At 36.6% G+C, this 288,358-nt stretch overlaps 1 protein-coding gene, 2 long non-coding RNA genes and 1 pseudogene across 4 annotated transcripts; 2 read left to right on the top strand and 2 right to left on the bottom strand.

Annotated features, from left to right (window-relative positions):
• Positions 1-2,405: 2,405 nt before the first annotated feature.
• On the bottom strand, positions 2,406-6,574 carry LOC127552362 (uncharacterized). Its single transcript, XR_007951344.1, has 2 exons — positions 6,493-6,574; positions 2,406-2,623 (listed from the first exon to the last, which is right to left on the bottom strand). It is a non-coding gene; the product is annotated as an uncharacterized LOC127552362 (long non-coding RNA).
• A 35,028-nt stretch (positions 6,575-41,602) lies between these two features.
• IRF8 (interferon regulatory factor 8) lies at positions 41,603-113,968 on the top strand. Of its 2 annotated transcripts, none has more exons than XM_051974838.1 (9): positions 41,603-41,689; positions 86,744-86,918; positions 93,641-93,824; positions 98,715-98,803; positions 102,999-103,104; positions 104,213-104,260; positions 106,927-107,313; positions 109,767-109,882; positions 111,790-113,968. In XM_051974838.1, exons 2-9 carry the CDS (start codon positions 86,745-86,747, stop codon positions 111,964-111,966), a joined length of 1,281 nt encoding a protein of 426 aa, XP_051830798.1. In that variant the 5' UTR covers positions 41,603-41,689; position 86,744; the 3' UTR covers positions 111,967-113,968. The 2 variants fall into 2 exon arrangements, with proteins under 2 accessions (XP_051830798.1, XP_051830799.1); XM_051974839.1 differs by lacking the exon at positions 41,603-41,689 and adding an exon at positions 76,508-76,605.
• Positions 113,969-132,333: 18,365 nt separating this feature from the next.
• LOC127546412 (L-lactate dehydrogenase A chain-like) lies at positions 132,334-137,400 on the bottom strand (annotated as a pseudogene).
• Positions 137,401-169,143: 31,743 nt separating this feature from the next.
• LOC127547824 (uncharacterized) lies at positions 169,144-237,966 on the top strand. The gene is made up of 3 exons (XR_007950276.1): positions 169,144-169,239; positions 218,881-219,148; positions 237,365-237,966. It is a non-coding gene; the product is annotated as an uncharacterized LOC127547824 (long non-coding RNA).
• The last annotated feature ends 50,392 nt before the right edge of the window (positions 237,967-288,358 follow it).

Raw genomic sequence — 288,358 nt, 5'->3', positions numbered from 1 at the left:
TAGTTTATTTTGTTCTCCCAACAATTCTTGTAAATTTTTGAATTGTTATAAGGGAAGTCGTGAAGGTATTATTGTCCCCTTTTTATCGAAGAGAAAACTGAGGCACAGAGAAATTAACTGGCTCAGAGGAGAAATATTTTTCCTAGGGCCCCAGAATTAGTGGCAGAGTGGGGACTTGAACCCAAGTATCCTGAATTTACATGTAGTGTGCTTTTTCAATGTCTTTTTCCCCAATTATGTTTGACTCTTCATGAAGCCATTTTAGGATTTTCTTGTCAGTGGTTTGCCATTTCCTTCTCTAGGTCATTTGACAGATGAGAAAACTAAGGCAAACAGTGTGAAGTGACTTATCCAGCGTCATGCAGCCAGTAAGTATATTCGGCCATATTTGAACTCAGAAAGATGAATCTTCCTGACTCCAGGTCTAGCATGCTAACCACTGTACCACCTTGCTGCCCTATGCTCTTACCAGACAACGCGGGAAGTAGGAGAAAAGCAAATCTCTTGGGGGAATCATACTTTGTCTGACCTGACCCTTCCCTTCTCATTCATACAGCAAGATGGAACAAGACTGATAGAGTACTGGATTTGGAGTCAGGAAGATCTGCATTTAAATCCAACCTCAGAGACTTATTAATTGTGTGAACCAGCTTCTTTGTGCCTCAGTTTATTTATGTTTAAAATGAAGATACTAATATATCCACCTCTCTGCTGTGAGGAAAAAGTTAGATAATGTTTGTAAAGTGCCTTTGCAAATTTCAAAGTGCTGTGTAAATACTAGATAATATTATTCAGACAACTCTGGAACTTAGAAGAAGATAATTGAATTCTGAAAAAGGAGCAAATTAATAAATGGAGAAAGGCACAAGATCCCTGTCTTTTTAGGAGAAAGGGCTTAATCTTGGACACTGGCCCCATTGCTGTTTTTCCAGACCAAGGGATGCAGATCCTCAATATTTTCCCACCACTGGGCTCTTCACAATAAGTTAGGTGATCCAGTTCCTTCAGTATGTAAACTTTCCATATTCTCCAGGACAGTGAAAGAGAGAGTTGTCATACAGGCTCTGTGGTTTTGTTGTTCAATCAACAAATCCCTCTTCAACAACTAGTATGTGCTGAACTGAAGGAAAGATAAAGCAGTGAGATGTATGACCTCTGCCCTTCAGGATCTTATAATTTAGTTGGTAAGACATGTTGCATATGTGTGAGCAGATATTTGGATACTTCAATGGATTTGTGATCTTGTAAATGGGTACTTCATGTAATTAGCAACCTATTCATGTCTTCTCATTGGCCAAGTCAGTATTTATTGTTGTTTAGTCATTTCAGTCATGTTTGATTCTTGTGACCTTATTTTGGGATTTTCTTGACAGAGATATTGGTGTGGTTTGCCATTTCCTTCTTCAGCTCATTTTTACAGATAAGGAAACTGAGTCAAATGGGGTTAAGTGACTTTCCCGGGACCACACAGCTAATAGATTTCTGAGGATGGATTTGAAATCAAGAAGATGAGTTTTCCTGATTCCAAAACCAAAACTTTATCCCAGTGGTTCTCAAAATATGATCTAGAGAATAAGGAAGATCTCTGAAACTTTTCAGAGGGACTACAAATTGAAAATTAGTAATATAGTAAATATCTGTAAATATAACTCATATAAACAAAACCTCTTTGGACAAATCCTCAATAATTTTTAATATTATAAAGATACTTAGAACAAAAGTTCTCAGTGGTACTGTTCCACTGTACCACTGTATCACTCGCTGCCCAACATTAAGTGCCTATTTTATTAATTATGTGCCAGTTAGGTGGCTTAGGTTAGATACATTCTGAGTTGCTTTTTCACTATGATTCTATCATTCTCATTTCATAGACTAGGGACATTTTCCCCATTTATTTTCTTGCTATCACTAAGCCTTTACACTGAAAAGTTCTCTCTTTTACCTTGAATTTTTATTCAGAAGGTGAGAGGGGATGGTTTCCATCTCTTTGGCACAAGACACTTGTTCCATTCTAGGAAATGTGTATACCAAAAATATAATACTTGGTTTTCTCAAGGTAGTTAGAGCTGGCTCTGGCATACCTTGGACTCTATAAAGTAGTTTTCTCACAATGAGCCTGGAGTACACAGTGAAAATGCTATTTCTCTCATTTTATAGATGAATCTGAACTCAAAGAGATAAAATTATCTCCTGAGGTCATAGAGTTAGAGGTCTCTGAACAGTTCTGGAAATTCTATCATGCTCTTTCCATTACTTTGTATTACTCCTCAAGTAATGTTTATATCTAGAATTCATAGAAGCACAGGAGGACTTAAATGAATCGATGAAATTAAGTAAACAGAATATGAAAACAATATTCACATTGACCAGGACAATGGAAATGGAAAGAACAACAACAAAAAAAATGAAATTCAATGCTGTGTAATTATAATGGCAAATATTGGCTCAGAAAAGAGTTGAGAAAATGTCATCATTGTTGCCTTTTTTCTTTTCCTCCTCTTTTCTTCTTTTTCTCTTTCTCCCACTTCTTCCCTTTTGCCTTTCCCCTCTTTCCCCATCCTCTTCCTCCTTCTGCTGCTGCTGCTGCTTCTTCTTCCTCTTCTTCCTCCTCCAAGGTGGGGAACTGTGGTATGGAACATTAAATATACTGTCAAACTTAGTTCATTGCTCATTAGGTTTATTGAGCTGCTTTCTTTTGTTTTTTTTACTCTATCAAAAGGAAAAAGTAAACTAGTTAGCGTATGAGTAGGGATGTATTTGGAAATAGATGTAAATGAAATTTTAAATGGTTTTAAATTATTTAAACCCCTAGAAATCTAGAAATCATTAAAAGGATCTTGGAAGTCATTTAGCCCAACTTCTCATTGTACAGATGAGGAAACTGAGGCTTAGGGAGCATAACTGACTTCTCCAAGGTCAAACCATAAACCATAAACTATAGACAGAGCCAAGACTAAAATCCCAGTTTCTTTGAATCTTTCTAACTGTTTTTTTCATTACGGTATGCTACTAGGCTCCCTTTACAAAAGGGGCTATTTTTACACTACTTTTTAAAAATTAAAATGTATTTTTTCTCAATTAACAAATACTTATTTTTCCTCCCTTCTGTTCTATCATCTTTCCAAAGGTGGGGGAAACTATCCATGCATAAACAATTGTCCTTATTGGCCATTTCATAAAATTACCTTAAAATAAGTTTCAATTTACAAAAAACTTGACCTATACACAACTTTTTGTTTGCTTTTTTTTTTTTTTTTACTTATCTCTTTCATAAAATAAAGTCTTTTTTTTGCCCATTTCAATAAGGAAAGAAACAAGCATTTATGCGATACCTATTCTGTGCCAGACACAGTGTTGAAGTGCTTGACAAATATCTCATTTGATCTTCACAATAAACCTTCTGCTGTTAACCCCATTTTAGAGGGATAGGTGTCACAGGGTATAAAGCACAGGGCTTGGAGTTAGGAATATCCATGTTCAAATCTGGCCTCAGATATTTAAATAGGAGTGTGACCCTGGGTAGCTCACCTACCCCATTTGCCTCAGTTTCCTGTCTAATGAGATGGAGAAGGAAATGGCAAACCATTCCAGTTGCTTTGCCAAGAAAATCCCAACACAGGATCACAAAGAATCAGACATGACTGAAAGAACTGAAGAACAACAGCACTGTGATAGAAGAGAAGGCGCAGAGTTAGCACCCAAAGTAATGTATGCCTATTGGAAAGGCAGTGTGGAAATCTGAATTCCTGTTCTGGGCCTGCTGCTTGCCAGTTGTGCTATTCTTACTGAACCTCAGTCTTCTCCTTCTGTAAAATGGGTCTAATATTACCTGTTCTGTCTCTTTGAAAAGGTTCTTATGGGAATCAAATGAGGTCATGCCTTTAGAATGTTTTGCTTCTTAAAGCTCTACCTCAACAGCTCCCTTTGTCTTGTTGGGTTTGGTCCTTTGGGATCCCAACTTTTAGAGGCAGGGTGGAATCTTCCCAAAGCAGAAAAGCGAAAGGAGCATTTTCTTCCCAGGCTGATTTAGCACCAGCCCTGGAGTGGGAAGAAGATCAGAGACTTGGAAACACAGCTCCTTGGCTGGGTGAGGGAGGGAAGGAGAGAGAGCAGCAGCTGCACAGGCAGCCGGAGGCTTCAGACATATGGTGAGCCATATTTATCTTAAGGAGGGTTACAGAGAGCAGGCATCCTGGCAGGGAAAGAGGAACAGGAAAAACACAGAGTGAGTTGAGCAATAATACACTAAGCCCAGATTGGGGCCAGGGGAACCACAAGGCACCATTCTCATGGAAGCAACAGTCATCCATCCTTTGGGGGACAGCTGGCCTTGTGGGAAAGGAAGGAGCAGGAAGCCATCCAAAGAGAGTAGTCAAAGGAACAAGTTCTGGAAAAGACCTTAGGGATCAGCTCAGCCAATCCTTTCATTTTTGTCATGGGGGAAACTGAGGTCCAGAGAGTGGGAAATGGCCAGATGAAGTCATGTCGGTAGAAAGTTGCAGAGAAGCATTTGAATCCAAGTCTTTTGGTACCAGATTCAATGATCTTTCTTCTGCCAATCTCATTGGTAGGGGATATGAGGGATGCTGAAGGGTCTAGCTGCATCTCAAATGCCTTCTTTGACAGCTTGTCATAGCACCTGAGAATCTGACTTTAGGACTGCAGTGAAATCGAGTTAAGAAAGATGATCTCTTTTTCTGGTGGTCTAAGAAGACCTAAATCTGAAGCTTGGTTTTGCTACTTACTTACTGCCTGTGTGATTTTGAGCTGTCACCTCTCCTCTCTGGCTCTCAGTTTCCTTATCTCTAAAATGCGGAGGATTGATTAAGTAACCTCTAATTTCCTTTCTAATTCTAGAACCCATTATCCAGGGAGCCCAGGAAAGGATTTGCTCACAGCAACATAGCTGGTAAATGGAGGGACCTGGATTTGAAGCAAGGACTCTGGATTCAATAAATGATACTGATTATGAGTGATAGCATGGAATAATGGAAAGACAGTGGGTCTTGGAGTTAGGAAGACCTGATATCAAACTCTTACTTTTGATACTCCTGGCTGGGAATCTCTAGGCAAGTCACTTAACATCTGTGAAGTTCGAGATTTTATTCTAATAAGAATAGTTAGCATTTAAATGGCACTTTAAGGTTTGCTAAGCATTCTGCATATGTAATGGTTTTTCTAACTGCCTTGTGATGTAGGAGGTATTCTCCCTGTTTGATAAATGAGGAAATTGAGGCTCACAAGACTTCAGTGATTTTCCTAGGGTCATATAGCTAAGTGAATGAATTGAGATCTTTGCTTTGCTGACCCTCAGATGGTGCTTTATATTCTAGATCATCTGATGGCCTCAAGTTCAATGACTAAATTAAAGAATAGTTGCCAAACTGGATTGGAAGAGAATTTGCTCACTAGGATTTCCTGAATCAAAAAAATTATAGTTCTAAGTCAAGAAAGCCTTTGAGTATTACATGTACAAAACCTTTATGATTAAAACAAGTTTTTTTCCCCCAATAACTCTATGATACAGATAATTAAAGTATTATCTTTCTTTTAGAGCATAAAATATCAGAAGCTAGAAGGTGTCTTAGGACAGAGATCAGTAGAGTTGGAAGGAATCTTAGAGCAAAGAACATCAGAACTGGAAGAGATTCTAGAACATAGAATGTCAAAACCAGAAAGAACCTGAGAGCAAAAAACATTAAAACTGGAAGAGACTCTGGAACATAGAATGTCAGAACCAGAAGGAATCTGAGATCAAACAGCATTAGAAGTGGAAGAGATTTTGAACATAGAATGTCATAGCTGAAAGGAACCTGAGAGCAAAGGATATCAGAACTGGAAGAGATTCTGGACCATAGAATGTCAGAATCAAAAAGAACCTGAGAGCAAAGAACATTAGAACTGAAAGAGATGCTAGAACTGAAACTGTCAAAGCAGAAAGGATTTTACAACACAGAATATCAGAACTGAACAGGGCCTTAAGGCAAAGAATGTTAGAGCTGAAAGGGAACTTTGAACCTAGCTAGCATGGTAAAGTCTGAAGGAATCTTAGAACACAAAATTTAAGTCCTAGATGGAATGGTAAGCCTAGAAAGACTCTTAGAAAACAGAATGTCTGACCTAAAAAGATGTTAGAAAGGAACCCTCAGAGATTCTAGACCCAAACCATCTTTTCACATGTGGTAAAGCTGAGCTCTGGAGGGCAGGTAAGTAACCTGTCCATGGGGAAGTATCAGTGACAGAGCAGAGCCGGAGGCCAGGACTCAGGTGTGCAGCCCCCTGGCTTGGCACTTTTCCCAACGCATCATGAGAGCAGATAGGGCAGAGGAAATAGAGTTCCTCAGAACTCGCTCTTTGGAAAGAGCCGTATGTCAGGAGCAGCGGCTCCCATCTGCACTGAGACTTTTCCATTTCAAGGTTGTGAACTGAGAAGGAGCAGAAACTTTGGCAGGCTGTTTGTGGGGAAGGAGACATTAGCCAGGGTCGGAATACCTGTGCATTCTTGGCCAGATCCTGATTCTGGAGAAGAGCCAACAAGGCCTGCTTCCTGTGTCCTGTTTGCACTCACTTTGACCTAGTGAATGAAGGCCATGGTTAACTCATGAGTTTGTTTGGGGGTGCTGGGGGCTGGGCTGAGGAAGCAGGAGCTTATTTGGCCACATCTCTTCCCCTTTGATAGGAGGTTTGGAAATCTTAGAGTCAGTCAGTGAATCAATAATAATAATATTAACAATGAAGATTAATAATATTTATAATATAAGTACTGACCATGTACCAGGCATTGTATTAAGTACTGGGGAGAGAGGTATAAAGAAAGACAAGAGAGAGTCCCCATGGCTCTCAGGGAGCTTCCAGTCTAATAGGGAAGATAACATGCAATCAATTGTGTACAAATCAGCTATATGCATAATAAATTGGAAAAGACCTTAAAGATTGTTTGGTCCAACCTTGCCCTTTCCTCTTTCTACATTTTTACAGGAAAGGGAAGTGACTTGATTTAGATCATATAAGTCATGTCAGAACTGGGTTTAATCCAGCTCTCCCTAGGCATTTATCAAACATAAATCACACACAATAATAACAAAACAACTCTCTTTTATATATGTGTCTGCTCTCATTTGAGCTTCATAACAATCTTTTGATGTGGGGACTATTATTATCCCAATTTTACTGATAGGAAACTGAGGTAGAGGTTGTGACTTGCCCAGGATCACACAACTAATAATTATCTGAAGCCACATTTGAACTCCAGTCTTTTTGACTGCATCCAATGTGCTATCGACTGCATCACTTAGCTGCTCCAAATTGCTCATGCAGTTAGGATTGTAGTTGTGTGCTGGTAGATGTTTAACAATTGACTATCCCCCCAAAAAAAGTATCCATGGCACACTCTAAAGCTTAATTTGCATTATGAACATTTTCTGTCACTTTTTAAGCCTAAACAATCAACAAAATAGTAAATCAAGTCTTGATTTGTAGCATTTGATGATTTCTGAGATATATGTAAATACATTGAAAATTTAACAATCAGCTCATGAACAGGTTTGAACTGGCTCTAGCATAGTCCTAAACATAAAATCTCCTAACTCCTCAGTCCAGAGATCTTCCTATAACTTTTTGGTGTCTTCCAGACTTCTCTGTGTTTTCAAGTTAGTATTTATTTAGAATCATTGTGGCAGAGACCCAAAATCTTTCAAAGCAGAAAAAGGTCTGCAGGCTAATTGGCTAATAACCTTCATGCTGGAAGTGGTTCTCAAAGGCGCCAATTAAAAAAAGACAAAGCATTCAATAAGGTCTTAATGCTGATTAGTACAAAGGGCTATGTGGAGCCCTATGGATGTAAAGAGAAAGTCAATAAAGCCTCTTTTTTCTTGAAGCTAGCATTTGATAGGGGAAACAATATATAAGGTATATTTCAGTTGTAAGTTGGATAGAAAAACCCAGTGATCCTTGGGGTGCACTGGCAAAGTGGCTAGCAATGCATCTTCTTTAATGTCATTTCCATTGGTAAAAAAAAACAAAACAAAAAAACAAGATCAATGGAACCATTTGTTGGTGCTAAGGAATAGGGTGTGAGAACAAGCTTTCTGGGTCCTCAGCTGGCAATGAGAAGGCTAAAGTTTCTGCAGAAGGATTTGCCAGATCCTTTGGATGATGGCTTTGTGCCAGGCTGAAAGCTGGATGCAACTAGGTGGTGCAGTGGATAAAGCACCAGCCCTGAGTCGAGGAGCTGAGTTCAAATGTGGTCTCAGATGCTTAACACTTCCTAGATGTGTGACCCTGGGGAAGGTAATTAATCCTGTGTGCCTTAGCTTCCTCATCTGTAAAATGATCTGGAGAAGGGAATGGCAAACCCCTGCACTGTCTTGCCCCAACAAACCCTAAATGGGATCACGAAGAGTTGGACATGACTGAAAATGACTGACAAACAAAACTAGGAGGTGCTGCTAGCTGGGCTCTTGGATCGACCTGTGTGTCACTCTGTGTGGTTATTGGCAGAGATAACAGGCCTTTTCTCTCAAGGGGTGCTTCTTTCAATGATGGTTTCAGGGCCTCATCTGGAAGTAGGGTTGGTATTCTGGGAAGGCAAAGGAGTGCTCTTCTTGGGGCAGGTTATTAATCCAGTGACTGAATGAGTAAGTGGAAACTGTTGTGTTAGGGTAACTAGGCAAAACACCTGCTCCTTGCCAGAAAACCGGGAAATGGGCAATTGTCAAAATTAATCATTTCAACTAGGTTGATTCTTCTTTAAAATCAATAGTTTAAAAAGTTTTATTGAAGTCTTGTTTTTAATGCTAGCCACATTTCACAAACCCCCTCTTCTAAAAAAGAAAAGTTACACTAAATTTATTTTCCCCCCTGAAAATCAAGTTTAAATGGGAGCTTTAAACCAGTTCACTCAAAACTTTCAACATTCTCCCCTCCTCTAAATTAGCTTTTTTCTTTCTTTTCTTTCTTTCTTTCTTTCTTTCTCTTTCTTTCTTTCTTTCTTTCTTTTTCTTTCTTTCTTTCTTTCTTTCTTTCTTTCTTTCTTTCTTTCTTTCTTTCTTTCTTTCTTTCTTTCTTTCTTTCTTTCTTTCTTCTTTCTTTCTTTCTTTCTTTCTTTCTTTCTTTCTTCTTCCTTCCTTCCTTCCTTCCTTCCTTCCTTCCTTCCTTCCTTTCTTCCTTCCTTCCTTCCTTCCTTCCTTCTTCCTTCCTTCCTTCCTTCCTTCCTTCCTTCCCTCTTTCCTTCCTTCCTTCTTTCCTTCCTTCCTTCCTTCCTTCCTTCCTTCCTTCCTTCCTTCCTTCCTTCCTTCCTTCCTTCCTTCCTCCTTCCTTCCTTCCTTCCTCCTTCCTTCCTTCCTTCCTTCCTTCCTCCTTCCTTCCTTCCTTCCTTCTTTCCCTCCTTCCTTTGCTTCCTTCCTTCCTCCCTCCTTCCTTCCTTCCTTCTTTCCTTCCTTTCTTCCTTCTTTCCTTCTTTCCTTCCTTCCTTCCTTCCTTCCTTCCTTCCTTCCTTCCTTCCTTCCTTCTTTCCTTCTTTCCTTCCTTCCTTCCTTCCTTCCTTCCTTCCTTCCTTCCTTCCTTTCTTCCTTTTCTTCTTCCTTCCTTCCTTCTTTTTCTTCCTTCCTTCCTTCTTTTCCTTTCTTCCTTCCTTCCTTCTTTTCCTTTCTTCCTTCCTTCCTTCCTTCCTTCCTTCCTTCCTTCCTTCCTTCCTTCCTTCCTTCCTTCCTTCCTTCCTTCCTTCCTTCTTCCTTCCTTCCTTCCTTCTTCTTCCTTCCTTCCTTCCTTTCCTTCCTTCCTTCCTTCCTTCCTTCCTTCCTTCCTTCCTTCCTTCCTTCCTTCCTTCTTCCTTCCTTCCTTCCTTCCTTCCTTTCTCTCCCTCTCTTTCTCTCTTTTTTTTCTTTTCTCTCCTCTCTTCTCCTTTTTTTCCTTTTCTTTCCTTTCCTTCCCAACCATTATTTCTCCATTCAGGCTAACACATATTACTGAATATTTGGCAAATCTAATTCCTTACCTCTTTGCTTTTGGATAAATGAACATTAAGATTAATGGGCCTTGTAAGCTGCAAAAGGTTAGAGGAGCCAGTAGAGATCCAATGATGGGGGGCCATGCAGATCCTGTGTAGTTACTACAGCTGGAATGACCTGCTGGATTCATTTCAACAGTGGAGTGAAGCTTCAAGCAAAGGAATGAATTATTCATCGGCTAGGCCACAGCTAGAAGTGAATTTGGTGATGGAACAAGAAATATTCACAGAAGATACTTTATGTTTGAGCCCACTCACCCCAAAGATAGAGATAATAGATAGAAAGGAGTATTGCTCCGGGCTGGGGTGATGTGTTTGTAATTTTGTTCTTGCTATATGTATTTTTTTCTTGGTAAATAGTCCTTTATAAATGTAATTGGTGTTAATTAGCTAACCAATATTGAGGCAATAATTACTGGTGAATGATATTTGTAGCAATACACTAATAGAGGGATTTGAGGCCATAGCATTAGAAGAATCTGTAGTATTAGCTTCCTTAGGGGAACATATGTTCACCCTTTGTGGAGCCAAACTACAAGTGTGCATGTGAATTGAGGGAGTAAACTGAAAGTCTCCTACATTTGTGTTTATTCTGAGCATTTTAAAAATTTCTTGCTGGTGTTTCCATGTCCAAATCCTTTCTGCTTGGGCGTATCAAGAATTCACTAGCTTTGGGGATTCATTAAAATCTGTTTGGATGCAATGGACAGATTGGTCTAGGCTCTGTTTGGTCTTGGCTGGTCCTAATGATGAGGTGAGGGGGCTGAGTGAGAGGATTCCCAATGTCCTTTCCAGCTCCAAATCTGATAGTCCTGTGATTTTTTACTTCTGAAGAATCTATAGATTCTATAGAATAATATAGTTGGAAGGAACCTTAGAGATCAATCAACTAACCCAGTTCTCTTTGACAAATGGGGAAAAGGAAGCTCTGAGAGAACTTATATAAACTTAGAGCCAGAAGGGGCTTTGGAGGTCATCTAAACCAGTTTTTTTCATTTTAGAGATGGGGAAACCAAAGCCAAGAGAGTTTAAGCCCAAGGTCATAAGCAGTGAGGAACAGATCTAAAACCCATGTTCTTTTTACTGAACTATTGCCTCAAAATAGTTATCCATCTAGTTAGTGACAACCAAGACTGGAATCCAGATATGTGTGTGTGTGTGTGTGTGTGTGTGTGTGTGTGTGTGTGTGTGTGTGTTTCCAGAGGGCTGAATTAGCATAAGAAGGTGAGAATTATAGGGAGGTAAATTTCAATTTACAATATTTTTCTTATATTCAACAGAGTGAGAGCTACCTCCAAAAGGAGTTAGTTTCCTCTCAATGGAAAGACTGGATAACCACTTATAAGGGATGCTCAGTGGGATGGTGGGTTGAAGCAGATGATCTCTGACGCTAAGATTCTGCATGCTGCCTGTTGAGTCAAGGTGGGTCCCAATTGTGGTGATGGGGAGGAGTCTTAGTGAGAAAGTCCCATTTGAGAAAACTGGGGCCTTCCTAGGTTTTCCCTTCTTGGCAGACAGAGTCGAGAGGAAGGACAAGGTGCCGTGTTCCGGTTCTTGCTGTCAGCCAGCTCTGACTTTGAGGGGAAGCAGCCTCTCATTAGTATAAACATGTGGGGCTGTCAAGAAAGTGATCATGGTGAATGTGAAGGGAGAGGAGAGAGGGCGAACTCTCAAGCAAATCCAGACAACTGTAGTGATGGCTGTACCTGAAGCACACATGCACCTGGGCTTGGGGTGGGGGGAACCTTATGCCTTTTTGAGTTCCAGAGGCATTTATATTATATTATTTATATTATATTTATACCCCAGAAATCAGGAAAGGCTAAAAATCTAGGCTTAATTCATTGTTCTGTTAACTGTCTAGACTTAAGAAAGTGAATGGAGAAGAGCGGAATAATTCATATTAAACTTAAAAGGATGGCATATTGGAAGGATGTTGTTATATATTTACCATGGGGAAAAGTTTTGCTCTGGAGGATGAGTTTGAATCTCAGCTCTGCTGCTTATTGCTTTAGATGACTTGTTTAATCTCTACCTCAGTTTCCTCATCTAAGAAATACATTAAATTACCTCTTAGAAATCCCTTCAAGCTATGCTCCTAAGAGCTATATGGATTCTAGCATAAACTAAGGTCATGGAAAGCTAACGAGATCTTCATTCAATGGCCTCATTTTTAAGAAAAGGAAACTCAGTGGTTTGGGTACATAAGATTCAAAACTTGAACTTCCTTAGCGATCATCTAATCATTCATTTTACAGAGGAGGAAACTGAGTCTAAGATCTCTTGACTCCATCCAGATCTATTGCTCTTTCCATTTGTAAGCCAGAATGTCCATCCTCCAGGGACCAGTCGCATTGTTGTCCTGATCAAGATGTCCCACCAATTCCACTTGGGATGAATTTTGTTCCTTGGAGAGATGGAGAGAAAGGGTCAATTTCTACTAACCTGTGTCCTCCCACCTCTTTCAACTGGGGCTACAACTATGCTTCATTCAAGAAACAATTATTAAGCTCTAACTATGTGCCAGGTTCTGGGTTACTAAAAGAGGCAAAAGATGGTCCCTGATCTTAAGAAGCTTACGACTGAATGGAGGAGACAAGCAAACAAAAATATACAAAGAAAGCTACTGAGTATACTTTAGATTCTCCCTCCCAGATCCTTTTCCTTTTGCCCCTTTTTCGGGCAGTAATTTCTTCCTCCTCCTCAGGTAGGAGGCAGGGCTTGTGGTCCTACCTGAAAGGTACAGTTCTGAGCTCTATATCTCCTCTATCCTTGTCACCAAATAACTTCACCAGTGTCTATTCACAGTGAAATTATGAAGAGCACAAACTTGGTCTTTGGTGGCCTGCCGCTTTTTTTTTCAGTGTTCATTTTCTGCTCTCTGTGCCTCTGCCTCTCTCTACCTGAAAGACTTCCTCTCTCCCCACCATCCTTCTCATTGTTCATCTACCCTTTGCCCTTATAGATCTTGGTGAGGCATCTTTTTCAGCTCTGACAGCCGTTAAAGACCAAGTATGGAAATAAGATTTTTAAGCTAGACCTTCCAATCATTCTATCCAAAATGTCAAACCAAGGTTTTAAAAAATAATAAAATATTTTCAAACCCATGGATCTTTATTAAATAAATCAACTACTCTGTGCCAGATATTTTTCTAAGAGCTTTAAAAATTTATCTCATTTGAACTTCACAACAATCCTGAGGAAAGTGCTATTATTTTCAGAATCTTTCATTTTTGTCTCAAACGTTTAAATTTCTATTTGATAGATTTATTTATTTATTTTTTGCTGAGGCAATTTGCTCAAGGTCACACAGGCTGGATTTGAACTCAGGTCCTCTATAGAATTATTAATATAATAATATATGTATGATATATCTATAGCACTGATTTGCAAGGCCTCCCCCCAGCCCTCCATCCCCACCCCCAAATCACTTAACTTCCTTGAAGTCTTTGCCTTGCTGTAAAACGGGGATATAAGCCTTGAGTTCAAATTTGACCTCAGATACTTACTAACTAGTTGTATGACCCTAGGCAAGTCACTTCATCTTGTTTTTCTCAGTTCCCTCATCTGTAAAATAAAGAAGGAAATGGCAAACCACTCTAGAATCTCTGCCCTGAAACCACAAATAGGATCAAGAGTTGGGCACAACGGAAATGACTGAACAAAAACTATGTATATTATTCATAAATAAGTCAATATATCTGTATTCAGGTTGTATACTCAAATAACTTTTAATGATAGAAATGTATAATCAAAAGAAGATGAGCTCCTTGCCCTACACAAGAAGAAAACCTTCCTCCCAGTTGTACTAGCTTTTTAGGATTATTATCATGCCTGTTTAACAGATAGAAACTGAGATTTAAGAGAGATGATATGACTTGTCCAGGTTTCAGAGGCTGTACCTAAGAGGTGTAACTGTGTCTGAAACTCACAGAACTCCTTTCTGCTTATTCCCCGGAAACTAGCTCTTCTCTTTGCTTGGATCCATGTTGGGGTATTAATGACTGGGACTAGTATGATAAGCTATTCCTTAGAAATGACTTACTCCCATAAGTTAAAGCATCTCTTCCCCCCCCACCCCAGTCACTCTCCCACCTCCAAAATCCCCCCACCTTCTTAAAATGCAAATACGTGATGGTGGGAATTTTAGGTTTCTGGGAGATATTTTTGGTTGGAGGGGATTTCCCTATCCTTCAGTTCACAACTCATAGAGGATCACTTATTCCATCTTTACATGTAGATCTGTAAAACATAGTTTGTTCTCTTGTGCCTACTTTAGGATATAGGAAGTTTATGAGGGCATAGCCACACAGTTCAGATTTTTGGAAGAATTCTCAGTTCACAAAAACATCATGGCTATCAGGGACCTTAGAACATAGAATGTCAGAGCTGGAAGGAAGATTGAGGTCCAGAGATGGGAGAAGGTCGAGAAAACAGCATCAAAACTTGAAGGGATGTTAGAACACAGAATGTCAGAGCTTCCTCCTTCTAGAGAAGGAAGCCTAATACAGAGAATGTTGGCAGTGGAAAGGACTTTGAACATAAAATGTTAAAGGTGGAAATGAGTTTAGCTGATAGGTCAAACTCAAAATTTCCCTTAATATTTTAATCTGTGCAGTGGATCCTGTTACCAAGAAATTGAAACCAAAATTTCTCATTAAATCTTAAAACCCCATAGTTAGGGATTTTAGAGACTAGTCCAACTGGTCCTTCTCTTCATTTTACAGATGGAGAAACTGAAGCCCAGGGAGGGAAAGTGACTTGCCTATTATCACCCAGATAGAATGAGAGAGCTGAGAATGGAACCCAAATTTTCTGAATCCAGGCTTAGCATTTGTGACATTATGCCTAAACCCCAAAGGTGAATCCTTAAAATCATGCAAGTCATGAGTGTCAGAAGTAGGGTTTGAACTTCCAGAACCAGTGTCTTTCTCACTATACAACATTTCCTCTGAGTGAGGGTTATTAAGCCTTATTGAATATAGGATTAAATCTGGTTTGTATTAAGCCCTCAAGTGCAAATTTGTTCATTCACCATTTACTAAGTGAAGACCATGTGCAAAAAATGGTGGAAGGGCTGCAGGTAAGATACAAAAACATATCTCATAGAGATAACACATAGTAGGACTTTGGCAGATGCACTTGAGAGACCAGCTATTTTGTGAAAAAACTATGAATAGGAGCAGCTAGATGGCCCAGTAGATTCTAAGACCTGTTTTTTGTCTATTCTACCAGAAGGATGTGAGGGATAGAAGAAGGTCAATGACAATCTAATATCATTGGAATCAGAAAGCCCAGGCTTTGGGTCCTATCTCTGCTATATCCTGACTGAGTGATCCTGGGAAGTTACTTAATTCTTCAGTGCTCCAGGCAACAGTCTGGGACTCTCCATCACATTGCAAACATTAATCTTTATTGGAGGAAAGTTTCCTCAATGATATTCCCATTCTCAATGAAATCACAGATCTGAGCCCCCCAAAAGAAATGGTGGCTTAAACTTCCATCTGCCTCCTGTTATTAATGGTGTCTCTTTATTCAGACTGTGGGAGATGAAGGTCATTGAAGGTCATTGACAACCTAATTAAGATCTCATTATATGAATTCTTGGTATTCATGAGAACATTTCCTTATATACTATCACATAAATTCATAATATCAACTGAGCATGCTTGAACCAAGACCCCTGGGATTCCTGTACTTTGCTGACCATACCCAAGTTTTTTATTCTACTCTCCCCTTTCCACACACATGTGAGCTGCACATTTTTAGTCCCGTCTTTAACTGCTGTGTGGTTAATCCCTCCCAACTGCAGGAAGCCTAGATATTTATAGGTTTCCCTTTGCATGAAGGCTTTGATGATCAAGAGTCAGGCAGCCTATATGTCCTAATAAGGTTTCCTATCTCCATTTATCATAGGATATCTTAGTATTCAAACTACAAAAAATCTTCATTTTACAGAGGAAATTGAAGCTCAGGGAGGGAAAGGACTTGCCCTTGGTCATAAAATTATGTAGCAAAGGCAGGATTTGAATCCAGGTCCTTTGATTACAAGATCAATGCTCTTGCCATTGTTGCTGTTTAGTCATTTCTCAGTCACATTTGACTCTCTGGCTCCACTTGGAGCTTTCTTGGCAAAGATACAAGAGTGATTTGTCACTTCCTTCTTCAATTCATTTTACAGATGAGGAAACTGAAGTAAACAGGGTGAAGTGACTTGTCTAGAGTCACACAGCTAGTAAAGTATCTGATACCAAACTGGAAGCCAGGACTTCCTGACTCTAGCCATGGAGTGCTATATCCACTTTGCCACCTAGCTGAACAGGCAGAGGATATTGAGCTGTTTTGCCATGGGAAATTTGCGCAGTACCTCCCATTCCTCCCACCCCCCTTTTTTTGGCTACAAATACCCATCTTTTAACATCAGCATTTTCCTGCATTATCATAAAACTGCAAATCATACAATTTTATAGTCTCAGAAGGGAATTCAGAATAAAAGGTAGAACTGAAGTAGATGCTCAAGAACATCTTTTTCAATCTCCCTGCCCCATTTTACATATAAGATCTCAGATACTATCTTTTCATTTTCACAAACTAAAGTCTGGAGAGAAGTGTCCTACTCAACATCAGTGTTAGCTTCTAACTAAATTGATTACTCTTTTCATGACAATCTTTTTTCCTTGTGAAGAAGGTTCATGTTTTATTTTTAGTTGCCCATTTTATGGAAATACCCCCTAGGATATAATGATGGGGCAGAATGTCATCCTTAGGTCTGCAAAGATGGGCAATCATGAACTTGAAGGTGTGTTCCTGAGAAGTCAGCTCATCTTAGCCACTTGTTCTAAACAGGCTCATCATCTCACTAGCTCCTCAGTGTTTTTCCTTTTACTTTGTAGCATTAATCACCTTGGACTGATAGTTTATAGCTTTCTGTAAGCCATAGTGCTTTTGACTTAATAGAGGAAGGAATGGTTGTAAGGAATTTTACTGGCTAGAACACTCAACTTTACTGAACAGTTATTGTTGTAGTTAAAAACAATAGCTAATCTCTCTCCTCCCCATTCTTTAGCTATGCTCCTTTCAAAACATATTCCTGGACTGTATCTGCTCTCATTTTTGTTTATGTGGCTCTGAGATGGGGCTTTTCCCTAGTCAAGTGAAATTTAGCACATATATATTAAAGAAAGGAAATAGATGGAGAATTCTGGGAATTGGGATTCTGTTCACACTTGCCATGTTTGCTACTATGATCTGATTTGACAGATTTCCCACCCACTGTCTTGGGAGGATGAGAGGACAGATGACTTTTTTTCTTTAAAGTTCTCACCTTCTAATATTAGGCTCTGGTTGGCAGAATGGAAGATGTATGGTTTGGCTGAGAAATATTCAGAATTCAAATAGACCCAGCTCATTCTTCTGCATATCTGCTCAATTAAGGAAAGGAACAATGTAATTGAATTCTGGGAAATGAATACCAGAATATCAAAGGGAGTTAAGAGACTATCTAGTCTAATCCTTTCATTTGGAATGGTTACTTCAGTTAGTATAGGGGAAAGAGCATGACTCTGAGTCAGAGCTTCTTGTTTTTGTTGACTCATTTCTGGCTCTTCATAACCCAATTTGGGGTTTTCTTGGCAGAGATACTGGAGTAATTTGCCATTTCCTACTCCAGCTCAATTGACAGATGAGGAAACTGAGGCAGACAGGGATAAGTGATTGGTCCAGAGTCACACAGTTAGTGAGGATCTAAAATGAAAACATGAGTTTTCCTGACTTCAGGTCCAGCACTTTGTACATTATGTCGTCCCTTAGCTGTCTCCTAGAGGCAGGGGACTCAAGTTCAAATCCCACCTGTGAGACTTCAGGTAAGTAGTTTACCTGCTCTGAACCTCAGTTTCCTTATCTGTTAAAAGAGGGAGTTGGGATAGATAGTTGCTAAGTTCTGTTCTAGATCTTTGATCCCATAGTTCTTCTAGGTTTTAATTTTCTCATTTACAAAATGAGGAAATCAGATTAGTAGAAGATCAGATTCAAGACTAGGGATCTGTATCTTTTTTGTTTTTAAATTGACCCCTTTGGCATCCTAGTGAAGCCTATGAACACTTCCTCAGAATCATGTTTGTTGCTTTCATTCATAATTGAATAAAATGTTGAATTTCAATTAGATGTCAGTAAAAATAACATGTAATTTTTTCCTTTCCAAATTTCTCCAATCAAATTCCACCTTTATCCCATAATGGAATCTCTCCATTAACCTGAACTTTAAGAACCTGTGGGCTAGAGATTCCATTCAGTTATAATCCTATCAGGCTCAGTTCTGCAAAGAGAAGTGACTTACCTTGTCCTATCACCATTAAACTTGTAAGACATCAAGAAATTTGTCTTGTCTTTGACTTCTTTTTTGCCAGTCCCATCTCCTCCTTTTTCTCTTTTTCTCCTTCAGCACAATGTCTTTCATTTCAGTCTTCTTTGTTGTTCATAATTCACTGACAAGGCACCTTCTGCTATTGATGTATATGTTGTCTTCCCAATGGAACGTAAGCTCCCTGAAGGCAGAGGCTATTTCCATTTTTCCCACTTTTTATTTCCAATGCCTTGCACAGAGTTTGGCACATAGTAGGTGCTTGATAAGTGTTTGCTTGACTAATAGATATGAAGCACACAGAAATGCCTGTTTTGTGCTGTTTGAATTTAGGATTATTCTGAGACTAATACTTTGCAGTCCTTAATGCACTGTGGAAATGTGACATAATATCACAGCTAGACTAAGCTTTCTCATTTGTAAAGTGATTAAGGTGAATCTGCGACCATTATATCAGCAATTATACACTCACTGGCTAAATTTTTCCTGAATGGCTACACTTTATTCAGAGTCTAATTTTCCAAAGTGGTCTGATCTCAATTTATGGATCACTTAAACATCTTGTTGGTCAATACCATGGTTTTATTTATTTTTCTTTCTTTTTTTATTTTTAAATAACTTTTTATTGATAGAACTCATGCCAGGGTAATTTTTTACAGCATTATCCCTTGCATTCACTTCTGTTCTGATTTTTCCCCTCCCTCCTTCCACCCCCTCCCCCAGATGGCAAGCAATCCTTTACATGTTGAATAGGTTATAGTATATCCTGGATACAATATATGTGTGCAGAACCGAACAGTTTTCTTGTTGCACAGGGAGAATTGAATTCAGAAGGTATAAATAATCTGGGAAGAAAAACAAAAATGCAAGCAGTTTATATTCATCTCCCAGTGTTCTTTCTTTGGGTGTAGCTGCTTCTGCCCATCTTTGATCAATTGAAACTGAATTAGCTCTTTTTATCGAAGAGGTCCACTTCCATCAGAGTACATCCTCAAACAATATCATTGTTGAGGTATATAATGATCTCCTGGTTCTGCTCATTTCACTTAGCATCAGTTCATGTAAGTCTTGCCAGTCCTCTCTGTATTCATCCTGCTGGTCATTCCTTACAGAACAATAATATTCCATAACGTTCATATACCACAATTTACTCAACCATTCTCCAATTGATGGGCATCCTTTCATTTTCCAGCTCCTAGCCACTACAAACAGGGCTGCCATAAACATTTTGGCACATACATGTCCCTTTCCCTTCCTTAGTATCTCTTTGGGGTATAAGCCCAGTAGAGACGCTGCTGGGTCAAAGGGTATGCACAGTTTGATAACTTTTTGAGGATAGTTCCAAATTGCTCTCCAGAATGGCTGGATGTGTTCACAATTCCACCAACAATGATACCATGGTTTTATTGGGACTATGGCATATTAAAACAAAAACAAACAAATTTAAAAAAAACCCAGACAGCCTATGTTTCATGTTGACTTTCATAAAAAGAGTGGAAGCACTGAAAGGGGGAAGATCATTTTACATCTTTCTTTCTTCCTTATCATAAGACAGATTTATAATCTTTCAGACTGTGACTCCACAAGGATCATATTGGATGTCTAAGGTTTATGCTTTTGACTTGCTATTTCTCTCCACATTCTGCTGGACTTTCAACTGCTCTTGGTTAAGATATTACTAGGAAAACTCCCCTGCCTTTTTTGTTGCTTCATCATTTTCTTGATTCCTCTTCTGATCTCCTTCCTTCTTCTACCTTCTCTTCTGTTTTTCTTCCTCTTTCTTGATCCCTCCTTTTTCTTTTCCATCTCATTTTTCCTTCCTTCCTTCCTACAGTTTTCCTTTAATAATAATCAAAGATACCATAGTCACAGATTCAAAGCAGGAAGAAATCTTTCAGGCCATTCACTTCTCCTTCTACTTTCACATTTCTTACCTCCCTCCCTTTTTCCTTCTTTCCTTTTTTCTTTCTTTCCTTCATTTCCTCCCTCCCTCCTTTCCTCCTTCCCTCCCTCCCTCCTTCTTTCCCTTTATCTCTTCTTCCCTCCCTCCTTCCTTCTTCTCTCCCTCCCTCCCTTTCTCCTTTCCTTCCTTTCTTCCTTCCTCACTCCTTTCCTTCCTTCTTCTCCTCTCTTCTTCCTTCCTTCCTTCTCTCCCTCCCTCCCTTCCTCCTTCTCTCCCTCCTTCTTCCCTCCCTCTCGCCTTCCTTCCTTTCCTCCTTTCCTCCCTCCCTCCTTCCCTCTCTCCCTTCCTTCTTTTCTTCCTTTCATTTTTTCCTTCTCTCTTTTCCTTCCTTTCATGCTTTCCTTCTTCTTTCCTCACTCTCACTGGGACAGTGTTTTTCATGTGGGATATTGAATGAGCTTCATCTCTCTTATACCCTTAGACGATCATTTTCACAGCCCAGTTCACATCTACCTCTTTCATGACGTCTTTCCTATTCCCACAACTCACAGCAATCTATCTTTCTCACCTATTACATTAGTCATAGAATTCAATTTTCTTCTTTGGAAGATGAATGGGCTGGATCAAATAATCTCTAATATTACTCCAGCTCCAAATCCTTTAAATACATATATTATTATTAGAGAGATGATCATCAGTTCTCAGCTAATGGTGAGAAATAGGTATATTTCTTTTACTAGTAGACATGGTTCTGTTTACTACAGAACTTCCAAGATGATCTAGCTAGCAAACACCTCTCAAAATAGTTAATTAAGCTCAACAAAACTTTTTGTAATCTAGGGAAAATGAATCAGTGGAGGGAAGGAGCAGCAGAATAAAAGGATGGGAGGTAGAGAGCAGGGAGAACAGAGCAAGGATTAATGAATGGATAGAACTAACTGTTCATGAAATTGGTGGACATATTAAAAAGAAAACTGCTTAGGCTCCATGGGAACTTCCAGTCTATTCAGAGAAAGATAAAATATTAACAGATGATGAGTTATCAGAAATGACACAAGCCTTTCCTCATTCTGCCCAGAAGAAGGGATTTCCCTACAATTCTAATCTATCCAGTGCTGAGTCTTTAGAAGCACAAGGACCAAAATAGGCTTAGAATCCAGGGGGCCTTCACTCCTCAGCCATGTTGTATAAAGAAAAAAAAATGTGTGTATTCATTCAAATCCTACATTGTAGGAATAAATAATGTGTGTATACTGGCATTTGGGGAAGCAGTGAAGTGGATAGGTCACTGGATTTTAAATTAGGAAGCCTCATCTTCCTGAGTTCAAATCTCACCTCGGGCATTGTGTGATGCTGTGTGATGCTGGGTGAGTCACAACTCTATTTGCCTCAGCTTCTCATCTGTAAAACAAGTTGAAGAAGAAAATGGCCAACCACTGTAGGATCTTTGTCAGGAAAACCCTAAACAAAGAGTCAGACACGACTGAACAACAACAGCAACATATATTCACAAATATTTGGGGTGTTTAGGGGAGGTCTGAGGGCTTGCTGGGCCCTTTTCAGGGCTGGTAATCCACTTTTGATGTCCACCTTCACCCATTTCTCACTTGTGGCTTCAAGAAGCTCTAGTGTGTGCAGTCATACCCGGGTAAATTCTCTTGGCAGAAAGGCTAAACCAGGTTTAGGTCTCATATCCCTTGGCAAGTTAGGGAGATGTCTACTCCAAGTATATGAAGCCTTTTCCCAGTGAAATAGGTAGATGAAAACAATTTGTTTCAATGGCAATTGAAATAGGTTCTGAGAAGTGCTTAGAGCTTGATAAGACATTGAATAGCCAGGGTCATCCATTGCATGCAGTCATCCAGACTTATTTCTTGCCACTGGATTTTGATAACTTTGGAAAAAAGATTGAATTGATGACTTTGTGCTACTCTGCCTCACTTAAATCCAATTCACATGTGAGTTAAGATAGCAACTGTGATGACATTGGTCTTCTCTGAAATGAAAGATAAACAGCAACTTCCATGTATACGTATAGTGTTTAGTAGTATGATATTGTGAAATGAACCCAGGGTTAAGGGAATGATGTTTGGTCCTGGATTTGGCCTCCACTGTGACTTTGAATAAGTCATTTAACTCAATTTAGCTTCAGTCCCTCCCCTGAAAAATGAAGAGATTGGATTAGACGATTCCTAAGGTTTTTTCCAGCTTTAAGTATATGATTGTATCTGTATGTGTGTATATATAATGTATACACATATGTATATACATTTAAATCCACATACATAAATGTATACTGATAGGATTTTAAAATATTATTTTAGAAGATTTCCAGTCTTTTAAAATCAGTTTCAAAATTATTCTTAAGTCTTGGGGCTGAAAATTTTATTAGAGAAAATTTTATGATGAAATTTGTAGAGAAATAGACTATTTTTAGGGAATAAAGACACATCAATTTTTGTGTGTGTGCTTTTCATCTTTGTGGTACAATGGTGACAATGAGCATCACTGCTGTTCTCAAATTAACTCTAGCAAAGCCACATGATCTTACTCAAAACAAAACAAAACAACTCCCAAACCCCAAACCAAACCAACTAAAACCTCCCCAAAACTCAACAACAAAAAACAAAACAAAAAATTTCTTCTCATGCTTTGGACTCATAATCTCCCCCTATGAGATTAAATGCTATTGACGTGGGAAAAACACTCTCTGTACAAAAGTATTCCTAAAAACTTTATTTACAATAGCACAAGAAGTGGGTTGTATGGCTATGGAATGGCCAACTACACTCTGGCATGTGAATGGAATAATATTGTACAATGAGGGATGATGGGTATGTGGTATCTAGGGAGAAGTGGGAAAGCTTTTAAGAGGTAATATAGAATCATATAATCAGAACTCAAATAACAATATGTATGCAGGTTGTAAATAGGTAAATAAAGATAACTCATATTCATATGGATTTAGTGGGATAGGGATTAGACTTGTGATTTCATTAAAATTGTGAATTCCTTTTAACAAACAATCAATAAACATTTTTAAGCAGCTGTAATATGCGAGGTGCTCTGCGAAATGCTGGGGATACAAAAAGAGGCAAAAGACAGCCCCTGCTCTCAATGAGCTTAGAGTCTAATAGAGAAACACCTTTCTTTTTGCAAATTTAGTGCAGTGGATGGAGTGTTTGGAATTAAGAAGATCTGAGTTTGAGCCTTGCCTCAGACACTGACCAAGTCATTTAACCTCTCTTATATATTGGACATAATTACAAGATTGCTGTGAGAATCAAATAAAATTACATTTGTAAAGTTCTATATAAATGTTACTAATTATTATTGGAACACTGTTATAATTGCCTAAAGCATTGAGAAGTTAGATGACTTGTCCAGGTTCAGAGGAGGGACTGGAACTCAGGCCTTTTATAAATAGAGCTCTGAGGTTTATAGAACACTTCAATCACAACAAGGCTATAAGAGAGGCAGCACAAGTAGTTCTGATAGATGAGAAAGCTGGCACCCAGAGAGATTAAGTTATGAAGATGGTTATTCCTGACTATTCTATAAGATTGATTCTTCATCATGCAAAGAAAAATAACAGCACAAACAACAGCACAAAAAACAACAGTCACATCTGGAACCATCATCAAATCACTTAAAAGAAAAATATATAAAAGCAACCAATGACATCTTAACTCACATGTGAACTGGATTTAAGTGAGGCAGAGTAGCACAAAGTCATCAGCTCAATCTCTTTTCCAGAGCCATCAAAATCCAGTGGCAAGGCAAAAGTCAAGATGACTAAAGATAGTTCCCATGCAGTAGATAACCTTGGCTATTCAATGTCTGACCAAGCTCTAAGTACTCCACAGCTACTTCAACTGCCATTGGAACAAATTGTTCTCATCTACCCATTTCACTGGGAAATGACTGGTCTGAGGTTATATGGTTAATAAGAAGTCATCAGTGTGTGAGCCTTAGTTTCTAGGGCACCTTTAGCTTCACAATCAGAATCATAGACATTTTGGAAGTGGGATGGACCTGGTGGAGAGTCTAGTCTAAAGCTCTTCTTTTACAGATGAGAAGACTGAAGCTCTGAGAAGGGTAGAAACTTTCTTGAGCATATACAGAGATAGGATTAGAATCCAGGTTACCAAATTCCTAGTGGAATCTTTTCACTATGTGGTAAGGAATCAACATTTCTGATTTGGTTAGGTTTTTGTTTTTGTTTCAATTTCTATTATTGACATTGATTTCTTCCTCCTCCTCCTCCTCCTCTTCCTCCTCCTCCTCCTCTTGTTCCTCTTCCTTCTTCTCTCCTCCTCTTCCTCGTCCTCCTCCTCCTCTTCCTCCTCTTTCTCTTCCTTTTCTTCCTTCTTTTTTTCTGTTTCTCTGTCTCTGTTTCTGTCTCTCTCCGTATCTCTCTCTGTGTGTCTCTGTCTCTCTCCATTTGTCCCTCTCTAACACTTTTCTTTCTTTCTTTCTTTTTTAATAGCTTTTTATTTACAAGTTATATACATGGGTAATTTTACAGCATTGACAATTGCCAAACTTTTTGTTCCAATTTTTCCCCTCCTTCCCCTCACCCCCTTCCCTGGATGGCAGGATGACCAGTAGATGTGAAATATATTAAAGTATAAATTAAATATTTTAACACTTTTCTAGTTGTGTGGTTGTTTAATCTCTAGGAAAATAGTAGAAATAAATAGGCACATTTAAGCTGTTGGGTTTAGCGATAGTTATCCCTTCCACATCATGACTTTCCCCATAACCATTTCAATATATTATGAGTAGACATAAAAAATTAACTGGAAATTTTTTGGAAGTTTTGTGGAAGCCCAGACAACAGAGCCTATGACCAAATACTTAAGCCAAATTTTGCAATAAGGCACTGTAAATACCCCATCAAAAATAAAGAAAAAATTCAGACCTCTAGTATGGATGGCCCAAAATTTTTACATAGATTTTCAAATCCCAGGGGTGCTGCACCCATAATCCTAATATGGAAGGGATGGTTTTTTCCTTCTCTTCTGTGGGAAAACTTTTCCCTTGACATGCCAGGCACAAACTAAACTATGGTGGATCATGAATGCAGTGTAAGGAGTTACAGACCTAGAAGGCTCCTGCAGAGCTAAAGCAATCAAGCAAATCAAATAGGTATGAATATTAAGAATGAAATCATAAATCAGGGCCAGTTAGTTGAGCTGGTGTCAGGATGTGTATGGATATAGCTGGGAGGTGCAGTGGCTAGAGCACTAGAATCAGGAAGATCTAAGTCCACATCCTGCCTCATATACTTATTGTCTAATAAGTCATTTATTATATATATACATATATGTATATATGTAAATATATACATATATAAAAATGTATATGAATGTATGTCATAAGCCATGGAAAGTCATTTAACCTCAGCTTACCTCAATTTCCATATCTGCAAAATGGATAGAATAATAATACCCACATACACACTCAGGTGATTGTGAGGACTAAATGAAAAAAAAAAGTGAAATGCTTTGCAAACCTTAAAATGTTATGTAAGTGCTAGTTATTATTATTGTTATTGTGATAGTCAATGTAATCTGTGGTTCAGAATCCAGATGAGCATATTAGAATATGAAGGACAGAAGTACAATAGGACATGGGCAGCGAGATAGTACAGTGGATAGAGCACCTGAAGTCAGAAGGACCTGAGTTCAAATCTGATCTCAGACACTTAATACTTTCTAGCTGTGTGACCCTGAGCAAGTCACTTAACCCAATTGACTGGGGGGGGGGAAGAAAAGAAAGAAAGAAAGAAAAAAGAAAAAAAAAAGAAGTACAAAAGAACAGAGTCATGTGGTAAGATTGACATCCAGATAAATGTTTAGAATCAAGAGAAACTGTGGCGTGAGGGCCCAAGAGAGAACAGACATGAAATATAAACAACTGGAAATGACCCTTGAGACTAAGCCAACTCTTCCCTCATTCAAATTCCTCTTCTTTGCTTCTTTCCCCTTCTGACTTCAGAATTTCTCTCAGCAGGACCCTGAGTGACGTCGGTGTTCTTTAGTCATCCATTTATCTTTCAAGTTCCATTGCTATCCAGGTAAGACATGGAGCTTGCTGTCCTGAAGCTCATGGTCTGGTAGAGAGAGAAGTCCAAAAGGCAAATAGTTACAACGTTTCTCAATCTGATCTTCTCTTAGGGTCCCTGGTTCCATAATAGATGGTTCTGTGAAAGCCACTTGTCCTGGATGGGTGGAGGCCAGCAGTTCGCACACACTAAATAGATTATTATTGACTGCCTGCCTTGGCCATTGACCCTGGTGGGAGAGCCTCTGGGTTTCTCCTCAGAGTGCTCCAGATGCTTTGGCAACAGGGTAGAGAAGCGTTGGGCTTGCAGTCACAGGGTCTGAACTTGGCTCCTGCCTCTTCTGTCTTATGACCTCCGTGATTAAGCAAACCAATAGATGCTCTTGGTCCCCCATTTCCTTCTCAGTAGAATAATGGAGTTGAATTGGATGAGTTTCTAGCTCCCAGTCCTTTACTATCAAGTTTTGGAAAGAGCTGCCCTGGGACTCAAATGGAACTTCTAATGCCGATTCTGTCTTTGGGCACTGGTGGACGTGCATGGGGGATGCTGGTCCATTCATGTACCCCATTGCAAGAATGAGACCTCCAGGCCCCTGGAGAGGAAAAAATGGGAAACCAGGTGAAATGTGCTTTCTCATACACGAAGAAGGGAGAAGCTTCATAAGAAGTAGCCTTTTCAGCAACTTCAGGACAATTCTTTTCCCCTTCATTATTTTTTTTTTCTTTTGCAATTGTGACATGTCTCCATGAAATGGGCCACAGGAAGGAAGGCTTTGTTCAAGAAGTTATTTTCTGCACATCCCTTTATACTCTGGATTTCACAATAGGGGTGAATTTAGGTTGAATTTGAGGGAGTGTAATCTCTCAGGCTCCAGAGCCTTGAAAGCAGCTAGAATTGGGGTACAAGGCCAGAAGGGGGCAATGAGAACTTGGGAAGTATTTCATTTATGGTTCCTTATCTTCCCCTCTCCTCTCACCAAAGGCATCAGAGGTGGGAAATAGGTGGGAAAATAAGCCTTTTTCCCACTTTTAATGAAAAAAGAACTTAAGGCTCACAGGCAAGTGCAATATAGGGAAAAGAGCTTGGGTTCTTGAATTTGCACATTGAACTTGAAACTGGGTTCTGCTGCTTACAATCTTAATTTCTTTAGCTTTTCTGGCTCTCAGTTTACTCCTCCACAAAATGGGGGGGGGGAGGTATGAGACCAATGTACTTATCTCTATTTACAAATTAGAAAACTGAGTCCCAGAGAGAATGAACAATTTGCCGAAGGCCAAGAAGCAGTGAAACCAAGACTCCAACTCAGTCCCCTGACATTGTAGTCATAAATTGACATGCTGTACTATAGTGCCTCCCAATTAGAATCTGGAAAGGAGCCAGACAGGAAAGGTCAGCTACAGTGAACTTCTACAGTAGGGAAGTCAACAGCATAGGGGAGGCCTGGAGGAATGCTAGTCCTGACATTGCTGCTTCAGCAGTGTGACCCCTTCCCCTTTAGTGAAGGTCAGGGAACTCAGGGGTTTTTCTCAACTAGACAGTTCTTGGATTTACAAAAAACAAAACAAAAAAATTAACCCTGATCTTAACAAACACTAAAAGAAAAACAGAATTTCTCTATATACATTAGAAAAGAAAAAAGATGATTGATTGTAGATCTGTGAATCTCCACTACAAATAGCTTTTTTTTTTTAAAAGGAATATAATTCATCTTGTTATTTTTTGCTTTCTTTTTTTTGGTTTAAGAAAAAAAAAAGCATTTAGTGACTTGTCCCAGATCACATAGTTAATAAGTTAATAAGAAGCTAGATTTGAATTCAGGTTCTATTGACACTTGTTTCAAAACAAATTTCTCTTGTAAAAGAACAAATTTCTTGTATTGTTAATCTGGGTATCTTGTAACTATTTATATATTTCACTTAAGTTTTCATTTTACGGGCAAAATGATTTCTAATAATTTCCCTAATTATGTACTTGTTGTTAATTCTCTTTTTATTTTATTTTTTTCATTTTTGATTTTCCTTTCTTTTGAATTTAGACTCACTTCAATAGTGAGCTTTTCTTGTTTCTTTGTTTTCAGTTTTGTTAATTCTTTGATTTTCAGAATTTCTATTTTGTTGTTTAGTTGGTATTTTTTGGTTTACTGCTTTTCTAGTTTTTTAAAAGTTGCATGTCCACTTGATTGATTTGTTTTGTTCTCTTTTGTTGAGTGTTTAGAGATATAAATGTTCCCCTAGGAACTACTTTGGCTTCATACCAAACGTATTACTTCATTTTTGTTTTATTTCTGCCATTTTCTTTGATGAAGTTTCCATTGTTTGTTAATTTATCAGTTCTTTAAGATTAAGTTATTTAATTAATTCTTATTGCTTTCATAAGATACTTTTTAATGCATATAATTTTCATTGCATTGTGGCCAGCAAAAGATTGTTTAATATTTCTATTTTTTCTAATGTATTTATGCCACAATAAATCATCAATTTTTGTAAATATACCAGACACAGTTGGATATATAGAGATTCCTTTTCATTTCCATTCAGTACTTAAAAAATATTTAAATTCTTAACTTTTTTCTTGTTTAGTCTTACCTTAGATTTATCTCATTCTGAAAAGTGATGTGTTGAGGTCACAATATTGCTATTTTCTTATTTATTTCTCCTAGTAAAATTTTTTTTTTTTGCCCTTTAGTTAGATGCATCAACACATACCATTTATTGCATACATATTGGGTAACGATATTAAATTTTTGTTTATGGTAGTTTTTAGTACAGTGTAATTCCCCTGTTCATCTCTCTGACTTGTCTTTTTCTACTGTTTCCTTGTCTTAGATCATGATTATTACCACTGCTTTTTAAAAACTTACATGAAGCGGAATTGATTTTGCTCTAGGTTTTTATTTTGATTTGGTGTTAGTCTTTGTGTTTCAAGTTTCAGCCACTCCCCTTACTCTCTTCCCTCAGGTTTATAGTCTTCTTTTTGTGTACCCAGATTATGTGTGCTAGTAAGTCTCACATCCTTCCCATCGTTTTTCTTTCCTGGCACAGTCCTTTTTCCTTCACTCTTCTTTCTTTTCTTTTCTTTTTCTTTCAATGTTTGTTGATTTGACCAAAGCCTTTCTTACTGTCATTCATTAGGGCTTCTGGAAAATCGTGGCAAAATTTTGTTCCTTGAGAAATTCATCAGTATTGTACACTGGTTTCACTACTGCATACTTGCATGGATTTGGGGTAATAGACAATGCTCTTATGCTTTCCCAGGGACCAATGGATTGAAGCAGAGCTGTATGCTTGATCCCATGCTTTTTAGTAAGATGTTTTCGATGTTTCAGTAAGGCTATAAGCAAAGACTAAAGTGGAGGGAGAGTTGGTGAGTGACTTTTTGTTAGCAGATGATATGTGCTCAATACAGCTTTTGAGGCTGAGATGCAACACAGGATGAATTAATTCTATTCTGCTTGTGCTAATTTTAAACTGACAACACCAAGAAAATCGAGATTCTCCGCACCAGTCATCACCACACCATCCATGCATGAAATCATTGGTTAGAGCAAATGGAGAGATTCTGAATGCTGTCCATTTATTTACCTTGGCAGTATGCTTTCCAGGATTTTATACATAGATCCTGAGGTTAACACATGCATTGCCAGAGCTCGCTCAGTGTTTGGGAGGCAATGAAGAAAAGTGTGGGAGAGGAAAAATTTTAGATTGACCACCAAACTGAAGGTCTACAGAGCCATTGTGCTGATCTCATTGTTGTATGGTTGTGAAATCTGAACAGCATGCCAGAAAACTGAATCACTTCCATTTGATTATCTCAGGAATCTGAAGATTATATGGCAGGATAAGGTTTTGGACACTGAGGTCATTTCTTGCCAAGCATCTTACACAAAAAGCACAGCTCTGATGGTCTGGTCACTTCTGAATGTCAAAAGTACATTTGCTTAAAAGCCTGTTTTCTGGAGAACTTGTATAAGGCAAGTGCTCACATGGAGGCAGAAGCAATTATATAAGGACACTCTCAAAATATCTCTGAAGAACTTTGGAATCAATCATATGACAAGGGAGATGCTGGGACAGTGTCCAGCATGGTGTGACCATACTAAAGAAGGTGTTGTGCTCTATAAGCAAAGCAGAATTGATGTAGCTCCAAAGAAATGGGAGATGTGGAAATTTAGAGACATTTCGACTCCAAATGTCCACATGGACTATTTGTGCCCAACCTGTGGTAGAGCTTCTGAGCTTGTATCGACTTGAAAAGCCACAATCAGACACACTATCTACTCTGACCCCAACATAGTGATGTCTTTGAGCATAGAGGACAACAATTATAACCAAACTCATGGAACTAGGACAAAACCATCCCGGACCTTCTGTTTTATTTAACTTCTCCTTCTTTGATCCTTGAAGACTTTAGAGTTCATGGGGGACGTGTTTCTTCTACTGGGATTAGAATCTAAACACTTAATTGTCATACAGGACTTTTTAATTATTCAGTCGGGCAATTAGGTAATGAGGTAAACAGAGTGCTGGGTGTGGAGTTAGGATGACCGGAGTTCGGATGACCGGAGTTCAAATGTAGCCTTTTATACTGAATATGCACACTTATACACACTTTCTAGCTATGTCAAACTACGCAAGTCATTTAATCTCTGTTTGCCTCATTTTCCTCACCTATAAAATGGGGATACTACTGTACTTATCTTACAGGGTTGTTGTGAGGATTAAATCAGATAATAATTGTAAAACACTTAATCCAGTGCTTTGTGCATGGTAAATGCTATATACATGTTAGCTATTATTAATAATTGTATTCTTCATCTCATGACTTCCTTGAGTTGAATAGGAAGAGATTGTAGACTGAATTGCCTTTAGGAAGGATCTTTGAGAGTAGGAACTGTTTTAATTCTCTCTAGGTATCCTCTGCACATAGCATGGCATGTAGTAGGTATTTTATAAATGATATTGATTAATTGCTTGATTAAAAAAAGCCAAAGCCATGTCCTTGTTAGTCTTAATATAGCCCAAGCACATAGTAAATGCTTGATAAATACTAGTTGATAGATTGTATTTATTCAACAAAAGTCAACATTTATTAGGTTCCTAATAGGAACCAGGAACATAGAAAGGAGCCAAGTAGGGCTAGGTCAGGAAGGAGCTCACCTGGGCTGCAGCTGTTGGCAGGAGGAACTATGCCAACTGATAGCTTCCTGTTTTAACTATTCTTGTTAACTAGCTACTAAACTCAGTTTTTTTCTATATTCCTAAAGGAGAGGGAGTCCTATTGAAGTGTAAATGTAAAATTTTAATAATTATAAAATCTTTAAAAAACATTATCTAAAATTCTTGTAGCCTTTAAAATTTGGTATTCTGGGATGAAACTCTGATTGCCTTTCCCTAGTTATAACCCTGGCAATAAGCATCCACTAAAAATTCTTAGGCAGGGGCAGCTAGATGATCAGCTGGAGTCAGGAGGACCTGAATTCAAACCTGGTCTCAGATACTTAACATTTCATAGCTGTGTGACCATGGCAAGTCACTTAAGCCCAATTGCCTCGAATAAAAAAATAATAAAAAAAAATTCTTAGGTGGATAGTTGCTCAGTCGTTTTTCAGTTGTGTCCTAATTTTCATTGGATCTTATTTGGCATTTTCTTGGCAAAGATACTAGAATGGTTTGCTGTGTCCTTGTCTAAATCATTTTATGGATGAGGAATCTAAAACAGTTAGAATTAAATGACTTGCTAAGGATCATACAATTAGTGTCTGAAGACATATTTGAACTCATGAAAATGAGTCTTCCCGATTCTAAGCCCAATGTTCTATCCACTGTACCTTCCAACTGCCCTTGAGTGGGGGATGACATGGTTAATTGTGTGCTTTGGAAAAGTTTTTTTTTTTTTTAAATAGGTATATGAAAGAAAGATTGTAGAGAAGAAAGACGAGAAGCTGGGAGACAATCAGTAAATTATTTTAATAGTTTAGGCAAGGAATAATGAGAGTCTGAACTAAAAAAGTTGCTATGTAAGAGGAGAAAGGGAATGAATACAAAAGGTGTCAGGAAGTAGAGTAAATAAGGCTTAGTGATTGATCAAATGTTGGAGGAAGACTATGGGAAAAAGAATTGACTGTGCTTCTAGGTCATGAACTTGGATGCTTGGAAATATTGTGGAGCTTAACACAGAAAAAGGGAAGTCTGAAGGAGGAGTCTGTTTACTTAGTCTTCTTTCAATGTTCTTTTCCAGTACCATATTTTATTTATGGGTCTTATCCCATGAAGTCTTAGTAATGCTTATGAGGTATAATTTTCTTCTTCCTTTTTTCTTTCTTTTTTTAAAACTAGAATCTCTAATTCATGTTGCTGTCATTCATGATTTGTGTATTTTGTAGAAAAATATCTGGGGCCATATATTTTATTGCTGGTTCTCTTCTTGACCACTTTTTTCTGTTATTCTTTTTACTATATGTGTTACTTTTTAACGATACCAGCCTTGGCAGATTTATCTGTTTAATTTTCATCCCTTTTTTTTTCTCTTAGATTTAAAGACTTTTTATACTAATTTGATAAGATTTCAGGTAAATATGGTTTTTTATTGGTCCTTATTGGATGTACTCCATCCCTGGTCAAGAACATATCATTCCTATATTTTAAATTATAATCCAGAAATTCAAATCTTACTTTCACACATCATACTTTTATTCAGTTGGTCAACTCCCAAATTTGTCATCTAATTACTATTCTAAATTCTTTATTTTCAACTGATAGATGGAATGGCTCTCCCTTTTCTATCTGAAGCTCTTAATTTAAAATTCATGGAACAAGATACTCCTTCCAGTTTATCCTGGTTGACTTAAAATTTCATCATGCTCTTTTAACTGACCTTTGATTACTCAATACTTTTCTCCATCTTACTGTTCTCCATTCTAATTAGAGGTTCAGAGTGGAACACTAACTCCACCCAAAGTTTTCCTCCATAAAATGCAAGATTTGAATTTTCTAACTTATTCTATACTATTCATCTCCCACTGAACCATAGAGTCTGACACAAAGAAGGGACCTCAATTGTCAGCTAACATAATCTATTCTTCAACAGCAATCTTCCATCCAGGATTTGTTAAACTTTTTCCACTTGTGACCTCTTTTTGGCTGAGAAAATTTTAGTGACTCTAGTTATATAGATATATAAAATACATATACAAATAAAACATTTACTGGTAATAAATCATAAATTTCTGATCCCCATGTTCAGTTATGAACCACAGTTTAAAAAGTTGGGTCTATACCTGACAAGTAGTCTTTTAGACTTTGGGCATCCTATCCTTCTATGACAGCTCATTTCACTTTTGGATAGTTCTAATTGTGAAGATGTTTTTCCCAACTTAAAGCTCAAATTTGCCTCCCAACAACTTCTAGTTATTTCCTTTCTTTGACTAGGGGGGAAAGCTTAATCCTTCTTCTACATGAACTGTTGCCTAATCACAATTTGTTAACATAATATACTTATGAAGTTATTTTTTTTTAAATAGCATTCTAACAAAGAGGGGGTAGACTTTGGTTGGCTACAGAGTGGGAAGTGAGTGGAAACCCTGTAAATATTTGAAGATGGCTATCCCATAGTTTCTAAACAGGTCACTATTTTGGTCTTTCCCCTCTTTTTACTTGGGGTTGTCCAGCCTGGAGGACTAATAGAAAAAGAGAACTTTTAGTTTCTCTTTAAGTTAGCTTGACCTTACTTCTAATTAAATACAATAGAGTACTTCTTCCCAAACTAAGACTACTATCTTTATAGAACTGGATTTCATTATTTGCCCTATTGTGTTACTGTCAGATATTTTAACTTTGTGTCCCTGCATATCAGGTCCTAGAATAATGAATCAGAATCAGTATCTCTAAGGGATAGAATATTGGAATTGGAATTAGGCAACCCTATATCTAAATTTCACCTCTGATATTTACCAGCTTAAGTGATATTGCAAGTCAATTAATTTTGCTAAACCTAAGTTATCTTATCTCTAAAATTTAGATAATACTAAGGTGTTAAGGAGATGACACAGTGGAGAGAGTGCTGATCTAGAATCAGGAAGATCTAGATTCAAATCTTGTCTCAGAAACTTATTAGATGTGTGACCCTGAGCAAGTCAGCTAGCTGCCTCAGTTTCCTCAACTGTAAAATAGGAATAATAATGATAATAGCATCTACCTCACATGATTCATGTGAGGATTGAATGAAATGTGAAGTGGTTGGCATGTAATAGGCAAACATATAAATTATGCTATTATTATTATTAAAATGGGAATAATATCTATTTACCACAAAATTGTGAGACTAAGTTTCAAATTAAATACTATATATAAGGTGGTAAAAGAATACATACATGTTAATTATTCTTATTTACTCCCTTATGGGAGCAGAATGTGAGAGGGGACACATATGAATATTGCTAGAGATAGAATAGAATGTATGATAGTTCTATTACCAAAAAGATGAAAGGCTCCTATTTCTCCAGCTCTAATATCTCCCTGTCTTTAGCTCTAGTCCTACCTTATTAGTTGCCCTTTGGACCCTTACCAACTTCCCTCTGGACATTTCAAACTGGATATTCTTTCTTTCTTTCTTTTTTTCTTTCTTTCTTACTTTCTTTCTTTCTTTTGGTAGACTCAACTTCATTTATTTATTTATTTAATTTAAGCTTTCTTTCTTTCTTTTTTAAAATAATTATAACTTTTTGTTGACAGAACCCATGCCAGGATAATTTTTTACAACATTATCCCTTGCACTCACTTCTGTTCTGATTTTTCCCCACCCTCCCTCCACCCTTTCCCCCAGATGGCAAGCAGTCCTATACATGTTAAATATGTCACAGTATTGGATAGTCTTTCAAAATAGAATCTCTTTTTCTTTCTCCCTAAACCCACCCACTTCTGAACTTCCCCTATCTTTGCTGAATATATTACCATTTCTCCAGTCATTTAGGTTCTCAGCCTTGGTATCAACCACAACTCCTCTCTCCCCCTCATATTTCACATATTCAATCAATTGTCTCCTCTACAATATGAAAGATTCATTTCCTTCTTCTATCCCTCTTTTTCATGACCTTATCTAACTGATCTCCCTGCCTCAAGGATCTGTGTTCTGAGCTATACCCATGTTGCCTTTTATCATCATCCCTGGTACCATCTTTATAATAAATGACAATGTATTCATGATCTGTTATGGGAAAAACAGTTTGAAGTATTTTGGGGGATGCAGAAACTTCCAAGATGTGTTTTCTACTCTCGGATTGCTAATATTCAGTTGATTTCAGTTTGGATGACTATCACAAATGAGTAGGGAACCATGCAAAATACACCATTGTTGGGTATTGTGGTCATAGTGTCCGCTAAATATTTTTATTGTTGTATTTTATTTTTTACATCATCAAAATTTCTCATGTTCCTCTGTTTTTACTATCCCAGAGAGATATCTCATAACAATTTGTTAAAAAGACAACACTAAAAAGAAAGAGAAAAAACCAACAAAAACTTATCAATATATAAAAAAGTTTGAAAATATGTAAAATGTACCATATCCATTCATTTCTTATTTTGATAAAGTGGTTGCAAAGGGGCATATCTCCTCTTCTTTAGCGCTATGCTTGTTTTTTTTTTTTTTTTGGCAATTTTGTAACAGTCACTTGTGATTTCTTTTGGAGGGAAAGGTTCTTTCTATTTGCATTGTAATAGTCATTGTATATGTTGTTTTCTTGGCTCTGATTACTTTATTCAGCATCAGTTCATGCAGATCTTTCTATGCTTCTCTGTGTAGTTATCATGTTCATCATTTTGTATAATTTAGTAATATATTACATTCATGTGTAATATTTTGTTCAACCATTTCTCCTACTTGATGGACAACTACTTGTTTCCAAATCTTTGCTATCATGAGTGCTGCTATAAATATTTTGGTGTATATGGAGGCTTTCTTCTTATTAATCTCTTCCTTAGATATAAGCCTAATAGTGGAATCTCTAGGTCCAAGGACATAGCTATTTTAAAGGCAGCTAGATACCAAAGAGGTTAGAATGGTGGATTTGGAGTCAGGAAATTCTGAGTTCAAATCTAGCCTCTGATGTTTACTAGCTCTATGACTGTGGGCAGGCTAATTAACTTCTTCCTACCTCAGTTTCCTTATATGTAAAATGGAAATCGTAATAACAACTACTTTCCAGAGTTGCTGTGAGGATAAGATGAAATATATTTGTAAATCACCACATAAATGCCAGCTATTATTTATTTGTATAATTCTGAATTGCTTTATAAAACAATTGTGTTGCCGCCCAACTCTATTAACAATGCTATAGTGTGCTCATTTTTTTGCAACTCCTTCAACATTAATTATTGCCATCTACTGTCATGTTTGCCAATTTCTTTTTGTGTATGAGTTGGACTCAATACCTCTTAACTCTCTCCTGCCTTTCCAATCTCCTTACATGTTACTTCCCACTATGCATTCTTTCATACAACATAGATTCCTGATTGTTTTACAAATAAGACACTCCAGCAGACCTCTCCTGCTCCAGGTATTTTTTCTGATTGTTTTTCATGTCTGAAATGTTCTCCCTCCTCCATTCTGCTTACTGACTTTCTTTAAGTCCCAATTAAAATCCCATATTTTGTAGGAAGCTTTTCTTAATCCCTCTTAATTCTAATGCCTTTTCTGTGTTATTTCATACTTATCTTATATAAAGCTTGCTCTGTATATATTTATTTGCGTGTTATCTCCCTCATTAAACTGTAATTTCTTTGGGCTCTTTTTGTGCTTAGCATAGTATTTGGTACATAGTGGGTGCTTAATACATGTTTATTTTTTTATTACTGTGTTCCTATTCAACTCTTTTAAGTTCTATGATTTGTGATTTTGTAGGTAATAAAACCAGATAACATCTGCTCTCATCCTGGGCTGTGATTAGGGACATGCAGGGGTTCCCCTTTATACTTGAACATGAAGGATAAAAAGAGATCAAATAGTCTAAACTTTGTATCTCCTGTGGCTCTGTTCCTGATAGGTGTTTCTGTGGCTATCTCTTCCTCCTGCATGACTCAGACCACAGGTTTTTCCCCAGTTCCCTGATATAGGAGATTTCATTGGTAGGAAATGGATCCTGATATTCAGTTTCCATTTATATCACTTTTTTTTTTCCATCCTACTGCTCCTAGACATCATTGAAAACATTTGCATGGGAAATTCTGGTGTATTGGGCTTTTGGAATAAGAAGGTGAATCAAAGAAGGGAATGGTGATTGTCATTACACTTAAAAGGGTACATTCCAGAACTGGACAACTTCCATTAATTGGTTTGAGCAAATTCCTATAACTCAAGATTCCTAGGTAGAGTTTAGAGTGTCAGAGGTACCTAGGGATGTTTTCCTTTCATTTAGCTCTCCCAAATCTCCAAGTATGCAATAATACAATATGAAGATTATTCTAGAGACCCACGCTAGCAGCTGTCTAAGATAGCCTTATCTATAGTGTATCTTTCATGTCTTTGGAATAAGATTTGACATTATTTGGAAAACATAAATGCCCTTGTAATGCTTATAATCTTGTAGGTTCTAAAATGGATAGCACTGACCCATATGGCACTGGTAACCTCACAGAGTGTACAACAAGAACAAATGATATCAGTTTTCATTCTGGGACTGAACAACATCAAGTGAATATAGTGACTTGATATATAATGGGGATGAGGGTGATTTGAGATAGAGAGGTTTATAGGGTATTAGCTCATGAGAAAGAAAAATCTTTTTTCCTAAAAGCATCTTTTTCTAATTTCCCCAGTTACTATCCTGAATCCAGTTTTATTGTGTTTGATTTTTTAAATATTCCTTTATTTATGTATGTCTTATTCCAGTAGAATGAAAGCTTCATGAAGAGATAGTTAATATCTCCTTTTTGTGTCTTCAGTACTTAGCAGGCACTTAATACAAGCTCATTCAATCAAAATGAATTGAACTTTCTGGGAGAGAACCCACGATATTAGAAAAATCTTTAACATTTAGACACATTAAAAGCTCTGGTGTGGGACTCTATTCCTCTTTTTGCCGTGACTTTGCTATATGATCTTGCATGGCTGCTTCTTCTATCTGGGCCTGATTTTTCTTATCTCTAAAATGTAGAGGCTAGTTTAGTTAATTTCTAAGATGTCCAAGTTTAGTTGATGTCTAAGATTTCTTCCGGCCCTGTGGTTTGTAATGAATCTATGAGATGAATGGGTCTGTCTTTACTCCCTTCAGATATTGGTAGATCTTTAACAATTGGATATCCCTCTCTTACCCCCACATCTGCCAAAAAATAGCACACTCACCCTTTATGTTTTATCTGCAACATTTCCCTCATAATTTTACTAAGTCTATACAATTAAAAATAAATAAATCAAGTCCTGATTTGTGGTACTGGACAAATTTTGAGGTTTAAATACACTGAAAATTTAACAATCAGCTTTCAAAAAAAAGTATGAGCAAACTTTAGGTGGCTCCAGTATGCCCCATAAGCAGTCTGTTCCCATCATTCTCTTTCCTTTTCCTTTATCAAAAGTGATTTCAGGAAAAGATCTGATGTTAGTGTTTTGTTTTGTTTTTTAAAACAATTTAGTGCAAATGTAAGTTGTTTCACTAACATCCTCCTTCCCTAGTTCCTCATTATGGTCTGTAGACTTGAAAGTTAAGTAAGCAGAGCACAAACTCTGGCAAGTCCTACCAAGCTGGAAAGTCTTTGAATATGAACATAGAAATACACTGTGTTTTTCATTCAATGCCTGTTGGGAGTTCAAATGTTGGCGTTCTTGTTCTTCTCAAAACACAGCCGGTTTAGCTAAGAGCCCTCGAATGTCTCCAAATCCAAAGGTTCTGTCCTTTAGCCTCTGCCTCTGCTTTCTTCAGCCTCCAACCAGCACAGAGATGGAATGAATCTCTTGTCTCCTTCACTTGGGGCTCGGCTAGCTTTCTGGTGAGTCTTTCAGACCAGCTTGGTCTCAGTGGGGGAAGTGCAGGAGCCCAGCCACAAACTACACTGGTGTGAGATGAATCTGGTTGTCCACTGAACTCTCCACTCATAGCTTTTTCCTCTGAAAATTCTTCTTCTGCCACCAGCCAGCCAAATGGAAAATATTCTCTCTTGCCTCGGAGAGAGGGCTTCTGGCGTAATTCTGCTGCAATCTCTCAGAGTGCTCTGTGTCTGCACCAGAGTCGCTCCTCTCCAGTCCAGCTGAACTCTCTTCTGCGAGCAGCCAGCCAAGTGGAAAATATATTCTGGAATAGCTTTCTCTTCACTGGCCTTATATGTGAATCTTCTGAGAGAATGGGATTATGGGTTTTCTCCCATAGTGCTCTCTGGCCCAAAGAGCTTCAAGGGAGGTGTGAACTCACAAAGTTACAAAGTTTACTTTGTGAATCTGGCATACTTGTGAACTCCAATGAGTAAAGGTGCAAACACAAGCATTGTACTAATTAGTTCTACTTAGTACCTTGTTTCAGGTTCTGCCCAAAACATCTTCTTGTAAGATTAGATCAACTCTAATTAGTTAGCAGTTTGTAAGGATTCCAACAAATGCCCAAACTCAATTAATTTTTGGCCAGGGAAGGGAAGGGAATAAAGGTTTATATGGTATCCACTATGTTTTGTGTCAGGCACTGGATTAAGTGCTTTGCAATATGATCTTCTTTGATCCTAAGAACAATCCTGAGAGACAGAAGCTATTATTATTCTCATTTTATAGATAAGGAAACTGAGGCAAACCAGTGTGAAGCAACCTGAGCAGGGCAGCAAGGTAGATGCCTCAGGCCACATTTGAATTCAGCTCTTCCTGATCTATGTTCTATACATTATTATCACCAATTACTTCTAATTAAGATAGCTCTGATTGTTAGGAAATGATCCTCTGTGTTTGTGCCAAGGTAATCCAAACTGAAACTATCTAGATCAAGTATCTTGGGGGCAGGAAACAGATCTGGGCCATTTTTACCTCTATTATAGTACATCAAATAGTGTTTGGCACATAAAAAGCATTGGTTAAATGCAGAGAGGCTAATCACTAGAAGTTTGGTAACCAGGTAAGGGATTGTTCTGGTCACGAAAACATATATGTGGATACATATGTATGGATAAAATAAGAGGGCTTCTGAAATATGGACTTCAGTATTGGAAAGAACCATCTACATTTTGATTTTTTAAGTCAATGCTACAATGAGTTTGCTTGGAATAACATCAATTAGTGGCTTTCACTTCTCCCCTCTCCAGAAATATTTGTTTTGATAAATGCTTTCTTAGCATTGAAATTATATTAGAGAAGCAATTTTAAGACTTGGAATTAGCTCTGGTTTGAAGCCACACGACCTGGGTTCCAGACTAGACTCTGCTGCTTATTAGTTGTGTATAAGTCATTTCATTCTGGTTGAAGCAGCAGGTAAGAATGCTTGAACTCCCTAAGTTCCATAAGTTTATGGTTTGCTATGAAGAAAAGAATGCTTTGTAAATATGAAAGCTCTCTACAAATATCAATTATTATTGTTCTGTTTCTTGGTTCAGTTTCTTCATCTTTAATATAAATGATTTGTAATACAAAATAGTAAAATTTCCTTCCACTTGTGAGTTGTATGATCCTGTTTATCTGCATTTTATTTTTTGCTGAGGCAATTAAGGTTAAGTGACTTGTCCTGGACAGCCAGGAAGTGTTAAGTGTCTGAGACCAGCTCTTTATTCACTAAACATAATGCTCATGATAATAATAATAATAATAATGCCTCGTATAAGTCATCAACAAGCATTTGTTAAACATTTCTGTGCCAGGCATTGTGTTAAGTATTAAGGAGGTCAAGAAAGGCAAAAACAATCCTTGTCCTCAAGAACCTCACAATCTAAAGGCAGAGACAACTTTAAAAGAATTATGTACAAACGAGGATACATGGGATAAATATAGGATAAACTGGAGGTTATCTGATAGGGAAGGCACTAGCCTTTTAGAAATGGCTTTTTGTAAAAAGTGAGATTTTGATCAATCCTTTAAAAGTCAGGAAACCAAGAAGTTGAAGATGAGGAGGGAGAGAATTCCAAACATGGGAAAAACCAGTAAAATAGTTTCAAAATGAGTAGTACATAGAGTTAATGTTATAAGGGTTTAGTTTTTATTTTATTTTTAAAATATAATTTCATTGATAAATATTCTGTTTTATATTTCTTTCTATATATATCCTTCCTTTTCTCTCTTCCTAGAAAGCCATCTCATATAATGAAGAATTTTTAAATAAAAAAAGAAAGGAAAAGAGGAAGAACAGTGAACAAATGAGCAAAGCCAATCAGTAGATTGAAAAAACCTGAAAATAAGGTAATATTCCAGATTTTTGGACCTCCCATCTCTGCAAAGGAATGAGAGGAGTTGTCTCCTCATATCTCATATCACACTCATTCTTTGTAATTGTGCAACATTCACTTTAAATTAGTCTGTCATTGTTGCTTTTTTCATTGACATTGTTGCAATCATTTTGTATATATTTTTTTTTCCTGGCTCCACTTAACTTCACTCTACATTAGTTCATGGAAATCTTCCCATGATCCTTCTGGCTTGCCTTAGCATGGAACTTTTCTCATTGCTGCCTCTGGAACATCCATCCACTCTTGAAGTCTTATCACCCAGAATATCCCTCTGTCAATTCTGGCTCCTTTCTCTCATTGGTGAGTTCTTTCTGGGATCTCCATTTTGGGGAGGGGTCCAGTCTGCCCTATCTTCATTCCCCTTCCAGCTTGCTTTTGATTCATTGGAGTTTAACTCCAGATTCAGTCTCATCCTGAATTTATTGCTTTTCAGCTCCATTTACTATGTCATTTCCCCTCATAATTATGTAAGCTGCTTAAGGGCAGGAACTTAAAAAAATATATATATATGTATATATATATATATATATATACACACACACATATATATATATATGTATGTAGCCTCAGGACTTAGCATGGTACCTGACACACAGTAATCACTTAATAAATTTTGTCTCATTCTGTCTAATCATGCTTCTCTATATTCATCATTTGTAATTTCTTGCTGTTGAGTAGTTTTTTAGTCCTGTCTGACTTTTCAAGAACCATTTGGAATTTTCTTGGCAAAGATACTGGAGTAGATTGCCATTCTTCCCCCCCCTACCTCCCCCCCCACCCCCGTGCTCATTTTATAGTTGAGGAAACTGAGGTAATCAGGGTTAAGTGACTTGCCCAGGGTCATGAAGCTAGTAAGCATTGGAGGCTGTATTTGAACTTAGATCCTCCTGACTTTAAAGCCTGCTTTGTTCACTTCATCACCTCATGACCACTGTTTGGATCTTAACTTTGCTAGCTTCCAGCTGAGTGACATTGACAATTTGCTTCATTTTTCTAAGTTTCAGTTTCCTACTTGGTAGTTTCCTCCTTGGTGATCTTCAAGGTGTCTTCTAAGTCCTGTAAACTGGTAGTCTTTCTTCCCCTACCTGCCACTGAATATATAGTCAAAATATCTGTATTTGGATGATGATTTTCCCACTAATCCATCTTGAAGCCTCAGTTTCCTCATCTGTTAAATGGGGACAAAAGTTGAGCTTCCTCAACTATCTATAATTTGTTGTGAGACTTTAAATAATATATAGGAATCAATCTGTCACTGAAGGGTGAGAAACTCTCAACATGCTGTTGGAGAAGTGATAACTGAGAAACTTGCAAGTACTTGGGATTCCTCCTATGACCTTCCTTCTGGCTTTTCTGTTTTAGTGAACAGCTAAGTAATATAGTGGCTAGAACATTGTACATGCAGTCAAGAAAAATCTGAATTTTACTCTTGCCACTTATTAGCTATGTGACCCTGGGCACGTTATTTAACCTCTTCCCACCTCAGTTTCCTCATCTGTAAAATGTAAAAAATTCCTCCCAGTGTAATTGTGAGGATCAAATGATGTAACATTTATAATGTGCTTTGCAAACCTTAACATGAAAAGCAAAGTGCTAACTTTTATTAGGTTATAGCAATTTCCATATTAATATTATATTGACATGGGCAGCTAGGTGGCACCAGGCCAAGAGTCAGGAAGACTCATCTGAGTTCAAATCTGGCCTCAGACATTTTGGCTCAGTTTCCTCATCTGTTAGATGAGCTGGGGAAGGAAATGGCAAACCATTCTCTTATCTTTGCTAAGAAAATTTCAAATAGAGTCACAAAAAGCTGGACATGACTGAACAATTTATCTTGTTTATACAGTAATTTACACATTCTCTCCCCCATTAGATTAGGAATCCTTTAAAGACAGGGCTCACGGTTTGCTTTTCCTTCTGTCCTCAGTTCTTAGTATTATGTCTGACAGATTAATGAATCAATTAATGAATTCTTGTCAATCTTAATTGACTGAGATGAAGGTTAATTTTTATATGTAAGATGGGAACAGGGGTGTGTTGGACTATGCTTGAGAGCCTGTTATTAAATTTTCCTTCTGAATATTTTGACTTCAGAAATCAGCAATTGCTTCATATCAGGGTCTGATTTATTGTTTTAAGATTGGTATAGATTTAAGAAAGTGTTAATAATGCAGAGTCAACTTACAAGTATATGTACATCCCAGTATATTAGTTTATAAATTTTGCTTGAGCTCAGCAGGAATGCAGTAGAAGTCACAGGGAATAAAATCATCAGCAGACTGCAAGGTTGGTGACTGAAGGCTAATAATAATCACTGACATTTATATAATGAAGATTTACAAAGTGCTTTACATCCAATGCTTTACCCTTGGGTGAGGTGTTGGTTGTTGAGTAGTGAGTCATTAAAATTACCCCATCTCAGTTAAAGTAAGTAATAAGATACTTAGATGCTTTAACAATGTGAGAGAACAAGCCTCAATCTTCTGTTTAACCAAAACTTTACATTAAATGTGAAAACTGGTATGATATTGACAGGAAATAGTTTGGATTGGTTGGAGAGACTTAGTCATGTTCTACGCATCTCTTAAAATAGCAGAGAGGCACCAAACTGAGAGAGATCGATCTTCTTGTGAGCAAAAAATGGAGAGAATGTTACAACTGAATCTCCAGAAAGGAAATTGCTTCGGGTGAGATGGGGAGAAGCACTTTAGATTGGACTTGGTTTCTTTCTGTGAATCCTGCTGACCAGAGAGGCATCTCATGAACTTAGGAGGTCCTAACATTTTAGCAGCATCTCTCTAGAGCTGATGGAAGTGAAGGACATCTGAGCTTTTCATAATCTGTACCAAAAAAAATACCTCCATTTACATCCCAATAAAGTGACTTGATACTAAGGAGAAAAAAAAATTACAAATTTATTCACAAATTTTTAGGTCTACAAAGAATAAAGCAAAGAAGCTTCATCATAAATATGGGAAATTTCTTTTTTTTAAAATTCTTATTTAATAATCACTTTATATTGACAGAATCCATGCCAGGGTAATTTTTTTTTACAACATTATCCCTTGCACTTGTTTCTGTTCCGATTTTTTTCCCCTCCCTCCCTCCACCCCCTCCCCTAGATGGCAAGCAGTCCTTTATATGTTGGATATGTTGCAGTATATCCTAGATACAATATATGTTTGCAGAACCGAACAGTTCTCTTGTTGCACAGGGAGAATTGGATTCAGAAGGTATAAATAACCCGGGAAGAAAAACAAAAATGCAGATAGTTCACATTCGTTTCCCAGTGTTCTTTCTTTGGGTGTAGCTGCTTTTGTCCATCATTTATCAATTGAAACTCAGTTAGGTCTCTTTGTCAAAGAAATCCACTTCCATCAAAATATGTCCTCATACAATATCGTTGTTGAAGTGTATAATGATCTCCTGGTTCTGCTCATTTCACTTAGCATCAGTTCATGTAAGTCTCGCCAGTCCTCTCTGTATTCATCCTGCTGGTCATTTCTTACAGAACAATAATATTCCATAACATTCATATACCACAATTTACCCAGCCATTCTCCAATTGATGGGTATCCATTCATTTTCCAGTTTCTAGCCACTACAAATAGGGCTGCTACAAACATTTTGGCACATACAGGTCCCTTTCCCTTCTTTAGCATTTCTTTGGGATATAAGCCCAATAGAAACACTGCTGGATCAAAGGGTATGCACAGTTTGATAATTTTTTGGGCATAATTCCAGATTGCTCTCCAGAATGGTTGGATTCGTTCACAACTCCACCAACAATGCATTAGTGTCCCAGTTTTTCCGCATCCCCTCCAACATTCATCATTATTTTTTCCTGTCATCTTAGCCAATCTGATAGGTGTGTAGTGGTATCTCAGAGTTGTCTTAATTTGTATTTCTCTGATCAATAGTGATTTGGAACACTCTTTCATATGAGTGGTAATAGTTTCAATTTCATCCTCTGAAAATTGTCTGTTCATATCCTTTGACCATTTATCAATTGGAGAATGGCTTGATTTCTTATAAATTTGAGTCAGTTCTCTATATATTTTGGAAATGAGGCCTTTATCAGAACCTTTAACTGTGAAGATGTTTTCCCAGTTTGTTGCTTCCCTTCTAATCTTGTTTGCATTAGTTTTGTTTGTACAAAGGCTTTTTAATTTGATGTAATCAAAATTTTCTATTTTGTGATCAGTAATGGTCTCTAGTTCATCTTTGGTCACAAATTTCTTTCTCCTCCACAAGTCTGAGAGATAAACTATCCTATGTTCCTCTAATTTATTTATAATCTCGTTCTTTATGCCTAGGTCATGGACCCATTTTGATCTTATCTTGGTATATGGTGTTAAGTGTGGGTCCATGTATGGGAAATTTCTTAAGCTCCCCACCTCCAAAAATTGAGGGGAGAGGATTTCTAGAAATTGGAAGCTATGAGTTGTTCCTTTGTCAAATGGATTCTCTAAACTTAAACTTACTTTGCAATGGAATCTTTATGTGCTGGTAAGAATGTGTCATAGATTTTGGGGAAAGCTTTTATACCAATTTATTCCCTATTAGTATGAGTAAAACTTACCTCTAAAACTCTGAAGGGGTATCATAATGGGCACTTGACTCCTTAGTAAGAAGGGAATTGAGAAAGTCAACTTGGAGTATGTTCCAGGGCTAAGATAACAATAGGAATAGAGGAAATCCTCCCCGCATCTGAAATTTACAGTGCACATCCAATTAAAGATGGGCCATCTAAAAAGTGCTCTTTCTCCCAGAGTGACTTGATTGATTCACTGAATCAACAATTTACTCTTATACAAGTTTTCCAAATTATTTTTCATTCTTAAAAAAATCCCCTAATAATGACCTATTCTCCTTTGAAAGAGGGAAAAATACATTTCCAAGTTTCATTTCACTTTCTCCAAGTGGAGATTTTCACTTATTTTCTTGTGTGATTGACTCATCCAATGAAAATAACAGATCATTTTTATTTCTAATTCAGTGAATTCCAATCTTGCCTCTGATACATATCCCCTCTGTGATCTTGAAGGACTCACCTCTCAAACACCCAGGCAGCTCTTTTAGTAGCAGAAAATGTGTTGTTGATTTGTGCTGATTGAGGGGAGTTTCCTCATTGGGACTTCCTAATATCAGTGGCATCATATGTCTAGTATAAAAAGAAAACAAAAATTTCCAAGAATGATGCTAGGATTAAAATGAAGTATCTGTCTTCTTTTTCAACCCAGTTCTTTCTTTCTTTCTTTCTTTCTTTCTTTCTTTCTTTCTTTCTTTCTTTCTTTCTTTCTTTCTTTCTTTCTTTCTTTCTTTCTTTCTTTCTTTCTTTCCTTCTCTCCCTTTCTTTCTCTTTCTTTTTTCTTCCTTCTTTCTTCCTGCTTCCTTTTTTCTATCCTTCCTTCCATCCTTCTTTTCTTATTTTGATTTTTATTTATTTTGTTAATTTTTAATTAATTTTGAAAATAATAATAACCTTTTGTTTTTCAAAATACATGCAAAGATAGTTTTCAACACTCACCCTTGCAAAACTTTGGGTTCCAAAATTTTCTCCTTCCCTCCCCCTTTCCCCTGTCTCCTGTACAGCAAATAATCCAATAAAGATTAAACCTGTGCAATTCTTCTAAACATATTTCCACATTTATCACACTGTGCAAAAAACAAAATCAGATTGAAAGAGGAAAAAGGAACAAAGGAAAAAAACCCTAGCAAATAACAAAAAAGGTGAAAATACAATTCTGTGAATCATATTCAGTCTCCATTATCTTCTCTCTACATGAGGATGACTCTTTCCATCACAAGTATATTGGAATTTCCTCGAATCACCTCATTGTTGAAAATAGTCAAGTCCATCACAGCTGATCATCACATAATGTTGTTGTTGTTATGTACAATGTTCTCTTGGTTCTATTTACCTCATTTAGCGTCACTTCATGTAAGTCTCTCCTGACTTTCCTGAAATCAGCATGCTCATCATTTCTTACAGAATAATAATATTCTATGACATTTATGTACCATAACTTATTCAATCATTCCCCAACTGATGGGCATCCACTCAGTTTCCAGTTCTTTTCACTACAAAAAGAACTGCTACAAACATTTTTGCACACACAGTTTGTTTTCCCTTTTTTATGATCTCTTTGGGATATAAGCCCAGTAAAGATTGCTGGATCAAAAGGTATGGACAATTTTATTGCCTTTGCATATAATCCAAATTGCTCTCCAGAATGGTTGTATCAGTTCACAACTCTATCAACAATGTATTAGTGTCCCAGTTTTCCCACATCCCCTCCAACATTTATCATTACCTTTTCCTGTTATCTTAGACAATTTGGTAGGAGTGAAAATATCTCAGAGTTGTCTTAATTTGCATTTCTCTAAGCGGTACTGATTTGGAACATTTTTCAAATGACTAGAAATGGCTTTAATTTTTTCATCTGAAAATTGTCTTCAATGATTTATCAATTGGGCAATTGCTTGATTTCTTATACATTTAAGTCATTTCTCTATATATTTTAGAAATGACACCTTAGGACGCCCATCAATTGGAGAAGGCTGAACAAGTTGTATTATATGAATGTTGTGGAATATTATAGTTTTATAAGAAATAATCAGCAGAATGATTTCAGAGAGGCTATGGAGAAACTTACATGAACTGATGCTAAGTGAAATGAGCAGAACCAGGACATTATTATACACTGCAACAGCAACATTATATGATGATCAATTCTGCTGAACATGGCAACATTAATAATGAGGTGATTCAGACCAGTTCCAATGGTCTTGTGATGAAGAAAGCCATCTGCACCCAGAGAGAGGATAGTGGGAACTGAATGTAGATTACAATATAGTATTTTCACTCTTTTTGTTGTAATTTTCTTTTATTTTCTTTCTCATTTTTTTCATTTTTGATCTGATTTTTCTTGTTCAGCATGATATTTGTGGAAATATTTATGGAAGAATTGCATGTGTTTAACATATATTAGATCACTTGCCAACTGAGGTGGGGAAGGGAAGGAAAAAATTAGTACATTAGTCGAAAATCATCCATGTATATATTTATTTGAAAATAAAAAAGGTAAAATAAAAAGTGAAATGAGGCCTTAATCAGAAATATTGGATATAAATTCCCTCCCCCCCACTTTTCTGCTTCGCTTTTAAAATTGGCTACATTGGTTTTATTTGTATAAAACCTTTTTGATTTAATGTAATCAAATTTATCCACTTTGCATTTCGGAATGTTCTTGTTTTTCTTTGGCCATAAATTCCTCCCTTCTTCACAAATCTGACAGGTAGACTATCCTTTGCCTTGCTCTTCTTTCTTGAAGAGTTCCATGACACCAGGGAGGTTTTCCTGATGTCCAATACACAAATGAATTGTATTTAAGTGAGGGAAGGCTGTATAATAGGCTTTCTTCTCCAGAGCCTAATGGGTCTAATGGCCTGACATAGATCAGCAGGACTGGGGAAGCCCTCCACCCAGCTCTTAAAGTCCCAATGAAATATCATCCTCTTTAAGAGTCCTTCCCTGGTCTACCTCCCATGACCCAGACCTCTCATAGTATATAGCATTCACCTCTTTTCTAATTCTCTACTGTTTGCCCTCTCATTGCTTCATGTTGCTTATTATGAGCCTGAGTCCTGTGTGTTGCTCATAGTAGGTATTTAATAAATGTTTGAAGCCTTGTACTCTATCACAATATATAGGCTCAGGCATACACACTTAACACTTAAATTTAAGAGTATATGTTACAAAATGCTATTAAATCCAAGAACTTCTAGAGATTCTGAAGCTGAAGTTTATGTTCTATAAAACTGGCCTTTATTCTTCTCTCCTGGTTAAGTCCTGTCATGTCCTATAGGTCAAGAGTTTGAAAATTGGGATTCTATGTTTTATCCTTCCAGTTTGTTGTTGCTCTTGTTTGAATTCATCTAATCTAGCTCCTCCACTCTCCAGAGGAGAAAGGGGAACATCAGGGAGAGGAGGGGGCTGGTCCAGTCTCATCCCGCTTTAAATCTAGGTCCTCTGATCACAGCATGTGATCTAGTTCGGAGGGAATCACATTCTCATGATTATGCAAATCTTACTTGGATTGTACTGAAAAGGACCAAGTTCCTTGCTGGAGGAACTGTTAGAATAATTAAGGTTAGGGATGGCTAAACAAAAAGTTTTTTTCTTGAGAATCAGTAAAGGTATCACATGTTAGTTACCAAAACCAAGGCAAGAAACAAATTTCAAAACATAGCATTGGAGATTCCCCCACCTCTTTCCTCTTCCTTCTTCCACCCCTTCAATAATTCTAATTACTGTTTTGAGAGGTGCTTGACAGAAATTTAGGTCCCTAATTATAATCATGGACAGGCCACTGACTGTATAGCTTTTCTAATTATAAGCTCAAAACTACTTAAAATAATAACTGGCATTTATATAACACTTTCATATGTGCAAAGTATTTTATATACACTTATACACACATATATTTATATACATTTATCTACATTGTATATATTATGTACATTTATATACATATTTTATATATATTTATATACATTCTACAGATTTAGAATAGAAAGGGAATGAATGAAAGCATTTAATAAGTGTTTATTATGGGCGAGGCACCATATTAAGCATTGAACATATAAATTTAAGCAAGGAAGATGGTTCCTGACCCCAAGGAGCTTACATTTTAATAAGACAATATAACACATATGAGGAAGAGTTTTTTGGAGAGGGACATTAGGAATGATGATTTGTGTCATAGGGAAAAAATAATTGATATGTCCATTTTAGAAACAGTATTGAATATTTTTCTCAGAGCTATACTTGGAAAGGGGGAGGTAAGACCAAGTAAGATAAGGTTAATGCTTACCAATCAGAAACTGGGATCCCAAAGACAGGAGTTGGAAGAGGATACTACAAAGCAGGGGGCATGACACAGAACCTCTGAGATCATCTTGTTTATTTTGCAGATGAGGAAAATGGGGCTTGGAGAAATGAAATTATGTATTTGGGATCTCATATCTGGAAAGCAACGGAGGTGGGATTTGAACTCATGTTTTCCTGGCTGCAATTCCACCAGACTACTCACAGACTGAGGGACAACTAGGGAAACCCAGGAAAACCCAGAAAGCCAGGCTAGGAAGACCTGAATTCAAGACCAACCTCAGACACTTATTAGCTGTGTGATCCTGGGCAAGACACTTAACCTTGTTTGCCTCAGTCTCCTCATCTGTAAAATATGAGCTGGAGAAGGAAATGGCAAAGCAATCCAGTGTCTCTACCAAGAAAACCCCAAATGGGATCAGGAAGAATTTAGCATTATTGAAAGAACTGAACAACAATACTCATAGCCTCATGTGACTTTCATGTGCCAGTTATAACAGAGCTTAGAAATAGGAGATTTGTGTAAATGAAATTAAAATTTTCTGTGAATAGAATGACCTTCACAAATTCAGGTTCTGAGTTTTATTCATTATATGCAAGAGACCTGGGGAATACATTGAAAATGGTTATTCCTTAAGTACTTTTTGAATTGAGTGAATCTGAACTGAATTGGAACTTTAGGAAGATGTGAAATTCAGCTGAGGGCTTCAGTGCAATGTTTTAATGGAAGAAAGATTTGTGGTTTAATCAAGACTTGAGTTCAAATCTGTCATTTAAAAATTCTTTGACCTTGGCTATAAATCACCTTATCTCCCTGGTCCTCAGTTTGCTCAGCTAATCAAGAGATTAGAATATCAAGTTTCTTTAATAAAGGCTATGTCCAACTTCAAATTCTATAATCTAGAGATTATATATATATATACACACATATATATGTATATATAGATATAGATAGATAGCTTAGTGTATAGAATATGAAACTAGGAAAAGAAGATAATAAAAACATGTAAACACCTTTCTAAATTACTGCTTTTCTAGTTTGGGATATTCTTGCCCTACATCCCCATCTCCTACCTCTTGTGTGTCCCATAACCATGATATGGTGAATGACTCCTCAAGAAGTCAGCTGTGGCACTCCACTTGGGGCCCCTCAGAGTCTTGGAGTAGAGGAGCAGCTAAGATTTCCCATTTGAATAAAAAGAGGGGGTTAGGCTAATGTCTAATGGCTTTTTCGCATTTATTGAGTCTTGTCATTATGGCTAAGAATAAGAATTTTTTTTTTGAGTGCTTTGGGATTGTATTTTACATCACTTAGATGCAAATGTTAGGTGGCACAGTGAATAAAAAATTAAGTCAGGAATCAGTTTACATTTAATGCCAGATGCTTCCTAGCTGTGTGACTTTGGACAAGTAACTTAACCACTGTCTCCCTCAGTTTCTTCAGTTGTAAAATGGGGTTCATAATAGCACCTACTTCACAAAGTTATTGTGAAGATTGACTGAAATGATATCTCTAAAGAAGATGGCATGGATCATCAAGCTGACAATGAATCATTAATGGCTAGACTCTGGGCCTAGTCATTCAACATATTTAAATGTGTGCAAAGTTATTTATACGTTATTTAATTTTTTAAATTTATTTAATTTTTTGCATTATTTAATTTATTTTCATAGCAACCCTTTGAAGTAGGTGTTATTATCACCTCTCATTTTACAGATCCAGAAACTGAGGCAAAAAACCTTTGTTCAGGGTCACACAGCTAATTAAACTTTAAATGGAATTAATTTAATTTACATTATTCATAACATTCTATCTACTATACTATGCAGGTTGCTTAGACAGAGAAAGGGGGTTTAGATGGGCCCTATCTAAGGGCTTAAGAGGACCTTTAGTAAGGGGTGAGGAATTCAGAAATTCTCTTTAAGATTGCTCGGGTGTCAGAAATACAGAAATGAGGAAAACTCTGGGGCCTCCATTGTAATAGCAACATATAGGAAGCATTCACTTATAAAAGCAAGGGATCTTATATTAAAAGGGGCCTCAGAGGCTGTCAAGTTTAATCTTGACTTAAATAGGATTTCTGTTGGTAACACTTCTGACAGCCTTTGGTTAAGAGAAGCTCATGACTTCTGAAGTATCTCAGTGACATTTGGGGACAGCTTTAATTATCACAACATTTTTCTCTTTCATGGAGTCAAATTCTGGTGTCATGAAGATGCAACTATTCCTCCAAGTTCTGCCCTTGAAGACCAACCAGAATAAGCCTAATCCCTCTTTCAAATTATGACTCAGTGATCATCTTTCCCTTAAGTCTTTGATTTCCAGGCTTAAATCCCTAGTTGCTTCAAGAGAACCACTATGACATGATATTAGAGTCCCTTGTCACTTTGTTCAACGCTTTCCCTTAAATATGTAACGAACACAATATACTAAGTATAACCTGAATAGGAGTAACAAGAATGAGTGGGAGACCGCTGGTTCTGGACACTATACATAGACTCTTTTTTTTCAATTTTTAAAAACATTTTTATTTAAAGTTTTGAGTTCTAAATTGTATCCTTCCCTCTCTCTTTCTTCACCGCACTTTCTGAGGTGGTAAACAAGCAGATATAGATTATACATATGCAATTATGTAAAAAATTTCCACATTTTGTACAAGAAGACTTGCATAAAAGAAAAAGGATGAAGGAAAGAATGAAAATAGCATTTATCAGTCTGTATTCAAATAATATCAGTTCTTTCTCTGGAGGAGGATAGTATGTTTCATCCTTAGTCCTTTGGGATTGTCTTGGATAATTATATTGCTGAGAATGGCTAAGTCATACATAGTTCTTCCTTGTACAGTATTGCTATTACCATGTACACATGCTCCTGGTTCTTCTCACTTCACTTTGTATCATTTCATGTAAGTCTTTTCAGGTTTTTCCAAATCATGCTCTTGATACACATTAAACTTGTATTCCATTAATACACATAAATATTTTTCAGAAAAAAGGATCTTATCCAGTGATGTCTCTTTTCATTTTGTACTTATGAAGTTAAGTTTTTGAACTTAAGCTTTAGACATTACATATACTCCTGATCAATTCCATGCTCTTAGATTTGGTCCAGTATCTTAATCAGTCAAAATCTTTTTGGATGCTGATCATCTAAGAATATATCCAAGCCATTGATATAGATTTTAAAGGACAGAGTCAAGCACATATTGTTGGGGAGAGAGAGAGACTTTAGTAGCTATCTCCTATCAAGGTGACATTGAATCATTAACAAGTCTTTGAGTTCAGTCATGAGTTCAAATACAATTTCAGATATTTACAAGCTGTGTGACCCTGGACAAGTTTCCTCATCTGTAAAATGAGCTGGAGAAAGAAATTGCAAACTATTCCAACATCCTTCCCCCCAAAAAATTCAAAATTAGGTTATTAAGATTAAAAAACAAGAAAAACTATGTTATCATATAGCTCACATCTCTTTATCTTGTCCATAAGGTCAGCAGAGGAAACTTTGTCCAATGCTTTGATAAAAATCGAGATGAACTTGACCTACAATGTTTTCATTTCTTTTTTAAAAAATTACTTATTGTGTCAATAATGCTAATCATTATTTACCTTTAGTTAGATAGCATCATGCATAGAGTGCTAGACCTAGAGTTATGAAACCTTGAATTCAAATTTGACCTCAGAAATTTATCAGCTGTATGACTTTAGACAACTCATTTTTATTTGCCTCAGTTTCTTCATCTGTAAAATGGGGTTAACAACACAATCTACCTCTCAAGATTGTTTTGAAATAAAAAAATAAGATAAAATTTGTAAGTGCTTGGCAAACCTTCAAGTATCATATACATTCTAGCTATTATTATTATTATCACTAAAATAAGATTATAATGGCATGATCTACTCTTGATGAGTGTGATCATTACTTTTTTTGATAAATGCTCATTAATCATCTATTTAATAAAATATTCAAAAAAGTTCCCAGTAATAGAAATCAAACTCATTAGCTTACAATGTACTATTTCAATTCCTTATTAGCATTTAGTTTTTTCCATTATAGTTAGAAGTTTATTTTTCTTGGCAGGAAAATAAAGAAAAAGAGGGAAAATATTCATTGAACAAAGATTTCCCAAATGCCTATATGTTAACATATATTAACGCTTATGTTCTGCCCACTAGGAATAGGATGGTTTCCAAATTGAAGTTCTCTCTTTAAAGTCACCTGGGAGAGATAGCCAATGAAGTCAAGGTGAAGGGCAATGAAGAGTTTCTCTCATTTATGCTGCAAATCTCAACCAGATGTGGCCAGTCAGAAGTCATCACTGAAAAGGCATCTGGGAGGTAAAGTCAGGGGCAGGAGAATGTGATGGAATCAGAGGAAATAGTTTGCTGTCTGCACCCCTTTGCAATCTGGCTTTTGATTTCATCACTTAAATGAAACTTCTCTCTCTCTCGAGTAAATAACTATTTCTTAATTGTCAAATCTGATTATCTTTTCTCATTTTTCATCCTTCTCAGCTTTTCTACACCATTTACTACTCTCTTTTCTTGGACACTCCCTCTTTTCTGAATTTTTTTTTTTTGACATCTCTCTATTCTGATTCTCTTGCCTGAATGCCTACTTCTGTCAGTTTCTTTTGCTTGATGTTCATTCATATAAAACCCCATAACAATTAGTGTACCTTGAAGTTCTATTCTGGTCCCTCTTCTCTTTTCTTTCTATACTCTACTTGTGACTTCTTAGCCCATATGGATTGAACTATCATCTTTCTATGGATGACTCCTAGATCTATGTATCCAGCCCCATTATTTCCTTAGCTCTAGTCCCTTATCATCAACTACCCATTGGACATTTTACATTGGGATGCCCTAGTGACAATGTGTGCATATTTCCAGACCAGAACTTACTACTTTTTTAATCCTCCTTTTTCTGAGTTTCCCATTTTTGTCAAGACCAGCACCATTATTCTAGTCTCCTAGAGATGTAACCTCATAGTCAACCTTTTCTCAATCAGCTTATTCAGTTTGTTGCCAATTGTTTTAATTTCTGTCTTTTGTGCATTCTCTTTTCTCTATCTCTTCTCAACTTTATGCAGGAATTTATTAATTGATTTATTTCCCTCAAGCTTCTCCCTTCTCTAGTCATTTATTTAGCTGCTGAAGTAATTTTTTTCAAGCATAACTTTGGGGCTCAAAGATGGACTGGAGCCAATTTAAATAGGTTCACAAGGTGATTATTAAATTTTTAGTGTGAGCACTTAAGCTTTGGAAATCAGTGAATGCCACAAATCAGGACTTGCTTTATTATTGTGTTAGTTGTCTAGACTTATGAAAGTGATGGAGAAAATATGAATAATAAAGATTCAGTTTTGAAATGTGATGTGATTTCTGAAAGCTGAGTAATCATTTATAAGGACACTCCTGATATTGACCATAATCTCCTCCATTGAATCAGTGTTGCCTCCAGGAAAAAATAAAACTATTTTGTTTACATAAATTAAAAAGTAGTTGTGTAAGGCTTTGCATTTGATGTTTTTATGGACTCCTAAATCTTTATGGACACATCATTGTTTTAACCATTGTTTAGCAATTATATCATTAATACTTTGTAACTCAAATTCAAAATTTGTGAGGTCTTGTAGTATAACTGTTTAGGTAATTGCTCATTCAAACTTTGAATGACTATTTCTAGGTTACTGATAGTAAATGTTGTTTTGCCCAAGATCATATTTCCACTTAATCAACAAATAGTGGTAGGCAAGCTATGCCTTAACATTTCTTGCATGTGACTAGGAGGACAGAAGTATCCTTAACTATAGTAAGGAAATTCAGAAGAGGGGAGAGTTTGAGATGTCTTTGGGACATCCAATTTTTGATGTCCAATAGACTTCTGGTGAAATAGAACTTGGGTGCAGGAGTGACATGAGTGGGATCTGTATTTAGAACAGTTGGGTTTTAATCCATATTTATTCTCAACTCCTTATTGTCAATCATCTCATATATCCAATCAGTTATCAAATCTTGTCTTTTTTACCTTCGGAATTCTGTGGTATAAGTAACCTCTCTATTAACAAAATCATCACCTAGTTCACTCTCTAGTGTCACCTCTCTCTTAGATTAGCATAAAAGCCAATGCACATTTGAAGAAATGACTGCAAAATAATTAATTAAGCACTCCTTATGTTCCAGGTACTGTGCTTAGCACCGATACAAAAAGAGATAATCAATCCTTGCCATTGTGGAGTTTATACTTTAATGGGGATAAATAATACATACAGAGCATAGATGATTAGAAAAAAGTGTTTTGGTCTGAGAAGTCATAAGAAAGCTGAATGGAGCCATATGAATTGTATGACTTAATGACTCTTTCCCTTAGGACTTGATCCATCCACACTCATATATTTATCCATTTTACTTACCTGTGTTAACTCCTTACTAGGCTATAAATTCTATTTGGACAGCTGATTGAATCTTGACTAAATTTTGTGTCTCCCTCCCAACCTTGTGTATAGTATCCTACACACTGTAGGCACTTAATGTATTTGTTGTGGGGATGAAAGACACCACAGAGACAGAGAATGTTATCTTTTCTGTGCTGTTATTTGTTAGGGCTTAGTAATCCTTCTATGTTATCGAGTTGGCCATCTTTTTGGACTTTCAAGTTTTATTCCTTTAAAAATTTGAGGAAGTAAAAACTGAAATGTTACATTAATGTAATCTCAAGCAAAGTGCTCCACACTTTGGAAAACCTTACTGTATAGAGATGACTATCTGGACAATAGAATTATAATTGATAACATACTGCCTCATCTATGGATGATGAGAGATAGAAAACCCAAAATCACTCCTGGAAATCCCCAGTTTCGTAGCCACCCACTGAAAATTTTTCTGTATGACACAATACAGTATTTCAGAGGAAGACTGAGGGACTGCTAAAGAGGAAGAAAACACCTAGCAGACCTCGAAAGTATTCAGAACTCAGTGATAATGTGGATGGTGGCTGACTCATCTCTGATCCTATCTACCTTTTTTTTCTCCTTACTGTTAGCCTCCACAAAGGAGCTTTTCAAATTTAAGGATCTGTTTAACATAAATAGGTTGATAGTATTTTTACCCATAATCAAAGGACTTAGAACTGAAAGAGATCTTAAAAACCTTCTGGTATAAAGCCTTTTTAGAATTAAGGGCCCAGAGAGGTCAAATGTTTGGTCTATGATCACAAAGGGGATTTGTGGCACAGTTGGGATTCAAACCCAAGTCTTTTGACTATAGGTTCAATATTATAATAGTGATTCTCCTGAGATCCGGATCTGTATCACCAGTTCCTACATGGAAACCTCAAATTGGGTGTCCATAGTACAAAAATTTATTAGTTCTCTTTTATTCCTATAGAAAGTACAACATGTTTCTCCTTGATGTAATTGGACGGACAATTGTCATCTCTTTTCAAAGCATGAAGGAGCTTCCTTGTTTGAACTGGAAGGGCCAACACCATTTCCTAGATAAAGACTGGTTGAATTCTTGATGACCCTTAAAAGGCTGACCTCAACTGCTCAAATAGGAGTTCAGATAGGAACAGCTTTGTGGAATGACTACTGTGTTTATGCCAGAGGGGAGCAGGGGAAGAGAAAAAGAGATAGCTGACAATAAACCTAAAAGAGAACCAGCATTGGCAATGGAGAATCAAGGTGCAGAGATGAATAGACATAGGAAACCTATTTGAACCATTTGCCCAGGAGTTTGGGAATGGGGAAAATTTGTGGTGGGGAGGAGCTGATAAAGGACATTGAAAGTCTGATGTATAGGAGACACAAAATGATTCCCCCCCCCCCCCACTAATGCTCCCTACATATGTGCCTCACTCTAGTTTGTGTTTCTTTGGGCACTGTATATATTCATGGAAGAGAGGACCTTAAATTTTGGGATAGGAGGACATTTTTGAAGCTATTGCTTTAATTATAAAATCCTAACAAATGCCTTTGCTTTGATCTAATTGTGCCAGCTCTCTGACTGTTAATAGGAAACCCACTATTGTGAGCTATCCTTATGCACAGATAAATATAATGGATATAGTATAGAGTATCTATAGAGTACTCTAAAATCTGGGAGTAGTAGCCACTTTCTGGGAAATTTAAGTCAGCAAGGATTTGCTTTAAGCAGATTGAACACTAGGCATTAAGCAAAGGTAAAAAGCAAAAAAAGCAAAACAAAGCAAAAAATAAAATAAAAACAAAAAATTAAAAATTCTTGCTCTAAGGAACCTCGTAGTCTAAAGCAAGACTCCTTTTCCCGCTCATGACCCCTTTTGAGATGACCTAGGATATATAGATACATAAAGTAGGTACACAAATCAAACATTTAGTGATAATAAACTGTAATTTTGCAACTCCCACATTCAGTTATGATACCCTATATATCGTTACAAACCCTGGTTTAGGAAGTTGGGATCTAAAGTAACTCAGCAAAGATGTTACATTTTACTTTATCATACTTCATTTCACATTTATGGATTGATTTCAGGCTTGGTCAGTGAGAATTAATCCAAGCAAATTTAGCACCACACCAGAGTCACATATAGGTTTGGTAATGAAGGAGCAACTTACACAGTTGTAAGCTGAAAGATTCTATGGTAAACAAGTGGGATATTGTAACTTTTTAGGAAAGCTAACAGTACAGGGATCACAGAGACTAACAGAATTGGTTTGGTGACTCAAGTAGAAAACTACATGTTATGCTTTCTTGCTGGATTACTAATATAGTAGTGTGTTGTTTTTCTATAAGTTTTAGGAAGGCAGCCCTCATGTCATACAATTCAAGGATTCCAAGTAGATCAGTGTCACATTTGCATCCCTTATATTTCTTAAAACAGCACTAGACCTAGATGCTGCTGTATAAAGATCTTAATTGAATTGAAAACATATAGTTAGCCAGCCAATCAACAAATATTTATTAAATGCTAGGCACTATGCTAAGTTCTGATAACACAAAAAAGAGTAAAAACACAATCTCTGATCTTAAGGAGCTCTCATTCTAATGAGAGGGAATATATAAACAACTAATGTACATACCAACTATTTAGTGTATACTGGAGGTCATCTCAGACAGAAAGCTCTAGAACTGGTACCTGGGGAAGGGATGACTTGAAAAAGTCTCACAGAAGATACAATTTGGATAGTGTTTCCAAAAAAGCCAAGGAAACCAGGAGGCAGAAGTCAAGACAAAAGCATTCCAGACACACACAAAAAATAGTCAGTGAAAAAGCATGGAATTGGAAATGGTGTGTTATATGTGAGAAATAGCAAGAAAACCAGTGCCACTGGATTACAGATCTTCTGTCCTGATCAATTCCAAATCCATGCATTTGCAAGGTCCTAAGATCTGAGAATGAAGAGAAGTAAAATTTGTTTCAGATCTTAGAATCCATATGTTTCACCCTTCCTCCATCTTTCAAATATAAGCATAATATTCCTTTAAAAAAATAAACCTTAATTTTTTCACTTATTTTATTTTTTCCAATTACATGTAAAGAGTTTTCAGCATTTGATTTTTTTTAGCATTTAACATTCTTTTAAAAAATTTTATTTTACAATCAATAGTATTTTATTTTTCAAAATACATATATAGTTTTCAACCTTTATTTTTGCTTTTTCTTTTTTTCCCTTGTTTTTGTTTTCCTTTGTAAAAGAAAAATCAGAGCAAAAGGAAAAAAATTACAAGAAAGAAAAAGCAAAAAAAAAAAAGTGAAAATAGTATGCTTTGATCCATATTCAGTCTCCACAGTTTTTTCTTTGGAGGTGGATGTCATTTTCCATCCCAAGTGCACTGGAACGGTGCAAGTACAGTATTCTTCAAATATATATATGACTGACAGTTTCTGAAGAAACTTGATGACTTCAAGGATAAAATCCCAGTGCTTCAGATTGACATTTCAAGTCCTTCACAGCTGGCTTCCCCTCCCATCTTCTCATCCTTATTTCACTTTCCTTCCTTTTACTCACTAGTCTCTAACCAAATGAGCCTAATTTGATCTTTCTCAACTTTGAATTCTAGGTCTCAACTTGATACCCATGCACCTGGCCTCCTGCTTGGGACACAGATTCTTCACCTCTGTTTCTTAAAATTCTCAGCCTTCTTCAAGGCTCAGAGCAGGTGCTGTCTCCTAAGAGAAGTCTTTGCTGATTCCTTCAGTTACCTATTGCTATTGCTCTTTCCCTCCCCAAATTATCTTCTAGTTACTTCTCTGTGTAAATGTCACATTCTCTCAATAGAACATAAGTTCCCTGTAAGAAAAGAATAATATAAGATGATACAGTATAATGTCATGTAACAGGACATGATATAAAACAATGCGAATGTAATTGAGGTGGGGAGACATTACATAATAGAATATGACTTGGCATATGATATAATGACATTTACCCCAATTATTTTATATTTACATCTCTGTGTAAATGTCAACTTCCTCCCAAGAGAATATAAATGTGAAATTGAAAGGAATAGTATATGATAGGATATAATGTAATGTTCTGCAGTTGAAGTGGAAGACATAAGATAATATGCAATAGTATGACATATGACAATATAATGGCAACAAAATAATGAATAAATAAGATAACATGAAATAGAATATGATATAATGTAATGATATAGAACAATGTAACATTCCACCGTTGGAGTGGAAGATATAATAAGATAATATGCAATAGTATGACATGACATAATATAGTATGACATAAACATGACAACAAAATAAATAATGAATAAATAAAATAACATGAAACAGTATGACATGATATAAATATAAAAATTAAATAACAATAAATATGATACTATAAATATGACTTAGTATACTATAATATTTAATCATATTTACCAGAATTATGTTTTTATTTCTGTATAAATGTCATTTTCTCCGAGCAGAATGAAAGCTTCTTAAGATAAAGGGCTTTTTTTTTTTTTTTAAATATCTGATTGGGGCAGCTAGTTGGTATAGTGGATAGTGGACTTCAAATCTGGCCTCCAACACTTAATAAATACTTCCCAGCTGTGTGACCCTGGACAAGTCACTTAACCTCAATTGCCTCAGCCAAAAAAAAAAAAAAAAAAAAAAAAAAGGCTCTGATCCCTTGCACATGATAGGTAGTGTTTAATTCATGCTTATTAACTAAATGCTCTGAGGTATGTGTGTATAGTGGGTAGAGGCAGGTAGAAGGAGATACTGTATGGTCAGGGGAATTATTGATATTGCTTAAAAGTTTTCATTTTAAAAACAATTTTACCTACAGTTTTTTTTTAAAGTCTCTCCAGTCCCGGATTAGCTTATTCCTCAGGTGTAGATACACCTTGGGTTTGGAGAACTGTTTCATCTTTTCATGCCTCAGGGGCTTTGGAAGAATATGGGATGCTCCTCAAACCTCAAACTGGGAGCCTTTTCAAACAACAGTAAAGACTCTTTGGACTCTCCCACTCAGTGAGAGTTTTGAAGAACACTCGTGGTCAGAAAGGCAGAGACTTTTTAGCCTTTGCCTTTGTACCTCCTGCATCTTGTAAATGCTGCATCATCATCTAAATCATTTTAACATGTCAAATGTTTCCTAGATGATCCTCAAAACAACCCTGGGAAGGATCTGCTGTTATTAACTCCTATTTTACAGATAAGGAAACTAAACAAAGAGAGTTTAAGTGACTTGACCAGAGCCACACAGTTAAAGAGTGTTTGAGACATAATTTGAACTCACATCTTCCTGACTCTGAGTCCTGTGTTCTATTCCTTGTGCCACCTGATTTAATATATATTTTTTGAAATTCTTGGTTGTGGTGCTGTGATCATCATGGGTCCAATTATCATATTTCCCTGCTTTAACTACTCCATGTCTGTCTCTCACTCATCTTACTTACTTCTGCTGTTTCAGCGAGAAAGAGCTAATGTATACAGATAAAGAAAGGAAGAAAATGAGCATTTATTAAGTCCCTATTATGTATTAGACACTCGTTAAGCACTTCACAAAAATCATCTCCTTAATTTTTGATCCTAGAACCATGCAAGGTAGATGATATTATTATCCCCATTTTATAGTTGACAACACTGAGGCAAACTTGTTAAGTGACTTGCCCATGTCTTAGCTAGTAAGTGTCCGAAGCTGAATTTGAACTTGTGTCTTTTTAACTACAGACCTAGTACTCTATCCACTGTGTCACTTAGAGATTAAATTTAAATTTCAGGGGAATAGTATTCTGGAACAGTATTAATGATATACCTCCCCCCTTCCAGCTGATCAAAGTTTTAAATCTTTATCTCAACAAACTTAACATGTCACATATCAAATTTGTTGTTCGATTTATAAAGTCTGATTATAAAGTTTGATTTATAAGGCAACATTCTGACTCTTTGGTTAATTCCTTATGTTGGTCCATGCTCAAAAACTTTATAGGAAGGTAAGTTTTCCTGATTCTAGTCCCTGTGCCATTCAGAAAGACCTAAGTTCAAATGTGACTTCAGATACATAATAGATGTGTGATCCTGAGCAAGTCACTTATCCCCGTTTGCCTCAGTTTCCTATCTGTTAAATGAGTTAGAGAAGGAACTAGCAAACCACTCCAGTATTTCTGTCAAAAGAAGCCCAAATGAGTTCATGAAGAGTTGGATCTAACTGAATGACAACAAATGCTATAAGATACTTAATGAAAATATAATGACTGACTGAGATGAGGACAGAGGACTAAATGAGGAGTCAGAATATTTGTGTCTAAACTAAGGTATGTATAGAGAAGCAGTTTAGGCTCAATATAAGGAAAAATATTTCCAACAATTAGTTAGCCAAAGGCAGAATAGGATTCTTTTGAGGTAGCAGATATTCCATTATTAGAAGTCTTCAAGAGTCTACAACACACCATTTCCAATTCCATGCTTTTTCACTGACTCTTCAAGTCAACAAGAGTCTTCACCTTGTTAGGTGAGTCTTTTTCAAGGATGTGGAGAGCATTCCCTTTCACTTTAACCTCTGTAAACTAAGGCTAGAGGGAACCTGTCTTGATGATCGCAGAGCTAGGAATGGCTTTCGCATTTTTAAACATAATAAAATTTTCTTAAAATATAAATATGATTCTTTCTTTGGAGTCATGCGAAAAGCTGTAGTTTCTGACTGCTGGTAGACAAATTAACCTTTGAGGTTATAGAATCACAGAATCCTAGAGTTGGAAGGGTCTTCAGAAGCTATCTAGACAAAAAAAGAAACCTAGCAATATATAACTAGGTTTATGAACCTAAACAAGAATCTATTTTACAACTCATTCCATAAGATGTCCTATTGTCAAAGATGGCTAGTGAAAGGATTTGTTCTCTATCCATTTGAGATTCTGTGATACTTGCTACTTTTGTTATCCTTGGCAGTATTCATTTGCATTAGCTCATTCTGGCCTTTAGTACTCTTGGCAAAATTCTTATAGAATCATTCTTCTCTTGTTTTTAATGCCCCTTATTTTCTATAGATTTAAACACTGAACTTGCAAGGTCCTATAAGCAAAAAACTACAAGGCTAAATTTTAAAGAAGTCACAATGAATTAATTGAAGGGCAGAGATTTACATATCACTAAGATAACCAAAGTTTTGCTATTAGGGAAGTTACTCCACAAATGTTATCTTTTAGGAGGTTTCTTCCTTCCTTCTCTTTTTCCTTTTATTTGGTTTCTTATCTCAAGATTGTGAAAAGCCTTCCCTTGGTATTATCATTCTGAGAGTTAGATTTCAATTAAGCTAGGTTAATATATCTTCAGTCACCCACATTTTTCAAAAGGAATTACATAATTTAATTGAATAAAAGGAAAATGAAAAAATTCTCAACATTGTATTAATTGTATACAAATATTGGAAGGGTGGTAAGTGGTGGTGTAAAGCCTGAAATTTAGGTTCTATGTGCAATCAGAAAATTATAGTGCAATTGACCTGAAAGAATCTTCAAGGTCAGATAGTCTAGTTAATCACCAAATGAAGTTTTATCACTTACAACACAAGAAGCAGGTACAAATCCAATCTCTGAACATTTCCAGTCTTTGTCAATGTTATAGGATTTAGAGCTAGGAAAGGGCCATGTACTTTTACAGTATTTCCATTGCAAATAATTCTGACCTTTAATTTTAGATATGCACTTTTCATGATATTAAAAATGGAATTAAAATTTAAAATGATAAAAATTCTTTGTCTATGCTGTGCACTTTTAAAAGCATAAATGAGTGTTGTTGTTACTGTTGTTCAGTTGTTTTCAGTCATGTCCAACTCTTCATGATCTCATTTGGGGTTTTCTTGGCAAAGATACTGGAGTGATTTGCCATTTCCTTGTCCAGCTAACTTTACAGATGAGGAGTCTGAATCAAAAGGATTTGTCTAGGATCACACAGGTCAGAAGTATCTGAGATCACATTTGAACTCAGGTAGATGATTCTAGGCCCAGCATTCTATCCAATGTAATCATTACATTTCATTAAAGACGTTCTATCTATTGACATAATTATGTGTTTGGGGATACTTTTGTTTTTAATATGATTATCTTAATCATTTTCCTAATATTAAACCACAATAAACCATTATTTTGACATCTCAGTGCTGATATTAACAATAATTCTAATCAGCTCAGATTGGATAAAGCATTTATTAAGTATTTATTATGTGCTAATTACAGTGCTAAGTATTGAGAATTAAAATATAAGTAAAAAGAGACAAACCTTGCTCTCAAGGAGTTACTAATCTACTGGAGAAAGACAAATAACAGGGAGCTGGAAAATAGGGTTGGGAAGGAAGGCATGGGAAAATCCCAGGCTGTGCTAGGTTAGGAATAAGCATGGTAGAATGGGCATTTCCTCAAATGGAGGTTTTAGGGAGGAACTCAAAAGTTGAAGGAGGAGGCTACAAGCAAAGAAGTATTGCCACCATGAGAGGGCCTTTAAAGTAGAGGTGAAAAATTCTGGGGAATGAAGCAATGAAAACTGAAGTGAGCAAACCCAGGAGAATGTTATACGTAGTAGCAGCAATATTATTCAATGAAGAATTGTGACTAACTTAACTATTCTCAGCAATACAATGATCCAAGACATTCTCAAACGACTAATGATACATCATACTATTTAACTCCAGCTAAAGAACTGATATCATTTGAATACATTTTGAAATGTACATTTTTCTCTTTTATTCTTTTTCTTTTATTTGAGTCTTCTTATATAAAGTGACTAATATGGAGGTTTTTTTTTTTTTTTTACATGATTGCATATGTATTAAACTATATCTGATTGTTTACCATCTCAAGGGGGAAGAGAAAGGGAGGACAGAACAAATCTTAATCAAAATGTTAAAAAAAATCCATCCAAATGTTAAATAGTGTTTTAATATGCAGTTTGAAAAAAATATTTAAAAAGAAATGAGTATAGTTGATGTGCTCACTTCCTCAAAAGCAACTAAATTAAAGCCCTACAATCATTTATTATATATTTACTCTATCCATTACTCTATACTATGCATTAAAATGAATCAAATTTGATATGAAATAAATAAGATGTGATTGCTGCCATCATGAAAATGGAAAGAGCACTGGATTTGGCATTAGAGTACCTGGGATTTGGACTGCAGTTCTTCCAATTAGTTATGTCAACTTAGCCAATCATTTAATAATGCGGTTATTAAATGAAATGATATTTAATTTATATAGATTTATTAAATTATTAATTGATGATTTTAATTATTAAATTGAATTAAGTTATTATGAATTTTTTCTCATTTATAAAATGAGGGAGTTGAAGCTGAAACTCCTCATTTTATAGATATTATTGAACTTGACTTCAAAGATCCCCTTCAAGTCTAAAATTATTATTTTATGATCTTGTAAGTCTATACGATTGGGAGAATGATAGTAGTACTGACAAAGAAGAGGTATAAAAAAGAATGTGAGTTTTGGGGGGACATAATGAGCTTGGTTTTGAATAATTGTATTTGGAATTAAAGCAGAATAATTAAGTAGAGATGTTCGGCAGCAACTGAAGACTTCGGCTGGAAATAACATAAATGAGCATCGTTGGCTTATAAGTATTTGCTGAAACTTCAAGAGATAATGAATTATTTTAAGGAAAGACTATTTAGAGAAAAAAAAGAAAGGAGAAAATTATTTTTATTCCTGTTAGCACCCTCTCAGGATTGTTCTGAAGATCAAATGAGATAAGCACTTTTGTAAGCACTTATCTAGCATATAGCAAGGGCAATATAAATGCTAATTGTAGTTATTATTATTGTAAGATGATCTAGAGAAAACACAAAACATATTTGAAGTTGCAGATAAACTAAGATAATGTACTTTTATGGAAGCCAAAAAAGAAAAAAAAAAAGAAATAACATAAAAGGTGGCAGAGAAATCAGTAAATATATACACAGAAGAGGACACTGAATTGCAATAAAGAGGTTATTGATAGTAGTTTCTTCAGAACCGTGTTGCTAGAATGGCGAGAACAGAAGTCAGACTGATAGAAGAAATGAATAGTAGGAAAAGGAAATAAGGTATAGATCACGGCTTTAAGAAGTTTGAGAGCACCAGAAAAAAGGGAAAAGAACAATAATTAGAGACTATAGGATGAAGAGGTGTGAGTTGGGCTCTTCCCCCACCTCCATTTTGGGAGATATACTAAATTCACATTTTAAAACAGAAAGATAGGACCTAATGAAGAGAAAGATTGAAAATGCAAAATTTGGGACCCTTAGGAAGTTGTAAAATGAGTGAAATCATAGCATGATATAGGACACATTCCCCAACCCTTAAATTAAGAAAAGGAAGTAATGAGATTAGTGAGTGAAGAGGGAATCAGTGAAGTTGCATTTTTAGACATCAGGATTAGAACAAATTGTGTTTGCTTGACTCATAAGCAGGCAGTAAAGACTTAGTGGATAACATTTCAGAACTTATTTTAATCAGTCCATTGTCTATTAGTCTATTTTTAAGACAGTCCATTGAGAAAAATTCTCAAAATGTATAGAGTGACACCTACTGCCAACATTAGAATGTTTCTCACATAGTTCAGAAGAGAGTTCTAAGAAAATTATCATTAAAAGCAATTCTTATACTAACCTCTCTGAAAAAAGCCATTAATTATCACAATTATATCTGCTTGTTGAAAAAAATTCTATTAAAATGTTAATTGACATTTACTACAGTTCCTCAAGGAAAGACTGGATGGCCTTTAGGTTGGGTATGTGGTGGAATATTTGTTCAAATACTGAGGTCATAGAATCCTAGATTTAGAACTGGCTAGGATCCCAGAGAGCTTCATTTTACTGATTAAAAAAAAAAAAAACTGATGCAGAGAGATTAGTGACATGCTAAGAGTAACATGTCCAAATTGGGCTATTACCAGTGATCCTAACTTTTGTATGGCCATTGGATCTCAATGACTCTGGAGGAGAAAAAAGAGAGGCTGATAACTTTTCCTAGTTTTGTCTCACTTAAATCCAACTCCCTAGCAAGTCAAGATATCATGACTTTGATCTTCTTCAAAAACAAAGGATGAATAATAATAGCTAGTAATTGTCTGAGGCGGGATTTGAAGTCATCTCCCTGATTCTGAGCCCAGATCCTTTTTGTCTCCCAGATTCTTCTGTTCTGTGATCTGTTAGAGATATAATAGTAATATTAAATCTGTATCCCCAAAAGATCATAAAAGAGGGAAAAGAGGCAAAATGTTTATGGCAGATCTATTTGTAGTGGCAAGGAATTGGAAACTGAGTGAGCAGATGCTTGGAGAATAGCTGAATAGGTCATGGCATATGAAAGTAATGCAATATTGTTGTCCTATAACAAATGATGAGCAAACTGATTTCAGAAAAGCCTGCAAAGACTTATAAAAACTGATCCCGAGCAAAATGAGTAGAACCAGGAGTACATTGTACATAGCAACAGCAAGATTATGTGATGATCAACTCTGATGGACTTGACTCTTCTTAGCAATGAGGTGATTTAAAACTCTATGAGAAAAAAACTATGGAGACTGAATATGGATCAAAGCATAGATTTTTCACTTTTTTGTTTGCTTTTTCTTTCTTGGTCTAATTTTTCTTGCACAAAATGACAAATATGGGAATATGTTTAAAAGGATTACACATGTTTGCTGTTTTGGGGAGGGGGAAGTTAAGAGAAGGAAGGAGAAAAAGTTGGAACATAAAGTCTTACAAAAATGAATGTTGAAAACTATTTGATTATGTTTTGGAAAAATAAACTACAATAAAAAAAAAAAAAGAAAGATGATAGTGATGACAGCCTCAGCAGTGTCATTGGGGAGGGAGTGGAATAGGCAAGATAAGCAAACAGTTACAAACAAATAAGATTACATCAATTCATGCATGGATAATAATCAAGAAGATAGCCTCCTTATGCTTTTACTTCAAATAACTCAATGTAGTCCTTAAATAATAAGTATTTGGAGAAAGGAAAAAAGGAGGTAAAATACATAATAAATATCAAAGTAATAATGAGTTGCTGGGTTTGGAATTAGGTTGCCTGTATTCAAGGCTGGTAGGTTGGTCCTAAAGTCTGTCACTAATACTTTATAACAGTGTGGAGAGAATCTTGGATTTTTGAAGGTGACATCAAAGGAATCTAAGCTCTGATAAATTCTACTGACACAGAAGGGCTTCAAGTACCATCCTGCAGAGAGCTAGGTACCAATGACTCCATGGATCTGATGTCCCAGCATCAGCCTTCTCTCTGAGTTTGAGATTTTCAATTTTATGAGGCCATGCTAGTAGGAAATTTGACTACTCCATGATATTTTATTTTTGGCCAGGCAACTCATGAAGCATATGTTCTGCTATATCAGGTGTTGGGGTTTGAGGTGGGAATGGGGTGAAGTAAGGTTTTTTTTTTTTTTTTTTTTTAAGTGGAGGGAATGTCTATACTTAAATCATGACTCTAAGAAATGGCTAAACAAGCTGTGGTATATGATTGTGATGAATTATTATGTTATAAGAAATGAGAAGCAGGATGATTTCAGAAAAACTTGGAGAGACTTACATGAATTGATACAAAGTAAAGTTAGCAGAACCAGGAGAAAGCTGGATACAGTAATAGCAATATTGTTCAACGACTTAGCTATTCCTAACAATACAAGGTTGCAAAACAATTCCAAAGAACTCATGATAAAGCCTGCTATCCTCCTCCAAAGAAAGAACCCAATACATTCTGAAGTACAGAATGAGCATGCTATTTGTACTTTGTTTTTATTTAAGTCTTTTTGCAAAAAATGTCTAATATGGAAATGGTGATTTATGTATGAACTGTATTAATTGCTCACTGCCTTAGGGAGGACAGAGGAGAAGGAGAGAGGAAAAGATAGAATATGGAATTAAAAACTTAAAAAAAATGTTTAAACTTGTAATTGGGAAATATTAGATGTTAATATATTGGAAAAATAAAATTATTAAGATGTAAGCTAAAAAAAGAAATCATGATCCCTTTGAATTTTTGACATACATATAAACATGGGGCTGGAATGTAATATAATGAATAGAGTTAACATCTATTCATTGGGCAAGGGCTAGTCAGGTACATGAAAATAATAATATATCACTATAGGACCACTAGGGGGTGCCATAGTGTACAGAAGCAGGCCAGGCCTGAAATCAGGAAGGCTCAATTCCCTAAGTTCAAATCCCGCCTCAAACACTTACTAGCTATGTGATTCTGGGCAAGTCACTTAACCCTGTTTGCCTCAGTTCCTCATCTACAAAATAAACTGGATAAGGAAATGGCAAATCATTCCAGTATCTTTTCCAAGAAACCCTCAAACAGGGTAATGAAAAGCCAGATACGACTGCAAAAATGATTGAAAAATAAAAATTACATTGGAAAATCAATTTTTTTCAGGTTGCTAATGTTCATTGTTAAAAATAGTTATTATGAAGATTGGTAAAATGTTTTACAGTTTGATTTTTTGGGGAAATTTTTGTAAAACCTAGTCAATTTTGACATTAATTTGAAATTTATGAGAAGTCAATATCACCTGGAATCAAGTTTATCTTTTTACTATTTATGAGATAGATTGTCTGAGCAAACTGATAGGTTATTATTCCAGAGCTAGAAGGGACTTCCCTCCAGTCCCTCCCTCCCCCATTTTGTTGATACCTATCAATAACCTGGATTACTGATTTTAGGACATTTCACCTAAGGCCTTCATTTTAAGTGTGAGAAAATTGAGGCCTGAGGTTTTTAAGTGACCCTCCAAGGTCATGTATAGATAATTAGAAGCTGAATTTGAGCATTTCTTTAAATTTCTCCTATTTCTCAGTTCACAATCTAATGTGGGAGATAACACGCAAACAACTGTGTACACACGAGATATATAAAGGATAACTAGGAAAAATCAACAGAGGGAATTAAGAAAAAGGCTTCCTTGTATAATACAGACTACTGTGGCACTCTGTGCCTGAAGAGATGTATTATATTTTATTGTACTCCCCAAAGGTTCTCTAGTACCCTTAAATTGATTTGAGGGTTCTAGGTTCTCTGCAAATGGTTCCAGTCCCCACTAATGGTGTTTCCTAATCATAGAAGGGTTCCCCTGCATCTCAGTCTCATTTGACTGCTAACAGATTAGCTTTTACACAGAAATATTTCCTTCAAAAGACACAATCACAAATATACAAATTTATTTCCTGGGCACTTAGGAGGTTCCTCTCTCAAACCATGTTGGCTTCTCAGAGCTTCCATGCCAGAATGGCTAGTGGCTCAAACTCCTGGTCTGTGAGAATCACCTCTAATACCTGAAACGGAAAATAAATAACATGGAACAGAAGCAAACATTCCCTTCTCCACCCCCACCCTATCTAGGAGCAAGAGCAAAAGAAGAGCAGGGAAAGTCAAGTCCTTCCTCTCTCCCCAGTTCAATTCATGGCACCCATCCTCTGGCTCAGCTCCCAATTTCACTCTTTGTATACATCAGATTAGAGTTGAGGAAAAGATTGCATATAAGAGAGATTGAATAGCAACCAGTAGGCAATGGAAATGCATGAAGTGGCTGGGCACTGTATCAGGTTGGGAGCAGTATCTGAAGAGAGAAAGGGGATTATGTGAGGTATTAAATTGATAGACCCTGGCAGCATTTTGGAAATGGGAGAAAAGAGAGAATGAGATAAATGAATGACACTTCTATTGGAGTTCTAGGGCTGGAAAGATTGTGGTCATCCTGACAATAATTAGGTGATTTCAAAGAGGGCAGTGTTTGGGTGGAAATAGATTATAAAAAATGACTCAAAAAGACATTATAATTTTTAAGTGTGGATAGGTATAGAGGAAATCTTCCACTTAAGCCATTTTCCAATAGTGTGTTGTCACAGAGTGGTTGATTTGATTGACTTATCAAATTTGGATACTAATTTAGAGTAAAGAATCTGAGGAAATGAAATAGAGAAGAGATAAGTTTCAGTGGTTGTGTTAGATGTTGGTGGTAATATACATGGCAGAGATATGTCCTTGATAGCAAAGGGCCATTCAAGTACTTGGCTTAAAAAACAGATCCTGGGTGGGTGTCAAAAGGGAAGACAGGGCTTCACTTGCTTGATATTTTTCTTTGGTTCTGTTATTGTCTTTTAGAATCTCCCAGGTTCTGGCATAATTACTAATTGTTATTTAACAAAAGATGCATCACATTCATTTGGGGAATAATTAAAAGCAGTTCTATTCTCACCCCTAATTTAGATGAAATTCTTGTGTGTGTGTGTGTGTGTTTAAAGATGAAAAGCAAAAATGGACACTAAATAGTTCATGGGATTTTGATCTTGTTTAAGTGATCTATGGAGTGAAAAAAAAATGTTTGAGAATTACTCTAAAGTGACCAATGAGCCATTTTCTATTAAGTCCATCTCTTTGTAGGTATAGAGCTATCTATCAGGGCAATAGAAATATACCTTACTAATCTTTTGTCCAGCTTTTTCTACCAACCCCGTCATCACAATCTCAATGCAGCCCATATAAAAGTCAGAAGAGACCATCCCTTCTTTTATTCTTTCAAACAATGCTACAGATTGGCTGATCAGCATTATTTCCTTTAATGCCTTCTCTCCCTTATTCCTTTCTATCCCTTTTGTTTCCCTTTTCTCCCCTCCCCTCCAATTGCTCTCATCTGTTTCCCTTCCCTTTCTTTACCCTTCTTTTTTTCTTTTTCCTTTCCTCCTCTTTCTTCCCCTCCACTGACCCTTCCCTTTCCTCGACTCCCCTCTTCCTTTCCCCCTATTTTCTCCTCTTCTCCTCCCCCCTTTCCTCCTCTGATCCACAATAATCCTGTGAATTACACAAGATATAAAGTAGCATATAAGAAATTTCTATGAATAGCTGTACTTTATACTTTAGGTTTATTATCTCACAATCCTTACAACAACCTAGTGAAACAGGTTCAATTTATCTTATTATTCTTATTTTATAGATAAGGAAATGAGGGTTCAGAGCAATTCAGTGACTTGCCCAATCATAATTAGTAGGTAAAATGGAGGATTTCAGAGAGAGAGAGAGAGAGAGAGAGAGAGAGAGAGAGAGAGAGAGAGAGAGAGAGAGAGAGAGAAAGAGAGAGAGAGAGAGAGACGTCTGTCTCCCTTGCTTCTAAATTCAGTGCTTTTTCCATTACACCACAATACAAGGAGTCTTAATTCAGAAATGCTCATTTTAATTTGCTGTTGTTCATTTGGCAGTGGTTCCAATTTCTTTAGCTGGAATAGTTTTACTGACACTTCCCTATAAATACTTATTTAAATGATTCCTTTTGTGAGGAACAAAGCATTTTGTAAAAGGAATAGAAAACTCTTTACATAAAGCTCAATTTGATTCTTACATGAGTGTTGTATAAAGTGTGCAAGTGTTTATCTTTCCACAAGAAAGTGATTTGTCAAAGATTGCACAGAATGATGTCTGGGAGCTCTTGTTTCTATAACTGCTACTACCACTACCAACACCACTAGCACTAGTATCACTACTACAACTCCTATTACTATTATTACTTCTACTATTACTACTACTACTACCACTACTAATACAATTACTAATATTAGTACCATTAGTACCACTACTACCACTGCTACTACTGCTACTGCTACTATTATTACCACCACTACTACTGCTGCTACTACCACTATTACTACTACTACTATTGCCACCATTATTACTACTGTTGATACCAACTACTACCAGTACTACCACCACCACCACCACTACTACTACTATTAATATTACTACTGCTACTATTACTACCACCACTACTGCTACTACTATTGCTACTGCTGCTGCTGCTTTTGCTTCTGCTGCTATTACTACTACTATACTAAATCCATTTCAATGGCTCTTTAACATTTGCAAAGAACCTGCTTCACAAAAATCTTATAAGAAAGCAGTGTAGTCTCCACTCCCTGGGGAACCTAGGAAAAATCATCTCCTTTCTCGGAGTCCCAGTTTCCTCTTTTATGAAATAAGAAGCTAAGACAAAATGAGTCCTAAGTTTTTTTTTTTTTAATCACTTTTTATTGACAGAACTCATGCCAGGGTAATTTTTTACAGCATCATCCCTTGCACTTACTTCTGTTCTGATTTTTCCCCTCCCTCCCTCCACCCCCTCCTCCAGATGGCAAGCAGTCCTTTACATGTTAAATAGGTTACAGTATATCCTAGATACAATATATGTGTGCAGAACCGAACAGTTTTCTTGTTGCACAGGAAGAATTGGATTCAGAAGGTATAAATAACCTGGGAAGAAAAATAAAAATACAAGCAGTTTATATTCATTTCCCAGTGTTCTTTCTTTGGGTGTAGCTGCTTCTGTCCATCTTTGATCAACAGAATTAGCAAATGAGCCCTAAGTTTTAAAGAGTCTTCAGATAAGTAAAAGCTCTGTTTACAGAGTTAAAAAGTGAGCCCAAATTCTAAAGCTAACCAAAAGAATTGTCATATAGCTCTACAATACATTATATATATGTCACACATATATATTTCTCTTTATATAGTTGTCTTACATACATATATCTCTCTCTGTATATACAGTTAAAGAAGGAAATAAGCAGTCTAAATTTTCTTGGTCAAGCCTGATTTGCAATCTCTACTCAATGAATTCTTGTGGTATAATTGGTTAGGGTATATCCCCCAGTCCCATGAAACTAATCAGTGCTTTGAAGGTCAATATTTTTCTATTATCTATTCATCTATCTATCTGTGCATCTCTCCATTCATCTATCCATCATTTATATCCCTCTATGCATGTATATATGTGTGTATGTATACATAATGGATATTATATATGGATCTGAATGTTACATATTATATACAATACACATCATATACATATACAATCATATAATGGTATAAATGTGTATACATTTGTAATATATGTCATATATATCTACAATGTTATTTCTATGTATAGTTGTCATATACACATATATTTCTTTATATAGTTGTCATATATATGACACAATATATGTATATATTATGCCTATATAATATGTGTGTGTGTGTAGCTTTGGATCTGGAAGCTCAAACATTAAATTTTGAGGGAGGAATCTGTAGTCCAGAGGTGCTAAGAAAAGGCAGCTTGACTCTAGTCAGGTAGTGGGGGAAAGGAGGACATAGTTTATTTTAAATGGAAGTTTATAGGTTGTGTTTATGCTCTGAAGAACTCCTGTGTGTAGTGAAAGGTGGCTTTTATCTAAAAGAAGTTGAACGACTTTGGGGCTCAGAGATAACCAATTCATTTTGTAGAGGGAAATGTTCTGAGGTCACACAATTAGTGTGTGTCCATATAATTTAAAGATCGAGTTTAGTATTCAATGAGCTCCCCTTCCCACTATGAGAGTGAATTATGAGACCTTTTAAGGACTTAAGGGAACAGAGGTGGAAGAGAGTTGACCAACTGCCCCTAAAAAGTTTCCTCTCGGTCCCCCGTTTCTTAATTCTTTTGAACAGCTTTGGAATTTGGACTCACTTAACTCTGTGAGCAGGCTTTAACCCAAGGACTCAGAGACTCGGAGCTCATATAGTCCCACCTCCTCATATTTACAAAAGAGGGATACTGAGAAGGGAACAGGCTCTTCCAAGGCTCTTCAGGTAGTGTGAACTGCTCCGCTTTAAAAAAAAAAAAAATCATACAAGCCTTTTAACCGATATGTTTTATTTATACGTAAATAACATTTATATTTTTAAACTTTATAAAAATAAATACCTTCTTCCTACCTTCCTAGACCCTGCCTCTCCTTTCGGGAATAATTAAACAAAAAAATCCCTTCTCCCTCCCTCCAAGGCCGGGGCGACGGCCGCTGGGCTAAGGCCAGCATAGCGTCGGGGTCGCCGGTGGGGGTGGTTCACTGATCAGTTCGGGTTCTATTTTTCCTCCTGGCAGAGTCAGTTTAGGATCTCGGGACTCTGATCTCCAGGAAATTCCCGCCTCCGCCTCCGCTGGGACCCTGCTGACCCGAGTCACTTTCGGCCATAGCATCCCACCCCTTGAAGCCCGGGACCCCCGCCGTCCCACGCTCGTCCGAGCAGCCAGAGCCGCCCACGGGCCAGCCCCTCTCAGTACTCAGGAGGCTTGGGCTCCAGGAGACCTGGATAGGGAACGGTGAGCTCTCAGTAGGAGGGGGAAGTCCCCGTAGCCACCTCCACGGTCACAATTACGGCCACGGCCGCCTCCTGGACTGCACTCGTTTCTCGGAAAAGCTGCGCTTAGAAGAAGGGTCTCCGCATGGCGGGCACCCATTGGTCCGTGCGTTCCCCTTTCTTTGGCAGCCATTGGTCCCAGTCCCCGTCAGTCCGGTCAGTGGGCGGGACGGTCGGGACACTCCCCGAGCTCATATACAGCCCCGCCCGGGACTACTGTCACCCTGCAGGCCTCAGGACTACCCAATTACTCGCTAGCTCGCGACTACTGCAGCTGGGAAAGCTGCTCCAGGCTAGGACCTTTTTCTGACGCTGCTGGCTAACAGGTAGGGACCTCCCCCTCCCCCTTTCTTCTGAGGCTTTCCCAGGAAAAGAATTGACAATGGGTCCTTATCCATAGACAACTCAATTTAGTGCCTCCTAATATAATGGGCAGAATAAATGACCGTCTACACATGTATTTAAATGTTGTGGCACTAAATTTGGAGACAGAGGACTTGTGTACCAATTTTAGCCCTACTGTTCTTTTTCCTCTTGTGTAGAATGAGGGGACTAGGCTAAAGGCTCTCTCTATATGTGCTTTCCAGCTTTCTAACTCTATTAGCCTATAATCTGAGGCTCTACTGAGAGAGGTCAAACGTCCAGAAAGAGGAAGGGTATAGTCCTATTATCCTTTGGCCCGATTAGACATAGAAAATAACTGTGTTTGGTTCTGTATGTCACATTTTAGGAGGAACATTGACAAGCTGGGGTCCTCCAGAGGAGGGAAACCATTGAATATTGGCTATTCTTAGTATCATATTAGATAAGATCTGCTTGGGAAAAAATGGAAATATTTAGCTCAGAGAAGAGAGAACTTGGTGGTGGTGAACATAATCATGCTAATACTAGGTGAGATCTGCTGGAAAAAAACTGGAAATTTTTAGCTCAGAAAAGAGAGAACTTGGTGGTGGTGAACATAATAGTTGTCTTCCTTTATTTAAAAGACTTTCTGAGGATGTGGGTTTTGATTTATTTTTCTCGGGGAGGGTTGGGATGAGGTGGGGGGAAGGCAGAACAAGAAGCAAAGACCGGGAAATTGCAAAGGCTAATTTAGGCTTCCTATCAGGGAAAACAAAAATTTCTAACAATTAGCACATCTATTCAAGAATGAAATGGGCTGCCTTGAGCCTTGGATCCTTCTTCTCTTAGACATCTTCAAGCTAAGACTGGATGATCATTTGTTGGATAATTGTAGTGGAGATTCTCATTCAGGTAGGGATTGGACTAGTGACCTGTAAGGTCTCTCAGCTGTGAAATTCTGGGAATCTATTTCTTGAAGCTTGGTCTATAATCTTTGTTTTAAGGTTCTTTTTGGTGCTGGCATTATGTGTTCTATGTTTCTTTTAGCTCTGCCATTGTCAAGTGTTTAAATCATTTTATGTCTCAGGACTTCATTTTCTTCATCTTTTTTAAATGATCTTTTAAAATGAAAGACAATTCAATCATCTTTTTAAAAATGATGATCATCATTTTAAACTGAGTTTTTTTTTTTTTTTTTTTTTTTTTTTTTTTTTTTTATGAAGAGATCTGATTAAATTTTTCCGGCCCTTCTAATTCTAAATCCCATAATGGAAATCTCTCAAAGTGCCTACATACTTTATTTCTTGATTCCTCTCTTTGGTCATTTAGTTCAAGGATTTTGAAGTACTTTATTTGATTCATACTGAGGTAAGCTCCCTGAAGGCAAGAACTAATCTAAACTTTGGTATCTTTCTCAGTGCTACAGGGCTTTGCAAGTACAAATGTTTAAACTGTGCCCAACTTTGTAAGCATTTTTTTTTAACATGCAACTCTGAGAAGTTTTGTTCTTCTTTTCTTTCTTTCTTTCTTTTTTTGCGTGTGCAGCTATTAAAAAATTAATGCTTTAACTTCCTCTTTGGAAGTGGGATTTGAACTCTGCTCAGGGTTAGCAAAGTGTCTTTTCAAACAACTGAGCCAGAGGAAATAAACTGCTTATCTTTCTTTTGTACTCCTGCATTCTTCTTTCATAAAGTCACAGATCATATGAACTAGCAGGGATAAAAGAGACCATCTAGTCCAACATCTTCATTTTACAGATGTAGAAAGTGAGATAGAAAAAGGCCAAATTACTTGTCCAAAGTCACACACAAGTTAAATGTGGTTTAGAAACCTATATTTGGGTTTTTTGACTTTGTCTCAGATTTATTCCTCTATTACCACATATCCTTTGAATGTCATTCTTCTATTCTCTTTATACTTGAAGAAAACTCTAATAGATCTCCATGCTGTCTCTAGTTAAAAATTGCTCATACTTTTCTGACAATGGGCAAAGCCTTCTGATAAATGTATGCACAGAAGTGGTGTTGATATCTTACAACTGATTTAATCTATCTTCCCTAATAGGTGGTAAAAATCACTTAGTTTCAGGTATCAGTGGGCTGTCCCTTCAGAAAAAGACTCCCATGAACTAATTAAATAATATATATTTTTTGAGGGGTGTAACATAGAGTGGCTTCTGGACCTCTATGTGTCCATGTTGTACTGATGAAATGAGATGTTCCTAAACATTTAGGGATACCTTAGACCCAATCAGAAACTTGTGGATCAAAAAGGCATCCTTGGCATTGCCTGTTTTTTGGACAAGATTCAAGTGATGTGTGTGTGTGTATTGTGTGTGTGTGTGTGTGTGTGTGTGTGTGTGTGTGTGTGTGTGTAACTTTAAAAAATGAGGCAGGTAAGTCCATTTTCTAAAAATCTTTCTAGTTTGACAACATGGGATAAAGAACCCCATTTGTTCTGGTTGCATTAGTGGAATTTGTAGCTGATCTTAGACTGATTTGGCCAATTTAATGCCACTTTTCTAAGCATGCTTCCCAAGAGAGTCTGATTTAGGAAAAGTGTCACCCCAAAGAAAATCTCCAACTCTCACTTGTATTTTGTACCCTTGCTCATGGCTAATCATGTGATTCATGATGAAGATAAAAAAGAAATATGGTACTATTCTCTTCCCTTTCTCAAGTGTGACAAACTAAAATAAGTGGGAAATTGTGTTTCAAATCCCTATCGCTCTTTGAAGGGAAATTGGATTCCTCTGCCTTAGAGATTAGGGTTTTAGGAGAGGAAAGAAAGACAGAGAAATAATCACTTTTTTGCTCCATTGCCTAAGCATATGTCTTTTAAAAACTCAGTTTTGTCTATATACTTCCTCATTTTTCCTATTCTCCCCACACCTTAAATATCACCAAAGTGATTTTCATTGTCTAAACGATCCTTTGTTTTTATTCACCAATTCCTCATCACTTGGTGGAGTTGATCTGAGATTTCAAAGACTGTGTATATAAAGTTCAGATTTTGGTAGGTCCCACTTAGCTGGAGAAGCTTCAGATTCCAGTTGTGTGTTTGTTATGCATCTGTTGACTGAAGAGCAGTTTACTTAAATTCAGAGAGCCATCTTACCCCTAAGGTAGCCACCAGGTGATCCACTTACCTCCTCTACCCCCAACAACTCATGAATACCATCTATATGGCAAGAGACTGTGTTTCACTGGTTGAGGGGGTGGCCCCATTGTTGAAATCATGTATTATTAATAATTCTTTTAAGGAGTTTTCAGATGCCAAGAGAATTGTATTAGACCATCTCCCTCATGATGGAATTTAGAACCAGAACGGACGTTAGAAGTTTAAGATCTTGTCCAACACGATGAGGAGAGAGGGTGGAGTGTGACTTGATTAGATCTTGTAGGAGTTAAACCAGGTCTTGGATTCCAGAAGCAGCATTTGCATTCCTGCATACCACCTTCCTATATTTAATATTGTCCTTTTTTCATCTTCTATCTCAAACTAAATTTAAAGTTATTATATAAAGATGAACATATTTATCTGGGCCAGGTAAGCTTTCCCCATATCTCCACTTCTTCACATGGCTTTCTGAATTTCGGCTAGAGGTCCATCATTAGAATCTTACTGTTACCAAACTCTAGATTTTTCTCCAGTAGTGGAATGAATGTAAAGTTCAGAGCAGGGTGGCTCATACTGGGTGTTTGAGAAATGTTTATTCTTTCCCCTCCTTTCTTTCTTTTCACCTTTGCCTAGGTTCATGAAGGTAGTTAAGTAGTAGGATCAAGATTTGAATCAAGGTTTCCCCCCCCCCCCAATTTTGGATGTTTGGATGGCATGGTGGATAGAATGCTGATCTTGGAGTTGGGGAGACCAGAGTCTAGCCTCAATCACTTATTAACTGTGTGATCCTGGGAAAGCCACTTAACCCTGTTTGCTTCAGTTTCCTCATCTGTTAAATGAGCTGGAGTAGAAAATGGCAAACCATTCTGGTGTCTTTGCCAAGAGAACCCCAAATGGGGCCACTAAGAATTGTACATGATGAATTTAATAAACAACTTCTTCCCAATTTAGATCTCTTTCTAATGAGTTGTGTTTCTCAATCTTCCTAATATTTCAGTTGCCTGAATTATTACAGAAGCTGTTCCATCTAGGCACCTGACTTTTTCGCCTTTTTTTCCACAGTAAATACAATGGTATTGAATACACTGTCAAGATTCATATTTATCAATCTGATTTTAGGTCCTTTGATTTAAGTCTTGGGCGCCTTCCTCCCCACTACGATGTAACAATGATTTCCTTTGCTGGGTTTACTGCTTCTGATTAACTTTTGTGCAAAATCACCCAAAATCATGGTTTGAGTTAATAAGATAGTTCATGTATTTAATAGCAAGTAAGGTACTTTCTAATTGATGGAATAGTAATTGATTCTTTTAAATAAGAGTTTGTCTACTTTAATCTCTCTCACATTGGATTATAAAGTCCCCAAGAGCAAGAATTATTTTTTCCTTTCTTTGTATCTCCAGGTCTTACCACAGGTCCTGTTGAGTCCTAAGCACTTACTAAATGCTTGTTGCCTATTGCTTGCCTGACAGCACTTTATAACCATCATTATCTCATTTGAGCCTTGGTTGTTTTTCCCAAGGAGAGGGTACTTGATGGTCTATGATTATAGATCAATACCTTTAAACTTGTCATAAGGTTTTCTGAAATAAAACTGGAATTGTTCTTATCAGTTCAAGAATGTCGAGGGAAAAAGGAGGAAAGAAGCTGAAGCAGTTTCCAAGCTTTTCTAGTAGAATAGGAGGGAGGAATAGGGGAACTTATATCCTCAGTCCAAAGGGTACTTGATAGAGTGAGTGCATTACCTTTTCTCAGACACACCTCTGCTGTTTAGTACATGGATTTCCAAATTAGATAGAACTGGTTTAATCCTAGATCTGGGGAGCTTTACTACCTGACAGATTTGTAGGGATGCAGATTATTTCTAGATAGGACTTGGCAGGTAGGAAAAATTATTATCTTGAAATTAAGGAAGAGGAAGCTAGTTGTAAGCACATGATCCTGTTTCTGAATTGTTCCTGCCAAGGCATTGGGTTAGTGTTGGCACATAGGTAAATTTATCAGTACTCCAAATAGAATTTTCATCCTGACAGTTAATAAAGACAATAAAATAATAGAATTTCATCACGGAAATGTTGTTTCTCCCAGCATTTGGAATCCAATTTGGAATCAGAAGATGTATCTTTGAATCCTATCCCCTAATAGGAGATGTGGATTTAGGGAACTCACCTTACTACTTGATGCTCTTTTTTTCCTTTGTAAAAGGGAGGTTGTGACGATAAAATGAGGAACCAATGTTATTTAAAGAACTTCTTCACAACACAAGATTCTAAACAAGTTGAGCTGGCTCCTATTTCTATCATATTCTATGGCTTCCAAAGAGCATTCCTCTCAACAAGCATAGATGAGGGAGAGAGGTAGCTTTCCATTTTACAAGTGAGCAGAGTGAGTCCTCAAGAGGGGAAGTGACTTGCTTTCTAGTGTTGGAATTAGAATTTCAAAACAGTTTTCTTCTGACTAAATCCAGACCTTATTCTTTTGGACCACAGTCCAATGAAAAGTAAGATAAGTATGTGTATGTGCTAAAATTTTGAATCTTGCTTCTTCATGTTATTACTCTGCTGTAGTGTAAAGGATACTCACTAGACTGGGAGTCAAGAGATCTACTTTCAAAGTTGGATTCAACCAACTGTTGTATGTCTTTGGCCAAGTCATCTTATTTTCCAATTCCATTATTTATTAAGTGCTGGACAGAGTGGGGTGGAATGGGGTGGTAGAGGTTTGATTAGCTCAGGAGTTCTTAACACTTTTTTTAAAGTATCAAAATATTTTTCACTTCCATGTTCACAAAATCTCTGAAATCCATGAAAAACTCTCGGTATTAAGGTTAGCTGGGTGACACAATGGATAGCATACCACCCTTAGTGTTAGGAGGACCAGGATTCAAATCAAGTCTCAGATAATGTATGATTCTGGGCTAGTCATTTAACCCCATTGCTAGAAAAAAAGAGAACTTTTAGTCTTCAGGCCATCTAAACTGAATTTCAGAAAACCATTTAGAAAGACAGACAAAAGTGATATATAAATGCTAATGACTTTAGATGGCTAATTTAGTAAAAGGAAGCAGCAAGGAGCTTCAGTTGTATATTGTTGCTTTCCTCTCATCATAGAGTCTTCCAAAGAGCAATAATTTCTATTTTTTTTTTTTTTTTACTTAGGCAATTAGGGTTAAGTGACTGTCTCAGGGTCACATAGCTAGAAAGTATTAAGTGTCTGAAACCAGATTTGAACTCAGGTCCTCCCTACCTCAGGGCCGGAATGCTATCTAGCTGTCCCAACAATTTCTAATTTTAATGAAGTCTCCTATGAGATCTTTCCTTATTATATACATTGTGTTATTCTGTTTCAGGAGGTTGTTTGATTTTGTTTTATTGTTCTAGTATAGCTCCCCTCAGTGATAAAGACACTGTCTTTTTCTTGGTTGTTCAGCTGGCTGACTCAGTCAAGCTTCATCTGAAAGTTTATAGTTACAAGATACAATGTGCTGAAGAATGTAATCCTATTCACAATAAGACTGCATTTAATAAAATTGCAATATTATTTCACACTTTCATAATACTTTTAAATTTATAAATATCTTTTGGATAGTTCCACTAATGCATGTATTATTCTCATTTTATAGATGAGGAATTTGAACTTTCAGGGAAATAAAGTAAGTTAGCTAAAATCATACAACTGGTAAGTATTGAGTCAGGAAGTTCAGTGTCTATTCTTCCATACTCACCCCCACCATGGGAAAAGGATCACAGTTAGAATGATTTTTAGAAGTATAGAGCCCTTCATTTTATTGATATGGAACTTGTATCAGTTATCAGTCAGTAATCAGTCACCCTTGTGGATACACTTTCTCTCTGGGAGAGAGTTGAAGTCTTAGTCCTTAACCCTTAAAAGGTTGATATCTGGCAAAGAAAAACAACAGAAAGATTGAAAAATGACATATGGGATATATGCTAAGGATAAAATGGTGCTAAATGAAATATCCTCTGTAGTCAATTAGGAACATCACTGCTGGTAGGGAGAATCAGTGCAAGGCTAGTTGGTGACCCAACAGAGACTGCACTCCTTGATTTTTAAATTCATAAAGCAACAGAGTGGGATGAACTAAAGTTTTCGTATGACTTGGACAAAAGTACCTTTGGCAGAAATTTGACCAGAAATTCTTTGTCTTCTCATCCAATGTAAAATGATCTTTTAATATAAGTGGGTCTCCAGACTACAGAAAAGTGGAACCTTTCCCTGAGGATAATGGGCAGTGTGGACTTCAGGATTAGTTTACCTCGGTATTCAATCATGTTTTGTGTTGTGCTTTGTAACTATTGATTATTGCCCATCAGGAAGGCAGAAAGAGGTTATATTTTACTCCACAGAACATATTTTATGTTATTTTCTGGGTGGGCGTCTGGCTAACTGTTTAGGGGATTTCCAGCTGTTGTTTTTGTAAATGATGACTGTAAGATAATAAAGCATGGTTGACACTCTTATGGTTCTTGGGAAAATGGACATGTTCTGGCATGGTGTTTAGGTTCCAAAGATTGTTCTTACAAGAGATATATCTGAGAAACTGGAGAGAGTCATTCCTGTTTTTTTTCTGTGGTTGGTTTGTAGCCTAAATTGCTTAGAAAATGGTGCTAAAGAGATTAATGGGTTTGATCACTAAAGAGACAGTTGACTTTGTTCTATTCTTGTACTATAGCTATGCCCCTTGGTCTTCTTGGCCAGTTACCTACCAGGTACATATGATTGGTATTATAAAGACATAGAAGGAACAGGTATTTTAAAATTATAATCAACTCATTCATTCCACAATTCTCTTCTGTAAATGGTTAATAAGCTGTGTGTAAAAACAGTGTGCCAGATCCTAGGAATACAAACACAAAAATGAAATAATTACTGCCCTCAAGGAGGTTACATTCTATAGGAGGGGAGGCAGAGGCAGTATTACATGTACACAATTAAGTAAATAAATGAAATAATTTCAAAAAGGAAAGAAAACTAACAATTGGGTGGAATGGGGTAGGATGGAACCATGTGAGTTGACTGTATTCATAGGTATCCCTTGCCTTAAAGTCATCTTGGTGACTGTTGTGTTTTTAATTAATATGCTTAATAACTTACAATTAAATCTGATCACTCCACAGGAATGACAAAATCCTGCATCTGAATCTTAGCTCTGCTTTGTACTATGTGATTTTAGGCAACATACTTTACTTCTCTAGAACTTATTTTCCTTTTATGTGAAGTGATAGGTTTGGATGAGGTGGGTTCCAAGGTTCCTTGCCATTCTGAATCTTATAATCCTATAAATTGTGGCTCTGATACTTGTTAGCTTTGTGACCCTGGGTCAGTCATACTATCTCTTTTTGCTCAGTTAGAAAATGGGAGTAATAATAGTCACAGTATCCCATAATAGGGTTACTATTAGAATAAACAGCTTTTTGGGAATATTATAGCACTATATAAACATGATTTAATATTATTGTTCCAATGGATCAAAGATATTAGATAGAATATGTCATAACTGGAAGAGAAAAAAAACAAACTCAAAATTTCATGATCTATGTGTTAGATGAATAATATAATTTTGGTAAGTCAGGGACAATATTTTACCTGTTTTAGAATTATAATCGATTTATTCATCCAGTAATTTTATTCAGCAAACATTTATTAAGTACTTACTATGTCCAAAACACTGTGCCACAAGCATAAAGATAAAATTGAAATCATTTCTGCCTTCAAAGAGCTTAATTCTCTGGTGGGATGGAGTGGGGATATTATATGTACACAAGGTAGTACATAAATATTACAAAGTAATTTCAAGAAGAAAAGATTGCTAATAATTGGGAGGAGTGAGCAGGGTTCAGAAAAGCTCTTCTATAGGAGGTAACATCTGAAAGATGCTCAGAATTCTCTTGGACATAAGTAAGGAATAAATACATTAAAAAAGATCATTGGATCTTAGATTTGGAGCTGAGGCTGTTAAGTCCAATGTTCACATTTGACAGTTGAGGAAACTGAGTCCCAGAGATGTTGGAACTCAGTTGTTGCCCAAAGTAACACAAGTAGGAAGGTGAGATTAGCTATAGCTGACAGATTCTAGGGTTTTTTTCTTTAAGTATGAAGGTAGCTTTCCCAAAGGGGTGTATTCTATGTTCAGGGAGGATGAGCACCTCTGATGTAAGCTCTTTTCAGGGCTTGGTGTCTACTTTCACCCAACTCTCACCTGTAGCTCTGAATAATTGTAGCATTCCCAGCAGCCATATGCCAGTAAAACTGTTTTGGCAGACTGGCTAAATCAGGTTCAGGATAACTGAGAAGCCTCAAATTCATTAGTGAGTTGGAGGTATTTACCCCAATTTTGTGAAGACTTCCTTCCCCCCTCCGAATAGACTGATGAGAGTAGTTTGTTCCAATCATCATGAAATAGTTGTGGAATATTTAGAGCTTATTCAGGCATTGGAAATGCCACGGTCATCCACTGCATCCCAGGCCATCTTGACTTTTGTCTTTCCACTGGATTTTGATGACCCAAGAAGAGAGAGATTTTGTGCAACTTTGTGCAACTGTGACTCATTTTAAATCAAGACATCACCCAGGATTCACTAATCCTCTTTGAAAATGAAAGACTAACAACAACACAGTAGACTGGAGTACTTAGACTTTGCCTTTGTCTATATTTTACTACAAAGTTGATAAAACTTGAAAAATTAACTTTTTTCCTTAAAAAATCCCAAGAGAATTTTCTCACATTTGGAAATTTGCCATTATGTAATTTGTAATATTGACAATTAAGAATGCGATTTCTAGTTTTTGTTGAAACATTTGATCTCTTAGAGTCAGCAACTGTCTCTTTCTTACAGTGACTTCTCAGGTTTCTGGATTCTCCCTGTTTCTGATGAAGAAAGCTCATATGCTTCCCAAGCTCAGATAACTCCATTTTCTGACATGGCATTTCTGTCAGGAAACTGGCTGACAAGTATTTGATTTTTGATTTCTTCCCTTCAGGATGTGTGACAGAAATAGTGGAAGACGGCTCCGGCAGTGGCTGATTGAACAAATTGACAGTAATATGTATCCTGGACTCATCTGGGAAAATGAGGAGAAAAGCATGTTTCGGATCCCTTGGAAACATGCTGGCAAGCAGGATTATAATCAGGAGGTGGATGCTTCTATTTTCAAGGTATGGAGAGGCATTTCTTTCCTAAGGAAATCTGCCTGAATTGGGATCATTCCTCAATTTAAAGGGCAGGTTGAAATGTTTAATAATTAATTTTCTTTAAATTACTGGGTCTTCCAGTTTTAAAAGAACCCAGAAATTCAGAAATAACATTTTCTTCTCTCTCTTTCTCTGTTGTATCTGTGGCATATATTTTGAAACCAAGGATCTATCATTTCATGAACATGTTGGTATTTCCTCCACAGGTAGAGATTACAACCCATCCTTGTTTTCTTATGTATTTCTTGTTTGTGTGTTTCCCCAAATTCTTCATGGAGGACTCATCTAATACTCTTGAAGCTGTTCTTAATTTATACATCTGTCTCTTATCCCTTTCTCTTATTCCATGAACAATCTTCTGTTTTCCCAATTACTTGATGATTAATTGATAGCAGACTAGCAAAAAAACTACTGAGAAATATTTCTTGGTTCCTAATCTAAAACCTGATGTACATTTGAATTATTTCAGTGCTAACTACAAATGGCAGATAGGTGCTAATTCTTTGGTATCTTCATTCAGTGCTTCCAAATAACCCATTATTATCAACTTACTGAACAAGTGTGGATCTGCATCGGTAGAGTTTCCCATCTGGGAGTTCCCTATATCAATAAAATCATATCTATGGGGTTAAAAAATGTGTAAGGCATTGTGTTCAGCTTTGCCTCATATTAAAAAAAAAGAATGAATCATGGATCTTTGTCCTCAGGAACTTCTTATTTAAGGTTCTTGAGCTAGATAGCAGTCTGATTCATAAAATCATGAAATTTAAGTTCTTGACTACAATTTCTTTGTCTTTGTATCAATAATCCTAATCCATACTTTTTAATGCTTTATAATTTATTAAATGATTTTCATAATCACTGTTCTGTGAAATAGTTACTGCAAATAATGTTATTACCAATATACAGATGGAGAAATACAGTCTCATGGGGGGTAAGCCATGTGCACAAAGCTGCAAAAGCATTATAAGGGATAAATATGGAACATGAATCCAAATCATCTGACTGCTATTACACCACATAGTGATTAATTGGAACACATAGGATGAATCTGTGCTTTTACCATTTTGTGGGCTTAAAAGTAAAATATAAATCATTCAAAATGAATATTTATTATAGCATTTTTGGTAATAGTTATATAACCTTTATATAATATTTTAAGGTTTCTAAATTGCTTTTTGCACTGCTAGCCTGGGAGGTAGGGAATGAGAGTATTTCAGTCACCACTGACTTTGCCTAAGATAACATAGGTAACAAGGCAGAGAGCCAGTATGTAAATTCAGGTTCTCTGACTCTCTTGACACCCCACCTCAACTACATCATTTCTTTGGAACTTGGACTCATTTGGGCTGGATGAGTTCTAAATTCCCTTCTAGCTCTGCCATTGTCATTCTGTGAGCCATAACCATGACCAAATTAAGAGATAGGGCGCAGGCTCTTTTGACTAGTGTTCCAGAGTTTGTTGAGCCATAGGATAAAGAAACAAGAATGACTATATAATATAGCACCTTTAAGCCAGATGGGGAAAATAGAGCACAGAAAATATGACAAATTGGAAGTGAAGTTGGCAGTGGGTCCATCTGGTTTCCTAATTCTCAGCTCTCTGCTTATGCCATTACCACATATTTCTAAATCAGCTCCCTTTATATCAAGGATTCTTAGTCCTTTTTGTGTCCTAGAGGCCTTTGGCAATAGACTAGGGAAAGCTATGAACTTCTCAGAAGAATGTTTTTTAAATACATAAAACAAAATATAGAGGATTGCAGAAATGACTCATATTGAAATAGTTATAAAATATAAAATAATAATAATAGCTAACATTTAAGTACTCTGTTAAGGCTTGCAATGCTTTTTACAAATGTCTCATGGACAAATACAAATACTGTACTATATAATACAAAATATATAATGCATTGTGTTATACAATATATAATGTACATACAAGTATTATCTCATTTTGCAAATACAAATATATTATACAATACAAAATATATAACCCATTATGTTATACATTGTATTATATAAATACAAACGTTATCTCATTATACAAATACAAATAGTGTATTATACAATACAAAATACATAATCCATAATGTTACACAATGTATTATATAAATAAAAATATTATATTATACAATACAAAATATATAACCCATTATGATACACAGTATATTAGACAGATACAAACATTATCTCATTATACAAATTCCAATATTGAATTATACTATACAAAATATGTTACCCATTGTGTTACATAATGTATTATATAAATATAAATATTATCTCATGTTATACAAATAGTATCCCATTTTATACAAGGTCATGGGCCCCAGATTAAAAATCTCTGTTTTATGACAACAATATAGTAACAAACTTTTGTAAACTCTATCATGTATAGGATCTTGTGTTGGGCACTGAAAGTTATACACATTTTATATGAGACATGGTTCCCTGCCCTCAGAATTTACAGTCTACTGATCTATTCAAATATCAATAGCCATTTCCCTTCTCATTGGTAGCATTTTTGTTTGGTTGTAGGCTTTTCTGCCAGTTGAAATGTGATATATTCCTTTATAGGGCTGAGCTGAGATTATGTATGACAGTCAAATTGTCAGCTAATCTAGAATTGTTAGTTTTAGAGCTAGAAAGGTATTGTAAAATTGTTCCAGGTAACCTATTTTACAGAAGAAGAAACTGAGGTCCAGCGAGAGGATGTACTTATGGTTAAACAGGTTTTCTTACTCTAAATTCAGGGCTCTTACCAGTCTATACTGCTTTCTGATATAATAACTAATGAGTGAATTGATGACTTCACTATCACACTGTCATATGGTTGGTACCATGTAGCTAAAACATCTGATAAACTTTACCTGATGCCTCAGTATTGAGATATTCTAAGATAAATATTAATAATAACTCTCAACCCTACTAGATTGCAATCTCTATAAAGGCAGCGACCCTATTGTACTTAAACTTTTTATCTCATCCAGTGCTGAGCATTTGTAGATTCTTAGTTGGTATGGCTTGAATTGAATGAAATATAGAAAGTGGACTTTGGTCATTATTTCTTTGGACCTTCAGGATATCTCTGGGAAGGAGGAGGTTCAAGTTTATTGTTTTAATTTCACAAATGAACATCCTGAAGCCCACAGAAGCAAAGGATTAATGCTATCTTCTGGCTCCAAGTTCTATAATCCTTCCTCTCTCTAGGCATTCTTTTTCTCATCTGTAAAATAAAGGGATTGAATTAGGTGCTAGCTCAATTCCCTTCCCTCTCTAAATGTGTAGGTATCATTAGGATATTGAAGAAAGAACATCTATTTGTTCTTCAGTCTGAAGACTTAGGTTCTACTTTCCTCTCTAATTCTTACTATCTATGTGGTCTTGGGGCAATCAATGAACACTCCCAAGATGGTTTCTTCATTTGTAAAATGAGGAAATTGGCTTCTGAGATTGTTTCCAGATCTAAACCTGTGACCCAGTCCTACTCTGTTATTATTATTATTATTATTATTATTATTGAGGCAGTCATGGTTAAATGATTTGTGCAGGATTATATAGCTGGTAAGTATCTGAGGCTAGATTTGGACTCAGGTCCTCTGGACGACTGGGGCTCTACATCACCTAACTGCCCCTGTACCCTGTTATTTTGCAGATGAAGAAACTGAGGTTCAGAAAGAGGGAACTCGTTTCCTGTAACTACTTGAGAGCTAGGTGATACAGTGAATTTAATTTTGGACTCAGAGTTAGGAAAACCTAAGTTCAAATGTGGCTTCAGGCATTTACTAATCATGTTTGCCTCAGTTTCCTTATTTGTAAAATGGGGATAATAATGCCTCATACTTCCCAGAGTTATTGTGAAAATAAAATGAGTTAATATTTACAAAATTATTTGGAAACCTTTCTAAAATGCTATATAATGCTATTATGCTTTATTGTTGGTTAGTCACAGAACCAGTAACTAAAATCAGATCCTTAGGTGCTAAATCTGTTGCTTTTCCTATATAGGCAGTTTTGTCTTCAAAGTCAGAACACAGAGAGTAATCACAATAGAGAATGCTACCCTTTAACCTTAAATTTCCTTGTCATATTTGTTTATTAAACAATGCCAGTATTACAGCTCCAAGTTGTAAGGGCTATTGTTGTGCAGAGAGATATTGAGAAACAACTCTGACCTGTTGGGATTGGGACTGGGCTGCATGGACTGTCCTGTCCTAGCTGAGGTTGGGCAGGTTCCATTCCCTCTCTGGGTGTTAGTAAAACGAAAGTATGTGACTTAGGCGGTCTCAAGAATTCCTCTCAGTGCTGGAATCACTTTCAAATATGATAGCCACATTATCCAGTTCTCTAGATGAAAAGTTACAAAATTAGTCAAACATCTGGAAGTTTGGTCCATACAGAGTGATGTGTGAAGGATGGTCTCCTGAGACCTTCTATTGGACCAGCAGCCAATAAGAACGAAAACTGAATTCTCTTTCTCACAGGCTCATCTCCTAATAGGTTTAGTTTGTGATTAGGGGGCTGCAGGATGTGCCAATTAAATCATTTGTTGGAAACAAAATCTCACATTTACACTTCAGCTGCCTTCTGTCTCTTTACGGTGGGATTTTGGGGGTCCTGTTCATACTGATCCCAAGGTTTGTAAGGGTCAGAAAATAGTGGTCACCCCAGCAAGATGAATACAGAGAGGCTTGAAGAGACTTACATGAACTGATGCTAAGTGAAATGAGCTGAACCAGGAGATCACTTTACACTTCGACAACGATATTGTATGAGGATGTATTCTGATGAAAGTGGATTTCTTTGACAAAGACTCAATTTCAATTGATAAATGATGGACAGAAGCAGCTACACCCAAAGAAAGAACACTGGGAAACGAATGTGAACTATTTGCATTTTTGTTTTTCTTTCCGAGTTGTTTTTACCTTCTGAATCCAGTTCTCCCTGTGCAACAAGAGAACTGCTCGGTTCTGCAAATATATGTTGTATCTAGGATATACTGCAACATATTTAACATATATAGGACTGCTTGCCATCTAGGGGAGGGGGTGGAGGGAGGGAGAGGAAAAATCGGAACAGAAGCGAGTGCAAGGGATAATGTTGTAAAAAAAAATTACCCTGGCATGGATTCTGTGAATATAAAGTTATTATAAAATAAAATAAGATATTAAAAAAAAAAGAAAATAGTGGTCACCAGAAAAGAAAAGGGAGGCAATAATTTATTAGCTTTTAAAAATAGAGTCTGGAGGTGGGTTTAGGGGGAGGGATGCTATGTAAATGCAAAATACCTTTTTGTTAAAAATAACAAGGGGAATAGATGACTAAATTAAGACTATTTGCATAATATCCCTTACAGGCTAAATTGTCGCCTGGGTCTGGTTTTTATAAAAAATTGATAGAAGTTCAATGTGTGAAAAACTCTCAAGAACTGGAGTCACTTCCTCTTTCTGCTCTTTAACCTCAAAGGGATCAGGCCCTTTTGTGAAGGGAGAGTCTGTTTTAAAAGGTGATAGGACACTGTGGAAAGAGCCTTAAATTGGGAGGCAGGAGAGTACCCTTGCTCATTTGTTAACCCAGGCTGAGCTTTTCACAACTTCTTTCAACTTTGGTAGCTGTTAAATGAAGCCAGCTTTGATACAGTGATGAGTTCACTGGCTCTGGCAGAAGAACTGGGTTCAAGTTCTACCCTGGGTGATCTTAGGCAAGTTGGGGATAGAGAGCTTGGCTCGAAGTCGGGAAGACCTTGGTCAGAATTCTCCCTTAGGCACTTATTAGCTACTTACTTCTGGGCAAATCTCTTCACCTCCCTGGGTCTCATATGTAAAGGTCTGACTAGATGGACTCTGAAGTCTTTTCCCCAGCTATCAATGATTCTAAGTCTGTGGGCTTCAGTTTCCTTTATATGTAAGATGAAAAGGTCAGATTAGATGTCTTTTCAGGATCCTTTAATGAAATTCTCTTAATATCTTTCCTAGTTCCATTATGGAGAGAATCTTTGTCTGGGAGCCAGGAAACCTGGGTCCTAGTGGGATCTTTGTCATTAAAAAGTCTGGGACCTTGGATAAACCATTTCCTCTTCCTAGGGAGAAGGAGAAAGGTTGCAGTAGAGACTCTTCACGATTCCCACCAGCATGTTGTTTTAACATTTTCATGGCAGAGACTCTTGGGTGAACTCAAAATTTGGGCAGAGTATTGAATCTCTCTCTCTCTCTCTTTCCTCCTCCTCCTCCTCCTCCTCTTCCTCCTCCTCCTCTTCCTCCTCCTCCTCCTTCTCTTCCTCCTCCTCCTCCTCTTTCTTCTTCTTCTCTTCTCCTCTTCCTCCTCCTCCTCCTCTTTCTTCTTCTTCTCTCTCTCTCTCTTCTCTCTCTCTCTCTTCTCTCTCTCTCTCTCTTCTCTCTCTCTCTCTCTCTCTCTCTCTCTCTCTCTTTCTCTCTCTCTCTCTCTCTCTCTCTCTCTCTCTCTCTCTCTCCTCTTCTCTCTTTCTCTCTTTTCCCCTCCTCTATCTCTCTGTTTCTTTCTTTCTTTCTCCTCCTTTGTCTCTCTCTCTCTTTCTTTCTCTGTTTCCCTCTCTCTCTCTTTTCTCCTCCTTTGTCTCTCTCTTTGTTTCTTCCTTCTTTGTCTCTCTCTCTGCCTCTCTTTCTGTTTCTGTTTCTCTCTCTCTCTTTCTGTCCTTCCTCTTCTTTTAGGCCTGGGCAGTTTTTAAAGGAAAGTTTAAAGAAGGTGACAAAGCTGAACCAGCCACTTGGAAGACGAGGTTACGCTGTGCATTGAACAAGAGTCCTGATTTTGAGGAGGTGACAGACCGATCCCAATTGGACATTTCTGAGCCATACAAAGTTTACCGCATAGTTCCTGAAGAAGAGCAAAAATGTAAGTAACTTTCAGGTGTGGAAAGCCATCTAGGTTTATTGCTCCAGTAAATAATGATATCTAACATTTATGCAGCCCATTAAGGTTTGCAATAAAATGTATGTAAATCATCTTATTTGATCTTCACAACAACCTTGGGAAGTAGGTACTAACCCCAATGGGGTGTTAACCTTATTTTACAGATGAAGAAATTGAGGTAAATACAAGTTAAGGGATTTGCCCAACTAGTAAGTATCAGGAATAGAATATGAATTAGAAAAGGCTGTTCCTTATTCCTTTGGGGAATCTTGAAAATGGCAAAGAATGTAATGTGGTAGAAAGAGATGAATGGCAATCACTACCATTTTCTTGTATGACTTTTCCTAATCTATTTGCAGATTCTAATTGGGGATAACTGGTGATGATCCCCTAAGATCTTGCCAGCTCTAAAATTCCATTAAAATATTTGAGAATGAATTTTTTTTCAAAAGGAAGTTCACTTTTCAGAGCAATTCAATTAGAATTCTGGCAAAACAGACTGGAATTTTGTCCAGGAACTTATTAGCCTTTCCCCAGAAGCTCGTCACCACATTTGACTATAAGAAATAGATGTCTTAAAAATACATTTAGGGCAGCATCTCAGCTCTAGGTCTAGACCTGGTCTTTTTGCTTATGTGGAGGAATCAATGGTGACTTGACTGTGGAGGAACAATAGGATCTATGTCTTTTGGCCTTTCAGATCTTCTGGATCTAAATCTAAGGAGGTAGGAGCAATCCTAAATATATCCACTTGCAAGGACTTCTGAATACCTTTGGGAAGCTGCCTTTTAAAGTAGAAGTATGTAGTAGAATGACGACTAATTTGGGAGTCAATCCTGATGGCTACGACCAGTGGGATCTTGGGAAAATCACTTAGCACTTCTGCACCTCGCTTTCCTCATCTATAAAAAAGAGAGGGGTTGGACTAGATTAAACATTTCTTAACCTTGAACTTAAAATATATATATATATATCTTGATGAGCAAATTTCAGTATAAGTGTTTCATGATTTTGAGAGGGGAGTCCACAGGTTTCATAAATTTATTACCAAAGAAGTGAATAGCTTAAAAAAGGTTAAGAAATTCAGGGCTAGATAATCTCTAAGGACCTTTCCTGGTCCAAATTCTATAGTTTTAAAAAGAATATAACAGCAAAATCAGTAAATCCCTAGACCCCTGCTCTGGACTGAAACCTAGAGTCTGTTAAATTTATTGCCTACTAATAGCATGATTTTGGTCAAATCACTTGACCTGTTAGGCCACCAGTTTCCTGATATAGCAAATGGGGAGGGACATTGTAGATAGATTTAAGCTTCCTATTTCATGGGGTTATGAGGAAATAACTTTGTAAGTAGCAAAAGACATAGAAATGCAAATGATTTTTAATGGGGAGGGAACATTATTCAGATGTTTTGAGGCTTACAAATGTCTACAAAATGGCTATATAAACAGCAAGCCTCCGGAAATGTTTTTTAAAAAAATACCCTGATTTAAAAAAAAAAAAAAGATTTGGGTTATCTGGGGTAAGGAAATGAAACATTTGCATCTTGTCCAAACAACCAAACTTTCTTTCCTGCTCAAGCAGTTTGCAAGCCTTACCCTTGCATGTGTAAACTTCCCAGAATTTCATACCCATGGAAAAAAAGTGGGGGCAGGGGACAGAGAACCTAGTGGTGAGAATTTCTTTGAATCTGACTAAAGTACAAGTTATTGAAACACAATTTAGGCTAACTTTCTTAGTTATATATGTTGAGCTAAATCCTGTACTTCTCCAAAGTCCTTTATGAGTAATTAATTTTTTTAACAGATACTCTGGAGAAATAAGAGAAACCCATTGCTATAAGTAATTTAGGGAGGGAATGTTGCATGGTGGAAGGACCAATGACATTAATGTCAGAGGACCTGGATGTCAAATTTGGCTTTGCCACTAAATAACTGTGAACAAATCCTTTGGATTCTCTGGAGTTTGGTTTCCTTGTCTATAAAAAGATAATAATTTTGGATCCTTCCTTTGAGGCTTTTATTACTGCAGTTTATTGGATATTAACCACTCACTTAGTATTAGTGGGCCAGTTCATCTGGGATCTATAATTTCCTTTACCAATAATCTGTCACTTTGGAGATATGTCTTAGAGAGTCCTCAGAGTGACTAAAAGCCCATTCCATGGTTACATTGTAAAGGTAAATGCCAGAGTTTGAAGGGAAGAGATCTTAGTCAACTGTATTATAATATAGTGTCTTGCCTCTTGACAATCTGAGAGAGAATCATTAGTAGGACTGGAGTGAGAAACGTAATGATTTGTCCTATAATTTTTACTAGAAAAATTTCCATTCATTTGGGGTATTTGGGGAGCCGTTGCTAGCGAATTTGGTCTAATTTTCTGCATAAGTGAATCTTTATGTTTTGTGTGTGTAAGCATATGTTCAGAAAGACTGAAAAGAGATTTCCTGTCAATATGATTTTTTTAAATTGCCAAATGCAGTTGGCCGAAAATCTTTAATCTTCAAGCTGCTTAGTTTACAAATTTAATTCTTTTGTGACTTTTTGGTGTACAGCTTTTATACTTAAGAAATTTCTATAATGTCCTTATGAAGATAAAGCAAAAAAAAAAACCCTTTATTATTTGTTATGAAAACAATAGAAAGGACAACGTGGAAAGCAAAGATAATATCTGAAGACCTAGCTTACAGTGTGGACTCTGTCACTTAGCTTGGAGACATCGCCCTGAGTTTTTAGCTCTTTTATGCTCTCAGTTTCCTTCTTTACAGTTGGATATTAGTGCTTTCTTAACTTCTCAGTACCCTAAAATTTTTTCTAAGGTTCATCTGAGTTTCAGATGGAATGCTGGTTTGCATAAGGGAGGATGCTTTTACATTAGTAGTCTGCTTACCAATGAAATCTTACATTTTCCCTACATCATAGGCTTGCTACTAATAATAACTCCCATTCTTATAATGCTTTATGGTTTGTATGATACTTTCTTCACAGCATTCCCAATAAAGGAAGTAGAGCAACTATCACCCCAATTTTATAGATGAGAAACCTGGGACTCGGAGAAATGATTTTTTTCACATAGTTTGTGTGTCACAGCTAGTATGTGAACACAAATTTGTAAGTGCCACATTTACATAAACAAACCAAAACACTTTGTAAGTCTTTAAGACTTAGTACTGTGAATGATTAGTGTTACCAATGCAAAAAATTCTGTCTTTGGTCATAGAATCATTGGAATTGCTGTTTTTTTCCTAAAACAATAGATGAGTTAATTCATTTATTTAAGATTTTTCCTTCTTAAAATTCAAGTTTGGCTATCAAAGGTCTTAAAATGCATTTCTTCATTTTGGAAAAAAATTATCAATACAACTTGTCTCACCACAACAGACATTGTCTAATGAATGCCCAAACAAATTCCCTTATAAAGAACTTTGGCATTCTGAAAAATCTATAAGGAAATTAGGGGGAGAAGGGATAAAATAAGGTAGGGTATAGATTTGTGTCAGTTCAAGTATGTAAATTAAGGGAGAGGGCTAAAGGATCTGGTGGGGTAGAGAAAAATGTGTAGAATAATGGTTGTGGGACAAGGTATATATAGGAAAGGGATAAAGAGGGTGAGAAAGGATTGCATAGAATAAAGTGGGGTACAGAAGTGTATTTAGATTAATTGCAATGGGATAAAATGTATAGATTAATGGAATAAAGAGGAGATGAAAAGGTGGGGGGGAGAAGATGAGGGAAGGATCTGTGGATGGGAGAAGGTTAATAATTAGGCAAATTAAGGAGCAGAATTAAAGAAGAGTTAGCAGGGATAGAAAGTAAAAGATATATAGAAATAATACAACAAGGATCAGGAGTAGAATTTATTAGAAAAAAAGGTTGGGCTAGTAATCACTGATCTTAGACAAAGTCAAACATAGATTCAATCAAAAGAGAAATTTACAGTGCATGTCAGCCATATTAATATTGTTTTAGATGAATATTTACATATGAGTAAATGCATATGTGTCTAAGTATATGTGATTGTGTATGCATGTAGATCTATATATGTGTATATAGATATATGTATATAGATCTGTGAGTGGGTATGTGCTTAACTGTGTGTAGCCGGCTTGGGGGAGGTGAGGGAAGGATGGAAAGGAAAAAAAATAAAGTAAAAAGTATGCAGCAGAGAACAAAAGAATAATCTGCAAAGAAGCAAAGAAAAGATGGACATTCATGAATATAATTTCTTCTATTACTATATATGCTTTCTTGAAATGGAAATTTATTGTTATTTATTTTAGTATACATTGTTTTATGAATCATGCTGGGAGAGAAAGATCAGAACAAAAGAGAAAAATCATGGGAGAGAAAAAAAGAGAAAAAAGAAGTGAATATAGCATGTGTTGATTTACATTCAGCCTGCTCAGTTCTTTTTTTTTGGTTGCAGATGGCTATTGTTATTTATTTTGAATTTTCTCTGATGTTCTGCTGGGCACATAACAATGTTTTTATTCATTCATTCATGCATCCATATATTTATTTATTTGTTTTTTTTCTTTTGCTGTCTTTCTTTTTTCTATTTTGTTTTTTTTCTTATAGTGTATTTAATTCAATAAATAAAATTGTAAAACCAATTAGGTAGAAAGCAAATCATTTATAGGTTGCTCATAGGAAGAAGGATTGTGAGTGTCCTTTAATTTTGTCAAGGTACTGACATTGACTATTATCAATTGTCTAGTCTCTAAACGCTGTCTTTATTTACAATACAGTTAGTTGCCCTTTTGGCTTTTCTTCCTTCACTCTGCATCATTTCTTTTAAATCTTCCCATTGATCATTGACACAGTTTATGGGGACTGGGTTCTCTTTCTCATGACTTTTTTGGTTTTCTTCAGGCAAAATAGGGATGCCAAACAGCAGCTCTTCTAGTGAAGTTGCTGACATGAATTGCAGTCGATCTGAATTAGAGGATCTGATGAAAGAGGTAAGTAACCACTGCCTTCTAAGCTCTTATTCTCTGAAAAGTCCCTTTTCTTTTGGACCTCCCTGGAGTCTGACTTTTACAGTTATCCCTTTCACTCTATAACTTTCCCCATCATGGTTTCCCTATATCACAGTTCGGTATAAGAAATTAAATGGAAATTTTTGGGAATTTTGCCAAATTCATAGACAGCAATTGAAGGTCAGCAGACAACAGAAAAAAGTTTAGAAATTCAGAAATGCACAAAATATTGTATAACATCAACATATTTTATCTTTTAATATAATAATTCAGACTTCTTCTATGATAGGAAGGGAAGGCCAAAAAATTTTATGTGGGGTAGGTAGAATCGGAGGACGGAGTATTGTCTCCCCTTCCTCCCCTGCCCCCCAGATGTGCAAGGGATAACTAGTGCCTCTGCAAAGATGATGCCTTGAACTCTATTAATTTCAGGTTTTTGGATGGTTGATCATACAAGCTCCTTTTCATTGATTTCTACCTTCTAGACAGTGTTTTGAATAATAGAAGATATTGGAAGATTCTTTCAAATTAGTACATTGAAGATAATGCACAAAGTCCCATAACAAATGAGGTGACAATGTCAGTAAAATTGCCAATAATGAACAAAAATAATTTTTGGCATAAATTTATTTTATTATTTAAATTCCATTCACAAAATGATTTTTAATAAAAATGAAATGAAATTTAAATAATAAAATAAATTTATGCCAAAAATTATTTTGTTTCTGTGTGATAATGTTTATATCTATCTATCTATCTATCTATATATCACACAGAAACAATCTGATACAAGTGCATGTCAGGATGATACTAATCTTAACATAATCCCTAGTCTTTAGTGTAGCCTTTGGTAGACAAGGATCATTGAAAGTTCCTGAAAGGCCTTTGTATTAATTCCTAACTACTTATATCATGTAGGTGGAAGGGTTATCCATAAGTTTCCTGTTTTTTGTGTGTTACTTTCCCACTGAATCATCTCAAAGAGGAAGACAAGTTGATTGCCACATTAAGGTCACAAGAAAATCAAATTACCAAATGTTTCATAATCAGATTTGTGACTTAAATTTCAGAAGCAGGGCAGAAATCTAGAGCAGGTGTAGAAATATGACACAATAAATGTTGTTGTTGTTGTTTTTGTTTTTGTTTTTTTTTTTGTTTTTTGGGCAAGTTTTAGAGGACTTTGCTTTTAATTTACTCTTGATTGAAGACTATGCCATATGAAGAGTGGTTGGAAAGCAAAGCGAAACAAAACAAAAATATGGTTGATTTGGCTGAAAAAGACAAGACAAGGATGACATAATAGTTTTCTTCAAATCAATCAGTTAATAGTTGTTAAACACTTATTACATACCAGGAACTGTGCAAGTCACGGGGGACACACAGAGACACAAAATAACCCCCACTCCCAAGGAACTTAGTCTAATGGGGAGACAACATACAAACAACAATATGTAAATAGGTTCATACAGGATAAACTGGAGCTACTCTCAGTGATATTAAGTACTTACTGTGTGCCAAGTAGTGGTTGAAAGCTTGTTATGTAAAAGAGGATATTCTTTAGCTCTAGATACTCCAGATAAAAGAACTAGGATTAATAATTGGAAGTGGCAGAGGGACAGCTTTCAATATAGAAAAATCCTGACAATTAGAATTGTCCCAATGTGATGAGGTCCTTATCATCAGAAGTTGTGTGAATGGGCATCTGCTGAGGTGCTTGTGAACTGAATGATCTCCCATCCTGGAGGTTCTGTAATCCCGGGAACTTGGGCTATGTCCATAGGACACACACCAAAGTAACTCATTATTTTAATCAACCAAGTGCCTATTATGTTCTGGATACTGTGCTGGGGATTCAAATACAAAGAATAAAATATTCCTTGTTCAAAATGAACTTACAATGGAATGGGGAAGATAACAAGTACCCATAAAAATATGTATAGCATAAAGGAAATAAATATGGGAGCAGTTAGGGGGTGCAGTGGATAGAGCACCAGCCCTGAAGTCAGGAGGACTGAGTTCAAATCTGGTCGTAGACACTTAACACTTCCTAGCCGTGTGACCCTGGGCAAGTCACTTAACACCAATTGCCTCAGCAAAAAAAAAAAAAAAAAAAAAAAAAGTAACAAATGTGTATAAGTAAAATGCATATGTATATGCTAAACATGAGATAGTTTGGCATTAACAGTCAAGAGGAAGGGTTAAGAAAGAGATCTTTTCATTTATTCTACTTTCCAACTAATTTGATTTTCCATTCATTGCCATGCCTTTGTATTAGCTTCCTAGCATGTGCAGAATTCACTCTCCTTACTGAGCTTCTTGGAATCTTAATCTTCCTCCATTCAAGTGCCATATGTTATATGGAACTTCTCCTAATGCCCCTTGGTTTTCTCCCTAGCCTCAAGCTACCTTGTATTCCATCACCTATTTATATGTGTATCTGCCAGAAGAACAAGGATTCCCCAAAGGCCTTTTTTTGGTCCTTGTTTCTCCATTGCTTGGCTCAACACTTTGAGAATTGTTGGTCAGTCTTGATTCCATAGGTAGGGTTTTCTTGGCAAAGATACTGGAGGAGTTTGTGGTTTTTTTCCCCCTCAGTGCATCCATTTTGTCAAGTAATAAGAGATTAACTCACTTGCCCAGAGACACACAACTAGGAAATGTTTTAGGTTGGATTTGAACTCAGTTCTTCCTCACTCCAGCCCCAGTTCTCTATCCATTGGGTCACCTTGAGTTTAGTAATTACTTTAAATAAATGCAGAATTGAATTGACTTCTGTGGGGGAAATCTGTTATTGTTGTTTCATGGAATTCACTAATGAATTATTTCAAAATGGGTGTAGAGAACCACTTAGAGATATTTTAAACTCATACTGAAAACTGACCTCATCTTTCCCCCCAAACCCTGCCTTCTTCCAAACTAACATTTCTGTCAAAGGTACCCTCATCGTCTAGGCTCTCAGGTTTGTTGTTTCAACATTGTCCTTGACTTCCAACCACGCATGCAATTAGTGGTCAGTTCTTGTCATTTCTATCTTCACATTAGCTCTTATATCAGTCACACAGAAACCACCCTAGTTCAGGCTTCATTACTTCTCTTAGATTATTGTAACAACCTATTAATTTTTGGTCTTTATGTCTCAAGAGTCTTTCCACTCCAGTCCATCCTTCACATTGCTGCCAAAGTAAACACAGATCTGACTACATGATCTACCTACTCTATAAACTTCAGTGGCTTCCTCTTGCCTGTAGGAAAATAATATAAACTTAGTTGAGCTGTAAAAGCCCTCTGTCATCTGTCTCCAACTTACCTTCTCATTAGACCCTACTTTCCCTCTTGCCCTTTGAGATCCAACCAAACTGACTTTTTCTTGTTCTTCACACACAACACTCCATTCCCCATCATTATTTCTTTGCATTGGCCATTCTATATGCCAGAATACACTTCCTCCTTATCTCTAACTCATAAAGCCCCTCTCCTCTTTTAAGATTCAGATCAGTCAACTTCTTTTTTATGGAACCTTTCCTAATTCCCTCAACTGTTTATCCTTTAGCTTTTGTTGTTTAGTCATTTTCATTTGTGTCCAATTCTTTGGGCCCAGTTTTCTTGGACAAAGACACTAGAAATATTTCCTATTTCTTTCTCCAGCTCATTTTATAGATGAGGAAACTGTGTGAAGTGATTTGTCCCAGTCACAGAGCTAGTAAGTGTCTGAAGTCAGATTGATCTTGGGTCTTCTTCATTCCAAGTCTAGTACTCTATCTATGTGCCACCTAGTTACCCCTTATCCTTTAACTATTTTGTATATGCTTGTATATGTACATATATACACAGCATAAAATAAAATGAGTAAATACAAGCATATATATATATATACACACCTATATATATACCTACATATATATATTATGCATACTTGTCTTTCCTATTAGAATGGAAACTCTTTGTGAGTAGGGATTGTTTCATTCTTTGTACTTGTATCCATTGGATTGGGTATAGTGCTTAATAAATATTTGTTGATTGATATCTCATAAATGGAGAAAAAAGTTCTTGAAAACTAACTGCTAAACATGACATAAAGACATTAATTATAAAAGTCTTCGCCGAGCTACAAACTGAAAGCTAAATAATGGTACTTCTCTTCCTTCCTCCTCCACTTCTACTCCACCATATTGTATAGCCCATGGTAGATGAATACCTTGGTATAATTAAAAGGAGCCCTTCACCCCAGGAGGCCTGTAGGAGCCAGCCAATTCCAGACTGGTGGATCCAGCAATCCAGCACAGGTGAGAAAGAAGCATTTGCTACAAGATAGTGGATCTCAACATGTTTTGCTTTTTAAACCATTTTAACAACAACCACTAAAAAAATTGGTTGAATCCTGAGGATAATTTACTATACTCTTGTTATATTCTTTCCAATTTCTGCTTAAGGTGCCATTGAACAATTTTTAATGCAAATACCTTAGACCATCAGAATAAATCACTAGATAGGAACCATTGCTACAAGAGATTGGGGTCTTTTGCTCTCCACAGCAGTCTGGAGAATATGCTACTTATCACTTCCTACCTTTTTTTGCTATTATATTAGGAGAAAGCATTTAAGGAAACTCTGATTATACCCCTGCTGAGCTATCAGGTGGTGGCCCTTCTCCACCCCCCCCCCCCATGTGAGAATGGATATTCAGCTTCCCCTTTCCCTATTTTTAAGGCAAGAACCAGGTTTGAAAGCTTGGTTTGCAGTTCCCAAAAGGATGCTGTTACCAGTTGTAGGGCATGGTGATGTCAAGTAGATATGTGTCTGCGATGGGCAGAGGGGGACAAATGTGGGGAGAAAAGGGTTAGAGAACCATTCTGACTCTTTACTATAAATAATGTTGTATATTATATACTTGATACATTATATATATAAAGAAAATCCTTACATGAGTATTTAAAAATTACCTGTATTATATGTTACCATAATTGTATGAATTATATGGAAAATTCATGGACAATGGATGTGGTAGATAGTTTATTCTGTATTTATTCTGAAATTCAGAGGATGAGGTCATGGGGATCAAGTGATGTTGGGTTTAAGAATAGCTAAACATTCATATTCTTCAAGGCTTGCTAAGATTTTTGAGTACATTTAAATAATTCATCCCCACTGGACAGAGGAAGTACAAACCTCTATTCTGAGTCTGGGTGAGACTTTGCTTTTCTGCTCTTATGAAACCATGAGTCTATGTTATGGTTGGGAGGAACACTCAGAATTCAGCGGAAGTCTGTACTGTGGCCTAAAAACTTTTAAAGAAAATGTTTTTTTTTTTTTTTTTGAGGGGAGACAGGGAAGGATGTGTTGTTTGAATCTGTCTTTTATATCTTTAAATTTATTTTTTTTCCCTTCAAATAGCCATGCCTTTGATGACTGGGTACCCTGCTTATGAATCTCACCATCCAGGTAAAGTAGCAGATGGGTTGACTGTTAGCTGACAAGTCACAGAGTCATCTATGAAAGCTCTTCTCTCTCACTTCTCCTTGGCCTGGTGTTGACTGGAAATTCTCCAAGGCTGTTCCCAGGGAATATGTGGTTTTTTTAACCTTTCGATCTGGAAAAAAACTTTTAGTATGAGCCTACTGTTGCTTAGCTAAACTAGACCATGACCAACCATCTGTTGAAAGTCTAGTCTAGTCTCCTTTTCCTCTTACATAGTTGTATAGAAACCTCCTAATTGCTATGGGCCTCTCTGTGAGTTAACAAAATATTATGTACAAAATAAGCCTGGAAAGCAAATTAAGTGCCTTAGAGAAAAATGATTTAGAACAAGAGTGTCTGTGAACTAAAAAAAAAGTTTTTATTTCAAAACCTCTAATTTAAATTTAGCATTTCCTTCAATTATGATAAAAAACTTTTTTTTTAAAGAAATGGTCCATAATACTCAAAAAATTCAGAACTCCTGAACTAAAAGCTAGTTAATATTTATTTCTCCACAATTAGTTTTCTTTGATCAAGCTTTGGGTGCATTTATAATAATTCTTCAGTCTTTTCAGTTGAGTGTGACTCTTTGTGACCCCCATATGGGTTTTTCTTGGTGAAGATACTGGAGTGGTTTGCCAGTTCCTTCACCAGCTCATTTTACAGATGAGGAAACTGAAACAAGTGAAGTTAAATGATTTGTCCAGTTTAGAGTTCATGGCTTCATCCTTCTAAGACAATCTTGTTCACATCTCTCCTTTGATAAAGGAGGAAACTGAGAGAATTCTCCCTTTCCCCTCCCTCCTATAATTTTGCATTGAATTGTGTACAAACTGTTATCAATTCCTCTGAGTAATTATTGCTGAACATCTGTGAGTTGGATCAAGTCTGGAGATCCCTTTCTTTATGCAGAGCTATTTGATTTATATGTTTAGTCAGTCAACAAGTATTTTATTAGGTAGTTTATCTGCCATTAGGTACAATGTCAGTAGTGTTGTATTCAAACTAGCTAAGCTAAAGAACCCCAACTTTCTTTCCTGTAGTCAGCTGACATTATCTTCTCCAGAGATGTGAAAATTGCTTTGTATAATATGGGCTTTTGAAGAGTGATTTAAGAAACTATCCATAGCCTCAAGGAATGAATCAAATGTTGTAGTATACAGTCCTAGAAAGGAACTCAAAAAAATCAGTTTCAAGCGGAGAGGAGAAGGAGATATGACTAGACAACAATTTGTGTAGAAAAAGATCTGGAGGTTTGAGTGGAACCTTAATAATATTAATATTATTAATAATGTAAATCATATCCATAGTCATAATATAAAACTAATATGTCAATATTAATAATATTGATATGGCAATGAAAAGAGCTAAGGTCATTTTAATTTTATGAAAAGAACCTTAATTTATAGAGTGCTAACCTCCTTAGACAACATCCAGAATATTGTTTTCTGTTTTGGATTCCCTATTTTAGGAAGGATATGGACAAACGAGGTCAGCTACATGGCAGTGGACAGAGCACTGGGCTTGGAGTCAGGAAGACTCATCTCTATGAGTTCAAATGTGGTCTCAGACACTTACTAATTGTGTGACTGTAGGCAAGACACATAATCTGTTTGCCTCAGTTTCTCATCTGTAAAACGAGCTGGAGAAGGAAATGGCAAAACACTCCTGTATCTTTGTCGAGAAATGCGACCCAAATAGGGTCACAAAAAATCAGGTCTGACTGAAAATAACTGACCAATGATAGTCTTTTGACATGTTCACCTTTAATCACATTAACCAATTAGATTTGCTTTCTCTTGGATGGACCACTTTCTGTTTTGAAGAGTACATAAAATCAGAGTGCACAGTGGATCATTCAGAAAGGCTTTTATAGAAGAAATGATATTTGAGCGAGGCATTGAAGGATGGATACAATTGAAATAGAGTATAAAAGGAAAGGAATTCTCAGTGTCACCAAATCTGAATCTCACTCAAATCACCATCTGAATCTTCTGCCATGTTTGTCTTTGATTTAAGAGAGATGACCAAATGATTAAATCTTTATTACTAATCTGCTGGATTTATTAATAAAATGATTAAATTGCCCAGAAATTATCTCTTGAACCTTTTTAAACATCATACTTATTTTTCTCATTCCTAGAACTCAGTCTGATTTCTATTGTGTCTCTTCCACTCATGAAGTTAGTCAATCAATAAACATTGATTTAGTGCCAACTGTGCAAACTATGGCCATACAAAGAAAAGCAAAACAAAGTCCCCACCTGCAAAGAGCTAACAACCTAATGGAGGAAACAGCATGCAAATTTTAAACCATTCACCAATTTTGTTCAGGACTCAAGAGAAACATGATATATGGAAAAGTCAACTTCCTTCACCAACCCAGCTCCCTAAATTGGATTTGGAATTAGAGAGCTTTGGAATTAAATTGAAATGCTTTTTCTCTCTGTGATCTGAGCCAAATTCTTTAATATTTTTGTGCCTCATTTCCCTCATTTGAAAATTTGCAGTTTGTCCAGTTCTGGAATGGATTAGATTCAATAATCCCTAAAGTCCCTTTACCCGAATGCTTCTGCTCTCTATGATCCTTTCTAATTCTGGCTTGCAAGGCCATCTACAGGCTTATGTTCTTGTTTCTTCCTTTTCTACAGCTTACTCCCTGATGGTGATCTCTTTTTATTATGGAGGAAAATTAGTGGGCCACACTACCACTTCCTACCCTGAAGGCTGCCGGATCTCCCTGAGCCTCCCTCCTCAGCACCTGGAGAAGATGTATGGTTCCGAAAGTTTGGAGCTCATTTGCTTCCCGCCGGCAGACTTCATCCAGAATGACCGTCAGAAGCAGGTCACCAAGAAACTCTTTGGTCACCTGGAGCGTGGAGTCCTGTTACACAGCAACAAAAATGGTGTTTTCATTAAGAGATTGTGCCAAGGGAGAGTCTTCTGCAGTGGAAACTCCATGATGTTTAAGGACAGGCCCAACAAATTGGAACGGGATGAAGTGGTCAAAATTTTTGACACAAACCAGTTTTTCAGGGGTGGGTATAAGGTTTCTCAAACTTGAAATAGTGTCACCATCTTGTACCATTTACATTTTAAGGGCTCAGAGGCATAGAAGAGATACAGAAAGATGGGACTCCTGGTACCATAGGGATTACAAAGCACTTTGCTCACAGTTCCCACATGAGTATCATTCAGCAAGTCAACCAGCATTTATTAAATGCCTACTGTTGTGCTAAGTGCTTGGATTTCAAAGAAGGAGATTATGGTCAATCTGGGTCCCATAATCAGTAAGTTGAAGAGCAGAGATTTCTCAGTTCCCCATGTAGTGTTCTTTGCTCCAACCACTTGTGGGTCTACATATGTTACCCTGTTGAATTTTTTTTCAAGAATCCTGTGAGATAGGCAATGTGGTTTTTCATCTACATTTTATGGATGAGAAACAAGAAGCTTAGAAAGTTGAAAAATGACTAGACTAAGGTCTCTACTGAGAGATGAATTTTGAACCCAGGTATTTCATTGTTATTCAGTCTTTTCAATCATACCCTACTCTTTGTGACCCCCTTTGGGGTTTTTGGCAGAGTTGCTTGAATGGTTTTCTGTTTCCTTTTCTTTTTTTTAGTGTTAAGATATCTGAAGCCAAATTTGAACTTAGGTCCTCCTGATTTCAGGGCTGGTGCTCTATCCACCGCACCACCTACGTGCCTCCTTTTCTAGCTCATTATTCAGATAAGTAAACTGAGGCAAAGAGGGATAAATGGCTTCTCCCAGTCACATAGCTAGTAAGCATCTGAGGCCAGATTTGCACTTCAGGCTTGGCACTTTATCCTCTGCACCACCTAGCCCTTAGATCTTTCCACTTCTAATTTGGCATCCATTTAATTACCAATGATTTTCTCTTGTGACATTCATCAAGACCTTTTGACAGTGGGTCCTTCTTGTGGTTGGATTTGAAAGCTTAGAGTTTACATCATATGTGCAAGATTCAATCTAAGCACATCTTTTTTGACCTTAATTGAGATGCTGAATACTGTGAGGAATGTCAAGAAATAGAAAATATTTAACAGAAAATGGTTCTTTCCTTCATGGAGCTTGCAGTCTTTGGGGAGATTAGACCATATGTATACATTTGCAAAAAAAAAAAGCTTACTTTACAAGATAGTATGTGCTAAGTACCAGATGACAGTTATAGATTACAAATAGATTACAAAGATTACAAATAAATTACAGATAGTGATCAGGGGAAGCATAGGGTAGTAGAAAGATCATTGGACTTGAATTAAATTCACCTCCTGATTCCAATCCTTACTAGCTCTATGACTTTGAGTAAGGCCATAAGTACCTCATTTCTCTAAGACTCAGTTTCCTCATCTGTAATATTTTTGCATCAGATCTGTGATGTCTTCAATGTGGTGATCTCCTTTTTGAGAATATTTTTCTCTATCAATGCAAATTTATGACTGTTTTGTGACTTAAGGTTTGAAAGAGCTGGGACAATGAGAGGCCATGGGTCTGGGGCCATGGATCAGAGGTGGACTTGAATCCATTTTGTTCTGACTCCATGACTGTGTCTCTAGCTGTTCTGCCTCTCCATCCATATTATGGCATTAATGAACCTTCCATTGCTTATCTCACAGGGTGGTTTAGGGGGAAGGTGTTGGTAAAAGCCATAGAAATGCAAATTATTAGTAGTAATTCAGTGTGCACAGTGGATCATTCAGGAAGGCTTTTATAGAAGTGATATTTGCGCTGGGCATTGAAGGATGGATAAGACTGAAATAGAATAGAAAGGGAAGGAATTCTCAACAATACCAAGTGGGAGAACACAAAAAGTGTTTGGGGGCTTGGCTGGACCAAATCCACAAACATTTATTAAATGCTTACTATGTGCCAGACACAAGAATTTTATTTTTATCTTTTTTAGGGTAATAGTTGGGCATAAGGCTAGAAGGTTTCCACAGGTTTCCCTGTGATCTGAAACATTCAATATTGTTGTACTGTTGTATTCCTCCCAATTAGATCCATGTCTAGAAATCTTAGCACCTGGACAAATTCAGTTTGTGGGAGAAAAGAGGGAAACATGGTGAGCTAGTGCCATCATCACATTGGTCCCAGAGCTGGTCCTGGGTGCCCTACATGGCATGGATGCTCAGGATAGACCAAATGCTAAGACTCTACCCTGGATAAATGCAGTTCTGCAAGGGTGGCAGTTGAGGTGGGAGGAGGGAGAGACCAGGTGATGAGGATGCCATTAACAAGACTCTTGGGGAATGATGGTCTGGGGTTATGGAGAGTGAGGATATTCTTCTTTCTGTGACTGTGAAAGGTAATTGTACCTCATGATCCTCTGCCACAACTTTCTGGCCTTAATTTATAAAGAATCCCAATTTTATGAGTTTTGGGGTCAATTGTAATATTCTCTGTAGGGGTAAGGCACGGTGAGGGCCTGTTTGCCCTTGACTTAAAATTTCCCTTTTTGCCTTCTTGACAGAACTGCAGCAGTTTTACAACAACCAAAGTCAGTTTCCTGACAGCAGAGTGATGTTATGCTTTGGTGAAGAGTTCCCTGACATGACTCCATTGCGTTCCAAACTCATCCTTGTTCAGGTGAGAAACGGTCCATCCTTGCCTAAGCACACTGTTTGCTCATATGAAATGTACTAAGTCAAGGATGAGTTCTCAGGTGGGGTGGAGGCTATTCTGGGAGTCTGTAGCTGGCCAGGTAAATAGGTGAGCTCTTCCTGGGGGCCTCGGTGAAGTTGGCAAAGCTGATACTCAACACTTAAGAGTCTCTCTATTCTATGATCATGTCTAGCCCCATCCTATATTCTCTTTCTCACACAAGGCTTGTTGCCAATAAGGTATAAATGACTGACAAAGTTTCTTGGGTTCCATCTCCAGATGGAGAATTCTCCATTAAAGTCAAATAATGAAATTTCAGATCTCTTTCATTGAATTTGTGAAGGAGATAATTTGGAGGGCACCTTTGGGGTTCTTGAAATCCCACCCAATGGCTGCCTAGCATTGTTCTATCAAAACCAGTTGCTGACACCTGCAACAAATGACATTTGAGATGCTTGTTTTGGTCAGGAGTGAATTAATGAGTTGGAATTAATGACATTGGAGATGTCTGAAGGGGAGTTGAGAAACTGTAGGGGAAGCTCATCCCTGTCTTCAAATATTTGAAGACGTTAGAGGCAGATTTTTGGCTAGATGTGAAAAAAAATTCTAGCAATTAGTGGTGTCCAAGAGCAGGATGGGTTGTCTTGGGAAGGAGTGGGTTCTTTATCACTCAGTGTCGTCAAATGAAATGACCACTTGCCATGGATGTTCCCCAGGGTTTTCTGTCTGAATATACAGTTGGTCTCTATAAGCTCTGCTGTCCATTTCTGTGTTCTAAGATCTTGTGATGTTTTGCTTGACTCCAGACAGAACTAGATTTATGCAGGATGATCTCTAATAGTAATAGACTACATCTTCAACATATTAAGATTTACAAAAATTTAGTGAAAGTATATATATGTTGCTGAAGCATTTGGGGTTAAGTGACTTTCCCAGGGTCACACAGCTAGGACATGTTAAGTGTTTGAGGCCAGATTTGAATTCAGGTCGTCCTGACTTTAGGGCTGGTGCTCTATCCACTGAGTCACCTAGCTGCTCTCTCTCTCTCTCTCTCTCTCTCTCTCTCTCTCTCTCTCTCTCTCTCTCTCTCTCTCTCTCTCTATATATATATATATATATATATATATATTTAATTATAATAATAAATAAATCTATATAATTAAATAAATACAAATAAATAAATAAATAATATAATATAAATAATATAATAATTATAATACTAAGTAAATCTATATAATTAAATCTATACTTTTGCACTCACTGTCCACCATGATTAGGATGCTCTCCATTCTCATTGTTATCTCCTTATTTTTCTGCATTCCTTTAAGACAGCTAAAAACATACCTTCTTCAGGAGATACCCCCAGGCCTTCCTCTCCCCTCTCTCATGCCTTCTCTCTGAGACTGCTTTGTACTTATACTGCATATATTTTGAATGTTGCTTTGTAATTTGCATGTTGTGTCAGTCTAATGACATTAGATATTAGAAGGCAGGGAATATATTTTAAGTTTTCTTTTAATCTTTGTGCTTAGTACAACATTTGGTACCTAGTAAGGGCTTAAGAAAGGCTTGTTGCTAGACTGACCCATTTTACAGATGAGAAAACTGAGCCCCAGAGAGGTTATATTTGCTCTGGGTAATAAGCCTTATAAGCACTGGAAATGGAGCTCAAATCTTGATTTTAGAATTTAAACCAATCCTCCTCCCATAAGTCTGCTTGACTTTTCTAGCTTTAGAATTTTATGATGAATATATGTTCTGATCAAATCAATTAACATCTGTAAAAATGTATGTAAAATATGTAAAAATTAACATATGTAAAAATTTTACAGTGTTACATAAATTCTCACTGTTATTTTTGATTTAATCTCCAATTCTTTGCTTAACTCCAGGTGGAGCAGCTTTATGTAAAAAAACTGAGGGATGACATTGGAAAAAATTGCAGCAATGGCCTTATGCTGCAGACTCCAGAGGATATGGCCCAGTCTGAGCAAATCTTCAGATTCCAGGATATCTGCGGACCCCATCAAAGGCCCTTTTTTAGAGAAAATCAGCAGATCACTGTCTAGAGAACTCTTGTGTCTCTCCCCTATCCCAGTGGGCCCTCCACCTCTTATCCCATTTCCCATCATTGTAGTAGTAGTAATATTGTTCTAGGGGTTTTGGGGAGGAGGATTCTGTGGGGCATTCATTTGGGGAGAAATATTTTTGTCAAGTCCTTTATAAGCCAAAGTCTTGAAAAAATGAAGTTTGAAAGAAAAATGGAGTCACCTCTCTAGCCACTCATTGATGTATTTGGGTATCTGGGACAGAACTGCCCAGATCTGTAAATATTGTAAAGACAATCTACTATTTTCTGCATTTGGTTTGATTGTCATTTGCACTGAATTTTTTTTTCCTTCTGCATCTCGAGATTACTGATATTCCCAGTGTCTAGGAATTGCTGTACAAATATTCAGTGTCGGCAGCCTAAATAGTTGAGCAATGCACTTAATGAGGAAGACCTGAATTAAAACCCGGCCTTAGATATTTACTACCTATGTGGCTGTGAGTGAGAACTTGACATCCCTCAGCCTCAGCTTTCTTATTTCTCAAATGGGGCTAATATAGCTTCTATCTCACAGTATAAGCAGTTTGCAAACTATATAAACTCTAATGTTTAAGCTGTTTGTAAACACTGGTTAATAGTATCAAAGAACATCTGAGTAGGACATTTTGGTGATTGTCAGTCACCAGTAGCCAAGCTTTTGTTTTATTCATTCTTTTATTTCAATGCCATTCAAGAAACATTCATGAAGTGCCTTTTTTTTGGGTAAGGCACTGTGCTAGGCCCAAAGAATACCAAAAACCTTCCAATAAACAAGTCAAAATGGGCCTGCCTTCAAGGAATTTACATTTTCCAGTAGTTAAATCTGTACACCTGTGGCTACCCATACTGATTTCTGGATGGAAGTGCCTTTTCATTTTTAAAGCATTTTAATAGGGATTGTAGATTTTTGAGACACTAGCCCCTATCATATCAGAAGATTGTTGGAGGTACAGTAGAAAGTGGGTCTGACCAGGAGTCACAAGGCATGGATTCTAATGTCAGCTCTTGACTTTACCGTAACCTCATTAGTTGTATGTATTTCTTTATTTTTAAAATGGATGATGGTGAATTAGATATTTGAAAGACCCTTTTAACTCCCCCATTCTGTGCTCTACGAACTCCATTCCTCTCTAAAAAATCTGCTCTGATCTTTTTAAAAGCCCTACTTCATTATGTTATTTCAGGCAAATTACTTCACTTTTCCTTCATTTCTAAGGGTCCTTCTTATTTCTAATTCTTATAATGTAAGAAGCCATTCTAATGCCTACTATGTACTAGGTGTTCAGCACTGGGAAGATTGGTGCTTTTCTGATCTCAATGTGAAATCCTCAGCACTACCTTTTCCCTAACTTTATATCCTTCCCTTCGGTTCTGAGTGAAGGGAGAGTGTAGGGGCTATCTTTCCATGATATCCTTAGCCTCTTTTTATTCTCATCTCTTTGTCTGGTTTTAAGAATAGGCACAGAACCCTGGGATACATATATGTATATTTGCATTGTGTATAAATAATAGATATAAAAAACACATCAACAAGGATTTTTACAGATCACAGTTAAATTGAAGCAATTACTGGGGAGCTCTGATTTAAATTTGAATAACCAAAGAAAAATAATTCACTTTTTTTTTCTACTGGCATATTTTTGGGGGCAATGGGAAAATATTTTGTGGTTTAAGGAGCAGAGTAAGACATATAGTTCTGTATGTATATGTATATAAAGGACTACACCACTAGCAAAAAAGGCTTTGTAATGCTTGAAAATGAGATTTTAACATTAAAAATAATCAAACCTGTTTTAAAAGTCTGATGTAAAGTAATAGCAGATTCCAATCTGTGTTCTTTTCAGCTCAAAATGAATGTCAAAATGTACATCTTTAATGTGCTAAATGAATATTTATTTTATGTCCATTTAAAAAGTAGCTTGGTTCCCTCTTTTTTTCTCCTCACTCTGGCCTTGCAAATAAAATGTTATATTTTGTATTGATTTGGTCTCCTACCTTTGGTTTTGTTGTTGATGATTTGTGTGTATGTGTGTGTGTGTGTGTGTGTGTGTGTGTGTGAAATATAATTTCTACCATACTCTGGATACTCTGTAGTCCAATTAAAAACACATTTAAAACAAAAACCTGCCAATCTCCAAATCTTTATTAAGGAGGATTAAAAAAATGTTTCCACCTCTTCACACAGTGGTAGAGAAAGACCTCAGTCTTGCCTTCAAGCTCCCAATTTCTCTACTTATATTAACTCAGGGACTTTCTTTTTTAGGGGGTAGGCAGTGGAAGTGGGTTGAGCATTTATCAAACAAAGAGAAAAGTGGGAGGAAATAGGAATGAAGTGAAGCCAGCTTTATAGAATAGAATTGGGTTAAATAATTGCATTTTCAATCTCACTGGGTTGTTGACTAAATTATAAATTCTCTTCCTTTTCTTCTCCACTTCTTTTTGCCTTCTCTTCTTTCTCTCTGTCTCTGTCGCTCTCATTTATTCTCTGTCTTTTTTTATCTCTCCCTCTCTCCTCCTTTCTTCTTCTCTCTCTCTACACACACACACACACACACACACACACACACACACACACACACACACACATCCTGGCTATGTGGGTTTCTGGAAGATACCATCTCAGATGACATTTGCTTTCCTTCTTGGGACTGAACCTATCTGGAGCTCTGAGCCAGTCAGGGGTATAGGGCTCAAGACAGTAGAAATCTGTCTGCCAGGAATTTTCACACTGAGATCAATAAATCACTAAGTGATTTTAGGGAGTGCCTTTTAGGTGCCAGACACTATGCAAGCACTGGGCATTCGGGTGCATGGAATCAAACAATATTGGACTGCAAGAAGCTTATTGGGAGGGGGGTACTTAGAAAAATAGACTGCAAAAAATATAAAATGAAAGATACCAATTTTTAAAAATTTAATTGTTTATTTTTTAACACATTGCTTTATGAATCATGTTGGGAGAGAAAAATCAGAGCAAAAGGGAAAAACCATAGGAGACATAAAAAAAAAAAACCAAGAAAAAGACATGAACATAGCATGTGTTGATTTACATTCACTCTCCTTAATTCTTTTCCTGGATGCAGATGGTGTTTTCTGTACAAAATCAATTGCGTTTGCTTTAGATTACTGAACCAACTTTAGATTAGATGAACCAAGTCTTTCATAGTTGATCATTGCATGTTTTTGCTGTTACTATGTACAATGTATTCCTGGTTCTGCTTATTTTGCTAAGCATCAGATCATGTAAATCTTTCCAGGCCTTTCTAAAATCAGCTTGTTCATTTTTTTATAGAAAAATTGTCTAGAGCCACAATAGTAAAGGTATCCCTGGAAAAAGTATAAGATCTATTTGTGCTTGGAGAACTTTGCTAACCAGATCTGGCTCGGCTTCTCCATCCCTCCCCCCGCCCCCAATGGTGGCAAGTCTTCTGAGACACTGGAAGATGTGTCTAACTTTGCTGATTACTAGGACCAAGAATCTTGGCAGAAAAGCGTGATTGCTGATTTCTAAGAAAAGCATCTGGAGAACATCTACCAGACATTCTACTATCTGTTATCTACTATCTGAATACCCCTGTATATCAGGTATTGATTATTGTTAGAATACAGATATAAGTAATGTAACTTAGGCATTTGTAACCAATTACGTAGACCTTAGATGCATGTAGATTTGCATAGGTGTAATCCTGAATAAATCAGACTCCTGTTTTCATCATTCTGCTGAGTCCTGCCTCTTCACTCCTTGGCTGTGAATCAGGGCACAGGACTGGCACCTGCAGCTCTCCCATGAGCAGATCCAGAAAAAAATAACATTTCATTATCTGCATATACCACAAATTGTTCAGCCATTCCCCAACTGATGTCCATCACTCCTTTTTCAAAAGTTGCTGTTACAAACATTTTTGCACATGTGGCTCCTTTTCCCTCTATGGTTTCCTTTAAATACAGACCCAGTAACGGCCCTGCTGGGTCAAAGGGTATGTATAGTTTTATAGCCCTTTGGGCATAATTCCAGATTGCTCTCCGGAATGGTTGAATTGAAAACCTAAAGTAGTTAAATATAAGGCAGCTTAGAAGGAAGGGCACAAGGAGTTAAGAGGTGTCTTAAATAATGGTGTCTGATCTGCATGATTAGGGAAGAAAGGGATCTTTCTGAGAGAAGGGTAAGGAGAAATGCATTGTGGGCACATGGGACAGCCAGTGCCATGGCTGAAGGGATATGTGTAAGGTACAAAAAGAAAGTCACTTTGGCTGGATTTAGGAGAGCAACAAGAGAGCATTGTTCAGCAAGGTTAGAGAGGTTGGGGTCAGCTTGTAAAGGGCTTCAAAAGTTCCTCACCAGAGATTGCATTTTATCCTAGAGGTGATAGGAGCCAATGGAGTTTATTGAATAGGAAGATTCCATGACTAGTCATGTATTTAAGGAAAATGATATTGGCAAAAATGGAGACCAGAGTGGAGAGAGCTTTGAACAGGGAGACAAATTAAGAGGTTGTTGTAATGATCTTGGGGAGAAGAAAGATGAGGAGGGCTGGAATTAAAGCGGTTACTGTGTGAATAGAGAGAAGGGACTGGATGCAAAAAATGGTTTGAAAGTTGGAATGGCAAACTTGTATGACTGATCAGAAATATGGCATGAAGAAGCTTGAGGAGGGGAGTCTAAATGCCATGATCACAAATTTGATTGACTGGGAGGATGTTACTGTCTTTAACAGGAATCTTCAACAACCGGAAAGTAAGAAAATTTGGCAGAGGGGAGGATTGAGACAAAAGATAATAAGCCCAACTTTAGACATGTTGATTATAAAATGTCTTCTGGATGTTCAGTTTGAAATGATGGTGATCATGATGTAGGAATTAAACCCAGAGGAGAGCCTGAAGTTGGCTGTTTGAGGTCTGGTAGTCATCTGCATGGCAATGAGAATTACAATTGTAGGAACATGTAGCACATTTGCCATAAGCTGTTGTGAGGAAATGAAATGTCAATTGGAGTCAGAAACTAGAGACTGTATATTTGAGAGCTGAGGTGCAGCAGCCTTCAGCTCAGCTGATTGAGCCCCGGGTGGGGTGACTGCCTCTGTTTTCAGTTAAGAGGTCAGAATGGGCTTACAGTAGTAGGGAGGAAGTGTTTGGGAATTGGGTAGGTCAGCAGAAATCTTGGTGAAAAGATTTGCTGACTTTGCATTTGGGAAAACAGGTACCAGGCCAGAAAGTATGGCCTCTTCTTCCTTCCTGCCCTCCTTAGAAAAGCTACTTTTATAATTTTAGTTTAAATCATTCAAATTTATTTTGCCTGAAAAATAAACCCCACTAATCTAACTGCTCTAGATCTTTGTGTTGAGAATAAGTGGCTACAGCAGGTAGGAAGAATGTTTGAGTTTTGAGATCCAGAGATCCAGAAAGGACCAAAAATGCCAAGCTTTTGCTTGTCTGAGAGCTGATTTAAATTTTGTCAGAGAATACCATAGTTTTGCTTTCTTATTCACTTATTTTTGAATAAACTGCTCAAATGGTAGGCTAAGATCAGATCCAGGATTTTCCTGCCATTGTTCTCTGTTAAAAATGAGTCAGCTAATTTTCAGATAAAGAAATTGAAAAGGTGCTCTAAATCACTATTGATCAGAGAAATGAAAATTAAGACAACTCTGAGGTACACACCTCTCAGATTGGCTAAGATGACAGGAAAAGATAAGGATAAATGTTGGACTGGATATGGGAAAACTGGGACACTGATACATTGTTGGTGGAGTTGTGAACTGATTCAATCATTTCAGAGAGCAATTTGGAACTATGCCCAAAGGGCTATCTAACTGTTCACATCCTTTGATCTAGCAGTGTCTCTACTGGGTTTATAAATAAAGAGATCTTAAAGGAGGGAAAGGGATCCATGTATGCAAAAATGTTTGTGGTAGCCCTTTTTGTACTGGCAAGGAATTGGAAACTGAATGGTTGCCCATCAGTTGGGGAATGGCTGAATAAATTGTAGTATATGAATGTTATGGAATATTATTATTCTATAAAAAATGATCAGCAGGATGGTTTCAGAATGACCTGGAGAGACTTACTTGAACTGATGCTAAGTGAAGTGAGCAGAAACAGGAGATCATTGTACATGACAACAATAAGATTATATAATAATCAATTCTGATTGATAAGACTCTTCAATAATGACATGATTCAGGCCAGTTCCAATGATCTTGTGATGGAGAGAGCCATCTGCATCCAGAGAGAGAACTGTGGGGACTAAGTGTAGATCACAACATAATATTTCCACTCCTTTTGTTGTTATTTGTTTGCATTTTGTTTTCTTTCTCATTTTTTTCTTGTGCAGCATGGTAATTGTGGAAATAGGTATGGAAGAATTGCATATGTTTAACATATATTGGATTACTTGCCTTCTAGGGGAAAGGATGGGAATAAGAAATGGAAAAATTTTGGAACACAAGGTTTTGCAAGGGTGAATGTTGAAAACTATACATACATATGTTTTGAAAATAAAAAGCTTTAATAAAAATAATGAGTCAGAGTGGCATCTTGATATTTGGGAAGATGCTGGGCTGTGGGGATATGTGTGATCTGCTACTCTTCTTTCCTCTACACTATTCTTTGCAGAAAGGGAGTAAAATTCAATAGTTAGGGAGTTGTCAATAAGCATTTATTAAGCACCTACCATATGTCAGGCATTGGACTAAGCACTGGAGATACAAAGAAAGCAAGAAACAATCTTTGTCCTCAAATCATAATCTAATGGGAGGAGGAAAGGTAAGATTAAAATTGGCCACATTCCAAAGGTATAAACCAGAAAAGAAAGGGAATGCTCTCCCTTTTTCTTTTACTTTTTATTTCAAATCTATTGCCACACAAGTCCAAAAGGCAGTGACAGTCAAAATAATTTCTTCTGAAGTAGCCTCAGTTGTCTTAAATAAACCTATTTGAATAACTTAGTAATCAATGGTCAGTCATAGCCTCCTTTGAAATCTGGGCTTCAAAATCAAATGGCTGAAGACCTCATTTTATTTCCTTGAAAGTTATGAAAGAAGAAACATTTGGTTGGAACCAAACTCTGATTTACAATAATGAATTATAGATTCATCCTATCTCAGCCTATTGGATTTACTCTAAAAATTTCCTAACACCATGGAAAGATCATCACTATTATGAGGAGACTATCATGAAAGAAATAGCAGCAATCTTCTCAGAGTGAAGTCTCACTATCACTGAAGGCTATGTTCATACTAGTCTCATAGTCTCTATAACGAATTGTTTACACTTGCTTAAAATGCTGTTGTTAGATCTGGAAGGGACCTTAGAGACTGAATGGGCCAATCTCTTTTACTTGGAAAAATCATTGGAGAAATCATTTTTCAAAATGGAGGTCATATGGTTTGTGAGTGATAGATTCTAATCTCAAACCCAGGTCTCCTGATTCCAAGTCTCATAGTTCCCCCCCCCCCCCCATTTCCCTTCATCTCTTCTGCTTTCTCCTTGAAGCTGTCCAGCCCACAATGATCATCCTTTTTTTCAAGAGAAAGCAAGTTGAAGAAGGCTCATAAAAACTTCTATTCTTAAAATGATCTTCTACTTATTGGTTGTATGTTCATGAGCAAATCATTTCTCTCTCAGCCCCAATTTCCCTATCGATTTAAGGTATTATTCTTTCATTTTTGAATATTTTAGTTGCTATTTAGGAGGGGGGGGACATTTGTATAAGGAAAACTAATAAAATCAGCTTAAAGTTCAGGAAGAGACATAAGATATTCCGAGGACCAGAGAAGTATCCCTCAAATAAATATATTAAGGGAATCCATCTGAAGAGAGGACGATGGCATGACTATGGCATTGTGGTCTATCAGCTTATCTGATCTGACACTTTTAAGAGTTCTAAAGATTATAACTAAAGATCATAATTTATAATTATAAATAAAAAACCATTTGGGGATTATGCAAAAAAAGTTATATGAAGAGCACATACTTGACAGAAAGGTTTTTCCCCCTTCCATTTCACATATGTTGGATGTGAGTCACTGATGATGGCAAAGTCCCTGATTTGAGACATTAGAAGATCTATTGGGAGAAGAAGAGTAGACAAGAAAAAGAGGAAGAAAAGACAGATGACACGAAAGGCAACAAGAAAATCTGTTTATAGAAGATAGAATATAGAAGCTGTCAGCAGGAGAGCTAAGAGAACTTTACAATTGTTTTTTCTGGGAACTGTGTTGATGAAAAGCAAGGCTATTTTTGTTAAGAGCTGTTCAGCTCTTTTTTGTGGTTCATTTGCTTGTTTTGTTTTTTCTTTTTTTCTGGTGTTTTTTTCTCCTTTTAATCAGAATTTTTTTTTTTGGTTCAGGATGATGAATTGTAGAAATATGTTTAGAAAAATTACACACATTTAATCTCTATCCAATTGCTTGCTATCTTAGGTATGGGAAGAGAGAAGGAGAGGGAGAAAAACTGGAACATGAGGTTTTGCAAGGGTGAATATGGAAAACTATCTTTGCATGTATTTGGAAAAATAAAATATCATTTAAAATAATTTTTTTTAAAAAAAGCTATTTGACTCATAGAACAGTCTTGTGTATTATTTGTTATTGTTATTGTTTAATGAATTAGTCATATCTGAGTCTTCATGACCCCCTTTGGGGTTTTCTTGGTAGAGATCCTGGAATAGTTTACCATTTCCTTCTCCAATTCATTTGACAGCTGAGGAAACTGAGGTAAATAGGGTGAATTGACTTGCCTGGGATCACATAGCTAAGAAATGGCTGAGGCAGCATTTGAGCTCATAAAGATAAATCCTGTGCTCTTTCTATTATGCTTTCTAGTTGCCCTGCCCTAATAGTATGGTTGCCAAAAAGAAAAAGAAAGGCAATAAAAAGAAAAAAAAAGGAGTATCACTGAAACATTTAAAAGAAATGTGTGCATAAGAGAAGAAAAGAAAGATCAGAAGGAACACTGACAATCTGGATAACTTCATAATTTACATGCTGAATTTAAGATACACTTAATTACTGTCTTGTTGCTACTATTTGCGAGTTATATTGAAACCTGGATGACCATCTAATTTGAGTTTTTCTGACCATGGATGATTGGGACAGGACTGAGAAAAGGGAGACTAATCTCAAAGGAGTGAGGTTTTATTTCTCAGTATGGGCTGGATGGGGGCTGTGCCAAAGAGAGTTTACTAGTAAGAATAATTTTCCACATTACAAAAATATTTAGCTCATCCCACTTTTCTTTTTCTTCTGAATTTGGAGAGACAGAAAGAGGCTTAAGAGGAAATGAATTCCAAAGCCTCCAAGTTGGGTGGGAGAGAGGCTAAAGCAATTTTTGTCTCAGAGTATGTTGGGGCTGCTGTGGGCCAAGTTAACTCCCAGACGCTGACACAAAGAATGTTGTTTATGGGACCATTCAATCAGCAGCTAACTGGTGCCAAATATTGAAGCTCTGTGTGGCACATGCTGTTCAGGGATGCATCACTCCTTTGAAGCTTTGAACCAATCCTCTCTCTTTGATTCATCCTAAAGAGGTAATTAGGAAGAGTATTAAATGATGCCTTAGGAAACATCAGATTAAATAAAGAATCGGGAGTTTAGGATCTAGACCAACTCTCACTGGACCTCAGTTTCTCCTTTGAGAAAATGAAGATTTAGTGATTTTCAAGATGTCCTTTAGTACTATCATTACATGGTTCTATTATTTCTATTTTATAATTGAGAAAATGGAGCCACAGCAGTTTATGGCCAAATTCAAACAATGTCTCTCATAAAATCCTGGGTCCTTTATTTATCTTTCAGCATTTACAATTTCACTTCTTGAGGGCAGGGATTTGCTTTCATTTTGGTTTTGGAATCCTTAGCGACTGGCACAGTGCCATGAATTTTATAGTCTTTGTTGGGTGGAAAAGAATTAAATCTAAAACTTTGGCCTTAGTTCATTGTGTCTTAGATTTAAACCTGGGAAGGAACTTGGTAGTCACTGATGCTTGGATTAAGTAACTTGCTCCAGAAGGAACCTTTTTTAAAAATTTATTTTAAAAACACATTGTTTTATGAATTATGTTGGGAGAGAAAAATCAGAGCAAAAGGGGAAAAACCATGGAAGGGGTTAAAAAAAAAAGCAGAAAAAAGAAGTGGACATAGCATGTGTAAAAAGTGACCTTGATGATAGGGTTAAGTGTTTGGGTTTGGTGTTTGGGTTAAGTCACTTGTCCCAGGTCACATGGGTAGTAAATTTCAGAGGTGGAGGCTCTGATTTCCTAAACCCATGCTTTTTTGCACAAACCTGGCTTCAAAGCCTGGTTTTAGGGTCCCAAAGAGAATTGTGTGTTGATTTTATTAGATGTTATAAGAAGCTACAAAGATGTTTGGCTTTAAGTATTAGAGTTTTCTAAAGGAAAAGCATTTCTGGTTGAACCTAGTGAAACATCTGTTTTTGAGTAATTGGCACTTCCCTTGATAAAATATTGCATGAAGAGCTTATTGTGCGAATGACCCTTTAAGCTGATTTTTGCTTTTTCCCTTTTTATGTATCTATGGGACAAGTGAAACTCAGGAAAATGAGAGTGTTGGCAAGGAATTCTATGACAAACATTGCAGCCTCAGAGTGGGTTTGGGAACCTTGTCTCATGTCATTGACTCAAACGAAATCGTCAGTAACAATTATTAAAACAATTTATTATTAGCTAAAATAATAGAGAGATCAGCTAGTGGAACAGATTAGATACACAGTACACAGAAACAAATGTATATAAATCCTAGTGTTATATAAAGATTGCAGCTAATGGGATTAGAAATATTTGTCACTATTTGACAAAAAATTGCTGGGAAAATTTAATATCTGTATGGAAGAAATTAGTTTTAGACCCCATACCTTATACAAAGATAAGTTCTAAATGGATATGTGACTTAGATATAAAAGTCACATCATAACAAAATAAGAGAAATGTGGAAAAAATAACCTACCAGATTTACAGGAGAAAAGTTCATGGCTAAACAAGGAACAGAAACAGTCAAAGAAGGTAACAGATAATTTTAATTACATAAAAGTAGAAAGTTTTTTTTTTTTTTGGTAGAAACAAGTTAATAAAATTGAGATCAAAAGCAAAACAAAAGGCAATTAGAAAAATAATCTTTGTGGAAAGTTTTTCTGATAAAAGTCTGTCTCATTTCCATACACACACACACCACACACAACACACACACATACACACACACGAAATAGATTCAAATTTACAAGAATAACAGCCATTCCCTAATTGATAAATGGTCTTAGGATAGAAACAAGCAATTCTCAAGGTAAGAAACCCAGGCTATTTACAATCATTTAAAAAAATCTTTTATACCAGTTTTACTTATAACAATGAAAGTTAAAGGAATTCTTAGATTCTATCTCATATCATTTAGAGGGAGTAAAGATAAAAAAATGAAAATGATAAATTTGAGATTGTGGGGTCAGAGGTAGCATTTGAATTTAAGTACCCCTTTATGTTAAGTCTAGCATCTTCTATACTACTTCACTGATTCAAGGACAAAGAGTGTGGTTTATCTCTGCCTTAGAGGATTGTTTTCAAGAGTTTTGCCATTTAAAAATTCATCACTGTGAGGCTAGCTTAGGGCAGATCATCTCCAAATTCATCAAGTTTTCTTTTTTGATGTCTTTACGAAAAGCATTTTGTTGTGTTCATATTGGAATTTTCTCTGCCAGGGAATGCCAGAGATTTTATTTTTCTGAGGTTTAGATGTTAGAACTCTGATGTTCCTCCCTACATCCATCATGTTAGCAAAAATTTTTAAAAAAGTAAAATAATAAATGCTGAAAGCAATGTAGGAAAACAAATACGGTAATGCACTATTGGTGGAACTGTGAGAAAATAATTGGGACTATGTGACTACGTTAAACTCTACTATTTATGTAACTACTAGATATATATTCTAAAGATATCAATGAAAGACAAAAATGACCTAAATATCCAAAAATATTTATGACAGTTCTGTTTGCAGTGGCAAACAATTGGGAATTGAGGAAGTGCCCATCATTGGAGATATGGTTGATATGGCATATGAGTGTTATGGGATACCGGTGTGCTGTAAGAAATGACAAAAGGGATAGTTTCACAGAAACCCAAAAGACTTCCATGAACTGATTCAGATCCATAAAGAAGAAAGAAGCATCAGAAGAACAATTTACATAATGACAACAATATTGTAAAGACAACCACTTTGAAAAACTTGAGAACTCTGATTACCATAATGACCAACCAGAATTTTGGAGGACTCCTGATGAAATATGTTACCCATAGAGAAATGAAAGACTCAGAATATAGACTGAGACATTTTTTGGAGGACATAATCAATGCAGGAATTTGCTTTGCTTGATTTTGCTTGTTTGTTACAAGATTGATTTCTCAATGAGGAAGGGAAAGGAAGTGAAGTGGAGAGAAGACAGCTCCTCTTTTGAAAATAAAATATTTAACTCAACAAAGTTCTCCTGGCAAAGCTCCCAGGAGCCAAAGTCATCTTCACATCGTAATATATCAACATCATCATCATCATCATTATCATCATTATCATTAACAACAACATCATTTTGTGAAGTCCTTGGAATGTATACTGAGAAAGAAGAAAGGTGACATTTTTAATTAAACTTTTTATTTTCAAAATATATACATAAATAATTTTTGACATTCATCTCTACAAAACCCATGTTCTAAATTTTCCCCTTTTCTTGCTCCCCGCCCTCTTCCCCAGTTGGTAATTCATATATGTTAAACATGTGCAATTCTTCTATACATATTTCTACAAATATCATGCTGCACAAGAAAAATCAGATCAAAAATGAACAAAAAGAAAACAAAATGCAAGCAACAATAACAACAAAAAGAGTGAAAATACTATGTTGTAGTCCACATTCAATTCCCACTGTTTTCTCTCTGGGTACAGATGACTCTTTATCACAAGATTATTGGAACTAATCTGAATCAAGGTGACATTTCTTAATGTTTATTTTTTCCCTTTTAAAAATCTGGAGAGAAATTGAGGGAGAAAAAGGAAAAGAGACTAAGAATAGAACTGAGAGAACTCCCAAGATTGTCCTGAATTTGTAGAGGACAATGGTCAGTTGTACCTTTTACAGAGCAGATTTCATAAGAAACAAGTGAATGGCAAAGGCTGCCTTCCAAAGAGACAGATGCAAGGAGTGCATTTTCACATTATAAAAAAAATTGATGGGTGGTACTCTCAGAGATTTTCTGACTCCAAACCCCACCCAGTCTGGGCACAGACCCAGTCCTCAGTCCTTTGTGTTAGCCAAAGGAATGTGTCCTGCCCAAATATCTATCTTAGATCCTTGATGATTAAATAAACAAGCAAAAACAATCCTTGGCTTTATAAATTTAAGTACACAATGTAGTAATGTAATACAGTCCTTCCAAACCAATCCAAAAAACAATAAAATGCTGCCCCCAAACAAATCCTGGAACAGCAAAACCAGTAAAAAGATGGGTTAAAATTAAAAAAAAGAAGAAGAGCCCAAGAAACTTGGAAAATCAACAGAAAAGGTTTGTCTCACTTGGGTAAAAGGAGACAGAAGTCTCCCATAAGTCATAAGTCAGTCCTCACTTCAACAAACCATTGAGAGATCCTGAGCCCCAATGTGGTATAGAAGGCAAATACCAACACCAGGGAAACCCTGTGTCCTTTCCCCCACTACTCCCCAACATACTTTAGCCTAGTCAGAGGAATGAGCAGACTCCAGCTTTGAGAACCACTGCAAGCTTCAGAGTAACCTCAGGCAAACAGGGAGGTCCTAACCCTACTGATGTCTAAGCAAACAGGTAGCAACTAATACTGGGCCCCTACCATAGGCTTAATCATAGCACTGGACAAATAGACAGCTGTCAATAGCCAGACTATCATGTATATCAATGGAACTCTGGGGAAATCCAGAAATATCTCTGGGGAAATGCAGAAATATCTCATGGTCTCAAATATCAGCACTAGGATCCCAGCTCAGCACCAGGTAAGCTGCTAGACTCCTATAACCTCCATCAGCACCCACTGCCATCTTAACCCCTCAATACAGCACCAGATATAAGAGTTCCCATGGGCTTCAGGGCAATGTCAGTAAGTGTCAGGTGAACAACTAGGGTCTGCTGACCCAGGCACAAGAAGCTTGAGAGAGTGCCCCTTCTATCCCTGGAGCAGAGCTCAAATTTAAAAAAAGGGAAAAGGCCAAAAAGATGACCAAAAATTAACAAAAAACAACAACAAAAAGAATCTGATTATAGAAAGTTATGGTCATAGGGAAGATAAAGACTGAAATTCAGAAAAGACCAATAATGTCAAAACACCTATGGCAAAACTCCAAAGAAAGATGAGAAGTGGTTTTAAGCCCAGAAAGAAAGACTACAAAAAGTTTAAAAATCATTAAAGACAGAGAGGAGAAAAATTGGGAAAAGAAATGAGAGGAATGCAAGAGAATTATGAAAAAAAGAGTCAATAGCTTGGAAAAAGAAAACAATGGCTTCAAAAGTAGAATTGGACAAATGGAAAAGGAAACAAAAATCTGGAGAAAACAATTTCTTAAGAAGAACAATTGGCCAAATAAAAAAAGAAAGTACAAAAGCTAATTAAGGATAACAATTCTTTAAAAGTTAGAATTGAATGAATGGAAACTAATAATTTCATAAAACATCAAGAATCAATTAAAACTGGAAAAGAATGAAAAAATACAAAAAAGTAAAATACCTGTAGGTAAAATAACTGACATGGAAATAGAAGCAGGAGAGATAATGTCACAATTGTTGGATGATCTGAAAGCCATAATCAAGAAAGAACTGGATATCATCTTTCAAGAAATTATAAAGGAAAACTGCTTTGATTTCACGGAATCCTTATGAGGAGAAAGAGGGAAAAAAGAAGAAAAGGAGAAGAAGGGTCTGGTATGTTATGGTTGGTAACAAAGAGTGAGATATGATTGAATGACTTATGATTGTGACACAATCAGCTCAAATAGGACCTTACCATCCTCAAAGAACCACTCCTCAACTCCTTGCTCTGGATTTGCTCCATCATAGTGGGGAATACTTTGGATACACATATGACAACCTATTTTATACTTCAGCTGATATTTTTTGTCACTGTTGTTAAACTAGATTATTTCTGTTCTCATCACTTTCAAAGAAGCTTGACTCATTTTGATGTACACATGGGAAACATCCCTTTGTAAAGAGTTTGATTTTATTTGACAGAATCAAATGCTTTGTAACATCATCCCCCTCCTTATCCCTCACCCACTTAATTAACAAGCAATAAAAACAATTTGATTTTTAATATTTTCTTTTGGTTAATTGTAGCACGGTCACTTATTGGAAAATTGCTAGCTAACATCTGCTTATTCCCACCAAACATCTTCATTGACAATTCTCTTGATTCATATAGAGATGATGTTCATAAATGGGAGTATAGACATATAGAGGTCTACAGCTATTGATGTTCTCTTGATCGCCTCTTTTAGTATTAAATGAAGTATGAGGATTCTCCTCCCCCCATTTTTAGTAACACCTTTTTCAAATATCTTGTGAATCAATCCCTCAACATCTACTCATTTGTATCATTTTCAGTTCAAATTTCTTCCACATACCCTTGATCAATTCCAGTTACTTTGTTCAACTTTGTTCTCTATGACGTTATTTCCACTTCCTCTATCAGCACTCAGGAACTGTGATACCAGGGTCTACCTATTGTGTTCTACTGTCCTTAATAAGAAAATAGCTTGTGGAAATGGATTTTTAAATCTTAACAATTTATCTTCTATTTGTAAATCTCTTGCCAGCTTAAGCCCTGAATGCCCTTGGAAGAGTTGGCTTATTTGGGGGAATCTTGGCCAGCTTTTTTCCATCTGCCTTTACTGTCCACTGCTCCTCTGTTCTTTTTTTTTTTTAATTTTTTATTTAATAATTACTTTATATTGACAGAATCCATGCCAGGGTAATTTTTTTTACAACATTATCCCTTGCACTCGTTTCTGTTCCGATTTTTTCCCCCTCCCTCCTTCCACCTCCTCCCCTAGATGGCAAGCAGTCCTTTATATGTTGGATATGTTGCAGTATATCCTAGATACAATATATGTTTGCAGAACCGAACAGTTCTCTTGTTGCATAGGGAGAATTGGATTCAGAAGGTATAAATAACCCGGGAAGAAAAACAAAAATGCAGATAGTTCACATTCGTTTCCCAGTGTTCTTTCTTTGGGTGTAGCTGCTTTTGTCTGTCATTTATCAATTGAAACTCAATTAGGTCTCTTTGTCAAAGAAATCCACTTCCATCAGAATACATCCTCATACAATATCGTTGTCAAAGTGTATAATGATCTCCTGGTTCTGCTCATTTCACTTAGCATCAGTTCATGTAAGTCTCGCCAGTCCTCTCTGTATTCATCCTGCTGGTCATTTCTTATAGAACAATAATATTCCATAACATTCATATACCACAATTTACCCAGCCATTCTCCAATTGATGGGCATCCATTCATTTTCCAGTTTCTAGCCACTACAAATAGGGCTGCCACAAACATTTTGGCACATACAGGTCCCTTTCCCTTCTTTAGTATTTCTTTGGGATATAAGCCCAATAGAAACACTGCTGGATCAAAGGGTATGCACAATTTGATAATTTTTTGGGCATAATTCCAGATTGCTCTCCAGAATGGTTGGATTCGTTCACAACTCCACCAACAATGCATTAGTGTCCCAGTTTTCCCACATCCCCTCCAACATTCATCATTATTTTTTCCTGTCATCTTAGCCACTCTGACAGGTGTGTAGTGGTATCTCAGAGTTGTCTTAATTTGCATTTCTCTGATCAATAATGATTTGGAACACTCTTTCATATGAGTGGTAATAGTTTCAATTTCATCCTCTGAAAATTGTCTGTTCATATCCTTTGACCATTTAACAATTGGAGAATGGCTTGATTTCTTATAAATTTGAGTCAGTTCTCTATATATTTTGGAAATGAGGCCTTTATCAGAACCTTTAACTGTGAAGATGTTTTCCCAGTTTGTTGCTTCCCTTCTAATCTTGTTTGCATTAGTTTTGTTTGTACAAAGGCTTTTTAATTTGATGTAATCAAAATTTTCTATTTTGTGATCAGTAATGGTCTCTAGTTCATCTTTGGTCACAAATTTCTTTCTCCTCCACAAGTCTGAGAGATAAACTATTCTATGTTCCTTTAATTTATTTATAATCTCGTTCTTTATACCTAGGTCATGGACCCATTTTGATCTTATCTTGATATATGGTGTTAAGTGTGGGTCCATGCCTAATTTCTGCCATACTAATTTCCAATTATCCCAGCAGTTTTTATCAAATAATGAATTCTTTTCCCAGAAGTTAGGGGCTTTGGGTTTGTCAAACACTAGATTGCTATAGTTGACTATTCTGTCTTGTGAACCTAACCTTTTCCACTGATCCACTAATTGCTCCTCTGTTCTTGAAGAGAATATACTGTTCAAAAATTATCCAACAATCATCTTTTTAGGATTTTGCAATACTTTTATATTCTAGTCTAGTATTGTTTTGGGCAGGCAAATCTCTTTGTTCAGCAACTAGGTCAAATGTTTGTTAATTTAGGAGCTTTCAAAACTCATTTGGTCTTGTTTGGTAACTAATTACATTTCCTCAGCTTTGGGAAAAAATTATTCTAGCTGCTGCCTGTTTTATTTCTGTTATTTATTTCTCGTTTTTATTTTCAAGAACTTTCTTAAATAATTCATGATTAAATCATTTGAATTATGTCCCATGTTTTGCTCATTCTTGTTTGTTTTTATAAATTCCGGTCTGAGTTCTGACAATTGATGACCATATCTGTGTATATGTGTATCATATGTAGTTTGCATACACATGCATATAAATACACACGTATATTATCTCTTTACACACACACAGTTTTAAATTGAACTAAGACTTTTGGAATACCCTGAATATGTGCATATACATACATATATACATACATACAGCTAGTTACAAACGCCTGGATCATTTCAGGAGCATACACATATATTAGATAGATAATATCTACATAAACACATAGTGTTCTTATATATACACATATGTCTTTATGTTCCTATGCACATATATATGTGCATATTTGTATTTATATATACATTAAAAATATCTGAGCTATTTCAGAAGTGTACATACAAATATTAGCTGGACAGGTACATAATATCTCTATGAACATACATTCATATATATACACATGCATATTTATTTTTATATGCATGCATGTAAGAATGTATGTATACATATAGACATTTATATTCCTGAGGGGTGGCCCATGCATTTGTGGTGAAAGCATTTTCAAACTTCATGCTCTTGTGGTCTTTGAGTTGTTGCATCTGTTGCATGGAGTCTCAGTGGGAATTAGTGGTTTCATTTAAAAATAATTTGGAACTGGATTTCCTTCCTTTGGGGGCCCTCTTTATCATGGCTAAGACAGACAAGTTGCCTATAACTTAAAATTTTCCAGTTTTACCTGAGTCACTCAGGAGTTAATTGAGTTGTTATCTATTGTCATATAGCTAGTGCTTATGAGAGGTGTAGGATTGGAATTCACATTTTCCTTGACTCGAGGCTGCCCTTAAGCAGTTACAAATTTTCATAGAATTCCAGAGTTGGAAAAGGCCCAATTAACCCTTACTTAGTGAGCAAATATTGTCCACAAAATCCTTAGGAGAAGTTTGCTTCATCCATGCTATACTTGAATTCTCTCAATGACAGAAAGCTCATTATTTCTCCAGCAAGATCACTCTAGTTGTTGTGAAGCTCTTTATTATATCCAACTAAAGAAAATCTATTTTCTTTTAACTTCCACTCATTGTACTTGGATTAGTTCTTTGCGACCAAGCAGAACAAGGTTCTATTGTCCATTTCTCTCTGCTTGATGAGACGATACTGCTCAAAAGTGCCCAGCAACCATCCTTTTAGGATTTTGTCAATCAATTAGGACCATGAAAGTAGAAACCACAGTTCCTGCTCTCAGGTAGTGTACATTCTAATGGAGGTGGTTCCATGGGAGAACTGTACATCTAAAATACATGCAGTGTAGATAAAAGGTAATTCCTGAGAAAAGATTGTAATAGAAGTGGAGTGTAAGGCAGCCGTATCATTATTTTTTAAAGATACATTGCTGTCATTTTTGGTACAATTTTGATACAATTCATGAGTTCAAATCTGGTCTCAGACACTTACTAGCCAAGTGATATTGGGCAAATCACTTAATCCCATTTGTCTCAGTTTCCTCAGCTGTCAAATGAGCTGAAGAAGGAAATGGCAAAAACTCCAGTATCTGCCAAAAAAAAAAAAACCCAAACCAAACCAAAACAAAACAAAACTTCAAATGGGGTCATAGAGAGTAGGTCATGACTGAAACAAAGGAACAGTAATAACAACAATAAAAAAGAATACCAATTGGGAACTTCACTGATGCAGATGACAACCACACTGTGACACAGTAAGTCATCCTCAGGGAATTGCATAATTGCATAACACAGGTGTTAAATGACTTGTCTAGTATCTCACTACTAGTAAGGGTCAGAGGTGGTATCCAAACCCAAACTTTCCTGATTCTTAGTCCACCTATTTTGTCATTTATAGTTAAAAAAAATTGTTACCTTTTTACAGCCATGGAGCTTTAGTTTAATAATCAACAAGTCTAGAATTTGAATCTTTATCAAACACATTAGTTGCACAACATGGGCAAGTTAAATGTCTTCTTTCAGGCTCAGTTTACTCTTCTGCAAAATGGAAATAATAAAAACATTTTATTTCTCAGGATTATTGTGAGAATCCAAATGAAATAAAACATTTTGCAAAATCATAAAGAGTTATAGGAATTCTGGTTATTGTTATTTAAGAACCATATAAATGAGGACAATTATGATAATTACTTTTCATTGAAATTTTCCATGGAGGTGAGTCTATATTCACTCTTAAAGGCAACATCAACAGAAAACAATCTCTGGAAGTTTCCTACCAAACTGGAAAGGCTTTAAGTACAGGTTGGTGACAGATGGTGTGTCAGACCCTAACAGACTAGTTGAAGTACAGAGAGGTCACCAGGTGAATGTTGTTTTTCTTGTCCACAACAACTAGGTCATCAAACCAATAAGTATTTATTAAGTGCCTACTGTGTCCTTGGTGCTGTGCTAAGCAGTATGAGAAAAAAAATCACTTTGCCTTTAGGGATCTCATTGTCCAATGGGGGACGCAACATGGAAACAAGCATGTACAAACAAGGTCCAAATAGATAAATCTCAGGAAAAGTATTGAGGGAAATTGGGGGAGGCTTCAGGCAGAAGGTGGGACTTTGGCGAAGACTTAAATGGAATCAAGGAAATCAAGAGGCATATATGAGAAGGGAGAGTGTTCTGGTATGGGGGAAAGTCAGAGAAAGCACCCAGAGAGGGGATATGGAGCATCTGGTACAACCAGGAGGTCCGGGTCATTGGATTGCAGAGTGTGTGAGATAGCTGAGTGGCACAGTGCATAGATCTCAAGACTGGGAGTCAATCAACATGATTCATAAAGAAATGTGTATTAAAAATAATATAAATGTATAAGCAGGAAAAAAGAAATTGTTCAGTGGAGTCAAAAAAGACGGAGTCAGAAGACCTAAGTTCAAATTATGAAGATTATGAATGGCTTTGAAAGTCAGAAGATTTTATATTTGATCTTGCAGGCAATATGGAAGCATGGGAGGTCTTGAATGGAAGGTGAGAGTTGACTTAGATCTGTGTTTTAGGAAAATCAATTTGATAGCTGAATGGAGAATGGATTGGAAACCTGCAACTAGGATGGAGAGGCCTGGGGTCTTCCTCAGGGAGGAAACACACAAAGTATGAAATCACTGATGTCTTGAAACATCGTAGCATATATTTATGGATTGTTTAATTTTTTTTAACATAGTATTTAGTGACTGAGAGTACAAGAAATAGTCATAGAGCCCTTACTGTGATCCAGGAAGCCTTGAAAGCTTTTCCCATCAGTAATCACTCCCTCCCCAATAGTAATCATTTCCTCCCTTGGATACGCATTACATTGGGTACATTGTGAAAGAGCCAGCAAAATCATAAATTGAAAGTAGATTTAAAATATCTCCCAGTGATCAGAAAAGAAGAAAAGTACATATTAATAATAGCTCAGGTTTCTTCAGCCCCTTAAGATTTGCAAAACACTTTCCTCACAATAATTCCATGAGGTAGTTAGATCAAGTATTATTATCCTCATTTAATAGAGAAGAAATATGAGATTAAGTGACTTTGCTCATTATTTTAAAGGTAGTAAATACCTAAGATAACATTTAGACACAGGTGTCCAGGTTCTATATTTTATCTACTAAACCATACGGCCTCTTATTTGATCATACTGTGTCAATAGGAAGTTGCCCATATTTAGAGAGGGGCCCTTGGTAACTTCCAAGGTCTCTTTCCTTAGCTCAAGAAAAGGAACTGAATTTGGAAGAAATGGAGAGAGGGCTAGATTAGGACTCAGTAGGACTATCTGGGTCTGGCCATTGACTTTTGTGATCTTGGGAAAATAACTTTTCACCTCCATGCTTCTGTTTCTTTACCTGTAAGATGGAGGATTTGAGGAACTAACCCCTTTCCAGCTGTAACATTCTTTTATGTCCTACGGTCCTTCCTAGTGCTGGCATTCTATGTTATGAGTGAAATTCTCTTCTGCCTCTGTGTGTGTGTGTGTGTGTGTGTGTGTGTGTTTAGCTTTTTATTTTCAAAATATATGCATAGATAGTTTTCAACATTCACCCTTACAAAATCTTGTGTTCCAAATTTTTTCTTCCTCCCTTTCCCCACTCCTCCCTTAGACATCAAGCAATCCAAATATAGGTTAAACAATACAATTCTTCTGATCATATTTCCATAATTATCATGCTGTACAAAGAAAAACCAGATCAGAAAGGAAAAAAAAATGAGAAAGAAAGAAAAAGCAAGCAAATAACAAAATAGTGAAAATAATATGTTGTGATCTACATTCAGTCTCCATAGTCTTCTCTCTAGATGCAAATGGCCCTCTCCTTCACAAGTCTTTTGGAATTCTGTCCATCAAGAAGATACAAATAAAAATCCCTCCTGAAGGAAATGACCCCAAGACTTCTCAGTCTGGGAAAAGTAATCACAGTGTGTAGGTCACAAGCAGATCGTTATCTCTGCACTCAGTATTTCCTTTCTGTGACAGCAAAGCCCTTCTGTTTTCAAGGAGACCCAGGGGCCCTCATTCACTGCAAGGAGCAACTCCTAGACTCTGCTGCTAAAACAAAGCATTGAGCAATCCAGCTAGTTGGAAACTGTGACCCTAGAAATACACAAGACTGTTTATTTTATAAGCCTTGCACATGTTCTCCAAACCCTGTTGGAGGCCAGAGTGAAATGGAAGATAAAATATGGAGGAGGTAGATTATTTCTGAATATCTCAATACACTGGTCTTCTGGATTATTTTATCATTGAATTAAACAAAGTTCCAGCCTGAGTGCCTAAAAATTATTTTTTATTATTAATTATTAATAAAAATAATTATTTTTATTAGGACAATCAATTAATTAAACATCATTTATTAAGTGCTAACTATGTTGCAGGCACAGCGCTCATTTAATTCTGGGAATACAAAGCCAAAAGATAGAAGCAATCCCTATCTTCAAGGAATTTATGTTCAAATGGGAAAGACAACAAATACGTAGATAGGTAGAGATAATTGGTCAGAAAAAGCGATACAAGGACACTCTTAAGGTCTCACTTAAAAACTTTAGAATCGATTATTTGACACTGGCACAACAGGACTGCCCACCTTGGTGTTCTTTCATCAGAGAAGGTCCTGTGCTGATTGAGCAAAGCAGAATTGAATTAGCTCAGAAGAATCTCGAGATACACAAAGTTGGTGAATGTACCCCAAATATTGATAGGGATTATTTGTGTTCAATCTGTGGCAGACCATTCTGAGCTTGTATTGGTCTGATCAGCCACCATTGGACATCTATCATAATGATGTCATTTTGCTCCTCTTTAAATATGAAGGACACCAACCAATCCATAAAGTAACCTTGGAGAGGAAGGCTGGAGAGAAGGACCAGGAAGATGGAGCTTAAGTTTAGCTTTGAAGGAGGCAGAGGAAGTGTGTGGTTTCTAGTAATCTCATCTGACCCTCCTGTAGAATCACAGACCATTCAGTTGGAAGGCAGTTGGAAAAGCTAGATGTTTTGTCATCCTTTTTTTTTTTTAATTGATGATGAAATGAGACCAGAGAACTTAAATGACAGCCACAGATTTGTGCTCGTTCCATCATACAATGTATGAAGTATTGACAACTCATTTTCCTTTCTTTTTAAAAAATTAATTATTTGTTGTTTATTCAGTATTTGGATTAGTATGACACTTGAGTATAATGACCGTGCTAACATCCAGACACCCCAGAATTAGCCAGAGTCAGGATAAACAAAAATCCATCTTTGTTCTTGGTCCCCATGGGTAGAAGTGAAGGGGATATAAGAGAATCTCTGCAAGCACCTTCTCCCTTGTCTACCACTGAGCGTGTCCCTGGCTAGCTTTTCTCCACCCCTTAGTCCCTCCTACAATCCTCTATACACCAATCATTGAGCCAGTACGGATAGTAGAAAGGACCATTTTCCAAGCATATGCCAATAGAGTATTGTCCAATCAGTAGTTAGCCTCAAGCGCTCAGTAGTCCTGACCTCAGTGCATTGATTCCATAGTTTTAGTCCTCTACACTTGAGGATTTGGTTGTATCATTGTACATATATAGATCTTTTATATAATATGGAAATTTACAATTAAACATATAGTTAGACAAAATCAGGTCCTTTGGAAAGGTGATACATGGGACCATGTTGCAGAGCTCTAATAGAAGGGAGTACAAAGATAATCAATGTATCAATAGATTATTGATATGCTGTTGTCCAGCAATGTTGTCTTCTGGACCTATGAGAGAGAACCTGTAGCTCCTACAAGGCTTGATAGCAACTATTTGAACCTGTACAAGTCATATATAAACAACAAAAGGGTTTACCAAATAGTATTCACATTCATGTCCCATTTCTAACTTCAGGAAGCGACTAGAGTGTTCATAGGTTTTGCATTTTTGATGTTTAATCACTAATCAGAAGAAAGATTTGACTCAAATGAAAAGCACATCAGACATAATTCCTTAACCATCGGCTTGTTCTTTAAACTGTATATATAGTGGCAATACATCAAAAGACTTTAAAATTGCAGCTTCTTTTGGATTCTCCAAAGAGGATCTGTACTCTTTTTTTTTTTTTTTTTTTTTGCTGAGGCAATTGGGGTTAAGTGACTTATTCAGGGTCACTCAACTAGGATGTGTTAAGTGTCTGAGGCTAGATTTGAACTCAGGTTCTCCTGACTTCAGGCTGGCACTCTCTCCACTGTGCCGCCTAGCTGCCCCTGTACTCTTCTTTAAATGGCTCTCCTCCTCTAGATTCAGGTTTACCTTCGTCACATCTTAAATGCATTTCTGCCCCAAGATACATAGGACACTAAGGAAGACATCTTCATCAATGCCATATAGGCCATTAATCATGGTGTAAATTGGATGCACTCTCTGAAGATTCTGCATAATGTTTTCTGCCAGATTGCCACAGACAAGCCAACGACCCAGGAAGTGTAGTCCTTCAGTTGGATCACCTCATAAGCACTTTAAAACCATCTGCTTATGAATTTCCTTCCATTTCTCTGAATCAGAATCAGTTCCCAAAGCAGGATAAAGATTCTTCAGAGATACACCGGCAACATTTACATCACTCCCTACAGAAGTATCAGAGTCTCCATGTTTCCCAAAGATCCATCCCTGGAAACCTGAAGAATGGACATTCCCATGAGGTAATAGAAATGGGCAGAATCCAGATTGCAATCACTTCCAATGACATGGTTTGTAGGAAAGCCACTTAGCTTCCAGGCCACAAAAGTCAAAATATCCACTAGATTGGAAACAACAAGATGCTTACAATTAGGGCTGTATTTAACAATATTGGGAAGGATGAATTTAAAGATATTCACTGAATCAAATTAAGATGACTTTCTCTATCTTGTGGACATGCCCCAGCCCTAACAACAACCAGCTCTGGGTTTGCAGTCTTTGCCAGAAACAATCTTTGGTGTTTTGAGGAAAAGGCTGCCATGCTAGAGACCTCTGATCTCTCCCTTTATTTTATCTTCTATGACATCAACTAAGGCAATTCTTCATTAAGTTCTGATGGCACATGTCATGTCAACTGTACCAACCTCAACAACAGTGATCTTATTATGGGGAACCTGTTGTTCCTTTAGGACATTCATAATCAGCTGATCCTTGACAGTAGTTCCCATTTTGGAGGCAATCTGGGGATATGAGGCAATCAAACTTGCTGGTTATGCTGTGAAAGTTCTCAATAATACATGAGGCAGCTGCTCCTGGACTCACTAGCAGCTCATTATTTTAAATAAGAGGAAATGGAAGAGAGATAGATTGACTTAGGATCTAGGTCCCCTGAGTTCAAAACCATTTTCCTTATCATTGTTTTCTCCCTAAAATGAAGATTTCCAAATATATACTTTTAAAATTGGTGATCACATCACCTTCCATAGAGTCAATAATCATCTTTGTATAGATGATTTTCAGATTTATTTATCCATCTCTAATTTTTCTCCTGACTTAAAATGTCTACTTTTTAATATTTACCTATCTATTGAATGTTGTAAACTAAATGTCTGATTGGTATCTTAAATTCACCCTGTCCAAAACAGACCTCATTATCTTTTCCTAACTTCTCTTTTACTGTTAAGGATATCACCATATCACCATCCTTCTACTCACTTAATTTTAAACCCTTGGTGTTCTTGATTCCCCATTCTCTCTTTCTCTCTCACTGACAATCACCATATCCAAATCAGTTTTCAAGTCCATGTCCAATCAGTTATCAAGTTCAAGAAGTTTTTCTCCTCTTAATATCACTTGTGTATAAATAGCCCTGTCTCTTCTCTCTATATCCCTGTTCAGGCTGCTGATTGGTCTCTCTGCCTCAAGTTTCTCCCTACTTCATTGCATCCTCTTCTCAAATGCCAAACTGATTTTTTTGAAGCTTACATTTGACTATGTTATGTCCCTATTCAATAAGATCCACTGGCTTCCAATTATCTCCAAGAGCAAATTTAAATTCTCTCTTTAGTTTTAAAAGCCCTTCATTTCCCAGAGATTTCTGAGATACAGGATGCTTAAGTTACTAGCTCATTCATCAGATTGGCAAAGTTGACAAAAATTAAATGACTAATTGTAAATGGCATTATGGGGAAAGTGTCTGGTGAGACTATGAATGTTGATGGAGCCATGAAATGGTTCAACTACTCTGGACAACAATTTTAAAAAATGTAAAGAAAAATCTATAATGATTCAAACCAGTTCCAATTGTTTAGTGATAGAGAGAGCCATCTACACCTAGAGAGAGGACTGAGGGAAATGAGTGTGGTTCACAACATAGAATTTTCACTCTTTTTGTTGTTTTTTGCTTGCATTTTATTTTGCTTCTCTTTTTTTCTTGTGTAGCATAATAATTGTATAAATATATATAAATATATTGGATTTAACATATATTTCTACCATGTTTAACATACATTGGACTACTTGACATCTAGGGGAGGGTGTGGAGGAAGGAGAGGAAAATTGGAACATAGGGTTTTGAAGAATTGTCCACTGTTTTGAAAAATAAAAAGTTTTAATAAAAAAAAATCTATAAAAACCCTTTGTTTTGTGGCAATAAAGAAGCAGAACTAATAAGGTGTCTGTCATTTGGAGAGCGCCTGAACAAATTATATAAGGTGTCTATCATTTGGGGAACAGCTGAACAAATTATGAATGTAATGGAATAGCATTGTGAGATAAGAAATTACAGAAGTATTGATTTCAAAGAGCCATGGAAATATTTGTGTAGACTGACACAGAGTAAAATTAGCCAAACTAACAATTTTCATAATATTTTCATTATAACAGGAATACTGTTAAATAAACAACTTTTAAAGACTTAAAAACTCATCTGAACAATGCAATGATTAACCATGATTCCAGTCTCTGTGATGAACAATGCTATTCACCTCCAGGCAGAGAAATTGATGAATTGAGTATGAAGAATGAGACTAGTGTTTTGAACATGACCATTATGGAATTCTGTTTTGCTAGTGATGTATATCTGTTGTAGGGATTTTTTTTTTGATTGGAGGATGGAAGGAATAAAGAAGAAAAGAGAAATGCTTATTAAATGAAAAAGTGAAGTGATTTGACAAAAATCATATAGATATTAATTATCAGTTTATGATTTAAACTCAGTTCCCTTGACTCCAATATCCAGAATTCTTTTTATCCCATTACAATGGACAAAGTCATCTAAGAAAATGAACAAGATGGAAGGATATAGACCAAGTAGGTTGAGTTATGTTGGCTTTTGTGAATACAGCTTGGAGTCAGGTCGTTGGGCATCAGTTTTTTTCATCTGTAAAATGAGGGATTCGAACATGATGGCATTTGGGGGTCACTTCCAGTTCTAATCCTATGATCCTGAGATCCTGAGTCCATTTGAGTAACAGGGGAGAACTGTGGACATCACATCTGAATCCACTTGATTAGGAGGAGAGAACTTGGGACATCACCACTTAAGTAGGGAGTGGGGGAGGCCCAGGCACTAACTTGAAAATAGTGGGCCATATAGAGACCCAAGGACACCTCATGGCCAGTGCTATTAGACTGAGGAACATTGGCGGAGCCAGTCTGGGTAGGAGCTTACCTGGGATTCTGCTACTGGAGAGAGGAAACGTGTAGGTTAGAAACTGACTTAAATATAGCCAGTTGGCAATTGCTGATAAGAAACTTCTCCCCCAGATCTGGGCCCTCAGATAATCGGCCATCTGGAGGGACCAGTTTGAGAAGCATAAGGGGATCACATACTCCTTGGAGCTTTCCAGATCTGACAGAACCAACCTCCATTTTCTATAGGCTGTCTCTCTGGGATTACTCGGCATACCTTTACATACAGTGCAAAGTTGAGGGTAATCACCTTCATTATATACCTTTCCACTATTTTTATCCCATACACTCTCCCCATATTCTTCAGTCCAATGACACTTTCCTTTGCTGTTCCTTGAACAGGACAATCTATCTTCTGATCCTGGACATTTCCACTGCCTGTCCCTCATGCTTAGTATGCTCCCCCTTACCACCTCTACCTCCTGGCTTCCCTCAATTCCCTAAACCCCATCTTCCTTAAGAAGGCTTTCCTGATCCCTCAATTGTTGAATATCTCAGGTTATACTTTGTATATCTCATTTGCAAACAGTCATTTGCTTCTTATCTACTTCATTGGAGAGCTCTTTGACAGCTGGGAATGTCTTTTCCTTTCTTGGTGTCTCCAACCCTTAGCAGAGTGCCTGGCACAAGGCAGGCAATTAATAAGCGTTTATGATATCTCTGCCTAAGTAAAACAATTGCTTGATCATGTACTTGAGACCTCTGGGCTTTACTTCCTCAGAATAAAAGTTGGAGTGTCTCCCAAGATAATTGGCACACTTTCTGGTCTGATATACTGGCTTCCTAAATTAGAAAAAGGTGGTACCCTGGCTTCTAGGGAGTCAGGTTGTTAGTGATATGGAGACCAGCCTTGTCAGCCATGAATGTGGCCATCCAGTGAATTGCTTTAAACCCAGAAGTGAGCTAAAATCAGTTCAAATCTAATTAATTGCTAAGTTTTCAGTAGGAACAATTATAACACAGAAATAAGTAAATGTTATAAATTTGGGCTTTGAATTTAATGATCTGTTAATTTTCTAGACTTAAGAAAGTGATTGGAAAAATGGTGATGTATTTTAAATTTGAAAGTGTGCTTATATTTTGTTTCTTAAGCATTTACTAGCATGTTGTTACCTAAGCTTGTCTCCGGTAGCATCCTTGCATAAGGAATCCCTGTACTCATCACCCATGATATGGAGCAAAGGCCAGGGCCCTTGGAGAGGTATCCAGCTGGAGAAAAGGTTCTTTTCTGAAAAGCATAGAGGGGTTGGGAGTTTCTTAGATCAAGCTTCCAGCTCTATACATCTCCCTTCTTTGGGATTATAAGCCTTTGCAGACAAATGAAGGTCATGGAGAGCTCTGACATTATGCATCTTTGGTTGACTGCTTAAGTGAATCAGAAGTTTTCACTGGTTAGAATAGCTATTGAGTCTTTGAATGAGCCAGGAATTGTGAGATGATAATTATGAAGTACTCAACACAAGGCCTGGTAAGTGCTATGTAAATGTAAGCTCTAATTATAGCTATTATTAATGTCACTTCTGATAGCTTTCTTGTTTTATCTAATTAGTTTTTTTAATTAGGTGCCAGGCTCAGTCTTTTCCCATGCTGTTGAAGGAGCACAGGTGCAGTAAATGTAAATTTAACCAGTTCAAAAATTGTGCCATCTTTAACAATCACTATTTATTTTCCTCTAATTTTTGATGCCTTAAAATAGAACTCTGAGTCCATCCTTAGTTACAGCTTTGATGAATTGCATCTATTTTGTCCATCAAGTACCATTGTAAAGCAAAAATGTTGAAATAATTTCTGGCCAAAAATGATCAGAAAAAATTCTTGTTATAGTGGAGGAGAAGTACCCTAGGTGCCCTCTTACCTTTATCCTATGCAAGTTAGTCTTTTTTTTTTTTAAATCCCTAAAAGGTACTGCAATCATCCTTGAGATTTGATTGACTTGGGAGATCAAGGTTTGGAGATTCCTGTCATTTGATTATAAAACAGCTCAATGTGGGTATGTAACTGCTTGAGGCTTCTGAACATAGACCTGAAGTATTTAATCAGCCAATAAACATTTATTCAGCACCCACTATATGCTGGGAAATACAAAGAAAGGCAAAAGTTCTTAATATCAAGGAGTTTGCAGTTTAATGGGGGAGACAACATGCAAACATCTATGTACAATCTATATAAAAATATATTGAAGGTTATCAAAGAGGGAAGATTAAAGAAGTCAAAGAATAACTTCTTTTTTAATTAAATTTTTTTATTCTAATTTTAAAATTAGTTAAATTAGTTAAAATGAGAATAGTTTTCAACCTTTATTTTTATAAGATTTTGAGTTTCAATTTTTTCTCCTTTCCTCCCTCCCCTGCACAAGGCAGTAAACAATCTGATAAAGGTTAAATATATGCAATCATATTAAACATATTTAAGCATTAATCATGTTGTAAAAGAAGACTCAGAACAAAAGGGAATAGCCACGAGAAAGAAAAAGCAACAAAAAAGTGAAAATAGTATACTTCAATCTGCATTCAGACAATATTCTTTCTCTGGATGTAGATAGCATTTTTGCTCATGATGCTTTTTGAACTGTTTTCTGTCATTGTATTGCTGAAAAGAGTAAAGAATATCAAAGTTAATTGCTGCAAAATGTTGTTTTTACTTTATAAAATGTTTCTGGTTCTGCTCACTTCACTTAACGTTAGTTGATGTAAATCTTTCCAAGTTTTTTTTCTGAAATCTGCCTGTTCATAATTTTTATAGAATAATAGTATTCATTCATACACCATAATTGGTCCAACCACTCTTCAATGGATGGGCAGCTTCCCAATTTCTAGTTCTCTGCCACCACAAAAAGAGTTGCCACAAACATTTTTGTACATGTGGGTCCTTTTCAATTTTATGTTATCTTTTTGGGATATAGACCTAGTAGTGGTATTGTTAGATCAAAGGGTACGCACAGTTTTATAGCCTTTTGGGCATAATTCCAAACTCCTTTCCAGAATGGTTGATCAGTTTACAACTCCACTAATAAGGTATCAGTATTTCAATTTTTCCACACATTCTTCAACATTTATCATTTTCCATTTCTATCATATTAGCCAATCTAATAGGTGTGAGATGGTACCCCAGAGTTGTTTTAATTTGCATTTCTCTTATCAATAGTGATTTAAAGTAATTCAAGAAAGAGCTTCTTGCAAAAGGTAAGTCTTAAATTGGGCATATAAATAAAATAAAATAAAACCGAGAAGTTATGTTTTTCTGTATCAGTTCTTTTTCTTGGATGAATATTCCTTCTCTGCTTTGAAGAGCCTTCTGTTCCCATTGCTAAGCTGGCCTCCTATTGTTGATTGCTAGACAGTTTATGTGTCTTATTTTGCTCCATTTTTAGACTTAACCTTCCAGATCCAGTCCATTAGAAGTGGAAAACAGTCCTGTAAGCAGACAACTTAGACTGGATTTTTGGATCACCACTTTTGATTGTTCATCTGTTATGAGGATCAAGTAAGATAATGAATATGAATATGAAAGTCAATTGTAAGTTCTAAAATGCTATCCAAATTATTTTTAAGGAAGGAATCATTTAATAATTGGAAGATAGTGGATTTTTCTTTCTGTTTTCAGTATCTCTTTATTTGGGGGTATGGTGTCAAAATCTCCCTTTCACTTGTGCCAGGCAGAATAATTTAAAAAAATTCAATACATATTCATAAAGTATTTATATACACAAATCAGATCCCTCTTTTATAAAATATTTCTTCTATATTTGAAGACTTACATTGTATCTCCCCTAAATTTTCTCTTCTTTAGGTTAAGTTTCTGCAACTCCTTCAATTTTTGACCATATTGCTTGTTCCCCAGTTCTGTAGCCATTTCAGTCATTCTTCTTTGTCTAAGCTAGCTTTTCCATACCTTTCAAAAAAAATGATACACAGAAGACAGTACAATACTCTAGAAGTGGTCTAACCATAGGAACATCCTGTCTCTTATTAGTGGCTCCCATTTGGAATGTAGAGATCTCTCTGCAAATAGAGTTGTGAGGAAAAGATTGGTGGGGCTCTCAGAAATAAAAATTGCTGGAAAATAAAGTATTTTAACCATTATTGCTGTTTTCCAGACATGGCTAGTATTCAAAGAGAAGGTACAAAATGATTCCACTGCTTGGATCAGCCTAGCTTAAACATTTTATGGGAAAGCTGGGGCTTTATCAGGGGCCATAAATTAAATGAAAATCTGGCTTGGAAAATGACTCATTATCTGAAGTAGTAAGCTCAAAGGTTGCTGTAATTTAGAGGATTAGCAATCCCCTAACTCTAGTTTACACAAAAACCAGTTTTCTGGTTGTTGCTAATAAAAGAGTATAAGAATCTCATCTATTTTATTTGAAATGAGTAGAAAGATCTTTGATGTGTCTTTATAACCAGCTTTTTCCAATATCCTTTACTCACCTTTGATTTTCAACTTTTCAGTTATTTTATAATGTCACTTTCTTGGAGATGTCTCCTATACAGGGAAGACAGTATTGAACTGTATGGACAGATTTGAGAGAGCAGCTGATGATTACTGGGTTGGACCTTTATTGTTCTAGACCAGCACTCACTCTTTATGTGACCATTGATATTTCACTTTCTTTCTGGAATCTTCATTTTCCCTATTTATAAAATAAGGGTTAGTCTAGATGAACTAGTAATGAATTTTTTCATTAAAATATTTTATTTTATTAAAATATCAAAAAATATTTTAAATGAAAATATTTTGATTAAAATGATATAAATATTTTCATAAAAGAAAAATGTCTAGAATATTTTATATTTTAACATAATTGCTTTTCTTTATAAAAGCAATTTTATTTTATGTGCATTTTATTTTATGCATTTAAAACTATTATTCTAAGAAGGGGATCCATAGATTTCACCAGACTGTCACAGTAGTTCAGAGAACAAACTAAATAGATTAGATTGTATTTCTAAATTTCTTTCTTTTTCTGATTCTATTATCAGGTAAAATCTGACTCTAAGATATAAAACCAAAGGAAAATGTGAGATTTTTGATCTCTCATCATGACTATGCAAACTCTCTCTTTTATCCCATTCCATTCTAGTTTATGTCTAAACTAGAGGGTAAAGACTCTTAAACTCTGGGTGATGAACAAGGGGTGGCTTAATTGACTGCGGGGGTCACAAAACTGCAATTTATTATCAGTGTTTGATTTGCATACCCATTTTATATACTTATATACACAGGGTCGGATATATAATTTCTCCGGTGAAAAGTAATTGTGAGTGCAAATAGTTTAAGACTTAAGCCCCCAATCCAGGGGAGTAATCTTAATGACTGGAGAAGAGCATTAAATTTTCCTTGTGAGCATTTACAATAGAAAAATCAGAAAATATTATGTCAGAACCTTAATTCATTGCTTTTTGATTGTTTAGATTTAGTAGCATCACAAAGGAAATGTTAATAATATTATATTTTATATCTTGCAAAGTTGGTTATTAAATATTTCCTATCATACAACTGCTTATATAATACTTAAGTAAAAATAGGATATAAATCTTCCCTTTTCTCCCTTCCCCCATTAGAATTTGAGTATTGAAGCAGTTACAAGAGAAGGAACTGATTTCAAAATCCCAGCATCTCCTCCACCAGGCAAAAATATAAAAGACTTTTTTTTCTCTCAGTGATTTAGCTCAGAAAACAGATTTATTTAGGAAGGATGTTGCAGCAAGGACCTCTTTGACTGTAGGTAAGGAACGTTGGCGATTATGAAACAAAAGGGATTCCCTAATGTAATGCTTTCTCATTCCTCTTTAGCAATGACCACACTTCTAGCCCGAGTTGTTAAGTCCTTTGTAGGCTCTACAGGTTGACCTGAAAAGTCCCGTTACTGTTGCAGGGAGGTGCCCATTGTTTCCTTCCTCATCAAACAGAACATTGTAGTGCAAAGAGCTACTGACTTGGAGGACCTACATTTGAATTCTTCTTAATTATTACTTAAGTGATAATGGACAAGCCACTTTATTCCTAGGAGCCTCAATTTTCTTTATCTGTAACATAACAGATGTGGTCAAGTATGCCGCCCATCCCTAGATCTTCTGGACTGTTATATCCCCTCATAGAAGGAGGGTGCAAATGCAAGTCTCCATGGAGACTTCCATGTTCATTCAGAGAAGGAATTATTTTATTCTTTATATCCTCCATGCCTACCACATAGGAAGCACTTAATAAGTGTTTATTGATTAATTGATTGGTGCCCTGCCTCTGATGCCTCAGACTTCATTTCCTTCCTGGCATTCTACCCTAGGACTGGGGATTCTTATTGGTTATTGTTCAAAATATTTAGAGCAGGGGAAAATCTGGAACACAAGGTTTTTCAAGGATCAATGTTGAAAAATTATCCATGCATATATTTTGAAAATAAAAAGCTTTAATTAAAAACAAAAACAAAAACAAATCAAGTCCCCCCCAAAAATATTTAGAGCAATACAGACCTAGTATGCTGCTTCTCTGCCATTTTTATGCCATACTCTCACATTTGACTTTCCTTGACAACTGGACACAGTTGTCTTGGGATCCTGGGGTTAGAAGAATAGAGCGATTGTAAAGACCTGAGAGTGATGGTTTGGAAGACGATGTGCTCACTTCCATTTTCTTATCTTTATTCTGGGTGAGGAGGACTCACCTTCACTCTATTAATTGTCCAAGTCATCTAAGTTCTCTTTTACTCTTAAGTCTGGAGAGAGAAGGATAAGCAACGAATTAATTCTCGCTTTGTAGTTCAAATTATTTCTTTTTATACCAATAAACTGTTCCCTGCCCCCTCCCTTGTTCACAGTACTTTCATTGTTAACACTTGTACTTTTTCTTCTTGTTCTGTAACTCCTTTTTTATAAAGAAGATAATGGTGAGAGAAAAGTAGATTCAATACCAGTTTTCTAAATCTTCTTATATTCTTTTACTCTTCTTCTTTTTCTTTTACCCAGAGCCCAACAACAGACTCTTCTTTCTTATTTCAAAGAAACACTTTTAAATCTATCATCTTTAAAAGTTTTCCTTAAGACTAATCCTTCCCTTAATATTTGCCTTTAATTCTTTTCTCCCCTTTCTCCCTTATTTTCTTATTGAAGAAAATATATTTCAGCTTTGTGTATATTTACTCCCCATATTTACCTTTTTATGTTTCTCTTGACTCCCATGTTTATATTTTTAAGTTTCTACTTAGAACTTGTCTTTTCATCAGAAATGTTTGAACATCCTCTATTTTATTAAAGATCCACTTTTTTCCCCTCTTGTCAGAGTGTACTCTTTTTGTGGCATAAGATATTTTTGAGTATCAACCTATTTCTTTTTGTCTATTAGATTATCATATTCCAAGTTCTCTGCTTTTTTGGAATAGTAGCTGGCTGCTTTATCTTATATGATTCTGATAGTAGCTACTCAGTACTTGAAAAAAAATTTTCTGGCTGTTTGAAGTGTGTGTTTTTTTTCCCCTTTGACCCAGAAGGTTTAATTTTTGCCCATAATGTTTCTGGGGTTTCATTTTGGGGTTTCTTTTAGAAGGTAATCAATGGATTCTTTCTATTTCTACTTGTCCTCTGGTTGCAAGAGATCTAGGCTTTTTTTTTTTTTTTGATTTGTTGAGCTATAATACTTGATTGTCTCTCTCTCTCTCTCTCTCTCTCTCTCTCTCTCTCTCTCTCTCTCTCTCTCTCTCTCTCTCTTTCTCTCTCTCTCTTTCCTCCCTCTCTCCTTCCCCCCCTTTTCTCTTTCTTTCTTTTATCTCTCTTTGATTTATTTTCTAGGCTATTGTGACATTTAAAAAGATTTGAGAAACATAGTTTCTAGGTAATTTAATCATTTTATTAGCAAGGACAGCAGATTATTAATAAAAGGATGCTCATTTGGTCATCTTTCATAGACCAAAGTCAATCATGGTAGTGGGTTCATAGTTTATGTATTCTTCAAAAGATGTCCATCAAACAACAATCAAATCTTATTGGTTAAAATGATCGTCAGTGGACAATTTTAGAATGAAGGACCAAGTATCTCTTGGATAGGGACAATGCTCTTGAGCTTTCCCAGTCACCAATGGAGTGAAACAAGACTGTGTATTTGTTCCCAAGCTTTTTCAGTCATGATGTCAAATGCTTTCAATGAGGAGAAACATGGCATCAAAGCCAACTATTGCAGTGATGGTAAATTCTTAAATTCTTCAACATGAAAAGGCTACTGGGCAAAATTAAAGTGGAGGAAGAGTTGGTGCATGGTTTTTTTGTTGTGGGTGACTGTGCACTCAATGCAGCCTCTGAAGTGGAGATTTAACAAAGTAGGGATTGATTCTTTGCCACTGGTGCTAATTTTGGACTCACAATTAACAACAACCCCCCCTGCCCCCAGTTGTATGGGTAAGACTTCTTCTTGCCCCGGTGCACAGTCTCTCCCTATACTGGAATGCTCTTTGATGTGCCTCTGTTTTCTATACATCTCTCTGTCTGTCGCCCTATTCTGTCCTCAGCTAGAAAAATGATTCCCTTTGATTTTTTTTTCTTGACTTCCCAATTGGGATTTGGTCTGCTCTTCTCATAATACAGAAGAAAAAACTGAGACTCAGCGATATTAAGGAGTTTGTCTAAGCTCATTTGCTCAATAAAAAGGAGATTGAAGGAGGGATACTGACTATAGTAATAAACAACTGTCTACATGCACTACTTAACACTGATTCTCAAAGTGTGGTTCAGAGATCTATGATATCAAAACTATTTTTATTTTAATATCGGGTCAGTTTAACTTTTAATGTGGTAAATATTAGTTGTAACCCACAGAAACAAAAGAAAAGATTTTATTATTATTATTATTAATTTTTGGCAGGGTGTGAGAGATGGGGATCATCAATTATTTTTCAATGTATAAAGGGATCCTTACACCAAAAAAGTTTGAGAATTGGTGATTTAAAGGAAAACCATCCTTTGTTCCAAAATACCTCCCAACCTGTGCCTGAAATTGCTCCATCAGTGATTTATTTCTTTGGGTCTTGAAGGCTTTTCATATTTCAGGGACTTCCTTTATTTAGTGTACTCGCTCTCAGAAAGGGAAACTAGTGAAGTTTTTCAATTGTAAGCTCCTTGAGAATAGGTATTGTTTCATTCTTTGTATTATTTCCATTATTTATTTGAGTTTGCATCTTCAATGTCTAGCCCAGTGCAATACACATAACAGGTACACATAAATGCTTATTGATTGATGGATTAGCAGCAAACACATTTTATCTCTTTTCCCCCCACCCCGGGTTCAGAATGAAAACTAATTTTAGGATCTGTTTCCAAATTTTGCTTGGGGTAGTTCTTGGCCAGTTTGATAGAAGAAAAGGAAGAGGACATAGAGTTAATAGGAGTTCTGAGCTAATCCTGTTCTGAGCTTTTGATAAAAGTCTCTTTTCTGAATACCCTCTCTCAGTTCCTCTTTCCCAATAAACCACAAAATGTGTGATATCAATTTTTGTCTTTTGAGCCTGAATGAAGGCATGCCCTGTAAGGATCACAGGCTGCAGATAAGGATGAGATCTTAACTCCTGGTCTGGAAGCTCTTCTGGGAAAAAGACCCAGAAAGGCCCTTCAATGATGTATGGGAAGAGACCTAGGAAGTGAATGGCCATTGTGGCTATGGGAAAATGTACTGGCTGGTCAGTTTGAAACTTTAAATCTGGAGCAAAACAGCCCTTGGGAGGCTGAGCAAGAGGTGAGACTGACAAATTTCTGGATCTGGAGTGTGGTAAAGAGAGGATATATTTGATTGAAGAGAAAATGCCATCTCTGGCTCTTTTCTGATTCAGAATGGCTTCATATCCTGTCTCTTGTGGAAGTTTTTCTCATGCTAAATTTCTTCATGTAACTAGGACACCCAACAACTAGGGTGGGGAAGAGGCAGTTTGATCTACTAAAAATCAGAAATGTCAAACATACTTCTGTTGTCTGAATACAAACTGACTGTGCTCCCTAGTGCAGCAGATCCAGATTTAAATGTAAGTGGGAATTATTTAATGAAATAATTGATTATAAATAAAATAAAATATAGATAATATTAAGTTATGGTTTTCTCAGTCCATATGAGACTTGTAGGTATCCTTATGTACCTCTCAGTGGCTCTGTTTCTTTGAATGTAGACATCACTGGAAAAAAGGGTTCTTTTTGTTGTTGTTTCATTATTTTTCACTTTTATCTGATTCTTCATGATCCTGTTTGGGGTTTCATGGCAATATATACTGGAGTAGTTTGCTATTTCTTTCTCTATCTCATTTTACAATGGAGGCAAACAGGGTTAAGTGACTCATCCAGAGTCGCAGAGATAGTAAGTGTCTGAAGCCACATTTGAACTCAGGTTTTCCTGATTTCAGGTATAGTAGTCCTATAGCCTCTGTGCCACCCAATACACTCATTATATTCAAAGACTCTTTTGACTTTCCCTTCACCTTGTACCAGTGATTTTTAGATTTATCTAAAGCTTTAGAAAAATCTATTAAATTTCATCCTGTTCGTTTTGACCCAGCATCTCTGTCTGCAGACATATTTTTGAATCTTGCTTCTATAATTGAACCTATTGCTTGTTCCTCTCAGTTTTTGGTATCATCAATATCAGATAAAACACATACTTTCTATGTGCTTCATGCAAATTATAGGATTATAAACTCTAAGGCTGGAGTTACCTTAGAAATTACTGGTAATTATTGTAATATTAAAAAATATCATGAGTGAAAAATGCTCTCCATCTCCAGAGAGGGAAGTGATAAACTCCGAGCGAGTGCAGATGAAAGCATTATTTTACACATGGCAAATATGGAAAGATTTTGTATGGCTTCACATATATAATTAATGTCATTGTGTGCAATCATTTTTTGGGAGCTGGGTGAGGGAAAGTGATTTGCTCAGGATCACACAGCTAATAGTGTAAAGTGTTTGAATCAGGATTTGAATTCAGGTCTTCCTGACTTCCGGGCCAATGCTCTGTCTATCCACTGGGACATCTAGCTGTCCCATTAATGCCATTTTGTTTGCCTTTTCAATGGGTGAGGAAGGGGCAGGAGAAAGGAAGAAAATCTGAACTCAGAATTAAAAAAAAGAATGTTAAAAATAAAAATATATCATTGGTCCAACACATGATCATATTTGTACTCTTAGCAATATACAACTACTTTGATGATTTCCTGATTTCATTGATAATTTATTGATTATATATAATACCACTTTAAAGTTTGCTAAACATTTTGCATATATTTTCTTATTTAATTTTTACAAAGCCTTTTTGAAGTAGAAACTACTATTATAAGTACATACATTGAGGCTTAGAAAGATTAAATGACTTGCTCATATAATATCCAAATTAGGATCTGTTTTTTCTTCCTACCAGTCCAGCTTTCCATTTAATTATGTGACTTTTAGTCAATAGTCACTCAACAAGCATTTATTAATTCCTATTATGTGCCAAGTACTGTTCAACGCACCTAAATGTTCTACCATCTATGCAATGGTTCATCATTTACAAGAACCAATGGGACAGTTTGACTAAGGTCTTGATGATTATGGGATATATTAGCTCTACTGAATTCCTTTGAGTGACCAGCATGGTAACTCATCAAAAAGGGAAGTAGGTATTTGTTTTGATTTATTTTTGTTGAATTCATCTTGATTCATAGTAATCATATTTTCAAGAGTTCACAAACTATGTATTTAACTAACCATTTTAGACTTAAATATGTCTTTTGAGCTTCTTTCTCACATTATGGATAGAAGAAATAAGTGTATCCCTGCAATTTTTATCATTACTTTGACCATAGGAAGGTCTTTGGGAGCTGTAGGAATGTACTCAATTAAATTAACTAGGGATTCTTGTTATTGCTTCACTTTTTCTGGCTCAAATCCTCTCTTAATGATATTAATTGCACTCTAGCTTAAATGATCTTCTCTTTGATAGAGGAGCAAGAAAAGGATGAGTAGAATTGTTCTGTTTTCTGTCATCTGCTAACATGAACCATCTGTTCCAGTGGGTCTGTCCCTTAATTCTTCTTATCATTGCTTAAAATGTCCTTTAAAAAAAAAAAAACAGAATGAAGCATTTTCACAAACCACAGCTTGTTCTAGCCATTAGCTTTTCTGATAATTTCAGAGAGGAAGTGGAGTATAGTGGAGATAGCACCAGACTATAAATCAAGAGACTGGGTTCAAGTCCTGATTTTATATGATCTTTAGCTAATTACATTATTCCTTTGGGTCTCAGTTTTCCTATCTGTAAAATGGAAATAATTCCAGTGGAAATAATAATTCCAGTAGTAGAGATTATTGTCATGATTATACATGATATAGTAGTGGTTTATGATTTCAGTAACATAGGGGACTTGTAGGCAAGGTAAGTTATTCTACCAATATAGATCTTGTCTATAATTTTGTAGATTAGTCTTAGAGAAATATCTGAGACACATAGATTTTAAGTGACTTGTAAAGTATCTTATATCTCATAAAAATTAGAGGTGAGATTTGTGGTGTTTTTTAAGTGGCAGTTGGGGTTAATTGACTTGCCCAGGGTCACACAGCTAGAATTTGTTAAATGTTCAGGACAGATTTGAACCCAGGCCCTCCTAACTCCAGGACTAGTGCTCTATCCCCCATATCATCTGGCTGCACCCTAGAGGTGGCATTTGAATCCTAGCATTCTTGACTCTGTCTATAATTTAACAATTCTTCCAATACCACAGAGGTCTAAGGATGAAATGAAGTAATGTCTGAAATCACTTTATTAACAAATGTTCAACTTCCTCAAATACAGGTCTGACCATATTGCTGTTGTTCAGTCATTTCCAGCTTCATTTGACTCTTTGTGACCCTACTTATAGTTTTCTTGGCAAAGATACTGGAGTGGTTGGCTGTTTCCTTCTCCAATCTTTTTTTGTTCAATATTCTCTTCCATGTATTTGATGGTTCAGCCTCTGCACTACTATATGACATCTTTAGAATACGTTCTCTCTTCATCTTTACCTTTTAGAATCCCATAGACACCTAATGAATGCTTGTTGATTATTAATAAATACAAGGTGATTTTAGTTGTTTTATTACAAACCTGTATTCTTTTTATTGTTTTTTTCCAAAATAATTTGTCATCTTCTACATGAAGACTTTTCTGATTTCAAGTTAAAATCCTGACTCAGATATTTACTAGATATATGTTTCTGGTAAAATCAGTTAACTTTCGCAAACTCAGTTTCCTAATCTGTAAATGAGGATAATAATGATTGTTAATGATAATGATAAAAAACCCACAAAACAATAAAAATTAAGATTGCAAAATTACAGAGAATTAACATATCCCTAAAGATGGAGAATATCTCCTCTCATTGTAGAACGTTGCATATATTTTCAGACTTTTTCAGTGGGCTTATTGGTTTTGTCGGGGATTTTCTCTTCCTCTTTTAATATCCTGAGATATTATACATAAAGTATTTTTAAAAACTTAAAATATTATTTAAATGACCTGTTATTTTTCTTTTACTTTTTTGAAATGTGTTTTCTTACAATGTATTTAGCCATGGAAAGTGGTCTCATCCTTTGAGAGTATAAATTTTAAATAAAAACAATCACTCTGTGACATTATTCCTGTCATTTTACTTTATCTAATTCCTTCTTGTAGTCAAAATTACACCCATACTTTAATTTTAATTATTTGTCTCAATTTTTGTTCCATTTTTCCTGGGTGTTTCTTTATAGCAGGACTTGCTGGAAAGAGCCCAGAATTATGCATGAGACCAGGATTTTAGAATCCTGGAATATCAGAGTTGGGAGAGACTTTAGAGATAATTTAATAAAATATTCTCATTTCTAGGATATTGATAGTACAACTAGGGGTGCCATAGTGCTTAGAATTCTGGGTATGATGTCAGGAAAACTCATCTTCATGAGTTCAATTCTGGTCTCAGACACTTACTAGCCTTGTGACTCTGGGCAAGCCACTTAACCCAGTTTGCCTCACTTTTCTCATCTGTAAAGTGAGATGGAGAGGGAAATGGTAAGCTATTACAGTATTTTTGCCAAGAAAACTCCAAATGGGTTCATGAAGAGGTGCACACAATTAAAGAAGAACCAAATTGGTACAGTGCTTGATTCAGGGGCAAAATATCGTTATTTTAAATGTTATTTCAGATGCTTATTAGCTGAGTGGCCTTGAGAAAGTCCCTTTACCTTTCTTAGTCTTAAGTTCCTTTTTTATAAATAGGGAAATAATGAAGAGCTTCTGACTCCCAGGATTATTTTGAGGAGCAAATGAGATGATATCCATTAAACTTTTTATCAACTTTAAATGCAACATAAAATTTAATGATTATAGGCTAAGAAACTAGTTCCAGAGACAGGGATATGATCACATAGGCAGTCAAAGTCATAGCAAAGATCTGAACCCACTTTGCCGATGAGTTCAATGTATGCTTAACCTAAAATAAATCATATCCTCTCTTTCTAGCTTTGTTTCACCAATTTTAAAATGAGTTTGAATTGTATTTGAAATCATCAAAAATCAAAGCTAATCACTTCCTTAAAAATACCCTCTAAGCTGAACACAACATGATCCATCAATAAGAAGTTGCCATCCTCCATGATAAAAGTACGATCATTAGTTTTGAATTTGTTAGCTTAGATGGTCTTTGAAGTCACTAATCAGTTCCAACATGCCATCTTATTCTGTTTCCAGGCAATTTTGACTATATCTTCTTCCCTGACTCTTGTCCCTTATTTGCAGTTCATTTACAGATATAGATGTAAGATCCATTAGGGGAAGAGATTCAACATTGCTCTTTTCATATGGAGATGTAAGGAGTGTAATATAGAAAATACTACTAGTTTATTAAATCATCTCTCCCTGTATGTAATTCAATTTTGTCAGTGTTCTAGATTCTAGCTATAACCATCAAAAGCACCTTCCAAGTCTTGGTCAGAATAATGAAGTTTGTGGCCGAACTCATCATGGGTGACGGTTTGGAAAGAGCCTCTGTCCATACAATGGGGAGTTCCAGGATGATGACAACTCCAGATCAGAAATCTACTATAAAATCACCAAGGATGGATTTCTGTAGGACTGAGGCATTTTGGGGGACTCCCAATGAACAACAACTAACTTGTTCTTTTCTTTTTTAACAATGGGACTCAGCACTCAGGTGACATAAATCAGTGTACTGGCTTTCTTTCAAACAACGTTAGGGGGAAATGCATCTTTCCCTACTTGGGACTGGATGTCTAGAGCGGTGAGGACATTTGGGATTTTTTTTAAACCTGTAGAAATTTGTCCTCTGAAGGTCATAGAACCATAGCTTGTTAGAGCTGTAGAGTTCTTAGCATATAGAGATCTGAACATGTGGACTCTTAAAATCAGAAGTGACCATAACACTGGGAGGGAGGGAAAGGAAAAGGAAAAACAAGCATTTATAGAGGACCTACTATGTGCCAGGTACTGTGCTAAGAGGTCTTTTAGTTTTTGGTTTTATTTTTGTTACAAATATTATCTCATTGATCCTCACAACAAATCTTTGAGATAGATGCTGTTAGTATCCTCATTTTACAATTGAGGAAACAGAAGGAAATAGAAATTAAATGTGCAGGGTCACAGAACTAGTAAGTGTCTGAGGCTGGATTTAAATGTAGCCTTTCTAACTCTAGATCTAGCATTCTCACCACTTTTACCAGGTGCTTCAACATAGATTCTTAGGGCAAGAAGAGATCTTAGCATCTAAACTCTTAAAACTAGAAGAGATATCAGAACATGCTATAGAGTGTTAGAGTTGGGAAGGACACTAGATATCATTGAATCAAAACTCTTTACTTAGGAATGGGGAAACTAGAGACCGGGTGGATAACTTGGGGTCATGGAGTTTGTTAGTGACTGAGGTAAGAGTAGACCACACAGAATCATACAATTTTCGAATTTAACCCTAGGAACCATCTAATCCAATTAATGATTGAAAAAGAATTCATACTATAACATACCAGACAGGTGATCGGGAACTTAATATCTTCTGAGGCAGCCCATTCCATTTTTGCATCATTCCATTTATTAGGGAATTTTTCCTCCTATCAATTTGAAATTTAATTTTGCAATGTCTATCCATGGTTGCTAGTTATTCCCTTGAGTAAGTTAGAGGAAATCAAATCATTCTTGAAGATAATAGCTCTTCAGACTTGTGAAGAAAGTTTTTCCATTCCCCTGAATCTTCTCTTCATCAGGTTAAACATTCCTAGCTCCTTTAGCAGATTTATATCTGTCAGGTAATTGGGGTTTTTGTTTTGTTTTGTTTTTTAGTATTCTTGTGCTTTTTCAGAACAGTCTCATTCCTTCTAACTCATTTATTCTTCACCCTCTTTTCCCATTGTTCATTTCTAAGATGTATCACAAAAACTGATCATTTAAAAGATAATTTCTTTAATGCTTCAAAGACCTTGATTTCATTGATATAAATGTTCTCATTACTGATGCATATTTGAATCTCCAAGAAGTTACCGTGATTTGTGAATTTTGTTACCAATTCTTTTGGGATGAATTTTTCCATTATGAACCAAGTTGATGAAATGCCTAGGACTGTTTTCGAAGCCTTTGAAGATTGGTAGGACCTAAGACAATTTGTGGTCTACTGCATAGTCTTTGAGATCTCCATGCCATGGTGAATCTAAGTGGAGCACTGCATCAGAAAAAGTCCTTTGACACAACAGAATTATAACCCTTTTGACTAAAATAGTGGCTATAATTTGTTTTAACAGTCAATTAGTCAATGACCATATATTAAATGTTTGTTATATGTCAGGCTTTGGGCTAAGTGCTGGAGATTAAAAGAAAGATAAAAAACTCCCAATTTTTCCCTCAAGGAGTTTAATTTCTTTCTTCCTTTTTTTTTTTTTTTTTTTTGCTGAGGCAATTGGGGTTAAATGACTTGCCAGGGTCACACAGCTAGGACGTGTTAAGTGAGTGAGGTCAGATTTGAACCCAAGTCCTCCTGACTTCAGGACTGGTGTTGTATCCACTGCCCCAAGGAATTTATTTTCTAGTGGGAGAGACAACATAGAAAAAACTAGTTATATTCAAGATGTATATAGAAACCAGATAGAAGATAACGGAGAAAGAAAAGCATTAATAGCTTGCCTGATTTCATTCTAGTTCCATCCAGGCTTTGTCTAGGATGAAATCACAAGCCATCACTTTCTTTTTCTCTATCCTGACAAACCCTTCTCTTCTCCAACTGTGCATTCTACAGCAAATCTTTTTCACCTTTTCCTCTTAGCAGAGATAGCTGCCTGAGAACTCTCTCCTAAATATTTGCTATACAATCTTGAATAACTCCGGGGAGTTATTTCTTGATCATCTTCCTCTTTGTTTTGAGGTTAAAGATAGCATTTCCTCTTGATGGGTTTAATCTTGGCTGGTGATGTAGTCATGGCTGAAAAGAGATTTCCATCAAAAACCACGTTTTGCAGTTGCTCAGAATTTTCCTAAAACCCCCACCAAAACAACTTATTCTGAATTGTGTCCATCAAAGGTGAGTTCTCATATGGGAAATTTGAATTAAATTAATCAACAGATTATCTTGAGTTATATGGAAATTTTAAAAAGCTTGTCTTTTCATTTAAGAATTATTATAATCTGAAATGTCAAACTTAGATTGCAGCCATTTCCTTTCCTCCAGCTTCATGTCTTCATCCTCTTAAGAGATTCAGGTTGCCCATATACCACTGTATAATTTACTCTCTGACCACTTAATCTCTCTGGGCCTTAGCTTTTTCATCTGAAAAATAAGGGTGTTGTGCCATCTGCATTCACAGAGAGAACTATGAAAAGTTAGTGTGGATCAACACATGGCATTTTCATTTTCTTTGTGTTTTTTTTTTCTTTTGATTTGATGTTTTTGTGCAGCCTAATGAATACGGAAATATAGTTAGAAGAATTGCATGTTTAGCCTATGTCCAATTGCTTGCTGTTTTGAGTAGGGGGAAGGAAGAAAGAGGAAAAAGGGAGAAAAATTTGGAACATGGGATTTTGCAGGGGTGAAAACTATCTTTGCAAATATTTGCAAAAATAAAATAATATAAAATTTTTAAAAGGGGCTTGATCTAAAACGATCTCTTCTGGCTTTAAATCTATGATCTTATGATTTTGTGAAAACTGGATTTGAATAAATGATAGGAGTCAGTGAGGGACCTATTGAATAATAACTGTATTTTACAGGGATGATTGACTTAGTTCCAATTTATTTGGGAACTTTGAAGGTCATCTAAACTCCACTTGACAGGGCTAATACACCAAAAAAGGAAAAATGTATTGCGAAAGTAAAATCATTAGTAAAGAAATAGGAAAGTACTTTCATACACATACTCTGGAGATTAAGACATTATCTCTGAATCCAAAGAGAAGTCATCTCTTATAAGACATTATACATGACTTTGTTGGCAGGACCACAAGTTGAGAGGACCTGCTTCTTCATGTATCATCTGAATATCTTCTCAGAGAATCCTATTGTTTTCCACTGTCTCAGTCAAAGAAAGAAGTCCCCATTAGAAGCTAGTAGGTGGCACAACAGAGTGTTAGACATGAGTTCAAATTCAGCCTCAGTCATTTACTAGCTGTGTGAACCTGGGCAAGTCACTTAACCTCAACTATAAAATGGGAATAATAATCGCACCTCCTCTTTGGATTGCTGTGATGATAGAATATAGTATTCAAAAAAAACAAATTTTAGGGAAATATACAAATGTTAACAATTATTATTATTGTCATTAATGATCATCTCCCATTTACATTCAGGTTGGTTCTGACAACTAGCAGACAACCTTCTATTGTTTTCTTTTCTACACAAGGGGGTACCACGCGTGTCACTTCTATATGTATATTTCTTTTATTCTTTGCAGAAGTTTCTGTTGCTGATGCAGCCACCCATCCTACTAGCACAGTCTCACCGGACTGTGGGAATATGTATCAATCTTACAAGTTGAGCCTGGAACTTCATGAGATGGACATAAATGAAGACCAAGGCAAATCTTGTTATTTCCTGCTTTAGAGTACAGCGTGGGGAAGGCTCCATGGATGAGCATTTTGGCAAATCCTGGAAAAATGGATTTAAGAAATACCAAGCTCTTCCAAACAAAACCTTCTTTATTATGAACTTGACAAACATTAAAAAAATGAATATGTAAAAAAGAATAGACATAGAGTATTATCTATGAAACTGTGAACCTCCATTATGTTCATTTTAAAAAAAATTTATATAATAAAATTAACATGGCAGTACAAATACAACCTTGCTTCTCATATTTCCTTTTGTGTTCCTTTTGTATTCTTCTGGATATTTTGAAAATATCCTTTTGCCTCCCCTCATCTCCTCCCTCCTCCTTTCCCCTCCTTTTCCCTCCTTTTCCCTCCCATACTTTTTCCTCCTCTTTTCTTCTTTCTTTTCCTCAACAATCCACACATCTTTCAAAATAAAAACTATCAAATGGCCATGTTTTCTGCATCTTATACTTGTAAAACGAATTTTTGAATGTAAGTGTAAGATTTAGCATATAAACCCTATTGAATTATACAGTAGTAGTTGTGACCCAGTGTTCAAGCCTTTCAAGATCTCTTTGGTCTCGAAATGGATAGCTTTGTTATTTAATATCCCCTCTATGCTTTCCCCCTTCCCCAGTGCACTGGAGAGATCGTACTCAGAGAATAGATAGGGTTTTTGGAAAAATGGCATCCTTGCTGGAACCACTGTAGCTCTCCAAGGTATATAGTTGAAAAGAATAACCCTGATGCTTTTCTGATTGGTGAGCGTGGACCAACATTTCAGATGGTATAGTAGATGGAGTGCTAGGCTTGGAGTGAAAATCTTTCCTCAGACACTTACCATTACAAGTGGTCATTTAGGTTTCACATGAAGACTCCCTCTGATGGGGAACTCACTACCTTTCAAAGCAGTCCATTTTCAGGCTATCATTGTTAGGAATGTAATTTCTATCTTCTGGTCAACTTTTTAGGTCCAGGCAGAGCAGGCTACATAGTCCCTCAGGGCAGGTGGATGTCCTAAGGCTTTTGAGGAATGATCCTCTGCCATCAGATGGAGGCACAAATGCTATGTTTGCTTGGATGTAGGTGCCCTAGGTCATTTCCCAAATTTATTTTCATGCTTGACCATCACGCCCCTTCTTCTTCTCTGAAATGTATCTTACCTTCTATTACTTTCTCTCTGTATGTTATCATCAAAGAAGATGATAGGATGGAGAGGTCAAAAAACAGACTCTCATTCAACCTCAACATTTTAAAGATGAGATAGCTGGGACTCAGAGAAATGAGGCAACTTGCCTGTGATCATGGCAAGTGGTAGAGTCCAGATTTTCCTCTAAGTTACCAGGCTCTGAGATCACTGATCTTTCTCTTGTATTGCTGGGCATCAGAAATTCATGGGCTCGTGAACATCACTACTCTGATTTGTACATTTCTGACAAAAAACAAACCTGAGTCTTAAGGGCATACTACTTCTGAATCATGATCAACAAGCTAATAGTCAACAAGCAAGCTTATTATTTGCTAAGCCTTGGGAATACAAAGAAATTAAAAAATATATGGCTCTTGCTCTCAAATTGTTCATAATTTAATGAAGGTGACAACAGGCAAACATATAAATAACTATAAATAACTATTTCCTGCATAAGGTGGGATCCAAACTGAGTGTTGAAGGATGCCAGGAAAGCTAAAGAAGTATGGGAGGAAGCAAAGGATTTCAGGCATAAAGGATAACCAGTGAAAAGTATGATGTTTGGAGATGGAGTGCTGCGTATGAGGAACAGCAAAAGGGCCAGTGTTGTTGGGCTTTAGTCTGTAAAGGGAGGAAGGAGTTGGAAGAAGACTGGGAAAGTAGGAAGGAACAAGAGATATTTAAAATTAAATTAATTAATTTAATCAATCAATTAATTAATTAAAATTAAAAATTAAATTAAAAATTGATTGTAGAGGTCATTGAGGCTCATTGGAGTTTTTTAATATGGGTGACGAGTCATTTTGTTTGTTAGGATTGACACACGCTAAACACATGCTAAGCTCTAAGGCAATGTCCTAGCTTCCTACATCTCTGTCCCTTAGAGAGGGAGGATAGAGAGACCTGGCAGGAAGTAGTGGAGTATTGGGGGAGAAGTCCTAAGGAACTCCCTGCTGGGAGTCAAGATACCTGGGCTGTAGACAGAGAGTTGGCTGTATGTGGAGACAGCTTTTGTCTTGAATTCTATCCAATTCAATAAATATTGAAATGAATTGAAAGTCTATTATCTGCAAAGTATTATACTACAGAATCATGAGTTGCCTTCATCACCACCATCATCATTATCATCATCATCATGTTAAGCAGTGGGGAAATACAAAGATAGATAAGACCTTTTCTTTGGCTTTAAGGAACTTCCAAATGAATGGAAGTAGAAACAACATCCTTGTGTCTACAAGGAATTAAAATACAAAATGGGATGTGATAAAACATGTGTAAGCCAGATTTTATGTGCGAACTGGTAAATGAATAATGATCATTGAAGAGAAGGAAAGGGACCAGGGAAGAAAACAATAGCATTTGAGTTGAATCTTGAAGGTAGATGGACTTTCAACAGGTGGAGATAAGAGGGTACAGAGGAAAGGGCATCTAGCATAGAGGAGGGCCATGGATAAAGACAGAGGTTGGAAAACATAGAGTGTGTCCAAGAGATAGTGACTAGTTCAGTTTGACTAGATTACAGGAAGTAAGGAAATCAGAACTTATTAAGTGCCTATTATGTGCTAGGCAAAGTTCTAAGAACTTTAAAATATCTCATCTGATCCTCACAACAATATAGGGTGAAAGATGTTCTTATTTCAATTTTACAACTGAGAAAACTGAGGCCGTCAATTCCTGTAGAGTAAGTAATGAATGGTACTATAAAGAAAGGAAAATCATACTTGATACAAGAAAAAGAATTCTGGGTTTGGAGTCAGAGGGTCAGGGATTGAATCCTGACCTTGTGACTGATGGACTATGTCTTTGAGTGGGTTACTTCCCCTTTGTTACTTTATTTGCAAAATTAAGAGGCTTCCACTAGATCATCTTTAAGGTCTCTTCCAGCTCAAAATCTATGATCCTGGGATTTTCAAATTTTCTTCTAACTCTGACATTCTATGGGAGAGCCCTTTCTTTTAGTTATGTCATAGGAAAACCCAGTCCTCTTGGCTGATGCTTCTATTTTTCACCATTTTCCAAACCAGAAGTGGTTTGGACTCCATGGTGGCTGTACCACATACCTTTACTAAGCATGCTCAGTAGATGTGGGTTTAGCCTCAAATGGAAGTTTCTTGGCCTTTAATCCTTCTGTTCTTTGAGTTTTGACTATGACTCAGCCTCTGGTTTTTGCCTCTTTTATCTTCATCCTTCACCCTAACCTTCTCTCCCTGACTCTTTAATCCCTATTTGTATAGAGAAGCTCCTTCACCTTCTTTCTTCTCCTCTTCCTCTTCTTTTTCCTTTTCCTCCTCCTTTTATTAGAAGAGACAAGAGGGAGAAAAATGAATGCTTGATAAATGAAAAATGGTCAAATAAAAAGGGTTGATTGATTGGTACTGCTGACTGTTGACTGAATAATAGAACAAAGACAAAAAGAGAGAAAAAAACCTTTTCAGCAAAACTAACAAATACACCAACAAAGCCTGACATGTAATGTTCCACAACCACACTCCCTCAACTTCTGCAAAGAAAGGAAGGAGATCCAGTTGGCTTTCCTAGAAATTACAGAGGATGTACTCATCTCTATTGATGATGAAAATTTCCATACTCAGAGTTTCTTATAACAATGAAATCCTAGGTCTGGACTGGATATAAAGCAATAAATTAAATCCAATACTTCAATTTTTCAAGAGCTATAATTTCTTTTTTTGGTATGACTGTCTTTTCCCCTCCTCGTCCCTCATCCTCCTTATATATATACTCAGATCCTACTACTCTGCAACTGGGTGATGGTCTTTAGCCATTTCCCTGGTAGAACTGATTACTCTGCTGTTGATTTGGGAATGAGCCTCTCCAACCTCAGCTAGGTTGGTAATTGATCAACAGGTGTACTGCTTATCAGTAGACTATACCCAAAGTTCTTGAGTTTGGCAGGACTTATTAGGTTCCCTCTCTGCTGGTATAGTCTCGGAGAGCCTGGGATCATCTTAATGCCCCAGTAAAAGATTAGTGTAGGACTTCAGTGGAAAATGATGATAATGATTGTGATCCTGTAATTAACTATAAATTGACTTAAAGAGAGGGAGCAGGATGGGTGATGATTCAATTTTATTTTAAAATAATCAAAATTATTCATTTTATACTTAAGATTGGATACTACTGAATCTGTTTACACCCCCCCCCCTTGTTTCTTTGAAATTTCTGACCTTTTGTTCTTCTAAATGAACTTTGTTATTTTTTCTAACTTAGTAAGATTTTTTTTTAGTACTTTAATTGGGATGTATGAGTTATTTTTTCAAAATACTTGAAAAGAAATGCTGAAGATGTTTAGTGGATCTGTGCCAATGAATTGACCAGCAATTCTCATCCAGATCCTGGAAAATGTTCCTAACTTCACTGAATGAGTCAAACAACAATTTACATAGAATTGTAGTCAACAGTTTATTCAAGTAAATTCCACAGGATATTCACATTGACTTATAATTACTGACATTTATATAGTGCATTAAAGTTTTCAAAGCTTTTTGGGCTCTTTGAGAGCAAGACCTCTCTTTTCTGCCTTTCTTTTTATCCTCAGAGCTTAGCAAATGCCTGGTTTATAATAAATTCTTAATAAATACTTCTAGAATAATTTGATTCATCCAACCTGTGAGATAAAGAATATATTATCCCCATTTTACAGATGAGGAAATTGAGGTCAAGAGATGTTAGGTGACTCTCACCTTCTAATAAAAACATCATTTTGACCTCCAAAGCAAGGCCCTAAATCATTGTTGTTGTTTTTCAGTCATTTTCAGTCATGTCCAACTCTTTATGACCTCATTTGGGTTTTTTTGGGCAGAGATTCTGGGGTGGATTGCTATTTCCTTCTCCAGCTTTTACAGATGAGGAAACCATCAAACAGGGTGAAGTGACTTGCCCAGGGTCACACAGCTAGTATGTGTCTGAGGCTGGATTTGAATTTAGGAAGATGAATGTTCCTGACTCCAGGCGCTGTACTTTATCCATCATGGCGCCACCTAGCTGCCCCTAGTTATTAGACTCTAGTTCTCAGGAGCTAGATATGAAACAGCTGTTGTTCAACTTCCCTTAGGGGAAAAAAAAAAAACAACCCAGAAAAAAAATGATTATTCCTCTAGGATAAACTATACAATCCTCTCTTTGGATTTAAAATCCCTTCACAAACTGGCTCTTTCCTACCTTTCCAGTCTTTTAACACCTTATTCCAAGCTAAGGTACTAACTCAGACATATTCCATTGACTCCTGTTATTCTAAGATTCATCTACATTGGCCCACTTGCCTTTCCTTGCCTCCAATCAGGGTATTAGAGGCAGCTCAATAGGATTGAGAGAGTCAATTGTTATATTTTTTATTGTGAACTTTTATACCTGAGAATTAGCCAGTGCTTTAATTCAAGACTTGATTCAGCATTTTGCCTGTGTTCTAGATTTAAGAAAGTGATGGAAAGAAATTTAATAATATTGATTGAATTTAAAGTAATTTTTTTTTCAGAGAAATAATTGTTAAACATTTATCAGCATTCTACTACTCATCACTCTCCCAATGTTCTGGCTCTGTGTCTTTTCACGGGCTTTCTTCTTTCCCTGAAATTATCTCTGTCTTCATTTTCACCTCTTGGCTTACCTGGCTTCCTTTGAGTTCCACTAAAATCCCACTGCCAGAGGGCTTTTCTGATTCTCCTTAATGCCATAGTCTGAGATTATTTTCAATTTATTACACACACATATGTGTATATACACATATACACATATATTTGTATATATGTAATATATCTATATCTATATCCTGTTCACCCAGAGTTGTTTATATGTTGTCTCTTCTATTAGAATGAGAGTTGTTTATATGTTGTCTCTTCTATTAGAATGAGAGTTCTTTGAGGCAGGGACTATTTTTGGCTTTTTTTGTATAATCAGAGCTTAGCACAGTGTGTACCGTATGGTTGGTGCTTCATAAATGCTTGTTGATTTGACTTGAAATAAACATACTGCTCTGAATCCAATAAATGTTAGTTAATAGAAATGATGCATGCACAGTTTCTCCTTATTTATTCTTCTAAACTCTGGGATTATATTCTGAATTGTATTGCTTTATTTATTTTTTTAACCAGAACTCTGGGAGTTAAAGATTTTAACTCAGAAGGAACCTTACGGATCTTTTAGTCTAGTCCAAACCCCTTTATTTAGCTGTTTTGGGAATGGAGGTTCAAAAATGACCTTGCAACACAGATAATGAGTAGCCAAACCAATATTCCACCGATTCACAAAAGTGACCTTTGTTGCCATCTAGTCAAAAACACTTTCATTTTACACATAGGGTCATTGGAGGCCAGAGAGGATAAACTTAACAACATCTTGACTTCCTCCCCACCTCTAGTCCAACCTTGAGTAAGAGATCTTTAACCTCTCCTTGCACCTCTTCTTCCTTTAAAGCAGATCTGTGGGCAAGTCTGAGCCAGATTCTAGAATGCTATCAGTTTCCTGTTATCTCCTCTGACAGTCTTAGGCAGGTTATCAGTTCCCCTGTTATCTCTCCTAACAACCCTACCTTGTATTCCTTGATAACAGGTGTACAATGATGGCATTGAGTGTCAGGGGAAAAAAAAACACCTGGGAGTTAAGATGCCTGCTTTCTAGTCCGGGCTCAGTCATGAAACTGCTCTAGGACCTTGGGGGTGGTGCTTTTATACTACATCTTTTCCCCCTTTCTATAAAATAGTGTACTTGGACTAGATCAAGGGGTCTTACCTTGAATTCCAGGAACTTGATGAAAAAAAACATTTAACCAATTGGATTTCAACATGATTGATTTCCTTTGTGTTGCTATATAGATATATTTTAAAAAGCATTTTAAAAAATATAAATCTGAGAAGGGATCTATAGGTTTCACCAGATTGACAAAGGAGTCCTGGACAAAAAAGATTAAGAACTTTTGGCCAAGATGATCCCTGATCAGATGCAAAAGTATAGGATTCTCTTTAAAATTAGGAGAACAGGAAACCAGAATTCTTATAATAAGTTTCTCTGATAAAGGCCTCATTTCTTTAATATTTAGAGAACTGATTCAAAGTTACAAAAATATGGACTATTGCCAAGTTGGTAAATGGTCAAAGGATATGATCCTAAATTTTTAAAATGAATGTTTAAAAAATAAATAATAAATTGGTGGGGAGAAAATAATCTATATTCTTAGAGCTCAAAGAGATCTCAAAGAGATCCTGGCCTTCCCCCAATTCTTGAGAAGGAAAGAAATATGATATCAATCATATATGTGAAATCATGCAAAATATATTTCCACATTAATTATGTTACTAAAAGAGCAAGAGAAGTAAAGTTTAAAAATTATGCTTCAATCTGCATCTATTAGTTTTTTTTTTTCCCTTGGTCTGGTGGTGGATAGTATTTTTCATCATGAGTACTTTGGAACTTTGGAATTGTCTCAAATCATTTTGATCAGCATAGCTAAATTACTCATAGGCTATCATATATAAGAGAAACTTGCTATAAAATCTCTCCTGCTTTCCTTTCCTTATAATGTTAGTTGCATTAGTTTCATTTGTGCAAAAACCTTTAAATTTAATGTAATCAAAATTATCCATTTAATGTACTGATACCTTTTATATCTCTTCATTGGTCACAAGTTCTTTCTTTCTCCATAGATCTGGCAAGTAAACTATTCCATACTCCCTCAATTTGTTTATGAAATCACCTTTATATCTAAATGTTGTACCCATTTTGAGCTTATCTTGGTATATGGCATAAGAAAGTGATCTATATCTAGTTTCTGGCCAACTGTTTTCTAGTTTTCTCAGCAATTTTTGTTAATGGGTTACAGGAAGAAGTAGACAATAAAACTATACTAGTGGGAAACTCCAACTTTTCTCTCTCAGAGATAGATAAAAACTCCCCAGATTAATGGAAGAAGAAATAGACCACTTCAATAACCCTGAGGGGGAAAATGAGCAAATTATAAATGAGTTCCCTAAAAAGAATACCCAGGACCAGATGGATTCACAAATCAATTCTACCAAATATTAAAAGAATAATTCCAATACTTTATATACTATTTGGAAAGGTAGGCAAAGAAAAAGAAAAAAAAGTTCTACTATATTTCTTTTTTTGCTACAAATATGGTGCTAATATCTGAATCAAGTAGAACAAAACAGGAAAGGAAAACTATAGACCGATTTCTCTAATGAATGTTTTTGATAGTTTTCAAATAAAATAACAGCAAGATGATTACTTGCTATCTATCCATCCATCTATGTTTTATTTTTACATTAATGATGATGATGACTGATATTTATGCAGTGCTATTAGGTTTGCAGAGTGATTCTATCTATCTATCTATCTATTTATCTATATCTATTCCCCCCCTCTCCCGAGGCAATTGAGGTTAAGTGACTTGCCCAGGAAGTGTTAAGTGTCTGAGATCAGATTTGAACTTAAGTCCTCCTGATTTCAGAGCTGCTGCTCTATCCATTGCGCCACCTAGCTGCCTGGAGTGATTTATATATATTATTGCATCAGCAGGAAAGCCAGGATTCTAAAATAAAGTCCTGAACTCCCTGTCTTTTGCTTACTCCATTAAACTGTGGATAATTTCTGATTAAAGACTGGTTATGTCCTCTAGGATGGCTACATGTCATTTATTCTGGCCATTTGAAGAAAAAAAGACCTATCTGGTTCCTTTAGCATGAATTAATACCTTTATGTTTGGTACAAAAAGAAATAGGAACTGAAGGAAATTCAGGGCTTCCTGGAACTACAGCAATGTAAAGTTGGTAGGAGATCTTAGTGGCTACCTAGTTTAGCCTGACAATACATTCAGGAATGCCTTGAAAAATCCCATCAGGAATCTGTTGGATTACTTTGAGTAAGTTTCCACCCTCATGAGTCAACATGTTCCAAGGTCAGTCCGGTGCCTCTATTCAACAACCCTATTATTATCATCAGCATTTTGCAGATGAGGAGACTGAGGCTGAGGAAAATTAAGCGATCTGATCAGGATGTCTGGGGAAGCATTAAAATCCAGGTCTGTCTAACTCCGAGTCCAGCATTCTATCTAGCTTCCTGATAGAATTTCAGAGATTTGAGCAGAGTCATCATGGCATTCCTAGGTCTTCTTTCAGTGTATATAGTATTCTAGATTATAGAATCAGCAGCAAAGGACTGCTAATTATATATTGTTTTCCCTATAAGAATGTGGACTTCTTGGGAGAAAAAGCTGTCAGTTTGTCTTTGTATTTATTTCCAGTATAGTGCCTGATTCAAAGTAAGCTCCTGATAAATGCTTATAGAATGACAGAATTGTTGAGCTGGAAGAGTTTCACAGGCCTTACTCTATAAAATTTAGGCTGTTAATGTTATAAATTTATTAATCTAAACCAGTCCTCTAGCTGCCTGAATTGACCTACAGTGTCCTCCCTTCTCCCTGCCCTTCCTTTCTTGCCTCTCCTCTCTTTCCCTTCCCCCAAGCTGTACAAAGTTAGTGGAAGAGGATTGTGCAATGCTTGGGCTCATATTCTTTTTTGAGTTCTGAGCTTTCCGGCCAGGGGGTCTTAGCTGGTAGTGCAGAGGGAGGAACCTTCACTAGAACTCTTAAAAAAAAAAACCTAAAAAAAGTGAGAAAGAGAGACAGGAAACCATGTCTTGTGTTCTCTGTCTCTATCAAGTGTCTGTCTTGTGCTAATTTTGAACCAAGCTTTATTTTTCTTTATTTTTAAAACATCAGCCTACAATTGGGAGAGTCTGCTTTCTTCAGTGAAATGCTGTCCCAGGCCACCCTGAGCGATAGAGCTGGAAGAGACCTTAGAGCTTTGTTTTTGTTTTACAGATGGGGAAACTGAGGACTTGAGAGGATAAATACTTTGTTCAAGATAATGACCTAGTTAAGTAAGTAATCACACACTGGCAATCTGAATCTTTTGATGGAAAGGCCTATGGTTTTTAAGACTGCATCACAATAGAGTGACTTCATAATTTGATGACATGAATTAAATACATAAAACTGAGTGGTCATTTTTAATCAAGCTATGTGTGTGTGTGTGTTTTTTTAAATTACATCAAGTTTTGTGTCTTTTAAAAAAAGACAAAAGAACTTTCCCATCTAATGGGGAAGACAACAAGCAAGTGAATCTAAACTAACAAGGTACATTTTCCTTCTTTGTAGGTTTGAGGGAGCAAGGGCAACGGCAAAGTGGTTGAACACATCATTTTAGGCTCTATGTGTGTAATTCAAGTAGCCAACACCAGGTAAAGAGTGGTGACTCAGATTATTGCTATGTAGACCAATGGCTAGCTTTTCATCTGGTATCAGTAGCATTTAGCATGTGATCCAGTCAACATATAGCCCTTTACTGAAGTAACAGCATAATTATTCAAACAGTATCAATAGTCAATACTAAATTTGAGAGAAGATATAATTTGGAATAAAATTTCAAAGAATTCAAAGACTTAGGTATGAAAAGAACAGAGTTGTAGCCATAGTGATTTAGACAGATAGATAGTATAGTAAATAAGAGGACTGGGCTTAGAGGCAGGTAGAATTGTGTTCAAATCTGATCTCAGATACTTGATAGTTGGGTGTCCTTAGCAAGTCATTTAACCCATTTACATCAGCTTTCCCATCAATAAAATGGGTATAAAAAGAACATTTATTTCCTAGGGTTGTTGTAAGGATTAAATTAGATAATAATTATGAAGGGTTTAGTACAGTGTGTGGCACATAGAAAGTGCCATCTAAATATTAGTTCCATTCTGTTAGTATAATAATATTATACTAAATGTTAGTATTATTCTATCTCAAGATCTTTTCTCTCTTCTTTGAATAACAATTCCCAACACATTGAAGTTTACAAAGCACTTCACCTCCCCAAAATAGCTCTTTGAGGTTGGCAGGGGCAGTTATCTTGATTTTATTATTTATAATTGAGGAAATTGAGATGCAAGAGATTAAGAGACATCTTGGACAAGAAGAGAGTCACTAACTCTAATACTTCTGGTGGCCAACAGGCTTTACTATCTGTACTGTCTCTAGGTTCTCCAGGCCCGCCAGTACTGATTTTAATCAAAGTCTGATTCTTTTTGTACAGCAAAATAACTGTATGGACATGTATACATATATTGTATTTAACTTATACTTTAACATATTCAGCATGTATTGATCAGCCTGCTATGGAGGAGGAGGGAGTGGGGGGAAAAAGGGGAAAAGTTGGAATAAAAGGTTTTGCAATTGTCAATGCTGAAAAATTACCCATGCATATAACTTGTAAATAAAAAGCTATATACATAAAAAAAAAGAACAAGCAGGATAGTATGACTTCATCAAAGGTGTAAAAAGACTGGAAAGATAGATAGGGGTCAGGTTAGGAAGTGCTTTGAATGCTATATAGAGTGTCTTGTATTTAATCTTGAAAGTGATACGGAGCCACTGGAGTTTATTGAGTAGGGGTTGAAATGGGTGAACCTATGCTTTAGAAGAAAATATATTGTTGGCCAAATCACTTTGATCTACTGCTATCAACTAAGGACTTAATGAGCCTTGCCCGTCTCTCCTGCCACTGAATCCTTAGGATTTCTGGGTCTTTCCACTTACTTTGTACCTTAATTTAATCTAAAAGTGTGAGCTCCGGGAGAATAGGGACTGTCCCGCCTTTTCTATTTATATTTCCAGTATTTAATGCAGAGATTGATGCATAGTAAGTGTTAATTAAATGTTTTTGTTTCATTTCTTCATTCAGACAATGGGCCAGGTACTTAATTGCTCTAAACCTCAGGTTTTTTTTTATTTGTGAAATAAAGATGATAAAAGAATTTATCTTCTAGGATTGTGGGGAAGATAAGATGAAAACATAATTGTAAAATGCTTTGCAAACCTTAAAATACCAGGTAAAAGCTTTTTTCTTCTCCTTCTCTTCCTTCTCCTCCTTTTCCTCCTCCTTTCCTTTCTCTTCTTCTATCACCCCCTTTTCCTCCTTCTCTTTTTCTTCCTCCCTTCCTCCTCTTCCTTTTCTTCTTCTTCCTCCCTCTCTTTTCCTCCTACTCTTCTTCCCCCTCTCCTCCTCTCCCTCCATTTCCTTCTCTTCTTCTTCCTCCCTCCTCCTTTCACTTTCCCTCCTCTTTTTCCTTCTTTCTGTCTTTCTCTTCCACTTCCTTCTTCTCTTCCTCTTCCACTCATCTAGTCTCAGGTAATCTACTGCTCATCCCATTTTATAGAGGGGCAAATTTAGACAAAGTTTTAAAGAAGAATGATCAAAGTTCATTCTGCTTCCCTGATTAAGATATAGCATGCTTCATTCAATCCAAAGTCAAGGTCATCAAAGATACCTGGGATTGCAATTATAGAACAAGAAACTTTGATTATTTTTCATAGTGTTTTTTGAAACAAGAAACAAAGATCACATTTCCATTTAGACTTTATACAATACTTTCCCACATTTTCTCTATATTATCTATAAAAAGAGCAGGAGGAAAAAGAGGCCGGTGGATTGCAAAGTTCTTTTCTGATTTCTACCTTCCTATTATGCATCAAATATTGTATGCTGGTGAGCACCTACCTTTAAATTAGATCTGGTTTTGAATTCTTCGTCATTTATTAATTATGTGATCTTGGGCACAAAATAAGGGGAAAGATAGCTAGATTTGGAATCAGATGATCTGGGTATAAATTCTAGTCTCTGCTACATATTCTTATGTATTTAACTCCTCTGTGCCTCAATTTCTTCATCTGTAAAATGAGGAATTGGACTAGATGGTTTTTAAAGTCTCTTCCATTTTCTTACTCTAAAACCTAATGTTGCCCTCTGGAGCCCCACACAAAAAGTGCCTGCAGAATTTTCACTCAAAGGACCTGTAATGTGGAGAGTTGATTGCTTTCCACTGACATAGATTTTACTCCTTCTATCTTTTCTAAGATACTGTGGCTGAAAAAATTTACCAATCTGGAGATGAGCTTCTTCCACTTATCTGTATATGTTGTATTCTTCACCTTCCTACTTTATATTGTAAAAGAAGGAACTGAGGATCAGGGAAGGATAAATAGGTTGTCCAGTGTTGCGCGAATGATGGGCAGCAGAGCTGGGATTCAGCCCATACTCTCCTGATTTCCAATTCATTGCTCTTTGCACAGTGCCCTGCTTTCACCCTTTAAAGTTAAGGAAGTTTCTCAGTAGGGTTAGGTTGGGTCTTCAGGAAGAAGGCAGGCACTTTGAGAGAAGGGATTGCTTTTATTTTTGTCTGCTTCCTTAGCTTAGATTAGTACTTGTTAACAGACTGTTCACAAGCATTTATTAAGCACTTTCGCATGTCCCAGGCATTATGCTAATATGGAGGGAAAAATAACCTCCAAAATCCTAAGAAGCATACACTTTAGGAGAATCAACTTGCAAACTATTACATAGGTATAAAAAATGGTGTAAATGGAAATAATCTTAGAAGGGAAGGCACTGGAGGTTTAGAGAAGGGAACGGAAAATGCTTTGGGGCTTAAGGTAAGCTGTAAGTTGAATCTTGAAGGAGGTTAAGTTCAGAGATAAGGAGAGAGAAGATTGGAGGCATAAGGAAGATCCACTGATAAGACTGGGATTTAGGGGTTGGAGTACTGTGTTGGAAGAACAATGGATAGTCTTGCTGAATCAATAGAACCAATGGAGGGAAATAGTATATCAAAAGATTGGGAAGATAGGAAGAGCTATTAGAACCAAATGGAGTAATTTATCCATCATCTCAGAAGAAATAGGGAGGCAGCTGAGTAGAGAATGGCCTGGAGGCCAGGGAGGCTTCCAAGGTATTATAGTTTAGGATAAAGGGATGAGGCCATGTACTAGGAAGATTGGATACGTGGGGTGAGAGTAAGGATGAGTTGAGGAAGACACCAAAGTTGTAAATCAGTTTGACTGGAGAATGTAGAAATAGAGAAGGATATAATAGAGAAGTTAGGAGGAGAGGAGGAACTTGGGGAGTGGCAAAGATAATGAGTAGTATTTAAGTGAATGCTTGTAGAATGTTGGCTAAATGGATGAACTTATTTAGGTTGGCCCGTGGACTAAAGACAAAAAGTTGGATCATCATCAGGGTGACACTCTAAGCCATCTTGATAGGACCTGTCAAAACTTGTACCCACCTGACTTAACCTTCAGGAACTCAGAGTCATCTCAGGACCATGATGAGTGATCAGAGTAAAATTATATTTGAGGCTTCTAGTTTTCAGTGTAAAATCCAAGCACAGGATTTATACATATCCTGCAGATAATAGGGAACTGCTGGAGATTATTGATCAGGGGAGTAAAAAAAAAATCACCTGATATCAGATTTATAACCCCATAATAAAGGGTAGAGTGTTATGCCTCAGTGTGAGAAAACTTCTCTGTCATTTCCTTTTTAAAAATTTTATTTATTTTTAAATAATATTTTATTATTTTTCTCCAGTTACACATCAAAAAAATTCTTAGCATTTATTTTTACAAGATTTTGAGTTATAAATTTTTCTCCCTCCTTTTTCCAGAGGTGGTAGGGATGATAAGTAGGTATATATGTGCTATCATGTAAAACATATTTCCATATTAATCACTCCATCATTCACCAGAAAAAACTATTTTATCATTTTCCAGCATCTAACCTGCACTTAGTAGGCATTTAATAGGTGTTTGTTCAATTGAATTAAATTCAACTGTGAAATGCTAAAACAATATATAAAATTTCACTTTGGTGAAATTGAAATTTGATTTGATTTGGTTCTGGTTCCCAAGAATTAATAAGCAGAAGTATATTCAGAGTTGGCAACCAAAATGGTGACAAGTCTCAAATTCATGTCATTTAAGAATCTGTTCAAGAGATTGAAGACTGGGATGGAGGGACATGCGAATTTTGTCGTTGTTGAGTCATTTCCAATTTTCAGTTACCCCATTTAGAGATTTCTTGGCAAAGATACTGAAGTTCTTTGCCATTTCCTTCTCCAGAACATTTTACAGATCAGATAACTGAGGTAAACAGTTGTTTAGGATCACACAACTATTAAGTACTTTACCTTCAGATAATTAAAGGTTTGGACTTGCATTGGTCGTTACTTTGGTCAGATTTGCATTTTATCTCAGAGGAAGACTCTAGGAGCATTTGGTTGCAAAGTGGCAAATTTTGACTCTGTGCGAGGAATGATACTTCCAATCATTAGAATTATTCAGAGGGAATGAGTTGCTTTGGGAGATGGTGAGATTGATTGTGCCCCATGCCTGGAAGGTTTTTAACCTCTTCATCTGCCTTCTGGCTTCCCACGTGCCTTCAAGTCTCAGCTAAAGTCTTACTTTTTTCAAGAAGCCTTTTTGCATTTCTCAATATTGGTGCCTTTCCTCTGTTAATTATCTCCAATTTGTTGTGTTTGTACATTGCTATTTGCATGCTGTCTGCCCATTAAATAGCCAGAGGTATTTAAATATAAGCTGGATAACCATTTGGCAGATATATTATACAGGGAAATCTTATTTGGGTGGATCTAGTTGGCCACTGGGGTTTCTTTCAATGGCTATTCCATGTTTTTATGAGTGTAAGTGATCGCCTTGAGCTCATCACAAGTACCTATTGCTCTTACCTTGGTCTTCATTTCTGTTTTAGTCCTTCTCATTCTTAATTTCACTTTGTCTCAGCATTCATGGAGTGGGACAGCACAGCAGCACAACAGGGGTGGGTTACATTATTAGTCACTTACCTTTTTATAAAAAAGTGAAAATGTGAAGTTGTACACTCAGAACACACAGTAACTTCCTAAATCCAGGTTTACAGAGCCCACACCAAGGAACAAGATACAGCTAAAAAGGAATCACTACCAGAAGTCCTGCTTTCCTGTGGTTAGGGAAAGGGGAACCACACCGGGACAGGTTAGGTTTCGGAATTTCTCTTTGCCTTTTGGTAAAGGAGCCAGGGTGGGCCCAGAGCTGTAGAACCATTTTGCTAACTTGTCCCTCCTCTGCATCCAGCTCAAACTCCGTTCAGGGACTGGGTCCCTCTGTCCTTCACATTGTTCCCATCTTTGCAATATTTCTCATATTTGCTCCCCTTTCTATTTTGACACTACTACCGCCTTTGTCTAGGACCTTATCACCTTGCACCTTGCAGTAATCTGCTGGTTGGTCTCTCTGGCTCAAGTCTTTCTTCACTCCAAACTATTTGATGCCAAAATGATGCTTGGTCTGACATTGCTATATTTGTTCTCCCTATCTCTCCTCACTCCCTCCGTAAAAATCAGTGGCTCCCTCCAGAATCAAATCTAAAATCTTCTGTTTGGCTTTTAAAAGTCTTGATAATCTGTTTCCCCAGTCTTCTCCCCACTACAATGGTGGATTCCTTGATGTTCCTTAAATACAACACACCACCTCCCAATGCTGGGTATTCCATACCTAGAATGCTTTACCTTTTCATCTCTGCCAGGAAGGGAAGCCTCCTATCTGCCTTCACGTCTCAGTGAAAATCCTTTGCAAGAAGTCTTTTCTAGTCCTCCTTAATCTTAGTACTTTCCACTGTAGATTATCTCCAATTCATTGTGTCTACAATCTTGTTTGAATATAATGATTTACACATTGTCTACCCCATTGGACTGTGATTCCTTTGTCCATCACATTGTTCCTACTTTGCAATATTTCTCATATTTTCTCCCCTTTCTCTTCTGACACTACCATCCCCTTTGTCTTTCTTTGTATCCTTAGTCCTTGCACAGTGCCAGGAATATAATTTGAATCAAGGTATGTTTCTCTTGCTCATTTTTCCCCCTGAGTGACTGCTATATTTGGGACATTAGGATCATAGGATTGAGATTTGGAAAGGACTTTTAAGATAATTACATTCAACTCCTTTTTATATGAGAAAAACAAGGCAAATTTAGGCAAATGACCAGCCTTAGGTCATACAAGTAGAAACAAGTAGAACTAGTATTTAACTCCAGATCTCTTGATTTCAAATTCCTTGCATTTCTTGACTGAGGTCAAGGTAGTGCAAGATTTGTTAACAGTTATTCACTCATGTCTTGGATTTGTCCATAGGGTTTTCTTGGTAAAAATACTGAAGTCATTTTCTTTTCCAGTGCATCCCCATTTTATGGATGAGGAACTGAGGTAAATAGGGATTGAGACTTACCTTCACAGTTACTAAGTATCCAAGAGATTGGGTTGAAACACAGAAACAGGGCCAGCTAGGAGGCATAGTGGATAGAGCACAAGCCCTGAAATTAGGAGGTCCTGAGTTTTGGCTTCAGACATAGATACGTCCTACCTGTGTGACCCTAGGCAAGTCACTTAACCCCAAATGCCTCAGCAAAAATAAATAAATAAATAAATAAAATAAAAATAAAGAAAAAACATAGAAACAAGGAATATCAGAGCCATAAGGAACCTCAGTGGCAATCTAGCCTAACCCATTTCTTAAAAATTTCACTACTAGAACATAACTGCCAAGTGGTTCTACTGGTCATAACCAAAGAGTTCTGCAGCCATCAGTCTTCACAGGCATTAAAGGACAAGAAATCAGAAGACCTATCATGTTCGTATTCTCTTGGGAAAATGACTCCTTTTTGTTTTGTACTGACCACTTATTTGAATATCCAGTAGTAAATAATGTGCATATTTACCCTGAGTTGTAAGGATTATTGCAAATTAAAATGGTAACAGTACTGAACTTGGAGCCTGGAGAGTTGGGCTTAAGTCATTTTTCTCTCTAGCTCTCAGTTTCTTCCTAGATAAATGATGGGAACCAGATGATCTGTACATTTCCTTCCAATTTTGAATGGATGCTCTTACATTTTGCTCCCCACCCCAAGGGGCTCTGAGGATCTTCCTGGTCTTTCTTTATCATCTCTGGCCCCAGATCTAATATCCACTTCCACATTTTAATTCTCCACAATGCAAAAATACATTGCATCCCTGTGACCCATGCAGATGTGTAAACCACACATGCATGTTCTTTGGGCAGCCTCATTCACCCCCCACCCTGTTTTCCAACCCCATTGCTTTGCAGATGGGCTTCAACCAAAATACCTCCACCACACCCTTTCAAAACCAGTTTCTGTTCATTTAATCAGGATCTGTTCTATGTAAAGCCGCTGACAGATGGTAACCTAGGGAGAGGTAAAAACATAAAGCCGTTGAGGCTCCACTGGAATATATTTTGTGCATAATTAAAGTTGAAGTTTATCACAGAATTTCAGAGTTGCAAGGGAAAATAGATTATCATAGCAATGCTATAACATTAAATTTCCAATCTCCATGCTTTTGCCCAGACTGACCTGTCCTTTCCTCCACTCTCCTCAATCTCAAATAAAACATACATGACGTTCTTTTCCTTCTCAATCTCCACATCTTGAAATCCCTGACTTATTTGAGAAAAAATTTTGATTTGGAGGGCTTTCCTCTTGAAATTATTTTGCATTTCTTCTCCATATATTTTGTTTTTATTTCTCTTGCTTCCTCATAGTAGACTCTAAGCTTTTTGAGGGCAGGGTGTTTTTTGAATCTCTAGGATCTAGCACCAGGCTTAGCACATAGATACTTAGTAAGTGCTGGAGGAATGGAAATGAACTTGTCTCTGTGAGGAAATCCCTACTACAACATTCCTGATCATTGGTCATCCAGTAAAAGCCTGCTGTGGAAGGGAATCCATGACTTCTGGAGGCAACTCATTATAATATTCAAAATTTAGAATATTAATTTGTATGGACCCTTAGATATGACTAGAACAACTCCCTCATTTTACACACAGGACAATTGAGACCCATAGAGAAGCATTTTTTCAGTCACTCATTTTTGAAGGGTAAACTTTTCTATCTTTGGAACCATCATGTAAATTTCCTGGGATTTCAAGTTGAATGATGTGGCATTAGTTTAATATTGGATTTTAGGAAACAAAATTCCAATAGGACATTTTTCATTACAAGTTTGGTGCCTTTGGGTAAATTGCTTTATTCTGTGGAGCTCACATAGAAAATGAGAAAGTTGGATTAGATCACTCCTTCAATCAATGAGATTTAATTAAATGCTAGCTACATGCCAGGCACTCTTCTAGGCACAAAGATAAGAATGAAACAGCCCTTACCCACAAAGAGCTGATGTTTTATTGAGAATGAAGGGGGAACCAATGGTTATACATATGAGCATATTCAAATAGATACAAGTAAATTCAATGTAAGTTTGAGGATGAATCACTAATAGCTATTAGTGTCCTGTAGCATAGGAGTTATGTCTGAGCTGAGTTTAGAAAGAAGCTAAAGATCCCAGGCATGGGGATAATCTTATGCAAAAGCACGGAAATGGAAGATGAAATATTGTGTGTGAAGAACAGAGAGAAGACCAATGTGGCTAAACTGAAGAGTGAGTAAATGAAAGAGGTTCAGAGCAGCTTTTACCTTCTATTCAAACTATTGGAGGGAAAGAGGTGGGAAAAAATGGGACATAAAATGCAGAACAGGGGAAACAGAGGGCAGAGGAAAAAGAGAGGGCAAGATAACCCTTTCTTTGTTTGATCTTTCTTAAGTAATATAAGCCAAATATGATAGCAAAATAAGTAATTGAATGGAAACCAATGGAACAGGCTAACTCATGGTGACCTACTTGAGGGAGGCAAAAGGGGAAGAGCAAAGCATTCTCAAAGAGTCCTTCTGACTCTTGGTCACCAAAGGAGATTAAGTGAGATAATATTTGTAAATATTATCACACATTATGCATAGTTCCTGTCACACAGATGGTGTTTAACAAATGTTTGTTTCTCTCTCGTTGTGCATTTGGGTAAAGAATATTGGTGCTTAGACTTGTTTGAGGTGTTTGGTATTTTGGAGTTGAATAATTAAAGGTGTGTGTGGGTAGGATGAGGAAGGGAAAGCAGTCTTTCTAGTTGCTCTTCTCCCCACCCTCCACTTTATGCACAATCACCAACCACCCATAAACTCTAATCTAAGTCTTAGAGTTGAGAGTTGAGGAGTTATTATTATTTTTGGTATTTAGAGGGAATGTTTTTTCGAGGCTCTGTCTGACATTTTGGGTCTCAGGCTTCCAAAGGAGGAGTAAAGAAATAAAGAGTTGATCTTTTTTGTGACAATCCATTAAGTAGTTTTTGTGAGGGAAACCCTATGTTATAGTCTATAGGCTGATGTGGACAGGAGGAACATTGAGGATTATTCACTTAATTTTAAGCTTCACTTTATGATCTCTTCATTAGTCATGTTGCATTATAAAACACTTTGACTCTAGAGTTAGAAGACATGGATTTGAATCCTGGTTCTGATATTTACTATTGACTTTGACCAAATCACTTAATCTCTCCCAGCCTCAGTTTCCTTGTCTGTGAAAAGAAAGTGTTAGTATGATATGTCTATCATAACCAACTTTGGTCCTGGAGTCAAAGAACCTGGGTTTAAAGCCCATCTCTGCTGGTCATCTATATGATGTTGGACAAGTCTCTCCCTTTGACTTTAGTTTCTTCATTTGTAAGCATATAAGGTTCCTTTTAACTCTAGGCTTATGATCATTTGCTTTTATGATCTCATGACCACTGGATTAGGAAACAAAAGATCTAGATTTGAATTCAATTTCCTTCTCCATCAAGTGAGAGGCTCAGGCTACATGATCATGAAGAACTCCTTGATCTGTAACATTCCATAGTTCTCTGAATCTATGAGATTCAAGAAAAAGGAAGAAGGAAAAAAGTGTCTCTTTTAGCTAGGAGGCAGAAAATTGTGTCCATTTAATAATTCTATATCCTAGTAAGTCAAAGTCTTCCAGAACACTGCAGAGAACATAATGGATTTGTAATCAGAAACTTTGGGTGCAAATGGCACTTTTGCCACACTTACCTGTGTGACTTGGGAGAGGATTCTTCTTTTTTGCCTCATTTTCCTCATCTGCAAAATGGAGATATTTAAAAACTTAGACTATTTAATTCACTGAGTTATTATCATAGAATCAAATTAGACAAGGCTGTAGGTATGTAAATAGCTGTCAGAGCTTAGTTTCCTCATCTGCGAAATGTGGGGGCCTCTGAGACTTCTTCCAGTTTTCATACTGGGAGCATACAATTTTATAAGAGAGTACTTAATCTGGAGGACAGAAGTGTCAAATATTTTGATAATTGGATTTCACCATCATTGGTTTCTTTTGTAATGCTGTGCATTTTATTTTATGCAATTAAAAACACTGTTAGATCCTGATTAATTTGATTAATAAATCCTCTAAGTGACTATATGTATGTTCAAATTTGCAGGATTTGAAATTATAAATATATAAAACATGGTTATTAATTCCAGTTCAATGGAAATAGGTAGAGCAAATTTGAATGGTGAGACCATTTTTGGGAGTATTTACTTTATTTGCACTTATCAGGACCTGGTTGTTCTCTTCAAACAACTGGACTTCATCAGACAGTCAAAGGGGTCCATGACCCTTACAAAAAAAGGTTAAGAGAATTCTTCAACTGAATAATTTTTAAGGTGATTTCTTGCTTTTAAAAAATGGTCCTGTGATATAATCATCATAATTATTATTGCTAACTGTTGAAATTCTGGAATTAAGGCCATTCATTCTAGTTGGCTTTGAATTAGATTATCACTAGGTCATAGAAATACCAAACAGTAACTGATTTCTGCTTCTTAGCTGGAAGAAACATGTTTTCTTCTTCTTAAAAAAAAAAAAAAAACCAAGGAAATACGGTCATTTTGCTGACTTGGCATTAAGAAAAACAAAACAAAACAAAAAAAACTTAAAAAGTCCAGAGATGGTGCTGAGCTAGCAAATTATCAGAGGTTTAATTGCTTAATAAACACAAGTTTTTTTCCCCTTTTTTGAAAAAAAAAATTCACACAAATACTCAGGCCTTAAGAAATCAAGTTCACCATGAAAACTGCCACTATTTCTTGGAGAAAAAATTATTCTTTGGAGGACTATTGTCAACAAAGTGTCATTCTCCTCCTGTTTAGCAAGTCTTATACTCTCACAGCTGGTCCCAGGGGCCTTCCCCTTTCCATTTAATGTTTCTGAGATCACTTACTTATATGTCTCAGAGTTACTCAAGGACAAGGCACCTGTTTTTAACTAATATGAGTAAGCACATTCAATCAGGGTTAGAGCTAGCATGAGACTAGATGACATTAATGCCTTCTGGCATTAACTCAGGGGTTCTTAAGCTTATTACTCTCTGGCTTCTCTGGGCCATCTAGTGAAGCTTATGAATTCTTTCTCAGAATCATATTTTAAAAGGAATAAAATAAAATTTGAAAGATTATTATTTGAAAGAAACCAATTGCATTGAAATATTGTTCTCACACCATTAAAAAGACAAATTCATTAACTTTAGTTGGGAACCTTTAAGCTAAGTCTATGAACTTGTGATGCTCCTATTTTGGGGCAGGGACTACTGAAACTAGGCGCCAATCTACTGTAATAGAAAAAATTTTAAGTGCTCATAGCTGGGAAAGATCATAATAATAATGGGAAGGGAAGGGGAGGGAGGGAAGAAGATAGGAAAGGAAGAGAAAGGGAAAGAAGGGGAAGGAAAGGAAGGGAATGGGAAGAGAAAGGAGAGGAAGGGAAGAGAAGTGGAGGGAAGGTGAGGGAAAAGGGGAGAAAGAGGAAGGGAGGTGAGGAAAGCAGAGGAAAGAGAAGGGGAGGGTAAGAGAAGGGAAGGGAAGTGAAAGAAAGAGGAAGGGAGGAGAAGGGAAGGGAAGGGGAAGTGAAGGGAAGGGAAGGGGAAGGGAAAGGAAACGGAGTGAAGGGGAGGAGAGGGAAGAGGAGGGGAGGAGAGGGAAGGAATATATAGGACAGGAATAATAGGAACAAATAGGAAGCCCTTAATAAGTGCTTATTGACTTGACTTTCTTATAATCCTTCCTTATAATCCTGGAGGCAGGGAATACAAGTTTTATTACTCTCTTTTTATACATAAGGAAAATGGAGCCCAATAAGGGTAAGTTCCTTCCCTAAGATTGTACAATTAGTGAGTGTCACAACTAAGCCTGTGACACAACTTTGGACCTGAACTCCAGTATTTTTTACCACCATTCATTAGCACTTAGATTCATTGACAGCTGATTAGAGCTGGATCCAAAAAATCAATTAGTCCAGTAGTTTTCCAACTTTTTAAAGAATGCCAACTCCCCTACTTGAGGCCATGTCATACTGTGAATCATACCGAACTTGTTGTCCATTAAGACTCTTAGACCTTCCCATTCTGTAGATCAGGAAATTGAGAACAACAAAAGTTAAAAGTCATTGCCCAAAGTGATAAAGCAAGTGGCACAGCCAGAGCCAGAGTCAGAACCCAGTTCAAAATCATCATCTTTCCATTGTACCATGTTGCTTCTATTCCTTCTTTCCAGACTTTTTTTCTTTTTTTCTTTTTAGGCCTGAACTGTACCTTTTGGGATCTATGATCAAGAACTTGAAACAATCTTGGAGGCCATCTTTATTTTACAGATAAAAAAATTGAGCACTAAAGGGATAGACTAAATTACCCAACATCCAAAACCCTCACCCTCTAACTACAAATCCATTCATTCTATTCCACTAGCACTTCTTTAAAGTATTTAAAAATATATTTAATGAATAAATGTTGTTTTACATCTCAGTCACATCAATATTTCCCTATCAAATGCTTTGTTGTGACAAAGAAAAAAAATAAGCAAAAAAATCCCATTAAGTAATCATATCTTACAATACATCATCCTTGTATTTTTCTATTTCTTTACTAAGAAGAGAAAATAAATATCTAATTATCTATTATTTGGTACTTTCCTTGATGCTCAGTTATCCAAAGTTCTATTTTCTTTTTGTTATCTTTTCATTTATATTGTTGTGGTCATTGAGGATTTTGTTCTCTTCATTCTGCTTATTTTTATTGGTATATGATGCAAGTATTTTCTCCACTTTATAGTTTCTCTTCTTATTCTATCTTCATCTATTTTATTTATGCAAAATTTTAAATCTTATATAGTTAAAATGTTTATTTTATTGTTTCTGATTTTTTTCTATTCCTTATTTAGATAACAATTTCTCCTTAGCTAAAATGTGAAAAGTACTTAATCTCATTCCTTTATAACTTTTTTGCAGGTATGACTTTTGATTTTCAAGAGCACATTCATTTTTAAAATATGGAGGTACATAAGTGTAAGATGGTTGTTTCAAGCCTATTTTCTGCCAAATTGCTGTCTTATTTTTCCAAAAATTCTTATCAAAAATAAATTTGTTTTCAAGTAATGTATGTTGTTAGGTTCATTAGACACTGTATGACTGTTTTACATTGCTTCTTTTTCTTGCATATCTAGCCCATTCAACTAATTTACTTTTCTTTCATTCTTTTTTTTTTTCATGGTATGAAATTGCTCTAATGACAACTATTTTTAAATATAATTTGAGGCCCAGCAATGCTATAATTTATACTTATTCTCATGATGTCCCTTAAGATATAGACTTTTTGTTTGTCCAAATAAGGGAATAAGCATTTATTCTACTATGTGCCTGGCACTGAACCAAGCATTTTGCAACTATTTAGTCATTTGGTCATGGCAACAACTCTTGGAGATAGGTGCTATTATTACCCCCATTTTATGGGTGAAGAAACTTAGGCAAATAGAAGTTATACAACTTAGAATAACACAACTAATAGTATCTGAGCTTGGATTTTATTTCAGGTTTTCTTCACTCCAGATTCAGAGTTTTGAGTTTTATTTGCTGTGCTGCCAACTGTCTGTAATGAATTTTGTTATTATTTTGCCTAGTTCTATGAATAATCTCCTTAGTGATTTTACTAGAAGACTAACAGAATAATATAGAATAAAATAGAAAAATAGAACTAAATCTATAAGTTAATTTAAATAGTATTTATCATTTTTATTTTATTGACAAAGCCCAAATACAAGCAGTAAATATAATTTCAATTATTTGCTTTCCTTTATTTCTTGTTAACAAGGTTTTGCAGTTGTATTTCTATAAATCTTATCTCTATTTTGGTAGATTAACTCAGAGATATTTTATGCATTCTATGGTCATTTTGGATAGTGTTTCCTTTATGTTGGTATTTTCTTCTCTCTTCTCTTTAGACACCTGTGTCTAGCTTAGTGGTTTGAAGATTAATGGACTGATTGGTCTATATGAGATGATTTAAGTTCTCAGAGTAACTTGACCTTTTCATTGCCTTCATGTCCAGTTTAGGTGCCATAGCATAGGTACTGACTAGCTCCACACACGGTGGTTTCTGGCAAACCTCTGATCTGAAATTGATCTATTTTGTGCTAGAACCTTAAATTCAATGTTATTTTCATTGCATTCGAGAAAACTGAGACTCAAGTAGGTTGTCTCCATCCACTATGGACATAAAGGGCTTTAGTATTATCCATCCCACAGCTGTCCTGGGTCTCTTCTTCTTTACATAATCATTAGTAATTTTTGAGTTTGTAAAGTAGCAAGAAGCTTAGAAGACAATAGCAGTAATTCTAAGCACCTACTATGTGCAGAGTCTAATGTTAGGCACTGGAAAAGAAACAAAATCTAGATAAGGTTATGCCTTTAAAGACTTATAGTTTAGGAAGGAGAATCAATCAATGATTTATTATGTGTTAGGCACTGTGCCAAATACAGGGGATAAGTAAATAAAACACAAAAACTGTCCTTGCCCTCAAGAAGGTTGCATTCTAATGCAAAAAGAAAGCAACACATATAGTTACCTTGCATAGAATTACAAAGAAAATGTAAGCAAAACAAAAACTCTATAATTTCTGAGAAGGAAGGGTCTTTGTTAATGGGAGAATCAGAGATGGCTCCTTGGAGAAGGAAGATTTGAATTAGATTTTAATAGATACAGAATATCTATTAGATAGATTTAGCAGTATCTATACAGAGATACAGCAGGTGAAGATACAGTAGGAAGATAACAGGTGGAAGAGCATGAAGAATAATGCGGTTGGTCTAGTCAAGCTTGGTGGAGACTGTAGACAAAAGAATGTGAGGTAAGGCTAGAAAGGTGGATTGGTGCCAAGATATGGACTGCTTTGAAAGCTGAGTAAAAAGAGTTTTACTTTATAGATACTAATGAGCACTGAGGAATTTTGAAGAGAAGAGTAACATGAATGGATTGGAAAGAGACAAAGAGGGCAGGAGAGAGAGAAAGAGAGAGAGAGAGAGAGAGAGAGAGAGAGAGAGAGAGAGAGAGAGAGAGAATGAGAACACACACACAAAGACAGAGACAGAGATGTAGACAGAGAGAAAAGAAGACAAAGAAGAAGAGGAAGAAGAAGAAGAGGGAGGGGGAGGAGAAAGAGGAGGAAGAATAGGAGGAGGAGGAGGAAAAAGAGGAGAAGGAGGAGGAGGAGAAGAAGGAGAAGGAGGAGGGAGGAAAAATAAGGAGAGAGAGAAAGAGAGGAAGAAAAAGGGGGAGAAAAAAAGAGGGGGAGAAAGAGAAAGGGAAGAGAGGAGAAAGGTGAGAAGAGAGACAGAGACAGAGAGATACACAGAGAGACACACAGAAAGATAAAGAGACAAAGGGAAAAAAAGATAAATAATAATAAGAAAGACAAAGAGAGAGAGCAAGAAAGAGGGAAGAGAGGAGAAAAGGGAGAAAGGAGAGAAGAGAGAGAAGGAGGAGGAGGTGGAGGAGGAGGAGAGAGAAAGAGAAAGAGGAGAGAGAGAGAGAGAGAGAGAGAGAGAGAGAGAGAGAGAGAGAGAGAGAGAGAGAGAGAGAGAGAGAGAAATGAGTAGGTTTGAAAAGTAAGCCAAAGTCATTCCAATTTGGAAAATTATGTTTGATTTTTGATAGCACATTTCAGTGAAAGGCCCAGAAAAACTAACCAAAGAAGATCAAAGGAAGAAATTGAAGATATTTAGCCTGGAGAAGACCAAAATTTGTTGGAATGAGGGTCGTGATCTTTACTTGTCATCAAGTAAATGAAGGACTTTTACATGGAAGATGAATTAGACTGACTTTATTTGATCTCACAAGGCAAACAAAGATTTTGGATGATCATTTGTCAAGTAATTTATAGAATTCTTATTTGAATATTATGTGATGACATTTTGAAATTTAGCGAGATTTGCTCCTTCTTGAAATACTGTGATTTAGTCATTCAACAAGCATTTATTAAGTACTTAGTATGCACCAGCACTGTGCTAAGCAAGGGGCAAAAAAAGAAATAAAAGAAAAAGCATGGTTCCTGTTTTCAGGAAACTCACTTTTTCATGGGAGAGACAACATACAAACAGTTTTGTTGAGAAACTGAAGGGTCCTGAAATACTATCTATTGGAAAACTTCATTTTAGAGAAGAGGAAATTGAAATTGAGAGGCAAAGTGATTTTCCTCCAGGTCACACAATTAGTTCCAGAGCAAGGATTCAAACTCAAGACTTCTAATCTTTTTGCTCTACCCCACTGTCTCTCTAATGATCTATGACCTCTATTTCTCTCAGGTTCAAGCTTCCTAGTATCCCTGAGACTGGGTTAATCAGCCTGGAAAAATAAAGGTCTTCCAGTTTAGTAGAGCTTTGCATGTTCTTGAGGTAGGTGGGAATGGGGTAGGTTTGGGAGGTTTTAGATTAAAAAATTAATGCACTTTTTCCTTTCCCATATCCACCTTAGCTCTCAAAGTAATATTTGAGGTTGTAAAGCAAAAATCAGTGACATTTAAATCTGAAACTCAAGTATTTAATTCCAGAAACACTCACTCTTTGTTGGCTTTATATAACATTTCTTTAGTGAGCACAAAGATCTTTGCCCCTTTCCCCCTTTCCCATTTGCTTCTGCTTGCTCAGATGTCATTGACTTTTAATAATGCTTGAACAATTGACCCTTTTCCTCTTTGCACCTCATGAAGCAATAGTTCACTCAGTGAAATTTCTCAATTGGAAGTGGAGTCAAGATGGCAAAGTAGCAGGAATAAATTAAGTTGAGCTCCTTCAAAATAATTTCTCTGAAGTAGAAAATGCCACCAAGATCTGATTGAAAAAATCTAAGAAAAAAAATCACAGTGACTCATTTTTCCAGCCCAGGTCAATACAGGGAGACAGATAGATCTGCAAATGCTGGGGACAGGGCTTAGCTAGGAGGTCAGTGTATACAACAATCAGGCATAGGAACTCAAAGAGGCCAATGCTGTGCACCAAAAAAAGAAGTCCCAGACTTATAAAGAAAGATATTGACCTTGTCTAGAACGTGGAATTAGTGTCAGCTGGTAACTATGCTATTTACTACCTAGTTCTGGGTCACAAATCTATGGAGGATCAAAGAGAAATCTATTGAGAAATTAAGTTGAGTTACTTAAGGGCCCTAGACTCTGTACTGTGCTAGGAACAAGTTCAAAAGCAAATACTAGTTGTGTGGCTTTAATCCCAGAAGCAGAATAGAGACTTAATTCTATCCTCCAACCTAGTGTAAAGCCTGTATCAGAGAGAGACACAAAGCAAGAATATCAGACCAGAGTGTAACCTGCAGGTCATTCATTTTGACTCTGAGAAATTTCCAGGTGTCTAGTTATAAATAAATTCAGTTATGTTATACTGACACTTCAAAACATGGGCAAACCAACAGTAATGTTTTTCAGAATCAAGTGATGGTCAGAAGCTTGCAAAATTCATAACTGGAGGGAAATTATTATACATTGCCATATATCACATTAAAGATTCCAAGCAACAACCCAAAATATTAAAAAAAAAGTCAAAACACTGAAAAAGTGAGAAAAATAGTATTTTTCATAACAAAAGTAAATGATCTGAAAAACAAGTCAAAGAGAAAAAATAATAATCATTTGAAAGTCATGATAAAAAAGGCAGATATTTTTCTTTTTGAAAATATTTTACTTATTTCATTAACTTTTCCCCAATTATAGGTAAATTTATTTCATTGAATATTTCCCAAATACATGTAAGTCTTTTGAATAGTCATTTTTAAAACCCATGAGTTCCAGATTCTATCCTTCCCTTCTCTTTTCTCTCTTTGAAAAAGCAAACAATTTGATATTGATGATGTACATGAAGTCATGCAAAACATTTGTGTATATTATACATACTGCAAAAGAAAACAAATAAAAAATAAAGAAAATAAAAATGGATGCTGTAATCTTTGCTTTTTAAAAAATAATAACTTTTTATTTTCAAAATATAAACAAAGATAGTTTTCAACATTTGCCCTTGAAAAACCTTGTGATCCAAAATTTTCTCCCTCCTTCCCCTAGGCAGCAAGTTACAATTTATAAAATTAAAAAAAAAATAAACATGAGTGAGAAATCATAAAGCATTAAACAAGGATAAATTGTTTTCATTCTAATATGGGAAGAGAATACATATATTTTCTCATAACTATCATGAACAGATGATCATTATTAAGAGTATACTAAAAACAGGAGGCCTAAGAATAATATTTTTATGCTAAATGATTTTTTAAAAATTGAGTGGCAGGGGTGGGGGAGGAGAGAAAGGCAGAGGAAGGATAGGAAAAATATTTTATATAATTGTGATGCATAAATAGGTGAGGGAGATTGATAAAATAAGAGGAGACAGGCAACACTTTATAGTCACTCTCATTTGCACTGGTCAAAAGAAGAAAGAATATATACGTAGTTGGGCCCAGATATACATTTTGCTCAATAAGGAAACAGGAGGGAAAGAAGGGAAAGCAAAGAAGGAAGTAAAAGGAGAGATTAAATGAGGGATTAATCTTAAACTCTCAAGAAGAGATTTTGAAGAGAGATGTAAGAAAATTAAATAAGATTAAAAAGTTATTGAGCTCTGGGTAACAGAAAGAGAAAAGGAGCAGATGTAATTATACCAAACTAGAGTACTGGTTATAAGCTCATACTTTCTCTTTCATTACCTTTTGTTTTTAAAAAGAGGGGATAGGAAACAAAAAGAAGGAATCTATAAGATAAGTAGTTGGAGGGCAACACAAATTAACAATAATAATTATGAATGTGAATGGAATGCATTTATCCATGAAATGGAAGAATACAGCAAAATTAATTAGAAAGTAGATTCCAATAACATGTCTTTACAATAAACACAATTCAAGTAGAAAGCTGCACACACAGGATACAAAATAAACCTACATAAGTCATCAGCATTCTTATATATCACTAACAAAACCCAATAGTTAGAGTTACAAAAAGAAATTCCATTTAAAGTAAATACTGATTGTATAAAATATTTAGGAATCTATCTGCCAAGGGAAAATCAGAAACTTTATGAGCAAAACTACAAAACACTTTCCACACAAATTAAGTCTGATCTAACCAACTGGAAAAATATTAAATGCTCTTGGATTGGGTGAGCAAATATAATAAAGATGACAATACTACCTAAACTAATCTATTTATTTAGCACTATACCAATCAGACTCTAAAAAACTACTTTGATGACCTAGAAAAAATAACAACAAAGTTCATATGGAAAAACAAGAATTTCAAGGGAATTAATGAAAAAAAAATCAAATGAAGGTGGCCTAGCTGTACCAGATCTAAAATTATATTATAAAGCAGCAGTTACTAAAACCATCTGGTATTGGCTAAGAAATAGACTAGTTGATCAATAGAATAGGTTAGGTTCAAAGGACAAAACAGTCAATAACTTTAATAATATAGTGTTTGACAAACCCAAAGACCCCAGTTTTTGGGATAAGAACGCATTATTTGACAAAAATTGCTGGGGAAATTGGAAATTAGTATGGCAGAAACTAGGCATTGACCCACACTTAACACCATACATCAAGATAAGGTCAAAATGGGTTCATGACCTAGGCATAAAGAATGAGATTATAAATAAATTGGAAGAGCATAGGATAGTTTACCTCTCAGACCTATGGAAGAGGGAGGAATTTATGACCAAAGAAGAACTAGAGATCACTATTGACCACAAAATAGAAAATTTTGATTATATCAAATTGAAAAGTTTTTGTACAAACAAAATGCAGACAAGATTAGAAGGGAAACAATAAACATTTTTATAGTCAGAGGTTCTGATAAAGGCCTCATTTCCAAAATATAAAGAGAATTGACTCTATAAGAAATCAAACCATTCTCCAATTGATAAACGTTCAAAGGATATGAACAGACAATTCTCTGTAGAAGAAATTGAAACTATTTATAGACATATGAAAATATGTTCCAAATCATTATTAATCAGAGAAATGCAAATTAAGACAACTCTGAGATACCACTACACACATGTCAGATTGTCTAGAGTGACAGGGAAAGATAATGCGGAATGTTGGAGAGGATGTGGGAAAACAGGGACACTGATACATTGTTGGTGGAATTGTGAACACATCCAGCCATTCTGGAGAGCAATTTGGAGCCATGCTCAAAAAGTTACCAAACTGTGCTTACCCTTTGATCCAACAGTGTTTCTACTGGGCTTATACCTCAAAGAGATACTAAAGAAGGGAAAGGGACTTATATGTGCCAAAATGTTTGTGGCAGCCTTGTTTGTAGTGGCTAGAAGCTGGAAAATGAATGGATGCCCATCAATTGGAGAATAGTTGAGTAAATTGTGGTATATGAACATTATGGAATATTATTGTTCTATAAGGAATGACCAGTGGGATGAATATAGAGAGGACTGGCGAGACTTACATGAACTGATGCTAAGTGAAATGAGCAGAACCAGGAGATCATTATATACCTCAACAATGATACTGTTTGAGGATGTATTCTGATGGAAGTGGATCTCTTCGATAAAGAGAGCTAGTTCAGTTTCAATTGATCAAAGATGGGCAGAAGCAGCTACACCCAAAGAAAGAACACTGGGAAATGAATATAAACTGCTTGCATTTTTGTTTTTCTTCCTGGGTTATTTATACCTTCTGAATTCAATTCTCCCTGTGCAACAAGAAAACCGTTCAGTTCTGCACACATATATTGTATCTAGGATATACTGTAACCCATTCAATATGTAAAGGACTGCTTGCCATCTGGGAGGGGGGAGGGAGGGAGGGGAAAAATCGGAACAGAAGTGAATGCAAGGGATAATGCTGTAAAAAAAAATTACCTTGGCATGGGTTCTATCAATAGAAAGTTATTTTAAAAAAAAAGAAAATGAATTAATATCAGTACAAAACAATATGTACTGGATGTAAATATGTAAAGGAAAAGTTAAATTTGTTACAGAAAAAAAGTGCAATAAAATTATAATAGAGAATCTCAATTTGCCCCTCTTATACCCAGATAAATCTAACAAAAAAGAAGCAAAGAATCCAAATAGAATTTTAGAAAAATTAGATATGATAATTTACTGGTAATTATTGAATGGGAATAAAAAATAAATAAACACATTACTCCACTGTTATGGCACTTTTACATAATTTGACTATATATTGGGGTCTAAAAAATCTCACCAAAGAATTCAGAGGAGCAGAAATATTAAATACATATTTTATAGACATAATGTAATAAAGTTATATTCAACAAAGATCTGTTGAAGAAATTATTAAAATAATTGGAGGCCAAATAACAATTCTAAAGAATGGGTGGGTAAAAGAACAAATCACAGAAATATTCAATAATCTCAGTAAGAATAACTATAACAATGAGATAGTTTACCCAAATTGGTTGCTTGTAACTCAATCATTAGAGGAAAATTTATATCTCTCAAAACTATTATCAATGAATAGAAAGAAAGAAAAAAAAAAACAAATGGGGCAAATGAGTAAAAAAGAAAACCGGAACAAAGAAATTAATGCTCCTCTCCTCTGCCCTCTGACTAAATACTGAATTAGAAATTCTGAAAATCAAAGAAGAGATGAACAAAATTGAAAGCAGAAAACCCCATTGAATTAACAAATAAAATGAGGAGCTTCCCTCCTTCTTCAATCTGGTTGGGGTGGAGGGCTAAATAAACCACTAGCTAATGTGATTTTTTAAAAAAGGACTAAGAAAATTAAATTGCCAGTATCAAAAATGAAAAAGTTAAATTCACAATCAGTTCAGAAGCAATAACAGATATTATTAGAAACATTTTTGCCCACTTATATGTTAACAAAACTGACAATTAAATGAAGTAGATGAATAATTTAAAAAAATACAAAATGCCCAAGTGAACTGAACAAGAAACAGAGGGTTTAAAACTAATCTTAGAAAAAGAAAATGAACAAGCTAAAAAAAGAATTCCTAGAAGGGGAAAAACTTAATGTTAGATAGATTTATAAGTGAATCATACCAAATATTTAAAGAACAATTAATTCCATTATTACATAAGATGCTTGAACAAATTCCTTCTATGATATAAGTATGCACAATTCCAAACCAAAAATAGTAAAAACACAGAAAGAAACTATAGACCAATATCTCTAATGAATATTAACGCAAAAAGTAAATAAAACATTAGCAAAGAGATCATAGTAACAGATCACAAAGATTATATACTTTGATCAGGCTGGATTTATCTAAGGGATGTAAGCTGTTTCAATATAAAGAAAATTAACACCTTCTCCAAAATATTGTATTCATACCTATTAAAAAACTTTAGAAAGTACAGGAACAAATAATTTCTTCTTAATATGATGTGTAGCATCAATTTAAAACCAAGACTAGCATAAACTACAATAGGGATAAAACAGAAACATTAAAATTTCAGAGGTAAAACAAGATGTTCTTTGCCACTATTTCTATCCATTACAGTGTTAGAAATTCTAGCATTAGCAATAAACAAGAAAAATAAATTGAAAGAATAAGCAAACACAAAAAGGAAACAATTGTCACTTTTTTTTTTTTTTTTTGCAAATTAACATGGTGGTTTACTTAGAAAACCTAAAAAGTCAACTAAAAATCTAATTGAAACAAAAGCTTCAAAAAGGTTTCAGGTCATAAAATAAACCTACCCACAGCACAGCATTGTGTACATTCCAACTGAAAGAGATAGGAAGAGAAATTCCATTTAAAATAAATACAAAAAATATTAAATACTTGGAAATCTATGTACAAAATCAATAAACTATATGAATTTAACTATAAAACACTCTTTACATAGATAAAAATGGATTTAAATCATTTAATTGCTCATGGCTAGAACAGACCAATATAATAAAAATGACAATATTTGATTTATTTTATTTATTCAATGCCCTATTAATCTAACTACCAAAGTGATAAATTAAAAAGCTAGAAAAATAATAACAAAATTCATCTGGAGTTACATAAGATAAAAAAGAAATTCAAGGAGATTAATGAATAATGAAAATACAAAAAAAAGTTGTAAAATAAATTAATGACTAAGTGAAAAATATAGGAAAGAAGAGACTCAGAATTAAACTATACTACAAGGCTATAATCATTAAAACAATTTGGTATTGGTTAAGAAATGGGGAGGATTAATAATGGATCATATTAGTTTCATAACATATAAAAACAAATGAAAACAGTAGTTCGTATTTGATAATACAGAAGACCAACTACTGAGGCAAAAACTCATGATTTGACAAAAGTTTTTGAAAAACTACAAAAAGTACAGAAGCTATATATAGACCAATATCTTATACTTCATACCAAGATAATCTTCAAATGGGTACATGACTTAGAGAGTCATATCATCAACAAATTAGGGATGAAAGAAAGAAATTACTTGTCACATCTCTGGACAGAAGAGTTTATGATTAAGCAAGAGTTGAGTCACAAAAAGATCAAAATGGAAAGATAATAAAAGTGGAAAGATTTGCAAAAATTATTATAGCAACTCTTTTTTTCCATGAAGAATAGTGGAATCACCACACTGGGATCCTAGCATCCCAGTGTTGAGTGTGTTTACAAGATGAAGTAGAAATAGTACCAAGATGGAACAGAAGGTATAATGGGATATGTAAATATATACCAAAAACATGGAAAAAAACTTGACCTTATTTAAACAAACAAAAAAAAATCCAAAGATATCAAGAATGTCAATAATTATATATATATAATTAACATTTATATATCAATTTAAGTTTGAAAAACATTTTACTTATATTAATTCATTTGATCCTCATTAATCCTGCATTTATAGTTGAGGAAGTTGAGATACAGAGAGGTTAAGTGAATTGCCCAGAGTCATCTAGCTAGTGTCTGAAGCAGGACTCAAAATCAGGTCTTCTAGGTTTCAAATTCCAATGTCTCTCTATTAAGCTACCTATTCATGTGTAAATACCCAGCACATAAATCAAAGGCTTCCTTGATAAGGACATTATAGGGAACAAGCAGGATTTTGCAAGTGTTATTCAACAATAGATTACATCCTTTCAATTTCACAATTAACTGAAAAATATAGAGAATATAAAATCTCATTGTGCTTATTGTTTGTTGATTATGAAACAGCATTTGATTTTTTTAAGTTTTTTATTTTCAAAATATATGCATGGTTTTCATCATTCACCCTTGCAAAATCTTGTGTTCCAATTTTTCTCCCTCCCTTCCCCCACCTTTTCCCTTACACAGCAAGGTATCCAATATGTGTGAAATATGTGCAATTCTTCTATACGTATTTACACAATTATCATGCTACACAAGAAAAATCAGATTAAAAAGGAAAAAAAAATGAAAAGGAAAACAAGAAGCAAGCAAACAACAACAAAAAGGTGAAAATCCTATGTTGTGCTCCACATTCAGTCCTGACTATCTTCTTTCTGGATGCAGATGACTCTTTCCATTACAAGTCTATTGAAATTGACTTGAATCATCCCCTTGTTGAAAAGAATCATGTCCATCAGAATCGATCATTGTATAATCTTGTTGTTGCCATGTACCATGTTCTCTTAGTTCTACTCACTTCACTTAGCCTCTGTTCATGTAAGTCTCTCCAGGCCTTCCTGAAACCATCCTGCTAATCCTTTCTTAGAGAACTGTTCTTAGAGAATAGTCATATTATATAACATTCATATACTATAACTTATTCAGCCATTCTCCAATTGTTGAGCATACACTCAGTTTACAATTCTTTGCCAATATAAAAAGGGCTGCTACAAACATTTTTGCACATGTGCATCCTTTCCCCTTATTTGTGATCTCTTTGGGATATTGATTGCTCTCCTGAATGATGGGCTCTGTTCACAGCTCTGTTCACAGTTCACAATGTATTACCAACATCCTCTCCAAAATTTATCATTATCTTTTCCTGTCATTTTACCCAATCCGAGAGATGTGTAGTAGTACTCAGAGTTGTCTTAATTTGTATTTCTCTGATCAATAATGATTTAGAGCATTTTTTCACATGGCTCCAAACAGCATTTGATTTGAATTAACAAAATGCTGCCTTTAGACAGGCTATTTTCCAGCAAGGTTTTTCCATCCATCTACCAAAATCATTGAAGATTCCTTGGAATATATAACTACAAAAATCATCTTAAGCACTTAATAATGTTTTTTTTTTTGTTGTTGTTGTTTGTTCAACAACCCTTTAGTAATAAACATTTAGAGAGACATAAACCAGAGAAATGTTTTTTCAACCAAAAGTATTTTCCACTGAGATGGAAGAAATTCGGCATTGAATCCAGGTCAAAGAGGGATTCCTTGTGGATGCTCCTGTTTGTGAAAAATATTGTGTTAATTGCATCATATCCTAGAACACTGAAGAGCTTCCTGGAAGAGATATGCAATTATCCAAAGGAATTCGGTTTGTAAATACACATAGGAGACATCACGGGAATGAAAAATGTCTAGTGCTCAGATTTCACTGTGCCTGTTTATTGGTATATGTAAAGAGCTGAAACTCTTGAGTTAATGAACTGAGGTCGGACAACCGAGCACTTAAGGCCAATTACTTATTGGACAATACTTTATTAGCATATGCTTGGAAAATGCCCTTCCTACTATCCTGTGCTGGCTCGATAATTGGTGTATACAGAGAATTGTAGGAGGGACTAGGAGGTGGAGTAAGATTGACCAGGGTCACTTCTGGACAGGAGATGAAGAGGAGAGGTTGTGGAGATTCTGCATCCATCCAATTCACTCCTACCTCTAAAGACCAAGAATAAAGACTAAGGACTTTTGATTATCCTGACTCCAGCTGATTCTAAGCTATCCAGGAGCTAACTTGGTCTTTATAGGCATATATATCTGGAATAGACAATAGATGATGAGTTGAGCTCGCAGGAGAAAGTGAAAAAAGCCTCCAATCCATTGAGTAGATCCCCTGAATTAAACAGTGGAAAATGTGGATGTCACCCAGACTAATGAGTCAGTAATAGAACAATACCTTTATCTTCTGTGATTTCCATACAAAAGTAGGTACAAGGAAAGGTGGGAAAATATATTGGGAAAAAATGTCATATCATTAAGAAATGAGGTAGAGCAAAAGTAGATAGACTTCAGAAAGTTCACAACTGTGCATGAAGAATACTTTTATTGAGAAGAGAGAAAAGTTGGAGATGATGAGCACCAAATAACCTCACAAAAATGAAATTAATTATATTTTAATAATCAAGGAACAACTGGTTAACAATGCAGCAGACATTTCTAAATCAGCTATCTCTATAAAGCCAGATCAATGACTTTTTAGTACAAGAATTAAAATCAAAGCCCAGTTAGACTTGGAAACAGCTATTATAACTGTCCTTTCTCTTGAGTCATCTCTTCCACAGACTAAACCCAGTACCCCATTTTAAAGTGAAAATGTTCATTTTGTTCTAATTATATGTAAAAACAATTTTAAACATTCTTTTTCTAAAATTTTGAGCTTCAAATCATCTCCCTTCTTCCTTCCCCTTCTCCTTACTTAAGAAGATAAACAACTTGTTGATTATAAATCATCTATTTGTATCGTCTGTCCCAAAACATTTCCATGTTAGTTATCCTATGAAAGAAAACACAGGATCCCTCCTCCCTAACAAAAGAAAAAAAATAAAGTTTCCAGCAAAACCTATCAACCCTTTGCTTCCTAAGTGCTATGAACTTCTATCTTCATGGTTTTTGGTTACCGGGAATATCTTTCCTTCTTATGCTCATTAGTGAATTTATGAATGTTTTAAAAATCTCAGCTTTATAATGCTTGGCTGCATGTTTGATACCTCTGATATAGAGGGTTAACTGTGTTGAGTATTTACAAGGATCTCATGCCCTTTCTCACTTGGAGTGCTATGAAGCCAAATAAATTCATAACCTCATAGGGAAGCCTGTGTTTTGGATAGGGTGTCCTCCTCTCATTGATTCCTTCTTTCCTTTAGTATAGGACTTTGTGTGGTTTCAGAAAGGAAGAGAGGGACCTCTCTGAGGTCCAGTTACTGGAAGTCATCCCAAAGTTTGCTGGCAGCCAAGAGTGATACACTAGCAAAGGACTCAGGAACAGCCCATATGATCCATCCTCGTAAGGGCTCAACAGGGAGCTGTATCCTGTATTCTGTAGCATGGAGGCAATTTGTTTACTGATTAAGCTATGCTTATAATTGAACTTATAGAAAATACACTTTGTAGCAACCACTTCGAGTTTGAACCCATTTTCTTCAATAATTGAGAAGGAAGTGTGTCGTTGGTTTTAGAAGAAATACTTTCCCAAATCTTCTCAATAAGTATCTCTTTGTAAAAGCTAATTGATCTTTGATGATTAATATTTTGGAACTGGAATGGGGACCAGAACTGAGAGTATTAAAAAACTCCACAATAATACATTGGATAGAGCGTTTTTAAAAATGCTTACTGGCCAAGTCACTTAATTCTGTTTGCCTCAGTTTGCTTAACTGCAAAATGAAAATAGTAATAGCATTTATCTTTCAGGGATGTTTTAAGGATCAAATGAGATTATATGTGTAATCTGTTTAGCATAGTGCCTACAAAGTTATTGTTCAATTACATCCAATTCTTTGTGACTCCACTGAAGGTTTTCTTGGCAAAGATTTTTGGTTTGTCATTTCCTTCTCCAACTCATTTTTTAGATGAGGAAACTGAGGCAAATAGGATGAAGTGTCCTATCCAAGATCAGCCAGTTAGTAATTGTCTAAGGTTGATTTTGAATTCAGGAAGATGAGTCTTCCTGATCCCAAGTGTGGGCTCTATCACTATGTTCCTGGCACATAGTAGGTACTATATAAACAGTATTCCCTTTTCTTATGTCTGCATCTCACCTTACTTTGCAATTGCCAGTGCAACTAGGAGTTGGAATAAGACTCTTCAGAGTCTATAACTGCTATATATGAAGACTCTCTCCCTGCTCTCAGGACTGGGCCCTCATTGGTTGGTCTCTTCATTACAATAATTATCTTTATCAATCTCTCATTTACCCTCATAAACTGTAGCTTCATTAAAATAGAGACCCTGTCATTTAAATTCTAGCTCCTGATAAACATTTATTGAATTTGTGTTTGTCTGCTCCTTGTAAAACTCAGGCCTAATCTTCATCTTTACCTCCAGTTCTGAAACATTACTTTCATACAAATTGCATGTGCCCACAGTTCAATTGTTGTATTCTTTTCACCAGCAAATCTGTTTAATTGCATAAATGATAGTATTGATAGGGCCTCTTGGTACGGCAACTAGCATCCAGAGCTTTGATGGTGTTCCAGGGACTGGAAGCTGCTATGTTTCTGGGCTTTGAGGAAGAAAGGATGGCCCCAGGGAGGATCATTGCCCCAGAGCACTGGTTCCGGCTGCTTGGTTACCCACCCCTTGTCCTTCCTGTTGTTTTCTGTGCCAGCCTTAATCACATTCTATGTCTTCGCCTATTAATTTTCTCTCCATCCTGAATCATGATGCCTAGTCCATCCTCAGTCCTGCCTTTTCAAGACCTTCTTGGATCCATTTCTCCCAATGGTCAATTATGACCTCCCCCTAGGACATGCGGTATGAAAACATTTATTAAAAATATTGTCTATTAATTATTTTATAGAATCACAGAGTTGGAAAGGATTCATCTAGTTTAATCTAAATCAAAATAGAGATTTATTTCTACAACATTCCTAATATAGTGGTTATATTTGGAGGGAGGAGAAATGACATTTTCCATTTTAGGCAGCCCTATCTGAGACAATTCTAATAACAAGAGAGTTTTTTCCCCCCAACCTCAAGTCAAATCTGTCTAGTTGTGACTTCCTACACTTGTTTCTAGTTTTACCTTCTGAGCCAACCAACACAAATCTAATATCTCTTCCTCAAGTCAGCCTTTCAAAAACTTGATGAAAGTCTTCATGTTCCTCATAAGATTTCTTTTCTCCAGGATAAATATTCATTGTTCCTTCAACAGAGCCTCATAGGGCCTGGTCTTCAATCCCCTTGCCTTCCTCAGGATATATTACAGCTTTTTGGTATTGGTGACTCCCCTCTCCACTGCACTTTCAGCGCTAAGAAGATATAAACAGCATCTTGTCTAAGCCTGGCATCTCCTTCAGACTAGTACAGGCTCTGAATAGGTGCTTAATAAATATTTGTTGGATGAATGGATGAGGAAGTAGATAGGTGAATAATGCAGGAGGTTGGACCAGGTAAGATCGAAAACTTTCTTCTAATTGTAATTATAATTCATAGATCCTAGATGATTTATCTATGATGTCTTTATTAAAAGTGAGGTTCAAGGAATGGGGAGGTAACCCTGATAATTCTGTGATTCTTCAGTAATACCATTGAATAAAAGTTGGTTTTCTTTTACTAACAACAGAACTTGGACAAGCTTTAAAAACTTTTCTTTTAAAGGATGACTTCCTCCTTTAAAAATTTAAGAAGGGGCTTCTTAAACTTTTTCTACTCAAGGCCTCTTTTCATCTAAGAAATTTTTTTCATGATCCCAGGTATATATAAAATAGGTAAATATGTACTGATAATATATCATAATTTCATGATTCCCACATATAGTTAAGACGCCCCATGTTGGGTCACACCCTACAATTTAAGAAGTTTTGGTGTAGGATTTAGGGGGTAGCTGGGACTGATTCCCACAATGCAAAGTGAGAAGAACAAAATTGAGGCAACATCAGTAAGTAACAATGCATCCTTCAGCAACCATCTTACAAATAATTAAGCATGAATGCAGGATATCCTGAAAGCCTCGAATACACTAAGGGACATCTGTATATAATTTAGGTAACATTTGACTCTACTTGCTTACTTTCCATTTTTAAATCTATGAGTAAATTTTGGAGAAACATCCAAACTTTTTGGTTACCTCAGAGTTTCCCTTGTAGATTCTGCAGTGTTCTTTTTGGATGATGGGTTCTATTTGGAGGATGGCATTTTAATTATAACAGGATATTGACCTATGAAAACATTCTTTCAAGATGAATGGTTTAAGGAAGTTAAAAAAGAGAAAATATTATTGAAGTATTCTCTTTTATGAGTAACAAAATGAGAAATGTGAGAGAGACACACATACACACACACACACAGAAAGAGAGAGAGAGAGAGAGAGAGAGAGAGAGAGAGAGAGAGCGAGAGAAAGAGAGAGAGAGAGCGAGACAGAGACAGAGACAGAGACATAGAGAAAGAGAGAGAGACAGAGAAAGAAAGTGAGGAGGGGAAGACATGGGGAAATATTGATAGTGTGAACACAACTATATCTTAGAAAAAGGAAAAACACAATATGGACAGGAACTAAACCTGAGAAGCGTGAGGAGAGACCACGAACTTCTGGTAGGTGGGGACAGTCCATAATTAGTTCTGCTTGAATTAAAAATTCACCTAAAATATGAAAATTTCTGCAACCCCAAGAAAAGCTTTCACTGGTTAGATCACTTCAACATTTTTGTTTTCTTATCTGCCTTTGTGGTTGGAATCTGGTCTTATGCTCACTGAATAGAACTTCCATAGTTGAATAGTTTTGCCAAGGTAACAGATCAGGGAGTGGGTCATAGACATGATACTAAGTCTCCTTTCTCTAGCTCTTTCGGGTTGACAAATTCTTTTCCTCATGATAGCCCCATGAAGTTAGAAGTGCAAGTCTTATGAGCTCCATTTTATAGGTAGTGAAGTGATTTGCTGAGATTCACATAGCTTGTCAATGGCACTCGAACCTAGGTCTTCTAATGCCAGAGTTAGCACTCTGCATGAAGCCACAGATCACACTTCTAAGTCATGTTGACTGGGGATCATTATAAGAATGTTGTTCTTTTCTCAAAGAAATACATTGTATGTAGCCAAATTTTAGAATAATTTGGACACCAGATAAGCATTTCTTATCTTAAACTGAGATAAAAAGTTTGCTTGCTGAATATTTTATACACACACACACACAGAAAGAGAGAGAGAGAGAGAGAGAGAGAGAGAGAGAGAGAGAGCGAGAGAAAGAGAGAGAGAGAGCGAGACAGAGACAGAGACAGAGACATAGAGAAAGAGAGAGAGAGACAGAGAAAGAAAGTGAGGAGGGGAAGACATGGGGAAATATTGATAGTGTGAACACAACTATATCTTAGAAAAAGGAAAAACACAATATGGACAGGAACTAAACCTGAGAAGCGTGAGGAGAGACCACGAACTTCTGGTAGGTGGGGACAGTCCATAATTAGTTCTGCTTGAATTAAAAATTCACCTAAAATATGAAAATTTCTGCAACCCCAAGAAAAGCTTTCACTGGTTAGATCACTTCAACATTTTTGTTTTCTTATCTGCCTTTGTGGTTGGAATCTGGTCTTATGCTCACTGAATAGAACTTCCATAGTTGAATAGTTTTGCCAAGGTAACAGATCAGGGAGTGGGTCATAGACATGATACTAAGTCTCCTTTCTCTAGCTCTTTCGGGTTGACAAATTCTTTTCCTCATGATAGCCCCATGAAGTTAGAAGTGCAAGTCTTATGAGCTCCATTTTATAGGTAGTGAAGTGATTTGCTGAGATTCACATAGCTTGTCAATGGCACTCGAACCTAGGTCTTCTAATGCCAGTTAGCACTCTGCATGAAGCCACAGATCACACTTCTAAGTCATGTTGACTGGGGATCATTATAAGAATGTTGTTCTTTTCTCAAAGAAATACATTGTATGTAGCCAAATTTTAGAATAATTTGGACACCAGATAAGCATTTCTTATCTTAAACTGAGATAAAAAGTTTGCTTGCTGAATATTTTATACACACACACACATACATACAAACACACATACTATATACATACAGATTTATGTTATACATATGCACACACACACACACATATATGAAGAAAGAAATCAGAAAGGTATTGAGAAGACCTGACTTGATCAGGCAGGGCCATTTAAATAGTTTATGACTTATGTGACCTGCTACAAAGCAGGTATTAGATGACCTGGCTTTGTCCTCAGCTATCTCTTGTTACCTATGTGGCTTGGGCTAAATCTGTTCGATGTTCTGAATTTTCACCTCTTTCTCTATAAAGAGGCTATCCCTGTGTACACATAGGGTATGTATTTTCATTGGACTGGAAGCAATGATCTTATTTTATATAATTATAACTTTGGTGGTAGAAGTACAAATACATGTAAGCACTTTGGAAGATTGGAAAGTTATTTGCACTGGTCAGACCTAGCTATAGCACCTATCTCACAGACTTGTTGGAACCTTCATGGGATAATTCACATAAAGTGTTCCAGGATAGTTATTCATATTAAAGAATTTATACAAGGTTTATACAAGTATTGAAGCTACCAAACTATGGAAAAAATGAAAATTGACACAAAATGGGTATAATTGTAGCTTTGATGTTTCTGATGATCAAAACAGTTCCCTCCTTCCAGAGTACTTTAAGGTGACAAAGCAATTTCTTTCCTAACATCTGGAAAAGATTCAATCCAGGTTAAAGATACCAAATGAAGTACTCTTTCACTCTGATTGCACATCTACACGCTGCCTTTTCATGGGGTCAAGAGCTGAAAGGGACCATGGAACAATCATTTCACTTGAAAAATGGATAAACTAAGGTCCTGAGATGTGAGGAATCACATGTGATTCCTCTGAGATGTGAGTAAATCAGCTACTCCGTCAGCTGTATCAGCGAACTAGAATTTATTAAGCATTTTCTATGTGCCAGGCACTGTTCTAAAGTCTGGGAATATAATGAAAGGCAAATAAGAATCTCTGCTCTCCCAGACGGTGTGTTTGGGGAGATAACAAACAAACAATAATAAACAAGGAAGAAATATACAGGCTATTATATCAGGGATAGTCTCAGAGAGAAAGCACTAAAGTTAAAGAGGACCAGAAAGAACTTTTTTGCGGAAGATGGGATTTGAGCTGAAACTTGAAGGAAGCCAGGAAAGCTTGGAAGTAGAGATATGGAATAAGAATAACACTCCAGGTATTGGGAAATATCCAATGAAAATGTCCATGGTTGTTAGCAAAAAGCAGTGCTGGGATTTGTTTACAAGTTTTCCAAATCTGATCTTCTTTCTAATAATGCCTCCCTCCTATCATTTAATCAACCAAATTAAGGCACACTGTCAATTTAGCCCATTATCTCATCAATAAATCAATCAACAAGTATTTATTAAGCAATCACTAGTTGGCCAGATGCAATTGTTAAATGAAGGAGATACAAAGACAATAAAGCATATCCTGCTCTCAAGGAGTTTACAGTCTATCAGAGGAGATACTATATGGTCCAAAATAGATATAGTTTTGTAGGGGAGGGCAGTGACAGCTAGAGGCTTGGGAAAGGCTTTCTGCAATCTTAGAAACAAGTTGTGAATTGAGTCAGGAATTCTAAGAAGTAAAGATGAGAAAGAAGAACATTTCTAAAGAAATTCTTCTAAGAAGAGTAGTTTTGAGAGAAGGGAAAAATCAGGCTTGTAATTCTGTTTTTTTTAAAAAACAGTTATTTTGCACAAGTAAAGCTGAAATTAAGAAGAAAAAAAGAAGAGCATTACAGTTATTGAAATCTGTAGCTTAAAATATTCTCTAACGGTTTGTGGGAATGTTCTGGGCACTGTTATGAAAGAAGGATTCTGGGTGATAGTAATAAATTGCAATACAAGAGCATCAACACTGAGCCCTGTATGGGGTTAATGGGATGTCACAATCAAGCTATCTAAGAGAATGAATGCCATTAGAGTATTCCAACCTGGAGGAGGGTCAGAGCTTCATGACCTGAAGAGGGGGAGGTGAGGGACTTAGTTTTACTAATCTTTCTTTTCCTCTCCCTACAAGTTCTCCTCACCTTTTCCCTGACTATAACACACATTCATACTGCTACCCCACGCACATACACACTTTATAAGCTCGACTCTTTACAGAAAGTTTTACACTTTGATTGAAAAAAAAAATCCACTCCACCACTTCCTCAAAATTGTTAGCTCTTTCACCACTGGGAATGATAAAGATTGAGTAAAAATAGACACAGTTTGATTTGTTACTGGGCAAGGAACACAAGGCATCATTAACAAGGGGAAGCAGTGTAGTAGGATGGAAGGTATCCTGAAACAGGGGTCAGGAGCCTTGGGTTCAGACACTTGCTGTATGATCTTAGGCAAACACTTTTCCTGTATGGTCTCTAATTTTCTTCTCTATGATATTGGGGTTTAAAATAGATTACAGGTCCATGAACCATACATTTGGGGCACTTTATGTAGTATTTACATTTTTATTTTAATATAATTGGTTTCCTCTATAATCTAGTGTCTTTTATGTATTTAAAAACATATTCTGAGAAGGAATCCATAAACTTCAGGAGACCATAACACAAAAAAAGATTAAGAACTTTGAAATAGATTTCATCTTTAAGGTCCATTTTACTTTTAGCAACAGGATCCAGAGGCAGCTTGTAAATTACTTTATCTACAAAACTTGGTCCCCTGGTGATGGCTGTGGAGATCTACTTTGGTAACAGAGTTGAATGTCTGAGGGGCAGTGCTTTTAGTGGACATCTTTGACTTGTTTATTGGTTGGGTTTTGGTGTTGGTGGTGGCAGGGATGGTGGGTCGCTTCTCTCTAAGGGTTGTTCTCTTTGACTCTGGAAGCCAGGCTACTGGTAAGACTGGTGATCTAGGAGCACTGCAATTCCTGTAAATCTTAGATTTTGGGTCTACATTGGGATCTGGGTAGAGTGATAGTGGTGGTTTGATTGGCACATGTCTCTTCCTCAGGATGTCTAGCTTTTTCAAAGCAAGACTGAGTACATGCTGTTAGTGGAAACTGCTTGGCTGTTGGTATAAAGATGGATTCTTTCTTTACATGGTTTACATGCTTGGGTGATGGTTGGAGAAGCCAAGTTAGAGGCAGGACCAGTGATCTGGTAGACATTCCAAATCCCAGGGTCTTGAGCTCTGGGTTTCTGGACTGTCTTCAAAAGGGTCTGATGGAAGATAGTAGTTAGTACATTTTTTTCCTCAAAAAGAATATAATACACACACACACACACACACATTTGAAGTCTGTATTATTTCATTTTTGACTTTTGTTTTCTCAGGCATAGTGTTTGGTACTTAGTAGGAACTTAATAAATACTTTTTGATTGATTAGATAATGGGCCACATTATCAAAATGTGTCTTCCTATATGAGCAAAACAGAACTTTCTGCTATACTATGTTGGTTTTGGGAGGGTTGAACATTCAAGATGGCAGCAGGATACAGTGGGAAAATCCTGGGTACCAGGAGATATTAGCTTTAGTCTCTGCTGTGCCAGGAGTGAAATGTGTGACTTTGGACAAATCACTTCCCATCTCCTATGAAGTAATTTCCTTATTTGTAAATTTGGAATAATACTTGTTCTATCTAGCTCAAAGGATTATGGAGTTTTGAGGTAGAAGGAACCTAGGGATCATTTGGGCCAATTTTTGACCTTTTTATAGTTGGAAAAACTTAGAGCCATGGCGAGGAAGGGATGTGCCATAGTTCACATGGGTTCTAAGAAGAGCAAAGTCAAGATTCAAATCTAGGTCTTCTGTCTCCAAACCCAGTAAGTTTTCACCTGCAACATGTAGCATTTTTCTACATGCTCAGGAGGAAGACCTCTGTGTTATGCTTGATTAATTCATCTTTTTGTTGTATAGGTGAATGAATAAGGTTTAATGCTAAAAGGGGAAAATCATTTAAAAATATTAATAATTGAAACTTAAATAGTGATTTTGGATAACTAGGTAGTGTAGTAGATAGAGTGCTGGCTCTGAAGTCAAGATCTAAGTTGAAATCCAGAGTCGGAAGTTTCCTAGCTGTGTGACCCTGGGCAGGTCATTTCACCCTATGTGCCTTAGTTTCTTTATCTGTAAAATTAGCTGGAGAAGGAAATGGCAAGTTGCTCCAGTATCTTTGCCAAGAAAACCCTAAGCAATATCTCAAAAATGCCTGAACAAAAAATACAAAAGATGATTTGAGGTTTGTAAAGTGCTTTATGCACAATAATTTTTTTTGATTTTTACAACAGCCCTCTTCTATGAGTAGGGCTGTAGAAATACAGACCTAGAGCGGAAAGGGACTTTGGATTTGATGAAGCCCAACTCCTTCATTTTTATTGATAAGGAAAATTTGAAAGTCAGTGACTTGCCCGTGGTCATACTAACAGGATGACTAGTAAGACAAATAAGGAAGGGTGAGTGATAAGATTCAAATTTAGGGTCCATTTGCCTGGTTTCCTTTTTTTTCCCTTTTGTTCCTTTTCACTCTTTCCATGCTGTCATCATGTTGCTCATTGTTTTCTTCTCTCTAAAATTGTATGAGAGGAATGGGATAAAATGAGAAATTTGGATTTGGTATCAGAAGAATTGTTTCAAATATGAGTATTTCCAGTAGGAGAAGGGAATGAGCCTTTCATAGGAATATTCCAAACTGAGAAGGCTACAATTGAAATTACCAAGAAAAGTCTCCTGCAGGATGTAGTATTTGAGTTGAGTCTCGAGAGAAATCAAAGGTTTTGAGAAATGAAGATGAAGAGGAAGAGCATCTCAGGCATTGGAGACAGCCAGTACAAAGCCATAGATATGGGAGATGTAATTTTTTGAGGAGCAATAAGGAAGACAATCTTCTTGTATTCATAGAGAATGTGTAGAAGAATAAAGGAAGACACCAGATTGTGAAGAGCTTTAATTTTAAACAAAGGGATTTAGATTTGATTTAGAGATGATAAGAAACTGCTGGAGCTTATTGAATGAAAGGTAGGGGGATTTAATGGTCAAGCTTGCCTTTTAGGAAAGTTGCTTTGACAGCTGAGTGGAGAATGGATCCACATGGAGACAGACTGAAGAGAAGGATATGAAATAGGAAGCTATTGAAAGGAGACATATAATGCAGATTTTGTTAGAGTAGAAATGATAAGATTTGACAACTGATTATGATCTGAGGATGTCACTAAGGATGAGAACCTAGATGACTGAAGGATGGTGATGATTTGGCATTAATAGAAAAATTCAGCAGATGGGTGGGTGAGTGTATAGATAGATAATGAATTCTGTTTTGGATAAGTTGAATTTCAATACTATTGGACATCTTTTTGTTGTATAGGTGAATGAATAAGGTTAGTGCTGAAAGGGGAAAATCATTTAAATGTTAATAATTGAAACTTAAATTGTGATTTTGGGTGGCGAGGTGTTTTAGTAAATAGAGTGCTGGATCTAAAGTCAAGAAAATCTAAGTTGCAATCCAGAGTCAGAAGTTTTCTGGGTAGGTCACTTCATCCTATGTGCCTCAGTTTCTTTATCTGTAAAATTAGCTGGAGAAGGAAATGACAAGTCGCTCCAATATCTGTCCAGAAAACCCCAAACAGTATCTCCAAAATGACTGAACAAAAAAAATTACAAAAGGTGATTTAAGATTTATAAAGTTCTTTATGCACATGAACTTATTTGATTTTTACAACAGCCCTGTTTTATGAATAGAACTGTAAAAACATAGACCTATGATGGGAAGGAATCTTGGGCTTGGATATCACCCAGCCCAGCTCCTTCATTTTTGTCTAAAAGACAATCGGTGAAGTGAGACTAGAGATAAATTTAGGGAAAAGTTAGGGCTCGATACGGTTAAGTCAAGTCCTCAGTCTGATAGAATTTGTGATTCATGAAACTAGCTATCTTTAAAATTCCTTTTTATTTTCATATTTCTCCAGTTCAGAAAGGAAGATAAGAATTATGAAAATATCAAAATTTTAGTGATTGAAGTGACTTAAGACATCATCTAGTCCAACTCTCGCATGAATAAGAATAATCCCCTATAATATCACCAACAAGTGGGCTGTCAGGGCTGGGAATCAAAACTAGGTTACCTGAGTTTACGTTTAGTGTTCTCTCTACTATATCAAGATAATGATTTTTAAAAATCTTAAATCACAGAAGAGGTATAAAGGCAGATTGTTGGGGAATTCCACCTGAAATCTCTCCCCATTCCAATTTTACATCAATTCTTAAATGACAATTCTTTGAGACATTTAACACATTTTGAATTCACCTAACTGTATTGCCATCTAGGTTGTATCTTTCCAGTTTGTGCAAGGGATAACACCAGAGACTAGCAGATGTTTTGTTGAGACATAGCTCAACTCTAATCACAGCATTCCTCTGACCTAGTAACTGTGCTAAAGGAAAACAAGATGGTAGTCAGACATGATATATAATTTAATCACTCAATCAAGAAGCATTTATTAAATATCTAATATATGCTAGGTATTATGCTAAATGCTATGGATTAAAAAAGAGGCAATAGACAGTCTTTGTCCTCAAGGAGCTTACAATCTAATGGGGGAGACAACATGCAAACGAATTATACAAAGTGAACTATATACAGAATAAATAGGAAATAATTAAAAGGGGGAGGGAACTGGAATTAAGTGGGGTTGGGGAAGGCTTAATTTGGGAGGGTGAGGTTTTAGATAGGACTTAGGAAGCCAGGAAAATCTTAGTTAAAGCAGAGAAGTGAGTTCTTCCAAACATGGGAACAACTAGAGAGAATGTTTGAGTTAAGAAATGGATTATCTTTTTTTTTTTTTTTTTTTGGAATAGCCAGAAGGCAATGAATTTCCCTAAATTGTGTAGACAAATGACTACTAGCACAAATTAAAACAAGCTCCAATTGTTGGTGAATATAAGTCCAGATGTTGGCTTTTCCACTTAATACTTACATGGCATTTGGCAAATTATTCAACTTTACTGGTCTGTATTTTGCTCATCTCAAGAATGATGGGATTGGATTATATGACCCCTAAAGTTCCTCCCAGGTCTCAATTTTTACTTTTAAAGAAAGGGCCACGAGTTTTAAAAAACAGGGAGTCATTACATAGAGCTTTATTAAGTTGCTATAGGGGAATCAAGGAAGATGAGTCCAGAAAAAAGGAAGGCCATTGAACTGGGCAATTAGAAAGTCAATGGTGACTTTCCAAGAATGGTTTAGTTGGAGTAATGAGATCAAAGTCAGACTGTAGACAGTTGAGGAGCAAATAGGAGATAAAAGTTGAGGCAATGAATGTAGACTCTTCTCACTGTGGGCATTATAAAGAAAATCTAGCAAAGGAAACAACAGAAGATAGAAGCCAAGATTTAGAGTAAGAAAATTCTGGATTCTAGGGTCCATCCCATTGCTGACATTCTACATTCTAGGGTCCACTCCAGCTCTGACATTCTGGATTTTAGGGTCTATCCCATTGCTGACATTCTGCATTCTAGGGTCCAATCCCACTCTGACATTCTGGATTCTAGGATCTATACCATTGCTGACATTCTACATTCTAGGGTCCACCCCAGCTCTGACATTCTGGATTCTGGGGTCCATTCCTAGCTCTGACATTCTATGCTATTTGTGAGACAGTCTTGGAGAACATGAGCAAAGGCTCAAAGGGTCACGTGATCCATGGGGGGGTGGCAGGAACCAGAAAACAACAGGAACAATCTGAGGGAGAGGAACTTGGATAAGCCCAACTTCTCTAAAAGTATTAAAAAACCCTGGGCCGCAGAGCCATTTGATTGCATGTCCCTGCTGCTTCTGGTGGCTTGGGTCTCTAACCGTTGAGACATCATGTTATCCTGACATTGTGCAATAAGCCACTTTGCACTTGGTATCACTCTCCCTCCCCTCCCACATTCTCCACCCACCCCCTCCTCCCTCCTTCCTTCACACTGAAAGGAAATTCAACCATCCGGGTGTGTAAAGGTTTTTGGTGAGAACATGATTTCTGTGGTGGTGACTGTCATGGACATCTGCTCGCCTGGCTTTCTTTGGAGATGCTTGTCTGGGTCAACCCTACGGAGATCTGGCACAATGGTGACCTAATATTGGCTCTAGCCTGGGGAAACTAAAGCACGAGTAGATGAGAGATGAAGTGGAAATAGTGAATATAGGACACCTTGCACCTCTATCTATTACTCATTGCTTTAGGAATTATCAAGAAAAGTTAGGGAAAGTTGTTGGCTCCCCTTGTATGTATGCCAGTGGTGAACCCAGAATCTCTTAGAATTAAGAAAGCTTTCATCAGACGCTCAGCAAAAGGGTGGATAAGTCAAAGTTAGTCTTCCATTCTCTTAACATTCTCATCTTATATTTTTAAGGATTCCTTACAAGCATCTTCTTTCTCTCTCTCTTACCTGTGTCCTAACAAAAACCTGCAATGAAATTTCAGTTAGAGGTCATAGGTTGGAATATTGGTGACTCTGCAGTTCATTGATTGTGTGATCTTGGGAGTCTGCCCCTTTTGATTTCAGCTGCCTCACCTGTAAAAAGGAGGTCGGAGGTCTAAGGTCTAAGGTCTAAGATCCCTCCCAGTTCTCAATTCCTCTGATCCAAACTGAAATGTTTATATCTTGGATTTGAGGAGACATAGAATGGGTAGAGTATTGGACTTGGTGTTGGAAAGACCAAGCTTTGAGACCTGCATGGTTGACTGAGTGTGGGTCTTGAAATCAATATTTATTAGCTATGTGTATCTGGAAATCACTTGACCACTGTGTCTCAGCTTCTTCAACTATAAAACGATGTGACTGGATTCAGTAGGCCCTAAGATCTTTCCCATTTCTAAGTCTAGTACAGTCACTGACTTTTACTATGTGGCTTAAGACACATCATTGAATTTTTCTAAATCTTTAGCAATTTATAGTTGGAAGTCACCTTAGACCCTTCTAGTCCACACATCTAGTCCTAAATGAGGAGACTCAGGGTGATAGGGAAGAAGGGTCTTTCCTCAATTCCCAGAAGTAGCAGATAATAACCCTGGGATTTAAACCCAAGTATAACCCTGGGATTTAAACCCAAGTACTTTGATTCCAAATCTGAGATTTTTCCCATTTTCTGTTCTTAGAGTTCCTTAATTTGACCATTTCCAGATAAACACCAGTGTCCATCTGAAGTCTCTATATCTGGTGAAAGAATTTAGAACTTTAGACCCTTCGGTCTATGTAGTTCCATCCATGTAGTCTCCTTTTGCAGATGAGGAAGCTGAGATCCAGACTAAGTGACCTGTCCAAAGTCATACCTGTAGGAAGTAGCAGAAATAGTATTTGGGCTTGCTGACTTATTTCTTTTGTGGTGTCATCTTCCCTCTCTTATGTGAACTTGACTTCTACAAGCTACTGAACTACGTTAGTGTCTTTTTCAAGGAGATATTCCTGAAAACCAAAAGGTTTCTTACAACATTAAAATTCAAAGGAAAACCTCTCCTATTCTCATTGTTCAAGTGAAGAAAAGAGTCCTATATCAAATGACTTGTTTAATGGAGCAAATCTTCTGAGAAACTGCCTCAGTTCCTGTTGCCAAAGATGGACTGGCTCACAGTTAGCTATTTCTTCCCTCAGAATTTTTTCATTAGGTAACCCCGAGGGGCCTGGAATAGTCCAGTATTGTCTAAAACTTAACGAGCTCCTATCTCTCCTTCCCTATATCAATTAACCAGTTGACATCAATTAGCTTTTATGAAAGAAAATATACTGAGGCTATAGCAAGAAAAGTATTATAAAGAAACCTCTCTGATCTGAGGAGCAAGCTCTACCCTTATACATACACTCACCCCCACTCCTTCACCCCCTCCCACACACATTAGTAGGCTCAAACTTAAAAGCCAATGCTAGTGAAAAACACATGTAGAAAACATGTGGACTGAAGGGTATTTTATGATTCCTGACTAGTCTGCCAGTTACACAATCATAGGAAAGGGCAGTATACAACAAATGGTCCTATACTGACTTAAGTTTATGGTTGCTGACAAAATAGGTACTTTTTTCTTCCTAAAACTCTTAGAAAGTTTACGCCCCTAGGTCAGACTATATACTTTATATTGGACTTGCAGGGTGCTCAGTTTTAATAGTCTCTAATTCTATGAGTTCTCTCTTCTCACAACAATGACTTAAGAAGATACGAATTCTGGTTTGGGCTGGATAATTATCAATCCATCAGAACCCCTTTATGGGGGACTTGTTAATATATGGATTTATATTTGTTTTTGGTCAGTTCACAATCCCTCATACAAAGCAAGTATACATTAATAAAAGCCTCATAAAACATGATTAGCAGGTAGGGGACTGGGGGAGTAGTCATGTCTTCTGTCACTGAGCATCCTCTGGGATTTTCGCTGTAATTAAACAAGAACTCTTGAGAATAAATCTGCATGGAGCAACACTTGCTTCCCTGCTTTTCCTCAGACATGAAAGTTCATCTCTTGACTCTTTGCTTTTATATTGTTTGTCTCTTTAGATTAGGATGCTCTCACTCCTTACTTCTTTCCCCTGGCTTCCTTTAAGACTCAGCTCAAATTCTACTTTCTTGTAGATCTTTTTTGGTCCTCTCCACTGATAGTTAATTCTGAGGTAACCTCTTATCTTCTATCTATCTATCCTTCCTTCCTTCCTTCCTTCCTTCCTTCCTTCCTTCCTTCCTTCCTTCCTTCCTTCCTTCCTTCCTTCCTTCCTTCCTTTCTTCCTTCCTTCCTTCCTCCTATCTATCTCTATCTATCTATCTATCTATCTATCTATCTACCTACCTACCTACCTACTTATCTCCATATTGACTTGCATATTGTCTACCCCATTAGCATAAGAATGTGAACTCTTTGACAACTGAAATTGTTTGTGCTTTTCTTTGAATCCTCAGAAATTAGCCTAGAATGTGGTATGTTGCTTATCAATGTTTGTTGACTGACTGACTTCTTGAAATTATTTCTAAATCCCATGATTCTTTCCTTCCATTCACTTGGAACTGAGACTTTACTCCAATGCTTACATAAACATTTCTTAACCACCTATTATAGCCTAAATCCCAGTAGATAGAACCCTGCCCCTATACATAATAGACACATATTAATATTAGGAGATACCTGAGGCCCCTCCCTAAATGAATGTTTAGAAGTTCATGACTCCCTTCTCCAATCAGAGGGTCAGAAGTTTGGGATGAGGGATGACACCCAAGATAGATTCAATAGTGCAGGATGATGTAGTTTTAGATGAGGTTCCTGAAGCATGAAGGAAAAACCAGAAAAGTCCCAAAGTAGTACAGCCAGATGGAGAAAGCAGTGTGATCCTGAAAGGTCCTTTTATCTCTCTCTGAACCATAGTTTCTTTATCTGTAAAATGAGGATAATAACTACATTATCCACCTGAAGTTTAGTGTAGCAAAAGGATTGTGGAAATCTTAAAACAGATAGAAATGTGAATTAATATTCACCAGTTATTTATCAAGTGACTAATTTATGACAAATCCTTTTGTTAGTGCTCAACAAGATATAAAGGTAATTAAAACATCTATTTGCCTTCATGGACCTTATACTCTTTTTGTTTGTGGACAAATCTCTGCCTCCTAGCTATCATCTGTCTATCAAACAGTCCCTTAATTCAAATCCAAAAATTTTGAAAATTTTGCAGATTTTAAAGAACACCTCTTCATGCAAATAACTTATAGATCTAGAAACTCATTCTTAAAATGTCCCAGAATCGATTTTCCAAAAGGCACCCTATTTAAATACTTTAATAAATACTTACTAACTTATTGACTGGCCCTTTACATGAAGCCTTCCTAATTGTCTCAAATGCTAAGTAAGACTTGCCTCCTTAAAATTACTTTGTATTTATATTTGGTCTTGGAGAAGGAAATGGCAAACCACTTTAGCATCTTTGCCAAGAAAACCCCAAATGGGGTCACAAAGGGTCTGTGAACTTGTTCTTTTAAATATTTTGGTAATTGTATTTCCATGTAGCTTTTTTCCTTTATTACCCTATGTATTTTACCATGTGCATTTAAAAACATGGTTCTGATAACTCCCCAGATTTCCAGAAAGGGACCTGATCCCCAAAGGCTAAGAAGCTCTAATGTCTGCCAACTCTGCCATATTTATAGAATCTGAGATCTGGAAAAGACCTTAGGTTTGTTGAATTGCATTGAAGTCATGTTCAGATTGAGCCTTCACCTGAATATAAATCATTACTGGTCTAAAATATTAGATGCATTGGTCTTGAACATTTATTTTTTGCCTCAGAACTTCAAGGAGTTTCAAGTTTATCAGCTTAGGTACCCTTGCCAGCCATTAAGATTTCAATGTTTCTTCATTTAAGCAAACATTCTTCAAGGGGTACTATGGCTACCAAATTCGTCATCCTGCAGCCAAGCTTTTGAATTCCTTCTTTGGGCTTGTGCTGTTCTGATTGGAGAGAGCCCATTATTCTATGTAGATTGTCCTACCATAGTTCTCTTGCCTGCTGTCCTGCCACACTTTCCTGCATGTTCTTCCCTTTCCTCTTCTTATCCAAGTCCTTCTTCCTCTTATTCTGGGAACAGTAATTAAATTAACACTACAAATGCTTTTGGAAAGAACATATCACATTAGATTGGCTAAGATGACAAAAAAGGGAAAATGACAATGCTGAAGAGATGTAGGATACAGGATAAATACATAACAGATACACTAATGCACTGTTAGTGGGACTGGGAATTGGTCCAACCATTCTGGAAGGAGATTTGGTACTATATTGCGCCTCTCCCACCTCAAGCTATTAAACTATACATATTCTTTGATCCATAGAAATCACTTTAGCTCTATATGCCATGGAAATCAAAGAAAAAAAAGGATTTATCTGTTAAAAAATATTTATGGCAGCTATTCTTGTGGCAGAAAAGAATTGAAAAATGAGAGGATGTTCAATTAATGAATGTCTGAATGAGTCTATGAATGTGATAGAATACTATTATAGCATAGGAAATGATGAAGAGAGTAGTTTCAGTTCTTGAAAAGAACAGTTCTGGAAAAATCTGTATGAACTAATGTAAGTTAATTGAATAGAACCAGTCAATCTCAGTTACAGCAATATTGTAGAGACTTAATAATTCTTCTCAACTCATTATCATCCACAATTCCAAAGGTTCCATGATAAAAAAATTCTTTTTCAAAAAGAGAATTGATAAATTCAGAGTGCAGGTTGTCTCTACCTCAGACTCTATCATTCTCTCTCTCTCTCTGTCTGTCTGTCTTTCTGTCTCTGTTTCTTTATCCCTCCTCGCTTCTTATCTTTTTCTTTCTCTGTCTCTTCCATGCTCTCTATCTCTGTTTCTCTCTCTCTTTTTGTTTCTGTCTCTTTTCTCTGTTTCTGTCTCCCTCTCTTTCTCCCTCCCACTCCTCTCTTTCTCTCTCTCTTCTCCTCTTTCCCCCTCTCTCTGTCTCCCTCTCTCTCTCTCTCTCTCTCTGTCTATGTCTCCTTCCCTGCCACCCCCCATTATACTCTTCAATTAGATTTAAGTTCCTTGAGAGCAGGGACACCTCCCCTTTTGTCTCTGGATCTCCAATGCCAAGTACAGTGCCTAGTGCTTACTGACCAATTAGTTAATTGATTGACTTTCTATAACTTCTCCCCATTGCTCTTAGCCCTGATCTTTGGAACAACCTGGAATTGCTGAATAAGTAGGAGCCAAAAGAGCCTTTAGTAATCATTTACTGCATCTTAGGGAATTTGCTTCAGATCACAGCTCATAAGTGGAACTTGAATCCAAATCTTCAAACTCTAAAGCTAGAATTTTGTTTTACACTGCACAAAGGGCAAGTCTCCTCCCTCTTTTATTTGGTCACCCCTCTCTAAGAATGTGTAGAGTGGAAGCTCCTTGAAGACAGGGACTATTTTTGTTTTTGTGTCTTGGAATCTAGCCTAATGTCTGCTTGTTGAATTGAACTGAGCTCAGTTGAATTGTTGAGCTTTCTGCTATGGGAAGCCAAGTGATCTCTTTCTCCTGTGTCTTCTCTTCCTCATGATAAGCAGCTACAGTTATTTTAATAGAGCATTCTATGTCCTGGACTCTGCTCTCACAAGGCTCGGGAATAGTTTGGAAGAGTTTGACAACATAACTATCAATATCTGTTGGGCTTTCTCTCTCTCTCTCTCTCTCTCTCTCTCTCTTTCTCTCTCTCTCTCTCTCTTTCTCTCTCTCTCTCTCTTTGTTATAAACTGAGAAATCAAAGAATTGATATAGCAAATGGCAATTAAATACAGATGCTTATTGCAATTTACTTGACCCTGGCTGGGTTCAGCTCAGTGGGGCTCTTGGAAGCTGAGTATGCTGGGGATGGGAGAAGAAAGCATTTCTCACAATGCTTTACTTCTCCTTTCCATAATGATGGAGGAACAGCTATGGAGAATCTCTGTGTTTTGCAGATATCCCAGGGCCCCTCAGGGTTTGAAATGCTGATCTGTTATTGGTTCCCTACTGTCTTAGACCTTTTGAATCTAAGAATCTGTGCCAGCACCTAGAGCTTTTCTTATATTGGTTGAGGTTGGTTTGGAGCTGGAGGGGAGTTATTCATTTTAGGTGTAGGCAACAGTTCTTGAGATCAGAGAGAAGTTAGTCTTTATGTATCTTTGAATCATGGAATTTTAAGTTGGAAGGGATGACATAAGAGGGACATAGAAGTTATTTTGTTGAGATTGGGTAAGTTTAAGTAGCAGTAATAATAATGATAATATTCTTTTTGATCAGACTTGTGATTCTGTGCATCTCTAGGTCTTTCAATTTGCATTGGTAACTTTTATATCACTTATGTGTAGGTGCACTGAGGTTAAATGATTTGCCCATATATAAATCAGTATGTGTGAAAGGCAGTTCCTCAACCCAGGTCTTTCTGAATCCAATGTTGGCTCTTGGCTATGCCACATGTATACAAGAAAATGTTGGATTAAATGACTTCTAAAGTTCTTTCCTTATCTAAATCTTATTTATTATGCAATGCAATTATTAACGTGGTCATTTTACAGAAAGGGAGTACAGGAAGAGGTGCAAATTAAGTACGTGACTTTCCCAAAGTTAAATAGTAAGTATCAGAACTGGAACTGGGAAACTGGACTCCCTGCTTGAGCCCAAGGCTCTCTTCACTACTGGATGGAGGCTGGCTACCTCAGGAATAAGTCATCAGATTGTCTTTGAGCGAAGTCTAGCTCCAGAACCACTGCAGAGAAAGGCATTCTGATTCCCCAAGGGAAGCAGTGCCCCCTTCTGGTTAATCCTACTGGACCTTCTTTAGCCCTTCCATTGACAGAATTACAGTGGCCTATCTTGATGAGGGAGTTGGAAAGGGTGAACTATAAGACTCCTTCCAGCTCCAAATGTTATAAAACAGGATATTAAATCTTTTGGGACAGTGAGTATGGCATAGTTTCAGCTATGTGATGGTTTTCCCACATGCTGATGCAAGTCAGTCTATTCTCTCTCTCTCTCTTTCTGTCCCTGTGTGTTTCTCTGTCTCTGTTTCTCTCTCTCTCTCTCTCTCTCTCTCTCTCTCTCTCTCTCTCTCTCTCTCTCTCTCTCTGTGTCTGTCTGTTTCTCCCTCCCTCCCTCTTTCTTTCTCTCTCTCCTCTCTCCCATCTATCCGTCCGTCTGTCTGTCTGTCTATCTATCATCTATCTATATCTATCACCAATCTGTCATTTATCTACATTTATACTATCTATCCACAATCTTTTATCTATCTTTTTTATCTATTTATCTTTCTATCTATTATTTATTTACTTATCCATCCACACATCTATCATTTATCTATCTATATCTATCTATCCACACACACATATCATATTATATTACATGATAGCTCTTTAAAGCTTCCTACATCAAATTTGAACTGGTGATCATAGGTCTGCCCAATGACATCCCTTTGATTCTTCTCCCATCTTATTCTTGCTCAGTCTTTTCTAGTTCTGATCACACAATTCTGTTGTGTATGTATGTGTGTATCAGCCTGTCTATCTTGTCTTCAACTCGATTTAAATTCCTTCTGAGTAGGGAAAGTTTCACCTTTGTCTCAGGATCTCCAGTGCCAAGCACAGTGCCTGGTACATAGTAGGTGCTTAATAATGCCTTCTGATTAGTTAATTGATTGCCTGGCTGTGCACTGACTCTTGCTCTGCTCTCTGGAACAGCATGGAATTATTGAATATATGAGGAGATGGGCTTTTTTGTTGTTATTTGTTGTGACCCTGTGGATAATGGTATGCCAGTGATGTATGTGGAGTATAGTGCCAGTGAAAAAAGGTGAAAATGCTATGCTTCCATTCATATTCAATCTCCATAATCTTTCTGGATGGGGATGGCATTTTCCATTCCAAGTCTATATCCTTGAGGTTTTCTTGGCAAAGATATTGGAAGGGCTTGCCATTTCCTCCTCCGCTATGTCTCCATTTTACAGATAAGGCAGTAAGGCGAACACAGGTAAAGTGATTTGGTTAGGGTCACATAGTCAGCAAGTGTCTGAGACCAATCTTGAACTCAGATCTTGCTTAGCTGCCCACCACCACTGTGGTATGGTGGATAAAGTAGTGTACTTGGAGTCACTTACCATGGCTTAAAAATTATCTCTTTATTGGTGGCCAATCAGAGAGGTGATAAGTCTTTCCAATCTGTTGCATGAATAGTTTTGTTGTGAATGTTTGATCTGAGTTCAAATCATTTTATAGATATGTTGTTATTCTTCATTCTTCATTTTCACAGAGAACCAATGACATCATTAATGATGCTGTGACTTGAGTGTGAATTGGACTTAGGTGAGGTAAGATTGCACCAAATTATCAGCCTCATTCTCTCTTCCAGAGTCTCCAATAAAGAGGCAAGAAAAAAGTCAAGAGCACTGACAATACCTGGGATGTACAGGATTAACCTGGTGCCTTCAATGTCCGACCCAGTTCTAAGCACTTCACAGAGTCTGCTTCAGGCATCTTCATGGCCGTTGGAACAAATATATTCATCTGCCTGTTCCACTGATGGAATCCTTTGTGTATTTAGATTATATATCTGCCAAGATGGTTTTACCAGGGTATGGCTATTGTGGATACTATATTGTGGATACTTGGAACCACAGGTGAGATATCTAATAATTATGAGTAAATCATTTAACTGCTCTGTGCCTCTATGCTCTCATCTGTAAAGTGGGAATAATGATAATACCTACTTTACAAATTATTTTAATTGAAATAACTAATAAAATCACTTTGTCAGACTTCAAGTTAAATAAAAACAAACAATTATTTTTAATTATGATCATCGGTTGATAATAATAATACAGATTGATTTCTATATGTTTTATGGCTATAAAATACTAAATATAGATAGAGAAGCAAGTGTCTTTAATGTAAGTTTGTCTAACAAGTTTAACGTTCTGAGATCCAGTGTTTTCTCATGTAATATGTAACGAGAAGGGTTTTATAAAGTGTTATTGACTGCCCATAAGAAAAGGGAATGGGGAATTTTTTTGGTCTTTTGTTTCTTCTTTAGGAAATGGGGAGTGTTAGAGTTTTTGATTACTAAAAGCTCTGGTCTTCTGTGGTGGGAAAATATTCTAGAAAGAGGAATGTGTAGGAGTCTGCCCCATGATGTCCTGAAGGACCCACAGGTGGGAAGTGGATCTAATATTCCTCTCCACTCTCCCCTCCCCTCCCATCCTCCTCCTACTCCAGGAACAGCATCTGAGCTGACACCCAGCTGGTAGCAGAGGAGGAAAGTCCCTGTCTAGTTTCTTTTTCTTGCAGCTGAAGGGGCAGATACAGAACAGGTATTTGTTCCTGAAACTTTGGGCTGTTCTAATTTTATACTGTGTGAGAGTGAGACACTACCGAAGAAATGAAACAGAAGTCAAGATTCAGCCTTCAGTGGTCAGGGGAGGCAAAAGGGAAAAAAATTGCTTCAATGGCCTCAGTGCTTGGTTGATACTTTCTATGTTGGATGGATGGTCATTAGGCAATTAATGAGAGAAAGAGGGAGGCCTTTCTCTGAAATGTCCATTCTGATCTTTTATTACTTCCATTACTGGTCAATAGTATATTGCAGTAGTAAAATCTTTGAATAGGGAATCAGGAAATTAGGATTATCATCAATTTCCATTGTTGAGCTTCATTTCTTGATTTTTAGAATGATAGGATGGGTGATTCAATTCTATTTAATTCAAGAGAATAAACATTATTAAGGTCCTACTATGTTCAAATCACTATGTGAAGCATTGGGATTACAAAGACAAAATAAGATTTCTGCCTTTAAGGAAGAAGTAGGAACTTACTTCTCTTCAGGGCTGGAGGTGGGAATGCAACCCTAAACAAGTAAGTACAAAGTAGATATAAATAATATCAATGGAGAGGCAGAACCAATAATTTGGGGTAGGGCAGAGGAAAGACTTAATGTAGGAAGTGTCAGAATTGAATTGTGCTCTGAAAAAAACCTAGGAAATCTAGGAGGTAGAGGTGAGAAAGGAGCAAATTAGAATATGAGAGGGAGTGATTTGGGCAAAGGTGGAGAAGGAAACTGGTGCTTGGGGAGTGGCTATTTGGCATGCTACTTTGTCTGGGAAAAAAGAATATATGGAGTCTAATATAAGCTTTCGATGCCAGATTGAGGATTCCTATTTCACATCAGAAGTAATAGACACACATGAAAATTTTTTTCCTTAGTAAAGAGGATAACACAGAAAGATCTGTGTTTTTAGAATATCAATTTAGCAACTATATAGGTAACGTAGATTAGAAAGGAGAGATACTAGGACCCAGAACATGAGTTAAAAAGTTATTTCAATAGTCCAGGTGAGTGGCAACGGGGCTTGAACTATGGGAAGGGTTATGTACAACAAATAAGAGGGATTCCACAACTGTAGAATCAATAAGATGGCCATAGAATGGCAATGCCCAGTCAAGGAGGGGAAAGATTCAGGCTCTGGCCCCCAGAAGTGCAGGATTTTTTCTACTTCTAAGTCTTCAGTGGGTGTGGAAGAACAAAGTAGTGATTAGATCTTTAGAGCTGTGCTATTGGCTCATTCCAATGAGACATACTCAAGAGAAACCCCAGCTATGAGATTTGGCACTCAGCTTCTGATATTGGGTCTCCCAGAAGTCTGGGGGATCCTCCATGGGACTTTGAGAGTGAAGACTATTTCGTGCCTTTCTTTGTACCACCATTGTTTAGTGCCTTGCATGTAGGTACTAAATGCATGTTAAATTATTGACAGGTTCTTAGATATCCTGAGCCTCTGCCTCTGAGGCAGCTTAGAGTTCCCCTCCAGAGCCAGAAATCTGATGCTTAGATATCTGGAGGCTGAGGTTTATTATGTGCCTGGAACATGACTAAATGCTGAGAAGACCAAGAAAGCAAAAAACAAACCCCACAACCAAAAAACCAAGCCTATTTCTTTGCTTTCAAGGGGCTCACCTTCCGATGGAGAAGTTGACATTTGTGCTGTTAAGTAGATACAAGGTATATCATATGTAAGATACATAAGAAACAATGAAAAGAATTGGGTCTAGTAACATCTCAAATAATGCTACAAAGTAGTAATTCTCAAGGCACTTTAGTATTATTCAAAAATAGAGGAACTGATCAATTTAGGGACCCAATTAGGACAGGCAAATATACCTGGCACTGTAATCCTTTATTTGATAAATACAAAATATTTGATAAATAAAAAAATAAATATTTGATAAATACATCCAAACAAGATGTAAAAAACAAGTGAGAAACTGAACAGGAATATGGAAGAAATTAGATTTATATCATACCTTGTATAAAGATAAAGTCCAAATGGATATAAATCCTAGATATAAAAGGTCACATCCTAAATACATTAAAAATGCATAAAAAGGGGCAGCTAGATGGTGCAGTGGATAGAGCACCAGCCCTGAAGTCAGGAGGAGTTCAGATCTGGCCTCAGACACTTAACACTTCCTGGCTGTGTGACCCTGGGCAAGTCACTTAATCTCAATTGCCTCAGGAAAAAATACATGAAAAAAATACTTACATCTATAATAAGAAAAAACTTCATGCTCAACAAGAGATGAAGGAGATTACCAAAGATAAAATGGACAATTTTGATTACATAAAATTAGAAAGTTTTTATATAAACAAATCCAATGAAACTAAGATTTAATAGGAAAACAAATGAGAACAAAAAAAATCTTTACAGAAAGTTTGTCTGATGAGAATCTAATTTCCAAGATACATTTTAATATTAATCAGGAACTGATTCAAGTTTATAAGAATAAAAGCCATTCCCAATTGAAAAATGGCCTAAAGATATAAACAGACAGTTCTTAAAGGAAGAAACCTAGGCAATCTATAGCCAAATGGAAAAATGCTCAAAATGGCTACTAATTAGAGCAATGCAAATTAAATTTCCTACACCCATCAAATTGGGAGACATGACAAAAGTGGAAAGTTATCCATGTTGGAGGGACTGTGGGAAAACCGGGATACTTATACACAATTGGTGAACCTGTAAAGAGGTACAACCATTCCAGAAAGCAATTTGGAATTATACACAAAACATTACTGAATCATGTGTATCTTTTGATTCAATCATACCACTCCTTGCTAAAAGAGATCAAGGAAACAGGAAGAGGTAGCAATTCTTTTTAAGGTGGTTAAAAACTGGAAACTAAAGAGATGCCCATCAATTGGAATGTAGTTAAATAAATTATGGTAAATGAATGTGATGCAATAGTGTTATGCTGCAAGCAATGAAAAAATATACAATTTCAGAAAGACAGAGAGACTTCTATGAATTGATTCAGAGTGATGTAAGAAAAAACAGGAGAAAAATTTATAGTGTAACACAATATTATAGAAACAGAATTCTGGGGATTTTAGTAAACTGATGAAGAACGAAATGAACAGAACCAGAATAACAAATAATAATAACTCTATAAAGACAAAAAGTATGAAAGCTGGAAGAACATTAATTGATAACACAGCAATCCATGATTCTAGAGGACCAGTGCTGAAATATGCTATCCATATCAGAGAGGTGACAGATTTGGAGTATAGAAATATATGCCTATGTAAATATATACACAACTATAAAATGAAGAAATATAAATATATACAAATAATATATAAATAAAAATGTAAATATATAGAAATAATACATGTGTATATGTTTATGTATATATACACAGAAAAAAATAATATACTATAAAAAAAAAAGAAAAAAATGAAAAAGAAAAAAAATTCCTTGTAGCAAATATTCATAGTCAAGAAATTTGTTGGCCTTGACTATGAATATTCGTTATGAATTTTTTTCTTTTAGTGGTTGGGGGTTTGGAGAGAGATAAAATGGATTTTTCCCAATTAAAACTTAAAAAAAAATAGACTAGGCGTATTGCTACAGTTGTGGAATTTTTCAAGCATTTTCAGATAATTGCTTTGGTTATTACAAGTGATCTTTCACAGAGTGAGAGTAATCTGTAGATGTTTGTATTATAAAAACAAATTAATGAAAAAAAATAATCAAACAAAAAAGTAAATGAAAATACACTAAAAATAGGAGGCGTAGTAAGAGGGGAAAATATTATCAGCTGGGAAGAGAGTATAAGGTCTAGGAAATGCCTCTTGGAAAAGGTGAGATTTGAGTTGGATTTTAAAAGAAGTCAAGGAAACTAAAAGTAAAAGGAGGAGAAAGGGCATTCTAAGCACTGAGGACAATCAATACAAAGGCACAGAGGTGGGAAATGAATTTTTTTTTTCAGGACAGCAAATAGTCCAGTGATTCTGGAATACAGACCAGTAGTACTGTACTTAGAGTCAGGAAAAATGTGGATTCAATTCCTGGCTCAGGTATTTACTGTGTGACCATGCTCAAGTCATTTACCTTTTCTGGGCTTCAGTTTTTTAAATTGTAAAATAAGGAGCCAAATGAAATGATCTCTAAGGAATCCTCCAGTTCCAAGTCCTATGTGTTCTTCAATGGCTGTGGACAGCCCCAGAGAAGTATAGGATGTGGACTCACTAAGCGTTTATTAGCTGCCTACTGTGTACCAAGTATGGTGCCTGGAGAGCTCATAAATGAGTTGGGTAGAGAGGACTTGTGTGCATTATGGCGTTTGCTTTATAAAGGTGCTGAAGTCGTGGGGTTCTCTAGTTGTCTTCTACAAGAGCCATGTCAATGTTGGTCAGACTCTTCCTGTATCATGACTCCTTCCCCTTTCCAGGCCCACCTGGAAATTTTTAATCCCAAATCCCTGATTCTCAAACACTAGGACTGAGTTGCAGCTGGAGATAAATCAGAATGGGGAAAATATTCACAGGTTCTGGGACTCTAATTTGAAAATACACAAGGAAAGGGCAACATGAGGCAGTAGGAAAAACACAATTGGAAGGTGGAAATTTTGGTTGAGAATTCTAGCTCTGCCACATGCTACTGAGATGACATTTAAAGCCTGAGCCTGAGTTTCCTTATCTAGAAAATGAGGTTGGAGGTTCCATGATTTATCAGAGCTTTCTGGCTCTACATCCTATTACAAGCCCAAGAGTGCCAGACTGGGGCATTTGGAGCCCTCTGTTTTAGGTGCTTTCATGCCAGCTTGAGAAGGGTAGGAAACTTTTGCTCAGAACTCTGCAGGATATTTTAGGGTTTCCACAGACCAATTTACATGACAAGAGCATCTGCCTTCCCCCAAACTTTACCAAGAAAGTGACCTTCAATTGAATTTCCCCCATGAACTTGGAGAGTGCAGAGGGGGATCTCATGTGGGCACTTGCACCGAGATTGGCCCCAATCCAAGACACTGAATCATTCTTTACACTGTATTTCTCTGCAGGTGATACCCAAAGAAACCACAGGCTGCTTTGAAGCACACCAAATGAGTCTTGGGACTGGTTAATCCCTCATGTCCTTCTCCTCCTCCTCCTCCTTCTCTTCTTCCTTCTCCTCTTCTTCCTCCTCCTCCTACTGCTTCTCCTCTTCCTCTTACTTATATTCTTCCTCTTTTCTCTAAACTTTCTCTCTCTCCCTTTCTCTCTCTCCCTCTCCTTCCCTCCTCTCTATTTCTCTCTGTCTCCCCCTCCCCTTTTGATATATAGTTTGTGTAAGTATTACCATCATCCCCACTTTACAGATGAAGAAACTGAAGCTTAGTGGGATTAAGTAACCTGCCCAATATCATTTGTGAGACATAGCTGGGATGTGATCCTAGATCTTCTGCTCTAAGGCATTGTAACACTCCTTCCTTTCTATTATGCTGCTCTTATCTGAGCTCTAGTTGACCATGCTTATTATGTACAACATCTATTGTAGCAGATTAGTGTGCTGAAGCTAGTAAGAAAGATCTGGCTTCAAATTCAACCTCAGACATTTATTAGTTGTGCTATCCTGGGTATGTCCCTTAGCCCTCTGAACCTCAGTTTTCTCATTAATTAAAAAAAGTTAATGTTAATAATACATATAGTACTTATGGAATTGTCATGAGGATCAGATGAAATGACAACGATAAGAACAATAACAGTAATGATGATAATGGTAACTCACATTTATATAGTATATTGCAAAACTCTCATTCATCTCATTTAAACAGGGCAGATGCTCTTATTTTCATTTTGTAGATAAAGAAATGGGGAAGGTGAAGTTAAGTTACAGTTTCACAGACATCAAAGTATAAGATAATATTAGATTTTAAAATCTGTTATTTAGAAATAGAAAAAGAACACTTTTTTTTCCTACTCTGCTTTGTGTGTTGACTTTCCTTTTCTTAAAGTTTTGTAACAAGACAATTTTAGAATAAAAAAACAAACAAACATTAGATAAAGCATCAAAAGAATGTATTCTCCTTCTACCCTGGTTGCTAATCAATTATGATTTTGAGGAAGTTATTTTTGTTTTTTTTCAGTTTTCTCATTTGTAAAGTAGAAGGAAGGAATTAAGTGATTTCTTGGGTTCTTTCTGACTTGGACCTCCTTCATTCCAAAGTTTCTTCCATACCCAACATTCTATGTTCTGAGGCCTCTTCTGGTTTATAGTTTCTCTATTGTGAAGTTCCAGTTCTGACGACCCATATAATCAATATGATATTCCAAGACAACTTTGCTCTGAACTTTCCCAGAATGCTCCAAGTATGTGAAGTCACAAACAACATGGTTATCATTAGCATGTTATTAATATGTAAAGCATTAGTATTAAGATAACTTCCCTGAAGGCTTTGACAATGGAAGGATCAGAAATTAAGAGCTAGAAGAGCATATCAAAAATCCACTTTGTCCAATACCTTCATTTTATAAATTGTAAAACTTTGGTCCAGGACATTGGAATGACACCATTAGATTTGGTGTCAGTACGATCTGAGTTCAAATTCAGCCTCAAACACTTCCTAACTGTGTGACCCTAGGCAAGTCATTTAACTCTTTTTGCCTCAGTTTCCTCTTCTGAAAGATAGGAATAATAGCAACTCTCTTGTAGAATTGTTGTGAGGACCAAATAAGAGCCTTAAGGCTTCCTACTGTTGTCATTCAGTGATTTCCAACACTTTATGATCCTATGTAAGGTTTTTTGGCAAAGAAAGGTACTGGGGTAGTTTGCCATTTCTCTAGTCTCTCATTTTTTTTACAGATAAGGAAACTGAGGCAAAGAGAGTTAAGTGGTTTGGAAATTATCCAGTTCAAATGAGGTTTGGGGAGATAGTTTGACTAAAATCACAAAAGGATGAATTGCAGAGCTAGGGTTTGAAATCAGGTCTTTGAGAGGCTGTTGACTGCCTCTCTCTTTGGTTGGGCAATATGAAACCTGATTCCTTTCCATCTCTAACATTCTATAATTCTGGGATGTTTTTGTAGGTTAAGTATTCCTTTGTATGTGACATTAAAACTCACACAGCTAATCACTTTCAGGAACATGAGGTAGTAGACAAGATCACATGATGAAGGGAAATTTCAGGCATATTCCTAACCCTCCTGATATCATCTCTGTTATGTTTTCCCATCAAATGTCCATAGTTGAGGCTATGAGACCACAGAATCAGAGATTTAGAGCTGAAGGAATGTTATTGACTATGGAGTCCAGCTCCCTCTTACAGATGAGGTAACAACCTGAGAATGGCGGAATGACTTGCTCAGGCTTACAAAGCTACAAAGTGTCTGAGGAAAGGTTAGAACTTGGGTCTTCCTGATTCCAAGCTTGACTTCTACATGTCCCTCTTCTCAGATTGCCAGGATGCTCCATGAAGATTGGGTGGTGATGGAGGAGAATATAACTGACAAGATCACCCACTTAACTAGTTATGTGACCCTGGGCACTTACTCCTGTTTTTTCTTTAGTTTTTATTTGTTTTCAACATGAAGTTTTCAACTTCAGTTTTTTTCATCATAAAATGAACTGGGGAAGGAAATGACAAACCAATTCCAATATCTTTGCTAAGAAAACCTCATTTGGGGTCACAAAGAGTTGGATACAACTGAATGACAATAAAATATTGATAACTAGTTCATGTTAGGTCTGGAAGCAATATTAAAGGCTGTCTAGAGCAACCCCCACATTTTATAGAGGATGAAAGAAAGATCCAGAAGAGGATGATAGGAGACATTAGCTAGCCTCTTGTTTCTGACGTGGATCCTTCTGTAGGAACAGTGAAGGGAACTAACCATTCATACTCATTTGTGACAATAGCTATAAAAGGAAGGGATGGGATTTTGAATGAAGAACTGAATCCGTGTGGCTGAGAATATAATGTGGCTGAGAATATAATTCTTCCCTGATGAGATGGAAACAATTTTGCTATTTCCATTCTTCCCCATCATCCCAACCACATCACCAACACCTCACTGTGAGAATATGAAAAATAATAATAATGTGGGTTACCCATAAAACCAAGTAATATGAAGTATGATTAGAGAAATGTGATTGATTTTTTAATAAACAGACCAGAAGTTCCTCATTGAAATGAGTTGCATTCCCCTGAGAAGCTCCAGGCTCCTTGTGGGACTGTTTTTTAGAACTTTCAGTACATTCCCCTAAATCTCCTTTATGGTGATGAATCATTATCTGTTGAGGGTGGGCTTGGGTGGTGGAGCTATTACTGGTCAATGTGAGGCACAAAGAAGGTGGGAGGAAGTGGAAGAGGATTTATTTATTAAAACAAGAAGTAATCACAGGTTATTGGGGTCCACGTTTTATGAAACAATGGAGTTAGGGAAGTTGTGATTTTTTGGGGGGGTAAGAATCATCTCTAATGAAAGTGATGTTCTTTAGTAGCTCGTAAATTGGAAATAACATTTGTTGCTAAAGATGGGGTATATACTTTGGGGAACAATTCTCATGCCATTTGAATAAATGTTTCCCAAAGTCTACTTGGACGAATAAGGTACCCTGAGAGTATATACTCTAGAAACCTCTTAGTCTCTGTTTCTATTTGTCTTTGTCTTTATCTTTGTCTCCGTCTTTCTCTCTTTCATTCTCTGACTTTCTATCTTTGTCTCTTCTTCCTTTTTCCTACTTCCCTCAGAACTGAACTCAGAGATGAATAGGGTTCAATCCCATTTGAGAATCATGAAATTTTTTCAGTAGCCTTAACTGCTACTCCTGTAAGAATCCATCTCTTAACACCATGATGCTTCTAGGGAGACTATATTTCTGCAAATCATTAAACAATATAATTTTGGGAGAATCAAACTCACAAGGTGACCCAGATGATGCATATGTGAGCATGCTTTAGCCTCTTAAAAGTGATGATTTGCTTCATTATAAAAGATACTAAAGACCAGGAGAAGAGGTGGGCTGTTCATGTGGTGAAGATGAGAGAGAATAGATGGCTAGCCTAACCATGTCTTTGGTACTCTCCAGATATTAAAAGAACAAGAGGGAGAGTTTTAATTAGTTTTTTGGATCTTCTGTGGGAGACTGCCAGATGCAAGCCTCTGGGGATGCTGATCTGAATTGTGTGGGTTTACAGCTCCCTGAAGCAGTGATTATTTCCCCAGAGTCAGAAAACCTGGTTTCAGATTTTACTTCTGGCACTTATTCCTTGTGTAATTTTAGTCAAGTCATTCTTCTTTTCTCAGCCTCAGATTTCTGATCTGTAAAATGGGACAGTTGGATTGAATAGTCTCTGAGGTCCCTTCCAACTCTGCAATTCATAATCCTATCATACACAAATAGATAGCTAGTTTGCATAGTAGATAGAGTTCCCAGTCTGGAGTCAGGAAAACTTCTTTTCCTGAGTTCAAATCCAATGGCAGATACTTATTAGCTGCGTGACCCTGAGCAAGGCATTTAATCTTATTTGCTTTAGTTTCTTCATCTATCAAAGGAGCTGGAGAAGGAAATGGCAAAACGCTCCAGTATCTTTGCCAAGATAACCCCAAATGGAATTACAAGGACTCAGACACGACTGAAAATGACTAAACAAATCATACACAAAAGAACAACTGGGACAATTTCTCTTTCTAGTAATTTGTGGACTGGTCTTGAGTGGAAGCTGATCCTCGTCCTTTGTATTATAAATTTTTGTTTGAAAAGAAATGTGTATACTAGTAAGCAGGTGTCAATATGTGTGTGTTCATGTGCATATATTAGTAAGTTTTGAGTGTACACACATAAATGGACTGTATATTTCAGGCTTGGATCCTCAGGAAATTTGATCCGTATTTCCTCATCAGCTTTCAAGTAAGGTCACTCCAAAAATGATTAACAGTGAGAAAATGCAGGTGTGGATCCTTAGAAGTATGGAGGTGCTTCTTGGCTGGAACTCCATTTAGGAAGGTTGGGAGTGATCATGAATTAATGTACTTCACAGAAGTAGCACTGAGGGTGCCGGTTCACAATGTCAGTCCCCAAGAAATGACTCCTTCAACATCACAGAGGCTGGATTAAGATGCTCCGGCAAAGGCAGATATCCAATTAGCAGAGAAACAAGCCCTATGTTGTGAGCTCCCCATCTAGGAAAAGAGAGCAGTATTTTGAGCTTCTCAGAGGCAGAGCATTGGAGAGAGCAGGTCCATGTCAACAGAAGGGCATGGACAAGAACTAGATGTAATGAAAAGGGATAGAGGTAATGTATTATTATCTACATCAACAGTGGTTATATGCACATGGAACATGGATCATGGAACCATCACAAACTATATTTTTATCTTGTATCTACGAAAGAAGACTATGGAACAAGGAGCCGGGAAAGCTGTCTAACTATTAATAGACCTAAGTGACCTTGGTTTTTCTTCTCATGTTATCTTTCTCACATTACCCTTCTCACATTACTCTTCTAAACCTCAGTTTCCTCATCTGTAAAATGACCAAACTGAATGACACGATTTTAGAAATCCTTTTCACCATGATGAGTCTATGGAAAATGCTGCTCCTCTATTTGAGTTCTTTCTGTTTTTTTTTTTTTTTTTTCATGAAGAAACTGATGTATCTTTGATTTTTTTTGGTATGCAGATTAAAAATAAAAGAACATAAAAACATACTCAAAATCTTTTCTCTGGAATAGTATCTAAGTGGGGAGAGCAGTGGATCATTATGGCTTCCACAGGTGAAAGACCAATCTGACCTGACAAATAGATGTGGTTTTTGGTGAGTGGGTTGTGGTGACCTGTGAGATGAAATGAAATTTGATGGGCTTGGCTCAGTTCCCTTTCCAGCATGCTCCACATCTCTAAACACAGCCCTGTTGCTGGCCTTCTTGAGTCAGGATGTGAGGAGGGACTCTAGGAGGTGCTATATATGAATGCCTTTGTGAGGGGACCCCCACTGAGCCAGACACCTTCAGTTGGAGAAGATGGGAAGTTCATCTGGAGACAGTTTGATTCCTGAGATGTAAAAATCACAGGAGTTTATCATTACAGAGCCAGAAGAAACGGGATTGACTTCTATGATCCAGTTAGTGTCAGAGCAGGGATTAACATTCTTTATAAAATGAGTTGAGCTTTGCAAAGGACTTTAAGTTACCTTGATTCTTAAAAACATCTTGTAATTATGTACCTTTTTTCCCTTGAGGCAACTGGGGTTAAATGACTTACCCAGGGTCACACAGCTAGGAAGTATTAAGTGTCTATGGTCAGATTTGAACTCAGGTCCTCCTGATTTCAAGACTAGCACTTTCTCCACCATGCCATCTAGCTGCCCCATTATGTGCTATTTTTATCCCCAGTTTATAGCTTAGGGAAACTGGGATTGGGTGACCAAGCCAAGGTCACACAGTAAGCGAAGATGGGAATCAACACTTTGCTGATTCCAAGTTCAGCATTCTATCCTCTATGTCACCTAACTGCCTGGGCAGCTACTTATTGATTAGCTGAATGTTGTATATGCTAGAATGGTGTACTAGGAGCTGCAGGAGATTTAAAATACAGATTCTATAGTTGACATTCTACTTCATTTCATTCTATTTAATGAGATTAAGTCAAATTTAATTTAACTTTTAAAAATTATTAAATACCACCTTTGTTTAAAGTCCAGCTTCTTAAACTATGGGTTACAACCCCATATGGGGTCTCATAACTGAATGTGGGAATTGCGAAATTATGATTTATTGGCAGTAAATGTTGGATTTGCATACCTATTTTATATACCTATATACCTGTTGTCACAGAAAAATTTCTTGGGCAGAAATGGGCAAGTGGGAAAAGTTTAAGAAGTCTTGATCTAAAGCACTGTGTTGTATGAGAGGAGCAAAATTTGTTTAAGATATAGTTGTTATCCTGATGGAGCTAACAATCTAGTGTGTGTGTGTATGGAATCTCTGTTTTTAGAACCAACAATATTACAACTTGCATCAGACAGAGACCTGTAGAATATAAGAATGAAAAAACATACAAATGGAAGGGACTATTTTCTATATCATTTGAGAAAGATTAATATATATTTTATCTCTACTATACAAATGAGATCACTAAGATCCAGAGAAATGGAGGTCATGGTCAAGGATAATAAGTGGTAGATGGATTGAACTGCAGTTCTCTTTACAAAGACTTGGAGTAGGGGGAAAGTTTCACATACTAATTCCTGTTGGTTTATCAGAATGATGAAATTTTCTATCTTTTTGATCTCTATAGCACCTATTCCCAAGATTGGATAAAATAGTTAGGAGACTGAGTAGACTCACATTTCCATTCCAGCATCAAACCACTTAACCTCTCTCAGTCTCAAGTTTTTACAACTCTAAAATGGGTATAATAACAGTACTTACCCTACAGGATTATTATGAAGATTAAAGTGCTTAGCTCAGTGCCTGAACAAAGTAGGTGCTTAATGAATTTTTTTCCTTTCTATTCTTGGTCTCTATCTCTCTTAGGCTGATGTGGTACCTTTATTCCACTGGATATGTGATAAAGAGTTATCATTTAGACTTTGTCAGAGAAAGCTTTATAGTCTTCACAGCTCTACTTTAGTAGATAGAAAAACAGGACACCCCACAAATGAGAAAGCTAAGTAATCCATAGTGGTGATTTTAATGCAATACTCATCAAAGATATACAGAATCTAGCAAATACAGAATCCAACTGAATATTCAATCCCTGAAATCCAGCAGAGAGTACTGTGATGACTTCCTAAGTGGTTATTGGTAACTTGCTAGAATTGGAGATATGTGCATGTTTTCTCTATGTGTGTGCTCATCACAAGTATTCTTTGGTCATATAAACTCTTGTGTTAAGCATGTGCAACAACCATGTGTTCCCTACTTGTGGGTCCTCCATGCATGTTCCAGTTCATAATGTTCTCTGCATGTGTGCCCTCCCCCAAATTGCTACTGACCATAGATAACATAGATTACACGGCATGTACATTGAGGAATCTTTTTGTCACTTTATTTGTTATGCTGTCACTAAATGTCTGGTTTAGATCTTGACTTTTGTTTGGTAAAAGTTAACCCATTAGTTGAAACTCGAAAACTATTGTCCCACTTCTCATTTCTATGAGAAAATATAGTAGTAGTTGAATGGCTGGAGAGAGAAAAACTTTAACTGAACGAGGACAAGGAATTTGTGAATTGGATTTGGAAGGACTAGAACTTGTGAAGGAGAAATATTGTATTTGGGAAAGAGAGATTTGTGAGAGATAGAGGAAAATTTGAAGGAGAATCATTTTTAGATCTAGATTCTATCTGTGACTTCTGTTAAAGAAGACTTCAGAAGAAGGACCAGGATTAAAGAGTAAGGATGTGAAGGGAAGGATTCAAGGAGATGAAAAAGGGAAATTTTTTTAGAAAGGCAAGGTTGCTAAGAAAAGATAAACAAAATAAATCGGTAAATGGGATGAATTAATGAAATTAATAACAATAGCTAATATTGATACAATTCTTTAAGGTTTCCAAAGTGTCTCCAGTATTAATGCATGGTCTACAAATTTCAATGTTATCTCCTGTGTTTACTGACTAGTTTGTAATTTTACCTGAAGTAGATCATCCATTTCTGTTTTCTGTTCTTGACATGTAAATCTTATCTTTTTTTGCTCTAGGTACATTTTTATTATATCCTTTCTCATGTAATTAAGACTCATACAAAGTAGCAGAAACTAATGCTTTTGGTCCACTGTTTTTCATGTGCCATGGGTCTATGCTAATCATATAACAAATAATAATAAACCAGCTAATAAATATCTGTTTATATTGATAAATATGATTGGCAGCAGTATCTATCAATGACTCTTTAAACAACTTTTATGTTACTGTCACCCAAGCTTCTACCTCCTGGTTTCCTTGGTGTTTTTTAAGATTCAACTCAAATCCCACCTTTTGCAAGAAGCGTTTCCTGATCAATCACCTCCCACCCCAACTTTGAATATCTTTCCTATTAGATTATCTGCAAATTACATTGTCTACATTTTGTATGAACACAGGTGTTGTTCATTAGATTGTAAGCTCCTCGAGGGCAGGGACTGCCTTCCTTTTTTATATTTATATTCTCAGAGCACAGCACAGTGCCTGGAACATAAAAAGCACTTAAATGTTTGTTGACTGATTATTTTCATGTTGTACCTTCCATATAATATGCACTCTTTGAGCCAATAGACTGTGTTTTTCCCCCCTCCTTCCCTTCCTTCTTTCCTTCCTTCCTTCCTTCCTTCTTTCCTTCCTTCCTTCCTTCCTTCCTTCCTTCCTTCCTTCCTTCCTTCCTTCCTTCCTTCCTTCCTTCCTTCCTTCTTTCCTTCTTTCTTTCCTTCCTTACTTCTTTTCCACCACCACCACCATCACTGCCATCAGCATTATCACTACTACCACTACCACTACCATTACTATTATTATCACTACTACTACTACAAGCATTACTATTATTATCACAATTTTTACTCTACCACCACCATCATCACCGTCATTACTACTTTTAGCACTCATTACTACTATTATCACTTCCACCACCATGACTCCTCCTACTTAGCCTTTCCCCATCTTCCCATTCTACTGCCAAATTTGGGTGGCAGACTGTTTTGCAGTCTGAGTTCCTAGAAGTGCTGCTGTTCTTTCCCCTTGGTAGAATGTGCTGTGCTGCAGACATTGAAGAACTCCTATAGTTGCCCTTGAGAACATTAGTTTCCTGGGCCAGGACCAGGTACACTTCTCACTTCAAGGTTTTCTCTGACTTCTACACTTAACATCTTCTTATAGATTGACCTCTTCATTGCCTTCTTGCTCCCTAGATCTTCCTTTCCTCCATTTATTTCTTAGAATAGTGTAAGGGCTCAGAAGTCCTTTAAGTTTCTCTGTCCTGAGACAAAGTCCAGGTCACCCTATCTTAGTTACATATGTATTCTCCACTCTCTCATGTGATCAAACAAGTGTGAAAATAAGCAGTATATAATCCCATCCAATTCTTAGTCTCCCATCTAATTTCTGTTCCTTCCTCCAACTATAAAACTGACCCCCCTGATCTAATTACAGTCTATCCAAAAGCCCAAGAAGTCAGAATGGATTAGAAGTAGGAGCTGGAGTTATGTTGAGGACACTTCTCTTACTGTTAAATTTTCTTCATTTGTTCAGACAATGATGATAGAGACTTGGTCTCTGCTCTTTTGGTGTAGTATAGGAAACATTGGACTTTGAAAAAGACTAATTTTCACAACACTTGGTTCCTATGTGGCTTTGGACAAATTCTAGGAAAATCTATTTCTGGGACTCCGTTTTCTCCTTTGTAAAAGAGGGGGTTAGAAGATTTCTCTCAGCACTAAATAGATCTCAGTATCTTTGTCATCTATAGTTCCCACAACTTTAAAAGGGATTTCTAAAAACACAGTCATTAGAAGCAAGTTGTAATTCAACTAAAGGTAGTAACAGTCCCCGGGTGGGAGTAGTGAGGAATTTTACCTGTGTAAATAAACAACTCAGCTTAGGTTAGGGCTCCAAGCCACAAACTGTAAAGCTAAACTATGCAAAGCACACACCTCCACCCCGTTAAAAATACCTTCGGAGAGGTCAGCCTCTTCTTCCTTTGTTGGGGAGAGCGAGAACTATCTTTGTAAATGGTCTCACACCAGCTGTAGCTGCCGAGTTAGGATTTGCATAGGCTTTCCCCAAGGGTTCTAAGTGGTGTTCCAGCCGGTGATTACCTGGTGGATAGGTACTGTCCCCTGGTGGTTGGTCATGGGGGGAAAGAACTCGAAGGCTAAGAGGTTGGACCCTCTGGGTTCTAGTTGGGATCTGCCACTCACTTCCTTTGTGAGTAAGTATGTGTGTGTGAAATAGGATCAATAGGATCATAGATTTGGAGCTGGGAGGAGATTAAGAAAGCATGAATCTAGTCGCTTATTTTACACATAAGGAAACTGAGGCCCAGGTACTTTAATACACACACATTCTAAGAGGTAGGACTCGAATGATTTCTTCTGTTAAGTGTTGCCATTCAGCCATATCTACCTTTTCACAATTGCACTGGGGGTTTTCTTGACAAAGACATTGGAGTCGCTTTGCAATCTTTCTCCAGCACATTTTACAGATGATGAAACAGAGGCAAAAAGGGCAAAGTGACTTGCTTAGGGTCACATAGCTAGTAAGTCATTTCTACTCTCTGTGATAGACAGAAGATTACTATAGTGTAAAGAATAGTGACTTAAGAGTCAGGAAAACTGAGGCTGTATGTTTAATAACCAAAGCATTGCATTCTGAGCCTCAGTCACTGAGTCTTTAAACTGGGGGTAATAATATTTGCTGCTTTCTGCATAGGGCTGTTGTGAAGAAACACTTTGAAGTTATAATTACAGCTCACATTCTGTCCAGGAAAAGTCATTTTCCTTCCTGTGTAATGGTAGTTTTGTGTAATATTTTACTCCAAAAGATAGAATTGTACAATAAAAAAGTCCTGAAATATTCAGCAGAAATGGTTCTGATTTGGACTCTGTCACTAACTTGCCATATGACCCTAAGCAAGTCATTTCTCATATCTTTCACCAGTAGTAAACATAAGATCAGCATAAAAGGTCACAACTTGAAATATATTCCCTGGGTAATCTCTAGGGGAATACCTACTTCAAAGGTTCCCTGATCTCAACAGCAAAGGCAGGTTCCCTGATCTCAACAGCAAAGGCAAGTTCTTCGCCAATTTTGGCCATCTAAACTTTCGCATCTCATGTAGCCCTGACTTATGCCCTTCCAGAAATCTTCCATTGAGGAAGGTGAATGCAGTATTTACTCAAAAGGATCAGGGCATCAATGTGGTCATTTCCTTGGATAATGTAGAAATGATCCATGTTGGGAATTCTTATATGTCTCTACCCTTCCCTTTTAACTGAGTAATGGGAAAATGAAGTATATCTGCTTCAGAGATATGTATGGTGATGTGTTAAGGGCTGGCAAGTAGGAGAAATGGTAGAAAATGGAGAGGAGGAAAGACCAATAAGACTATATTGATGGTAATAGAGAGAGTGAAAAATATTGCCTTATTTTCTTCTCTGGAGAGATGATTGACTGATCAGAGTCCCAGAGAGATTTGTCCTGGCCTGACTTGAGACCCTTGTAAAGATGGGATTGAAATGAATTCAGCCCTGGTAAGTTCATCACGTGAGAGGATATTTCATTAGGGTTTACTAAATGTGAACAAAGGCAGGACACTTCTCAAGGTACAATGTGAAGTTTGGGTAGATTGTCTGAGAGATCTGCTCATGCCTTGTGAAGTGTGTATTGAGCTATTTGGAATCAAATTGTTGAATGAGCTGCTTGCTGAAAGAGAGTGAGAGAGCGAGAGAGCGAGAGAGAGAGAGCGAGAGCGAGAGCGAGAGCGAGAGAGAGAGAGAGAGAGAGAGAGAGAGAGAGAGAGAAAGAAAGAGAGAGAAGTTCTCCCTGAGAAGGAGACATTTAGAAGTGGGGAAGGAGGGAATACTTCATTCTGAGCCTTGTTCATCTTTCCTCTCCAGTCTTGGGCAGGGGAAGATCTTGTGAACCATGAAGATCTTAGAGGATTTTGGGCTACCCATCTTCTCATCAGTATCCTGGATCCCTGCTGTATCCTTGGAACAGCTGATGGCAGTGTCTGCACCTGGAACTCTACACTGTGCAAAAAGCTACACTGTGCTGAAGGAGAGCATCTTAATACCCCACAAAGAAGAGAATAGGCTTCTGGAAACCAGGAGCTGGAAGCAATTCCTTTCCCACATATGTTGTCCAAGCATGAACCCACTTTCTCTTGGATTTTATGTACTGGTGGGTGTACTGATGGGGAGAGACAGATAGAGACAGAGACAGACACAGAGAAATAGAGAGAGAGACATAGAGAGAAAATCAGAGACAGAGACAGAGATACACAGAGATGGGGGACAGAGATAGAAAAAGAGCCAGACAGTCAGACAATTTCTTACATCCATCCTTAAATGGCAAGAAAGTGAAGCTAGTAAAGGTAGAGGGAATCATATAAATGACCCTTGGGATTTTCAAATATCTTTCAGACTTATGGTTGCTCATTCAAAGAATTCTGTTTTTCTTTTTTTTTTCTTTTAATAAAACTTTTTCTCTCCAATAATATTATGACCTATATATTTCTAAGTAGGTGGTTGGTTTTAGCAAGGGAGTGGGGGAAGGGCAGTAGGCATCTATTCTCTCTGGTTTCCTGGGTGGAGGTTATGAGCCAAGGGAGTGAGAAATCCCCCAGAGTGAATATAGGCCCTTTGTGCTACCCTATTTTATGATACAAAGGTTATAACATGGTTGGGTTTTATTCATGAGCTTGCTGGAAAAGAATCTGTTTTTATTTATAAGACTTGATGCGACATAATCAAAGCCTTCCTCTTCTATGACCATACCATAACCCTGCTCCAAAACATTTTAGTTATTTTGGGAAGACTTAGATGACCACTAGGGAAAAGTAACAGACAATGCTTAAAGAAAATAACTTTTATTGGGGGTACATTTTCATCATGAAATAGATGATGACTAGACATTTGTTTCTAAGGAAAAAACAATGAGCTCTCTGGAAGGGGCAGATATATTAGCTCCAGACTAAAGAGTGATGCTCTTCAAGTCTGGGAGGAGGTCAAAAGGAAGAAATGATCCATGTGAACTCTGATACCCAGATTATGCCAGAATCTTGGTCACCATTTCAATTCTTCAATATGGGGCACATATAATAGAGTTGAGTAAAGGTCTATAAGAGGGCCAGGAGTGATAAAAGAAGGGACGGATTTGCTTAGGCACATCTGATTGGCTTCTCACCTCTGGTGTCATAGGCAAGTAGGTAGTGATTAGCTAGGAAGCGACAGATGCTTTTGGTTTTGAACACTCCAAGGAAAGAAGAATTCAAATATGGGAGGTAGGATAATCCAATAATCCAGAAAAAAGATAGAGTGTGGCCCTAGGCAGCAGGGAGAAAGGTCATCAGAATAGCTTGTCACCAGAAATGGGGGAAAAAATCAACCACTTTTTTTTTTCTTTTCCTCTCATCATAGGTTTTTCTTGGGCCACATTTTTACACTAAACTAATTTTAAACTAAACCATGTGGATGTTTTCATTTTTGAATAGAAATCAATGGTGTGTGTCAGACATACATTGAATCAATAGGAAGTTCTGCTTTTGACTGACAGTGGTATTATATTCTAGGGCTGTCTGCAAACATCTGGATGAAGTAATGGGTTCAGTTCATTATCTGGCTATTTCCAGTTTTTCTGGGGTCAAGTAGGACCACAACCATTTTTGTGGTTAGGGAAAGCTGACAAATGACATAATTTTTAGCACATCCCCTGAATTATAGATCACTGCACTGGCAAAACTAGAAAAATAAAAGATCATCTAGTTGATGGAGATCATTCTAAAGAGAAGGAAACTCTACAGTAGAAGAGACTTGCATAACTTGTGAGTTAGCGGTGATGGAATTATTCAAGTAAAGCAACTAAAGTACAGAATTTAGCTACTATTCTCCAAAGGAAACTGATTTCAGCTTTTGTGTGACTCTGGAGGAGGGCTGTGTTGAGTACTTGCCTCTTCCCTAACTATTTCCAAAGAGAGCACTACTGAGCTAAAATTATATCTATCACTCCTCAAATATTGGTGATTTAAGAGTCTGCTACTTGTAGAGGGGGGAAGGATCAATTGAGTTTTGCAGTTGTAGATTTCATATTTGCTGCAAAACTCACAAAATATAATAATAGTAAGCTACTGGGACTTAAACATTCAACTGTGCATAATTCATCTCAGAAGTATTTGTCTGTATAAGGAAGGAATCATATCAAAAAACCAGACTGTACAGAATAATATATTTAAAAAACCAAACCAAACCCAGACTGTATCATACCATTACAATCTAAAAGAAAAAAAATGAACACTAGGGTATGAAAAAGTCCTGGCTGGAGAATTTCTTTAGGGGGTCTCTCCAAATATAAAGAGGTAAGTGTTATTCCTAGATGAGGTATCTTAGCCTGAGAAAGAGATTAGGTAACTTGCTCAAGGTCAAATAGCCAGTAATTTTATATTGTAGGCATTAAATAAATGCTTGTTGAGTTGATCTGAGTTGAATCCAATGGTATTTCCTCTTGAGTGATGGGGACATTTTGGAGAGATGCGATGATATAGTGGAAGGTTAGGAGACTAGGATTCACTTTTGATATCTGATACTTACTGTGTAATCTTGGACAAGTTAATAAATCTCTCTGTGCTTAAAGGTCTTATATAATAAAATGGATGTTGGATTTGATGGTTTGCAAGGTCCCTTCTTTCTCCAGATCTATCATTTTATAATTTTTCTTTAGAGACTCCGTTTTCCAATTACTAAAACAAATATGTTGGACTAGAAAATCTTTCATGACCTTTCAGTTCTGCTATGTTATGATCTATGAGATAAGCTATGAAAATAGCTTTGCACACTATATCACAATGTGTAGAAACTAAGGACTATGGGAATCAAGAAGAATACCTATAATATGATAAAAATAAAAAAAAACATGAACAATTATATCAAATTCTTAAAATGATTTATATGTATATTGTGGGGGCACAAGCAGAGATGGCTACTTGACAACAATGGATGCTCCCATTTCTACCTTGGTTTTGCCAAAGGTCCCAGGTTGTCTTGTGCAGGGGTGTGGTTGATGCAGACTCAGATTGTATTTACAGGATGCCTGTTGAGAAGCTAGATGGGGGTTTCACATGGGGATGAGCTGCAGGAGAACTTACAATGCAGGGGAGGAGGAGGAGAAGAAAGAAAGAAAGAAAGAAAGAAAGAAAGAAAAGAAAGAAAGAAAGAAAAGAAAGAAAGAAAGAAAGAAAGAAAGAAAGAAAAGAAAGAAAGAAGAAAGAAAGAAAGAAAGAAAGAAAGAAAGAAAAGAAAGAAAGAAAGAAGGAAGGAAGAAAGGAAGGAAGAAAAAAAGAAAGAAAGGAAGGAAGGAAGGAAGGAAGGAAGAAAGAAAGAAAAAATGGAGGAAGGAAGGAAGAAAGAAGGAAGGAAGGAAGGAAAAAAGAAAGAAAGAGGAAGGAAGGAAGGAAGGAAGGAAGAAAGAAAGAAAGAAAGAAAGAAAGAAAGAAAAGAAAGAAAGAAAGAAAGAAAGAAAGAAAGAAAAGAAAGAAAGAAGGAAGGAAGGAAGGAAGAAAAAAAGAAAGAAAGGAAGGAAGGAAGGAAGAAAGGAAGGAAGGAAGAAAGAAAGAAAAAAGGGAGGAAGGAAGGAAGGAAGGAAGGAAGAAAGAAAGAAAAGAAAGAAAAGAAAGAAGGAAAGAGAAGGAAGGAAGAAAGGAAGGAAAAAAGGAAGGAAAAAAAAAGAAAAAAGAAGGAAGAGAGAAAAAGAGAAAGGCAGAGACAGAGATAGAAAGAGGGAAAGAGAAAGACAAAGAGACACAGAGAGAGACAGAGAGACAAATTTAGTGGATTCAGAGTTTGGCTCTCTCCTCTTGGTTTCTTTCCACTACTGACAGTGATGACTGTAGTAGATATCAAAACCACGGTGCTTCTGGAATACTGAGGCTTAAAGAGGAAAGGCCATTGGAACTTGAAGCTTATTGTGGAGGTAATACTCTCCCAGGCATCTGGACTTCATCAGTCTTCCAGTGGGGAAATTCTTTTTTTTTTTTTTTTTTTTTTTTTTAAATTTTTTTATTTAATAATTACATTATATTGACACTCGTTTCTGTTCCGATTTTTTTCCCCCTCCCTCCCTCCACCCCCTCCCCTAGATGGCAAGCAGTCCTTTATATGTTGGATATGTTGCAGTATATCCTAGATACAATATATGTTTGCAGAACCGAACAGTTCTCTTGTTGCGTAGGGAGAATTGGATTCAGAAGGTATAAATAATCCGGGAAGAAAAACAAAAATGCAGATAGTTTACATTCGTTTCCCAGTGTTCTTTCTTTGGGTGTAGCTGCTTTTGTCCGTCATTTATCAATTGAAACTCAGGTCTCTTTGTCAAAGAAATCCACTTCCATCAAAATATGTCCTCATACAATATCGTTGTCGAAGTGTATAATGATCTCCTGGTTCTGCTCATTTCACTTAGCATCAGTTCATGTAAGTCTCGCCAGTCCTCTCTGTATTCATCCTGCTGGTCATTTCTTACAGAACAATAATATTCCATAACATTCATATACCACAATTTACCCAGCCATTCTCCAATTGATGGGCATCCATTCATTTTCCAGTTTCTAGCCACTACAAACAGGGCTGCTACAAACATTTTGGCACATACAGGTCCCTTTCCCTTCTTTAGTATTTCTTTGGGATATAAGCCCAATAGAAACACTGCTGGATCAAAGGGTATGCACAATTTGATAATTTTTTGGGCATAATTCCAGATTGCTCTCCAGAATGGTTGGATTCGTTCACAACTCCACCAACAATGCATTAGTGTCCCAGTTTTCCCGCATCCCCTCCAACATTCATCATTATTTTTTCCTGTCATCTTAGCCAATCTGACAGGTGTGTAGTGGTATCTCAGAGTTGTCTTAATTTGCATTTCTCTGATCAATAATGATTTGGAACACTCTTTCATATGAGTGGTAATAGTTTCAATCTCATCCTCTGAAAATTGTCTGTTCATATCCTTTGACCATTTATCAATTGGAGAATGGCTTGATTTCTTATAAATTTGAGTCAGTTCTCTATATATTTTGGAAATGAGGCCTTTATCAGAACCTTTAAGTGTGAAAATGTTTTCCCAGTTTGTTGCTTCCCTTCTAATCTTGTTTGCATTAGTTTTATTTGTACAAAAGCTTTTTAATTTGATGTAATCGAAATTTTCTATTCTGTGATCAGTAATGGTCTCTAGTTCATCTTTGGTCACAAATTTCTTTCTCCTCCACAAGTCTGAGAGATAAACTATTCTATGTTCCTCTAATTTATTTATAGTCTCGTTCTTTATGCCTAGGTCATAGACCCATTTTGATCTTATCTTGGTATATGGTGTTAAGTGTGGGTCCATGCCTAATTTCTGGCATACTAATTTCCAATTATCCCAGCAGTTTTTATCAAATAATGAATTCTTTTCCCAGAAGTTAGGGGCTTTGGGTTTGTCAAACACTAGATTGCTATAATTGACTATTCTGTCTTGTGAGCCTAGCCTTTTCCACTGATCCACTAATCTATTTCTTAGCCAATACCAAATGGTTTTGGTGACTGCTGCTTTATAATATAATTTTAGATCAGGTACAGCTAGGCCACCTTCATTTGATTTTTTTTTCATTAATTCCCTTGAGATTCTCGACTTTTTATTGTTCCATATGAATTTTGTTGTTATTTTTTCTAGATCAATAAAATATTTTCTTGGAAGTCTGATTGGTATAGCACTAAATAAATAGATTAGTTTAGGGAGTATTGTCATCTTTATTATGTTCGCTCGGCCGATCCAAGAGCACTTAATATTTTTCCAATTATTTAAGTCTGACTTTATTTGTGTGGAGACTTTTTTATAATTTTGCTCATATAATTCCTGACTTTCCTTTGGTAGATAGATTCCCAAATATTTTATGGTATCAACAGTTATTCTGAATGGAATTTCTCTTTGTATCTCTTGCTGTTGGGTTTTGTTGGTGATGTATAAAAATGCTGAGGATTTATGGGGATTTATTTTGTAGCCAGCTACTTTGCTAAAATTATGAATTATTTCCAATAGCTTTTTGGTAGAATCTCTGGGGTTCTCTAGGTATACCATCATATCATCTGCAAAGAGTGATAGTTTGGTTTCCTCATTGCCTACTCTAATTCCTTTTATATCTTTCTCGACTCTTATTGCCGAGGCTAGTGTTTCTAATACGATATTAAATAATAATGGTGATAGTGGACAACCTTGCTTCACTCCAGATCTTACTGGGAAAGGTTCCAGTTTTTCCCCATTGCATATGATGCTTACTGATGGTTTTAAATATATGCTCCTGACTATTTTAAGGAAAAGTCCATTTATTCCTATGCTCTCAAGTGTTTTTATTAGGAATGGATGTTGGATTTTATCAAATGCTTTTTCTGCATCTATTGAGATGATCATGTGGTTTTTGTTTGTTTGGTTATTGATATAGTCAATTATGCTAATAGTTTTCCTAATATTGAACCAGCCCTGCATTCCTGGTATAAATCCTACTTGGTCATAGTGTATTATCCTGGTGACAATTTTCTGTAATCTTTTTGCTAATATTTTATTTAAGATTTTAGCATCAATATTCATTAGGGAGATTGGTCTATAATTTTCTTTCTCTGTTTTCAGCCTACCTGGTTTAGGTATCAGTACCATATCTGTGTCATAAAAGGAGTTTGGTAGGACTCCTTCAATCCCTATTTTTTCAAATAGTTTATATAACATTGGAGTTAATTGTTCTTTAAATGTTTGGTAGAATTCACATGTAAATCCATCTGGTCCTGGGGATTTTTTCTTAGGGAGTTGATTGATAGTTTGTTCTATTTCTTTTTCTGAGATGGGACTGTTTAGGATATTTACTTCTTCCTCTGTTAGTTTGGGCAAGCTGTATTTTTGGAGGTATTTTTCTATTTCATTTGAGTTGTCGAATTTATTGGCATAAAGTTGGGCAAAGTAACTCCTAATTATTGCTCTAATTTCCTCTTCGTTAGTGGTGAGTTCTCCCTTTTCATTTTTAAGACTAACAATTTGATTTTCCTCTTTCCTTTTTTTAATCAGATTTACTAAGGGTTTGTCTATTTTGTTGGTTTTTTCATAGAACCAACTCTTAGTTTTATTAATCAATTCAATAGTTTTTTTACTTTCAATTTTATTGATCTCACCTTTTACTTTTAGAACTTCAAGTTTAGTGTTTGACTGGGGGTTTTTAATTTGTTCCTTTTCTAGCATTTTTAATTGCAAACCCAATTCATTGACCTTCTCTTTCTCTATTTTATACAAATAGGCCTCTAGAGATATGAAATTTCCCCTTATTACCGCTTTGGCTGCATCCCATACATTTTGGTATGATGTCTCATTATTATCGTTTTCTTGGGTGAAGTTATTAATTATGTCTATGATTTGCTGTTTCACCCAATCATTCTTTAGTATGAGATTATTTAGTTTCCAATTATTTTTTGGTCTACTTCCCCCTGCTTTTTTGTTGAATGTAATTTTCATTGCATCGTGGTCTGAAAAGGATGCATTTACTATTTCTGCCTTACTACATTTGAGTTTGAGGTTTTTATGTCCTAATATATGGTCAATTTTTGTATAGGTTCCATGAACTGCTGAAAAGAAAGTGTATTCCTTTCTGTCTCCATTACATTTTCTCCAGAGATCTATCATATCTAACTTTTCTAGTATTCTATTTACCTCTTTGACTTCTTTCTTATTTATTTTGTGGTTTGATTTATCTAATTCTGAGAGTGCAAGGTTAAGATCTCCCACTATTATAGTTTTACTGTCTATTTCTTCTTGCAGCTCTCTTAGTTTCTCTTTTAAGAATTTAGATGCTACCCCACTTGGTGCATATATGTTTAATATAGATAGTGCTTCATTATCCATGCTACCCTTTAGCAAGATATAGTGTCCTTCTTTATCTCTTTTAATTAGGTCAATTTTTGCTTTAGCTTGATCTGAGATCAGGATGGCTACCCCTGCTTTTTTGACTTCACCTGAAGCATAGTAGATTTTGCTCCAACCTTTTACCTTTAACCTGCATGTATCTCCCCGCTTCAGGTGTGTTTCCTGTAAACAACATATTGTAGGATTCTGGCTTTTAATCCATTCTGCTAACCGCTTCCTCTTTATGGGGGAGTTTACCCCATTCACGTTTATGGTTAGAATGACCAATTCTGTATTACTTGCCATCTTGTTAACCCCGGTTTATGCTTTCCTCCCTTCTTTCCCCTTTCCCCCCCTTCCAAGTATTAAGCTTGTGAGCACCCCTTGCTTCTCACAGCCCTCCCTTTTTAGTGTCCCTCCCCCCGCCTTAGAGTTCCTCCCCCTATCTTACCCCTTTCCCTCCCAGTTCCCGTATTCCCTTCCGCTTAGCTTATTCCTTCCCTTTCCACTTTTCCCTTCTCACTTTTCAATGAGATGGGAGAAGTTTCACCATAGATTGAATATGTCTTAAGATTTTTCACTTAAAGCCAATTCTGAAGGCAGTAAGATACCCACTATATTCATCCCCCTCCATTCTTTCTCTCAGATATAATAGGTTTCCTATGCCTCTTCATGAGCTGTACTACCCCCACTTTACCCTTTTTCTGGTACAATGTCCTTTCCACATCAATTTCTAGAACAAGGTATACATGTATTCTTTATACATCTATATAGTCAAAATATAGTTCCCAAGATTAATCTTTACCTTTTTAGATTTCTCTTGAGTTCTATATTTGTAGATCAAACTTTTTGTTAAGTTCTGGTTTTTTCATCAGAAATAGATGAAATTCGCTTACTTCGTTGAATGTCCATCTTCTTCCCTGGAAAAAGATGCTCATTCTCGCTGGGTAAGTTATTTTTGGTTGCATACCAAGTTCCTTAGCCTTTCGGAATATCATATTCCAGGCCCTTCGATCTTTTAATGTGGATGCTGCCAGATCCTGGGTGATCCTTATTGTGGCTCCTTGATACTTGAATTGGGTTTTTCTAGCCGCTTGCAATATTTTTTCTTTCATCTGAGGGTTCTGGCATTTGGCCACTATATTCCTTGGTGTTTTGATTTTAGGATCCCTTTCAGTGGGTGATCGATGAATCCTTTCAATGTTTATTTTTTCCTCTGTTCCTATGACTTCTGGGCAGTTCTCTTTGATAATTTCCTGGAAGACAGTGTCCAGGATCTTTTTTTCATCATGTTTTTCTGGGAGTCCAATGATTCTCAGATTGTCTCTCCTGGATCTGTTTTCCAGGTCTGTTGTCTTCCCCAGAAGGTATTTCACATTTTTCTCCATTGTTTGATTTTTTTGGATTTGCTTGACTGATTCTTCTTGTCTCCTCGAGTCATTCAATTCCACTTGTTCAATTCTGATTTTCAGTGAAGTATTCTCTTCACTCACTTTTTTAAAATCTTTCTCTAATTGTCCAATTGAGTTCTTTTGTTCTGTGGAATTTTTTTCCATTTCGCCAATTTTGTTTTTTAGAGAGCTGTTTTCTGTTTCCAGTTCACTAATCCTATTTTTCAAGGATTTTACTTCTTTATCCACTCTCTCTTTAACTTTCTCCAGGCTCTTTTGCCAAGCCTCCCTCTCCTTTTCCCAAGCCTCACTCTGCTTTCCCCATTTTTCTTCTAGCTCCCTTGTGAGAGCCTTTTTAATCACTTCTATGAGGTTCATCTGTGCTGAGGAACAGACAATCTCCTCCTTTGGGGATTCACCTGGGGACTGCCTGTTTTTAGTCTCCTCAGGATTTAGAGTCTGCTCTCTATCTGTGTAGAAGCTGTCAAGGGTTAAAGTCCTCTTCAGCTTCTTGCTCATTCTGTCTATTAATCAGAGACAAACTACCAAAGAAAAACAGAAAAAACTGGAGTCTTTCTTTGGGGGGGGCTGGGTGTGTTATCGAGCTTCCTCTACAGACTGCAGGGGGCAGCAGTGAGGCACTAGCAGGACTGTGCTGCGCCTGCGCTCTGAGATCCCAAAGCGTGCTGAGTCACTGAGGGGGAGGGAAGGGGGGGGCGGCCAGGTCCTGAGAGACTCCAGCTGTTTGGGGTTGTGTTCTTCAGCCCCAGTGTTTTTAGCTTCTCTGCTGGGCTGCTGATTTGCTGCAGGTTCCAAACCTGTAGCGAAGCTCTCCCCGCAGAGACGGCTGCGATCACTCCCCACCCCCTCTCCAGTCTGCTCCTGTGCCCTCACTGCCGCTGCCCGCCGCCTGCGCCCGATCTAAAACCGCCCCAGCCCTCCAGTAAAGACAGACCTTTCTTGGCGGATCTCAAGGATGGCTTCTCTTGGTAACTATTTGCAAAAAAAATTTGGGTTTTTTTCAGTCAAGCATTGATTCAGAGGCTTGTAATGAAGTGGATAGTGAGAGAAAGCGCGGAGCTTATGCAACTGTGAGCCTCCTCTCCGCCATCTTAACCGGAAGTCCTGGGGAAATTCTTAACACTCTTTCTTTTCTATAACTTGCATTGTTGTACTGGTGAGAGGCTTTTAGGAATAGAGAGGACCAGATGCATATCCTTCTGACACTGAAGTTGTGAGGGGGGATCATTTTTAGAAAATAGTGTGAGTGTTTGCTTTCTAATTCCAGATCTTTATGGTGCTTTTTGAAACTCAAGAATCACTAACAATAGTATTTGACATATGCTATCTTATCAAATCCTTACTACAGCCCTGTGAGGTAGATGCTTTTTATTATCTCATTGCCCACATGGGGAAACCGAGACCATGAGAAGGTAGATAATTTGTTTTAGTCTGGATCGCTGTTAGGTATCTGAAGTACTTAATGGCTGTGTGACCCTAGGCAAGCCACTTGACCCTATTTGCCTAAATTTCCTCACCTGTAAAACGAGTTAGAGAAAGAAATGGCAAATCACTCTAGCATTTTTACCAAAAAATCCTCAAATGAAGCCATGTAAAGTCAAACACAACTGTACATAAACAAAACAACAACTGCTTTTTAAGTAAATGTCTTTTATTTCATTATGATTTCATGTGTTAACCTTTAGTCTTGTTCACCTGGGGTGGGGGTGGGAAGAAGAGTATTAGCAGAAATGAAGGCTTATAATCATATATCTGAGTAGATAATGGACCCATGTGGATTCCAGGAATCTGAATGTAGAAAGAAGTTGGGTTCTACTTTTCTTATCTCCCCAACTAGATTATTCAACCTTCAAAGAGCAGAAGGTGTCCTATTTCCCCTTATTTTTCTACTACCTAATATCCGAGTAAGATCCTAATAGTTAGAGCTGGAAGGAGCCTTGAAATTATTAATTTTATCCTTTGATTTTTGTTGTTGAATCAGGTCACTCATGTTCAATTCTCTGTGACCCTATCTGGAATTTTCTTCACAAAGATATTGGAGTGATTGCCATTTTCTTCTCCAGCTAATTTTATAGGTGAGGAAAAGAGAATTGTAACTTGCTCAGTTCACACTGGGGCTATACTGAACTCAAGCTCTCTTGACTCTAGGACCTGTGCTCTAGCCACTGGACTATCTAGCTAACCCTTTCATTTACAGATGAGAAAAGCTGAAACCCAGAGAGAAATGATTTGTTTAGATTTTCTAATTCATGATCTACTGCTTTTTTTTTTTGCCTCTTTGTACTGAAGCTCAGGAAATAATTGTGGATTAACTGGCCAGTGCACTTTAAAATGTTTCCCATGCTTGGTCTATGCTAGAACCTAAAACAACACAGAGAATTTTGGTGAAATGAAGTGTGCTTCTAGTTATGGCAAATCTATTCCATATGGAATACTTATTTTAGGGTCTGTTGCAAACTTAGGATTTTTATACCTTTATGTCCCCACTTTAGGGACACCCAAATCTCTCACTCTCTACTATGGCAGTATTCAACAGCAGCCACCAGCATCTGCATTTGTACCAATGCCAGATCCCAGAGGCCTTCTGACCATTTCCTCTTTCAGTGACAAAATACACACATCAAAACCAGAAGAGCCTAAGGATGCCTAGTGAGATCTAGAAAACTCTGACCACATTTAAAGGAAGAAGGTATTTAGTTATATAAGAAGTTGGTTTAAGGTATATATTTACAATGAGTCAGTGTAAAATGTATAATTCTCAAAGAACAACTGGAGACATATCCCCTGATGCTCTACTGCATAGTAGCTTGTCTGGAAGGGCACATTCTCTTTGGAAAAGTATTAAAAGGAGAAAACACACAAAAGAAATATGCTAGTTGAAACTCTATGGGTCTTTGTAGCTTCAAATATGCTCTGGATTGTACTCTGTATGTGGCTAATGTGGCCTAACAGGAGAAAAAATTCTAGGAAACAGAATTCTGAAGAAGGAAGGGAGTTAAGACTCATCCGTTAGACGTTTCCTCTGGGAATCGAGAGAAGCTTTCTTTTTTGTTATTGTTGTTTAAAATTTTTTTATTGATATCTCTTGTTTTTATATTTTCTATATTATAAAATATATCTCCCCTCTTATTCCCAAGGAAGATTTTCCTTATAACCTAAAAAAGAAAAAGAGTAGAAAATAGAAAAAAAAAGAAAATTAATCAACCTAGTCAAATATATAGTTTCACATTTGTTAGTTCCAGACTTTCTTAAAGAAAAGAGGCAGAGATCGCCTCATATCTTCTTGGGAAATTTAGTCATTACAATTTTACTGCATTGCATTTCATTGTTGTTGACAATGCTATTTATGTTCACTGAATCCATAGCTTTGCCTGGTTCTGTTTACTTCACTTTGCAACAATTCATAAATTCATGCTTTTCTGTAGTCATTATATCCATCATTTCTTGTTATGTAGTACTTTCCAATGCTTTCAGGCACCACAATGCCTTTAGCCATCCCCAAGTGTTGAAGCACTAATTTGCTTGAATTTTTAAAAATGCTGCAATCAATATTTTATTGTGCATGCAACCTTTCCATCTTTGACCTCCTTGAGGTAAATGGGTAGCAAGACATCTCTAGGGCAAGGGGCTGGACATTTTAATCACTTCATCTGAATCTTCAAATTGTCTTCCAGGCTCTTTGGGCAATTTACAGTCCCATTAACAATCATTAGTGTTCCTGCATTTCCATAATCCATCCAGTTTTGACTATTCACATCTTTTTGTCATCTTTGTGAATTCTTTGTGTAAGAGATTGTTTTCTTCATTTGCATTTCTCTTATTGGTGATTTGGAGCAGTCTATTATATGATTGTTAATAGTTTGCATTTTTTTTTTCTTTTGAGAACTTGTAGCTAGGCAATATAGTTGGATACTGGAATCAGAACTGGGCTAAAACCTAATCTTACATATTTACTACTTGTGTGATCCTGGGGAAGTCACTTAATCTGTATTTTCTTCAGTTTCCTCATCTGTAAAATGGGGGTAATAATTACACTTTTATTTCACAGGGTTATCATGAAGACCAAATAAGACAATAATTGTAAAGTGCTTACCATAGTGATTGATATTTGAGAAATAAATTAATATATAAATGTTAATTATATTTTGAAAAATCTTTATTTGCCTTTACTTCCTTAACTACCTCCCAAGATTGTTGTAGAGATCAAATGAGATAACTTTAAAGTGCTTAGGACAGTGCCTGGTACATAGCAGGCACTATATAAATATTAATTATTATTGGTTGTTATATTCTTTAACCATATATTTATTGGGAAATGGCTCTATTTGTGTTCATTGTTTACATATTTTGGGTATCAGATCCTTATCAGAGAGAGTTGTTTCAAAATTGTCTTCCAGCTGACCACATCTCTTTTTATTCTATTGTACTAATTTTGTTTGCACAATTTTTTTTTCAATTTCATGCCTTCAATGCAAAGAACTCACAACCACATATGGAATTTAAAAAGATATATTATAGAAAATTCTGTGTAAAAATGTTTGTGGTAGTCCTTTTTGTAGTGACAAAAAAGTGAAAACTGAGTGGATGCCCATCCACTCTATTTTCACTCTATTTGTTGTTGTTTGCTTGCATTTTGTTTTCTTTCTCATTTTTTTCCTTTTTTGATCTGATTTTTCTTGTGTAGCATGATGTTTGTGGAAATATGTATAGAGAAATTATACATGTTTAACATATTGGATTATTTGCTGTCTAGAGGAGGTGGGGGAGGGAGAGAAAAATTTGGAATACAAGGTTTTGCAAGGGAGAATGCTGAAAATTATCCAGGCATATGCTTTGAAAATAAAAAGCTTTAATAAGAAAGTACTGCATTGATCATATGTAACGAGTTATTTCTAAATAATCAGTTTTTGCCCATTTAATTCCTATCTTATTACTTTAGACCCATTTTAAATGCCATCTCTTCAGTTAAGTCTTCCGTGATCTGTCCAGTAAGTAATCTGTCCTATCTGTAAGCCACTGTAACTTGTATTATGATTACTTACCTTGCCTTTGCTTGTTGAATTCCTAAAGGCCTTTGAACTTTAATTCTACTTCTAGAAAGCCTTCCCTCATGTCCCCCAGTTAGTAAACTTTATATGATGGTTTGTACCACTCTAACAAATTTATCATGTAATATTGCATACTATAATTTCTTGGAGTCTATAGAAAATCTAAAACCCATAGAATCAGAGCTGGACAATACCTTAGGCACCATCTAATTAGAAATTTACAGAACTACAGAGTTGTAGAGAATCTTGGAGGCCATCTAGTCCCAACAATATCTGAGCAAGAATTTTTTTGTATAATATTTTCCAAAAGTAGTCCCTCAGTCTTTGCCTGAAACTTTCAGAAAGGTGTGTGTTAGTCAGTCATTCAATAAGCATTTATTAAGTGTATACGGTAAGCCAGAAATATATAACATTCTAAAAGGAGGGTAAGTATAATCCCTCTTCTACCTGAAATGCTTTCAGTATTAGAGGACAGCTTTCTCATTAAGTTAACTAAACTCAGTTTCTTCTACTGATTTTATATGACATTCACTCGACTGGTTATTCTCCTTTGGGCACTCCCTAAATTATCAATGTTCTTCCTAAGATATGGCCTCCAGAATTAAACACAGAACTCCAGATATAATCTCTTCAGCAGCATAATTACTCCCCTAGTTCTGTCCATGACATGTCTCTATATAGACTAAAATGGTATTGGATATTCGGGAGTGTCAAGTCAAATTCTTGACTCATATTTACCTCAGAATTCTCTAAACCCCAAGCACTTTTCAGATGAGCAGCTGTCTCATCCCACACCTTCTATTTTGTGAGGTATATTTTTCAAATCCCCTTATAAACCATTATAAATATTTGTTCAACATAGAGTGTTCTAAAAGTCTTCGTGCATTTAAAGTTACTAAGATTTAAAACTGCACTAAGAATTTTGGGATACTCAGTGTTTTGTTTCACTAAATTTGGTCCAATGTTCTAGCTCATAAAGATCTTTTTAGATACTTATTCTGTAATATCTAATATGCTTGCAACTATCCCTCCCAGCTCTATAGTACCTGTAAATTGGATCATCTTGTTATCTGTTTAGCCTAATTATTGATAAAAATGCAGAGTAGATTATGGCCAACTCTTATACAAGGTGATACCAAACTATTACTGGACAACTAACTCTTTGTTCTTAATCCACCTGACTCAGTGGTAGTCTACTGCATATGTCTTGTTCATAGGAAGAGCCTGAGACACTTTATTAAATTCTTTCATTAAAAAGAATTTAATTTCTTTTTTTTTTTTTGTTGTTGTTGACTTTGTTGTTTTTGTTGATTTGTTGATTTTGTTAATTTTGGTTTTTTTGTTGATTTTGAACAGGAAAGGATTCTAGAGATCATTAAATCTAATGAATTCCGTCATTTTACTGGTAGAGAAACTGAGGATAACTTGTCCATAGTCACTCAGCTAATAAATAGACAGAATAAACTGGGTTCAATGAACCTTCAATTCCAATATCCTATGTCTTGAAGATTATAAGTTGTATTGATACTTTTTTTAAAAAAGAAAGAAAACTTGAAAGTGGGAGTAAGGCAAATGGGGGGAAATGAATATTTGTTTGCTCCCATTATATATTGTATAATGTAACCTCCTGGACATAGGCAGGTGGTACTTTGTTGCTATACTGGGGATAGAGTGTAAAGCCTAAAGTTAGGAAGAACTGAGTTCAAATTCCAATTGGGAATTACCAACCATCATTTAACATCTTTCAGCTTCAGTTATGAGTCATCTATAAAAATGTCATAATGATCGCACCTATCTGACAAAATTGTGATATCAAATGTGTTATGATTTATAAAGTACTTTGCAAACCTAAAAGCACTAGCTAAATGTGAGGGGCAAATTTTGTAGTAGTTAGATGGGACTCAGATGGGATGAAATTTGATGTGTTGCTATTGGTTAAGTGTTGCTTTTGCTAACAACAAAAAGCATTTATTAAGTACTTACTGCTGTGGTGATGTAGACACCAGATTGTAAGCACCGAAAGTTGGGGTTCGGTCATGTGAAGAATTCACAATGGCCATTCTCTTTGGCAAAAGGATAGATTTCCTTTAGGTAAAGGGGTTACAGACAAAAGGAAGGGATACACTAGACACCTGGAATGGTAAATATGAACTAGAATGGGAGAGCATCTAAAGACAAGTTTGTCAGTAGAACTCAGAATTACCTAGTAGAAAGAGAGCATCACATAAGGTTGGGGCATGTCCTTAGCTGGTAGGCTAAATTCTGAAAGGGAGGTAACATACTAAAAGAATTAGTTAGCCACAGGGAGAAAGGAGGTTGAGAAGCATAATAGAGTTAAGAGAGATATCATGTGACATGGGGGAAGGGAGAAGGAGAAAGACACCATGATGGACAGACCCAAAAGGAAGGCAATAGGGAAGTCATATCCAATAAGTAGATTTCATAGGGAAAATTTAACTTCAGGGATATGACTGGGATTTCTGACAGGGTATGGCAAAGTGAGACTGCCCAAGATAGATCTCAGGGGTTGACATAACTTAGATTTCTGACTGGAGAACCTCTACAGAAGGTGGGATCCATAACTCTAAACTGATCTCTATTAGTGCCTTCTCCCTTCTTGCCTCAGGGATCAGTTCTTTAGTTTCTCTCTATCCAACACACCATTCAGAACCTCATCACTTACTATGTGTCACTACACTAAGCACTGTGGATACAAAGAAAACAAATTCTTTGGAAATTATCAGTCTTTATGGGGTGAGACAATCTGCCAATGGCTGTGTACATACAAGAAATAACCTGGATAAAGGGGAGCTATTCTCAGAGGGAAGGTACATTAGGAGATGGTGATATGATCAACTGCTAGGGTGGAAGTAGAGAGAAGAGAAAGGAAACCCTTTGTCCCTCAAAGGAGAAATATGACTTGACTAGTCATTACCTCTTTTCTCAGTATTCATCATCCAGAGAAACCAAATTGGGGATGTGAGAGAGAAAGTACTCTCACCTCTCTGACTGGATCTTTCACTCTCTCCCTTTTTCTCTGGTTTTTCTCAGTAAATAATATGACATTTTTATTATGTGGTCATAGAGTAATAAGGTTTCAGACTGGATGAGACATTAGAAGCCATCTAGTTCTACCTCTTTATTTCATAAATCTCCAGAGAAGATAATGAGCTCACTTATGGTCACTTAGGCAGGATGTAGTGTAGCTTAGACTAGAATCTTAATTCTTTGTTCCTGTTCTTTCTACTATATACCACATTGTCCCATTCCCACTATTCTAGGATAGGATTTTAGCTTGAAGTACAAAGGTGTGATTAGTTTTGGAGTCAGAAAGCCAGGATTTGAACCACACCATTGCTGTTCATTTCCCATGCAACTTTATGTGAATCATTTCAGTCTGGGTCTTAGATTCCTCATCTAAAAAAGTGTGGCTGATGCTCAGGGGAATCCATAAAAGCCCTTCTAGCTCTAACATTCCATGATCCTGTGACTTATTGGCTTCCAAGGCAATAGTTGGGGCTGCACTGTTGGAGATGTATAGATTGAGTCTATGTAGAATAAGGTACAAGTCCACATCTGAATTGTCATTGTGGATCCATCCATCACTCAGTTGAATGGTGATGGAGTCATGCTTCTCTAGACATGGTCATGCTCATTCATTTTCTTCCCTCTAACCTTATCAGGAATTTTTATAAATTGATTCTTCTTCTACTTTTCATTTTACTTCTCATGTTCACAAAGGGTATTATACCGTTACCTACAGATGCTCTTAAAAACATTTTTTTCCCTTTTGCACTTCTGAAACCTCCCAAGATATCTTGTGGTTTACTGGCTAGATTTCTTTTTTAAGGACCAGGCCTTAAACCAAAACCAATCGGATTCTAATTGGCCACCAAGAGATCCCTAGGTCAAGCCCCATTTGGTCATTGTTTGGGTCCTGATTGACTCAGATTGAATGTAAATAGCAGTCATTTCTGCTTTGGCCATGAAACCCTGAGAGTCTTCCCCTTCCAGATTCATTAATTTATTTAGATTTGTTTTGGACTAAGCTGAGGAGAAGATTCTTTGCCTCAACTGCTGCTTAACCTTAATCACTGAATGGGTGCAGCTTCAGTCCAATGGAGACCTATTGAAGATCTTAGCTTAAAAAGACCAAGATCTCCCATTTTATCCAGGGCCATTTCCACTTGTTTTGATCTATATCTTGCTGCTGGACCTAGATGGCTCTGGAGATGAAAGTGAGGCAGGTGACCTCACACAGTCCTCCCTCACTTAAATTCAATTCACTTGCATTTCATGGTATCACCTCCCTGATGTCATGGTCCTCTTTCATGACTTCTTTATTTATTAAATAATCCAACTAATTAATAATTCATTAAATTAATTATGTATTAAATAATTTTGTTTGGAGAAAGAAACAACAATCTTCTCTACTTGACCAGCAACTACTTAAAGACAGGAACCATGCATGTCTTAGTCATTTCTGTATCCCTCACAATCTAACACAAGTTATTTCTTGCACATAGTAGGAATCACAAGGTATTTGTTGAATTAGTGAATGAAAATCTATATAATGTGCTTAAACATTCAAACCAGCCTATGCAGTGATTGTGTGTACATCCAGCTGTAGGCAATGGAAAGTCCACAGCTGGCTAGGCTGACTACCAAGCAGGACTCCAGGTGTGTGTGTGGGTTTCTTGGGTTCCTTCCACAGTGGAACAGGTGCATGGGGTGAAGGGGGCATCCTTCCTTTGGTAACACATGTGACACCTTTGATGTTTTCTATATGCTGGCTGTAACTTCTTGTCCACAAAACCTAGTAATAACATGCAAAGTCTTTTGGAAGATATACCACCTCTATGTAAGTCATGGACTTCTGGGGATGGAGCCAAGATGGTGAAGTTAGAAAAAGATGAGCTCTCCTAACATTCCACATCAAACAACTTTTTAAAAATGTGTCAAGTTGAATCCTGCAGTACAGAGCTAATAAAGAGTGAGACAGACATTCTTGCATCTCAAGGCAACATAGGAGATCAGAAAGATCTGTGTTAAGGAGAGAGGAAGCTGTCCAGAAGCTCACATATATGAAATATCAGTGGTAGGACTCAGTGGTGACACAGAAGCAGTTTAGGGAGGTCTCAAATCAAAGATGGTAAGGTGATCAGGGAACTGGTCAGAAAGAGATTATAGGGGATCCTTGTGCAGTCACTGGATATGGGACCAGATGCTGTTTGGCAACCCCAAGAGCACTTTGCTACAAGAGAGAGTGGAAGCCCTGAGGAACAGTATTACTTCCAGCTCTATGGCATCAGAGACCCTATGAAATAGTATTTCATTCCAATGGGCTTCCTGTTTGGTAAGGACCAAATTGCAGATCAAGGCAGCAGTGACTACACTTTCACCCAGATTATAACACTTTGGAAACACCAAAAAAATTCCAGTGCCCCAAAACTACATCTGAAAAAAAACCTGAAGCTTGGGACAGAATTCTCCCTGCCCTATCCCTTTCCCCCCAATGCTGAGAACAGAAACCAATATTAATATAAAGTTCCAAATTAAAAAGTAAGGTGGGAAAATGAGCAAACAACAACAAAAAATCTTATCATAAAAACTGTTATGTTGATAGGAAAAATCAAGATAACAAACTCAGAAGAAAACAATGAAATCAAAATAGCTACAAGCAGTCTCAAAGGAAAAAAATGGAATTGGTTGCAAATCCAACAAGTATTCCTAGAAGAGCTTAAAAATGATTCTCAAAATCAAATAAGGGTAATAGAGGAAAATTAGGTAGAGAAATGAAAATGAAATAAGAAAATCATGAAAAAAATCAACAGCTTGGTTAAAAAAAAAAAAACCGCAAAAAAATTGAAGAAAATAACGCCTTGAAATAGAATTAGCTAAATGGAAAAAAAAATTGAAAGCAACCAAGCAGATCCTATGGAGCCACAATCAGGATCCCAAAAGATCTATTAGCTACCATATTAAAAAAGCAGACAGCTTGGAATATGGTATTCCAAAAGGCAAAAGACCTTGGATTACAACAAAAAATAACCTTCTCAGCAAAATTGAGGATAGTCCTTCAAGAAAAAAAAATTTAATTAAATAGAGAACTTTTAAGTATTCCTGATGAAAAGATGAGAGCTTAATAAAAATTTTGCTATAGCAATAAGACAAGAAAAAGAAATAGAAGGAATAAAAACAGGCAATGAGGAAACAAAACTCTTTCTCTTTGCAGATGACATGATACTATATTTAGGGAACTCCAGAGAATCAATTAAAAATCTATTTGAGACAATCAACAATGTCAACAAAATTGTTTTGGATATAAACTCATATAAAATAAACTCACTCAAATCATAAGTATTTCTACATGCTATCAATAAAATCTAGCAGGAAGAGATAGAGCAATTCCATTTAAAATAACTGCAGACAATATAAAACACTTGTGAGTTTGCCTGCTAGATGAGCCTAGGTATTACATGAACACAATTACAAAGAACTTTTCACACAAATAAAAATAAATTTAAGCAACTGGAGAAACATTAGGCTCAGCCAAAGTAATGTAAAGATAATTAAATAAAGTTAATTTACTTATTTTGTGCCATACCAATCAAACTATTTAGGAATTATTTCATAGTGCTAGAAAAAATAATAATGAAATTAATTTGGAAGAACAAAAGGTCAACAATATTAAAGGAATAAAATATTAAGGAAGGTAGTTTCAGATTTCAAACTATATTACAAAGTAGTAGTCATAAAAATCTGGTACCAACAAAGAAATAGAGTGTGGAGCAGTGAAATAGATTAGGTACACAAGACACGGTAGTAAATGACTATAGTAATCTGGTATTTACTCAAAGTTCAAGCTTTTGGGTTAAGAACTCGACATCTGACAAAATTGCTGGTAAAACTGGAAAGCAGTTTGGCAGAAACTAGGCATAGACCAACACCTCATACCACATGTAAAGATAAGGTCAGACTGGATAAATTATTTAGAGACAGTGATATCATGAGCAAATTGTGGAATCATAGAAAAAATGTGTTTGTCAGATCTATGGATAAGGGAAAAGAGATAGAAGACTATGGGAAGTAAAGAAGTTAATTTTGATAACATGAAATTAAAAAGTTTTTTGCACAAAACAAATGTGGCCAAAATTAGAAGGAAAACAGGACATGCAGGAAAAATGTTTGCAGCAAATTTCTCTGGTAAAGGCTGCATTTCTCAAATAATTAGGGAGCTGAGCCAAATTTGTAAAAATTAGAGCTATCCCCTAGTTGATAAATGGCTAAATGATAGGAACAGTTAGATTTCAGAAAAAGAAATCAAAGCTGGATTATAGACACAGGCAAAAATGCTCTGAATCATTAGTGATTATAGAAATGCAAACTAAAACAACTCTGAAGTACCACCTCACACTTATCAGATTGGCTAAAGTAACAGAAAAAATGATAAATGCTAAAGAGAATGAAGAAAAATTGGGACACTAATGCACAATTATGAGCTAGTCCAACCATCCTGGAGAATGATTTGGAACTATGACCAAAAAGTTATATAACTGCACAATTTTGATTCAGCAATATCACTCCTAGCTCTATATATCAAAGAGATCAAAGTAAAGGGAAGAAGACCTTTTTGTACAAAAATATTTACAGCAGCTCTTTCTGTGGTGGGAAAGAATTAGGAATTGAGAGGATACCTATCAGTTGGGGAATGATGAACAAGTTATAATATAGGATTGTGATAGAATATTATTGTGTTTAAAAAAATATGATGAACAGGAGAAGCTAGATATTGCCATGAATAGAGTATCAGCTCTGAAATCAAGAGGATCTGAGTTAAAATCTGACCTTAGATACTTAATACTTATGAGCTGTGTGACCCTGAGCAAATCACTAAACCCAATTGCCTCACAAAACAAAGAAAGGAAGAAAGAAAGAAAGAAGAAATAAAAAAGAAAGTAGAAAGAAAGAAAGGAAAGAAGAAAAAAGAAAGAAAAAGAAAGAAAGAAAGGAAGGAAGGAAGGAAGAAAGGAAGGAAGGAAGGAAGAATGAAAGGAAGGAAAGAAGGAAGAAATGATGAGCAGGATGGTTTAAGAAAAACTGGGAAAACTTATATGAACTCTCTTGCAAAGTGAAGTGAGCAGAAACAGTAAAACATTATACACAGTAACAACAATAATTTAAGGATAATTGACTTATGAATCAGCCACTTTGATTAAAGCAATGATACAAGATAATTTCAAAGGACCCATCATGAAAAATACTATTCACCTCCAGAGAAAGAATTGATTATTCTGAATGCAAATTGAAATATACTTTTAAGAAATTCTTTCATCTTTATTCTTTTATTCCATTTGTGTTTTCTTTTGCAACATGTCTAATATGGAAATATGTTTTCCATGACTTCACTTGCATAACTGATGTCACATTACTTGCCTTCTTGAGGAAAGAGAAGAGGTAGGAGAGAGAGAGAGAGAATTTAGAACTCAAAAATTTTAAAGATGATTGTTAATTTTTAAAAATAAATAATTGGGAAATATATAATGAAATACAAGTAGTTTTTTAATTAAAAAAGAAAATTACCAACAGTAGGACTCTTCTACAAATAGTTATTGTGTGAACTCTATGCACTTTAAAGGGGGAAAATAGATTTAAGAGACAGTTTTTTATAAGGATTTAAGAAACAGTTATGTGAATGTGAAGGATGTATTGAAAATTAAGCTAAAAACTCATTTTTTCACTTAGCAAAGTTAAAACTAATTTCTCTCAAAATCATTAAATGTTTAAGAATGAACTCAATTAAAAAAAATCTATCCTCCACAAGAAAATAACAGATATTTATGATGTTGGTGGTGGTGTGGATTTAAAGAAAAGTAAGGAAATATCTTTATATATGATGGTTATATTAAAAATGTTAACTATAGGGAGAAATTTCAGATGCCTGGAAAAATTCATCACGGGTACTATATCCTGTCTTAACCTCTTAAGTTTATGCAGATTAATGTTTGAATATGGGTGAATGAAAACACTTTAAAATGAATCCTATTAAATAATAACTAACAATATTATAATGGCTAAATAATGAATAGGTTCATTGTTTATTGCAGCAGCTTAAGGAAAAGGGATAACCTATGGGCTGCCTATGTACTGCCTATGTACCCATTTAATGCCAGGGGCGCTGAGGGAAGATCCTAAGTAGGTTAGATACTCTTTCCAGCCTATGCAAGATTTATGATGGCTCTTGGACAAAAGTTACACAAGTTGAGACAGTGTGGATGGATCAGTGTCTTTGAAACAAATGTCCATACTAATGAGTTCATAGATCCAAACATACTACTACTGCTGCTACTGTTGCTGCTGTTGGTAGTTTATTAACTTGATGAAATTTCTAGGTGAACATTTGTATCTCTTTACAGAGAGTATAGATGTACTGATTAACACCTTGCTGATCTTTGAATTAAGGATTTTCTTGGACCTGAATGTATGTAAATGCAAATACACTTCATTTAGGATAAATGATGACATCTGCGAGATAGGAAATGATTGTTTTTCATGTTTTAAGTTTCTCCCCATTCCAGGCTATCCTTTGCTTAAATGTCAAATTGATATTCCTAAAGTTTAGGACTGAATTTATCACTCACCCCTCTTCCCTATTCCATCAACTTCTGTTACCTCTATGATTACTAACTCCCTATTTCCTGTAGGATCAAATAAAAAGTCTTCTTTTTGGCTTATAAAGTCCTATATAACCTGGCTCCTTTTTACTTTCCCAGTCTTCTTATACCTTATTCCACCCCCATCCCTGTATGCTGTGAAATCCAGTTTTAATCCTCCATGCTGTTCCTCAACCAAGACTTTCCATTTCCCTACTCTCAGTATTTTTATTGGTGGTTTCCCATTGCTGGGATTCCTTACTTTATCATCTCTGCCTTCTGGCTCCCTTGATGTTCTCCAAATCTCAGTAAAGTTGTTCCTTCTACAGGAGTCTTTCCTGGTCCTCCTTAATCTGAGTGTCTTTTCTCTATGAGTATCTCGAACATATTCTGTCTACTTCTTGTTTGCACATAGTTGTTCAAATGTTTATCTTCCTCATTAGCCTGTGAGCTCCTTAAGATCAGGGAGCATCTTCTGCAATTTTTTTTTTTTTGTATTCTCAGTGTTTAGCTCAATGCCTGGCACATAGTAGGTGCTTAATAAATACTTGTTGATTGACTCGGTCTCTAATCATAACATGGACATTGACTAGACCTGTCTTGACTTGTCAGCTCAAATGCTTCTTTAGGCTGGATCTATAAAGGAAGTGTGTACCTATTTCCATGGTATTAACAGAAATATTGAGTCATTCTATCAACAAACATCTATTAAGCTTCTATGTGTCAGGTACTATGGAAACAAAAGCAGATAATTTCTTCTTAAGGATCTCATTGACCTGATCAGAATCTAATAGAACAGAAAGAGCAAGAGTTGAGAATAGATTTTAAAAAAGAGACTTTAAGAGCAGAACTAAGTCCAGATCTTAATGAGGGGGATAAGTCTTGTATAGTCTTTCATCCATGTGACCCAAGAGGTGGCAGTAAAAAGTAGTACTAGAATATCTCAACATATACTCAGGAAAGGATGGAATCATGGGACTGAGAATTCTGCAAAGAGGAGGGAAGAGTTCCCTGATTTAAGCTCTCAACCCTAGCCATGGTAGTGACATAAGCTCTAAAATCAAGGTATGACACACTGGAAAGGGACAAGGAATGAGAATTCCTGAACTTGTCTTGTGCAGGAGGGCCAGGTTCCTCCATTACAGGTCTGGCTTGTTGCTTTCTCTAGAATTGGAAGGTAATAAGAGACTATCTTGATATGAAAAAGTAAAAAACCCGAACTTTGACTTCTACCTCAATTGGATGGTGTAGATGCAATGGCAAAGATTTCTTTCTTAGAAATTCCAAATTCAAGGGATTTCCAAGGAAATCCTTCCCCCCCAAATCCAAGGCTTTTCATTTTTTGGTCACAACTAACTCTTTGTGATCTCATTTGGGGTTTTCTTGGGAAAGATACTGGAGCAGTTTGCCATTTCCCTTTTAAACTTATTTTTACAAATGGGAAAACTGAGGCAAACAAGGGTCACATAATCATCTGAGACTGGATTTGAATTTAAGAAGATGAGTGTTCCTGATTTTAAGCCTGGGGTTCTATCCATGACGCCACCTAGCTGCCGCATCTTTAGGGTAGTACCATAAAACTGGAGGCTAGTGCTTAGGGTAAGGCTCACCAGATCTTATGGGGTCGAAGCTCCAATATTAAGTTCATCTTCTTTTTGAGAGTCTCTAAGTTGTTAGGGCAATATTATGAATCTGAAAGTCTGTATAATTTCCTAGAGGTGAGGTAAAGGCAGGATTCACCAGAATGTAGTAGAAGAAAGATATTTTAAATATTATTTCATATTTTCTGTGAGGTGAGATGAAAACTGTCTTGTACTTGATTGGTAGTGTCATCTTGCGTACTTATAAGGAAACTAGAGATCCTTTAACTCAGACCTGTGGAGACCTAGACATAGCTATATTCTGAGGTTAATTTTCTCTAATAACCTGACAAAATGAGCCAAAGAATTAGATGACATTTGTGGCGCATCCCTAAGATTGAAACTGGTATCTGTAAACACAAAATTTGGGGCATTGACCCCATGGATTTTAGAAATATACAATCATTCATGGACGTTAGGTACTATACCGACATTATGGGTAGAATTTTGTGGGTCAGCCTACTAGTTTGGTCAGCTATATAATGAGCTAAATGTGCTTTTGTGGTTTATTCTGGGAAAGTAACCAGTTATACTATGGATCAAGAAGGCTTTTGTGGGCTCTCCTTTTGAGGGTAATATCAGTTGCTAAGAGGTGATATGTTTAGTAAGTATTGTGACCATTTGGATGAAGTACCTATGAGAAGCAAGAAAAGGAAGTAGAAGTGGAAGTAATATTATAGGAGAGCAACAATCACTGGTTTAAGAATAATCTTTTGAATCAGGGCCAAACATTTTTGCTACAATGTCTTTACTGCTCACTCTGAAGCCCTTATAGTGAACTTTTTTAAAAATTGAGGGTGGAGGAATACTTAACAACACATTTTTTTTCTTTGACCTATGGCTTTGACAGAATTTCTTTGTAAAAACTGATAAATAAAAGTATGTATAGAATAATTGCATATATGCACACATACACACATGTACACATATATATGCATATATACTTATTTGTGTCTAATGGTAACTATCTCCAGAATTGGGAAGAGGGAAGAAATTTACATAATTGTTATATACTTAAAAGCAAGATTGTTGTATGTTGTACATATTGATTTGCAGTTTCATGAGCAATCATCATTTTTATTATATTGTGTTATGAAAATGCTTATTTAATTTAATTGTAAATTAAATTTTGTATATAATTGTATATAATTTTAAATTGCTTTCCAGAATGGTTGTACCCCTTTACAAGTCCACCAGCAGGGTATCAATGATACAATTTTCTCATAGTTCTTCCAAAATATTTGGTTTTCCATTTTCAGCATCTTTGCCAACCTGATGGGTGGGAGTAGGATCTCAGAACTGCTCTAATTTGTACTCTAATTAGTAGCAATTTGAAGGATTTTTCATAAATAAATTCATGCATTCACTTAGGGGCAACCTCTTGTTAATTAATTGGCTAGGACATTCAAAGACTGAGCCTTAAGTTTCCATTCTGGGAAGCAAATAAGCATTTATATAGCACTTCTGATGTATCAGATACTGTTAAGTGCTTTTTATTAGTATCATCTGATTTGATTCTCAAACCAACCCCGTGAGGAAATCAAGGCAGATAGTAAATGACTTAGGTACTCTTGAGTCCCTGATTCTAGGCCAATGCTTTATCTACTACATCACCAGCTACTTCTGGATGCTTGCTGAATGGCCAAAGTTATGGTTGTTCTGAAAGAGTTCTGGGTTTATGTCTGGAATCTGATACTTACTAGCTACACGACTTCTTCCGATTAATAAAGCTATTAATATAATCATAATCTTTTGTTAGTTTGTCTTCCTCTCCCTCCTTTCCCCTCTCTTTTCCTTTCTCTCTTCTCCCCTTTTCCCTCTCCCCTTCCTTTTCCCCTCCCTCTTCCCCCTTCTGTGTGTGTCTTTCTCTGTCTCTTTTCCTCCCTCCCTTCTTCTCTCTATCTTTCCCTCCCTCCCTCCCTCCCTCTTTCCTTCTTTCTTTCTTTCTTTCTCTTTCTTTCTTTCTTTCTTTCTTTCTTTCTTTCTTTCTTTCTTTCTTTCTTTCTTTCTTTTTCTTTCTTTCTTTCTTTCTTTCTTTCTTTCTTTCTTTTCTTTCTTTCTTTCTTTCTTTCTCTCTTTCTCTATCTCTTTCTCTATCTCTTTCTCTATCTCTCTTTGTCTCTGTCTCTCTCCCTTTCTCTCTCCTCACCTCCCTCCCCCACCCAAATAACGAAAGAGAGCTTCACTTGTTTATGTGTGTTTCATAAACTCCTATGGCAACAGCCTGGAACTATGAACTCTTATGCACCCCTTCTCATCATTACGTTTTCCAGTGCATAAAACGAAACACATAGAATCATAAAGAAAATAACAAGTTAGTAATTTTTTTCCTACCCAAATTCATGGACTCTCTGAAATCTATCTATCAACCTCAATCCACTGAACAGGGAAAAACAAAACAAAACATTGAATAGATTCCTTGAATGTCAAAACTGGACGGATCCTTAGAGATCAGTCAGTCCAATTTTCTCATTTAATAGAGAAGGAAAGTGAAGTTGAGAGGGAGCAAGTGGTTTGTCCTAAGCTATACAGCAAAATAGTATCAAGGGACAATAAAGTCTTCTGGGTGCCAATCCCTTGCTGTTGCTCTTTTATTTGACTGTTTCAGTGAGAAAAGTACATGTTTTCTTTCCCATTGGCTCCTCCTGCTCCCAACCATAGGGCACATGTTTAATTGTGATCATCTGCTTATTGCAGGGGATTTGGTGGTGGTTGTGGTAGGGTAATGAGTGGATGGGCTTTGTTATATAAGATCAATATCTAGAAAGAGACCCTTTATGTTCACTTATGAAGTTTTCCCCAATTCCAATTAGTTCTAGTGCTTTTGCTCTGTTTTTTCCCCCAATTTATCCTGTATAGAACTTGTTTTGAATATATTTCTTTGCATGCATTAAAGTGTAAGCATTTTGAAGACAAGGACGATTTTTTGCTTCTTTTTGAATCTGTAATATTTAGCACAGTGTCTGTACACAGTCAATGCTTAATGAATGTTTATTGATTAACTGATTAATTTCTGGGTTGCTTTAAAGTCATGAGAAAGAGGAATTTTCCATCTTCTACTGAGAATATAGAAACAAGTTATTTTCCTGTAAATATGGGTATAGAAATGACACTGTGGTTTCTCACCTTTTTTTACTTCCCTAAATTTACCATGCCAGAACCTCCCAGGGCTCACACAATTCCCTTTTCCAAGCTGACACTCTTTGGAGTGTTTCAAGACAGTTGGTTCATTTGGTCCTATAACTAGTCGATCTCTAGTGATAATTATGTATATATTGGAGCAATGAGGTGGTATTGTGGATAGAAGACTGAGCCTGGAGTCAGGAAGACTTGAGTTTGATTATGGTTTCAGATATTTACTAGATGTGTGACACTGGGAAAGTCACTTAACATTGTTTACCTCACTTTCCTCATTTGTAAAATGATGAACCACTTCCGTATCTTTGCCAAGAAAACACCCAATGGGATCACAAATCATCAGGTATGAGTGAAAAGTCATCAAAAAACATCTTATCTAGTATTTTAAGATCCACTAAGAGCTTTGCAAATATTATTTCTTTTGATCCTCACAACAACTCTGGGATACAATATTGTCATCGCCCCCATTTTACAGATGGGGAAACCAAGGCAGGCAAAGGCTAAGTGACTCATTCAAGATCACAGAGCTGGTAAATCCAAATCAGGATTAGAACTCTTTTTAAAAAACAGGTGCATTGTGATGAAGAGAGCCATCTGCACCCAGAGAGAGGACTATGGAAACTAAATATGGATCACAGCATAGTATTTTCACTTTTTATTGTTGTTACTTGCTTGCATTTTGTTTTCTTTCTCATTTTTTTCCTTTTTGGTCTGATTTGATCATGATAATTATGGAAATATGGATAGAAGAATTTCATATGTTTAACATACATCGGATTACTTACTGTTTAGGGGAAGGATTGGGGAAAGGGAGGGAACTTTGCATGTTTTTGAAAATAAAAAGCTTTAAAAATAAAAAAATATAGAAAAAAAGAGGTCCAGGACTCTATCTGAGGTACCATCTAACCAACTATATGTCAAAGAATATGACTATTTACTAGACTGGTGTGTGGATAACTTTTTATTTCCCTACAGGATACAGGGATCCACTTCTCCCAGAATTTGTTTTGATACTCAGGTGGGTCTATAATTTCAGAAGCATTAAAACTTCCTCTATGAGGGCTATGCCCAGCAATTCTAGATCTTTATGGTAGGATGTTTGTTTTTGGTTTTTAGTCAATTTTCTGAGTAGGATAATAGTTTTCAATGTTTTTTGTTCCTTCAACAACAACAAAAATGTGTTTCGAACCTCAAGGGTAATTTAATATATTATATATTAAATTATTTTAGATGTATTACATGTGTTTAAAATAATTACAGTGATGACTTTTACATTGCCTTCCCCCAAAGCTCCAAATAGCTGCAGGAACAAACGTTCAAACATGCCCGTGCTCTTTGTACTAGTGGAAAAATATATTTATATAATCAGGCAAGTTTTTATTGCATAAGATGCCATAAACTTTTTTAGTATGAACTTCTTAGATTATTGCCTCAAATCAATCAATTAATAAACATTTATTAAGTATCTACTATGTGCCTTCTAGGGCAGTAGACATAGAGCAGAGTGGATAGAGTGTTGGACTTGAAATCAGAAATACTCATCTTCCTGAATTCAAATTTTGACTCAGACACTTACTAGCTATGTAACCTTCATCAAGACTCAATTTCTTCATCTTTCAAATGAGGTGGAGAAGAAAATGGCAAACTACTCCAGTATCTTTGTCAAGAAAAGCCAAAATAGGTCACTAAGAGTCAGATAAGACTGAAATGACTTAACAACACACTTAGTAAATGTGTGACCTTGCAATTCACTTTACTTTCTTTGCCTCAGTTTCCTCATCTGTCTAATGAGGAGAAGGTAATAGAAAAGCACTCCAGTATCTCTGCCAAGAAAACTCCAAATGGGATCATGAAGAGTTGGATATGACTAAAAATGACTAATAATCTTCAGAGCCCCACGTGGTGTGTGCCACATAATGTGCCTAGTAGGTGCTTAATAAATGCTTGTTGATTGCTTGATATATCCTTGACAGTGTTATTTTATTCATAAACATCAATTTTATACCTTCTAGATACAAAACTAGCATTTATTAAACATTTACAAAGTGTTAAGTGTTGGGTATACAAATATGAGCCCTCATAGAGTTTACATTTTACTTTTTTATAATAGCTTTTTATTTTTCAAATAGTAAATTTATTTTATTTTTATATTTCAACATGTAAAGATAGTTTTCAACATTCATTTCTGCCAAATCTTGTGTTCTAAATTTTTTCTTCATCCCCTTCTTCTGTCTCCTAGACAGCAAGCATTCCAGTATAAATTAAACATTTGCAATTCTTCTGAACATATTTCCACAATTATCATGCTGCAGAAGAAAAATCAGATCAAAAGGGGTAAAATGAGAAAGAAAAACAACAAGCAAACAAGCAAACAACAACAACAACAACAAAAGGTGAAAATACTATGTTGTGATACACATTCATTTCCCATAGTCCTCTCTCTGGATGAAGATGGCTCTCTCCATTACCAGTCTATTGGAATTAGCCTAAATCACCTCACTGCTAATAAGAACCAAGTCCATCACAGTTTATCATCACATAATCTTGTTGTTGCTGTGTACTATGTTCTCTTGGTTCTATTCACTTCACTCAGCATCAGTTCATGTAAATCTCTCCAGACCTCTCTAAAATCATTCTCCTGATCACTTCGTATAGAACAATAATACTCCATACCACAGTTTATTCAGCCATTCCCCAACTGAGGGATATCCACTCAGTTTCTAGTTCCTTGCCATTACACAAAAGGCTGTTACAAACATTTTTTGCACATGGGGGTCCTATTCCCTTTTTTATGATCTCTTTAGGATCCAAATTGAGTAGAAACACTGTTGGATCAAAGGATATGCACAGTTTGATTTGGTAATAGTTCCAAATTGAAAGAGCTTACAGTTTAATAGAAAAAGACAAAATAAAAAAGCAAATTGAAAAGGGGGAAAGGAGAAGGAATGAAGCTACCCAGTAACACAACAGAGAAAGTCTAGGAGAGCCAGGATGCAACCTGGAGAGGAATGTAAAAATAGAGGGATAGAAATGTGTATTGGGGCAAGATATACACAAAACCAGATTTCTGAAATTATTTCCAAAATAATGAAGCATTTATATAAAGCTTTCAATTTTCGAAATGCTTTTTACCATCTATTAACTCATTTGATTTCCAGTTCCCTCCAAAACTTGTGAGGTTTCTAAAGCAGGTATTGAGTAAATTGAGATTCAGAGAAGCTAATCATTGCCCCGGAGAATAAAGGAAGCAGGATTAGAAAATTCAGATAGGGAGGTTTATAAGCCAGTGCTCTTTTCCCATTACCACTTATATTCATTTGATCAATCAAATATCAGAAAGTATGTATTACCTTTTTCCCCCTGAGGCAATTGGGGTTAAGTGACTTGCCCAGGGTCACCCAGCTAGTGTAGGGTCACATTTGAACTCAGGTCCTTTTGACTTCAGAGCCGGTGCTCTATCCACTGCACCAACTAACTGCCCCAGAAAGTATGTATTATCAAGTGTTGTCTTTGTGCCAGGCATTAAACTAAGGCCTGGGAACTTCAAAAAAGACAAAAGGAATCCCTGTCTTCAAGAAGCAAACCTTCTGGTGAGGAAGATAATATTTAAATAATCAGGTACATATAAGATATATAGAGAATAAATGGAAAGTAATCTCAAAATATAAGGGACTTGCAAAAGGCAAGAGGAGGACTGGAAAAGGCCACCTTGAAGAGGTGGAATTTGACCTTAATCATGAAGGAAGCTAGGGAAATTAAAGCAAATGGAAGAGGGTAGAACATTCTAGGAATGGGCTACACTAAGTGCAAAGACTTAGACAAAAGTTTGAGTGTCGGGAACAGCAAAGTAGACCAGAGTAAGTGGATCATAGAATTTGAGGAGGGGGCTATAGGATTGAAAAAATAGGGTGGACAGCTAATTGGTGCAGTGGATAGAGAACTAGCCCTGAAGTCAGGAGGACCTGAATTCAAATCTGACCTCCGACACTTAACACGTCGCAGCTGTGTGACCTTGGGCAAGTCACTTAACCCCAATTGCCTCAGCCAAAAAAATAAATAGTATGAGGGCAGTTTGTGAAGGGTTTTAAATGTTAAGCAAAAGACCTAATATTTGATCCTGCTGATAATTGGGAGTAGCTCTTGCTCCCTGAGTTTTTATTTTAAAAACTCTCTGATCCCTGATCAGATCCACACTAGAAAATCATTCAGACAGCCTAGTGGAAGATGATAGAGTAGGGAGAGCTGAGAGGTAGGAAAATGAGGAAGAAAGCTATTGCAATAGTCCTGGAACAGGTGAGGAGGAGGAACTCAAATATAGTAGTGACTATGTGAGTGGAGAGAAGGGCACCTAGACAAGACAGAATGGCAAGATTTGGCAATAGATTGGATACAGTGTGATGATCAGTTGGGATTGACCCACCTCTTCTCAGCAATACAATGATCCAAGACAAGTACTACTATTCATAACCAGTTAAAAGAATTGATGGACTCTGAAAGTAGATTGAAGCTGTTTTAATTTCTGCTTGCATTTATTTGTATTCCCATCACTTAGTTGGGTGCCTGGCATGGTGCTTAATAAATAAGTGTTTGTTGATTGTTGTGTCTAAAAATTGAAAATAAAAATCACACAGAGGACAATGGAGAGGTCCATGGTGTTTGGGAGATGCACCATAATAACCAGAAAATAAGAGTTAAAAAAGTCTTTAGGAAATTATATGAAAGAGAAAATGCTTGGTTAATATAAGGGATGGCTGGTGGGCTACCCTGAATGCTCCACCATTAGCCTCAAAATGTCAAGGAAAAGTAAAGAGGGCTTTCATGATGAATGTATATTGTACATTATACAATGTAATTGAGAAGAGTAGCACAAAAATAGACTGAGGAGGATGAGTTGTGATCAGCATCATTGAAAGGAGCTAGCAAGTAGATTGCAATCTCTTTAAATTTTAAAACCTTAATATTGACATTAATATAAGCACTTTCACTTGCCTAATAACTACTTACATAGAAATCAAATTTAATGCACAAAATAGCTCTTTCTTCTTTAAGGCCATATCAAATTTCTTTGTTAGTTCATTCTCGTTTGCTTTTTCTCACATCACCGTAGTTAGTGAGCATTACATTTTTATAGTATGACTTTACACTCATTTTTTATGAGATCTTAAAGATCATAAAGATTTTTTTTCCCACTGAGGCGATTAAGATTAAGTATCTCTCTTATGGTAACACAAAAGAATTATTTTTAATAGCAATGATAGTGTTATAAAGATGGTAGAAGATAATATACTTTTAAAATTTCTTTATAAACAAGTACTGGTCATCCCAATAGTGTTAAGAGCTCTGGTTTTGCTGTCAGAGAATCAGTTCAAATCCAGCTCTATTACCACATGTGATTTAGGGTGAATTGCTTAACTTTATAGATTTTCTTTTCATAAAATGAAAGGGCTCAAATTCAATGATTTCAAAGGTGCATTTAAAATTCTAAATCCTTAGAGCTCATAGTGCCTAATTTGTTAGCGCATAAAACATATGGTCTCTTGGGTACTGTCTCCCTCTAGTGATAAAATTGGAGATTACATGGTATTCTCTCCAAGCTCTCCTATGTGTTGTTACCTGAATGTCATCAAGGTATTTTAGAATCACAAAATCATATAATTTTGTAGTTGGAAGGGACCCCAGAAGTTATATGCTGGTCCAATATGTGCTTGAGCAGAAATCTCCTTTATAACATCCCTGCCAAATAATTAAATTTAGTCTCCCACAATAATGGACAACTTATTAACTCTCGGCCCCCATCATACATTGGGGGCTGCTCCAATTGTTAGAAAGTTTTCTATCAAGACAAATTCTATTTCTCAACAACTTACATCCATTAACTTCTAGCTCCTTCCAACCAAGCAAATCGAGATTTATCCCTCTCAAAGCACAACCTAGTAATTTGTGGTTTTGTTTATGTTAACTACCTTCTTTTTATAGGCGTATTCCAAAGCATGTAAGCAGAAAAATTCACTATATATTTACCTCTTCGGAATAGCTTTTAACCAAAATTGTAACACAGGCATCTTGGGAGCAAAAGAGCATAGGATTTCCTAATGCAGGGTGACATTCGTTGGTAATAGCCTTGGACAAGGTCCATGAATTTAGGAGTCTGAGTGAATGAGTATAGTCAGTTTCAGCCCATAAACTCACAATATGTTTATTTTTTTATTAAAAAAAACCCATAAAACTTAAAAACAAGGAGAATAAACTACATGTTATAAAAACCAGCATTTATGTAGAGATTTAAGATTTGCAAAGTATTTTAAACCTTCTTCTCCTCAATGTACCCTGTGACCCAGTGGCACTCATATCCTCACTGTTCCTTACACATGTCTATCTTGACTTCAATCATTCTTCTCTGATTCCTGTCCCCCATGCCTGGAAAGAGCTCCTTGATTTCTGCCTCCTAGCTTCCTGGACTACCTTCAAGTCCCAGCTAAAATCCGATGTTCTTCAAGAAGCCTTCATCAATCCTCCTTCATTTTAGTGCTTTTTCTCTATGATTATCTTTAATTTACCCTGTGTAGATACTGTTTGTATGTGTCCCTGTGCCTTTTATTTCAGGGAACTCTTTAAGAACAAGAACTGTCTTTTGTTTTTCTTTGTATCCCTAGTGCTTAGCACAGTGCCTGATGAATAGTAAGTACTTAATGTTAGATGGCTGACATATCTATACAGACAAATAGACAGACAGACACCCACTCACGCACACACCCACACACCCACACATCCACACACAAATCATTTGAATCTTGCAAAAACTTGGAGATGCAGGTGCTAATATTATCTCCATTTTCTAGGTAAGAAGACATGCCCAGAATTATAGTTAGGAAGTGTCTGAGGCAGGATATGAAGTGACACCTTTCCATTTCTAAATCACTTGCTGCATCTACTGGGCTATGTAGCTGCTTCTAGGTATAATCAGTCATAGCATTGTCAATATTGATCATATGAATTAATAATTATGTTATATAATTATTGTTGTATATAATCAATAATTATGAAAATAATTATATATAAATAAGTATGTTATATGTGTATATATATCATATATACATATAGTTATACATAAAATCATCAAGTTCAATTTAATATCTTCATACCCAAATCACCTCACAAAGATAGATGGCTCCCTGGGGGGAACCAAACATCTATTATTTCATTCCAATAGGCTTAACTGGGCCAATCAGCAGGTGTCACTTCATTTAGCTAGGTTTTAATTTGTTCATTTGGAAAATGATAGGATTGTCCTAAATGATTTCTGGGGCTTGTTGCAGTTTTAATATTTTATGGTTAAAGACACTTTCAGTACTGAATTTCTGTGTTCTAAGATCCCTTCAAACGCTGACATTCCTTGTGCTAAGGTGTCTCTTACATTGGAAATGTTTAATAAATGCTTCATTTTATCTGTTGATATCTCTAAAGTCCTTCTTAAAGCTCATAGCCTGTGCTCTAGGGATCCTTCATTGTTCTAAGGGGCCTCCCAGCTTAACAAGCCTACATTTTCACGATGAGCAGGATTCTACACCTTAATATCTCTGGGATTCTCAAGGCTCTCTTGTCAGAAAGTCCTGGTATGTCCCAAATGCAATGGTGATTTTTCAAACCTTTTCATTTCTAAAGGTGACCTAAATTAGTGCTTTGCCAAAGAAATGGGATTAAAATGTTCATATTTCCATTCTATTGTGGGGGGAAGGGAGGAAGGGCGAGAAAGAGAGACAGAGAGAAAGACAGAGAGAGAGACAGAGAGAGACAGAGAGAGAGAGAGAGCCAGACAAACAAAGAGAGAAAGAGAGAGAGAGAGAGAGAGAGAGAGAGAGAGAGAGAGAGAGAGAGAGACAGAAAGAGAGAGAGAGACAGAGATATACTGTGACAGGATCACACACAGAGACAGGCAGAGACACAGAAAGAGACAGAGAGAGGAGAGAGACAGGGACAGACAGTTGACAGACAGACAGACAGACAGACACAACACACACACTCACACACACGGAGAGACCAGAGAAAAAAGAGACAAAGATAGAGAAAAAGAGAGAGACAGAAACAGAGAGAAATGGCGACAGAGAGGAGAGAGACAGAGACACACAGAGAGACAGACACACAGAAAGAGATAGGAAAAGGCAATCAAAGAAAGACAGAGACAAGAAACAGAATCAGAGAGACAGAGGGAAATAGAAATACAGAGAAAAAAAGGAAAAAGGAGGGAAACAAGCAGGGCAGGGGCTGATGAGAAATTATGAGCTATAGCAAAGTCCACTAGTCAGAAAGGCTGGGTTTTTGTTTTCATTCTGTCATTAGCTGTGAGTACTTGGGAAAGTTTTTCTAGACTCACTTTTGGATTCCTTTTCCATACAACAAGAGGGGCTGTTCACCAGATTGTGCCTAAGGTTTATCTTCATCCTAGCTCTCTCCTTCAACTATTGTGGGAAAAGCTGTTCATTAGACAATCCCTAAAATCCTCTCTTGGTCTCAGTTTCCTTCTCAGGAAAATGGGTGCTGATATCACTACAAGTTCTCTAAAGACCTTCTTTTCCCTCTTCTTATCATCATCTGGATCAGGTTAATTTAGGGGAATTTGACTGCATAAATGTTTTTTACACTTACCAGCAGTGGCTTTTTACCCTTGGACATTCTTGTTAGTGGCTTAACAGAATGGGACTTTTCCCAGCTCGAGATCCTTTTCATGATTTTGCTTCTCATCCACATTCATTAACCAAGCATCTGGCAAGTCTGGGACCAGAACAAGGCAAAATTAGGAAAACAATCATGGAGTGTCAGCTTGAACCTCTGGCGATCAAGCCCCTCATTTTTCAGATACTTGAGGTGGAGGTGCAAGGAGAGGGGATGTCTTGTTTAAGGTCATACCACCAGAAAGAAACAGAGCTAAGATCTAGCTCTTCTGGAAAGTGGTTTGTCTTCAGTGTCTCTCTTTCAGCACTGTCCTCAGTCTACCCCTCGGATAGCAAACCAAAGCCCTTTACTTTCAGCTCCTTCCTTGCCTCCCAGGAGCTCTTCTCTTTTATCTCAACTTATTCCCTCCTCAACTCTGAACTTTCCTTACTTCTTTACTGTTCCAAACAACTAATATGTGCTAAGGTTTTTACATGATGGATATATTTTTACTTAAACAAGAACTTTTGGAGGAAGTAGCTTTACCCCCAAGAGGTTAATAATGGAACTCTTAGGCATTGTGGTTCTGTGGAAGGTAATTCAAGGTATGAGCTTGTTCTAGATGGTTTTTTACCTACTCTTAAATCACATGGGTATTTGAAATTAGGATAATGTAATGAGAACTGTGACAGATGAGGAGTTAGGAAATCTAGGTTCTTAATTCCCAATGGACCTCTAAATTGGTATATATATTTTGTATGTCAGTTTACTAATGTGAACCTTAGTTTTCATATCTGTAAAAAAGACATAGCAATACTTATACTATGTGTCTCAAAGGATTGTTGCCAAAAAGGCTATTTTATGGAGAACTCACACAGGGCAAGGAGCTCAGAAAAAGTGATATAAGGATTCTCTCAAGGTCTCTTAAGAACTTGATTTATGACGTGGGAGACATTGGCACAAAACTGCCCACCATGACATACCCTCATCAAAGAAAGTGTTGTGTTTGATGAGCAGAGAGGAATTGAATTGACTCATAAGAAATGTGAAATGTGCAAAGTTAGAGATGTCACCCCAGATGTTCATAGCAACTTTCCAACCTGTGACAGACTTTTTCAAGCTCATATTGGTCTGATCAAACACAGTTGAACACAGTAACTCGACTATAACACAGTGATGTCATTTTGGTCCTCTTCAAGAGCAAAGGAATACAACTCACCAACTGTGTTAAGAGGAGTTTGATTATTTCAGTTCTAATATTGTTTGGTTTTAAGCCTGTATAGGAAGCGGTTTCAGTAGGGCATTCTTTATTAACATTCATTGAAGTTAGTGATGTGCTCTTTGTTATGAAGGCTACCAGGAATATGTGATGGATGACTGCATGTATTTGCCTTCAAGGGAGACATGAGACTGACTTTGAGTTATGGGATTATTTCCTATATTGACAAGACACATAGATTTACATTGTAGGAACAAGTAGGAAAGAAAACTCTTAACATGAGAGCATATTAAGCGTATGTCCAGGTCCTGATCAGTGTGAATGAGGAGTTCCCTGGGAGGAATTAATCACTTATGTAGAAATTTGCACCATTTAAGATTATTGTTATATAAAATATGGTCATGGGTTCCAGAGCAATAGGATTTGTTGTTACTGGCTCTTTGCAATCCTATCTAGGGTTTTTTTGGGCAGATATACTGGAGTAGTTTTGCATTTCCTTCTCTACCTCATTTTATAGATGAAACTTACACAAATAGAATTAAGAGACTTGCCCAGAGTCACACAGTTTGTAAGTATCTGAGGCCAGATTTGAATTTAGGAAGAACCAGGACTGGTACTGTATGCATCTAGTGCCCCGCCCCCTAGATTTACATAGCATGAATTTGATTAATACAAACATTTCACTGGCTCATTATTCATATTAATTAGGAATCACCTTCACACACAATGCAGGGAATATAAAGACAGACCACATTCAACTACCAACCACAAAGTGAGGTGTTGGGTGGGATGATCTTTTAGGTCTCATTGGGCTGGAAGTTTTAATATGATTTCACTTTCCCGTGGGTTTTTATGTGGGACATGGAAAGAGCTTTGGGTCTGGACTCAGAGGGCGTCAGTCTAAGTGTCACTTTTGTCACTTACAGCTTATGTGATAAGTCACTTATTTTTCCTGGGTCTCAGTTTACCCATATGTAAAAGGAGAGGGCTAGACTATTAGACAGTCTCTGAAGCTCCTTCTAGCTCAAAAATCTATGAGACTTTAATCCTATTAATCCTATGAGACTTTTAATCCTAACAAATATAAAATGCTTTCAGGATGCCTCACTATGCACAACTGGAGTGTTTTCCAGAGTTAATCAAATTTCTCATAAATCAAATTCCCCTTTCTAACTGATTGATGTTATGATACCAGAGGTGATTTCCAGTGGAAAAAATGGAGTGGGATCAGGCTAAGATATAATGAAAATCTCCTTTATAAAGATACTAATCTCTTTAAAAAGATGGATTTCTAGGGTTTAAAAATAGAAGGATCCTTACAGATGAGGAAACTGAGGTCCTAAAGACATAAGATTTTATATAAATATAATATTGTTATATTATATATATTTTATATGTATTATATATAATTTTATATAAAGTTATATGTAATTACATACATATATGTAAATTCCTTTTGTAAAAAACTTTAAAGTGACACTTTAGGAATTTTACTACTGTATAGAAAATGGATTGCAGAAAATAATAATAGGTTTATATTTTAGAAAAAACATTAATTTAATTGACTATTTTAAGACATAGTTTCATGCTTAAATGTTCCAGGTTTTTGGGAATTTGGGCTAATCATATTAAACTCTATTTGTGTTGGAGAACAGAAAAAGGGGAGTATTCCCTCCAGCATTCTACCTTTCATAACTTTATGATTCTATGATTAGTTGTACTGAAGAGAAATTGAATGTTTTTTGCAGTCCACAGCCAGTTAGTCTTTTAATCATCATAAGTAAAAAAACCTGTAGCTTAACCACAATCATACAGGTAAGAAATAGAAGAGTTGGAATTTGAACACAGATCTTCCAACTCAGAATCTGATGCTCTTTTTTCTATAAAGTAATACTAATCATACTAATCACATTTCCTTACATAGGATCCACATCACTATTGAAACTTCATAGGAAAACCTCTGGAAATACTCTTATCAATTTTTGTCTATTCTTCAGTGCTTAATATTTTTAGGTTAATGTCAATTTGGGAATTAGAGACATAGACAGCCATTATCCCGCAATTGGGAAACTGCATGGGGAGTTGATTCCAGGCCTAATTTTGCTTCTAACTTTCAGCATGGTGATCACTTCTTGCCTTCAGATTTCTTTTTTTTTGTAAAATGAGGAGAGGCAAGCCATTTTCACCTGTCTCCTGTACTATAATAGCTTCCTGAATAGTTTCCCTTCCAATCCATTCTCTACCTAGTCTAAGTAGCCTTCTTAAAGTATAGTCAGAAAACAACCCCCTCCTACTCAACAATCTTCTCCCTGTTGCCTGGAGAATAAAATCACAAGTTCCCCAATTTGTCACTTAAAACCTTTCATGATGTGGGTCTAGACTGCTTTTCCATATAAGGAATTATTCTCCTTCATGTATTCTACTTGTAGCCAAACTGGTCTACTTGGCCCATTTCCAAACTCAGCATCTTAGCTCCTTCCTCCATGATTTTCTACTGATTGCCCTCCTTTCCTGGTATGTGCTTATATTTTGCCTCTTAACCTCATTGAAGACTCATTTCAGATACCCATTTTAGAAGATACCTTTACTAATCTTCCTAATTGTAAGGACTCTTGCCCTATCCAGTTACTTGTACTGACTTCTCTGCTTGAATATTGTGTCCTCCAGTAGAATTCAAGCTAAATGAGTACAGAGAGTGTTTTTCTTTGTGCCTTCTACCTAATAAATGCTTATGGGATGAAGTTCCCTGGGGAACTTCATGTTCCTTAGAACTCTAACAATCTATAATAAGGTTTAGCTAACTGCTTTTATTCAGTAACCTAGACTCAAAACCTGTGTTGTCTTTGAGAAAGAAAGGCAGGGCAGAGACAGGCAGTAACTTCCTTAACGTCTCATAGGTAGAAAGGAGAGAATCATCAGATTTTGAAAGCACCTTAAAGATTTTTCTTTAGGAGTTCTTCATCTGGTATCTAGGAACTTAAAAAAATATTTTTAGTTCATAGACCCCAGGTGAAGAACTCTTAAAGATTTTTATAACTATTTTATTAAAATTGGTTTCCTTTGCACTTCTAGGCATTTTATTTTATATGTTTAAAACATTATTCTGAGAAGATGTGCATAGGTTTCCTGAGATTGTCAAAGAGAACCATGAAACAAAAACAATTAAGAATCTCTGCTTTTTTTACACACCAGGAAGCAGAGTTCAGCCTTCTGATAGGGTGTGAAGAGGCAGTTACATGAATTAGCTGAATGTCAGTGGTATTCAGAAAGTATGGTATTGATTCTTCAGAGCCACTTAGCTCTGTTTCCTTCAGCTCAAAATTCTTAGAACCTGGAACATAGAGAACATAAAGAAATGGTCTCCTTCCCCATTGCCTGACCTGACACTCTCCTGTTGGTTTTTCTCATTATTAAATTGTCTATATATCCTCATCCTTGCCTTATCTTCTGGTTTTTTGTTTGTTTTTCACCCATCTCCTCCTCTACCTTCTCTCTCCCCCTCCCTTTCTTCCTTTTCTCTTCCTTCTCCATCTGGGAATCACCTGGGATTCTCTCAGGTCCTTCCTTTCCCTACTTACAGAGGGTAGTCTGCAGAGGGCAGCACCAAAACATGATGGTTTCTTCTCGGGTGGTCTCAATACATCAAGCAGGAAAAACAACTTGAGGAAAAGTTGCTCTGATTCTCCTGCATGGAAAATGCTTTTGCTAAAGCAAGGAATGCAGCCCCTCTCTGCCTTCTCATCCTGTATGACTCTTGTCTGTGCCAATTTAGTTCAACAAACATTTATTTGACACCTACTATATGGAAGGTCATGTGTGACTATAAATGACGGGGCCCTTGATCTCAAAAAGCTGACAATCTAATGGGGGCAGAGAGCAGATATGACATATACACAAATGACCATAATGTGGTGTGATACATGATTAAAAGCAAAAGAGATGGCCTGACAGAGAGGCACTGGAGAATTGATGAAGGAGGAAATGCTTTGGGACGGAAGGATCAGAGAAAAGTTTGTCATAAATTCTTCGTGGAATCAATTAATCAATCAATCAAGAAGCAGTTTTTAAAAATACTTACTATATGCCAAAAGTGAAAAAAGGGAAACAAAAATGAAATGGTCCCTACCCTCAAGGAAATGCCTTTTATCTAGGAAGACAACATACACACATAGAAGTACCAAAAATGAAAACAAAACGAAAAACAAATGAGGTAGTTTGGAGGTTGGGGTAGCACTGTCAGCTGGGAATGAGAAAAGACCTTGTGTAAGAAGTGGGCTGAGAGAGATCTGCAGGAAACTTAAAAGTGAAAGAGAAGATGAAGAAAGAGGGGATTCCAGACATGGAGAAGTTCTTGGCACTATTAGTATATGTATACAACAAACACACATAGACAACATACATGTACATGTATATATTACACACAGGTATGAAATATACCTGTAGATATCATAATATACATATGTATATATACATACACATCTATAAATCTATACCCATGTAATGCCATGATTCATATATTATATAATGACATATAATAATCTTAAATGTGATCATAATTTTTCTATAATGTTTTAAAATGCTTTCTTTACAACAATCCTTGGAAGTGAATAAAATTTAACACTTTTATAAATAAAAAGGAAAGCAAGGGAAGTAGAAGAGATCCTAGATACATAATTTTACAGATAGATGGATAAATAGATAGATGATAGAAAGATAGGCATAATATATATTCTGAAAATATTTATACTTTCGGTTGTATATGTTATCCTCTCTCTGTCTCTCTCAGTCTCTGTATCTCCATACAACACATAATATATACATATATATGTATGTATATGTGTATGTATTTATACAAGGGCAGCTAGGTGATGCAATAGATAAAAGTGTTGGGCTTGGAATCAGGAAGATGTGGGTTCAAATGTGACCTTGTTACTTACTAGTTGTATGACTCTGGGCAAGTCACTTTACTTTGTTTGCTTTAGTTTCCTCATCTGTCAAATGAGTTGGAGAAGAAAATGGCAATCTATTCCAGCATCTTTGTCCAGAAAACCCCTCAAAAGGTCACAAAGAATAAGACACAACTGAGCACAAAAACTTTTACATATTTCCTAAGTTTCCCCATCCTAACCTTTCTATAGCACTGCATGTATGTGTGTGTGTGTGTAAGAGAGAAACAGGCAGAGACAGAGAGACACACACAAAGTGACAGAGACACAGAGAGAGACAGAGATAAAGACAGAGACAAAGAGAAACACACAGAGAACTAGTCACAGAGATAAAGACAGAGAGAAAGAGAAAGAGAGACAGGGACAGAAAGAAAGACAGAGCAACAGAGACAGAGAAAGACAGATACAGAGAGAAACACACAGAGAAACAGAAACAGTAACAGAGAGAGAGAAAGCCAGACACACACACACACACACACACACACACACACACATACACACACACACACACACACACACACACACACACAGAGAGAGAGAGAGAGAGAGAGAGAAAGACAGAGAGAGAGACAGAGAGGAGAGAGAGAGAGAGAAAGAGAGAGAGAGAGAGAGAGAGAGAGAGAGAAGGCAATGAGGGAAGGAGGGAAGGAGAGCAAGCAACTTGGGAAGCTGGAGGCTGGGTTCTGTCTTTACTTTGCAGAAATGAATTAATATTCTTTGTACTTTGTATCCATTTTGAGAATAGTTTGTATATATCTATATATGTGTAAGTTATTTTGAATAATTGTAAATTTCTTGAAGACCGGTGTGGGGTCCACTTTTTCTTTGCATCTCAGTCACATAGTATATCTTTAAAATTTTTTCATTTATTGTTATAGAAAGTAATTAATATATGCAGGTTGCTTGATTGACAGAAACTATTGGGCTTGACTTCAGAAAGACAAACTAGAAAATTGTTTTTTAGGACCTAAAGGAAATCTGTAAGCTCCAGCTTTGGAGTCAGGAGACCTGGGTATTTTGGAGTTTTTAACTAAGGGGTCCCTGAATAGATTTCAGGGGGGTTATGAACTTGGATGGGAAAAATACTTCTTTATTTTTACTAACCTCTAATTGAAATGTAGTATTTTCTTCAATTGTGGATTTTAAAAACATGGTACTGAGGAGATCACCATATTGACCAGATGAGTGCCTAAGGGGTTCATGATATAAGAAGCTCTCTAAAGTCCCTTCTACCTCTGCAAATTTAAGATTCTATGAAACCTTGACCTATTCTGTCCTCTTCCCAAGACCACAAACCAATCCTCCTGATCCAATTCCTTCTTAAAGGTTTCCCTGAAAACTTTTAATTTCAAGACTTGAAGGTGAGACATGTTCTTAGCGTCAGGCTAAATCATTTGGGCAGCTCCTACAAAATGACAGAGAACAGAGCAAGGAACAAGCAGGAGTTGCCTGAGACATAGGTTGGCCAGAAAAAGTCAGCAGGCACTGAGTGCAGCAAGGCCTGAAGCCTTGGAGATGAGAAACCACATCCACAGTGTGGGGAGATTGTTTAGCAAACAGCTCTTCAACTCTGGTGGCCAAGGATTCCTTCTTGTAAATATACAGTTGCAGCTATGGACATCTTAAGGAACTCTGTGTAATAATGGTGTGTTTATGTCAGACTGAAATACATTCGAGAGCCAAGGAAGGGATGTAATATGGCCTGAAGAATGACGGCATTTTTCTAAGAAACAAAGCCAGAATTGGTGGGGGGGGGAGAGAGAGAGAGAGAGAGAGAGAGAGAGAGAGAGAGAGAGAGAGAGAGAGAGAGAGAGAGACAGCGTGCGTGAGAGACAAAAAGACAGAGAGACAGAGAGGGAGTGAGGGAGAGAGAAACAGGGAGACAGAGAGAAACAAAGAGACAGAGACAGAGAAAGACAGGAAGAGAGCTAGAGACACTGAATCAGAAAATAGGGACAGAGACAGAGAAAAAGAGAGAGACAGAGTTAGGGACAGAGACAAGAAGAGACAGAGAGACACACACACAGAGAGGCAGAGTATTAGAGAACCAGAGAGCCAGAGGCAGAGAGACAGAGCCAGAGCCAGAGAGATAGATAGAATCAGAGACAGAGAGATGGAGGAGATTCTTTATTCATTATTCTAGATTTGGAATCAGGAAATCTGGGTTAATAGCCTGTTTCTTATTATCTGTGTAACACTGGACAAATCAATCCCTTCTTTGCACCTAAGTTTCTTTTAAAATACGGTGTCATTGTTCTTCCCAATCCCAACATTCTGTAAATCTACAAATGTGGAATAGGAGTTGATAGATGGTCACTCAAGAACTAGGAGTCCAAACTAGAGGCAGTTTAGACCTATATAGGATCAATAACCATGAAACTGATGTTCAGATCCTAGCTCAACACCTGGTGATCCTGGGCAAGGCAGTTGCCCTTCCTGGGCCTCACTTTCTTCTTTTGTATAAGGAGAAGGGACCCTTCACTACTAGATCCAATTTTCCCAGACGGGATGAACTGGTACAAGGAGATCCTAAATTGATGTCTATCCGACAGAACTCGTCAAGTTCTGGCCATCCTTCAGTGAATGGATCTGAACAGGGGTGTTGAGTGGCTCAAATGATATTGTACATAAGTACTATATAAAATGTAAAGAACTGCATGAATATTTTAGTATTAGTCTCTAGTCAGGTCAAAAATACTCCCTAAGCCTTCTATTGGATTCCTGCTGAGCTCAAGTGGTGTTAATAGAGCAATATGGAGGTGCATTTTTTGTTTAGTCATTTTTGTTCTGTATTTGGGGTTTTCTTGGCAAGGAACTGGGTTGGTTTTCCATTTCCTTTTCCAACTCATTTTACAAAAGAGGAAACCAAGGTAAAGACAGTAAGTGATTTGCTCAAGGTCACACAGCTAGTAAGTAAGTATCTGAAGCCAGAGCTGAACTTAGTTCTTCCTGACTTCAGGACTTGAACTCTATCTGCTATGTCACCTAGCTGTCTCAAACATTTATTAAGCACTTACTATATACATGCGAGGCATTGTACTAGATCCCTAGGGTAGAAATCTAGAGAATGGAATAATTCTTACTTTCAAGGAGCTCAGGTTTTATCAGAGAAGATAACATGTAAATATAAAGTAGGGAAGGAAAGAAGCCAGCAGGCAAAATTGAGTTGGAAAGACTTCTGCATAATTTGGTAATTGAACAAAAAGAAGAGAAGCTTCTCTTTTATGAGAAGCAGAGGTAAGGAAGGATGTGCATCCCAGGCATGAGGGATGACTAGTCAATGCTAAGGCACTGTCTTCAATGAATGGACTGTGGGCTGGGAAGAGCCCCTGAAACATACACAGATAAATCGAAGACAAAGTAATTTGAGTGGGGAGAGGGATTAGGCAAGATGAGATGGTATGAGGGATGACTCTTGAAGGAAGATAAGGAGGAGAGGTGGAGATGAGAAGGGATCTCCCTTCTGGGGATGAGAGACTGTATTACAGACAAGAGCAGGAGGTGGCGTGTAAAGCTCAAAGAATAGTTTGTTGTTTTATCTAGCTGGAATGTAGGAGTACAGAAGGAGAGTGGGAAATGGGCTAAAAAGGGAAGTTGCAGATGAGTAGAGTGGAGACCTTCAAGTGCCTGCTTTTGGAGTTTGTGTTTTATCTTAGAGTCAAGTCAAGAAACATTATTAAGCACTTATTGTGTGCTAGGTAGGGGCAGCTAGGTGGGGCAATGGATGAGTGCTGGTCCTGAAATCAGGAAGAGTCATTTTCATGAATTCAAATCTGGCCTCACAAACTTACTAGCTGTGTGACCCTGAGCAAGTCACTTAACCCTGTTTGCTTCAGTTTCCTCATCTGTTAAATGAACTAGAGAAAGAAATGGCAAATCACTCTAATAGCTTTGCCAAGAAAACCCCAAATGGGGTAACAGAAAATTGAATACAACTGAAAAATGTCTAAACAACATGTGCTAAGCAATGTGTATACAAAGAAAGGAAAAGCAGGGGCTGGCCTGCAAGGCATCCTAATGGTAGAGAGCAACATGTATACAAGTAGGTGGATACAAAATATATACAGAGTAGATGGAAGACACTCTGAAGGGGAAGGCATCAAGAACTAGGGTAGGGGATGGGATGGATGGGGACTAAGAAAGGCCTCCTAGAATAGATGGGATTTGAGCTGAGTCTTGGAGTAAGTCCTAGTGGCAATAGGGATACATTAAATACTTTTGAGTAAGGGAATGGTGTGGTCAGATTTGTGTCTGAATACATATTATAATATATTTCCATGTATTTCCTTAGATTTTTATTTTTAAACTTTCTCTAGTCTTTTGAAGTATGGAATAGTTGAAAGAATGTTGGCCAGAAGATATAACTTCTAATAAACTCTATATTCTTGGTTAAGTCATGTCTTTCTGGACCTCGATTTCTTCACTTATTAAGTGGTGGTTTTGGATTTTCCTCTTTCTTTCTTTCTTTCTTTCTTTCTTTCTTTCTTTCTTTCTTTCTTTCTTTCTTTCTTTCTTTCTTTCTTTCTTTCTTCTTCCTTCTTCTCTTCCTCCTCCTCATTCTCCTCCTCCTCCTTTTTCTCCTCTTAGTCTTCCTTCTTCTTATCTTTCTTCTTTCTCCTCCTTCTATTTTTTGGTAGCCTTCATCCTTCACTGTATTGAAAACACAATGGGTACTCAGCAAGGGACTCTTGACTATCCTTGACTATCCTTTCAAGCCTCTGCTGTTCTTGGGACCATGAGGAAAGAACACTGAATTTGTAAAGGGAAGATCTGAGTTTGAAACTTACTACTTGGATGACCTTAGAAAAGTCCTAGCTCCTCTGACTTTTAGTTTTCCCATCAGTAAACTAAATCTGTGTTAGATTAGTTGATTCCTTTGATCCCTTTTCCTCCTGGCTTTGATTCTGACTTTCTGGTCTTCAATGCTATGCTATCATAAGCTAATTCTGGAATTTCCCTCAGCTCTTGGGGCCTCCTCATCCAGAAATATTCACTAGTCTAACAGCCTTCTTAACCTGGAATGGAATGACCTCTGCCATGCCATCCCCCTGTCCCATTGGTGAATTACTCCTGGAGCCTCCATTTTGAAAAAGTGCCTATGTTGGCCAACCTTCATTTGCCTACTGGCTCAGCTTCTAACTTTGGGAACTCCAGTACAATGTTCCAGAATATCTTCCTCCCCCTCTCCCATCATCACTTTTCAGCTCCCTTTTGTGTATTATAATGCAAGTTTCATGAAGACAAAGACTTTCTTTTGGTTTGCATTAGTATGCCCAATTGTTAGTACACTACTTGCAATATAGTATGCCCTTAGAAATTGTTGCTCTGCCCTGCTTTGCTCACCTTCATTGCTCTTAATTAATCCCATGATTCTAAGACCAGCATCTTCATTGTGTTGGTTTTTGGAGATGGGACCACAGTGTCCTGGATTTATTTAAAGCTGAAAGAGATTTTATAGATGATCTAGTCTAATTCCTTTATGAGGAAACTGAGGTCCAGTGAGATTGTATAGCTTGCCCCAAGTCACACAGAACAGCCAGGAATTGATCCCACACCCTCTGATCTCCAGATCAGTGAGCTTTCCTCAAGGTGTGGCCTTTCCTTAACACTTTCCCTTTCATTCTCTATCACCTTTAACCCTTGGAGCACATTTGCTTACCTTGTCACTCCTAGGTAGGACATGGAATGTTTGGTTTTGTGCATATCTTGTAATTACTAGTAATAGTTAGCATTTATATAGCACTTTCAGATTTAATGTCATCTCATTTGATAACATTTGAAAGGAAATCTGTCTCTCATGTGCCATAAGAAACAGATGCATCAAACATTTTATCTTTGAGCTGCCCAGGGGGTTGGAGTGCAGATCTTGGGATTTAGAGCTAGGAAAAAAGTTTGAGATCATCTAGTCCAACCTTCCCATTTTCTAGATGTGGAAAGTGACATAAAGAGAGTAAGCAATCTGCCTATTTTTTAAGCCACTTCTGCTGACTAATTCAATGATGCTGCCTGGGCGGCAACGAGAAACCTAATAATTCCCTCAATGATTAATGCCAATCATGAGCTCCACAGATCCTTCCATTTTTTTCTACTTCCTGGTAGCTTGGAGCCTCTCCCAGAAGTTCCTGATGCCTCCCAGAATCATCTTGACCTGTGGGGAAAAATAGTAGAAAGGACTCCAGTGAGAGGAGGAAGATCATGTTTTCCTCCCTCCTTCCCGCAAAGCCTCCTGGTTTTGGTTTGCATAGTTGGCAGGACTGTTTCTTGTTCTCAAATTGTCAAAAGCTGGGCAATTTGGTTTTGTAAAGTTCTCAGGGATAACACCTCCAACTTGGTGCGTTCTCTAAATAACCACTGGCACAGAATCTCTGTACAAGAAGTTATAAGGCAACTCTTGCTCCCTATTTGAGCCTCAATTTCTCCATCTGTATAAGGAGGGGATCCAAAAAATCTCTAAGAATCGCTTTTGTTCTAAATCCTATAAGATTGGGCTAGAGCTCCTGGTTCTATTTTTATTCTCTTTAATATGTTTATTTTTTCCATTCTAGGTATTCATTGACTGATTGATTCACCAAACACTAGCTTATTTGTAGGGTCCTATGGGGGAGGCAAACTTTAACTAAGATATGCCTCTTGGTCTCCATTTAATTTGGTCTATTAACCCTTGTCTTGACTAGTGACACCTTGGTTAGTCCCTGTCTCCTTCCCCTCTGGAGAAGATAACGATCTCTTTCCTGAGGGAGGGAACAGATGTGTTCCTGGAGCAAAGTCACTTCTGGCCTAAATTAGACCATGCCAGGGCTACAGGGAGGCTCAGCTAAAGTTTCCTTGAGCTCCATATAACAGCAAGGGGGCTGTTTTTACCAGAGGCCCTGACACATAACAGATCCCATACATCAGTTGGGGGACTTTGATTCCGATAAGGATTGGCCTACCAATGCCGGCAGTGAGAAAGTTTTACAGCCCTGACTTCCCTCCGCCCTCTGAATTGGAGGAGCTCTGGAGGCCACCAAAGGGACCTTATCAAGGCAGAAGGTGTCCTGCAGCTGTCCCAAGAGGCTGCTGGTCTTAGGTTCAGATGTTTGAAACAAAGCAAAACCCTGCTGTGCTTTTCCTTGCATGGTAAGAGAGAGGACCTGGACACTCACATGGATGTGAAAAAAGTCATCCCCTCGGTGCTATCTCTGATGAGCAGCAAAATGGAGTCTATGGGCTTCCTTTGGCTGCTGGAAGTTTGCAGCAATTTGGGATCAGGGGGAGGTGATTCTGCCAGCTGGTACA

This window comes from Antechinus flavipes, chromosome 2 (genome assembly GCF_016432865.1).
Source record: "Antechinus flavipes isolate AdamAnt ecotype Samford, QLD, Australia chromosome 2, AdamAnt_v2, whole genome shotgun sequence".
Lineage (NCBI taxonomy): Eukaryota > Metazoa > Chordata > Mammalia > Dasyuromorphia > Dasyuridae > Antechinus > Antechinus flavipes.
The sequence above is the reverse complement of the archived record's forward strand: the minus strand, read 5'-3'. Positions and strand labels throughout refer to the sequence as shown.

What these genes read in the sequence shown, in the direction of transcription:
- IRF8 (XM_051974838.1), top strand. Translation starts at nt 86,745, where the DNA reads ATGTGTGACAGAAATAGTGGAAGACGGCTCCGGCAGTGGCTGATTGAA. An exon ending in TTATGAATCTCACCATCCAG is followed by an intron (nt 104,261 to 106,926) that starts GTAAAGTAGCAG and finishes CCTTTTCTACAG; the next exon opens with CTTACTCCCTGATGGTGATC. An exon ending in CCAAACTCATCCTTGTTCAG is followed by an intron (nt 109,883 to 111,789) that starts GTGAGAAACGGT and finishes GCTTAACTCCAG; the next exon opens with GTGGAGCAGCTTTATGTAAA.